General features: G+C 39.0%; 12 protein-coding genes and 1 long non-coding RNA gene across 15 annotated transcripts; 8 read left to right on the forward strand and 5 right to left on the reverse strand.

The window, feature by feature from the left end:
• Positions 1-5,764: 5,764 nt before the first annotated feature.
• On the forward strand, positions 5,765-21,174 carry adgre5b.1 (adhesion G protein-coupled receptor E5b, duplicate 1). Of its 2 annotated transcripts, XM_084098403.1 has the most exons (18): positions 5,769-6,161; positions 11,414-11,485; positions 11,643-11,783; positions 11,863-11,994; positions 13,125-13,244; positions 15,146-15,277; positions 15,361-15,407; positions 15,485-15,574; positions 15,671-15,824; positions 15,971-16,087; positions 16,171-16,373; positions 17,129-17,299; positions 17,396-17,590; positions 17,979-18,196; positions 18,282-18,434; positions 18,761-18,932; positions 19,126-19,221; positions 19,494-21,174. In XM_084098403.1, the coding sequence occupies exons 1-18, from the start codon at positions 6,131-6,133 to the stop codon at positions 19,536-19,538; spliced, it is 2,289 nt and encodes a 762-aa protein (XP_083954529.1). In that variant the 5' UTR covers positions 5,769-6,130; the 3' UTR covers positions 19,539-21,174. The 2 variants fall into 2 exon arrangements, with proteins under 2 accessions (XP_083954530.1, XP_083954529.1); XM_084098404.1 differs by lacking the exon at positions 13,125-13,244 and having other exon boundaries at positions 5,765-6,161.
• Positions 21,175-22,635: 1,461 nt separating this feature from the next.
• LOC311073032 (uncharacterized protein) lies at positions 22,636-29,191 on the reverse strand. Its single transcript, XM_084098439.1, has 5 exons — positions 29,088-29,191; positions 28,224-28,351; positions 25,864-26,031; positions 25,126-25,726; positions 22,636-24,614 (listed from the first exon to the last, which is right to left on the reverse strand). The coding sequence occupies exons 3-5, from the start codon at positions 26,029-26,031 to the stop codon at positions 23,431-23,433; spliced, it is 1,953 nt and encodes a 650-aa protein (XP_083954565.1). The 5' UTR covers positions 28,224-28,351; positions 29,088-29,191; the 3' UTR covers positions 22,636-23,430.
• Positions 29,192-29,672: 481 nt separating this feature from the next.
• On the reverse strand, positions 29,673-41,784 carry LOC311072658 (uncharacterized protein). The gene is made up of 4 exons (XM_084097824.1): positions 41,727-41,784; positions 41,065-41,232; positions 40,529-40,859; positions 29,673-31,881 (listed from the first exon to the last, which is right to left on the reverse strand). Exons 2-4 carry the CDS (start codon positions 41,230-41,232, stop codon positions 30,929-30,931), a joined length of 1,452 nt encoding a protein of 483 aa, XP_083953950.1. The 5' UTR covers positions 41,727-41,784; the 3' UTR covers positions 29,673-30,928.
• A 398-nt stretch (positions 41,785-42,182) lies between these two features.
• Positions 42,183-48,026, forward strand: LOC311072649 (uncharacterized protein). Its single transcript, XM_084097813.1, has 4 exons — positions 42,183-42,239; positions 42,605-42,772; positions 42,907-43,336; positions 46,268-48,026. Exons 2-4 carry the CDS (start codon positions 42,605-42,607, stop codon positions 47,275-47,277), a joined length of 1,608 nt encoding a protein of 535 aa, XP_083953939.1. The 5' UTR covers positions 42,183-42,239; the 3' UTR covers positions 47,278-48,026.
• A 919-nt stretch (positions 48,027-48,945) lies between these two features.
• Positions 48,946-81,020, forward strand: LOC311073029 (adhesion G protein-coupled receptor E5-like). Its single transcript, XM_084098434.1, has 18 exons — positions 48,946-49,103; positions 65,724-65,789; positions 65,937-66,059; positions 66,545-66,673; positions 68,515-68,643; positions 70,396-70,524; positions 70,661-70,716; positions 71,183-71,272; positions 71,352-71,502; positions 71,596-71,712; positions 72,606-72,814; positions 75,064-75,234; positions 75,316-75,510; positions 76,388-76,605; positions 77,910-78,068; positions 78,946-79,117; positions 79,547-79,636; positions 80,188-81,020. Exons 1-18 carry the CDS (start codon positions 49,076-49,078, stop codon positions 80,230-80,232), a joined length of 2,277 nt encoding a protein of 758 aa, XP_083954560.1. The 5' UTR covers positions 48,946-49,075; the 3' UTR covers positions 80,233-81,020.
• LOC311073041 lies at positions 54,193-59,539 on the forward strand. The gene is made up of 5 exons (XR_014604105.1): positions 54,193-54,944; positions 55,202-55,389; positions 55,794-55,869; positions 57,991-58,056; positions 59,102-59,539. It is a non-coding gene; the product is annotated as an uncharacterized lncRNA (long non-coding RNA).
• An 11,227-nt stretch (positions 81,021-92,247) lies between the features above and the next one.
• On the forward strand, positions 92,248-117,352 carry LOC311073007 (adhesion G protein-coupled receptor E3-like). The gene is made up of 18 exons (XM_084098394.1): positions 92,248-92,364; positions 94,980-95,045; positions 95,225-95,350; positions 95,497-95,583; positions 95,766-96,293; positions 98,422-98,550; positions 98,674-98,729; positions 103,027-103,116; positions 103,201-103,354; positions 103,501-103,617; positions 103,695-103,897; positions 106,058-106,228; positions 106,308-106,502; positions 109,652-109,869; positions 115,138-115,296; positions 115,430-115,601; positions 116,272-116,361; positions 116,447-117,352. Exons 1-18 carry the CDS (start codon positions 92,337-92,339, stop codon positions 116,489-116,491), a joined length of 2,634 nt encoding a protein of 877 aa, XP_083954520.1. The 5' UTR covers positions 92,248-92,336; the 3' UTR covers positions 116,492-117,352.
• A 659-nt stretch (positions 117,353-118,011) lies between these two features.
• On the forward strand, positions 118,012-144,070 carry slc27a1b (solute carrier family 27 member 1b). 2 transcript variants are annotated; one of them, XM_084106078.1, is made up of 13 exons: positions 118,012-118,342; positions 119,136-119,309; positions 120,365-120,759; positions 122,070-122,234; positions 127,615-127,684; positions 127,796-127,887; positions 132,919-133,028; positions 134,259-134,468; positions 136,657-136,783; positions 140,282-140,419; positions 140,489-140,653; positions 141,286-141,432; positions 143,078-144,070. In XM_084106078.1, the coding sequence occupies exons 2-13, from the start codon at positions 119,137-119,139 to the stop codon at positions 143,233-143,235; spliced, it is 1,950 nt and encodes a 649-aa protein (XP_083962204.1). In that variant the 5' UTR covers positions 118,012-118,342; position 119,136; the 3' UTR covers positions 143,236-144,070. The 2 variants fall into 2 exon arrangements, with proteins under 2 accessions (XP_083962204.1, XP_083962205.1); XM_084106079.1 differs by having other exon boundaries at positions 118,065-118,346.
• A 3,195-nt stretch (positions 144,071-147,265) lies between these two features.
• Positions 147,266-175,698, reverse strand: LOC311069762 (uncharacterized protein; the record flags this gene model as incomplete). The annotated part of the gene is made up of 6 exons (XM_084093187.1): positions 147,266-153,458; positions 160,318-160,711; positions 160,917-161,084; positions 161,801-161,873; positions 161,958-161,979; positions 175,617-175,698. The coding sequence occupies 6 exons, from the start codon at positions 175,696-175,698 to the stop codon at positions 152,443-152,445; spliced, it is 1,755 nt and encodes a 584-aa protein (XP_083949313.1). The 3' UTR covers positions 147,266-152,442.
• A 2,328-nt stretch (positions 175,699-178,026) lies between these two features.
• LOC311077551 (uncharacterized protein) lies at positions 178,027-186,724 on the reverse strand. Its single transcript, XM_084106083.1, has 4 exons — positions 186,698-186,724; positions 186,016-186,183; positions 185,423-185,810; positions 178,027-179,470 (listed from the first exon to the last, which is right to left on the reverse strand). The coding sequence occupies exons 2-4, from the start codon at positions 186,181-186,183 to the stop codon at positions 178,371-178,373; spliced, it is 1,656 nt and encodes a 551-aa protein (XP_083962209.1). The 5' UTR covers positions 186,698-186,724; the 3' UTR covers positions 178,027-178,370.
• Positions 186,725-190,125: 3,401 nt separating this feature from the next.
• Positions 190,126-206,859, reverse strand: LOC311069769 (uncharacterized protein; the record flags this gene model as incomplete). The annotated part of the gene is made up of 6 exons (XM_084093198.1): positions 190,126-198,607; positions 204,896-205,274; positions 205,480-205,647; positions 206,180-206,252; positions 206,367-206,388; positions 206,853-206,859. 6 exons carry the CDS (start codon positions 206,857-206,859, stop codon positions 197,589-197,591), a joined length of 1,668 nt encoding a protein of 555 aa, XP_083949324.1. The 3' UTR covers positions 190,126-197,588.
• Positions 206,860-209,654: 2,795 nt separating this feature from the next.
• Positions 209,655-212,354, forward strand: LOC311069777 (GTPase IMAP family member 7-like; the record flags this gene model as incomplete). The annotated part of the gene is made up of 2 exons (XM_084093210.1): positions 209,655-209,714; positions 211,336-212,354. Exons 1-2 carry the CDS (start codon positions 209,696-209,698, stop codon positions 212,352-212,354), a joined length of 1,038 nt encoding a protein of 345 aa, XP_083949336.1. The 5' UTR covers positions 209,655-209,695.
• An 18,219-nt stretch (positions 212,355-230,573) lies between these two features.
• LOC311069785 (uncharacterized protein) lies at positions 230,574-234,593 on the forward strand (the record flags this gene model as incomplete). Its single annotated transcript, XM_084093223.1, has 3 exons — positions 230,574-231,549; positions 231,850-232,298; positions 234,573-234,593. The coding sequence occupies exons 1-3, from the start codon at positions 230,928-230,930 to the stop codon at positions 234,591-234,593; spliced, it is 1,092 nt and encodes a 363-aa protein (XP_083949349.1). The 5' UTR covers positions 230,574-230,927.
• Positions 234,594-262,836: the final 28,243 nt, after the last annotated feature.

A 262,836-nucleotide genomic window follows, 5' to 3' on the forward strand; every position in this document is an offset into this window, starting at 1 on the left:
CAGTGTATGTTTGTAGGATGTGCATTTGAAAGTAATATTTACAGGACATTTAACACCCACAGATACCGGAAACACAATCCACATTCCACCTTCATTAATAGACTTCAAACCCATTGTCGTCAGCCAATGCCCTTGATAGAGGTGTTCAAGAATCAATGGCCAGCTCTTTTTCAGCAGAGTGAAGTAAGTAAACATGTTATGTAGTGTTTTATTTTAGTCGTTATTAGGTTCTTTTCATAGTAAGAAATTGTTTTTGTGTTGTTGTTTTTTCTTTTCATTTTGAAGGTGAACGCAGTTCATGCAGATCACTACGAAGCCACTGCAATCAATGTTCCTACAGCTGGACCACTTTTCAGATAAACTGATGCAGATCTTCAAGAGCAAAGGAGGAGTGAAGGGGCAAAAGATCAAAAACGCCCTGGCGATCACAGACTCTGTTAGTATAAATGCATGCTATGTCTTCTGTTTTGTCTAGTTAATGTACAGCTTTCTGCATTTGGCTAATTTCAGTCTTGATTTCCCCCTGCTGTAGTGTGACACATAAACATCAGGAGAGAGTGCACCCTGAAAGGCCTGATGATCTACCCGACTGAAGATCCAGACTCTTTCTTCAAGGAGTATGTGGTAAGTGAGAGTATGTGTTTTTTTTTTTAATATAACAACAATTCTGTCAATACTTTCATGTTTTATAAAAGAAGATATGATTGATTATTATTAAATGCTCAATTTTCATTTTTATTTCACAATAAAATATGTATTAGTGGAATAATAATATTTTGTTTTATTCATTTTAATAAAATAATATTTTTAATAGTAATAATTTTGCAGGGGTAATAACTTTGTGTATGCCTTTCATTGTTCATCTGAACACAATAGAATTTGTAGAAGTTTTCAGATGTGTATGTCCATAAAATGGAAGTAAATAGCAGCCAACAATGTAATAGTAAAAGTGAAAAGTAGCAATGCAATTTGCTGATTACTTTTAAAATATAAAGGGTCAAATTCACCTGGGCTTAACCAAAGTGTTTTGTGTTTTGTCCAGGCCACTGAGGATGCAGAAAATGAAATCCCAAACACAGTCAAGGAGATTGTACAGAAGACATCGGAGTTGTGATCGAGGGCATTAAGGTTTTGAGCGACCTAGACTGCGTGATCCTGGCATTCATCATGCTGTTCGGTCTCATTTATGCTCTTGATCTTAATTTTCCTGACAACCTCAAGTACACCTTCAAGTTTATCCAGAAAATCCTAATGAACTTGGATGGACATAGGCTGAATGCAAAAATCCAGCAACTTAAAATCAAGCTGTTTGCATGAGATGTGCACTTTTTTTGAGAACACAATGAGAATTATTTGAGAATACATTGTTGTATATTGAGTCATTAACTTACTTATGCACGCACACACACCACACATTTTTTTTTTTTTTTTAAACACTCTTACATGCTTTTTCTTACACACTTTTTGTGTGTATTTCTACTTAGTCGTTCTTGTCTTTAGGGATAGTTCACCCAAAAATTAAAATTCTGTCATTTACTGATCCTGGGGTTGTTCCAAACCTGTATAAATGTATTTGTTCTGTTGAACACAAAGGAAGATGTGTTAAAGAATATGGGAAACTTAACAGTTCTGGGCCACCATTGACTTTCATAGCTGTTGTTTTTTCTTCCTACTATGGAAGTCAATGGTGGCCCAGAACCATGGTTCGAATTACGTGGGAGCCAGTAGGAGCTGAGCTCCCATAGAGAGAGGATGAGCTCCCATGAAAGCAGTAAAATCATACACCTGTGGGGGTCTCTAAAAATCATCAGCACTATTATTTTAAATTACAAATAAAGCACTTTTTCCTTCAGACTACTGTAGCATGACTTAAAAGATAGGACAAGATGCCAAACACATGGATCTCGCGGGATCTCGGATCGTCATCACACTACGGTACATCCTTATGCTTAAATCAAGTGATAAAAGTGCCGTTGCGATCATTGGCGCGGATACTGTGTTTGTTTGTGGCTCGCGCACAGTCTTCACTCGGGCGCTTCAATCCGTTGTGGAGACTCTCTATTCGTTCCAGTAAAATTACAAAACAAAATGCACACAAACGTGCATAAAAAACTTATATGAGTGCGGATTCGAACCCAGAACCTCAGACGTGTTTGGCAAATGTTCTACCACTGGACCACTTAAGTATACGGTCAAGTTTGTCGGGTCTATCTATTTACTCACGTGAAAATTCTCACAACTAACAGCATATATTAGACCTCATTAAACGACAAATTAAACCAAATGTACTATTTAAATTGAATTGTGTTACCAACGCTTTTTTATTAAATTTGTATTATATTTACAATTTTTTATATTTTTATATTACATTATTAAGCTACCGCGCCTGCTCATAGGCTACTTTTTTTCTTCTTTTTTTAAAGAGACCCCCACTAAGATGAAATCATAATTCGAACCCTGCCCAGAACTGTTCAGTTTCCCATATTCTTTAACATATCTTCCTTTGTGTTCAACAGAACAAAGACATTTGTACATGTTTGGATAAAGGCTTTAATGTGTACTTGCATTTTTCTAAGTGCATTTTTCTAAATGCATTTTTCTGCATTGGCAAACTATGAAAAGACAATGCAGGAAAGCAGAGCGCATGTGGCGGAAGACAAAACTTGTAGTCCATTATAACATCTACAAAGACTGCATCCATGCTTTCAATATGGAACTAGGCAAAGCTAGACAGACTTTCTTCTCAAATATTATAAACAGTAATTTAAACAACACACTCACTCTTTTTGCTACTGTAGAGAGACTGACAAACCCCCCCAAACCAGATTCCCAGTGAAATGCTCTCAGACAACAAGTGCAGTGAGTTTGCCTCTTTCTTCTCTGAGAAAATCAATAATATCAGAAAGGTGATCAGCACATCCTTGAGTTGCGCTGGGGTTAGACAGATCAGACCACCTGAGAAAGTAGTTACTATGTCTGATTTCAAAGAAATTGATGGCAAAATTTTGGAAGAAACCGTACAGCACCTTAAAACATCAACCTGTGCTCTTGACACACTTCCCACATCATTTTTCAAAAGTGTGTTAAACAGTTTAGAAGCAGATCTTCTAGAAGTGGTAAAAGCCTCACTTCTCTCTGGGAGTTTTCCAAACTCCCTGAAAACTGCAATTGTCAAGCCCCTCCTGAAAAAAAGCAATCTGGATAAGACCATATTAAGCAACTATAGACCGATCTCAAATCTTCCTTTCATAGGCAAGATCATTGAAAAAGTTGTCTTCAATCAGCTGAACAAATTCTTATGCTCGAATGGATCCTTTGACAATTTTCAATCTGGTTTCCGACCGCACCACAGCACAGAGACAGCCCTCATAAAGATAATAAACGATATTCGCTTAAATACTGATTCAGGCAAATTATCAGTGCTGGTACTACTCGACCTCAGTGCTGCATTTGACACTGTCGATCATAACATACTTCTTGACAGGCTGGAAAACTGGGTGGGGCTTTCTGGGATAGTCCTAAAATGGTTCAGGTCATACTTAGATGGGAGAGGTTATTATGTGAGTATAGGAGACCATAAGTCTGAGTGGACATCCATGACATGCGGAGTCCCTCAAGGCTCAATTCTTGCGCCACTCCTGTTCAACCTGTATATGCTCCCAATGAGCCAAATAATGAGAAAGAACCAAATTGCTTACCACAGCTATGCAGACGACACACAGATCTACTTAGCCCTATCGCCTAACGATTACAGCCCCATTGACTCCCTGTGCCAATGCATCGATGAAGTCAACAGTTGGATGTGTCAAAACTTTCTTCAGTTAAACAAAGACAAAACTGAAGTCATTGCGGTTGGAAACAAAGATGAAGTTCTCAAGGTGAATGTATACCTTCACTCTAGGGGTCAAACAACTAAACATCAAGTCAGGAATCTTGGTGTGGCACTAGAGTCAGACCTTAGTTTCAGTAGTCATGTCAAAGCAATAACTAAATCAGCATACTATCATCTGAAAAATATTGCAAGAATTAGATGCTTTGTTTCCAGACAAGACTTAGAGAAACTTGTTCATGCTTTCATCACCAGCAGGGTGGATTATTGTAATGGACTCCTCACTGGCCTTCCCAAAAAGACCATAAGACAGTTGCAGCTCATACAGAACGCTGCCGCCAGGATTCTGAGCAGAACCAGAAAATATGAACATATCACACCAGTCCTCAGGTCTTTACACTGGCTCCCAGTTAAATTTAGGATTGATTTTAAAGTATTATTACTGGTATATAAATCATTCAATGGCCTAGGACCTCAATACATTGCAGATATGCTCACTGAATATAAACCCAACAGATCACTCAGATCACTAGGATCATATCAGCTAGAAATACCAAGGGTTCACTCTAAGCATGGCGAGTCCGCTTTTAGCTATTATGCCAGCCGCAGCTGGAACCAGCTTCCAGAGGAGATCAGATGTGCTCCTACAATAGTCACTTTCAAATCCAGACTCAAAACACATCTGTTTAGCTATGCATTTAATGAATGAGCACTGTGCCAATGTTCGTCCGACTGTTTGTACTGTACTGTATTTTATTTTTTATTTTTCTAAACTGTTTTAATTATTCTTATTTCTTTTTATTATTTTAATTTCTTCCATGTAAAGCACTTTGAATTGCCATTGTGTATGAAATGTGCTATATAAATAAACTTGCCTTGCCTTGCCTTGCCTAAGTACTTTTCACATTAAATAACTATTGCACTATTGAGTTTGAGTTTGTCTCTTGTCTCTATGGGGTACAAAATAAGGATTTCCTAATTGATTTTTCAATTAAATGTTTTAATTTAAGTTTAAGAAGCATACAACTAATTTTATAAATGTATCCATTTCATCTAAACTATTTGATCAAAATTGAGTTGGACCAACTCATTTAAGTTGCTCATAATTGAGTTGGACCAACTTAATTACATTTCATTGCATGAATGAGTTTTTTATAAGTTGGGGCTACACATATTTATTGGATGGAAATCCTGCCCTCAATTAAATTGAGTTTGTCCAATGAGTTATTTTTTTGAGTGTATAGTTAACTATATTTTGTGGACAAATTTGTACCCAGAAGTGACCAAAACCTGACAAAATCTCCAAAAACCTCGATCCCACTAGGGACGTCTTCATTTGTAAATCTGGTAAAAAAAAAAAAAAGTAATTAAAGGTTTTTAAAAATGTAAAAATGCAGATAGTTCGTACAGTATAAAAACCATTACGTCTATGCAATGTCCCCATTTAGATAGCTTAGTAAACGTGTGTGTGTGTGTTTGTATTGGTTGGTGTTCAATCCCTGTTGTGCAATTCAGGAAATTGCATCATCTGGGTGAGTGTCAACAGGGCACCATTGTGTGTGAAGTGAGTGTCTGAAACCCCCGTTTGCTCTCAGTCAGTCTGCCAGTGAAATTACAGACAAAATCACTGCTATTAAAGTCTTGATGCTTAAAGGCTAATTTATCGTGTTTTAAGCACTTTTAGATATTTTAACTGAAAAACAATTTTTTTAAGAAAGGTTTTATTATTATTTTGCAGTGTGAAAATGGAGGGAAATGCAGCAACGAAAGAGCGAGCGTTTATATGTGACTATGGCACAGAGCGAGAACAGCTGCTCCCCCCCTCCCCCCTCTGTCTGTCTGTCTCCCTGTCTCTCTCTCTCTCTCTCTCTCTACCCCCCCCCCCCCCCCCTCCCCCTCTCTCTCTCTCTCACACACACACACACACACCCACTCACTCAGATATGAATAGCTGCTGACTTCTCACACAGTAGCAGAGTGAAGGAGGAGGAGAGTATACCGGTCGAGGCCAGTGGAAAAAAAGAAGAGAAATAGTGGAAACTTGAATTCCGACAGCGTGGATTAAGACAAACAGAGCTTACGTGAAAGACGAGACCAACCCGAGGAGGAATCATCTGGGAAAACTGACTGGAAACTTCTGAAAAGAAGAGAGCCTTTATTATCAGATAGAGGAGAGAGATTTCAACCCGCTATAAGTGAAAGTCGGACTGACGGGAATCTCCGACGCTTTACTGGAATACAGATTTCCTTTGGGAATTGTATATTATAAACAGAATCGAGTCTGACAGCACGTTTTCAAACATGGAGCTGAAGTGGGCACTTCTTCTTTTGGGTGAGTAGATGTGTGTGTGTGTGTGTGTGTGTGTGTGTGTGTGTGTGTGTGTGTGTTAAGTTGAAGGTGGACTGGTCATTAAGAGCAGGCATGAGTGTGTGTTAAACAAGGACTCTATTCTTTAAGCCGGAGGGTTTCTGTTCTGTTCCCAGTTAAACCAGACAGACGTCGCACACATTCCTCTTCACAGCACTGAATCATAATGAAGAGTCTCTTTCTTAGACACAACACAGACAGTGAGATATATGACTGATAAGAAACTACATCAAAACTGTCTATGTGTAAATGATTGTCAGTGGATCCATTGTGAACGGTGTGATTTCATCAAAGTCATTTATTTAGATCTGTCGAGTAAAAGAAAATTTCATTTTTTAAGTAAAAAGCTAAAGTCGGACTCCTGGATGTTGATGGTGTTATTATTGTTTAATTTACAAATTATTATGAGTCATGATGGACTTATTTAAACAATGCCATTAAATAATTCCATTATATTTACATTCAAATTAATTATTAATTATGACTATTATGGCATCACTTTTCTTTAATTATATAGTAACATATAATTAAAAAAATGCTTACCTTTCAGTTGTGTCTTTTTGACTTTTTGTCCACATAAATTTGAGAGAAATACACTATGAAAATGTCAAATTTTACATTGAAATTTGGATTTATATTATTCTATATTCTAAATTTAGAATATTCAAATAGTACATTATCAGATACTATTTCAAGTGTACATTATACATTCACAGATGGGGCAAGGCATGATGCAATATGTCGCAATTTTACAATAAATGTATAGCGTCTTACACACCATCTTCATCTATTTCTTATTAGCTATGAATCTGTATTTTGTTGTATTTTTAATTAAAAATGAATATAAACGCAAGTGGATTTGGAAAGAGCCGGTCGGGTCACTTTGAAAGTAAGCGGGGAAACTGTAAATTGGATTTCCAAATGGAAAACTTTATCTCTCAGTAATTCCCATTGATCAATGTGGTACAGCAACAGTTAAAGCTTCTTCAACTTTTGGTCCCATGACGGAGGATCAGTTTCACAAGCCCTTGCGTTTTTTCTTCAAAATCCCAGAGGTGCTCTCTGACGCAGTGTGAAATCATGTGTAGGCGCCTTCACTTTCATTTGCCACTTCTCAGATACCATGTGTGTTGGTCAGGGTGTGCGTACATTATACACTCTTAAAAATAAAAAGGTTCCCTATTGGCATTGATGGTTCCATGAAGAACTTTTAACATCCTTTGAACCTTTCCACTGCAAAAAAGTTCTTTATAGTGGAAAAGGTTCTTTAGACTAAGAAAATTGTGTCTTTTTAGGAACTGTTCACTTAAAGTTTCTTTGGGGAACCCAAAATTGTTATTTAATGACATTGGCATGAAACAGGAAAACCACTTAAAAAACATACTAAATTCTGTCTTATTCGAAATATTAAAATTTTGAGACTAGAATTGTCCCTAGAAATGACTTAAATAATCACGAGGCTTGTCAAATATTGCTACTGTGAATGCAGCGTAAACACTTAGCCTAACCACAGATGGTCTAGATAAAAGTTTTCTAGTCTTCTACCACACATGCCACATGTTTCCTCTGCCCTTTACCAAGCTTATAGAGACTGAAGTCTGAAGTAGTGAGTTTAGGTATAGTGGTTCAGAGTCAGTGGTTGTTCTGTAGGAAAACATCAGTGCCTTGAATTTAATGCGAGTGCAACTTGCAACCGGTGCAATTTTGTGAGGAGAGTTGTGACGTGCGTCTCTTTGGTTTGATAAAGATCACTCTTGCCGCAGCATCTGGATCAGTTGCAGAGGTTTGACAGTGATGCTGGAAGGCCTGCCATTGCAATGATGGCAGTGATGGGAAAAGCCATGTTTCTGAATGACAGATCCTAGTGATGACATGTAGATGGAGAAGAGAAGCGGTCCCAGCACTGAGCCCTGAGGCACTCCAGTAGCTAGATGATGGCAGTGATGGGATAAAACATGTTTCTGAATGACAGACACTAGTGATGACATGTAGATGGAGAAGAGAAGCGGTCCCAGCACTGAGCCCTGAGGCACTCCAGTAGCTAGATGATAACAGTGATGGGATAAAACATGTTTCTGAATGACAGATCCTAGTGATGACATGTAGATGGAGAAGAGAAGCGGTCCCAGCACTGAGCCCTGAGGCACTCCAGTAGCTAGATGATAACAGTGATGGGATAAAACATGTTTCTGAATGACAGATCCTAGTGATGACATGTAGATGGAGAAGAGAAGCGGTCCCAGCACTGAGCCCTGAGGCACTCCAGTAGCTAGATGATAACAGTGATGAGAAAAACCATGTTTCTGAATGACAGATCCTAGTGATGACATGTAGATGGAGAAGAGAAGCGGTCCCAGCACTGAGCCCTGAGGCACTCCAGTAGCTAGATGATAACAGTGATGGGATAAACCATGTTTCTGAATGACAGATCCTAGTGATGACATGTAGATGGAGAAGAGAAGCGGTCCCAGCACTGAGCCCTGAGGCACTCCAGTAGCTAGATGTTGGGTCTTAGACACCTCCTCACCCCTCAGCGACACCCTGAAGGACCTGCCTGATTACCTGAGTCAGTTACTCAAATGCCACCTTAGTTTTTCACTACATGTTTTGGTTATACAGACACATACACATATGACTGTAACACGTCTGTCAGCTTAAGGAACGTCTGATGATTTGAACATTACTTTTATTAGTATGAAACCTCAGTACATCACCTATGAAAAAAGCAACCACACAACTCAAGGGTACATCACCATATGCAAATTAAATATTTCACCACCAACAGTCAAACTGAAACCCAGATATGAAAGTGAAGGCTCAAAATACTTTATAAGGTCATGCACTCTCTTTTGTTTTGTTTAGTAGGTTTAGACATTTGATTTGAGACTGACATAAGATTAACATTTAGTAGGTTTAGACATTTGATTTGAGACTGACATAAGATTAACATTTAGTAGGTTTAGACATTTGATTTTAGACCAAACCAAACCAAAAAAAGAAGAAAAAAGCATGACTTGAGTGTGAATGCTGGGTGGAAAGTTATGTGTTGCATCTGTCGCTCTGTGTTCACCTAAAAAACCCAGAGCAGAACTGAAAATGGTGTGAAGTGCACGCTTTCTCATCCTGCAGATGTACAGATTATTCTGAGAGTTTTGAGTAAAGTGCTGCTGGTTTAGTCCGTAGAACCGCTTGACACATCAGCCACAGCACATCGAACAGGGCATCTTCGGCGTCTGTGGTTTCCTGAACACGTACACAATTGGATAGTGTTGTTTGTATGTGTGAAAGTGTTCTTTGTACATAATGTTCTGTTTGTATGAAGGTAGTGTTAATTTTGTCAGCTATTTTTAAATGTATTATAGGCTATGTATAATAAATAAACATACTCTTTACATTATGAAAACTGTTAAAACAACAAACTTCTCTCAAAAATTAAAACAGTGAAATTCCTAATAGTAATTCTGATAACTTTAATGAAATTCCAAATGTTTTTCCTATTAAAACAACAGCAAAAAAGACAAATAAAAGACAAACAATAGTCAAGATCCATGTTTTGACTTATTACAATACAGTTCATTACTGAGAAGGTTTGATCACAGATTTAGTCGCACAAACAGCACAAGTGGCTCGTGACAGAACAGACTGACTGAACGACACTTTCATTTAAGCAGGATAGTTTCTCAAATGGAGGTCGCTGAACTCCGGCTTACATGTTTGTCCGTGTCATCAGTGCTTCTTCCGCAGTGTAGAGAAAAGTGCACTCACTTAACCTATAGCGGAGTAGAGAAAGCGCGTATGCATGGTTGCTAGGTTGCAAATATTAAGTAAAACACTGGGCAGAAAATGTATCCTGTTACAGTTTTTTTTTTTTTTACACACTAAAAGCGGTACTTGAGGCTCACTCAGTGAAACCATTTACTCATGTACCTAATCTTCAAATCGCAAGCATGAAAGCTCATAGAAGCTTATTAAAAACAGTTTTGTCTCCTCTTTTTATTTGATAAAACAGAGATTTTGGTAAAGCTTTATTTTTTTTTTTACAACATTTTAGTCTTATCTTTTTTCCGTCAATGATATTACATGTTGATATAGTCAAAGTTATCGCTGAATGACGTTGGTGCCGTCTCGTCATGGAAAAAAAGATCGTTGACGAACATTTTTCATCATTGATTTTGTTAACAAAATTAACACTATATGTAGGGACGCTGTATGGAAACTCATGTGCAGGCGTTATGTAAGATCCAAGAACTGTAGGTGGTCGAAGGGAACCGCTTCACTCATGTCCTGTTACACACAAATCTATGGATGCCCGATATATCAACCACCATATCGGTATCGGCCGATACATGTTCATTTTTAATGTTATCGTTATCGGCCCGATAAGAAAATTTGGCCGATATATTAAAGCCGATAAAAAATGAATTATTTACTTCAGCTGAGACACTTCAGATGCACTGGTCAACATGATGGTTCTGAATTACTTGAAATATGATTGAAATCACTTCAAGGAAATATACGATTAAGTGCAAAGCTAGTCTGTCAAATAAGCTACATAAAATTATAATGAGAAGAACTACTAGGGAACTACTTGTGTACTAGGGTCATGGCTTTTAATGGTGAGACTTGTTTTTTTAATCAGGTTCTCAAAAATTATTTTATTTTAAAAAATTGGATTTAGATTTATCGGCCAATATATCGGTTATCGGCTTTCAAATACAAAGGGTTATCAGTATCGGCCAAAATTTTAATACTGGTGCATCCCTACTTGAATCTACAGTATAAAACTGATTTTATTGAACTTACATTCTGAATTGAACTAATGATGAATTGAACAATGGTATGAAAAGGTCTTTCTGTTGCGTTATGGCGGGCTGCATGCAAAAACACAAACTAATGTAGTGTAGACTCAAATAAATGACTTTTACGAGTAGGTTCTTTTAGAGAATCAAAGATTACAGTGCAATCAGTGTAGATCGATTCAAACGACTCTTACGAGTCAGATCACTTTATCAACCATTCAAAAAGAATCAATAATTATTTTTCATAATGCATACTGTAACACAACCTTAAAGCAATTAATTGTGCCCGATGTGACTGGAACTTAAGTTAGGTTTAAGAGTTCAATTTGACTTGACAGGAGAGTTTTTCAGATGTATTTATGGATATATTTATGCATGTACAAAGATAATTCTACAGATCTTCTTTTTCTTCATCAGGTTTTTTCCTGCTGTCCAGTGAGTCTCATGGATGTGCCGTTGGATTCAAAAGAGAAAAAGGGAACTGTGTCGGTAATGAGAACCTTGTGTGTTTTAATACAATATGGTTTTGTCATAATGTGCATAATACACAGTTAATGCTCTGTATGTCACTCAAAAGAGGGAATTTTTGTAACCGTAGTTTTTAAACTTTGTAATATTTCTTTCTTGATTCCTGCCTCTCTTACAGATGAAGATGAGTGTGAGACACCGAATCCGTGTGGCAAAAACGCTCAGTGTTTCAATACACATGGAAGTTACTACTGCATCTGTGATAAAGGATTTCAATCAAATTCACCCAATTTCACAGCAACAACCGGACAGTGTGAGGGTACGAGAGGGGTTTATCTGATAAACTATGATTACTATGATTAAAACACTATGATTAATACCAACTGTTTCCCCAACAGATATCAATGAGTGTCTTGAGAAGACCTCTGAATGCACAGATGATATGGTGTGTGTGAACACCGTTGGCTCTTATAACTGCACGTGTCCTGAAGGATTTGATCGTGATGCAAGACTAGACTCACCATGTGAAGGTGAGCGGCCTCACTCGTATTGCTTTCCATTGACTGTTAATCAAACCAAAGAACTTCAGTTTCAGAAATTACCTTTTTTATTAATGGTCAATATGTGCCTTCCAGAACAAATGTTTAGCTTTCATTATTTCGACATTTACAGTGGCAGTTGGTTAAAATGTTGTACAGAGAGCAGAGAGCGTTCTATGAACATTCGGTTAAAGTTATGAACAAACGTTACAAATAAAACATTCATCATCTAATCATTAACTATACATCGTTCATGGAACTATTAGACCTGAAACGGTTAAATGTAATTTTTTTTTAAATGTTGCTGCTTGTTTTGGAATGTTCAGAGAAGATTTAAAAGTAGCATTTGCAAAATGATCAAATGGAATGTTCCCCTCAACCTTTTTCAAAACATTTAAATACTGGACGTTTTGATCTTTCGCTTTTACAAATTAATGGAAAATATTCTTAGAACATATCTTGTTAGCAGGGTTGGTGTTTAAACCCATAACTAAATATGCATAGATAATTATTAGATGACAGATAAAAACAGATCATTTTTTTGTACCTAGTTACAACCATACAAGATCTATGTGATGCATTTATAAATTTTAAGCATATCATTTAATGAAACATGAAACACTGAAACATATGAGGATGTTCACACGAAAGCTGACGTTCACAGGATCCGTTATGTGCAACATCATACTTGCCACATGATTTCACTATGACTTTGCATGCAGGTACGGTTCGTGTATCTTCTAGGAAAACATTGCATTTGCATTACATGGAAATTGCATCATATAAAGATTGCCATCCCCTCTGGGTCAATTCTCACATCGGAAATGGATTAAGTCGAATTGCATTGTGACATAAAGTGTCTCTTGCCATTTTTGGCTCGTCTTTACAAATGTATTGGGTTTGTCTGGGCTTCCTATACAAAAAGAAAATAAATATGCTACACAAATAGGATGAGTTGCTATTTATAATCATTCAGCAGTTGAATAGGATTAATATGTTTTCTTTAAGGGGTTTCAAGCTGATAAAACCTCTGTCATCTCACTTCTTTATGTGTGAATGTTCCCCTTGTGCTTGTGTCTAAATGAAACCCTCGTCTCTGTGTGTGTGTGTGCTCGCTGTAGATGTGGATGAGTGTGTGTCCTCAGTGTGTGGAGTTCACAGCAGTTGCACTAACACACCTGGCAGTTTCTCCTGCATCTGTTATCCCGGGTTTGAAAAACGTGATAACGGCACCTGTACAGGTGAGCGTCAGTGTGCTGAAGCTGCTAATGACACTGACAGTGTGTTTGAGTGATGGTCACATTAAACATCATAACACAGGGCTCGCAAAATTTCAAAATCGCTGGTAGCCCTTCGGGCAGGCACTCTTCAGATTTTGGTAGCCCGAAATGAATTTTACTAGCCCATATAAAAAGACTACAATTTTTAATGTAGAATATTGGTTAGGAGTTAAAACAATGAATCAAAAACTTTTTCAAAACACAAATATCAACAAATATGCATCTGGTTCTAACTGAACTGAAATGTGTGTGACCAGTATGGAACATGAATCAGTCATGTCTGTGGCTCAGCCCCCAATGAGGGTATGATAAAAAATAAGTAACTCTTTAGTTTAGGGTCTAATACTCACTATTAACTTGTTTCATTAACATGCAGATGGCAGGGTTTTTTCATCACTGAGGTCCCAAATGTGAGATATGCTAGTTAGGGGGGTTCGGGGGCACCCCCGAGAAAATTTTGATTTCTCTGATCTACATATGTGCATTTTAAGAGGTTTTGAAGGCCAACAAAATTGGATAACAATAGCTTTAAAACCATGTAAGTGGGCAGCTGATTATTTTTCTCTCCTCATCAGCATCACACTCCTATTCTCTTTGTTTTTCTCTTGCTCTGTCTCTTCCCCTCCTAAAGCTGAGCTTTGACTGATATAGGCTTTTCATTTCTGTCTGTCAGTTAAGAAAGTAAACAAAGGGTCAACTGATAGGTTAATTTATGAATCATTTTCTCAGATGCATTAATTTACTGAAAGCTACTAGGAAAGCTAGGTAGCCTAACTAAGTTTATTAAATTCATTCACAGTATGTACACATTCATTATTGATCTTATTCCTAATACAGGGCCGTAGACAGGGCTTTATAATCAAAGAGGTCCTACATTTAAGGTTATTAGGGGGTTCACATTTTTTATTTCTCTGATTTTATTTCTACATTTCAAGACGTTTGAAGGCCAAAAAAGGATAAGAAATAGCTTTAAAACCATGTCAGCGGGCAGTAGATTATTTGTCAATACCTGCTCTCACTTCTTATCCATCACTCTTTCTTTTTCTCTCAGTCTCCTCATCTTGCCCTGTCTCTTCCCCTCCTAAAGCTGAACTTTAATTTACTGAAGGCTACAAATTGTATATTAATTCTCAACATGTACACATTCATTATTAATCTTGTGCCTATGATGAAAACGGCTTTGTTAATGCTAATGTCCCCTCACAATGACAGTAAACTAATTATTAGTCACATTACATAGGCCTATTTTCAGTTCAAAATGGCGAAATTCGACAAAAGTATATTCATTTGCCTGATTATTTTTTGTCATTCGTTTCACATTTATGACCTAAAAAATCTGTCAAATATGAAATGTTTAGTTAAGCTACTTACATCTTATCTCGCACTTGACCGTAAACTGAAGCGTCAGTCGCTCTGCTCAAATTCGCGCTCAGCAGCTTCTTGTGAACATAAAGCCCGCCTACTTTGATTTGATTGGTCATCTCAAATTTTCTGACATTGACGAGCACCACAGACCAATGAGACTCAGATGAACACACACACACACACACACACACCCTGTCCTCTGTTTCTGACGTGCGCTCTGCTCGGCGCCGCTGCGGATTGAAGATGAAGAACGCGCTGAATCTGATTATAACAAGACTGAAGCGAACACGTCGGGCAGGCCGGTTATGCATTTTGGTAGCCCGACTAAAAAACACAATAGCCCCGGGACGTCGGGCAGGCGATTTTGCGAGCCCTGTAACATGCCGTGTGTGTCTGCTGTCTTAACATCAAAACGATTGCAATATTATTAAATAAAAAGATGTTATCAAAGGAATCTGCATTCATGAGACTGACAGTCTTCTCTCTCTCTCTCTCAGACATCGATGAGTGTAAAAAAGACCCAGATATTTGCGGCACAAACGCAGTGTGCAATAATAAGATTGGCAGCTTCATCTGCAAATGTAACCCGGGGCACAGTAACTACGGCAACAACCAGTCAAAATGCATTGGTGAGCGATCAAGTAGAATGCACTTTATAAAAATAAATGTGCTAGTTTAAGTGTGATTAATTGTGTTGTGTTTATGTGCGCAGAGATGAACTGTGACGTGTTTAAAATGGAGTCTGATATTGGGGAAAAGGTAGAATTTCTGTCTCCTTGTGATTATTTCCATTAGTATTTTATCAGATGGCGTATAAACGGTGTGTGTTCTTCTAGTGGAAGACTCTACTGGCGCTGTTGAGGAACAGCTGCGAGTCTCTGAATGATACAGCTGGAGGCCGTCAAACCGGAGATCAGTTACTGGAGGTGAAACTGCAGCTTCCTCTTGTTTCTTCTGCATTTCTGGGGTTGAAATCGTGGTAACTTGATGATAGAGCTGAATATTCTTCTGTTTGACTCCAGATCCTGTTCACCTCCACCAATGATCTGCTGTCGGATGGGAACATCGCTGGCAGCGAGACGCTGAGTCAGTTTCTGTTCACGGTGGAGAACAGCATGCATCTGATCGGACCTCAGCTTAAAAAGCCTGTGACCAGGATGGAGACGCACAACACCTGTGAGACACAAACATTTACAGTTTACACATTTTCTCATTGTGTTGATGAATGGAAATACTGTGTTTCAAATGTGCATAAAATGAAACCGATATTGAGTACTGGAAGTACTGAAAGCAGTTGTTCTGTATGATCATGTGGATCACAGTCGCTGAGGTTGCAGTCACACGGAATCAGACTCCGCCCAGTGGGCGTGTCACTCTGAGCACAGACTCCGCCTTCTTCAACACCAGCTGGGAAACAGTTATAGGGAAATCATATCCAGGTACAAATACACACATGCACATATATGTACTTATGAAAAGATGAGCACATTCAAGACCAGATGTAAATGTTGTTGTCTTTTAGGTTTTGCATTTGTGGCGCTGGTCAGTTATAAAGATATGAACTCATCCAGCGATCAGTTTCACACGATGAGCAGAGAGAGATCAGACGACAGAGAGAGAAAAATCACTTATCAGCTCAACTCGAAGGTGGTGACGGCCGTCGTCAGTAATCCAGAAACCAAACAGCTGTCTGAGCCGGTGACGCTCATCTTTACACACGAGCAGGTGAAGATAACAACATATCTGCTCACTCACGAACACCAACCTCACACACACCGAGATCTCACTGGAGACACACACACGCACAAACTAAATGGTTTCATTTCGTACCACAAGGCTCAGTACTAGGACCATTGCTTTTCACTCTGTACATGCTAGCCTTGGGAGATATCATTAGAAAGTATGATGTTTTAGTTTTCACTTTTATGCTGATGTTACTAGGGCATTGCTATGTGGTTGCTAGGGCATTGCTAGGCAAGCCAATAAAGCACAATCCTATGTTACTAATATGTTCTGATCTGGTGCTGAGATATAGCTTTTTTTTATCATTGCTGGAGTGATCTAAATGGTTGCTTGGGCAAACATTTGCCAGCATGATATATAAGAACTGGATGCCTTTCTGAATGAATGAAAAGAGTTGACAGCCACACTAAAATGTTTATATGTCCTGTGTAAATGAACACAAAAACACACAAGAGATTTTTCTTTAATACAGAACTGCACTAAATTTTCTAAAACCAATGTTTCTAAAAACAGTTAGTAGTTTCAAAAATGTAATGGGTTTAAATAGACTTGCAATTGATAATCATGGTCTTTGTGGTGAAGCTGTTTTACCAAAGATTTTTTTCTGTTTAAGGTAGTGATAAAGATAGGAGAGAAACTCCAGCATCCCATCAGACGCCCGTGCGGATAATGAGACGTTCCATGTATTTTTTACTTTTTCTGAACTGTCAATCAATCTCTTCTTCTCACTTCTTCAGGAGAGGGCGGAGTCTGTGGACATGGATTACGGTTGTGTGTACTGGAATGAGTCTGAGGGGGCGTGGTCTGGGCAGGGCTGTGAGGAGGCGTGGTCTAACAGCACTCATACAGCGTGTTCCTGCACTCATCTCAGCAGTTTCGCTGTGCTGATGGCTCTTTATCCCATACAGGTACATCTGTGAACCAGAAAAAACTGAGATTTTACATATTTAATTCAGATTTTAGATGAAATAATAATGTTTTTTTTTCCTCTTCCTCTCCTCCAGGACACGCTTGAGCTGGTGTTGATCACACGTGTGGGTTTAGTTCTGTCTCTGCTCTGTTTATTTCTCTGTATCCTGACGTTCCGGTTCTGCCGCTCCATCCAAGGGACCCGAAACAGCATTCATCTTCATCTGAGTGTGTGCCTCTTCATCGCAGACCTCGTCTTCCTCTGCGGGATCTCCAGCACTCACAATAAGGTGTGTGTCTTGTATCTCCTGTATATGGGAGCTTTGAAGTCTAAAAGTTACACTGTACAACTTAAAAAATTTTTGTTATATTTTTCACTGATTTAGTTAAGTTGTAAATACTTAGAATATTACGTATTTTGAACTTAACAAATTTAGTTACTTGAACTTACAAAACTTAGTTGGAATAATTTATGATAGTAAAGTGAACTTACTTTTTTTGGGCATTTTTACATTTCGCTTTGAAACCAAATCTTCCGCCATCGTCTTGTCAGTCAACTCATCATCACACGATAAATTAAATCTGACTCCTGCTGCGACTCGTTCGACTCCCGCAGCTTTGAAGTCTAAAAGGTATCACAAGCAATTACAAACACAAATTGTGTTTTCTCTCTCTCAGGTTGGGTGTGCAATTGTGGCTGGGCTGCTTCATTTCTTCTTCTTGTCTGCGTTCTGCTGGATGCTGCTGGAGGGGGTTCAGCTCTACCGGATGGTCGTGCTGGTGTTTCACACCACATTAAAACATCTCTACATGTATGCGGTGGGATACGGAGTCCCTCTCGTCATCGTCATTACCTCGGCCATCTCTTATTCACAGGGATACGGCACCGATCGACAGTGAGCACTGTTTGTGCATTTATAGCGTTCATATGAGCGATTGCTCTCCAGCTGTTTTAATGGTTATTTTGTGTTTGTGCTCCAGCTGTTGGCTCGCTCTTGAATTTATGTGGAGCTTCTTCGCGCCCGTCTGCATCATCGTCGTCCTCAACAGCTTTTTTTTCATCATCACTGTGTGGAAACTGGCTGAAAAGTTCTCCAGCCTCAACCCGGACCTCTCCAATCTCCGCAACATCAGGTGTGTGTGTGTGTTTATTTCTTAAAGGGGTCGTTCACACAAAATGTCATCATATACTCGCCCTCATGTCATTCCAAACCAGCAAGACTTTGGTTCATCTTCGGAACACAAAATTAAGATATATTAATGAAATCTGAGAGATTCCTCTCCATTCATTGGACGTCTGTTCACCCAAACCTCAAAACGTTCATGAAGAGATGAGAGTTTGAGAGTCTTATGGGTTTGGAATGACATGTGGGAAAGTAAACAATGACATAACTTTCACTTTTGGGTGAGCGATCTAAATAGATTCTGTCAAGTTCTAATCGATTCCTGGTGACTTTCAGGGGTTTCACAGTGACCGCAGTGGCTCAGTTGTGTGTTCTTGGAGGGATGTGGGTTTTCGGCTGCTTCCTCTTCCAGGAGGAAGGAACTCAGGTTCTGTTGTACCTCTTCACCATCCTAAACAGCCTTCAGGGGGCGCTCATCTTCATCATGCACTGCCTGCTGTCCAAACAGGTACACACACACACCAAAAACGGAAACACAGTATGGTCTGGATTCAAGCTAAATTTGAAAGATCCAATCAACTCTCAGTCAAACAAACAGAATTTTGACTCCCTGCTTAAAGCATTTGACTGTAATCTGGAGAATGAACCTCATTGGTTCTTGCAGTGTGTTTAACGTGTTTTGTTTTTAATGCCCCCTTCAGGTCAGAGAGGAGTATTACAAGCTGATTAGCAGGATCTGCTCAGATAAGGAGAAGAAATATTCAGATTTCAGCACCAATCAGTCCAGCAACAGTCAGGTAAATTTGCATAATCGTTGATACTGAAATCAATCTTGTCTCATGTAATCACTCAATTAGTGTTTCAACCATGGAAATATGTCAACAAAACAGCTTTTAAAGTCACGTAACGTTACATTTACCTCAGGAAAGCAATTCAATGTGCATGAACTTGAGTCAGGTTGAAAAAATAGCATTTTGACAAATATATTTATCTATATATTGTGTAATGTAATTTCAGTGCATCACTAGATTGTGGTTCAGCTTCTAAATGTGTCCTCTGACCTTTACAGCGACCTCTACGGACCGATCAGAGCACAGCAGAGTCAAAGATATAGAGCGCCTGTCACATCCTGGAGGATCTCTAGTGATGTTTGACCTTTAAAGACACATGGAAACGCAACTTCTCACAGAGCACATGGGACCGCTTTCCACTGAGAAGATCTTAAACTGCTTTCTTTCTGTCTGTTAAGCAAGAATTTTTCAGGTGTGGGCTTGTCACACTGGAGGCGGATTTAAAACATATCAACAGCTAAATTAATAAAATGTGTAGGTCCATTTTCTTCCTCTAATGGACTTTGGAGACACTTTAGCTGTTCTTTGTCGTGCCTTTAGTGGAAAACGTCCTACGTTACATGCAAAAGGCAGCTTTCATTTGCTTATATAAGAACAGTTGTGAACATGATATTTGAAGAACTAGCCTTAAGAAAGATCCTTAATCTGAATCCTTAATCTATTATTAATCACAGATGCAGGTTCATGTGATCTGCACTTACATGCCACTTTACGTCCTTAACCTGTTGGGAAATTTGACCTCTATTTATGTGGGAAACAGGTGAGGTACTTTAGATTAATGAAGCTAATTTAACAGAGCCGATGTTGCGTTGCACAGAGCAGGTCTTAATTAATTTCACAAAGACTTATCCTCTTAAAAATCCAAGTAATACTAGTCCTGAAACTACTATCATGAAGACCATAGAGATTTAAGCACAAGCATGCATGCGCCTTGAATTTGTTGCGCTAATTGCACTGGCTCGGGCCGTTGTTTCACATTTGAAAAAGAAACAGAAGCGACACAACAACAACAGATGCTAGCATTGACATGCTTTTCTGTAAGGGTGTTAAGAGATTCACCCAACTCCATAGTTTAAAGACTTTTTAATGGGTAGAAGATGACGCATGCATCGACCGCCAGAGTTCACGCGCGCCATTAAGTGTGGTATAATTTGAAAGGCTATGCGTTTGTGTCAAAACTAGCGTATTCTTAGGGCTTTAGTGTCCTCATTTAAGTGATTTTGAAAGATCAAGCTTATGCCAAAGTTTTAAAACTCTTGCTTCTGCAACACAAATGTTTTTTGTTTTGTTTTTTAAGCTATCTATTGTATGTGAAATGATGATATTTGATAGAAATAAATGTTTTATTTTACATTTTCCACAATGAATATTATTTTGTATCTTTTGTAAAAAGCTGTTATTTTTTTTAAGTTGATTTGTAATGCTAAGTCTACAACTATACTTGATTTCTGATTGTAACGTTACTGTACGTGTCGTGTATTATTGGATTTCCGTGCCTGAATCAGTTCAGATTTATACAATCTGAGGGAAATGAGGGGCAATATCAATTTCTGATGTGGTACTGCCATGTTTTTTTAAAAATAAATATTTAATAATCGCTAAAAGAAGCCATGGCAGAGTTTTGTGTTCACATGAGGTCAATATGCCAATTATCCCATAAACATACACTTTTATTCTATAATCACACACACTGATCTGCACATTACAGTAAAAATACTTGCCCCAATAAAACCTCACACATTTTTACACCTTGAGGTTTCATTTCTTCCCAGTAGATATCTTACCTTACATGGTGACTCAAATGCTCTGGAAGAACAGTGATGTAATGGATCATTAATAACAATGTGTGAAAGGAAAGCCATGGCTCTTGTTTAAATAAAACCCATTCAGCAATTAAAATATGGTGCAAGTGATTGGTTCTTATGGAAACTCAAAAGTGCTGCGTAACACAAGAATGAACCTCATTGGCTCTTGCAGAAGCTCAAACTTGCTACGTAACATGAGAATGAACCTCATTGGTTCTTGCAGAAGCGCAAACTTGTTACGTAACATGAGAATGAACCTCATTGGTTCTTGAGGAAACTCAAAAGTGCTGTGTAACATGAGTATGAACTTCATTGGTTCTTGAGGAAACTCAAAAGTGCTGTGTAACACGAGTATGAACCTCATTGGTTCTTGCTGAAGCTCAAACTTGCTCCGTAACACGAGAATGAACCTGATTGGTTCTTGAGGAAACTCAAACGCGTGCGTAACAGGAGAATGAACCTGATTGGTTCTTGAGGAAACTCAAATGCGTGCGTAACACATGAGAATGAAGGGGAGGGGGGAGTTTAACAGAACCCACTCAGTCATTGCTGTCCACAGAAGACAGGAGGGAGGATCCCGGATTGTGCATTCGACTCGTGAGCGGCGCGTTCTACGACTTTATTTTCATCGTGCATCTCGGGGGGGAAAAGGTACCGGGTCTCCAAGGGGTCTTTTCAGACGGCTTCTGATCGGCTTGGCAGCTCATCAACTGCCTTGGACAGGACATGTAGGAGCTTGACATCACTATGATGGAGGTCCCCTTCCGTTGCTGCCGTGGGGCAATCCAGTAATCGTGAAATAAGAAAAGTAATCCGTGAGTATAATCCAGCAGGTTGTTGGAGCACTCGTCATTTGCAGACGCCGCCACCGAAATGGCATAATTTTCAGCTCCTTCCATGGCTCCGAAGGACTCCACATCCTTCGCATCAGGGGAGGGGAAGACATCAGCGGTCTTGAAACTGGAAGAGAACCTGGAACAGGGGGGTGAGGGGTGCATGGACGCTGAGCCAAGTGGGACTTTCCTCGGCTCGAGAGAGTCTGCAGAGGAAGAGCATGGCATGGCTTGGGCAAGTTCTTCACCTTGAACGAGGGCGACACAGAACCTGAGAGTCCAGAGGCTCATATCTCCACAGTGGGAGCAGTCAGACCCCCCAAGCACAACCCAGGCAGAAGACACACGACTCATGGCCATCCAAAGGTTCAATTGGCTCTGCACAGGAGAGGTAATCGCGAGAGGTCATCCTTGTCCGAAGCTCACCAGAACACAGCAGGGGAAGAGAAGGCATGTAGATCACGGTGAGTAGTCTTGATAGGATTCTGGCTTCTTACCTTTTAGAAGGTTGGCTAAAGGAAAAGGCGCGCGCCTTATATAGAGAGGGAAGCCCTTCTCATATTTGGCACGCTTGAATGCCATTGGCCAGTGTTACTGGCGTGATTCAATAAGGCTTCAGTAGTGTTTGGAGGAAGGGTTTCCCCATAAGCGTTGGCAACGCAATGACAAAGTGAGCCAAATCAAAAGGGAACATGCAACAATAAAAACAAAGTGGGTGCAACTGGCAGTCTCTCACTTTAATCTCTTGCATGCATCCTTAAGCACATACATCATGTTTAACAATGTCATGCAATACTATATTATTTTTAATAGTACTAGTTGTCAACCTCAAGAAAAAATCATTGGTTGTGTTCGAAAACGCTCCTATACCCTCACTCACTATTCCCTACATTAGTCCACTAATATAGTTCACTTGAAGGAGTGAATGAAAACGAGTGGGTGATTTCAGACATTGAGTGCACTGGAAGGGCTGCCGCTTTTACATAGTTTGAGCTGTTTAATAATCATTTGAAACTGAGCAAACTGGCAGCTAGCAGTCATGGAAACTATAGATAAAACCTTTATTAAACAATTAATAATCATTTAAAAAGGAATCTATACCTGTATAGGAATCTTACGCTGTAGCCACATTGGACCAGCGATTTGGACCATCTTCTGGTCAGACAAGGAACTTCATTCTCAAAGTGCATTATGGGTATTCTTTAGCCGTTGAGCATACATCAGTTGCACACTCATTGTTGTGCATTGTGGGATTGAATGAGTGCACTTGATAACTTCCACTAAAAAATGGATATCCCTTCAAATAGTGCCTTATTTAAGGGTATTGGGGCAATTTCTAACACAAACACTGTCCTGCTCTGTCAGACACTGCAGTCACAGCATTAACTATCCATCTCTACTTCTTATTCACATGAAATCTTAATGTGACACTGCCTCCTACTGGCAGAAAGAGCTCAATGTACAGTTTCAGGATGAGCTGAATGAGTCTTTTATCCAGATTGAGCTGTGAGAAGACACTATGATGATTCAGGAGCAGTTTGTTCTTTAGCGTGTTTCTTCTGGTGGGTCTGAAAACTGCCTAAATAAGCGAATCTCTTGTCGCAGATGGAGCAGCGGTAAGGCTTCTCTCCTGTATGAACTCGCTCATGGACCTTCAGGACATGGGATCCAACAAATGTCTTACCACAATATGAGCATTTGAATGGTCTTTCTCCTGTATGAATCCTCTGGTGCAACACTAAGTTACTGTTATGTTTGAAACTCTTCCCACAATCACTACAGTGATGCGGTCTTTCTCCCGTGTGGAGCATCTGATGACTTTTGAGAGTACCTGGATTGAAAAAGCTCTTCCCGCAGTAGGAGCACAGGTACGGTTTCTCTCCAGTGTGAATCCGCTCATGGGATATCAGGGAGAATTTACTATGGAAACGTTTATCACAGTTTGAACACTGATACGGTTTTTCAGAGTGCAATTTTCGGTGTGGCCTTAGGGAACGTAAATCCTTAAAGGTTCTCCCGCATTCATTGCACTTGTACGGCCTCTCATCGCTGTGAATCCTCTCATGAGAAATTAGAGAAGATTTGTGACGGAATCGATTATCACAGTGTGAACACTGATACGGTTTTTCCTCAGAGTGTATTTTTTGGTGTGACCATAGACAACTTCCGGCTTTAAAGGTTTTCCCACATTCACTGCACTGGTAAGGCCTCTCATTGGTGTGAACGCGCAAATGAATCGTCAGATGGGATCCATGGTTGTAACTCTTCTCGCAGTGAGGACACTTGTACGGCTTTTCCCCCGTGTGGATTCGCTTGTGAGCATCAAGATTCCCTTTGGTGATGAAATACTTTTTGCACTCGCTGCAGTGGAAACGCTTTTCGCCCGTGTGAATCTTCATGTGAGCTTTTAGACACTTATAAATGAAAAAATCCTTCCCGCACTGTTCGCAGTGAAACTCCTTCTTCACGCTGTGCTCTTTTGAATGACGTCTCTTCTCTTCTAAGGTTGTAAAGCTGATGTTGCATCTCTTGCAGGTGAAGTCTTTCTGTTCTGTGTGTGTTCTCTCATGTCTTGCTAAATGTCCCTGTGAGCTCATGGTTTTCCCACAGGTGACGCAGGAAAAACTCTTGGCCGTCGGCTGCTCTTTTGATAACAAGGCCGTTTCTTCATCTCCATCAGTAGATGAACCGCCATTATCATCTGAAAGGAATGAAATGGAAATACAACTTAAAAATTTAAAACGTACTCAAAGTGTTAATGTACCATTCACGAATCATACATAAATTCTGTAATATTTGTCTATTAGTCAAACTTCTATGGATTAATGATTAATAAAATCAAAACTGCAATATGGTTTGTTGCGGTTATCAATCCGCAAAGGCTGTAAGTTAATTAAATAAACACTCGCCTATTGTGCATTTGGAAATGCAACACTTGCCACCTATTTTGGCCAAATTGTGCAGCTCAATAAACAAACTCAACTTAGCACTTCCTAAGTTACAATCAAGATTTTTCCCAAAAATGTTTCCTGTCTTACTAGAATTTGCCATTATGTTCCCAAATTCCTCATATGATCTGCTGTCAAACCTGATCAGGAGCATCAGAGACCAACAGCCAATATGAACCTGATCATGTAGAGTCTCTACTGAATGACCAATGAATGTCATTCAAGTGTCATGAAAAACAACAAAAGATCATGAAAGAAACACACCTTCAGGTATAAACTCATCATCATTATTCTGATCTTCATCAGCCTCATTATAGTCAACATCCTCCTGCTTAAGGCTCTGTTGTCGTTCCTCTGCTGTGGTTTCTTCTCCTCGTCTCTCTATCAGGTTCCTGCAGTCCTCCAGTTTGACGGAGCACATCTTCATCTGCTGTTCTCCAGCATTACAGTCAGAGGTTTGATCAGCGGATACATGATCCTGAGCGTCAGTATAAGAGAGGAAACTGAGGCTGAGCTCTGAGTCCTGTGTGTCTCTGGATCTCTGATCTTTGACACTCCAGAGGGAATCCTGAGCTTCTGTCCCACCAATCTCATCATGGTCAATCTCATCATCATCATCCTCCTCCTCCTCATGGCTCTGTTGTCGTTCCTCTGCTGTGGTTTCTTCTCCTCGTCTCTCTATCAGGTTCCTGCAGTCCTCCAGTTTGACGGAGCACATCTTCATCTGCTGTTCTCCAGCATTACAGTCAGAGGTTTGATCAGCGGATCCATGATCCTGAGCGTCAGTATAAGAGAGGAAACTGAGGCTGAGCTCTGAGTCCTGTGTGTTTCTGGATCTCTGATCTCTGATGCTCCAGACCAAATTCTGACAGTAAAAAACACAACATGTATTAGCTGACTCTGACATTGGGCTCATGACTTTTACTTGGAATCTTAATTGGTTAAAAGAGGCCTCATTTCATTGGACAAACTGACAGGTGATCAAATGAATCATATACAAACCCCTCTGTTGGGTTTGTCTCCTCTTTCTCTCAGCTTTGCCTCCAGTGACGCCACCTCTTTCTTCAGCTGACAGATTTCAGTGATGAAATCCTCAATATCCAGCATGGACAGATCAGTTCCTACTGATTTACAGCAGATCACATCCATCTGCGCCGTCATGGTCAACATCTGAAGACAAACATCACCATTATCACAAGACACATTTATAACGGACTGATCAAACTCTAAATTATTCTTTTCATATGATGATCAAGAGAGAAACTCATAACCTAGAGTGCAAATGGAAACAAAATCATTTAGAGGTCTTTAGAATTGTGTGGAAAGACTCTACTAGCAGCCAGGGCCGAGCATCTCAGCAAACTCATAGGAAATAACTAAAACAATCCAAGGTTTTTATTTAGTACAGTGACTAGACAGCAAAACCCCCAGTGTTAAATTTTGAGTGTATTTGAGTCCACACTCAAGAGTGTTAAAATTAACTCTGAATCAGTGTTAAAGTTAATGAGAAGATTAAGTGATTCATTGAGTGATGATTGAGCATTAGTGATGAACACCTGCTGTCAACAAGCAGAATTACTGAAGGAAAGAGTCACTATTTGCAAGTCACCATTATGGTGATCAGTGTTTGCTTTAGTTGGGCTCTTGACCCTCCTTGACTTTATATTAGATTTTGTTTGGGCTGTTGTAACTGCCAGACAAGCAAAGAAGTCTTGCCTATTGTCATACTGGATTTCTGAGAATGCCTTTGGTTTCATGTTCTTTGGTTTTGACCGTTTGCATGTCTTTTGGTTTTACCCTGCTGTCCAGTCTCTCGTGGATTTTAAAGAAACAAACAAATAATCATGAGGATCACATGATGGCGCCGTTGTGTTTGGCATGCCGTCAGCTGTTCCTGGTGCTGTGGTCGTTTTTTAAATACAATTTTAGCTTATTATCACTCAGCCACACTTATATACGACTGGCAATCTCCGATAGAGATTAGAAAAGCAGTTTTGGACTTCAACTACGCTGTCTCGGTTGTCTCTTGTTCATATCCTCCACCGTTCCTGTCGGATATCCCTGACTACCTGCGTTGACGGCCGGAAAAAGGTCTGGAAAAATGACCTCAGGTAATACTGATCCCGTGCGAATAGACCTGCTGTAAATATGTACGTAAATATTCCTTCATTTCCTGTTTAAAAGTAGTTTTCCGTGGTTTGTTAAGTATGGAGGTGCTTGTAAAAGCATTCAGTTGTGTTCTAGGCGGTGGGACGAGTCTGTGGCAAAACTCAAGTGTTTTACACAGATCAAAAAGGAGGTTGAAAGCACTTTTTAGAGGCACAAAACTTCTTTTAGTGTTAGATAAGTGCCTATTACCAACATAATACAATCTGAATTTAATACATCCGACCGGACCTAACTGTTTTTATAGGCCTATACAAATATAGGTTATATATATATATATATATATATATATATATATATATATATATATATATATATATATATATATATATATATGTATATGTGTGTTTGCGCACAACATGATATCAGGAAGCTAGTAATACACACATGACGACAGGAGGGTGACGGCGGTGAATCATTTGAGTTACTCCTCCCACTTCTGCTAGTTTTACTGAGATATCTTATACCGTGCGAATTGGCCATTATTATTACAGACGTCCTGTGGTAAAATTACATTACCCCACCTCTCCATGTTAAACTAGTCCTGTCCGAATAGGGCTTTAAATAATTAAGCTGTTAAAAGCACATTTGTCAGGATGATGCACTGTGCTTAACCTAGCCATCTAAGAAGCATCACGCTCAAACAGACCAACAAATGTTCTACTTCTCTAAAGGAAGAAATACGTAGCCCACAACATGACTCAGTTGTGCAATACTGCTGCTTCATTTTTATTTAAATAATAAATAACGATAAACAAGCTACAGTTAGTCCAAAATGCAGCTGCTAGAGTTCTTACTAGGTCAAGAAAATATGACCATAACCAATTTTATCATCTCTACGTTGTTTACCTATTAAGTTACATATTGATTACAAAGTATTGCTACTGACCAATAAGGCCCTAAACAGTTTATCTCCTGTGAATTTAACTGATCTTCTATCGCCTTACAAACCATCTCGCTCTTTAAGATCACAAAACTCTGGACTTCTGGTAGTACCTAGAATATCGAAGTTCACTAAAGAAGGCAGAGTATTTTCACATTTGGCTCATAAACTCTGGAATAGCCTTCCTTATAATGTCCAGGGGTCAGACTCAGTTTACATCTAGATTAAAGACGCATCTCTTTAGCCAAGCATTCACATAATGCATCTCATAACCATGTACTCCAGTTATATTATATCAAATGCACATGATTACCTTTTGTTTGAAATGGTATTTTCCAGTTGCTTCTCTGTTTTATCTCGGGATGCCCATCCAGAGGTAACTAGAGAGTAGGCTATGTCAGCTCCAGTTAGCCTCTCACAAAGACTTCAGATGCCCAACACCTGAGAAAAGATGACACCAACTCTGAATCAACATGCACACGGCCAAGTTTTGTATTGCAATCATTATGATCAGAACTTGTAATTATCGCTGTAATGGGATCGTTTACCTAAATGAATACATGATGTTAGCTAACTGCATTTTTTGTATTATCTTAGAACTGTACATTTCCGACATTACTTTGACAGTCACCTCTGATAACAGATTACTCTAAATTGTAATGTAGACATTTTCTGTAAAGACGCTTTGAGAATGTGAAAAGCGCTATACAAATAAATAAGAATTGATGATGAACGAGCAGAATTACACAGAACTGATCTGTAAATAAGGAAAATTACTTTAATTTGAGAATATTCAGAAATAAATGTAATATATAAATGCACGGGTTTAGGCGCATTTGCCTAGTTTCTTGAGTAGGAATATCATATTATCATCTATCACTCTTATTAAGCTGCTGGATTCAATAAACTCAAATTTCGGAAATTAAACAGGATGTGATACTCATTTCTAAGAGTCCTTTAAAAGTGACCAGAATTGAAAATTAAATATCGTGTTAGAGTACACTGGTTTATCAAATGATTAAAACACGTCTGCTGAAGTAAACAATAAACGTGTGGTTACTGTGGTTTTAATAAAAAATATCTAAGTTGGACAATGGTTAATTAGGGTTTTAAGGGATAAACAGAGAGAAAACGCTTGATTTAAGCTCAATAAATCACTACAGACAAAACAACTTACCTCAGTCTGAGCGCAGCAGCTTCATCCTTTCTTCACTGGTTTTACCGGCGCACTGAAGAGCGTCACAGCGACGCCTACAGGTTCCAGTAACACCTGCTGTTCACTAGAAATCGTATTTACACGGAAAACTTTTTCCGCCTTTTTCTCATTCAAAAATACCCTTGAATTCCAGTGGCGCGGAGCCTTGATGACGTGTTTTAACGGTCATCAGCGTAGTAAATCCTGCAACGTTTTTTACATTTACATTTTTTGGTGAATATATGTCAATTTATACTATACGTTGTATTAAATTACATTGCATTAAATTACAAAAAATAAATAAATAAATAAATAAAAAGCTGCTGTGAGGCTGTGGGATTAACAGTAAAATTGACATCCCTCTTCTGACTGCCAATATCAATCTTTTTTTTTCTCTTGTTGAAAGTTATGAAAACACTTTTATGGAGTTTTTCTTTTGCTTTCCGAGCAAACTGGAACACAAACAAATATATTTAATGTAATCTCTCATCCGCTTCTGAGAGACCCGGAAATGTGAAATGGTTCAATTGTGAAAACACAGCAAAAACCGTCGGCTTGCACACTCTATATGATACAGCTGTTTTTAATATTAATGTTTTTGCTATAATACAATAACGTTAATTAAAAGACGGTGACAAAAATACGTTTTAAGCAGTTCTTTTTGTAATTAGTCATGCTCACTGCACCATTCTGCAACCACCTTCTAGTGGTTCAACGGATCACAAAACTCACAGTTTGAATGTTATTACGGTTTTTGAGTCACAGATCAGATCGTTTTTCAGATCAGCAAGAAAAAAAAATATTTGGGGGCTTTCCATTTATTACTTAAAGCACACTTTAAGTACTCCAATACCACATCAAAAACTAGCCTAATAAAGTCCAAACATTATGAAAGACAAGTGAACAGTCAGTAAAAAATAAGAACAAATGCATAAATCACAAGCATAGATAAATACAATGTAACAAAGTTACAAATAAAGTAAGGTCAAATAATGTAATGTTCATTTCAGGTACTTTCTCGAGACAAAACCGCCTGTGTTTACGAGAATACTTGCTGAGACTGGTATTTTGACCTAATTTTGTGTGTGTATGTGTCCATCCAAATGCAAGTAGACAGTTCAAGTTCTGTCAAATTTAAGATACAACAATTAGCCGCGTTTTCACTGCAGGAACTTTCCCCAAGAACTAATCTTACAGCAACATAGTGTCGACCCCATAGACAGTAAAAGAAATGGACACAGCGACCCCATTGGATTCAACGGAAAAAAGTGAAGTCAATTAGAAGCTCTCACTTCCTGATGGCTGAGCGTACTGCGCAGACTCAAACTGAGCTTGACGACGTGGATGTTACATGAGCAACCGTCTGTCTTCTAGTAGCTGTGTCAAGAGAAATCTGAATCATTCCCTTCCGAAACCTGCAGAGACGGAGTGTGAGTAGGAGGTGTCCATGGGCTAGGAGTAGGAGCAACTTTTGCTAAGTATTCTGATTAATTATTTTGTCATTTTGCCTCCACGTCCCCCGATTGCCCGCGAGCTTCTCCTCCTGTCTAAACGGTAATCTCTCTACTGTGCGACAGAGAGTTGCATGGTTATGACGTAATCGTTAGCCTATTTTTACAAAAACTGCTTCTACGGGGCCATAACGTAAGATACAAGGTAATGGAGCCTTTTATACATTTTCGTGTTTCTTTAGAAATAAATTTCTTTGCTGTCTGGGTAGGGACTTTGGGGTGGTACTCGGTGTGTTTCGACCGCAGGAACCAGGGTTGACATGAAGTTCCGGGTAAAAATTCCCCCCTCAGAAAGGATCTGCTCACGAGGCACTACTTTTTTAATAGGTCAGGAACTTTCGGTGGTGGGACTTGGGCACTGAACATGCTGATTGGTTGACTCCAAGCAGCATTTTGATTGATTGACTGGTTGACACACAGCAACAAAGCCTTGACCGGTCTTTCTCCTGTATGAATCCGCTGGTGATTTTTTAAGGCACCGCACTTACTGAAACTCTTCCCACAATCGCTACAGTGATACGGTCTTTCTCCAGTGTGAACTCTCAGATGAACTCCAAAATGAGCCGGATTAAAGAAGCTCTTCCCACAGTAGGAGCACAGGTACGGTTTCTCTCCGGTGTGAGTCCTCTCATGGCAAATCAAATCAGATTTGTGACGGAATTGTTTATCGCAGTGTGAACACTGATACGGTTTCTCCTGAGAGTGTATTTTCTGGTGTGACTTTAGACAGCTTGAGTTTGTGAAGGTTTTCCCACATTCGCTGCACTGGAATGGCCTCTCGTTGGTGTGAACGCGCACATGCCTCTTCAGATGGGGTTTGTGTTTGTAACTCTTCTCGCACTGAGGGCACTTGTACGGCCTTTCACCCGTGTGGAATCGCTTGTGAGCATCAAGATTTCCTTTGTTGCTGAAATACTTGTCGCACTCGCTGCAGTGGAAAGTCTTTTCGCTGTGTGTCTTTATATGAGCTCTCATATTATAAGGAGTGGTGAAAAAATCCTTCCCGCACTGTTCGCAATGAAACTCCTTCTTCATGTGCTCTTTTGAATGACGTCTCTTCTCTTCTGTGGTATAAAAGCTGATGTTGCATCTCTTGCATGTCAAGTCTTTATCTTCTGTGTGTATCCTCTCATGTCTCACTAAATGTCCCTGTGAGCTCAATGTTTTCCCACAGGTTACGCAGGAGAAACTCTTGACCTTCAGCTGCTCTTTTGATGTTGAGGCTGTTTCCTCATCTCCATCAGTAGATGAACCAGTGTTTTCATCTGCCAGGAACAAAAGGGTGGTAAAATGTCAAACTTTAAAATGTATTTGATAGGGATGCAACGGTTCAAAAAAGCTCACAGTTCAGTTTGTATCCCGGTTTTAGGTTTGCGGTTTCAGTATGGTTTGGTATGTGCTGTGTTCAGGGAAAAAAGGACTACTATCAAATAAAACTCAAGATAATAAGAACAAATAAATAAAGATAAAGAACAAACAAATTTTTTCCACCTTAGAAACATTGCTAAGCTACGTAATATGCTATCAGTTTCTGATGCAGAAAAGTTAGTTCATGCATTCATGACCTCGAGACTAGATTACTGTAATGCTTTATTAGCCGGTTGTCCTGCATCCTCAATAAACAAGCTACAGTTAGTTCAAAATGCCGCTGCTAGAGTTCTTACTAGATCAAGAAAATATGATCATATAACACCGATTTTATCATCACTACATTGGCTACCTATAAAGTTCCGTATTAATTATAAGTTATTGCTACTGACTTATGGTGCGTTCACACCGGACGCGAATAGCGCGTCAGGCGCGAGTGATTTCAATGTTAAGTCAATGCAAAGACGCGTTACGCGCGTAAAAAATTCCTGCGGCGCGAATGAGGCGTTTAGCGCGGCGCGGTAGACGCGAATTCGCCTCATTCGCGCGTCAAGTTCGCGCGAATGACGCGAATTGAGCGTCTGGCGCGTTAAGCGCGAATGATTTTATTAGTGCTATTTGTGCATTCACGCGTTTGACGCGAATTCGCGTCTGCCGCCCGAGTTGAAAAATCTGAACTTCTGCGTCAATTCGCGCCGCGTTAACCAATCAGGAGCCTGCTTGCATGCTGCTGTCACATGGTGAAGTGACAATTTATAATGTTATTTTATGTTTGGCCTCAATAAATTATTTTGTAATATGACTAAAATGCACAATAAAGCAAATCAAAACATAAAACTCTCAATATATGAGAGATACTCATTTTGTATTGAATTCTATTTATTCCATATCTATTCTAGATTATATGAAACATTATTAATCTAATGTAAAGACAACAAACACAATTTAGTGTATAAAAACAAATAAAAATCACAGGACAGGTTTCACTTTTGAAGGCTGGCTCCATTTATTATCAAAACAAAAATAAATCACAGATAAGGTGCGGGCGAGGGTGAACCTCGCGCCGGGCTGTACAGCGCGGGCTCGTCAGGCAGCGACCACTCGAGGCCGAGGCTTATACGGCCTACGCTGTCCTCGTCAGCGTCCTCACCGTTAGGTCCACCAAACCTACCTCCTGGAGCAAATTGTGAAACTCCTGAAACCCTCCGGAGGGTTTGGTGGACCCGAGTACAGCGACGATGTCCCCTACGCAGCTGTTTCTGCTCTCCAGAGCATATACGAGCGGTGATTCTCTCGATTAATGCTAATGCTCGATAAACAAAAAAAAGATGGCCGCCAACAGGTTTCGAAACTTTCGCCTCTGACGCGCGTGACGCGCGTAAATTTCGCTTCAAACTTTTGATTTTACGCGCGTCAATTTCGCTCTTGACGCGCGAATGCACACAAAGTAGTCAAGCGCATAAATAGACGCGGCAGGCGCGAATTTGACGCGCTATTCGCGTCCGGTGTGAACGCACAGTTATAAAGCCCTAAACGGCTTAGCTCCAGTCTATTTAACGGATCTTCTATTGCCCTATAATCCATCGCGCTCTTTAAGATCAATAAATTCAAGGCTTTTGGTCATACCTAGGATATCCAGATCAACCAAAGGAGGGAGAGCATTTTCACATTTGGCTCCGAAACTCTGGAATAGTCTTCCTGATACTGTTCGTTGCTCAGACTCGCTCTCCCAGTTTAAAACTAGATTAAAGACGCATCTTTTCGGCCAGGCATTCATATAATATTGTTAATCTTACAGTTCAAACTACAATCCGGCCTCTAGTTCATAAATGCCAGAGGAGAACTGGCCCCCGACTGAGCCTGGGTTCTCCCAAGGTTTTTTTTTTTCTCCATTAGGTCACCTGATGGAGTTTTAGGACACCATTAGGTCACTTGATGGAGTTTTTTCGGTTCCTTGCCACTGTTGCCTTTGGCTTGCTCAGTTGGGGATATTTTGGGGATATTTAATTTTATTCTATCAATCAATAAATTCCACTAGAAACAAACCTTGTTGTATTATTTTATTTTAATTTAATACTGTGAAGCTGCTTTGATACAATCTGTATTGTGAAAAGCGCTATACAAATATACTTGATTTGATTTGATTTGAAATAATCTAAGTACAAATAAATACAATAGAGCAGGGGTCCCCAACCCCCGGGCCGCGGACCGGTACCGGTCCGTGGGACATATGGTACCGGGCCACACAGAAAGAATAAATAACTTACCTTATTTTCCGGACTATAAGTCGCTCCGGAGTATAAGTCACATCAGTCAAAAAATGCACCATGAAGAAGAAAAAACATATATAGCCTAAGTCACACTGGACTATAAGTCGCATTTATTTAGAAATTTATTTCACCAAGAAAAAAAAAAAAATGTTACGGACGGGACAGTTAGCAGACGTGAGCGCTCTGAAAGTGGCACTAAAAGACGGCTTTAAAACTTTCACAGAGACCTCAAACAGAAAGTACAAAGCCTGTCTTTAAATTTAATTTCGTTTTGTATTAATTGTATCTTAATTTTAATCAATGTTTCATCAAACAATTGCCTGGATTTAATAAATAAGAAGTAAATATAGAAGAAAATAGATGATCACGACACGGAGGCGCCGGCACGTGAACTGGAGCTGGTCTCATAAATTAACCGAAACTCAGTGATAAGGTAGCCTACTTGCCTCACAGACCTGAGACATATATAGAAAGCTTGAAATGTCTACTTTTAAACAGAACAATTCAAAATGAAAGAAAACAGACTGCTCTCTGCTTATGTAATCTGTATGAAATGTGCATTTCTCTCTGGCGCGTTCACTACTGCGAAGATCGTCACTTCATCTTTGCAGCCGACACTGACACAGAAAACACTTGTTTATTAGTAAACAATTAAAATGTCTCCTGCTATATTTTATATTCATAATCATTCATTTTGATTGATTGACACCATCCGCTGCAAAATCTTCACATGATCAATAATATCACGACATTCACTTAACACACGTTGCCATAAAAGGGGCCGTTCACATTCACGTTCACATGCAGATATTTCAAATGTGGGCGCGCGGCAAGCGCGCTCATAATAGAAGCGACGCGGCGCGCACGTTTCCAGCATGGACAGATCAAAAGGTTTTCAGGCGCGCCTCTGTTCATGGTTGGCATAGCAACGACAGACGCCACGGGAGAGCGAGCAAGCGCTTGTGCAAAGAAGAAAGCGGTACGAACTTTTCTCCGTTGAAGTCTATGGGGTCGCTGTGTCCATTTTTTTACTGTCTATGGAAAATATGCCGTCCCGCCCCTCCGTGTTCGGCAATAAGGTTTCATTCTCGCGCAGCTTGTTTTAGTAACTTCACGTGCGAGTCTTTTCCGCTCCGTGTTTGCGCCGCGCTCTCGGTTCCGTGTGTGTGTGAGTGTGTGTCGGCGCACTGCGCTCTCTGCTCAATGTTCCACTCCGTGTTTGCGATGCGCGTTCTGCTCTGTGGTTAACGGCCCAAACACTCCAATCATGTACCGATCATGCACTGGAAAAGCAAAGTATGCTCAAATAACGTGAAATTTCTCAGTAGTAGACTTCTGTTTGCTGAGCTGGTATAGCCATGCATGGTAAAATGACCTGCTCTGATCACATACTCTGGTAATAATAGCTTTGTATGACTATACTTTATTTTGATAATTAGTCAAAAAATAAATCTGTTAAATCTGAGTATGTTGCATAGAACTGAATGAAGAATAATATATTGATGTTTTATATTTTAATATAGGGCTATTTTCTGTCCAATTTGTGTGGACATTTTTCTTTTTTCCCCCTTTTTTGTGTGTTTGATTTAATTAGTGATTCTACATTTAAATATTGATGATTACAAGTTTGGAGGAAATGCAATTAATTGCGATTAATCACAGCAAATTGTGCGATTAATTCGTTATTTTTTTAATCGATTCCCAGCCGTAATATATATATATATACAGTGCTATGCATAAGTTTAGACACCCATGCTAAAGTTGACTAAAAAGAGGAATAAAAAATCATCTTTTGGAAATTGAACTTAATGCCTTAATTAAAAAAATTAGGAAAAATCCGACCTTTAAGGACACCAATTTTCTTTGTGAATGAATAATGTATCGTAAATAAACTATGCATAAACTATGGATACTATGCATCCTGATAAAGTTCCCTTGGCCTTTGGAATTAAAATAGCCCCACATCATCACAGAGCATTCACCATACCTAGAGATTGGCATGGTTTTATTTCAGTTAGCCTAATAGCTGGTTTGATTTGCATTGAGAGATGATCTTATGGAAAGTACTCCATGCCAAACTCTAGGTATGGTGAAGGCTATGTGATGATGTGGGGTTATTTTAATTCCAAAGGCCAAGGGAACTTTATCAGGATGAATAGTATCCTGGATCCATGAAGTAACTGGCCTTTAAAAATAAAAATCTGCCTGCCTCTATGGGAATTTAACATAGGGGTGTCCAAACCTATGCACCCTGTATTTTAAGGAAGAACATTTATTTATTTACGATACATTATTCATTCACAAAGAAAATTGGTGTCCTTAAAGGTTGGATTTTTCCTCATTTTTTAAATTAAGGCATTAAGTTCAATTTCCAAAAGATGATTTTTTATTCCTCTTTTTAGTCAACTTTAGCATGTGTGTCTAAACTTATGCATAGCACTGTATATATATATTTTTTTTTTTTTACATAGTGCCCCTTTCTTACATTTGAGCCTCAAAATGTATGTCTCAAAATGTCCATTTCTATCCACAAAACTTGCCAGAAGTCATGGTTTAAGGGGTTATTAAAAAAAAATCTTTATAACCTCCGGCACGTAACAGCACCGCTGCTGGAAAAATTTATAGGGGAAACACTGGATTCATGTTTATTATTATATTTAAAAAATACCCCAGTTTTTATGTCGGTCATATCATTTTATTTTGTTATTTTGTTGTATTTATCCGCCACACCTTAAAGGCCGGTCCGTGAAAATATTGTCCGATATTAAACCGGTCCGTGGCGCAAAAAAGGTTGGGGACCGCTGCTATAGAGCAAAGATACAAATAAAATAAACAGTGCTTTTCAGGTTTTCAGGTACAGGAATTAAATAAAGTAATCAAAATGTAAAATAACATTGCATATTTAACTGTATAAATTAAAGATCAATCCTCATTAAAAGTTACAAAAGCTATTCAATCAAGAGCAGTGAGTGATTTGCTAGTCTTTCGTTGTTTGATTAACCCTCTGGGGACCACAAACGCGCCCGCGCGTTTTGCTCGTTTTTTTTTTTTAGCAATGAAAATAAACACTAAATGCTCTGTTAATTTTGATCTTTCATTTTCGTGTAATACATCAATCGATCCTGTTCAGTTTCTATTTTTTTTCTGTATACTCACAATAAAAATAAAGTGTTTTGCTTTTTGACAAATAAAGAAAAATTAACATGATGCGATTTCTGCCTTCTCTCTGTCAGTAAACTCCCATTTGAAACGCGTTCGAAAATGATCTATAACTCCGCGGAAATTCAGTCAAACAGGCAAACAGACCCACGGGCATAAAGCTTGAGATCGCATCTTTTAAATGAAGTCATTTATATAAAAAACAAATATTCTTAGCTTCTGTAATCTGTATAAAAAGAGAGCGACTCCTGTCGAGCTCATTAGGAGCTCATTCACAGTAATGTGACCACTCCCCGGAGAGCGCGTGCTATTCAAACGCAAATTCTGAGAACTATTTCATAGCTGTGAAACGCCCACATCAGCTGTAAACAAAGCGCGTCGCGACTCCTCGCGAGTGAGACATTATAGCCTACCTTATGGAGAAAAGATTCCTCAGAACAGTGCTGATGAGGAGCAATATCTCCTGAAATGAGGAGCAGATTCCGCTGAGGAGTGAGGTAGGCTGTTTTCTTTTCTCACGTGTGGAATAACGTTATGGAATAACGTTAGTGTAGGCCTATGTAAACCGCAAAAAGATGAATCGCATTTCTATAATATGACTCGCCTTTCTGTGAGATGAATGAAGGGGACATATTTGTAAAGACTGTTTAGCCTAAATATGAATCGCGCGTCTGTGTGTGAAAGAATAAACTGCTTTGCTAAAAAAATAAACTGCAATAAACTGCAAAAAAAAATACTATTTTTGTCAAAAATAAATTCATAGACTAAGATGTTAGATGTTCCAATGTTGGCTATATTCAAACTAATGAATACATATGATAAAATGTAGGCCTATAATCTTTTTTTTTTTTTTACAAAGAAAGAGTACACTTGAAATATTGTTGAAATTGTAATTATTGTTGTAATTGTAACATTTTTAATAAAATAGCAAAACATATTTACAAGAGAGATGTAAGCGAAATCTTAAATGGTCAATATAAGTCTTCTTCTAAATACATCTTTTGTCCTTGCATTGTGGCTCAGTCAGTTTCACACCTGAATGAATGGCTAATTATGCAGAGTCATTATGCAGAGTGGGTGGGACATTGTAATCTCAGGTGTAAACTACTCCTCCCCCTCGCATATTGGCTTTCCAAGCAAAACCTGTTTTACACCATTTAAATCAATGTATTTTTTTTTGTGAACGATAAAGCAAGACTATTTTTACATAATTTTGAAGCTAGAACTCAAAGGGACAATATCCATTAGTCAAAAGTCTTGTGGACACATATTTAATATGTGTTTTGTGGTCTTAATTCAGCAACTTTCATTTTAATTTTTTCCAATAACCACGCATAAACATTATTCTCTTAAAAATACAAACATCTACATACACGTTGCTCGCATATTATGGTAGCCCTGTTTGTGCTATATAGAGTGAATTTACACCTTTGCCATTAACATGTATATAAATAACTGAAAAAAGCACAAATGTCAAGGCATGTCAGAACATCTCAAGGACCCCAAAAACAGCTTGGTCCCCAGAGGGTTAACATTAAAAACACAGAGAGCAGGAATATTAGGCTAATGTCACTTTAAGGCCGAATGCACAGATCCAGTATACTGATACTGTACACATTCGTTCTTTCTGGACTGTAAGTACACTTAAGGCAGTGTTTCCTTTAGGATTTTTTTTTAGCAGTGGGGGCAGGTCTGTGGGGGCAGGTTATTTTAAGGTGTTCTGTAAATTATTTTTTTGAAACACTTTACAATATGGTTTGATTTAACATTAGTTTATTACTAACATTGACCATGAGCAATACATGTTCCTGAATGTATTCATCTTTATTAATCTTAATAAAAATACAGCTGTTTATTGTTTGTTCATTAGTTCACAGTGCATTAACTAAATGTTAACAAATACAACTTTTGATTTCAGTAATGTAGGCTATTAAATGTTGAAATGAACATTAGCAAAGATTAATACATTCTGTAGAAGTGCAGTTTATTAAAAGTTAATGTTAACTAATGTAGTTATAACTAGAGTTTAATAAATGGAACCTTATTGTAAAGTGTTACCGATCTGTTATACACCGATTCAGACGTCTCGTGAGTTCAGTGTTGGAAAGATCAGTCGTTTAACCATTCATTAAAACGTGGAACCTTGCTTCGCAAAGAGAGTGCTCGCGCGCACGCGACCAGAGGGCGCGCGCTCTCGCTCTCTCTCTCTCGTTCTTTTAAACATGCGCCCAGCTGTCACAAGCGCAGCAGTTTATCTACATTACACACCGGTCAAATAAGACTTTGGCGGGACAAAAATTCGCTTTGGCGGCCGCCAAAAAAATCTTCGATCGGGTCAGTCGCACAAGTGCGCCTAAATATCTTTTCATGGTCGCACACAGACATATTTAGGTGCAAATGCGAGTGAAATGGTCGCACTGTAGAGCCCTAACGTTACCGTGGCGGCAAAAATTTTGCCGTGGCGGGCCGCCATTAACTAATCAACATAGAGGAAACACTGCTTAAGGCATAACAGACTGTTATGCTAAAATGCTCATCAAGATGGACAATGTTGACATAATCTTTGTGCATATTGTCCATTCAAGCACAAGACTTAAAAGAGAACTCAATATTTACAAAGAGTGACAGTTTTGATCATGTTTTTTTGATTATCGCTGTTATAATGCATTTTTCGGGAGCCAGCATGTACATCCATCGAAAGAAGCATACATTAGCGGTACTGTCTGTTTTACGCATTGTTATTTTCAACAAACCATATTATAGATGCGTCATCAGATTTGAGATCAAGTGCATCTCGAACCGTGGGTGGAGAACGATACGGTTCGATTTCTTTTTACCGAGAACCGTTACACCCCTAGTATTTGACTAGAGTTAGTTATGTTCCCAAATATCTGAGTCGATGTGCTCTCAAACCTGGGGTGCGTTTCCTAAAGTCAAATATGGTCGCAAGTTCCGTCATTACCGGTAGAGTTCAATGGAGATCATAGTTGGCTAACAATGCTTTTGGGAAACACACCCCTAATCAGGACCACCAGAGACCAATATGAGCCTAATCCTACAGAGACTACTGACATTCAAGTGTCATGAAAAAAGGTCATAAAAGGAAGAAACAAACCTGCAAGAATAAACTCATCATCATCCTCATTATTCTGATCTTCATCATCCTCCTCCTCCTCCTCATGGCTCTGTTGTTGTTCCTCTGCTGTGGTTTCTTCTCCTCGTCTCTCTATCAGGTTCCTGCAGTCCTCCAGTTTGACGGAGCACATCTTCATCTGCTGTTCTCCAGCGTTACAGTCAGAGGTTTGATCAGCGGATCCATGATCCTGAGCGTCAGTGTAACACAGTAAAGTGAGGCTGAGCTCTGAGTCCTGTGTGTCTCTGGATCTCCAGACTGAATCCTGAGCTTCTCTCCCATCAGTCACACACACTGAAACCTTCTCCAGATCCTGACAAACACATCATAGATCAACACAAATAAAGAACAACCTGTTGATATTAGCCTCATTACTCAGCAGTTATCTCTAGTGGGTTTATTGGTGATTTGTTAGCATATTTTGCTGCTGGATTAATTTGAGATGTGCATAAGAAGTGAGAAGCTAACAAAACTTTGGTTTGATTGAGCTGAAGGATGAAATGATGAGCTGCTCAAACCTCTCTGTTGGGGTTGTCTCCTCTTTCTCTCAGCTTTGCCTCCAGTGACGCCACCTCTTTCTTCAGCTGACAGATTTCAGTGATGAAATCCTCAATATCCAGCATGGACAGATCCGTTCCTACTGATTTACAGCAGATCACATCCATCTGTGCCGTAATGGTCAACATCTGAAGATAAACATCATCATTACTACAAGACACATTTATAATGAATTGATCAGTCTCAAAATTATTTCACACATAATTATCAACAGAACTACAAAATAATAATCTGTTAGTAAATAAGTTACTTTAATTTCTGAGAACATTCAGAAACTATTTCCAGATATAAATGTTTAGACTTGTTTGTTTGATTTTTTATTATTGAGTAAACTTGTCCTATATTATAATTTAGCACATCTAATTAAATTAGCTGCTGGATTTAAGCATCCTTTAAAAGTGTCCAACATTATAACGTGTTACTACAGTAACTGGTTTAACTAGAAATATCATGGATTACACGTTTGCTGTAGTAAACAATTGGTGTTGGTATTTTTTAATAATAAGTTACTCCTGTTAAATCATGGCTAATTTGGTTTTTAAGAAAAAACGACGAGGAAACGCTTCATTTAAGCTCATTAAAACATTAAATACTGTAAATCAACAATTAGTTATAACGTTACCTCAGTCCGAGCGCGGCAGCTTCGTCGTTTCTTCAGTGGTTTTACCGGCGCACCGAGGAGCGTCACAGCGACTCCTACAGGTTTCCGAAACACCCGCTAGATATCTCACAGCAAACTCTCTCCGTCTTTTTCTCAATCAAAAATACCCCCGATTACTTGACTTCTATCGTGTATATTTCTGTGTCTGAATCATCTCTGTAAACATGAACTGAGGTAATAACGGTCATTTCTTGGCCTGATGATCGTGGGACTGTCATGTTTTAAAATAAAGTAAGCTGTGGCTGAATTTTGTGTTTACATGAGACCAATATGCCAAATATCCCCTAAACAAGTAGCATTTACATTCATTGGAACATTCGGCATCGTTCTCAAACTATTAGCAACACATTTAGGGTGTATTTACCTGAATGTTGTCACTCCAGCGCAGTAGGAGGCGCCACGAAGCTCTTCATTCCGCAAGTAAAACAAACCCGAACGAAAGAAAGAAGATCTTACTGTTTGAACACTGATCCGGTGGGTGTTAAATACGCTTTACTACATTTATATTTACGTTTTTTGGGGATTTATTATTAATCTTTTTATAGAATGGTTGATTTTGTTTAGTGTTTTGATGATCGGAAATTAAGATTTTTTTCTCTCTAGCCGAATCTCGTTATTTTTGCCGAACGCTAAATGTTTTGATTAATTCAATACAATATTCCTGCTTAACGCTGGCTCAAAAATTAAAACAAAGCATTTATTTCTCTGAAATGAAAAGTCACATTTACTAACAGATCAACTGCTCTCGTTTATAATCATAAACTCAATCTTTTTGAGTTTAATCAGTGACAGTTCATTATAAATGTGTCTTGTAGTAATGATGTTGTGTTTGTCGTCAGATGTTGACCATGACGGCGCAGATGGATGTGATCTGCTGTAAATCAGTAGGAACTGATCTGTCCATGCTGGATATTGAGGATTTCATCACTGAAATCTGTCAGCTGAAGAAAGAGGTGGCGTCACTGGAGGCAAAGCTGAGAGAAAGAGGAGACAACCCCAACAGAGAGGTCTGAGCAGCTCACACTGCTTTTCATAGCTCACTTCAATCTCTGTCTGTTTGTCCATTGAAAATGTGTCTTTAAGTTGATTTATAATAACACAATGACAGATTCAGCATATATTTTGTGTTTTGCACTCTCAGGATTCAGTCTGGAGCGTCAGAGATCAGAGAGCCAGAGACACACAGGACTCAGAGCTCAGCCTCAGTTTACTCTGTTATACTGAGACTCAAGATCATGGATCCGCTGATCAAACCTCTGACTGTAACGCTGATCAAACCTCTGACTGTAACGCTGATCAAACCTCCGACTGTAACGCTGATCAAACCTCTGACTGTAACGCTGATCAAACCTCCGACTGTAACGCTGATCAAACCTCCGACTGTAACGCTGAAGAACAGCAGACGCCGATGAAGATGTGCTCCGTCAAACTGATGGACTGCAGAAATTCAAAGGAGACGGGAGAAGAAACCACTGCAGAGAAAGTACAGAGCGACGATGATGATGGCGACGACAATGATAATGATGATGATAATCACAGTGATGATGGAGACTTTATTCCCTCAGATATGGGTATGTTACTTCCTTTAACATTTTATCTTAAAGGGACAGTTCACCCTAAAAAGAAAATGATCCCATGATCTGCATCCATCCATCATAAAAGTAATCCACACGGCTGATAAAGGCCTTCTGAAGCAAAGCGATGCGTTTTTGTTAGAATTATATCCATATTTAAAACTTTATAAACTAAAATAACTAGCTTCTGACAGACGGCCGCACACATCGATTTACGGCGAAAGAGTGACCTTTGACCTGACGCATGACGTACTGACGAACGTTGAAACGTAAAGAAATGTGGGAGAATTTCGATATTAAGAGAAGAGGAGCTTGAGTTTGTTGCCCTGTTTGTTTGAACCGCGAGAGTCTCAAAGCATTACTCCTACATCTACATCATACATCGTCAAGTGTCACTCTTGTGGCGAAAGTGGGCCGTCTGCCAGAAGCTTGTTATTATAGTTTATAAAGTATGGATATTTTTCTTACACAAACGCATCGCTGTGCTTCAGATGGCCCTTATTAACCCCCCGGAGCAGTATGTATTACTTTTATGGACTTAAAAATTCAAGTTACCATTCACTCCCATTATAAAGCTTGGAAGAGCCAGGATATTTTTTAATGTAACTCCGATTGTGTTTGGCTGAAAGAAGAAAGTCTAGGATGGCTTGAGGGTGAGTCAGTTATGGGATATCTTTCATTTTTGGGAGAACTATCCCTTTAACTACCTTTCTGTCAGGACCACTATCGTCGGATACGATTGACAGTTAGGCCTAGCATACAGTTTTGGATTGACGGTATGGTTCGGTTCTGGGCGAGAACTCCCTGCGCATCCATGAAGTCTAGCATGGGCAGCAATAAAAAACCAACATGAATGTGTTGTAGATATCATTAATTCAAGATTTTAGTACAACATGATTTGATAATTTATTCTGATTCAAGGGCACTCAGAATGCTAAATCCTGACTGAGCGAGGAGGAGCTGGGGAGGGAGGAGGGTAATGAGCTCCTGAGAAACGCGATAGCTGCTGATAATACTGAAGGAGCTCATATATGAATACAGTGATAGGCGTTGTATTCCTATAGGTAGATGTGGATCAGCTGAGAGTCACTGATGCGAGCTTGACTAACGTGACCCGCCAGAACTGATGCTATGCTTGATTATCAATAAATGTTTTTACAGGGTTTAAGTTTTAGATGAGCTCCATCATAATTAATCACAAAATTTCTTAGGATGCCGGGCGTATGTTAGCCTGACTACGTACTTCCGCTCAATTTCAGTTCGCTCCTGTACTCAGTCTGAGACAGCGGCCTATCTTAACGTTTTCCTCCGGCCTCAAAACAGCCGGCCAATCAGCGAACAGAGGGCGGGCTGAGAGCCGTGACGTAGACGCTGATTGTACCGTGGATGCGTAGATTTACTTCACATAATCTGCAAAAGTCGTTCACAGCCATGTTCACTCCGGTATTTCGCTCTATGGTTTTGTTTTCACATCATACATGTGTTTACAGTGGAAGTTAGATGCGGCTGAGCATGCGCATAACACACGCCATAACCAAACGTTATGTGATTGGCTTACGGGTAACCAATGATTTTAAACTTCAGACAAGCGACTAGAGATGTGACAGTGATAATATTCTCCCACCGGTTAATTGACTTGTGACAACACCGGTATTACCGGTTTCATCGTGGGGGTGGGGGGTGTTAGAGTGATGTAATTTTTTTTTTTTTACATGGCGTCAATTCATCATTCGTATTGAGTTTGATTGACATGTGATCTGACCAATCAAATTCCACCATTTTTGTGCGATAAAGCAGTCAGAAGAGTTATTGATAAACTTCGGTGGATTTGAACTTGGCTTTAACTGAGGCAATCTGTCACGACACATTAAAGAGCCAAAAAACGGTAGGCCTATTTTATTTTTGTTTGACTGACCAAATTTGAAAGTTGAGACTTTGTTTCATATTAAATATTACCTGCTCGGTCCTGTCTTTCAGCGCGTTGTCAGTGTCCTCTATTTTTCACTGCTTGAGATTATGTTGAGAACAATAACGCCCTATTTGAGTGTTTTGCAGCAGTCTCACATTCGTTTAGAGCTCGTGTGAATTGCACGTATAAAATGAAGTTAACAAACAACCTCGTTCAATCAGGAAACGCCACATGAATTTCACTGCGCTTTATTAAGAGTTTTTCTTTTGCGTGAAGAAGCCGTTCGCCGGAGATGTGTTAAAAGATTCATTCATACACACAAGAGAGTGTATTCATGATTATTAGGCTACCGGTATAGCCTACTAATCCTCCTGGCGCCGGGTCTGAGTGAGTAATTTACTCTCTTACCTTTGTTCTTTGATTAACATTAATGACACTCCATCTGACACGCGTCCCATTTTCTCACAAATCTCTACATTCATTTATGATATTATTTAAATCATTTGCTCTTGTCATCGTGCATTAGGTCACTCGACAAAACGGACATTTTGGCATAATTTGTGTGTGTTATGTTTTGTTCAAAGGCCGAAAAGAGAACTCGATACTGACGCGCGTCTTTTCCGTGTGTGTGTGTGTGTGTGTGTGTGTGTGTGTAATAGGCAGGACTTACAGCGCGGTCTCTTGTTTTGTCGCGCTTGAATGGTTGAGCGTGATCATACAACGCTAGTCAACTGGTGACAGAAAATACGGATACTGTGTATTGCTTTAAAAAAAAAATGCGGTGGGCAAGTGATGAAACCGGTGTTGCGACTGAACACCGTGTAACACCGGTAACACCGACTATCGCGCCAAGCCTACAAGCGACTCGAAGTAGCAGAGTTTGGTATTACCAGGCCAGGTCGAATGGGCTTGAATGTTCATTATGTTACATGTTGACCCAAATTACATGAATATATTTTCAGAATTGATATGTGTTGGGGACATGCAAGCCAATGGATATATTATTTTGTTCTTTTCAGATGAGAAAGGCGGTTCATCTTCTGACGAAGAAACGGCCTCGACATCAAAAGAGCCGCTGAAGGTCAAGAGTTTCTCCTGCGTCACCTGCGGAAAAACATTCAGAAAACAGGGAAATTTAGCGAGACATGAGAGAAAACACACAGAACAGAAAAGCTTCTCCTGCAAGAGATGCGACATCAGCTTTCCCACCTTAGAAGAGAAGAGACGTCATTCAAAACAGCACAGAGTGAAGAAGGAGTTTCGCTGCGAGCAGTGCGGGAAGGTTGCTTTCACGTCTGGCAATCTGAAGATCCACATGAAGACGCACACGGGCGAAAAGCCCTTCCACTGCAGCGAGTGCGACAAGTATTTCAGCACCAAACAATCTCTTTTTGTTCACAAGCGGATACACACGGGGGAAAAGCCGTACAAGTGCCCTCTCTGCGAGAAAAGGTTCAGAGACGGGTCCCACTTCAAGACGCACATGCGTTCGCACGCCAGCGAGAGGCCGTACCAGTGCAGCGAATGCGGGAAGACCTTCAAACAGCCCATTTGCCTGATATCTCACCAAAAAATACACTCGGAAAAACTGCACCGATGCTCACACTGTGACAAGCGCTTCCGTCAGATATCTCAGCTGAAGCGGCACGAGAGGATGCACTCCGGAGAGAAGCCGTACCTGTGCTTCCACTGCGGGAAGAGCTTCTCCGACCCGGCTCATTTCAGAGTTCATCAGAGGGTTCACACTGGAGAGAGGCCGTATCACTGTGGCGTTTGCGAGAAGAGCTTCCGTCAGAACACCAACTTACTGAAGCACCAGCGGATTCATACGGGAGAAAGACCCTTCAAATGCTCACACTGTGACAAGACGTTCGCTCGATCGGACGTCCTGAAGATCCATGAGCGAGTTCACACGGGAGAGAAGCCTTACCGCTGCTCCATCTGCGACGAGAGATTCGCTTATTTAGGGGGTTTCCAGACCCACCAGAACAAACACGCTAAAGAACAAACTGCTCCTGAATCATCATAGTGTCTTCCCTCAACTGATCCTACAAATGTACATTCACTGAGCCAGTAGGAGGCAGAGTCACGTCGAGCTTTTATGTCCAGCGCGAGTAGAGATGAACTGAACGCTGATTGCCATGATTATACTCATGTTTTACAGAGTAGGACGATCTGATTTACGGTTAGAAACGCTGGAAGATCCTGTAATTCTGCAGGCAAGAAGAACCTATACAAAACTAGCTCTATATTTTGACAAAATAAATGTGTTTTTTTTTTTTTTGGTAACACTTTACAATACGGTTCATTAGTTAACATGAACTAACTATTAAGCTTAGTTAATATTAATTTCAACATTTACTAATACGTTATTATATTACTATACATTAGTTAATGCACTGTGAACTAACATGAACGATGGACAGCTGGATTTTTATTAACTAACATTAACAAATATTAAAACAAATGTATTGCTCATTGTTAGCTCATGTTAGTTAATACTTTAATGAACCTTTTTGTAATGTGTTACCGTTTTTTAACGGCTGCGTTCACTGTTCATGAACTGTTATCATTTACATGCGTGGAGCGTCTCAAACGCCATCTCTGCATGCTGTGGGTTTGCATTGCAAATAACGTTTATCTGGGAACACAATGTGCGCCATTTCATCAGATTTTAAAAAATCATTTATAAACCTACTCCAACACAGGAGAATACGTCATTATGTTTCTAAATATGCAAACTGTTAATCAGAATTTCAAAATAAAAGTTTAAACCAGTTTTGATGTCCTCATGTTCTTGTTCAAGAAATTACAGTACATTTATATCATAATGAAATGGCCAAATGTAACAAATTAAGCAAACATTTGAATTAAATGTCATTTGGACAAATTTAAACAAGGATTTTTATATACTGTAAAGTGTAATCACACTAGGCCTTCTGCAGACATTTGTTATAATACATAATGTACATAAGATGATTGTTTATATTAACAGTGTTGTTCTATGATTACTTGCTTTTGATACTTTATTTGAACCAAATTTTATCGTTTCATTGTTGTGTTATATGTATAAGCTATTTTATAAGCTTAGGTCTATTTTTATTACCACAAAAAAAAAGAAAAAAAGATTAATCGAAATTATCGATTGTAAAAAATTACTTGATTAATCATCAAAATAATCAACTGATTACTCTATTATCAAAATAATCATTAGTGCCAGCCCTAATTGAGATGAATTTGACTGATAATGGATAGCTTTCTGCAGGTGTATTAGACATCCTAAGGAGGAAAATATGGAAATATTTGGGAAATGTAATAAACATGAGCATTAACGTGTCAGCTCTGATTATAATGATTTTGTCTACAGCACACTCGAGCTTCATCTAGACCTGGACCCAGGTATTTCATTAATTTAGTATTATACCATATTGGCAAAATTAAGTTTGTCTGAATCTGTTAACAACATAATTATGGAATTCCAGTGTATATAGAGATAGAGGTTGGACTTATAGTTAAAGAGCAAATTTGTTTGTTTAATGTTTTGCAATGATAATTTAATTTACAACCAATTTGGATGGACCAGACATTACATTTAATAATTTAGCGGACGCTTTTATCCAAAGCGACTTACGAATGAGGATATCATTTTACTGCTCAGTCTTAAATCAGGTTAAGATGAATCATAAAGGGAAGGAGGGACACCTCGTGGTTGGACTATGTCTCAGGATGTGAAGTAATAGTCACCTGGAGTCTGATTTTCTTTGGGAATTGTAGCTATATCACGAACCTTAAAAAAATAAAAGCAGCTATTTACGGTGCTTCCTAAAATGGAGCTAAAATGGGTACTTCTTATGGGTGAGTGAAATGTTACTCTTCACGCGTGTGTGTGGGGGGGATACATTTGGGACGCAAGGAAGTTAGTAGTCAGACTAAAGCTTCGTGTCAGAGACGGTATTAAATAAAAAATAAGTAAACAAATACTTCTTTAAGCTCGACGATTTCCGTTGTTAGACAAAGAAACCAAAGAGCCATAGAAAATGCCTCTTAAGTTGTTGTGCACCAACAGCGACCCAAAATCAGTGGAGAGTGGAGACCGGAGACCGATCAATATCGATTAATGAGGAAATAGTGTGCGTGTAATTGTTAAGAAGTGAACCACCAACATAAATCCCGCACGTTCGCGACCGCTGAAGTCTAGCACCCAAATTAGTCGGATCTTTGCCTGATTTTCCATATGTTTTTAAAAGCTTTTCCTTCATGTCGAATTTTATGATCACTTTCAGTTCTGTTCAGGTATTATCTTTAGATCAGGGCGTGAAGATGTCCCTCACAAGGAGCTGGTAATATTAGCTCTGTCGACGATTATTTCAGGAAATAATTTTGTCTCGATCGTCACATGTCGACAAAGGTTGTCAGGCAAAAAGCAAGTTACAAAAATGTATAATTATAATTATAGCCGCAAGGTTCAAAGATTAACTTTTTTGTTGTTGTTATTTTTGTCTGCCCTACACATATAGCTAAGAGAGAACAAAATATAGTTTAGTCAAAGTGCCACTATTTAAAAAAAAAAAAAAACTAAACTAAACTACATGTAGCCTAGATATAAAGCTGCAATTTTACAAACATTAAAATGCAATAAATATCGACTTTAATTAGCAGTGTCTTACCATTTAGATTTCAGCTTCTCTGCATCTAGATTCATTTGAGCAAAATCGATTAAGATATACAGACCCTTTCCAAAAAATTTGAATATCATGGAAAAGTTTATTCCATTCAAAACGTTAAACTTCCATATAGATTCAGGGCCCACAACTTAAACGATTTCAAGTATTTAGTTGTTTATTTGTACATAATTTGGGCTTCCAGCTGATAAAACCCACGAAAACAGGATTTCAGAAAATTAGAATATTACATGAAATCACACAGTAATTACACAGTGATGCCATGGTCATTGAAGCAGGTTTTGGTTCTTTTGGCAGTGTGGGCAGGTGCAAATCCTGCTGGAAAATGAAGGAAGCATCTCCATAAAGCTTGTCTGCTGAACTGAAGGAAGCATGAAGTGCTCTGGAAATGTCCTGGTAGACGGCTGCGTTGACTCTGGATTTAATAAAGCACAGTGGACCAAAGTCCTCTTTTCTGATGAGAGCAAATGTTGCATCTCATTTGGAAACCAAGGTCCCAGAGTCTGGAGGAAGAATTGAGAGGCACACAATCCAAGATGCTTGAAGTCCAGTGTGAAGTTTCCACAGTCTGTGTTGGTTTGGGGAGCCATGTCATCGGCTGGTGTTGGTCCACTGTGCTGTCCACTCAACGCAGCCGTCTACCAGGACATTTTCAGAGCACTTCATGCTTCCTTCAGTTCAGCAGACAAGCTTTATGGACATGCTGACTTCATTTGCACCTGCCCACACTGCCAAAAGAACCAAAACCTGGTTCAATGACCATGGTATCACTGTGTAATTACTGTGTGATTTCATGTAATATTCTAATTTTTTTAAATCCTGTTTTCGTGGGTTTTATGAGCTGGAAGCCCAAATTATGTACAAATAAACAACTAAATAATTGAAATCGTTTAAGTTGTGGGCCCTGAATCTATAATCTATGGAAGTTTAACATTTTGAATGGAATTATGGAAATAAATAAACTTTTCCATGATATTGTAATTTTTTGGAAAGGGTCTGTACATTCAACCTCATAAAAAAATATTTATTCAAGAAATAGATACAAATATAAATCAGTGCGGCGGTTAATTGTAATGGCAGTTAAAGGTCCCATGACATGAAAACACTTTTTGAGTTTTTTTTAAACATTAATATGAGTTCCTCTAGCCTGCCTATGGTCCCCCAGTGGCTAGACATTTAGGTGTAAACCAAGCCCTGGGTATTTTTGAGAAAATGAAAGCTCAGGAGGGGGAAAATAGAATCTTCCCTTTATGTCGTAATAAGGGGAAAGGTCACCTCCCCTTTCTCTTCTTTGCCCGCAAAGAGAATTTGGCCTGCCCATGAGAAAATGAATGCGCGATCGCGATATTGTTTTTTCCTCAAGAGACCTCATGGCTTGCAAACGAGCGAACGAAGCATGGCAGTTGCTCAGTGTTTGGATGTACAAATGAACACAAAAGTATTTTTTTAGTTCCTTCATCTGAGCCTCTGAAGAACCAGTGAGTTATGTGAATTTCTGATGTGTAATTGTTCAAGTTCAGACAGATAATCTTTCTCTCAAAATCGTTCAATACTGTTTATGCATCAGTAAATCAAGCCAGTGACTAAACGATCAACTTCACATCGTTTCTCTTGGTAGGATGAAAATAATAATTTTTTTAAATGTGATTAATATACAGAAAGCGATCAAAGAACAATCCCTTTCCAATCGCCCAAGCTGTCAATCACAGCGCGAGTTTATCTGGACACTTGCCAAAACTAAACTTAAATGATAAGATCTTCATTCACGCGATCAACAGGCCGTCATCTGCTCAATGCTCATCACTGCAACCTTTTATGTGATGGAATAGATCTAAATACTTAAAAACTTCTCACGATTTGTTAATCCCGACAGCTGTAATAGTAAAAACGTATAAAAGCTGTAATAGTAAAAGTATTTGAGAGAGTTCCACATGTAATGCTAGCTATTTCATATGCAAGCATGTCAGCCAATCACAGCAGTGGGCATTTACACTGAAGTCTCACAGCAGCCAATCACAGCAGTGGGCGTTTACACTGAAGTCTCACAGCAGCCAATCACAGCAGTGGGCGTTTACACTGAAGTCTCACAGCAGCCAATCACAGCAGTGGGCGTTTACACTGAAGTCTCACAGCAGCCAATCACAGCAGTTGGCGTTTACACTGAAGTAGGCATGTGCCGGTATCACATTTTCATGCTGCGATTAATTGATTGAGCTTTTATCACGGTATACGGTATTATCACGATATTGTAATTTTACAAGAGAAACAGGTAAAAAAACCCAAAAAACTTCAGTTTCGTCAACTTAGTAACTTTAATAACTTTTTAATTAACTAAAAGTACTTCAAACATTTAAATACAAATAAATATAAATAAAACAATACACAATATAAAAGTAAACTTGAGCAATTATATCAAAGTGAATGTGCAAACTGCAAAAGAACAACATTTGTTATATGTTTTTAAATAGATTTAAGAGCAAAAAACAATTTTTAAAGAATCAACAATAAACATTTTCAACCAATTCCTGGTATCTCTTCTGGGCTGCCTGGCATATTTTAGTCCTCGAGATTAAAGTGCAAAAATGTGAGCATGTTCACTTTTTCTGGTTTGAGCTTTGAACGCTGAGGTGAGAGGATATGTCCACTGGCACTAAATACCCTCTCTGAAGGAACACTTGTTGCAGGAATGCAGAGAAACTTCTCAGCCAAGGTAGCAAGATGAGGAAGTTCTTCAGCATGCAAACTCCACCACTGCAATGGATCTGCCTCTGATTTTATTAGTGGCAGAGAAAGATACAGTTTGATCTCAGCTTCAGTCTTTGACTTCATGCTGCCTTCACCCTCCTGCTCCTCTGCTCTCTGCTGCCTTGTGGAGGTGATTTTGTTGAGCAGGGTGGCCAAGCTTTGCTGCTGTTTTTCAGAGGTGGGTGTGGGGGGTGGGGGGGTTGTGCTGCTTTGCTCTGTCTGGGCAGCTCCCTCACTCAGTGTTGTCATCTCTGCCAGTTTTGAGGCTTCCTCAATACAGCAGTTGACCGTGGCATCAAGGTCATCAGAAAAGCTTCCTTTAAACCGGGGATCAACGAAGCTTGACAAGTCCATCACCTTCTTTGCATCAACACTGTACCTGGATTCAAGATCTGACTTCATTACCCTCTTCAGGTCTATGGTGAGGGCACTGTCTTCATTTTTTACCTCAAGAATGTCTGAGATGATGTGACTTAGCACCGGCCTCAGGGCTGACAGACTTACTCTGCTCTCTGAAGCCAAAGCATCAGTAAAAGCACTGAGTGGTTGAAGGATTTGCAAGACTTTTTCAATGACTGCAATATCTGCATCCTTTGGCATCAAATGCCATGCGCCTCTCTCCGTTGCCAGTACAGCACAGACTGCCTGCTGTTGTTCAATAAACCTCTGCAGCATTTTCTGTGTCGATCCCCATCTAGTGACTACGTCATGGATGAGTGACCTCTGAGGGACATTTAAGGCCTCTTGTTTATTTCTGAGCTCTCTTCTTCTCTTCCAGCTTCTTGAAAATCCCTGCACCAAATGTCGACAGCTTCAGATAGCTGTGTCCACCCTCTGGATTTTCAGAGCTTTAGAAATGGCCAGATTCAAGTTGTGGCCAAAACACCCAAACCACTGGCCGGGAAAGGTGGTGGTGTCACTCGTCTCGAATGCCTTTTTCATGTTTGTAGCATTATCAGTTGTAATACTGACAAAAAACTCTTTGTTGATGCCCCACTCCTGCAACATGTTATCAAAAAATTCACTGATATTGTCAGCAGTGTGGTCTTCTGGAAAAAACTGTGTTTCCAGGCAGTTTGATTGAAGTTTCCAATCTGTGAGGTAGTGGATGGTGAAGCTGATGTATGGATGACCACTTCCTCCACTGCTGGTCCATAGGTCAGTAGTTGCTGCATACCATTTTCCCTGGGCTATACTCTTGCCAACATCCTCTTTTAGACTGTTATACATTTTGGGTAATTCTGTCTTAGAGAAAAACTTCTGTGAGGGAACTTTGTAAAGTGGAACTGTTGTCTTCATCAGTTTCAGAAATCCTGGTTTTGCTACTGTGTAAATGGGGATCATGTCTTTAGCAATACAGTATGCTATGGCATGATTGATTTCCTTGGCCCGGTGAGATGAAGGTCCATATGAAGCCTGATGCTGGAATGCCTCTTGAACTGTTGGCTGAACGATGGCTTCAGCTGAAGATGAACCAGCACTGCTAGATGCATGGCCACTCTGTAAAATAGGAATGAAAAATATTACTTCATACCTCTGATAATTTAAATAAAAGATGCTGTTCAGACAGAGAATACAAGCAAAGTAAATTTTCGTTTTTTTGTTTTTAGATTAAAAATAACCCAAGTTCCAACTTTCAACTAAATGCATCTGTCATTTCATACTAGATTTTAGTAATAGAAAACACACGATGATGAGCTTAAGTTTTGCACTTTACTTGTACTCTCTTGTAAACATCAAGTTTACTCGCACTGTGTGAAAATGTATGATTGTTTTGCATTCCTTTTTTAACTTAAAATTCAAATTATTCTGCCTAACTTCCATTATTAATTACAGAACTTACTTTTAGCTGAGTATTGTATTTTGTTGTTAAAATACGAGACTCAAACTTAAGTGCACTCTCAGAAAAAAAGGTACACGGTGGTACAAATAATGTTCCTCAAAGAACAGTTTTGTACCTTTTCAATAATAGTACCTTTAATGGTACAGGAAAGACCACTGATGATACTGTTTGGTACCTGTTAAGGTACAATTGAAATGAAGGTACATAATTGTTCTCACATCAAGGGTACAGTGATGGACCAAATTACTGTTTCATTCATGATTGGTTGCTGTGTTGAGTATTTTGCATAGCAACAAGACACTGATTGGTCGAAATCGCTTCAGCCACGGAAATTTCCGAATTGACAGCGGGAAGCAGCACAGGCTAACATTACACACTGCAGCGCGGTCGAGATTATTTTATCAAACTTGAAGACGAAATTTAAAGGTGAGTTCTGATAATTTATGTATATATTTAGTTCACAAGTCTAAAATATAAATGTTTCAGCCACTTAACGTTATTTTAGCGAGTTGCTTTGCTCCAAATGCTTTTTAGCCATTTGACTTGTAAGTTATAACGTTACACTTTTTAATTTTTTTAATGCAATTATTGACTATTATTAAGTCATCACGTGTACAATATATGGCGTTTGTTCTCCATTATCCACCATAACGTTAACTGTTAAATGTTAACTTTGCTATTAGGCGACATGAAACTGATTGCCCAAGGTTGCTGCAGCCGTTACTGCATTTTCAAATAGACCGGAGAGCGGGAACTTCGCGAAGCAGATTACGAGCCCGGAGCACCACCACAAGCCATGGCTTCGCCCTCGTCAGAAGTACTTTAGTGGCTGGACTCGAATTATAAGACGAAGAGAAGAGGAAATTCAAAGGTGGGTTTTATGTTTATGTTTAACCAAATAAAATGTATAAAACGTTACAGCTACTCAACATGATAATAGCGAGTGTAACGTTAAATAGCTTAATTGTACGAATCCAGTCAGTGATAGCCGTCTGCATATGTTTTAAAGCAATTGAGTTTCTGTGTCGTAAGTTCACATTTAAAACATTGTTGTAAATGAATGCTCAACCAGAGGTGCCATGCTGGTGTAGCCTACTTTACATTAGTCCACAATACTGTATGCGGTTTTGGAACAACGTGATTGAGCGCCAACGAACAGTGCGCAGATAAAATAGTTGATCACTCGTTCTGTTTTTGAATGCGATTACCTGATTCTGTCCTAAGTAATATAAAGTTACATGTCATATACTCAGCTAATGTGTCTTTGATTTTTAGATCATGATGGGGTAAACTGCATGGTAAACTGTCAGTGCTGGTCATCTGAAAGTCTTCCTGCGTCCTCAGCTGTGAGGCAAGTATCAGTACAATGTGTTATTTGAGTTTCTTAATCTTATGATATTCTTTTTTCTGATGAGGTTGAATTTATATTTCTAAGACAAAATGTTTGCCATAATGACAGAGTGATGTCAATCTTGATAAAGCACAGTAACTGCACTTCAAATGAACTCTGAAAGATTTCTGTCACTTAACTGAAAGTATATTCACCTAAAACTCTGACACTCACAAAGTATGGTAACGTTAGCATACCGGTACCAAATGTCAATATGAAATGTAACGTGCAAAATGGCAATGTATTTCTGTATTTATATTAACATTTTCTATATGATATGTGCAACATCTGGAGCAAAAAAAATATTCAAAATCAATAATATAATAATTTGCATTACTACACTAGCTTTAACATAAAATTAAAACATACATTGAAAATTTTTTAAGTTCAAAAATAAAAAATGAAATGTATTACAGAAATTAGATGTTTAAAATGTTCAAGCAAATATTATAGCAAAACTATAATTTAGGTTATTTTTCCTAGTTGCTTTTACACTCAAAGTTAAGGCACTTGATGCAATGATCATCTTGGAATCCTTTTTTAAAATCCAGATTGAATTTTGCCACGTTCATCGCGGGTATTTAATAAAAATGCAATCATAAGTGTCTTAACTGTGAGTGTAAATGCAATTAAGGAAAATAGCATTTAAATGATCATTTTGCTACAATTTTACGTTGAACATGTTAAAGGGTTAGTTCACCCAAAAATGAAAATTCTTTCATCAATTACTCATCAATTACGAGCTTTCTGACCCCCCATAGACAGCTAAGCAAATACCACTTTGACGCTTTAAAAAGTTCCTAAAGTGATTGTAAAACTAATCCATATGAATTGAGTGTTTTAGTCTAAATTTTGTGCTTTACGATGAACAGGTTGAAATTAGGCTTTTATTCATCAATTCACATCAGATAATACGGTAAAAGGAAGCTCTAGCATGTTCCCTTGACATGCGAAAACAAATGAGGTTCATTCTCGTGTGTTGCGCAGCACGTTTGAGAAAGAGGTTTGTTCTCACGTGTCAAGCATGTTCGGTTGAGCTTCTGAAATCTGTTCATCATATAAAGCGATCATGTCTCTTCAGAAAATGTGAACTACGGTAAACTGCTCGATTCAAATGGATTGGTCTTACGATCTCTTTATGAACTTTTTGAAGCATCAAAGTTTTAGTTGCATGGACTGTCAATGGGGGGACAGAAAGCTCTCAGATTTCATTAAAAAGATCTTCATTTGTGTTCCAAAGATGAACGAAAGTCTTACAGGTTTGGAACAACATGAGAGTGAATAATTAATGACAGAGTTTTTTTAAATTTTGGGTGAATTATGCCTTTAAACATCTCTAATCATTTTTGTAATATGTTTAAATTACCGGTATATGTTAAAACAAGTGTAGGAGATGGCTAATTTAATTATATTATTGAATTTGAATTGTCACTTTGCCCCAAACATTGCACATATGGTATGGAAAATGTAAATTTAAATAAGAAGATTGCCATTTTATATATTACATTGCCATTTTGCATATTAAATTTCAAAATGTCTTTTGATACCTGAATGCTACCATAATAAAGAGATCGTAAAATAATTTGAATTGAGCAGTTTAGTCCAAGTTTTTCTGTAGAGATACGATCATTTTATATGATGAACAGATTTAATTTAGGCTTTTATTCACATAAAAATATACATCAATTCACACATCAGTTGCGGTAAACGGAAGCTCAATCATGTTTGCTAGACGTGCGAAAACCGATGATGTTCATTCTCGTGTGTTTTGCAGCACGCTTGAGCTTCCGCAAGAACCATTGAGGTTTGTTCTCGCTTGTCAAAGCAACTGCGGTCGAGCTTCTGTTTGTTCAATGTTTAAATGTGAATAAAATCCTAAATTTAATCTGTTTATTATACTAAGCGGTAGTCTGTTCAGACATTTTTTACCAAACTTCTCAATTCAAATGGATTAGTTTAACATTTTACTTTTCTGGGTATTTTATATGAAGCTTTAAGTGAATCATTTAAAACTTTGTGGGAAATGTAAAAATGCAGAAAGTTTTTTTGTGTGTGAAACTTGTTTTCTTATCTGCATTTCAGTTATTCCAGAAAATGGACCGAATGCATGCTGTGGTTGATTTAAGGTGTTTCCAGGATTCCTTAAAGGTATAGTTCAGCAATTTTTTTTAATTCTGTCATTAATTATACACCCTCATGTCATTCCGAACCTGTAAGACCATCGTTTATCTTCGGAACACAAATGAAGATATTTTTTATGAAATCCAAGAGCTTTCTGTTCCTCCATTGGTAGCCTACGCAACTAAAACATTCAAGCCCCAGAAAGGTAGTAAAGACACCATTAAACTAATCCAAGTGACTCCAGTGGTTTCACCTCAATTTTATGAAGCGATGTAAGCTTTGTTTTGCCAAAAAAAAAAAAAAGAAGCATAATTTACCTCTATATTTACAAAATAATATTATCTAAAGCACATTCACGGAACAACACCCGGTCTTGAGTCAACACAATTCGCATGCGTCGTAGTGCTCCCCCTACTAAAAGTGTTAAATTGTGTTTTTTGCTAAAACAAAGCACCTGCACCGCTTCATAAAATTGGTTAAACCACTGGAGTCACATGGATTACTTCAATGATGTCTTTCCTATCGTTCTGGGCCTTGAATGTGTTAGTTGCATTGCTCCCAATGGAAGGACAGAAAGCTCTCAGAATTTCATTAAAAATATCTTCATTTGTGTTCCGAAGATGAACAAAGGTCTTATAGGTGTGAAATGACATGAGGGTGAGTAATTAACAAAATCATTTTCAGGTTGAGGTTGTTTATTTGAGGTTGGCTAAGCTGAAATCCGTTATAGAAGCACATTACATGGATGCCAAACGAGATGTTGAAGGATGTGTAGTTCACCCAAAAAATGAAACAGTCAATGGGGCCCCATTGACTTCCATAGTATGAAAAATATTCTATGGAAGTTAATTGGGGCCCCATCAACTGTTTCACTTTCGATTCTCAAAATATCTTCTTTTTTGTTCAAGTAAACAGATTTGGAACAACTTGAGTGCGAGTAAATGACAGAATTTTCAGTTCTAGGTGAACTATCCCTTTAAGTCTAGAAGTCAAATTTGAGCTTGTCATTGGGAGTATAAATTTAATACATTTACATCTGTCTTTACTAATATTGATTCTTCATTATGTTCAGGAAGAACCGGCTATCTCAACCCACTGCAGATCTTGGGAACTTCTTGACTGGACGTGTCTTCAGTGAGAGGAGAATCTTCAGCAGTGTAAAAATGGAGGGATCTGAAATTGCCGAGCAGTTCGGTTGGATGATGGTGTTTTAAAAAGTTAAATAAATGCAAGGGTATTGTGTGAAAAGTGGGGGAAAAAAAACAAGTCTAGCTTTGTTGTAGATGAGAAAATATATTTTATGTACTGTAACATTTTTGCATTTTAAATTCTTTCAAATCTTTTTAAAGAAGTGATATTCTGTTAATTTTGCTAAGTCTTTATTGTATTGTGAAGTCTTTGATGTATTTACACAAAGAAATACTTTACTGTAAGTTGGAATGAAAGTATTCAAATGTTCATATGAATTTGATATGTATTTACAGAAATTATTAAATTGATGCCTTTTGGATTCAGTTGTTGAATGTGCTTGTTATTCAATAGAAAAATAGCCTTTAATAGTTCTCGTAGGAACAAATTTGACACAGTTAAGGTACAAAGGGGCTTGTCACTGGGGCGGTACCTTAAAAGATCAAATTTGTACCTTTGATAAAAGGTACAATATTGTACCAACAAGTTTTTAAAAACAAAAGGTACATTTTGGTTGCCCATGGTACAAATCATGTCCTTTAAGGTACAAACTGGAATGGAACAAATTTGTTCTTCTATATTAAGGTACAATTTTGTACCAGTAAAAGGTACCGCCCCAGTGACAAGGGTTTGTACCTTCTTTGGTACAAAATTGTACCTTTTTTTCTGAGAGTGTGTAGCAAGTGGAGTTCATGCTAACTCTTAAACTAACATTACGTGGAAGCAAGCAACATGCAGCAAATGGAAATAAGTTAACGTAATTTTGCCATCCTGTCTTTCAAATAGTTGTTTTATGTGGTATTCAGCATGAGAAATGAAGTGTCTTACCTTTATCTCCCTGAATTGCAGTGGATGGTTGTCGCGAATATGAGCGAACATGTTAGACGTGTTCCCGTGTTTAGCAGCCACTTTCCGTCCACATGTTTTACACAAAGGGAAACCGTCTTCGATCAGCAATCCCTCTGCATTTTTTTGGAACCCAAAATATTTCCAAACCTCTGACTTTACCCTTTTTGAAGGGGGATAAATTGTCGGCAGCGTTCCTCCTTCCGCCATGCTTCTTCTTCGTGTGAGGATTAGAGTGCGGTGGCAGCGGCGGCGCGCACTGCGTGCACACAGTGCTTCTACATGTGGGGATTGTTTACATCAGAGTGCGCATCAGTTCTGCGCAGCATATACGCACTGTTTCTTCAAGCGGTTGATGGAAAATAAGCTAATGCGCGTTCTAAAAATATAAATTCGGATCTATTATTTTTCACGGTATTTTGAAGTGCCCGCGATAACAATATCGTGCATATTCATTACCGCGATTTATCGCATTACCGAATACCGGCACAAGCCTACACTGAAGTCTCACAGCAGCCAATCACAGCAGTGGGCGTTTACACTGACGTCTCACAGCAGCCAATCACAGCAGTGGGCGTTTACACTGAAGTCTCACAGCAGCCAACCACAGCAGTGGGCGTTTACACTGACGTCTCACAGCAGCCAATCACAGCAGTGGGCGTTTACACTGAAGTCTCACAGCAGCCAATCACAGCAGTGGGCGTTTACACTGACGTCTCACAGCAGCCAATCACAGCAGTGGGCGTTTACACTGAAGTCTCACAGCAGCCAACCACAGCAGTGGGCGTTTACACTGACGTCTCACAGCAGCCAATCACAGCAGTGGGCGTTTACACTGAAGTCTCACAGCAGCCAACCACAGCAGTGGGCGTTTACACTGACGTCTCACAGCAGCCAATCACAGCAGTGGGCGTTTACACTGAAGTCTCACAGCAGCCAATCACAGCAGTGGGCGTTTACACTGAAGTCTCACAGCAGCCAATCACAGCAGTGGGCGTTTACACTGACGTCTCACAGCAGCCAATCACAGCAGTGGGCGTTTACACTGAAGTCTCACAGCAGCCAACCACAGCAGTGGGCGTTTACACTGACGTCTCACAGCAGCCAATCACAGCAGTGGGCGTTTACACTGAAGTCTCACAGCAGCCAATCACAGCAGTGGGCGTTTACACTGAAGTCTCACAACAGCCAATCACAGCAGTGGATGTTTACACTGAAGTCTCACAGCAGCCAATCACAGCAGTGGGAGTTTACACTGAAGTCTCACAGCCAATCACAGCAGTGGGCGTTTACACTGAAGTCTCACAGCCAATCACAGCAGTGGGCATTTACACTGAAGTCTCTCAGCAGCCAATCACAGCAGTGGGCGTTTACACTGAAGTCTCACAGCAGCCAATCACAGCAGTGGGCGTTTACACTGAAGTCTCTTAGCAGCCAATTACAGCAGTGGGCGTTTACACTGAAGTCTCACAGCCAATCACAGCAGTGAGCGTTTACACTGAAGTCTCACAGCCAATCACAGCAGTGGGCGTTTACACTGAAGTCTCTCAGCAGCCAATCACAGCAGTGGGCGTTTACACTGAAGTCTCACAGCCAATCACAGCAGTAGGCGTTTACACTGAAGTCTCACAGCCAATCACAGCAGTGGGCGTTTACACTGAAGTCTCACAGCAGCCAATCACAGCAGTGGGTGTTTACACTGAAGTCTCACAGCAGCCAATCACAGCAGTGGGAGTTTACACTGAAGTCTCACAGCCAATCACAGCAGTGGGCATTTACACTGAAGTCTCTCAGCAGCCAATCACAGCAGTGGGCGTTTACACTGAAGTCTCACAGCCAATCACAGCAGTGGGCGTTTACACTGAAGTCTCTCAACAGCCAATCCCAGCAGTGGGCGTTTACACTGAAGTCTCACAGCAGCCAATCACAGCAGTGGGCGTTTACACTGAAGTCTCTCAACAGCCAATCACAGCAGTGGGCGTTTACACTGAAGTCTCACAGCAGCCAATCACAGCAGTGGGCGTTTACACTGAAGTCTCACAGCAGCCAATCACAGCAGTGGGCGTTTACACTGACGTCTCACAGCAGCCAATCACAGCAGTGGGCGTTTACACTGAAGTCTCACAGCAGCCAATCACAGCAGTGGGCGTTTACACTGAAGTCTCACAGCCAATCACAGCAGTGGGCGTTTACACTGAAGTCTCACAGCAGCCAATCACAGCAGTGGGCGTTTACACTGAAGTCTCACAGCAGCCAATCACAGCAGTGGGCGTTTACACTGAAGTCTCACAGCAGCCAATCACAGCAGTGGGCGTTTACACTGAAGTCTCACAGCCAATGACAGCAGTGGGCGTTTACACTGAAGTCTCACAGCAGCCAATCACAGCAGTGGGCGTTTACACCGAAGTCTCACAGCCAATCACAGCAGTGGGCGTTTACACTGAAGTCTCACAGCCAATCACAGCAGTGGGCGTTTACACTGAAGTCTCACAGCCAATCACAGCAGTGGGCGTTTACACTGAAGTCTCACAGCAGCCAATCACAGCAGGGGCCTTTACACTGAAGTCTCACAGCCAATCACAGCAGTGGGCGTTTACACTGAAGTCTCACAGCAGCCAATCACAGCAGTGGGCGTTTACACTGAAGTCTCACAGCCAATCACAGCAGTGGGCGTTTACACTGAAGTCTCACAGCAGCCAATCACAGCAGTGGGCGTTTACACTGACGTCTCACAGCAGCCAATCACAGCAGTGGGCGTTTACACTGAAGTCTCACAGCAGCCAATCACAGCAGTGGGCGTTTACACTGAAGTCTCACAGCAGCCAATCACAGCAGTGGGCGTTTACACTGAAGTCTCACAGCAGCCAATCACAGCAGTGGGCGTTTACACTGAAGTCTCACAGCCAATCACAGCAGTGGGCGTTTACACTGAAGTCTCACAGCAGCCAATCACAGCAGTGGGCGTTTACACTGAAGTCTCACAGCCAATGACAGCAGTGGGCGTTTACACTGAAGTCTCACAGCAGCCAATCACAGCAGTGGGCGTTTACACTGAAGTCTCACAGCCAATCACAGCAGTGGGCGTTTACACTGAAGTCTCACAGCAGCCAATCACAGCAGTGGGCGTTTACACTGAAGTCTCATAGCCAATCACAGCAGTGGGCGTTTACACTGAAGTCTCACAGCAGCCAATCACAGCAGTGGGCGTTTACACTGAAGTCTCACAGCCAATGACAGCAGTGGGCGTTTACACTGAAGTCTCACAGCCAATCACAGCAGTGGGCGTTTACACTGAAGTCTCACAGCAGCCAATCACAGCAGTGGGCGTTTACACTGAAGTCTCACAGCAGCCAATCACAGCAGGGGCCTTTACACTGAAGTCTCACAGCCAATCACAGCAGTGGGCGTTTACACTGAAGTCTCACAGCAGCCAATCACAGCAGTGGGCGTTTACACTGAAGTCTCACAGCCAATCACAGCAGTGGGCGTTTACACTGAAGTCTCACAGCCAATCACAGCAGTGGGCGTTTACACTGAAGTCTCACAGCAGCCAATCACAGCAGTGGGCGTTTACACTGACGTCTCACAGCAGCCAATCACAGCAGTGGGCGTTTACACTGAAGTCTCACAGCAGCCACACCCCTTCAAACAGAGTGTTCAAATCAGAGGCTAATATCAGGCTAGGAAAAAATGCCTTTTATTTCTAAATTATTAAAATTTTTGATCTTAAAAACATACTAACATTATAAGGGCACCCCAGGAAACATTATAAAATAATAAAATAATCCATGTCACGGGACCTTTAAATTTTAAATTGTGATAACGCGCGTTTCTGTGGAGGAATGTATCGAGCGCGTGCCTCAAAAGCCAGGAGGATTAAAGCACAGACACAAATATAGTAAGATTTTTGTATGTTTTCCACAACATAATTAGTCAGATTTATAATCATCAATGCGGTTTGGCTGCATACCCATTTAATGATGTTCAGCATTGTGTAGACAGTAGGGATGGCGAAAACGAAAAAAATTCTTGACCGACCACCGAGCCTCATTAGCCGGTTGAAACCGGTTAACCGATTAGTTTAAAATATGCTACGCTATTTGGAATAACAGCCATTTCGAGCCGCGCCTGCAATTTCGCAACTCTGTCGTATCTCTCTGCCGCTCTGCCTCCCACTCACACACACACTGGCCCGGCACCGCCCTTCCACTCACGTCACTTTTTTAAAATCCCCTACAGCGCGAAACATGAGTCCCGCAAACGCGACGCCGAGGAGCTTGTATGTAATCGGAGGACAAATGGCTCCTTAGTTTCGAAATGGTTTGGGTACAAGGTGATCGCGTTGAAAATAAAGGCGTTTAAACAGGCGAGTTATGAAAAATTGAGTGTGAGGGATTTGTTCACTTCACACAAAAAGATCTTGGAATGAGATGGCTAACTGTAGTAGCGTTTAGGGCTGGACCCGAATTTTCGTTCGGTGGGTTGGTATTTGATTGGAAAATTTGACATTCGAATATTCGTTTTTTTGTTTTTTGTTTTTTGCACACCTGGGATCCCCCGCAAAACGGTTCTCATTCGCGCTTGAATAAGGCCAGTGACACACTGCACTGGCTGCGTGGCGTGTCCGTTTTTATTTCGGCTCCCATGTTAACAGGTTGGAGTTTGCACACTGTCTGCGTGAGCCACACGGAAAACGCGTGCATGCTAGAAATAGAACCGACACCTAATAAGTGTTCCAGCTCTGGCTAGAGCGCAGAACAGCGGAGTTTGTATGGACCGAAGTGCATGCCTGAACTTGTGTTTTGGGTTAAGCTGCGTTGCTTTGACATTGTGGAAAATAGAATAATAGAAACAAAATGAATTAGCCTTTTTACCCGTTATTATCAATCTAAATTAATCTAGTTTTTAATTTAACAATTTCGTTTTTCTTTATTTAAATTTAGTTTTTCTTTATTTAAATTTAGTTTTTTCTTTATTTAAATTTCGTTTTTCTTTATTTAAATTTCGTTTTTCTTTATTTAAATCTACCCTTTACTGTGTCAGTAATTTGTTAGTCAGAAAAATATTAGACTACCTTAAAAGTATTGCTTAAGTTAACAGACCTGTGTGTGTGCGTTTTATATCACTAGTGCGTTTTATATCACTAGTCCGTTCTCGGAGCATATAAGCCTGCCCGCGTGAGGTAGTTCTGTAGTTTACTAAAAGTTTATTAATTCTGAACGTGTCACGTCTCGCGTGTCCATCTATATTGCACCAAATGCGACACTGCACTCCCTTGTGAAGTCGATTGGATGAATGGTTCTCGAAATAATCAAAATGCAAACGGACATACATAGGCCTACACATAGAGATTCCTGCCTTTATTAGAGAGAAGAATATGTTCAGCACCCTCTCTCCGAAGCTTCGAATATTCGATGTTCATTACTACCGAAGCTCAAAAAAATGGTATTTGGACCAGCCCTAGCGTTTAGTCCACTGTCTGTAATAGCCTAATTTAGAGATCACTTTTTTTTTTTTTTTACCGACTACCGACAACTTTGATCGGTTAACGTTGATACGGTCAACCATCGGTCAAACGGTCATCGGTTAAAATCCCTAGTAGACAGCAACATATGAATATAGTTTATATGAGTTATGCTGCATTTTCTTTCTCTTCCCAGGTCTCTTTCTGCTGTCATGTAGTGGATGTGCCTTTGGATATAAATTTGTTAATAACAAATATGCTGGTAAAGTAACTTGTGATTTAATTTAATTATAGTGCAAAAGTATGATTGCAATGACGTTTTGATGTTTGAATGTCAGTACAATTTTTTTATAATTGTTGTGATCTAGTCTTCTAAGTTTGTAATGCCATGTTTCCTTCTCTTTTGCAGATGAGTGTGCAACGCTTCCGAGTGTGTGTGAAGTTAACTCCAATTGTGTAAATACAGATGGAGGTTTCCTATGCATCTGTAATAACGGGTTTGGAAGGATCACCGAAACAGGACCGTGTTATGGTATGAAAGAGGATTGTGGGATTGAGGAGTCCATCTTGGTACAACATGCGTCACATGACTAAATTTACGTCATCGTTTTTAAATACCACCAGTTTCACAGTCCACACTACAACGTGAAAACGGCGTTTTCAAATGTATCCACTTTGGAGTGTGTTTTCAAAAAGCTTTGTTTTCATTAATAAAAACGCAGTCTCAGTGTGGACGGAAGGCCAAAACGGAGAGAAAAATATACGTTTTCAAACGAAAACGTATGAGTGTGGATATGGCCTAAATGAGAAAAGTCACAAATTTTCAAGAAAAGCATCATAGGTTAAATAGTGTTTCCGACAACAACAAAAAAATCAAAATGGGTCAAATTGACCCGCCAACTTAAAATATGGTCAGTTTGATGGGACAGCACATCTTACCATAACCTAGACTATTTTAAAATAACTCGAACAGCACAGAAAATGTTCTCTCACTCATCTTTTCTCTCTCTCTCACAGACATCAATGAGTGTAAAGATCCATATTTTTGCGGCACAAATGCAGAGTGCAAAAATCATCCAGGCGGCTACTCCTGCGAATGTCACAAGGGTTACAGTAACTACGGCAACAACCAGTTTAGATGCAGCGGTGAGTGTTATAGCAGCAGGGCAAACTATTATTTACTTCATTTTAGATGCACCGATGCAGTTTTTAGGTCACTAGTAAGGTCAGGGAAACCCCTTCCACATTCCAGTCGTCTTCTCTCCCTTGCTCCGGAACTAGATCCAGTGTCAGGTCTCATTCGAGTAGGTGGAAGGTTACGACAAAGCAGTTTGTGGGTCTGAAGGCATGCCAGATCATTTCCAAAGGAATCCAGCTGGGTCTGTCTTAGGTTGGCAATCTCTGCATCAAGGTAGGTTGCTGCCGATGGTGTTGCAGGAGGCTCTGCCACCCCATGATGGGAGGCAGTGGTAGAGTCAAGGAGATCATGAAAGGTGCTGAACTGGATAGGTTCAGAGATGGAGGGATTTTGGCCAAGAAATACGGCACCACAGAAACGGTTTACGTAGCTCTATAGCAGGGATAGGCAACTCCGGTCCTGGAGGGCCACTGTCCTGCAGAGTTTAGCTTCAGCCCTAATTAAACACACCTGAACAAGGCAATCAGTGTTTTCAGGATTACTAGATAGATACAGGCAGGTGAGTTTCTATCAGGGCTGAAGCTAAACTCTGCAGGACAGTGGCCCTCCAGGACCGGAGTTGCCTATCCCTGCTCTATAGGCTCTGTCTGATGTTGAGGGTGAGCTCTGTTTGGAGGAGGTTGAACAGTTGAGCTCCAGTGATGGCTGCGCACAGTTCAAGTCGAGGGATAGATGGCGCAACACGGGACCTCGCCATTAGGAAGGATATACGTAATCAACTGCTGACCATCTTCAGTGCACATGTAGGCGACCTGCGCCATAAGACTGCTCTGACGCAACGCAGAAGATGTGCAGGTCTTGGATGGCTGAGGGGGTGTCTACTGTCCAATGGATGAGACAACGGGGCAGTACTATTGAGGAGAGATTAGGGAGTTCTCCTTCCCAGGAAAGCCAGGCTTCTAGGATGTTGTATGGAAGGTTTGGGTCATCCCATTCTCTTGCCTTTGCCCACAGGTGCTGGACAATGATCTTGGCTCTTGTTGTGCAGGGGAGGAAATAGCCAAGAGGATCGTACTGGCTCGCAAGAACTCTGTAGATGTGACACATGGTTAGAGTAGTAGCTTCAATAGGTCTGTGCTCTGTTGCTTCAGCAGGAGGTCATGGCCGCTGACCATATTCCATGACGTAGTCATCATAGCGTACAGGACGCACGGGGTTTGGCGGTGAGGACGCTGAAGTAACGAAGGCAAGGAGTGACTGGACATCTCCACTGGTCGTCAATGGCTCCGGCTCGAAGGACCATGAAAAGGAGGTCACTCCGGTCACTTGTAATCAGGCTCTCGAAAATTATATAAAAATTTGGATTTAATTTTGTCGGCCAATATATCAGCTATGGGCTTTTAAATATTAAGAATTATCGGTTATCGATATCGGCCAAAATTTTCATATCGGTGCATCCCTAGCTCTTACGAGTGTATTTGTCCACTTGGGGACGAGCAGACACAGTGTTTTCCACTGGGGTTAACAGACGACAGAGAGCTTACATGTCTCCGATCAACACACAGTGTGTTTCGTTACTGAATGAGTCTGCTTTTTGAACGAAATTCAATGACTCACTGATTAAGGCAGTGATTGTGTGTTGACACTTTGCTGGTATTTTCATGACCCTTAATGAGAAAAAGTCACACATTTTCAAGAAAAGCATCATAGGTTAAATAGTGTTTCCGACAACTCAAAAATATGGTCATTTTGATGGGACAACACATCTTCCCATAACCTAGACTATTTTAAAATAACTCGAACAGCACAGAAAATGTTCTCTCACTCATCTTTTCTCTCTCTCTCACAGACATCAATGAGTGTAAAGGTTCAGATGTTTGCGGCACAAATGCAGTGTGCAAAAATCATCCAGGCGGCTACACCTGCGAATGTGACCCGGGTTACAGTAACTACGGCAACAACCAGTCAAAATGCACCGGTGAGTGTTATAGCAGCAGGGCAAACTATTATTCGCTTCATTTTAGATGCACCTATTCAGTTTTTAGGTTGTTCTTATAGACGTTGGTGAGTGTTTGCTATTGGCTTATTTTGATCTCTGATGTTGTTGTGCACAGAAATGGACTGTAATCAGTTTAAAAAGTATACTAAAATTATAATTCATGCCAAATGCTGTCTTTCCCCTCTGTCAGATATAGACGACAGGGTTCGTATGGGTGCTTGAAATCCTTGAAAATGCTTGAATTTTGATGTTTTGTTTTCAAGGTTTGAAAAGTGCTTAAATTTTGGATAAAATGCTTGAAATTGTAACTGTATTTCGTTCGCAACAAATACCTATCTGACTGAATAGTTTGTTTATTAAATGGAGAAATAAAATGTAACCCTTCAGACACAGAGCGATTTGGATGCCCCGTTTTTATTGGCCGCGCGGGTAATCGTCACTGGCAAAAGGCGAACTATTTTTAACTTTGACCGTGGCGTGTGCGCGAGCTCGCCAATGCTGTGCTCCGCTTTGGTCGACCCAGCAACAAAATGTCCTCACGCGGCGCAAGCTATTGAAATAAATGGGTGTCATAGCACAGCGCATTCTGTGTCCTGTCTGAAAGGGCCATTAGTGACTGAGTACTTGGTGTGATAATGTAATGTTAGTATTGCATGTCCGTTATGGCACGTTCATTTGTGGAGTATGCAGTGAACATAGCCAAAGTTACAGCACAGTAACTGTAATGTTAACTACCCGCAACTTAAAACCTGCAAACGTCAGCCCAGTGCATAACAACAATCGCTGATTGCTGAACAGAAATCGTGTCAGATGGAGTGTCACACAAGTAGCCGACTGTAAGGTTGAGGATGGCCTTATGCAATATTTACACAGCTCTATTCCAGTAGATAAAGGTAAATGTCTTGGCAATAAAATACATAATTTTTTTTCAATTAACATAGGCTATTTATCAGGTAGGGCAGGTGCACTGTCAGAGTCTTCTGGGTTGAAATGGGATTACTGGTTGTTGTTGCACTGTCTCAGATTTTGTTCAAACCTTGTCTATATCAAGAATGTGTCCCAAAACCAAGGCCTGTAAAATATTTCTGTTCAAATCCTATGTCTTCATATTTTCAGCCCTTGAAATGACTTCAGTTTTACAGCCTGAAAATCACATTATCTGGGAAGCAATATTTGGACATTAATATAATGAAAAGTATTATTCATAGGCATTATCTACTTAGACAGTGATACATTTTGAAAAATAAAACTTGTGATTTGCTTAAATATCTGATCCTTCTGCTATCACGAAACACAATTTTGGCTGTTTATAGCATTATCTCTTTTAATGTGATAAAAACACTAAATAATAATTTTGACTATTGTAGCGTCAACAGAGTAGTCAACAGAGAGCTTACATGTCTCCGATCAACACACAGTGTGTTTCGTTACTGAATGAATCTGCTTTTTGAACGAAATTCAATGACTCACTGATTAAGGCAGTGATTGTATGTTGATATTTTGCTGGTATTTTCATGACCCTAAATGAGAAAAAGTCACACATTTTCAAGAAAAGCATCAAATAGTGTTTCCGACAACTCAAAAAAATCAAAATGGGTCAAATTGACCCGCCAACTTAAAATATGGTCAGTTTGATGGGACAACACATCTTCCCATAACCTAGACTATTTTAAAATAACTCGAACAGCACAGAAAATGTTCTCTCACTCATCTTTTCTCTCTCTCTCACAGACATCAATGAGTGTAAAGATCCATATTTTTGCGGCACAAATGCAGTGTGCAAAAATCATCCAGGCGGCTACTCCTGCGAATGTCACAAGGGTTACAGTAACTACGGCAACAACCAGTCAAAATGCACCGGTGAGTGTTATAGCAGCTGGGCAAACTATTATTCGCTTCATTTTAGATGCACCGATGCAGTTTTTAGGTTGTTCTTATAGACGTTGGTGAGTGTTTGCTATTGACTCAATTTGATCTCTGCTGTTGTTGTGCACAGAAATGGACTGTGATCAGTTTAAACCTCAGCCTGATGCAGAACACACACCGAAGAAGGTAGAATGTGAACTTCTCTTATTATGATTCATTAGATGCCAAGCTAACATGCTTTGTAAATGTTAAGATAAATTGTTCTTTAAAAAAAACATTTATAGAATGCTCTTATAACTTTGTTAATATTTGATATGTGTGATTATGATGTTGACAGAAAAACTTCTGGGAACAACATTCTTGTCTTGATGAATGTTCTCGTAGTTTGACAGAAAATGTTCATAGGACAAAATCCCTTATGATGTTATCTATATTTGCTGAAATGTTAACCTTAACATTCTTGGAATATTATCAACAACAACAAAAAAGCATTCAGCAATGTTATATTGAGTATAAATAAGGAGAATGTTGTATTAACATTATCAAAACCTTGTAAATGATGGTCTAATCTGGACATTTTTATGATTTAGAAACCTTGCAATTCTCTGTTCCCACAAAGACTATTAGACTCTGTTTTCTGTTTGTCTTTCAGTTTAAGCATTTGATGTCAATGTTGAAGAGCAACTGTGATTCTCTGAATAACACACAGGGAGAACATTTCACAGCGGAGCGGTTACTCCAGGTTAAACACACACTGCATGATATATTCTCATAGTAGTTTGTGTACATGCTTTGATGAATTTCACTGATTTATTTCACAGACATTGTGCAGTTCCACCGATGATCTGCTGTCGGATGGGAACATCGACGGCGAGATGCTGAGTCAGTTTCTGTTCACGGTGGAGAACAGCATGCATCTGATCGGACCTCAGCTTAAAGAGCCTGTGACCAGGATGGAGACGCACAACACCTGTGAGACACAAACATTTCTTCATGAAATGTGCTGTGTGTTTAATTAAGATGGTTTAATTAAGCAGTTGTTCTGTATGATCATGTGAATCACAGTCGCTGAGGTTGCAGTCAGGCGGGGTCAGGCTCCGCCCAGTGGGCGTGTCACTCTGAGCACAGACTCCGCCCTCTTCGACACCAGCTGGGAAACAGTTGTAGGAAAATCATATCCAGGTACAAATACACTCACGGTCGTGGACACACATACACTATATTGGCAAAAGTTTTGGGACGTCTGCCTTTACATGCACATGAACTTAAATGACATACCATTCCTGATCCGTAGAGTTTAATAGGGAGTTGGCTCACCCTTCCCAGCTATAACAGCTTAAACTCTTCTAGGAAGGCTTTCCACAAGGGTTAGGAGTGTGTTTATGGGAATATTTTTAGAAACCATTCTTTTAGACGCTCATTTGTGAGGTCAGGCACTGATGTTGGACGAGAAGGCCTGGCTTGCAGTATTCATCCCAATGGTGTTACCGGGTTGAGGTCAGGACTCTGTGCAGGCCAGTCCAGTTCTCAAAGTCCAGTCCACACCAAACTCGCTCATCCATGTCTTTATGGAGCTTGCTTTGTGCACTGTTGCGCAGTCATGTTGGAACAGGAACATCCCCAAACTGTTCCCATAAGGTTGAGAGCATGAAATTGTCCAAAATGTCTTGGTATGCTGAAGCATTAAGAGTTCCTTTCACTGGAACTAAGAGGCCAAGCCCTGAAAAACAATATTCAAACGTCATTTTTGAGCAATTTTGACAGCCCTAAATGACAGTGGAAACACATCAAGCATTGGTCCATGTTTAAAGGAAGGAGATATGCCTTTTTATGTTGCACTTTAAGTTGTTTTTCATTAATTATGTTAAAAAGAAGATATTATGCCTTGTGCACTTTAAGTTGATTTTATATATATAAAAAAAAGGGTTTTTTTGCTGATCCGAAAAATGATCCGATCCGTGACTCTGATCCGAGAAACGATCCGAACCGTGAGTTTTTTGATCCGTTGCACCCCTAATGTACATATAAAAGCATGAGCCCATTCATGAAAAGATGTGAATGTTGTTTTCCTTTAGGTTTTGCATTTGTGGCGCTGGTCAGTTTTAAAGATATGAACTCATCCAGCGATCTGTTGCACAAGATGAGCACATCATCACAGGAGCAGGAGAGCGGAGAGAGAAAAATCACTTATCAGCTCAACTCGAAGGTGGTGACGGTCGCTGTCAGTAATCCAGAAACCAAACAGCTGTCTGAACCCGTGACGCTCATCTTTACACACGAACAGGTGAAGATGCCGACCAGCACAACAACTCACTAACTTAACTGTTAAACAGTTACAAATGGAAAAAAAACTACCACATAAATATGTATTCCCTGTTTGAAAATCCAGTTTAAGCTTAAGTAGCTGTTTTGCTACTGGTCCAAAATGGTCTACCAGTTTGCTTCAACCAATGACCTGCTTAGACCAGCAGAAAACCACCTACCAACTTTAGCTGGATTTCGCATCAGGGTTTAAAGAGATTGTTTAATGCCGTTCTAAAGCGCTGGAATGCATTTACACAAGATTTACAACTGCAGAATGCGTATAAAATCTGAATAAAAAAAAAATCAATTGATGACTGAAGACATTCTAAAAGGTGACTGTAGAAATGATAAAATACCTACAATATGCGTCATGTACCTGGTGCTGCTTTTCATTTATGAAGAAGCGAAGCAACGTCAGAGCTGAGAATTGTGAAGACGCCTTAGTTCATGCACGCGTGCACACACACACACACACACACACACACACACACACACACACACACACACACACACACATTGTGTTTTGCATTAGTTTACAGCTTTTCCAAACTTAATCCTCTGGGGTCTGAGGTGTTTTCTGGCCCTGGAGGTGTTCTGACATGCTCTGACATTTGTGCTTATTTCTGTTACTTGTGACATTTTAATGGCTAAAGTCTGATTACTCTGTATTCAGCACAAACTCTGCTACAATAATATATCAGCAGCATGTATGTAAAAGTTTGTAGTTTTGAGATAATGACATTTATGCGTGGTTTGTGAAAATACAAAAAAAAATTGTCACTGAAATAAGGCCATGAAATCCATACTGATTATTTCTTCACACAACTTGTATCACGTAGCCTAGAATATTTGCTTCAAAACTATGTGAAAATCATCCTGACTGCTCATTCAGATAAGACAATATATTGATTTAAAATTTGTAAGACGTGTTTTGTGTAAGAAAGCTTTATGCGAGGAGGCGTGAACACATCCTGAATATTAATGGATTTCACACCTGAGAAAGACAAAAACCCTCCCCTAATGGCCCTATTAGGAGCCATCAGGTCCTGTCATTCTGAGCAACCTTGCACAAAGAATGAGGAGATTTAAAAAAGAATGGCTTTTTGATTGTTTGGATTTATTTACAACACAACATAATCCAAAGATACACAACAAATGACAAAAAAGCACATTATTGAAAACAATGATCCAAAGACAGAGACCTTTGTGCCATTCCTAAAAACATTGTACATACCTTTCACTTCCAAGGTGTTTGATTTTCACTTTACCATGTTCATGTACAGAGACTCATGTGAATGTTGAAGTCAGCAGGACCTCATCAGTGGGGCATCTGGTCCCTGTAAAAAAAACAACAACCTGTGAACATGCTGATATCAAGAGAAACTATAGGGCTGCACGATTTTGGGAATACATTTTAGATTTTTCTGGTTAAAATTGCTTTTTAAAATTCACAGAATACACACACACACACACACACAAATGTTTCCAACAATATATAATGAAAACCAGGTTTGTTGTGCCTTGTAGGCATAGGCTACGCGCAGTGCTGCATAAAATAATAATAATAACAATAACCTATAGCAGCCTATAATAAATCGTTAAAAAGGAACACTTCAGTAACAACTACACTAGATAAAAATATATTGATTATCTTCTGTCACTTCAAATGTTTCCATTTGTTATGATGTTATGAAATGAGATTGGAGTAAAAACATGAAGCCTAATGTTTGGTGCGTTTTGCTTTTCAAACGCACAGCGCGTTTTGAATATGAAACATTATGGTTACCATATTATACATATCTACGTTTGAGCAGATATCCACAAACACAGTATTTAACAGTGAACACGGGTCTAAATATTATAATATTTACCATATATCTAGCAACAGTTCAACTGCAATGTGAAGTTTAAACAACAATAACATTAACATTAAAAAGTTCACCGAGACGGAGAGGCAGAACGCACACCCTGTTTATTTTCTTTATTTTACAAAAGCACAATGTTTTGATTTGATTGTAAGTGGACACATACAAAAGTAGAAATATCACAGATTCTTTTTTTATATTTCTTTTTTCTGTATGACCATAAATGACGGAGTAATTTAAGTTTATTGTGCTACTATGTGAAGAAAATCCAGCAAAACGCGCCAGCGCGTTTGCCGACCCCAGAGGGTTAAGGCAGGTGTTCACGTGCTCCTCGTTTCCTAAGCGGTTCTCCTCACTTCTTCAGGAGAGGGCGGAGTCTGAGGGCATGGCTTACGCTTGTGTGTACTGGAATGAGGCTGAGGGGGCGTGGTCTGAGCGGGGCTGTGAGGAGGCGTGGTCTAACAGCACTCATACAGCGTGTTCCTGCTCTCATCTCAGTAGTTTTGCTGTGCTGATGGCCCTTTATCCCATACAGGTACATCTGTGAACCAGAAAAAAATGAGATTTTACATATTTAATTCAGATAGATGAAATGATGATTTTTCCTCTCCTCCAGGACTCGTCTGTTCTGATGTGGATCACGCGTGTGGGTTTAGTTCTGTCTCTGCTCTGTTTATTTCTGTGTATCCTGACGTTCCGGTTCTGCCGCTCCATCCAAGGGACCCGAAACAGCATTCATCTTCATCTGAGCGTGTGCCTCTTCATCGCAGACCTCGTCTTCCTCTGCGGGATCTCCAGCACTCACAATCGGGTGTGTGTCTTGTATCTCCTGTATATGGGAGCTTTGAAGTCTAAAAGTTAAACTGTTAAAAAAAAAAAATGTTTCGCTCAACTTAAATTTTTGAGTTATATTTTTCACTGATTTAGTTAAGTTGTAATTACTTAGAATATTACGTATTTTCAACTTGACAAATTTAGTTACTTGATCTTACAAAATTTAATTGAGACGGTGAAAAAGTTATTTTTTTTGCCACTTTTACATTTCTCTTTGAACCCAGATCTTCCGCCAGTGTCTTGTCAGTCAGCTCGCCTCACTCTCATCATATGATAAATTAAATCTTAGCATAATGGTGACTGCACACGAAACATCTAAACCTCTGTTAATTCTCAATAAGAGCTTCTGTAGACGTCTGACAGAAATAAAGCCGGTCTGGTTAGTAATAAGTGAAGCTGGTAAAATCTTGAAAGATTTAATTGATTTGGTTTTCAATTGATATGTTTCTCTGTCTGACATCAGATTGCTAATTATTTGCAAAAAAATAGGAATGAAAAAAGTTGTCTCAATCATTGTGTTAACACAAGGCAAAAAAAAAGTCACCTTAATTAAATTTTTAAGTTTAATCAACTCATCTTTTTTAAGTTAAAATAATATTGTTTTCCCACACTTTACTTGGATTTACTTGTTACAACTGGCTGGACTAGGAAATAACACAATAACACATTAAAAATTTGACTCAACTCTAAGGATAAGGTCATTCAACAAGAAATATATTGTCAAGTTAACATGGAATTTTAAGGCAACATCTTAGCAAAGTTTTGTAAGTTGACTCAAATTGTTTTTTACATTATGATTCTATAGGGAATCACAAGCAATTAAAACACCATAGTTTGTGTTTTCTCTCTCTCAGGTTGGGTGTGCGATTGTGGCGGGGCTGCTTCATTTCTTCTTCTTGTCTGCGTTCTGCTGGATGCTGCTGGAGGGGGTTCAGCTCTACCGGATGGTTGTGCTGGTGTTTCACACCACAGTAAAGCATCTCCACATGTATGCGGTGGGATACGGAGTCCCTCTCGTCATCGTCATTATCTCTGCCATCTCTTATCCGCGGGGATACGGCACCGATCGACAGTGAGTGTTCAGCTGTAGAAGTGTGTGTGTGTGTGTGTGCAGCATATCTCAGATCTCTGAATCAGTGTCATCTTATTCATTATTGTAGTTTTATTATTGTAAAATAATTAATAATTTTAGTTTTTGTTAACGATAATAACCCTACTCTGAAATAAATATCACTCTTGCCACCCCAATATTTTTTGTTTTTTAATAGATAAAAACCCCATGAAACCCATTTAAAGGTTTACTTTTGGCTGATATACACAGTTAAAATTGCAAATGATTTCCTTTTGACAAAACGGGCCAAACTTTTTGATGATTCGCCTTGTTTGCAAACAAATCATGCAAAATTTATATAAAGTAAAAGCTTTTAAAAATGTCTTGGAGGTCTTTGATAATGTGACGCCCCAAAATGGTTAAACGCAGCTCCTAAGAAACAAAATATAAATTGATGTATTTTGTTATGTAGATTTCTCAACTCCTCTCTAAGAGGACTAACATATATACTTTTATCCAAAGTAATGTAAATGATGGCGTACATTTTTCAAAGTGTGATTTTGAATCCAATTAGTCAAGTTCACCCACACCATAAAGTTCATACCCATATTTTAATGTAATACAAGTATAGAGTAATACTCAGTATAAAAGGGTCATTCTGAACCAGAACGGCAGGTAAACTCTATTCAAAATGCTAGAGATTCACGTCTTTCTGTCGCCGATCAGGTGTATGAAATGTGTCGATATGATCATGTGTCGACACATCCACCTGATCTCAAACAGGAAAACGCCCGTATCAATAATTCATTGTGAGGCTTCAGAAACTTCATGGTCAAACATCAACTCAGAAGCTGTAAATCCCGATGAATCATTCACAGAGTCTCTGAAGACACACAATAATGAGGCCAGTGAGGTTCCAGTCTCAACATGTTGTTAGAAGAGCGAAGAAGGCCGGCAGGGCATGACGACATCAGGGTATTAGCATTAACTAAAACTAAAGACGGAAAAAATGTAAATACTTGAAATAAAATAAATGTCAACTGAAATTTTTTTTTAAAAAACTTTTTTTTTTTTTTTTACAATATTTACAATACAAATGCAAGAAACAAATTCAAAATGTTAAAAACTAAAATATTTGATCACAAATAACTAAAGTAACACTGGATGAATGGAACCAGCCTGAATACAGTCAAAGGGAAAATGAAAGAGAAAGAAAGATGAATTAGCCACAGGACGTCTTCTCTGTGTGTGTGTGCGTGTGTGTGTGCGTGTGTGTGTGTGTGTGTGTGTGTGTGTGTAACCATGTGACTGATTTATCATTCCAGCTGTTGGCTCTCTCTTGATCGTTATTTTATCTTGAGTTTTTTCGCACCCGTCTGCATCATCGTCATCCTCAACTGTGTCTTCTTCATCATCACTGTGTGGAAACTGGCAAAGAAATTCTCCAGTCTCAATCCAGACCTCTCCAAACTCAAAAAGATCAGGTGTGTGTGTGTGTGTGTGTGTTATTTCACTATCATTCATACACTATTATAGTCACGGCCCCGGGAACTAGAGGTGCTGCAGCGACATGTTTTTATTTTTCCACCTTTATTCTTAAAATTGCTTATTATGATTATTATGTTTTTATATGTAGTCGATTGAGCACTTTTGGCCATTGGATCAACACCATTGGTTCGGAGAACTGTCAATGCTTTGGCAATGTAAAGCGTTTTTACTGTACCAAATTATAAAACTACTTGAATTGCGATGCAGTTTTTCAAATAGGAGGACGATACATGACTCGACCGCAAAACACGATTCTTTTCATGGAATGTAAACACTCTGAAATCTCACCCTGGTCATACTGAGTCAATATTTATTCTGATTACTTTCGTGTGACTAATCCCACCATTATATGTAGCTAGTGTGAGTAACAAAATGCTTTCTCTGAGTCAAGATTTGCCTGCAATAATAATGCAAAAACTGACATTTAAATGTCAACTTTTATGAAAAGTAGTCTTTAATTATGTCTCAATTTATAGGCAAATGCATGAAAGTGTTCTGTCTGAAAACAACGTTCTCAGCAGCCACTGTTTATAAATGTATATTTAGGGCTATACCGCCATCTAGTGGTTACACCGTGGTATTGCAGATGATAAATGCTGCACAATTTAGAGGTAAATATTAAGTACTAAAAATACAAAATAGTAAATAAAAATGTTTATTGAACTAAAAAGCCCAAATAGCCTATATATGTTCGATCTCATACAACTCTATATGTTCCCGCGGCTATGATTATATTTTTTTATGAGTCAGTTTTTAATTTAGTTTTATCTCAGTAGTTCTGATGAATTATATTGTGTGTGTGTTTCCCTGTAGGAGTTTCACAGTGACCGCAGTGGCTCAGTTGTGTGTTCTCGGCGGGACGTGGGTCTTCGGCTTCTTCCTCTTCCAGGAGAACGGGACTGAAGTCATGTTGTACCTCTTCACCATCCTCAACAGCCTCCAGGGGGCGCTCATCTTCATCATGCACTGCCTGCTGTCCAAACCGGTACTTACACACACCATATGCTCATTAAGCCTGCATTTATTTGATCAAAAATACAGAAAAAAAACATATTTTATGTTTTTATATTGTGAAATATGATTACAATTTAAAATAATGGTTTTCTATTTTAATATACTTTAAAAAATATAATTTATTTTTGTGATGCAAAGCTGAATTTTGATCAGCCATTACTCCAGTCTTCAGTGTCACATGATCTTTCAGAAATCATTCAAATAATTTTTTTCATAATTATTCATTTTACAATTAATTTTGTCTAATTTATGAAATATGTAACATAAATCTACATTTCATTGCAGCAATTATGCATACATTTAATTGTGTAATATCATATCGACCACTAGGGTTTGATCTGAAACTGTTTAGTCAGTTAATTTTGATCAATTATGTTGGCTGTTGTGTCGCCCCCTTCAGGTCAGGACGGAGTATCACAATCTGTTTCTCCGAATGTGTCCACATAAGAAGAAAGCAGAATACAGTATCAGCCAGTCCAACAGCAGTCAGGTACGTCAAGCCCAAAGTATACTTCGGTTTTTACCCGTATGCGAGGGTCCGCGTACAGTTTACGTGATACAGATTTCGTCACCAGAATAGTTTGTGCGCCACCTGACTTTTGTAAGGTTGCACATGCGCACTGAATGTGTTTTGCACACTAATCAGTTGTTCCACAAGATGGCAGCACTGTCTCAGGCCGTTGTTTCAGAGTAGAAAACGAAACTAAAGAGACAGAACAACAAGAGGCGCTCGCGTTGACAACCGCTTGTGTGAGCGAGCCGTAACTTTAGTTTGAAAGAATACAAAGGCATTTTTATTGGTCATAACTTCTGGAGAAAAATAGCGCAGACACTGAGCAAAGATGAAACTTTCTAGATCAATTGTTGCCGAACACCCTATCAAACGGAGTATACTTTGAAAGGCTACGCATTCAACTGTACGTATATGCTAGTGTACATGTAAAAAAAGTAAGTATATTTTGGGCTTTAGTGAGTGTGTTTGAGTGTTTTAATGCTGTGTTTGTGGCTTCAGCTTCTTCATTCTTCCTTTGTCTTTCACAGAAACCTCTGCGGAGCGACAACAGCACTGGAGAGTCACAGTGCTGATGGACAAACTCCTGAACACAAGTCACTTTCAGCGACAAACGAAGACTTTTCACTAAGCTTCAGTTCAACCTTTGCAGTCAGAAGATCTTCAGATTGCTTTCCATCCGTCTGTTCAGGGAGGACAGTGCACAGGGTGTGGCGGCGGCCTGGTCAGTTCAGTGCAAAGTAATGCATTTTTACTGCAGGATTAACGAATTGTATAATAGTTGTGTAAAGCATAATTTGTAATTGTTTAATAAAAGAGAAAAGCAATCTGGTTGTTATATTCCTGTCAATGGCGCTGCAAATGTGCAAATTTTCAATGTGATTTTGAAGCATTAAATATTGTAGCCAATAGCAGACATTTCGGTAATGCTTTAGATTACAGCCTGGAAAGTACTGCGTAATTAAAGCGATTTTACAGTTGAGGTAATTATAGTGTACCTATAAAGTACTTGCATGCAAGTATAAGGGAACAATATGTAAAATTTGGGGAATAAAGGGGTAACAACCAGGAGAATAAAACAAATATTTATACTGTAAGTATTATAGAACTAAGGGGTACTTATTCTACTATTATGATACAACAATCTTACATTTGGGAGCAATTTAGCAAGAACACACACTGTGTACCTTTTTGTAATAATTGTGTACCAATACATACTGTATAGGATTTTTAAAAATTACAGTGTACATATCTATGCATTTATACAGTTATGCAGTTTATACAGCAATTTTTTTTGGAAAAAATATACTCTCGTTCCATGAAGTTACAGGGTATGTACAATAAAAATACATACAAACAATCTAATATCACCCGACTCAGAAACCTTTATTTGAAAAACAGCTTATTACAGCTGGTCTGAAGCGATAGTCTACAGTTTAAAACATTTAAAATATTGTAATTCGTGCTACTTTCTGTCAAGACTTAAGCATTTTAAATGAATTGTTGATTTAAAAAAACAGTTTTAAACGAAAAAAAAGTGTTGTAAATCTGTTTTGAATTAAGTTGTTTTTCGGATAAAGGTTTCTGAGTCAGTGATATAAGATTGTGTGTATGTATTTTTATTGTACTTACCTTGTAACTACATGGAACAAGAGGGTAACAAGCACCACTACATGAAACAAGAGTATCTTTCCCCAATATTTAAGCAAAAGTTGCAATAGTTTTAGTTTTCAGTGCACTTTTGTTAAAAAATATTACTGTATAAATGCATAGATATGTACCCTGTAATTTTTAAAAAGCCTATATAGTATTGGTACACCATTATTACAAAAAGGTACGTTCTTGCTAAATTGCTCCTAAATGTAAGATTGCTGTATCATAATAGTAGAATAAGTACCACTTAGTTCTATAATACTTACAGTGTAAATACTTTTTTTTAAATTCTCCTGGTTGTTACCCCTTTATTCCCCAAATTTAACATATTGTTCCCTTATACCTATGTAAGTACTTTATAGGTACACTATAATTACCGAAAGTTACACTGTAAAATCGCTTTAATTACGCAGTACTTTCCGGGCTGTAATCTAAAGCGTTACCGACATTTCTGTTGAAGATAATGACCAATCACAGGTGTTTTAGTTACTGGTAGTGAGAATCTGCAGGGTATCTCTCAAAACGCTGAATGAGTTTGTTTAGGGCAAGTTTTCTAAGTTTTACACTATAATGTCTAAAAATAAAAGTCGAAAGCAAACCGTGAAAAAACTATATTAGTGAGTGGAAATGGCTAATGAGCCAATAAGTGGTCCTCTGCCGCCATCTACCGGTTATATGTCTTTTTTCATTTTAAAAGTAGTGTTTGTTTTTCACCAAGGGTTAGTTTTCCTACATCGTGAAACATTTCGTTTTACAATTGAGGACGATCTTTGAAGGATGAACAAAGAAATGTTATTTGGTCATCACATTAAAAAATAACATTTAAATTGGATAATATTCATACTTTTGAGCTTTGAAGTCTTTGAAAAGTCCTTGAAAAGTTCTTCATTCTCATAACATTTGTCTATAACTGTCTAATCTGCTGGGTTATGATCAAAGTTATATGAGATTTATACACTTTTAAGGTGCTGTAACTGGAGTTATAGATCTGTCATGGGAACAGCTGAAATCAGCTGTTGCTTTTTGTGCAACTGGAGGGTCTTACTTTTATATCATGCAAATTGCAGCTTCTTTAAAATAATCAATGTTTAATTGCGTTGAGGGAGATCTTGAAATGATTGTGTTTTAAACAGCCTTAAAATAATCCTTAAGAAGTCTGAAAAATAAATGTGAAACTGTAGTTGGGTTTTAAACAGTAGAGCGGGTTCATTTATGACGGATTTACAATACATAAATGATCTGATCTTAAGAGACTGGGGTTATTAAATAATTCATGATATTAACAATATATAGTGTTGTCTGTTTGTGTGCTAATATTTCATTTAAAATGTATTAAAAAAACGTATTTTATTCAAATCACTCTGTGCTGTTATTATGCTGATGATCAGACCATAAACATCTTTACTGAGAAACAGATTTTTAGTGCTTCTCGTTTCTGCCTCCATTTCACAGGAATGTAAAGACTGTAATGACCAGAGAGTTATTACCCTGAGTGAAATGTGTTTATATTGGTAAAAACGTAGAAGTCGTGCGAAAAGGACAAATCAGCTCATTTGTAAGTCTTTCTCAATAGCTTTCGAAACTCAAACTTCTGCCAATTTTCACAATGGATTTATTTATTTACGTAAGCTTTACAAACTACACTGAGGCCTGAGGACATCTGCAACTTTTAGACCGGCCAGACTGCACTTGACCATCCCGAAAGCATTATTTACAGTGTGTACTTCAAGACGTACTGTAGTTCTGTATGAAGTTAAAGCGCAACACAGTGGTCAGCGCATTATTAATATTGTCATTCATTTTTTTGGAACATAAATTAATTTTTTTTGTCTGTTATGGTGTGTCAAAAACTTTGCCTGTTGCACTAATTTAGCTTATTCTGATCACTTTTACTGGGCTTTGCCTTGTTTTTGCTGTTGACATTGTAAATATTCATGTATGTTTCCAAAGGTTAAAGTCTGTTAATGTCTTGACCGCCGTTTGCAAATATTTGACACATTTTAATAGTTTCTACCTGTTTTGTTAAAAACATTTCTGTCATATTTTCTCATTTTCTTTTACTTCACTTGCCATGTTTTGATCAGTTTTCCTGTTGTATTGTTCTCATGGCAGGGAAATGTATTCATTTTTACAATTTTCTTAAGTTTTAAGAAAGTAAATGGTCCTTATAAACCTTGTTTGTCATGACTATAGAATTCTATCACATTCTTTCGGTAGTGAATCTTTTGGGTGGGTTTTGAAGAGCTTTAGGGCTGGGAATCACAGACTGAATCAGAAAAGTCAGAACAAGCATCTCTCTTGACACGAGCAGGAGTACAGCAGAACGTAGTGGAAATTCATTTTAAAAATCACTGGAACAAATAACAGGCTAGAGATAACCTTTGAAAGAGCTTAAAGGGGTCATATAATGGTACATGCACTTTTACAAGTTGATTGTACTGAAATGTGTGTTGGCAGTGCCTGTACACAACCATCATAAAATGATAAAAAATCCATCCAGTGTTTTTTTTTTATCTTCTTATATGTTTTCCCCTGTCTCAAATTGAGCCATTCGATTTTGTGACGTCACAAGATCGGACGCCCCTCCCACGATTGTTGTCAATCATCGTAGTCCGCCATTGTTGATAGCTGGAGCACTGTCTATGAGCAGAATGGCGCGTCTAAGCGATTGTGGTGTTCTGTTCTTGGGTGTAATAACGAACACAGCATCATATTGATGTTCCTAAATCCGAACCGCTGAAGACGCAGTGGCTGAGTTTGTTTTCGAAGGGAATATTCCCCACGATCAACGCCAATGCTTTCATGTTCGCGCAAATCATTTCTCACCAGATTGCTTTATTAAAGTGGGTCAGTATAAAGCTGGTTTTGCCAGGTAAAATGAGTGTTTTCTTACAATACTAATGAGAATTTTTAATTAAAGTATATTACAAACTTTTAATTTAGACCCTAAAGAATCATATTAGCTTGTACAAAAATGACATTATATGACCCCTTTAAGACTTTCAGGACATTCTTCAGGAGATTTTCTTTAGGACTTTCATATATCATAAAAAAAAAATATTTAAAGGGGTGGTTGATTATGATTTCACTTTTCTAACTTTAGTTAGTGTGTAATGTTGCTGTTTTCTGCGGCATTATACCACCCCTTTAAGGGGCTACCGGAGGAGTTTTGAGATCTATAGTCAAAATAGACTTGACCCTCCCTTCGCCAGCAATACATTTTTCTATGACCCTCCAAAATGGCATGACCCTCCCCTGTACTGGTTTGCGCTTGGCAAAGATGTTCAGATAGCCATTGTTTTTTTTTACAACCATTACAAACGACTTAACCTCTGCTTTCTCATCTTACACATCACACTCCAATGTTACGGTGGCCATTTCAGTAGATTTACTCACTAACATTGTTGTGGAAACACAATAAGCATGGAAACTAAAATATGGTAGTATCGCGCTACAGCGCACATTCTATCAGCTGCAGTTCTGGCGCCTCAGTCCCAATACTGTGAAACTCGATGTACATTCACATCACATGTTAACATTTAAGCCCACCGGCAACTATAGTTGCCGCAGTGCATAGTTGTCATTTTCCTTTTGTAAGTATTTTTCTAGATGTTGTCCATGTTTTATTTCTCAATGACATGCAAGCAAACAACCAAATAAAGGATTTCAAGAAAAAAAAAAGGTATTCACTTCCTCCCTACTTCCAGGAAGCAGGGCGAAGGCAAACCCTCCCAAAGAAAGGTCATTTTCATGTTACTAATAAGTATTTTTTATTGACATATATATATCTACATAATCATGAAGGTCTCTAGAATCATCCAAACAAAACAAATCTTACAAGAGATCTATAGTTTTTTGTATACTTAGTCAAAAGTCCAAGCGGCAACTATAGTTGCCGGTGGGCAAATGCCTTGTAAGTACATAAATCATGGGAAAATGGGGTATACTGTGTTAATAGGTTAATAAATCAAGTTTATTGGTCTTGTTTAGTGCATAAACATAACTTAACCCTTTAAATGATATCTCTATATAGATATATTTTTTTCTTCATTCTATTTATTTGAATTTATTTATTTTCATTTAACTTTTTGATACACAATGCCCTGTTATAGCTGCACTTTGTTCTGCACTATGTTCCACAACTTTAACCCTTGTGCGCTGTTCGTTTGCAGTTTACAGTCAGGCTATTTGGGGTCTGAGAGACCCCAGGCAACAAAATGTAATTTTGTAACAATATATATATTTTAAACAAATGTAATTTTACTCAGTTTATTAATGTTTTTACTCCACATTTGGACATTTTTACTCCACAAAATGTTCAAAAAAAGAAAAGAAAAATTCTCAAAAAAATAAAATAAAAAAAATAATAAAAAAATTGCCTTATAAAATACCCACAGTTCTAACTTTCATTCATGGGGATAACATGGATAATTTGACATAGTTTAGTGTAAGATTTTTGCCCAAATTTTGGAAAATGCAGTTTTAAAAGTAAAAAAAATAAAATAATCACTTTAACCAGTAGATGGCTGCAGAGCTCTAAAAGTACTAAAAGTTTCGAACTAAATGACATCTTTTCACAAGTTTTTCCAGTTAGATTCATATCTACATATAATGAAATCACAATTATAACAATAAAAGTTACTTTTTGTCAAAGTTTAGCAGTTTTTGTACTGAAATAAAATCAGTTTTTCAATAATGTTACATTATGATTATAATCAAACCTGATCAGGATGTTACAAAGAGAAAAGTTGAAGTTTTTAGAGTTTATCATTTATTTCAAACATCTGGTGTTCATATAATTCTACAAATTTAAAGTGTGCCACTTCATTTCTGTCTGTGTGTTCTGTGTTGTTTCTGATTTTGAGGATGAATTTTGTCCATTGATCAAATTCATTTGATTCTAATCATAATATAACATTACTGAAAAACAGATTTTTTTTTCAGTACAAAAAGTGCCTAAACTTTGACAAAAAGTAACTTTTATTGTTATAATAGTGATTTCATAATATGTAGATATGAATACAACTGGAAAAACTTGTGAAAAGATGTCTTTCAGTTAGTCAAAAAGCAAATAGCAAATAGTGGTGCTCTGCAGCCATCTACTGGTTAAAGTGATAATTTGTTACTTTTAAAACAGCATTTTCCAAAAGATGGGCAAAAATCTTACACTAAACCATGTCAAATTATCCATGTTATCCCCATGAATGAAAGTTAGAAATGTGGGTCAAAAAGACCCTGAACAGCGCACAATGGTTAAGGCAAATGGATTTGTTGTTTGTTGTGTTTTCATATTCAAGAGATTATAAACTAGATGCAGTTTTTTGGGGTTTGCATCAAATGTTCTTCGACTTTTATACATAATAAATTTGTTTATGAATAAAGATTGATCTGTTGAAAGCAGTTATTTTGAGATAAATTCCAAATGTTCTCCTCCTATTCATATTTTACATTGAGGGGGTGCATACAACATATTTGCCCACCGGCAACTATAGTTGCCGCACATTCAATTATGATTTTCAAGAAAGAAAAAAAAAAACCTTGGGAAAATAAATGCAGAACATGTTCACATAGGACACTATTAACACGATTATATGCATGAAACCATTCAGAAAAATTTGGGCACAAATGGGTTAATGCAGCGGTAGAGTTACAAAGAATAAAAGACAAGACCCTCCCCTCAACAAGAATAAAAAGACAAGACCCCCCCCCTCAACAATAAAAAGACAAGACCCTCCCCTCAACAAAGAATAAAAAGACAAGACCCCCCCCTCAACAAGAATAAAAAGACAACAAAGAATAAAAGACAAGACCCCCCCCTCAACAAGAATAAAAAGACAAGACCCTCCCCTCAACAAGAATAAAAAGACAAGACCCTCCCCTCAACAAAGAATAAAAAGACAAGACCCTCCCCTCAACAAAGAATAAAAAGACAAGACCCCCCCCCTCAACAAGAATAAAAAGACAAGACCCCCCCCTCAACAAAGAATAAAAAGACAAGACCCTCCCCTCAACAAAGAATAAAAGACAAGACCCTCCCCTCAACAAGAATAAAAAGACAAGACCCTACCCTCAACAAGAATAAAAAGACAACAAAGAATAAAAGACAAGACCCTCCCCTCAACAAGAATAAAAAGACAAGACCCTCCCCTCAACAAGAATAAAAAGACAAGACCCTCCCCTCAACAAGAATAAAAAGACAAGACCCTCCCCTCAACAAAGAATAAAAAGACAAGACCCCCCCCTCAACAAAGAATAAAAAGACAAGACCCTCCCCTCAACAAAGAATAAAAGACAAGACCCTCCCCTCAACAAGAATAAAAAGACAAGACCCTCCCCTCAACAAAGAATAAAAGACAAGACCCTCCCCTCAACAAGAATAAAAAGACAAGACCCTACCCTCAACAAGAATAAAAAGACAACAAAGAATAAAAGACAAGACCCTCCCCTCAACAAGAATAAAAAGACAAGACCCTCCCCTCAACAAAGAATAAAAAGACAAGACCCTCCCCTCAACAAAGAATAAAAAGACAAGACCCTCCCCTCAACAAAGAATAAAAGACAAGACCCTCCCCTCAACAAGAATAAAACGACAAGACCCTCCCCTCAACAAAGAATAAAAAGACAAGACCCTCCCCTCAACAAAGAATAAAAAGACAAGACCCCCCCCCTCAACAAGAATAAAAAGACAAGACCCTCCCCTCAACAAAGAATAAAAAGACAAGACCCTCCCCTCAACAAAGAATAAAAGACAAGACCCTCCCCTCAACAAGAATAAAACGACAAGACCCTCCCCTCAACAAAGAATAAAAAGACAAGACCCTCCCCTCAACAAAGAATAAAAGACAAGACCCTCCCCTCAACAAAGAATAAAAGACAAGACCCTCCCCTCAACAAAGAATAAAAAGACAAGACCCTCCCTCAACAAAGAATAAAAAGACAAGACCCTCCCCTCAACAAAGAATAAAAGACAAGACCCTCCCCTCAACAAAGAATAAAAGACAAGACCCTCCCCTCAACAAAGAATAAAAAGACAAGACCCTCCCTCAACAAAGAATAAAAAGACAAGACCCTCCCCTCAACAAGAATAAAACGACAAGACCCTCCCCTCAACAAAGAATAAAAAGACAAGACCCTCCCCTCAACAAAGAATAAAAAGACAAGACCCTCCCCAACAAAGAATAAAAGACAAGACCCTCCCCTCAACAAAGAATAAAAGACAAGACCCCCCCTCAACAAAGAATAAAAAGACAAGACCCTCCCCTCAACAAAGAATAAAAGACAAGACCCTCCCCTCAACAAAGAATAAAAAGACAAGACCCCCCCCTCAACAAAGAATAAAAAGACAAGACCCTCCCCTCAACAAAGAATAAAAGACAAGACCCTCCCCTCAACAAAGAATAAAAAGACAAGACCCTCCCCTCAACAAGAATAAAAAGACAAGACCCCCCCCCCTCAACAAAGAATAAAAAGACAAGACCCCCCCCCCTCAACAAGAATAAAAAGACAAGACCCCCCCCCAACAAAGAATAAAAAGACAAGACCCTCCCCTCAACAAAGAATAAAAGACAAGACCCTCCCCTCAACAAGAATAAAAAGACAAGACCCTACCCTCAACAAGAATAAAAAGACAACAAAGAATAAAAGACAAGACCCTCCCCTCAACAAGAATAAAAAGACAAGACCCTCCCCTCAACAAGAATAAAAAGACAAGACCCTCCCCTCAACAAAGAATAAAAAGACAAGACCCTCCCCTCAACAAAGAATAAAAAGACAAGACCCCCCCCCCCCTCAACAAGAATAAAAAGACAAGACCCCCCCCTCAACAAAGAATAAAAAGACAAGACCCTCCCCTCAACAAAGAATAAAAGACAAGACCCTCCCCTCAACAAGAATAAAACGACAAGACCCTCCCCTCAACAAAGAATAAAAAGACAAGACCCTCCCCTCAACAAAGAATAAAAGACAAGACCCTCCCCTCAACAAAGAATAAAAGACAAGACCCTCCCCTCAACAAAGAATAAAAAGACAAGACCCCCCCCTCAACAAAGAATAAAAAGACAAGACCCTCCCCTCAACAAAGAATAAAAGACAAGACCCTCCCCTCAACAAAGAATAAAAAGACAAGACCCTCCCCTCAACAAAGAATAAAAGACAAGACCCTCCCCTCAACAAAGAATAAAAGACAAGACCCTCCCCTCAACATAGAATAAAAAGACAAGACCCTCCCCTCAACAAAGAATAAAAAGACAAGACCCTCCCCTCAACAAAGAATAAAAAGACAAGACCCTCCCCTCAACAAAGAATAAAAGACAAGACCCTCCCCTCAACATAGAATAAAAAGACAAGACCCTCCCCTCAACAAAGAATAAAAGACAAGACCCTCCCCTCAACAAAGAATAAAAAGACAAGACCCTCCCCTCAACAAAGAATAAAAAGACAAGACCCTCCCCTCAACAAAGAATAAAAGACAAGACCCTCCCCTCAACAAAGAATAAAAAGACAAGACCCTCCCCTCAACAAAGAATAAAAGACAAGACCCTCCCCTCAACAAAGAATAAAAGACAAGACCCTCCCCTCAACAAAGAATAAAAGACAAGACCCTCCCCTCAACAAAGAATAAAAGACAAGACCCTCCCCTCAACAAAGAATAAAAAGACAAGACCCTCCCCTCAACAAAGAATAAAAAGACAAGACCCTCCCCTCAACAAAGAATAAAAGACAAGACCCTCCCCTCAACATAGAATAAAAAGACAAGACCCTCCCCTCAACAAAGAATAAAAAGACAAGACCCTCCCCTCAACAAAGAATAAAAAGACAAGACCCTCCCCTCAACAAAGAATAAAAGACAAGACCCTCCCCTCAACATAGAATAAAAAGACAAGACCCTCCCCTCAACAAAGAATAAAAGACAAGACCCTCCCCTCAACAAAGAATAAAAAGACAAGACCCTCCCCTCAACAAAGAATAAAAAGACAAGACCCTCCCCTCAACAAAGAATAAAAGACAAGACCCTCCCCTCAACAAAGAATAAAAAGACAAGACCCTCCCCTCAACAAAGAATAAAAGACAAGACCCTCCCCTCAACATAGAATAAAAAGACAAGACCCTCCCCTCAACAAAGAATAAAAAGACAAGACCCTCCCCTCAACAAAGAATAAAAAGACAAGACCCTCCCCTCAACAAAGAATAAAAGACAAGACCCTCCCCTCAACATAGAATAAAAAGACAAGACCCTCCCCTCAACAAGAATAAAAGACAAGACCCTCCCCTCAACAAAGAATAAAAAGACAAGACCCTCCCCTCAACAAAGAATAAAAGACAAGACCCTCCCCTCAACAAAGAATAAAAAGACAAGACCCTCCCCTCAACAAAGAATAAAAAGACAAGACCCTCCCCTCAACAAAGAATAAAAGACAAGACCCTCCCCTCAACAAAGAATAAAAAGACAAGACCCTCCCCTCAACAAAGAATAAAAGACAAGACCCTCCCCTCAACATAGAATAAAAAGACAAGACCCTCCCCTCAACAAAGAATAAAAAGACAAGACCCTCCCCTCAACAAAGAATAAAAGACAAGACCCTCCCCTCAACAAAGAATAAAAAGACAAGACCCTCCCCTCAACAAGAATAAAAAGACAAGACCCTCCCCTCAACAAAGAATAAAAAGACAAGACCCTCCCCTCAACAAGAATAAAAAGACAAGACCCCTCCCCTCAACAAGAATAAAAAGACAAGACCCCCCCCCTCAACAAAGAATAAAAAGACAACAAAGAATAAAAGACAAGACCCTCCCCTCAACAAGAATAAAAAGACAAGACCCTCCCCTCAACAAGAATAAAAAGACAAGACCCTCCCCTCAACAAGAATAAAAAGACAAGACCCTCCCCTCAACAAGAATAAAAAGACAAGACCCTCCCCTCAACAAAGAATAAAAAGACAAGACCCTCCCCTCAACAAAGAATAAAAAGACAAGACCCCCCCCCCTCAACAAGAATAAAAAGACAAGACCCCCCCCTCAACATAGAATAAAAAGACAAGACCCTCCCCTCAACAAAGAATAAAAGACAAGACCCTCCCCTCAACAAAGAATAAAAAGACAAGACCCTCCCCTCAACAAAGAATAAAAGACAAGACCCTCCCCTCAACATAGAATAAAAAGACAAGACCCTCCCCTCAACAAAGAATAAAAAGACAAGACCCTCCCCTCAACAAAGAATAAAAGACAAGACCCTCCCCTCAACAAAGAATAAAAGACAAGACCCTCCCCTCAACAAAGAATAAAAGACAAGACCCTCCCCTCAACAAAGAATAAAAGACAAGACCCTCCCCTCAACAAAGAATAAAAAGACAAGACCCTCCCCTCAACAAAGAATAAAAGACAAGACCCTCCCCTCAACAAAGAATAAAAAGACAAGACCCTCCCCTCAACAAAGAATAAAAGACAAGACCCTCCCCTCAACAAAGAATAAAAGACAAGACCCTCCCCTCAACATAGAATAAAAAGACAAGACCGACAAGACCCTCCCCTCAACATAGAATAAAAAGACAAGACCCTCCCCTCAACAAAGAATAAAAAGACAAGACCCTCCCCTCAACAAAGAATAAAAAGACAAGACCCTCCCCTCAACAAAGAATAAAAGACAAGACCCTCCCCTCAACATAGAATAAAAAGACAAGACCCTCCCCTCAACAAGAATAAAAGACAAGACCCTCCCCTCAACAAAGAATAAAAAGACAAGACCCTCCCCTCAACAAAGAATAAAAGACAAGACCCTCCCCTCAACAAAGAATAAAAAGACAAGACCCTCCCCTCAACAAAGAATAAAAAGACAAGACCCTCCCCTCAACAAAGAATAAAAGACAAGACCCTCCCCTCAACAAAGAATAAAAAGACAAGACCCTCCCCTCAACAAAGAATAAAATACAAGACCCTCCCCTCAACATAGAATAAAAAGACAAGACCCTCCCCTATTTTCCTCCGGTGGTCCATTCCATAAGTGCCGAACGGTCCCTAACTGTTTTTGAACATGGAGCTGAAATGGAAACTTCTTTTGGGTGAGTAGCCTATATTGTTTTACTCTGTTCACATCTGGAGTGTATTTCTGACGCACTTTATTTGGATTAGTAGTCAGACAGCAGCTGGGAACATGTGTCAAAGACCACTAGTACAGAACTGTGCCTGTCTGTGTTAAACAAGACTTCTTCTTTAAGATCAATGATTTCTGTAGTTAGAAACTTGAAACCAGAGAGACTTTGAGGATATTATTCACAACCAGTGTACAAAATACCCGTCAATATTCGGGGGGGTCCCCGTCTCCCGATTGTTGCGCAATACTGATCTAAATTTTCTCAATATGCAGTAGGCCTATAACATTACAACATTTCATGGATGCAAGCCAAGACAATCAGTCTATAGCCTACATGACAACACACACATGCACACACTTAACAATTTTTGATCATCCCGTGGTGCCTGGAGAAGTGGGTATACTCTTAATTGCGGATGAACGCTCTGTGTTATAAACAGTGACAGACTAGTCTTGCATATTAGTTCACCCCAAAATGGGCCAGTAGTATTTGCACATTATCACTTAACTTTTGCTGCTTGACCAGGGAGAAAGGATCATTATGAAATTAATATTAGCCACAGAAGAGGAGCAGTTTTTGGAATTAATACTGGCCCACAGACTACAGGAAGAGACAACTAAATAATTATGAATTTTGAGTGACTTTTCCCTTAGTCTATCCACACATGAAAATTGGACAACTTTAAGGGATCACTGCATCACTGTCTTAACTGGGTGCAGGACCGACGCAGCTAGAGTTGTATAATTACAGAGGTCCCAGAAATTATCTTGGTAGGGGGGATGGGGGGAATGCTCCCCCGAGAAAATTTAGATTTTCCTGATCTCGACATGTGCATTTTAAGGTGTTTTGAAGGCCAAAAAAATGGACAACAGTAGCTTTAAAAGCATGTCAGTGGGCAGTGGCATAAAGTATTTAATCAGAAAACAGATTCTTAAACATGAGAATCAGTTTAAATGTCGCAATGAATGATCCACACTACAAAATGGAAATGCAGAATGTTTATGCTTATTGTTGACAATACACAAATCACATATTCAAAACGGGAATGGCCTTAAGAAATTATTCAAGGATTATTTTGCATAGATGTTACATTTCAAACAAACACAAATGCAATATCATATGCTATAGTATTCGTAAAGCAACACTGACATAGGAGGTTACATTGGCTAAAGTTGTTTGGATGCACATTGTTTTATAACAAGGAGAGGCAAAGTTGTGCATTACAATGCAGACATGACAATAATTGGCACATCTGGCGCACTTACAAGAGCAATAAACTTAATGCATGTCAGGTATAGCCTATCAGAGACTGGCACGCAATCAGTGCACTTGCAAATGAGAGCCTGCAGAATGATCGTGGTGTGACAATATCAGCCTGCATTTTGTTGGCAGATTTAGTCGCACAAACAGCCCAAGCTGCTCGTGACAGAACGGAAACCGACTGAATGACACTTTAATTTAAGTAGAAAATCTCAAATGAAGATCGCGGCACTCCAGCACACTTGTCTGTGTTTTCAGATCATCCGCGCTTCTTCAGAAGTGTAGAAAGCGCGCATGCGCGGATGGTTGCCAGATACTATTAAAAAGACAGAGTAGAAAACGTGTTCACATTTCAGTAGGTGTTTTTTTCAGTAAAATTTGAGACCCCCTTCAAATTTTGCTTTTGAGGCTTTCAGGGGGTCTCATGGGTTAACACAATATCACAATCAGTTTCTTTCTAATACACCAACACACCCAGAAATCGCCCCAGTGTAAGAAAAAATTACAATGTGGAAATGATTGTGAAATAGGCTAGTGCACAAAAGAGTTTTGTTTTTTTTGACTACCCACATGAGTCCAGCACATGCTCGCGATCCCGAAGGTCTGGAGGACCTACTGTCTGTAGGGGAATATATTAAATACAAGTTAGCTCTCTCTGCAGCTTTTATGACATGCTGCATCAATTATTTCAGAAAATATTTTGTCACCAGAAGCCAAATTAGCTACGAATATGATATGAGTTTTTATTTACAGCCATGAGGCTCAATGTTTTACAATTTCCTCTGTCTCATACAGGTATAGCCTACAACAGAAAACAAAATATAGCTTCGTATTCAAAATATGCCACTCAAAATTACAATTTCACATTCGCAATAAATCAGTAGCCTACAGGTTGTCTTTAACATCTGAACTAAACTACATGGTATGCAGATTAACACCGAAGTTTAACAAACGTTAAAAATGCAGTAAATATTTGGAAGAGGCTAAAATTTGCAATATCTTATCACTTACAAATTTTAAATTTGAAAAACTTACAAATGAATTTAAGAAATCAAAACCAATATGAATCGCTGAGGGATATGACTGTTAACTTTTAAATTGTAAGAACGCACGAAACCGCAAATTCCTGTGGAATAAAAAAGGGCATTTTTGTATGTTTTTCCACAATATGCTTAGTCGGATTAATAACGTTTGTCTCATCAAATGCGATTTGGCTGCAAATTGCACACATTTAATGATGTTAACCATACGTAAAAATTATAGCTAAAAAAAACTCTCACAAAGTTTTTACTATCACTGTATTTTTTTATTTCTCTTCCCAGGTCTCTTTCTGCCGTCATGTAGTGGATGTCTCATTGGATTTAAACTTGTTCAAATGAAATGTGTTGGTAATTATGACCTCGTGGTTTGATTAAAGATTTTTTTTTAAAATGAACAGTTCAACTAATGAAGTTTTTAATGGTCTGCACATTAAAAAGCGGTATGTGTCACTGTAGTTGTAGTCTTTTTAACTTTATATTGACATGTTTCCTTCCTCAATCCACTCCTCTGTCTGTCTGTTGTTCAGATGAGGATGAGTGTGCAACTTCTCCGAGTGTGTGTGGCGATCACTCCGAGTGTGTCAATACACATGGAAGTTACTCCTGCGCCTGTGTTCAAGGGTTCATAATGAGCGTCCCAACCCAGTGTACAGGTATTATAGAGGATTGAGGAGTCCACCATATTCATTTAGTAGAAACTTTAATCCTGTTTTTTTACAAAACATAAACGCATTTGATAATTAAAGACACAATATTTGCAGTTCATAATTTGCCAACTGCTTTCTTTCCCTCCTGTCAGATATAAACAAGTGTCCCGAGAATGAATTTTCCGGTTCTGGCAATATGGATTTGGAGAGCTCAACTGGCTCTGAAGCAGAATGTGATGGTACCCTTTTTTATTTTTAGCAGACACTCCAAAATGACTTACAAAACATTGTAAAAGCATTTGATCATAAAAGAAACAATATTTGCAGTTCATCATTTTGGCTTTATGTCTTTGCTTAAATTATAATTATATAATTTGTTCTAAAACAATAATTCATGCAAATGCTCTTTCTTTCCTGTCAGATATAAACAAGTGTGCCGATAAAACATTTTCCGGCTCTGGTGATGTGGAGTTTGAGAACACAACTGATATGTTTGTTCTGAATTCACCTGATGACTATTTAGCTGATGAGGACTATCCTAAATTGGACTTCTGGGGCTTACCTGATGATGATGAGTTTGATTGGGGGGATGAAATGGAGATTCAGAGAGATGGTGAAATGGACTTGCATACCACAACTGATATTATGGACTTGCATTCCATAACTGATATTATGGACTTGCATTCCATAACTGATATTATGGACTTGCATACCACAACTGATATTATGGACTTGCATACCACAACTGATATTATGGACTTGCATACCATAACTGATATTATGGACTTGCATACCACAACTGATATTATGGACTTGCATACAACAACTGATATTATGGACTTTCAGAACACAACTGATATGTATATTGAGAGAGATGATGAAAAAGACATGCTGAGCTCAACTGAGATGGACTTTCGGAACTCAACTGGCTCTGAATCAAAATGTGAAGGTGCCTTTTATCCTATTATGCTATATTACGCTATACGTCTTATTATGCTTTTACACTTATTCAACTTTAGTTAGTGTGTAATGTTGCTGTTTGATCATAAAAAAGATCTGCAAGGTTACAAAGCTCAAAGTCCACCCCAAAGGGAGATATTTTATTTAACAGAATCCACTTTCCAAGAACTACAACGGACTACTCGTTTGTACGCTTTTTTACGGGCTTTGTGAAGTCACAATGCTACTCATTTAAATAATCCCGCCCACGTAAAACCCCAAAAAGGTGCGAGGCCTGGTTGAGCTGCATTAGAGAAGACTGTGGTGTCGCTATGTCAAAGAGACACTGTTGTGTCCACCCCGTTTCCAAAACTCATTTGATCTTCCTAAGGCTGACGAGAGTGGTTAAAACAGTTGATTTTAAACACTGTTCCTAAACATTATATAACCCAAACGTTTATCTGTGTGCTGCACATTTTACGGAGAACAGCTTCCAGAAACTATAAGAGACTACAATGCAGGCTACGCACAAACTCTTCTCCTGAAACGGAGCAGTTCCCACTTTTTCGGGACAATCTGTTGTTTGTGGATCACAAATTGCAAGTATGTCTTATTATTTGTAGTTGTGTTTTCTATTTACAGTTCCAATTATAAGTTTTATGTTGTTGCTACAATGTAAACAAAAGGCAAAGCTGTTCGCATGCTAGCCAACATTAGTGTTGTTGACATGGTGTTTAAGCTCTCGCTTTGTAAGACCCTTTAGGAATATTAACCATGGTTTTGTGATCGATTACTGTTTGTATTACCAGAGTTTTCCGATAAATATCATGATGAAATGGTGTATAACATCGTATCTAAAAATGTATAAGAAAATTATACATTATAAATCCGTGCATGAAATCCGTTCTGGACGTTAACATTCAGAATAACGTTCATCCTCTTGTTTGTTAACATTCTTAAGTCTGAATCAGGCTTGAATTGGTTTGAAATTGAAAGTGAAATTTGTTTTCATGCCAAGAGTTCCAAAGATAACACCAATTAAATTTTATGAGAAAAAAAGGTCTGAAAATGTTTAGAATATAAAGAAAAATATTATGGATTCTCGATTTGTGATGCGGCATGCAGCGGCAGCGAGCTATAACGCACATATGTGAGCTTTTTATGTTTATTAGAGGTTGAAATCAAATCAAATACTGCCAAAAAACCCATACTATTTCTGAATAGGATGTATACTTCATAAATTGCATGAAATTATGGAAATACATGGTTCAGATCACTCAAAACATATATGAAAATGGAGGCGCCCTTATATGGTCAGTAAGGAAGCTGGCTGTCCATCTAGTGAAAAAGTTTGGTACTGCGCCCAAATAAAATCTTACTGAAAGCTCATTTTTTGAGATATCAACCTAAAATTTGGAACACAACTTGTTTAGGCTTTAACAATTTTTGGCTTTAATTTTCTAGCAGTTTTAGAGTAAAATATATTTTGTAATGTATATATTTTATATAAAATATAAATAATTATATTTTTACATTATATATTTTTATAAACTCAAACTTATATAACTTTTTTTCTGTTTCACTTTCATAATTTATTTCACTTCTACAATAATCTGGCAAATGTCTTCTTAAAAACAAGACCAACCATATGTCTATATTCCAAAGCATTCTTGAATTACAACCATTTAAGTTTGTATAGTGATTTTTTTTTGTCTGTGCGAAAAAAGGGGGGGTGACAGTTAAAGGGTTAATATTTACACCTGAGCAGATGAAACTCTCGGTTATAGTAAGGGGCGTGAAATTTCCCGAACAAGCGCTGCCAATCACAACACACTGGGCCAGCTAACCAATCACAGCACATTTTGTATTTCGGAAGGAGGGGCTTCATGGAAACAGGAACTAAAGACACATTAGAGACAGACTAGGGAGAGAGGTGCTGTAATAATGTAAAATATATGAAAAATAGTGTGTTTTTTGAACACTCAAACATGAAAGCATATTCTAGTACACCCCAAAAACAAAATCAAGACTTCATAAAAGGGCATAATAAGAGCACTTTAAAATGACATTAATTCAAATATTATTAATATTCTAATAATGTTCTCTCACCCCATCTTTTCTCTCTCTCTCTCACACAGACATCGATGAGTGTAAAGATCCAGATGTTTGCGGCACAAACGCAGTGTGCAGAAATCATCCAGGCAGCTTCATCTGCGAATGTGACCCGGGTTACAGCAACTACGGCAACAACCAGTCAAAATGCATCGGTGAGCATTACAGCGGGGAGATTGCTCTGTTCATTATGCAGCAGCTAACGAGAATCTTGTAGAAGTTAATCAGTGCAATATAGTCTTTTTAGTTATTTTGATCTTTCCTGTTGTTGTGCACAGAAATGGACTGTGATCAGTTTAAACCTCAGCCTGATGCAGAACACACACCGAAGAAGGTAGAATGTGTACTTCTGCTTATTATGATTGTTATAATTATATTATTAATATTATTTTGTTATGTTAAGATAAAACATTCTTAAAATAGCATTTCATGTTCATATACAGTATTATTCATATTTGATATGTGTTCTCATTTCTTTGTGGAGAAAAAAAACATTCTTTAAACTAGAATTGTCAAGATACTGGAATTTCTAACTTTGATACGATACCTTGAAAATTATCGATATTCGATAATATTTTCGATACCACAGGGAAAAAACTGCCATATAGGTTTTTTTTTATTATTATCTCATAATTGTTTGAAATTTTGATTACACACACTGCACAGGTAAGCTTTATTTTAAACTTTGTACTAAATTCTCAAAAAAAACAAGTAAACAGTCAGTAATAAAATAAGAACAAATAAACAAATTGCAAACAATAGCACAAATAAAGACAATAGAATAAAGAGACAAATGAAATTTTTTTTTTTTTTTTTTCAGGTGGGTCTAACAGTAGTATTCTGGTAAGAAATACTACATAAATAAATAAATAAAATAAATTTAAATAAAGTAATCAAATAATAATAATAATAACTTTAATTTATATAGCGCCTTTCACAGAACCCAAGGACGCTTAACAAACAACAAGAGAAAGGGGAGGGGGATAAGAAGAGAGAGGTGTGAAGCCAGGGGAGCTAAAGCCCATAGGCCTCAGTGAAGAGGTGTGTTTTAAGCTGGTTTTTAAAGGTTATTAGAGAGGAGGCAGAGCGGATGTCAAGAGGAAGCTTGTTCTAGAGTGACGGTTCACCAACACAGAAGGCTTTATCGCCAAGTGTCCGGAGCCTGGACTTAGGGACAGCGAGCAGGTCCTTGTCAGAGGACCGCAGGGACCGTGACTGAGTGTAGGGATAGAGTAGATCAGTAATGCACTGGGGTGCAAGTCCATGGAGAGATTTATACGTCAGGAGGAGGATTTTATATTTGATCTGGGACTTAACTGGCAGCCAGTGAAGCTTCATCAGGATCATGGGAGTAATGTGAAGTCCAAGTTTTGTGTGGGTGAGCATCCTAGCCGCAGAGTTCTGTACATACTGGAGTCTGTCTGTAGCCTTGCTGGGCAGACCGAACAGGATACCGTTACAATAGTCAAGTCGGGAGGTGATGAAGGAGTGGATGAGGGTCTCAGCTATAGAGTTGGAGAGGCACTGTTGGAGTCCGGAGATGTTCTTAAGATAGTAAAAGACAATTTTAGTAGTGTTTTAATGTGTTGTTGGAAGGAGAGAGTGGAGTCCATGATGACGCCTAGGTTGCGTACTTGAGGAGATGCAGAGATTGAGCAGCCATCCACATCCAGTATGATGTCATCAACATTTTTAAGAAGTGCCAGCGGGTCAAACACCATGAGTTCTGTTTTGTCTTTGTTCAGTTTGAGAAGGTTACTGTCCAGCCAGTGTTTTATGTCCTTCAGGCAGTTGATAAGTGGCACTGGTGGAAGAGGAGTAGAAGGCTTAGTACTGATGTAGAGCTGGGTGTCATCAGCGTGGCAGTGGAAGTGTAATCCATGTTTCCGGATGATCATCCCAAGAGGTAGCATGTAAATATTAAATAGTAGTGGGCCAAGCACCGATCCTTGAGGCACGCCATGTAAGACTGGCGCAAGTTCAGAGCAAATGCCCTTAAGGGTGGTGTATTGTTGCCTGTTGGTGAGATAGGATTTAAACCAGGAATACACAGTACCAGTGAGGCCAATGAGTTCAGAGAGGCGAATGGATTGGGAGACTGTATCGAAGGCTGCAGAGAGGTCAAGAAGAATTAAGATGCTGACATGGCCAGAGTCAGCTGCCATGAGAAGGTCATTTGTGATTTGGATGAGGGCAGTTTCTGTGCTATGATGTGTCCTGAAACCAGATTGAAATGGCTCGTAGAGGTTGTGCTGTATGAAAGGTAGGTTGGAGATTGGGCGGTAGTGGTTTGGATCATCTTGTTTCAGGCCTGGTTTTTTAAGTGTAGGGATCACCGCAGTAGAGCTGGTGGGGACCACCCCAGAAGACAGCGAGGTGTTGATGATGTCGACCAGTGTGGGACCCAGAGTTGGAAGACATGCCTTAACCAAGGCAGTCGGCATTGGATCCTTTTTGCTGGTCGTGGCCTTTGCTTTTGACACAAGCTCAAGAACTTGAGCTGTTTTGAGCGGGGAGAAAGAGGAGAGGCAGTCCTGCGGTGTGAAGACAGCTGAAGAGTTTGTGTCAAGCAGCGGTAGTGTGCTTGGGTGAGAGGAGCTGGACAGCTGCAGTTGTTGGTGGATGGTTTCTACCTTTTTCTGGAAGAAATCCAGGAATCTGGAGCATAGGCCAGCAGCGTCAGATGGTTGAGGAGGGTCAGGTGGGCAGAGTAGGCAGTTGATAGTGGGAAAAAGCTGTTTAGCATGATGTTGTTGGTTGCCAATGAGTGTAGAGTAATAGTTATTTTTCGCCTTGGAGAGAGCATCTTTGTAGCTCTTAACATGGTTGTTGTAGCCTACCTGGTGGACAGTGAGGCCAGATTTTTTATAGCACCTCTACATCCTCCGCCCTGTGGCCTTCATGAGGCGGAGTTCAGCAGTGAACCAGGGAGCAGGACAGGAGAAGGAGACAGATCGAGTGATGAGGGGGACAACAGAATCCAGACTACGTGACAGGGCCAGGTTGTAATGATTAACCAAGTCATCAACTGTACAGTTTGGGGGATAGCTGATAAGATGGCCTGCAAGAGTGTATAATAATTTATGTATGCCCATTTGTTTGATGTTTCGATATGCAATGATCCTTTTCACACACTTCCTGTGTGTGTGCACAGAAACAGAGAACATAACAGCAAGGTGATCAGAAATAGCTAGGTCAATAGTTTGTAGATGGGTTGGGGTTATACCCGAGGAGCATACCAGGTCCAGTGTATGACCTGTAGGGCCATTGACATCTTGTGTAAAATTAAAGCAGTCCAGTAGTGACAAAATTCTGCAGCATAAACATTACTAACTATAGCCTTGGGGGGTAGCTTGGTTAAGCGCAAGAAAGTCCATTTGGTTCTGCCAAGTTTCAGTCAGACACAGAAAATCCAGTTTCCTGTCAGTTATAATGTCATGTATGAGTGGCGCTTTATTATTTAGTGAGCAAGTGTTCAGCAGCATAAATGAGACAGACTTAAGGACAGATGTATTGGCATGAGGAATGACATCAACAGACCGTTCGGGCTGTAGGTTAAATAAGTGTATGCGCGACTGGGATGTCTGTACACATAGGGGGAGCGACGTAAGAGATGGAGAGATTTAACCTCAAGGCTAACGTTACTCGGTACGATGTGCGAGTTGAGATTCTTGAGTTCCAAAGCGCAGTACCTTAGGAAAGCCATGATGCCAGAGGAGACCGCTAGCTTGCCCAACGCTAGCTAGCATTAGCTTACAAGCCGCAGACCATCCACCAGAGAATCATGGCCAAGCTTCAACAGAGAATACTGTGGAGGATCAAGCCGTTGTCAGAGGTAATTACAGCTGTTGGCAGTTTGGGAATCGTCAGAATAAAGCCAAGGTTGAAAAGTAGCCTGTCTACCACTCTGCAAGGTAGCGTAGCCGCTGGAAAAAACACTGGTTTAGCAGATCCTGTAGCATAACCAAAGCACACAGCGAAAAAGTTGCAGAGTGTGAGAAAGTTAATCCAACTAGTAGTGTGACGTATAAACCAGCTTAATGAAGCAGCAGGAGTAGAATCGCAGAGTAGCTGGAGTTGTGCGTTTTTGTTTGTGAGCATGAGAAGCAGCGACAGACACGCCAGCGTCCTCTCACGTCGACTTAACGTCAAAAAGACCAAATGTTAAATAACACTGCATGGATAGTCTTCACTGTAAAAATGAAATACAGATTAGTGCTTACAATTAAATTAAAAGTTATTCAGTGATTTTTCTTTGTCTCTTGTTCTTTGATTAACATGACAGGCCGCAGCAGGAATATTCAATATTAGGCTGCTGTCACTAAAGCACGGATCCAATATACTGTTACACAGCATGGGTTTTTTTTCTCAAATATTTATGTTCCAAAACTGCGTTTACTCTCGCCAACACAGACATTTTTACAATATTTTGTATGTATTTGACCGTTTAATGCAATGGGCCATGAAAAACTAGTCAATTTGGTACTCAGGATCGGTTTGAGAACCGGCTTTATGTGAGCGGCACTTATATAGATCAGTGGTGTACGCACATTTGGTGTGTGATTATTACGAGAAAACGTAACATTTAACATTAAAGATGTCTATAGAATTTGATTTCTGTCTTCTTTCAGTTGAAGCATTTGATGTCACTGTTGAAGAATAGCTGTGAGTCTCTGAATAACACACAGGGAGAACATTTCACCGGGGAGGAGTTACTTGAGGTTAAACACACACTGCATGATATATTCTCATAGTAGTTTGTGTACATGCACTTGCACAGTGGCTGAATGAAATTCATTTCACAGAACTTTTGCAATTCCACCGACGATCTGCTGTCGGATGGGAACATCGCTGATGGCGAGACGTTGAGTCAGTTTCTGTTCACGGTGGAGAACAGCATGCGTCTGATCGGACCTCAGCTTAAAGAGCCTGTGACCAGGACAGAGACGCACAACACCTGTGAGACACAAACATTTACAGTTTACACATTATCTCATTGTGTTACTGAATGGAAATACTGAGTTTCAAATGTGCATAAAATGAAACCGATATTGAGTACTGGAAATACTGAAAGCAGTTGTTCTGTATGATCATGTGAATCACAGTTGCTGAGGTTGCAGTCAGGCGGGGTCAGGCTCCGCCCAGTGGGCGTGTCACTCTGAGCACAGACTCCGCCTTCTTCAACACCAGCTGGGAAACAGTTGTAGGGAAATCATATCCAGGTACAAATACACATATGCATGTACTTATGAAAGCATCAGTGCATTCAAGACCCGATGTAAATGTTGTTGTCTTTTAGGTTTTGCATTTGTGGCGCTGGTCAGTTTTAAAGATATGAACTCATCCAGCGATCAGTTTGACACGATGAGCAGAGAGAGATCAGACGATAGAGAGAGAAACATCACTTATCAGCTCAACTCGAAGGTGGTGACGGTCGTCGTCAGTAATCCAGAAACCAAACAGCTGTCTGAGCCGGTGACGATCATCTTTACACACGAGCAGGTGAAGAAGATAAACAGTTTAATAGATACAGATGAAAAACCAAATAAATGTGCATTCCCTGTTTGAAAATCCGGTTGAAGCTGGATTCTAGCTGGTTCACCATATTATGTTCCAAAAACCAGCATGACTACATTAAGCTGGTATGACCAGCAAGTAGCTGGTTTGTTTCTGGTCCAAGATGCTCTACCAGTCTCATTTTAGTATTAATGATTTATAATTATTAGGGGTGTGATGAAACACTTAGTTTGAGGATACACAATATTGGGTTCACGATAAAAAGACAAGATGATATTTTAACATTATTTTTATGAAATCTTCAATGATGAAATATACGACTGAAAAAATAGTATTTTATTCGACTGAAAGACACAAAATGCAAAATAATGCAGTAACATTTTGAAACTAATCTAAGGGTGTTTCTAATTTTTTTGGTAATTGAGTACTCGGTCGATTATTTTGACGAATAATCGAGTAATCTGATGTGTTTTGTGGAAATAAAACTAGACCTATGTGAACAATCTGTTCATTGACTATGAGAAAGCATTTGACAGTGTGGACAGGCAGACACTCTGGAAGCTTCTACGACATTATGGAGTACCCATAAAGATCACCGATATCATCCGGAACTCACACGAAGGACTGTCCTGCAGAGTGATCCACGGCACCCAAGCCATGAACAACTTCCGAGTGCGGACTGGCGTAAGACAGGGGTGCCTGCTTTCTCCTTTCCTGTTTCTGCTTACCATAGACTGGGTCATGAGGACATCAACAGCACAGAGAAGGCACGGTATTCAGTGGACCCTATGGAAACAGCGACTTTGCCCGATGACCTGGCACTTCTCTTGCACACCCAGCAACAGATGCAGGAGAAGACCAACACTGTGGCAGAGAACTCCTTACGCATTGGGCTGAACATCCACAAAGGGAAGACCAAGGTCCTCAAGGTCAACGCAGCCGACACAGCACCCATCAAGCTGGAAGATGAAGCGCTGGAGGAGGTGGAGAGTTTCACCTACCTCGGCAGCATCTTTGACAAGCAGGGAGGTACCGATGCAGATGTATGAGTGCATATCGGCAAGGCAAGAACAGCTTTCCAGCAGTTGAAGAAGGGATGGAACTCCAGTGCCCTAACCATCCACTCCAAGATCAAACTCTTCAATACCATTGTGAAGCCAATACTCCTATATTGAGCAGAAACATGGAGAATAAAAGCCTCAACCAACCTGCCTCAGGCGAATACTACGAATCAGATGGCCAGTTACCATCAGTAACAGGGAACTGTGGGAGAGAACCAGACAGCAGCCTGTAGAGAAAGAAATCCTCCACAGAAGATGGCGCTGGATTGGCCATACCCTCCGGAAACCTGCTAACAGCATCACCAGACAGGCGCTCACCTGGAACCCTCAAGGCAAGAGAAAAAGAGGCCGCCCCCGAAAAACCTGGCAACGCGACTTGGAGGCAGAATCCAAGAAAATGGGACTATCATGGGGACAACTGGAGAGACTGGCCCAGGACCGGAACTATTGGAGAGCTCTTGTTGACGGCCTATGTCCCAAACAGGACTAGAGGCAAATGATGATGATGTGAACAAAAGTCTTTAGAATTACTTAAAATACATATATTATAACATATATAATAAGAATGAAGCATTTGGTTCAAATAAAGTGTCAAATGCAAGTAATTATATAGTTTTATTTAACAACACTGTTAAAGTACATAATAGGGCTTTGCAAATTTGAAATAGTTAACCCCGGGTCATTCTAAACCCTGGGTAAACGAAATCCTGGGTTGTCTTTATTCACGTTTCACATTGCTCATACTATACCCGGGGTTAACAGTTAATCTTGGTTATTCCATAAGCTACCGTTTCACACAACACATTCCTAAACCCAGGGTTAAAGTCCTTATTTGCACATTTGCTGTGTCACTGTTACTGACTGGACAAACGCAGCACGTGACCTGTTTACATAAAGCTGAGACTTTGCTTTATGTCATGCTCTGTCTTGTCTATCAGCGCTTTGTCCATGTCCTCTTTGCTCTGCTTTTCAACTTGACAAGAAATATTGTTGTGTTTTAATATCACGAGATCTCGTGGCACTTTTCAGGCAGGTGTCTAGGTCTAGTTCCTCATTTCCTAAACTCTTCTTCTCCCTTCTTCAGGAGAGGGCGGAGTCTGAGGGTGTGGTTTATTCCTGTGTTTTCTGGAATGAGACAGTGGGGGCGTGGTCTGGGAAGGCCTGTGAGAAGGTGTGGTCTAATGACACTCATACAATGTGTTCCTACTCTCATCTCAGTAGTTTCGCTCTGCTCATGGCCCTCTACCCTGTCCAGGTATATGTATGAAATATTTCAGATTTGAGACTAAATTATGATGATATTAACACGTCCATTTGCTCTTCCTTTCCTCCAGGACACGTTTGAGCTGGTGTTGATCACGCGTGTGGGTTTAGTTCTGTCTCTGCTCTGTTTATTTCTCTGTATCCTGACGTTTCGGTTCTGTCGCTCCATCCAAGGGACCCGAAACAGCATTCATCTTCATCTGAGCGTGTGCCTCTTCATCGCAGACCTCGTCTTCCTCTGCGGGATCTCCAGCACTCACAGTCAGGTGTGTTCGAATGAGAAAACAAGTGTTGGTCGTGAATGAATTATTTGAAAATAATAAATATTACCCTGTCTGTTGCTCAAATGGGCCTCATGTCAGAACTTTTCTTTCCTTTTAAAATGCTTATAACCGGATGTCCCTGTGCTCCATATTCCATATTACTTTACAACTGTAATTCACTGCAGTGCAGTGGCAGGACACTTGGAACATTTGTTTGGACTCAGTTTAGATGACCTAATATTAGGTACCTTCTTGCGGAGGGTCTGGACATACCACAACATGGTACATTCCTAAATCAAAAACTGCATCCTCTCTTGGCGAAAGGCTTCATAGAAGTTGTACATCTTCATGTGAGATAGGCAGGTTTCTTAGCTGGTACTTTATTGTGCCCAAAAAAGACTGGGGGCTGCATCCAGTTTTGGATCCACATGACCTTAATTGTACTCTGAGGACATACAGTGTCAAGATGCAAGAAGTTTAAACTCAAATTGTCTCAATTTCAACCCAAGAATTGGTTTGTGACAATAGACCTAATGGACACTTATTTCCAGATGAGATTTGGCCAGAACACAATACATTTCAAAACACAATAAAAAATCCTTTCAGCCTAGCCTTGACAAACTAGTGCATTGATCCTGCTCTGGCTCTTCTGGGACTCCAGGGAATTCGTGTGGAGGGGTTTAAATTTCCTAACTACAGATAAGATGAGATTTTGTAAGATAGGATAAGAACCCTAAATCAACTTAAGATTTGCTTCTGTAATATGAATTTGTGAAAAATCCTAAATTAACTTGTCAGATCTTAACTTGAGACTTAAGAAAGAACGTTTCTGTAATACGCCCCCAGGATCTCAGGTTCTTCAGGGATGATCCAGGTCGTTCTGCCTTCAGAATTTGCCTGAGCCAAAGTTAACAGCCTAGCATGGTGGTGTGGGTATTATCATTCCCATAATGTCAACACCATGGCACAGTGTCAAAGTTCCCATCTGAAAGGGAACATCTCAGTTCACCGCAATAGACCTAATGGACACTTATTTCCAGATGAGATTTGGCCAGAACACAATACATTTCAAAACACAATAAAAAATCCTTTCAGCCTAGCCTTGACAAACTAGTGCATTGATCCTGCTCTGGCTCTTCTGGGACTCCAGGGAATTCGTGTGCTCAATTATATAGATGTATGGTTGATTTTATGGTGTTGTTGTTGCAAGACTCTAATGATAGATGCTTCCCTCACAGGGCCACCCTGCTCAGGGATTTTGGAAGGGAAGGGATCTTTCGTGGCACATAAATTGTCTCGAGATAAGGGTGGTATTTCTGGCATTGAAATACTTTCCCGTTCAGTTGATGGGCTATCATGTGTTAGTCTGCATAGACAACACTACGGTAGTTTCTTACATAGGGTGGGTTACGTTTACATCTTTTTTTTCCTGACAGGCGCAGCAGATCCTGTTCTGAGCAGAGACTGAATACTGAATTTCCCTCCCTGAGAGCAGTTTATAATCTGGGACATGTAAACCTGGGGGCAGACATCCTGTTGAGGCAGGGACTGAGGCCCAGGGAATGGCAACTCCATCCACAAGTGGTGGTGTCGGTATGAGGGAAATACGGCAGAGTGGAAGTGGATCTGTTTGCATCCAAGGAGTTAACCCACTGTTCCCCTGACAGCAAAGCCTATCAGTTAGCTGTGAGTTCCTTCTTGGGACCTATCTCTTGTCCTGGGAGGGCAATAACAGAAGAGTTCCATTTGCTCCTGGAAAGGTCAAGGCTATTTTATACCCCAGGCTGGACTATATTGCTAAGGTGCCTTCTCCAAATAGTCAGTCTATAGTTTTGCAAGCTTTCTTTCCTCTGCCTCATGAATAGTGGAAGCAAGAAACTCTTCACCTGCTATGTCCGGTCCGGCCTTTGAGTATTTATGTCCACCGTTCGGGCCAGTGGTGTAAATCCTCTCAGCTCTTAGTCTATTACAGCAGGATGGTCATCATCACACGTTTTTAAAATGTTATAGCTTGGACATTGATTCAACACCAGGGGGCGCATTACAGAAAGTTCCTAACTTTAGAATCTCATCTTATCTGTTTTGTAACCATGGCAATTTCAGTTAGGACCTCATTTAGGACAGAAGCTATTACAAAATGACTTTCTTAAGTGCATAATCTTATCTTAACTACAGATAGGAAAAGGGTAATACAGAAGCATCCTAACTCCACAAAAAAATCCTAAAACTGTCTTAACTTTAGGACAACCCCAATGGTGGCCTAACTTCAAAATTATTTGAAAGCCAACTATAAAAATCACACAATAATAGCCCTGTCTGAGAATGGCGTCACATGTATTAATGATACAAGAGATGTTTGATGGTCGAAAGACTTTGTGAACACCCAAATGATGTGCTGCACTTTGACGAAATAATTACAGACTCTATGAAATAAAAAGATTAGGCTCTGCCCTTTCTACCAAGCTTATCAAAACTTTACTTCATGAAAAGCACCACTTATTTTGTTTTTCCATTTTCCATTTTTTCCGTTTTACTTCATACCAGCTGTTTGCGTGTCGTTGGTTGCTTGGTAACAGACCAGAGAGTTGATTACCGAACTCAGTGGAGGGGTTTAAATTTCCTAACTACAGATAAGATGAGATTTTGTAAGATAGGATAAGAACCCTAAATCAACTTAAGATTTGCTTCTGTAATATGAATTTGTGAAAAATCCTAAATTAACTTGTCAGATCTTAACTTGAGACTTAAGAAAGAACGTTTCTGTAATACGCCCCCAGGATCTCAGGTTCTTCAGGGATGATCCAGGTCGTTCTGCCTTCAGAATTTGCCTGAGCCAAAGTTAACAGCCTAGCATGGTGGTGTGGGTATTATCATTCCCATAATGTCAACACCATGGCACAGTGTCAAAGTTCCCATCTGAAAGGGAACATCTCAGGTTACATATGTAACATACTAACACAATTTCTACAGAACCCCTATCCTCCCCCCCTTGCCCTTAACTAATTTGGCCCCTGCCCATGCGGAGGTCTTCTCACACCACTTCAGACACTGGTGTTAGTTAATGGCTAATAACACTGGCTTATTTAACACAAAATGTAAAATGTTATTGTAATTAAACAGGAGCTGATTTGACATGTCTGTTTCTCTCTCAGGTTGGGTGTGCGATTGTGGCGGGGCTGCTTCATTTCTTCTTCTTGTCTGCGTTCTGCTGGATGCTGCTGGAGGGGGTTCAGCTCTACCGGATGGTTGTGCTGGTGTTTCACACCACAGTAAAACATCTCTACATGTATGCGGTGGGATACGGAGTCCCTCTCGTCATCGTCATTATCTCTGCCATCGCCTTCCCAAAGGGATACGGCACCCAAAGACAGTGAGTTTCTGCAAGTTTCTGTAGAATTATGTGTGTGTGTCTGAATGCACATGCATAATTATTAGACGATATTTTCGAAAGTCGATATTCTGATCATATTTTTTTTCCAGGCACATTTTACCTATTCCAAACTACATTAGTCATAATACTCTTAATAAATTCTTACTATGTTTATTAGTCCATATTAAATTGGATGCAGTCCATATAAATGCAGTCCATTTAAATTGCATAAAACGTTTACAAATTTTCTTTTTAACTGAAAATTCACCTACACACAGCACAGATCCATCACTTCTGTTTCTGGTACAGTCTGCCTTGCCTGAGAATTGTTTTTTATTGAAAGTCCATTTTGCCAGTGGTGAAGAACCTCTTTAAGTTTGATGTGGTTTGGAATTGGTAAAATATGTTACATGATCAGAATATTAACTAATAATTATGCACATATATAGTTAAAGACCCCCACTAATCAAAATGTGAATTTTTTTCTCACTCTTTTTGGTCTATATGCTAGTGGACTGTTTAAATGTTTTGACAATTATGAACACTTATATTTATCTTTTCCTTTGGGAAATGGACCAAAAGTATTGATTACTCATCTTAAATGCAAACAAATCATTTAAATCAAGGTTCATGGCTGTGATTTAAGCTAAAGTCTTTTGAAAAATTTCCTCAACTTCCTGTCTGAATAGCAAATACATTGGCCATAAAGATAATCATTTAATAGGTTAAATAATACTCCGGATAAAAAGGTCATTCTGAACTAGAACTAAATGTGAGCTAGAGTCAAAATTCAAGAGATTAAAGCGTAACTCTCGCCAAAATGCAACCTAGGCTCTATTTGTTAATCTACCCGAGGCAAACTTTCGTTTAAAAGCATAATTAGATTGGAAACGGCACTTTTAAGTTTGATCGTATTTTCGTTTTAGGTTAAAATGCCTTGTGAATGGGGCACTTTTATGATAGTATCAAGTTGTTCAAAATCTTTCTTTTTAGTAAACTCTTTGTACACAAACAATGTTCTCGATGCTCAAGTTCATGTGTAGAGCCCCTGGTGATAATTCCAGCACAGTTTCATGTTGTGCTGAGCCTTCTAATGTTTTAAAAATAGTGATTTTTGATGCTATCATAAAAGTGCCCCATTCACTCCCATTCACAAGGCATTTAGCCTAAAACGAAAATACAGTCAAACTTAAAAGTGGCGTTTCCATTCTAATTATGCTTTTAACGAAAGTTTGCCTCGAGTAGATTAACAAAAAGACCCTAGGTTGCATTTCGGCGAGAGTTACCCTTTATTATACCATGGTCTGGGTGAATACTCGATTCTGATTGGCTGCAGGGTGTCCGTTAAAAGTGATAATGGACACTTAGGAAAGGCGTCCCGTCAGTTTGCCTGATGACAGTTCTAAATGATTGCGCTGGCTCAAACTCACTGATCAACTGCTGCGGTCGGGTCGCTGTGGCGACGTTGCTTGGCAACGCCTGTATACGGGAGATATTAAATAGTGCGCTCGACTTAATATATAAAAACCCTCACGATTTTTACTCTAAAACACATTAAAGTATTATTAATTGATTAAATATTTCTTTCTTTCGTAAGTAACCATGGTATAAGCGGGTTAATGCCCTTCGAGGTGTCCATTATCAGGTTTTAATGGACTTCGGCGGAGGCAACCGGTTCACGCCTCGCCGTCGTCCATTAAAACCTGATAATGGACACCTCGTCGGGCATTAACCCTTACATATTTGGTATCAACAACCACCTGATCTCCAATAGTTCAGAAGAATTCTCCTTCAGCTACTTCATGGTCAAACATCAACGCATCAGATCATTCACGAGTCTATGATTAATTATGACCGCTGCTAGCGTAGCTAGCGAAAGCGGTCATATAGGGATTGTCAAAGTTTTTTTTTTTTTGTCATCTACTGAAGTTTTTCATCAACGATACCAGGGACACCGAAACACCGGGGAACATGAAATTTGGTGGGCATGTAGCCCCACTAGACTTTTACGGAAAAATTTCGTTTGGTCCCCGGGGGCCACTCCCCCCCCGCGCTGGGCCCCCCCAAACCCAAAAAATGCAGTTTTTCCTAAATAACTACCTGAACCGTGGCACCGAGGATGAAGAAATTTTTATGGTATTGCCTTTGGCTTGCTCAGTTGGGGATATTTAATTTTATTCTATCAATCAATAAATTCCACTAGAAACAAACTTTGTTGTATTATTTTATTTTAATACTGTGAAGCTGCTTTGATACAATCTGTATTGTGAAAAGCGCTATACAAATATACTTGATTTGATTTGATTTATGGTATGTTGGTCTACTAGACTTTTACAGAAAAATTTCGTTTGGTCCCCGGGGGCCACTCCCCCCCCCGCGCTGGGCCCCCCGTGAATTTTTCGTCAACGATACCAGGGACACCGAAACACCGGGGAACATGAAATTTGGTGGGCATGTAGCCCCACTAGACTTTTACGGAAAAATTTCGTTTGGTCCCCGGGGGCCACTCCCCCCCCACGCTGGGCCCCCCCAAACCCAAAAAATGCAGTTTTTCCTAAATAACTACCTGAACCGTGGCACCGAGGATGAAGAAATTTTTATGGTATGTTGGTCTACTAGACTTTTACAGAAAAATTTCGTTTGGTCCCCGGGGGCCACTCCCCCCCCGCGCTGGGCCCCCCGTGAATTTTTCGTCAACGATACCAGGGACACCGAAACACCGGGGAACATGAAATTTGGTGGGCATGTAGCCCCACTAGACTTTTACGGAAAAATTTCGTTTGGTCCCCGGGGGCCACCCCCCCCCCGCGCTGGGCCCCCCGTGAATTTTTCGTCAACGATACCAGGGACACCGAAACACCGGGGAACATGAAATTTGGTGGGCATGTAGCCCCACTAGACTTTTACGGAAAAAATTCGTTTGGTCCCCGGGGGCCACTCCCCCCCCCCGGCGCTGGGCCCCCCGTGAATTTTTCGTCAACGATACCAGGGACACCGAAACACCGGGGAACATGAAATTTGGTGGGCATGTAGCCCCACTAGACTTTTACGGAAAAATTTCGTTTGGTCCCCGGGGGCCACTCCCCCCCCCGCGCTGGGCCCCCGTGAATTTTTCGTCAACGATACCAGGGACACCGAAACACCGGGGAACATGAAATTTGGTGGGCATGTAGCCCCACTAGACTTTTACGGAAAAATTTCGTTTGGTCCCCGGGGGCCACTCCCCCCCCGCGCTGGGCCCCCCCAAACCCAAAAAATGCAGTTTTTCCTAAATAACTACCTGAACCGTGGCACCGAGGATGAAGACATTTTTATGGTATGTTGGTCTTAAGGGCCCACATCAACCTAGCCCATAATCGATTGTCAAAGTTTTTTTTTTTTTTTTTTTTTTCGTCATCTGAATTTTTCGTCAACAATACCAGGGACACCGAAACACCGGGGAACATGAAATTTGGTGGGCATGTAGCCCCACTAGACTTTTACGGAAAAATTTCGTTTGGTCCCCGAGGGCCACTCCCCCCCCTCGCTGGGCCCCCCCAAACCCAAAAAATGCAGTTTTTCCTAAATAACTACCTGAACCGTGGCACCGAGGATGAAGAAATTTTTATGGTATGTTGGTCTTAAGGGCCCACATCAACCTAGCCCATAATCACTCATTTGTGATTTGCGCCCCTCCCATAAAAAATGAAAATGCAATATTATTCTGCTTTAATCGCCCCTATCTTCAGTGGAGATGTTCAGAACTGCACCATATTTCATGTGTGTGATTAACTTGACATCCTCTGGGGGTATGCTAAGTTTCGTAGAATTTCATCCATGGGGGGGTATAAAATAAATTCATTTATGTGCACATTTAGTGACTGTACACTCATCGGCCTGTAGATGGTGCTGTTGAGCGAAGGGTTGCTGGTTTAGGATGATACTGTCACACACACACATGCAGGAATACAAACAAACGCAAGCATGCACACACACTGACATCCACAGGCACAGACACACACCCATACACACACATACAAATCCACATGCACAGACACACACACACAAACACACACGCGCACACACATGTACGCACGCACACATACACGCACAGACACACACAGACACACACATACACAAACACACACACATACAAACACACACACAGACAGACATGCACATACTACTACTTTTTTTAGGTATCAGCCATATACCCGATTTACCAATACCCAATGTGTTATGCTTGGGCAGTATACTAATGACGTGGGTGGGACATGTTTCATGCCATGTTAGATCACATCCTGAGAGTCTACGCTTTCAGAAAATATATAGTTTATATAGTTGAATCAGTTTTCTCTTCATGGTACAGACCAAAATGTATTATGTGTACACTTTCTTCACCTAAATCCATAAAATCCCATTAATTTCAATGGGACATTTACTTAAGTGTTCTACTAGGTACAGTGGGAATGAGTTTAATTTTGTTAACATTGTTTTTTTAAAACTCTGGGACCAGGGCTACAAGATAAAACCACTTTTTTGGGGAAAAAATGTTTTTTATTTCAGTAAAACACAACAAACCCATGCCAAAGTCAGATAACTGACTTTTACCATCAACAGGCACCTCAACCGTTTGGTAGAGGTTTGTATAAATTGAATGGGAGGGTCCTTTGAAAAAAAAAACACACAGATTTTTCATTATGTATAAGTATAAGTATATATACTATTTTGATCCCGTGAGGGAAATTTGGTCTCTGCATTTATCCCAATCCGTGAATTAGTGAAACACACTCAGCACACAGTGAACACACAGTGAGGTGAAGCACACACTAATCTCGGCGCAGTGAGCTGCCTGCAACAACAGCGGCGCTCGGGGAGCAGTGAGGGGTTAGGGGCCTTGCTCAAGGGCTCTTCAGTCGCTTTTTACTGTTAACCACTGTTATGGATGTGACGTTTTCACATTATGGATGTTAAGTGTCTAAACTAATGACTTTTGATATAAAACTTAAATAGTAATGGCAAATAATTACAAAACTCTAAATTATCCATGATCCACAGGAATACTCCAGACAGTCTTTTAAAATATACAACTTATATACATAAACACGCAATACAGCCAAATTGCTCCACGTCATTTATTTTTGTGGAAAGCCAGTGCAGGCCTGAGCGGCGGTCATATTTTGTACCGCCATGCGGTACATCTAGTTTTCAAAGGGAATAGGAAAGGGAAAGAGGGATTAATTATTTTGTGTGTGTGTTTGTAACCATGTGACTGATTTATCATTCCAGCTGTTGGCTCTCTCTTGATCGTTATTTTGTTTTGAGTTTTTTCACACCCGTCTGCATCATCGTCATCCTCAACTGTGTCTTCTTCATCATCACTGTGTGGAAACTGGCAAAAAAATTCTCCAGTCTCAATCCAGACCTCTCCAAACTCAAACAGATCAGGTGTGTGTGTGTGTATTATTTTGTGTATTATTTTACTATCATTCATATACTATTATAGTTTTTGTGTCCGTCTTTAATTTTGTTTTATCTCAGTAGTTCTGATGAATTATATTGGGTGTGTGTTTCCCTGTAGGAGTTTTACGGCGACCGCAGTGGCTCAGTTGTGTGTTCTCGGCGGGACGTGGGTCTTTGGCTTCTTCCTCTTCCAGGAGAACGGGACTGAAGTCATGTTGTACCTCTTCACCATCCTCAACAGCCTCCAGGGGGCGCTCATCTTCATCATGCACTGCCTGCTGTCCAAACAGGTTCTTATACACACCATGACAGCAGAAAACACATGATGAATTGGCTTCAACACACTGAAGGTTTGGTAACAGTGGTTTGTTTTGTATCTCACAGGATTTCAGTGATTTGAAGTGACAGTTCACCCCCCAAAAAAGGATGCAAACGGATCACAAAATGCAAATCATGCCATAAGGGTTCTGAAGTAGTGGTTGACCGATATATCTCCAAGGACCAATATATGGCATTTTTAAGTGATTGGGATTGACCAATGTTTTTCTGATTGACTGACAAGTGTCGGAAGCAGCTTTTATTTTGACATCGATGGTACTTTTATTTTGACAGCGCTAAGAACACCAGCGTCTGAGCGCAGTTTTAAGCGTAATCTTTAAATCCTTGATTTAAAACTGCGCTATTACCAAATGGCCACTACATCATGTTCATGTCATATTCTCTGTGCACTTTAAAATTAGCATTACCTGCTCTTTATTTATGGAAAGTATGATATGATTCCCAGTGTGCACATCACTTATCACATTACTGGGTGAACTGCTAGTTACAGTGTTTATTTCATCGTAAAATCCATATCGGTCGACCACTATTCTGAATGCAAGCGATTGGGGTTGGCCAGAAACTGTAATTTACTATTTAGTCAAACATCATTTGCTTTAGCTGTTGTGTCGCCCCCTTCAGGTCAGGACGGAGTATTACAATCTGTTTGGCCGAATGTGTCCACATAAGAAGAAAGAAGAATACCGTGTCAGCCAGTCCAACAGCAGTCAGGTACAGTACGCTAGTGAGTGTGTTCGAGTGTTTTAATGCTGTGTTTGTGGCTTCAGCTTCTTCATTCTTCCTTTGACTTTCACAGAAACCTCTGCGGAGCGACGGCAGCACAGCAGAGTCACAGATGTAGTGCCTACAAACTCCTGAACACAAGGCACTCGAACACTTTCTGTAAAAGACTTTCACAAAGCATTCACAAAGGGTTGTTGTCATCTGAGGAATATTGCAGATGTGGGTTTATCATATAGTGCATGTGCCAACGAGAAAAAAAGAGACAAAAAAGAGAAAATATATTCAATGCAACTGCAATAACTTTATTATCTTTAATCTTTTACTTTACTATGTCTGTTATATTTAACAATATTCTTTCATATTTCACTCCTAATAGTCTATTTATAAATGCATTATATTTACCACTATATCTACACATTATATCTATTCAATGATATACTTTAAAATATGAAACCAAAACCACCCATAGGTGGCAGCAAAGCATTGTCTAAACGAGTGAGTCATTGAATCATTCACTCAGAGGGTTCGTTTAAAGCGTTTGGTTTATTCCGGCACAAAGCAGTTGATGAGCGAGTTGCACTTTCTCGAGTGCAAGCGGAGGCCTTTTCTGTTACGAAAAACACAACAAAGGCCGTGTCCGTAATGTAAGAACAGATAAAACTGATCACACCATTATTTGAACGTAATATTTAGTTTGTTTTTGTCTTTTCTTTGCAAGTGGAAAGTCTTACATTCAAGATCATGCAAAAGGCAACTTCTTTAAAATGATAAATGTTTTATTGAGGGAGATCTTGGTTTGGTTATGAAGGTGAAACTGTAGCTGGGTTTTAAACAGTAGAGAGAGTTCATTTATGACAGCTTTACTATAGATATTTAATCAGAGACTGTATATATGTAATTTTTTTTTTTTTAAGTTATGTTGTCTGTTTGTGTATATAATATAATATTTCCAGAAAATGTATTACAATATTTTTTTCCAAATCATTGTGTCCTGTTATTATGCTGATAATTTTACTGAGAAACAGTAGTCCTGATTTTTAGTGTGTCTTAATCTTATTTCTAACCTGTTGTTTCTCTTGTTTCTGCCTCCATTGAATGTAAAGACTGTAACGACCAACAGTTACCCTGAGTGAGATGTCTGTTATATTATATTATATTATATTATATTATATTATATTATATTATATTATATTATATTATATGTAATATAAGATTTAGAGCTGAGGTCATGTGTGAAAGGACAAATCGTCTAATTTATCTCGTCAACTTATTACACGGTGTACGCTGTGTTATGTCTCCCCCTTCAGGTCAGAGCCCTTCAGGCCCTTGTGCACGTGAGAAGAAATGACCACAACAACCAGTCCAGTAACAGTCAGGTAAATTAAGAATTGGTACAACAAAAAGGTCTTAGTAAATAGAAGTGGTGAAAAGTGAATTAACCCTTCTAAGTGTCTCATATCTGTTACACATTTTAGGCCTATTAAACTATTATGAAATCAAACAAATTGTGAAATAGCGAGTCAGTTCATTCATTAAAATGACTTTGCGTACATGATCCTGTTCTCACTGACGTTTTTATACCATATTTAAAACGTTCTTAGGACATATTTAGTTGTGAGCTGAGACAGCCCTCATTTGTCAGAGGGTTGAGTTGTGACAGGACCCCAAAACAGCCAGTCTAGACACGCAGAACCCGGAGAACCGGCAGACCCGTGATTGACGGCGGAGTCCACCAATGAGAGCGGAGCTCTGGAACGTGGAGGCGGGGCTTCCAGGCTTAGGAACGCGCACTGTGAGCCAAGTGAGAGTTCGCGAGCGTTAATGAAGGGTTAGGTGTCATCTTCTGTATAAGTCTATCCGTTACAAACATTTCTCAATACGTTCTCGTCAGCTGTTGTAACGTTCAGCATTTCTCAGGGATTTCTTTGGGCAGAGGATTGAACAGCGGTCAAAACCAAGCGGAGCGCAGGCAAGTGCGTTTCATGAGCAGTGCGCGTACTTTACACTTATTATACAGCCTACGCAATCCTTTTACATGTATTTAGTTGATTCTTCAGGTAGCATAACGTTTTAAAATAATGGATAATGAATTTTTTTTTTATTCCATCCATTTTAGCTTTACAGAATAGATTAAAACATAACTATTTCTGTGATTACTGTCTTTTTGTAAAATAAAAAAAGTATAAGAATAAGTATAAAAGTAGTTCGAATGAGGAAATTATACATTTTTTTTCTTTTTTACTTTGTCAGAATAATTTAAACATTTTCAATTGGGTATTTATGTACAATTGATCGTTTTTGTAATAAAGAATCACTGTCTAAAATTCTGCTGTCATTTCCATCACACCAAGCAGAGAATAGAGAATAATTGATTGTATTCATAAACTTTTCTTATTGAAATGAGATGTGATGACAGTGGAAGAGAAACAGAGCTCCAATTTCCCAGATGTAATTCATTTTAAGATTTTTAGATACATTAGCTGTCATTACCAAAACCACCTTGTTCAGGTTCAAGGCTCATCCACCATATTTAAAATTCAAGATTTACCAATAATTATTATAAAAATTAGAGGTTAAAATGTAGATGGGTGTCTAAGGGAATGTGTATATCGCAGGTCTTCTAACTGGTAACCATTTCGTTTTCACATTTTTAATCACTTTTTTCCGCCTTCACTGGTTAATTTTAGGTCAGAAATACACTTATCCTCAAAGAACATGTGTATTAATTAAAAGCTTGTTTCCTCTGGTCTTCTGTGGTCCAGGATGGGTGCTGGAGACGGGTTTCGTGCCCCAGTCGCGGTGATCGCTGCCGGGCTCGCGAGTGTCCTGGGCCTCTCGTGGTTCTGGAGTTTGGTGGCGCTTTTAGGAGTTTATCTGTGTTTTGGAGGATGGTGGTTTGTCTATGTGGCCGCATGTACCATCAAGAGAGACATTATGCAAGTACAACCTACCTTCTCTCACTTTGTTTAGTTGTGTTGTTTGGACCAGTGGGTGATCTGACGATTGTATATCGTGATCAATCTTGAAGACGTCCACAATCCTCTTTTCAAGCGAATCGTAGAGATCATCGAGCCGTAGGGCTGTGCGATGAATCCAATTTTAGTTTCGGTTATGTTTAGTATTTTAGTATGTTTCGGTTCGGTTAGTTTCCTCCTTAAAAGCCTAAACTTAAAGTGTCTATGGGGGACATGCTTTAAAAAAGTTATTAAAAGTGTATTAAACTGAGAAAAGTATACATGTGGTTTCAGTCAATGGTCAAATATACACAAAAATGTGTCCAAATGTCCGTCTTTCCGAGTATTTGCGTGTCATTATATTAGATCCATGCATTCAGTCTTAAAGCCTAATGCAAATACTGCTGTCTGTGTCATTAATGTCCAACAGAAGACAAAGACTAAATCACTCACTGCTCTTGACTGAGTAACTTTAGTAGTCTTAATAAAAATCAGTGCTTTAAAGTTCAACTCAGGGTTTAAAGACTATTTTGACAACTGATTGTTTTTAAATTGTGCAAATGTTCAAGTCTGGATATATTCTCGATACTACATCTCAAAATTGTGAAGATCGCGACTCAGATCGTGGATTGTGGTTGTTTGTTATAAGATCGTAATATGAAATTATGGGAAGATTGCCCCTAGGATGGCGTTAAAGGTGCTGTATGTAACTTTTTCACTCTAGCTAAAGCATAAAAATACCATGATATGTTTGAGGAAACATGCTAAGTTCACATACTCGTTTCTCTGAAAAACACTTCTACAGCCAGTTATTATACTCTGAAATGAGCGTTTCCAGGCTGGAATGTGATACTTTACGTGGCCAATTTGCCGATTTTCATTGTCTATTGTGCTCGTTCCTGTTGCCTTGTTTTTGGGAGAAAAGGTGGGAGAAATGACGATCTCCGACATTTTGAATTTGGACTGCAGTACCTGTTTGGACCACTAGCTGTCATTCTTACAGACTGCACCTTTAACTCTGTCTTTGTCTCTTCCAGTGGTCTGTACGTACTGTTGCGTGTGAAATACTTCATGTATCATTACACCCGCACACGCAGCACCGTCCCGTCCATATTCGCCCAGCAGGTGGCGCTCCACCCGGACAAACCGGCTCTCATAGAGGAGTCCACGGGCGAGGTGTGGAGCTTCTCCGAGCTGGACCGGCGCTCTAACGCCGTGGCGCGGTGGGCCGTGGCGCAGGGCTGGGCGTCGGGGGACGTGGTGGCCATCTTCATGGAGAGCCGCCTGCCCACGGTGGCGCTGTGGCTCGGACTGGCCAAAGTGGGCGTGGAGCCGGCGTTCATCAACTTCAACCTGCGCCGCGATTCGCTGATGCACTGCGTGAACGCGTCAGGAGCGCGCGGGATGGTGTTCGGGGCGGAGCTTCTGGACGGTGAGATGCGCTTTACTTTGCTCGTCTGTTCGCAAACTAAACTGACGTGATTTTTCTCAATGGCCAATAGAGACATTTAGTGAGAAGTGTGTGTAATGACTAGGGGTGTAACAGTAGTGTCACAATATATCGCAATACAAAAATGCAACAGTGTGTATCGTGGATAGTTCTGCCAAAATGAAAATTATTGTGCGAGAAAAACATCACGTTTTTACGAGTTTTAGTGTCAGTACTACATTAAACTACTATTTATAATGTATAATAATGCAATGCGGGAATATTTGTGGATCCTGATAATGTCAAATATCTGATGTTACCAGTAAAAAGTGACTTACATTATTGTAAATATCCTAGGCAGTGACAGAGCTTCTGGACGGTGAGATGCGCTTAATGTTTTGTTCATCTGTTCGCAAACTAAACTGTTTTTTTCAATGGCCAGTAGAGACATTGTGTGAGAAGTGCGTCTAATAACTGATGGTTTATACATTATTCAATATGAGCAAATGTGACCAAATTATTATTATTATTATTTTTCTTTTTACATTTTAGCACAATATTTACTCAAAATTAGTTTAATAACTGAAATCTGTTGAAATATTATAAGCTATAATATGTTGACATTATATATATATATATATATATATATATGTATAACATTTAATTAATATTATTTCATTATGAGTTTTAGTGACATCATCTCCTACTCAAGGCCGGACAATTTTTTTTTATTCAATCAGATGCTCAATTAATTCTTTGATTAATTCACAAGTAGGCAATGATGGTTTTGTAAATGCAAGGGTAAAAAAAGGACAAGCCCTTTGATATTTAAATAAATAAATGAATAGAATAAATAAATAATATAGTAATAAATAACATAAATAATGATAATAAATAAAATAAACAATGAATAATGATGTAATAAATAATAACATTAAATCATAATATAAATAATGATAATCAATAAATAAAATAAATAATAATATAAAAATAATAAATATAGTAATAAATAATGATAATCAATAAATAAAATGTATAACAATATAAAGTAATAAATAACATAAATAATGATATGATAATAAATAAATCAAATAATCAAGTAATAAATAATAACATAATTCATAATAGAAATAATGATATTAAATCAATCAAATAAATAAAACATAATATAAAAATAATAAATATAGTAATAAATCTGTGTGTTTATGTGTCTCTGTGTGTGTGTGTGTGTGTGTGTGTGTGTGTGTGTGTGTCTGTGTCTGTGTGTGTGTGTGTGTGTGTGTATGTGTGTGTGTGTGTGTGTGTGTGTGTAGTGCTGCTGGAGGTGAAGGGGTCTCTGGGCTCGCTCTCTCTCTTCTGCACCGGTGAGTGTCCTGGACTCGCGGCGCTGGACTCGCTGTCGGCACAGAGCCTGGACTCGCTGCTGGCGTCATCGCCACACACACCGCCCGCCGTCACACACAGCAAGGGCTTCAATGGTCAGTGTCACACTCCACTCTCTGTGTATATGGATGATTTATGATGTGTGTGTGTGTGTGTGTGAGAGAGAGAGAGAGAGAGAGAGAGAGAGAGAGGGGACAGGTAAATGCCTCCACATGTCTTACATATTTTAGATTTTGCAATCGTTCCGTTCCCTCAAATGTCTGCTGTCATGAGGGCTCGTCCGGGTCACGTTTCACTGCGAAAACCAAAAGAAACTAATTATGAAAAGACACCCCCCTCCCTTTATCTTTTACCTTGTGATATTCTTTTCATTAAATTAAAGCACATTTTCCCTCCCCCAAGTTTTATTGTAATTCTTATAATTATTTTAAATATATTTATTTATCAAATGTTAAATTTATTTATACAGCACCATAAAAAACAACATAAGTTGAATGTTATAAGCAACAATACATACTAAATCTAGTAATACTAAATAATAATAACAATTTATGATGATTGTTTATAATTTTATATATTTATTATGTTTTTAATGTTGATTCTCATTAGATTCTCATTATATCATATCATTATATCATAATTGAATCATCACAGATATTACCATGCTTTTATAGCTGTAATTTTATATGTACAATATGTTGTTTATGATATAATCATGAGAATAATCTTAATAGTCTAGTTATCTTGTTATATTATTTATTATGTTTGCTTTATTTAAATCTGCATAAATTAATCATCATATTCAAATATTGAATATAATATACATCAAATATTGCCATGATGAATAAATACTTTTACTTAAAATGTATACAATTTAAAAAATATAACATATGCATTTCAGGATATATATATACAATTATTTAGTTAATTACAATATATAAAGTAAAATCCAAATGTTTTATTTTGGGGGAAATGTGCTTGAAAATGAAGCCACAATGCTAAAAATCCAAATAATCTTAAAAGCAGCTTTAATTTTCTTTATGCACAATCTAATTTCTTGTCTTTTTTTCTGGTGAGTTTGAGTTGAAAATGAGCCGGACGTGTTTTTGGCAGGTGGCATGAGATTCACCCCTTTATAAAGAGAGATTACGTGTGTTTTCAGCCAGAGAGCGAGTGGTTAAAGTGGGGAAAAGGTTACATACCAGCCAAGAGCGCATGAAAGAAAGAGAGAGAGAGAGAGAGAGAGACTGAAAGAAAGTCTGAGGCACAAAAGCAGATTGTGTGAGAAAAACACGATGAAGGGAGAAAGAGAAAACACATCCGGTCCCTGAGGACCCGATCAGCAGAAACACAGCAGTGTCTTACACAGAGTAAATGTGTCCGAGGGTGAACTCTCATTGGTTAATCACCTCTGACCCAGTCAGCTGGCCTGATCACTTGTGTGTGTGTGTGTGTGTGTGTTTGGTGGTACAATCATCTCCAAACGTCAGTCAAATCTGACACAACTGGAAACATGATTCACACTATGTATTCCTGACCTTTCCCCCATAATGCATATGTGGGATCCAGTTCGATTCATGTCCTCCATTACACAATGCTGTCAGTGATGATTATTGATGTGTGTATAGTGTGCGTTTATTTCAGGGTCACTGTAAACCACAGGGAATAAACATTACAGTTATGGACAACCTTGAAATATAAGGACCATGTAGAGATAATATAAAGATTTACAGGCCTAGAAATGTGCAAATCCTAAAAAATCATACATTTTTTAAATGAATGTTGATTTTTTATTTTTTTTTATTTTAGTCAACTAAAAAATATTTAATCGAAATTGCTTTTTAAATGAAGAAAATATGAGAATTTAATGAGGAGAATTTTTGTAAACAATATACTGTATATGTATAACATTATAATAAATTATATCATAATTGATGAATAAATACTTAAAATATAAAATATAAAAATAAATATGTATAAAATATATAACAAATGCATTTAAGGATATATATATATATCATTAGATACAATTATTTAGTTAATTTTATCAGAATTGCTTTTTAAATGAAGAAAATATGAGAATTTAATGAGAATCAATTTTTTAAACAATATACTGTATATATAACATTATAATAAATTATTTAATATTATTATTATTAAGTTTTGTATTTTTTATTGTAAAACACTTTATGATGCTACTGTATATAAATAAATTTGACAAATAAATATATTTAAAATAATAAGAACGATTACAATAAACCTGAAGAGTGAGAGTTGACGAGAGAGAACATGCTCTATTTTAATAGAATAATGTCAGAAAGTATAAAAATAGAGTTTGTCTTCTTTAGATGAAGTCTAATTTACAGGCCTGAAAATAAAAAGTCACAAACATTTTTATAGTCAATATAGATTTTTTTTCTAGTTTGCTCTGCTATAAAATATTTAATTGAAATTGCTCTTTAAGTGCAATCAGCAATTATTACCAGGTACTAGGTTCCAAGATGGCGCCGCGGATGGCTGCCTCGGTGTTGAGCTCTCCAGTTGTTACACTGTTTTTGTTAGTTTGTCCTGTTTTATGTTTGTCATACGCTATCAGTTATACCAGGGACGAACTGCTGAACATTCGGCAGCGCACACCAACTGATCACCAACCAGTTTTTGATTCTTCTGGCGTTTTGCGGAACATTGTCGTCGGTTGCGCCGCTGCACTGTGGAAACAGTATAAGACGCGCAGGCGTGGGAAGCGAGCCGGCGCACTCGTTAAGCTCAGGCAGCGCGGATTCAGAACGGCGCTGCCTAGCATCCATCTGGCGGACATTCGCCAGATGGATGCTAGGCAGCGCCGTTCTGAATCCTGAATTCAGAACGGCTGCCTAAATTCAAACAGCACATTACATGCCCCACCAGAGACAATAATATTTTGGACCATTGCTACACCACAACAAAGGATGCATATCGCTCCGTCGCCAGAGCAGCTCTAGGACTTTCCGATCACTGCCTGGTTCATCTTCTACCAACTTACAGGCAAAAACTTAAAACTGCTAAGCCAGTAATAAGGACTGTAAAGAGATGGACCAACGACACAGAGCAGGTCTTACAAGCCTGTTTTGAATGCACTGACTGGAGTGTTTTTGAAGCTGCTGCCAGCGATCTGGACGAGCTCACGGAGACTGTAACATCATACATCAGTTTCTGTGAGGATTTATGCATCCCTACCAGGACTTACTTATCATTCAACAATGATAAACCATGGTTCACACCAAAACTCAGACAGCTTCGTCAGGTCAAAGAAGATGCCTACAGGAGTGGGGATAGGATCTTGTATAATCAGGCCAGGAACACATTGACAAAGGAGATTGAAGTGGCTAAGAAGAGCTATGCCAAAAAGCTGGAAAACCAGTTTTCCTCCAACGACCCTGCATCAGTGTGGAAAGGCCTGAAAGACATTACCAACTACAAGACACCATCCCCCAGCATCGACAGCAACAAGCATCTTGCGAACGAGCTGAATGTCTTTTACTGTAGATTTGAGACCCCCGATCAGACACCCCACACCCGCCCTACCATCTCTCTACACAGCCATCAACACCTCCAGCCATCCCCCTCCCCTCCCCCCCTGCACTTCAGATCAGTGAGGATAATGTGCGTCAGATCTTCAGGAAACAGAAGAGAAGGAAAGCACCAGGCCCAGACGGTGTTTCACCAGCCTGTCTGAAAACCTGCGCTGACCAGCTGGCCTCTATCTTCTCACTGATCTTCAACAGATCACTCTGCTTTAAACGCTCCACCATCATCCCAATCCCGAAGAAACCAAAGATCACAGGACTCAATGACTACAGACCTGTTGCCTTAACATCTGTGGCCATGAAGTCATTCGAAAGACTGGTGTTAGCATATCTGAAGGACATCACTGGACCCTTGCTGGACCCCCTGCAGTTTGCCTACAGAGCAAACCGGTCTGTGGATGATGCGGTCAATATGGGACTGCATTACACCCTGCAACATCTGGACAAACCAGGGACCTATGCAAGGATTCTGTTCGTGGACTTTAGTTCTGCCTTCAACACCATCGTCCCATCACTGCTCCAGACCAAACTGACCCAGCTCTCTGTCCCTAGCTCCGTCTGTCAATGGATCACCAGCTTTCTGACAGACAGACAACAGCTAGTCAGAATGGGCAAAATCACGTCCGACAGCCGCACCATCAGCACCGGTGCTCCACAGGGATGTGTTCTCTCACCACTGCTCTTCTCCCTGTACACAAATGACTGCACCTCTAAAGACCCCTCTGTCAGGCTCCTGAAGTTTGCGGACGACACTACTGTTATCGGACTCATCCGGAACGGTGACGAGTCTGCGTACAGACAGGAGGTGGAGCAGCTGGCTCTTTGGTGCAGTTATAACAACCTGGAGCTGAACACGCTCAAAACAGTGGAGATGATCGTGGACTTCAGGAGAAACCCCCCTGCACTCCCTTCACTCACCATCATGGACAGCACTGTGACTGCAGTAGAGTCATTCAGGTTCCTGGGCACCACCATCTCTCAGGATCTGAAGTGGGACACTCACATAGACTCTGTTGTGAAGAAAGCCCAACAGAGACTGTACTTCCTGCGTCAGCTGAGGAAATTCAACCTGCCACAGGAGCTGCTCGTACAGTTCTACTCAGCTGTCATCCAGTCCATCCTCTGCACTTCCATCACCGTCTGGTTCGGCTCTGCTACCATAACCGACCTCCGTAGACTACAGTGGATAGCTCGGACTGCTGAGCGAATCACTGGCACTACCCTTCCCACACTCAAAGAACTGTACTCATCCAGAGTGAGTAAAAGGGCTCGCAAAATCACTCTGGACCCGTCACACCCAGCACACTTTCTGTTTGAACTGTTACCGTCTGGTCGACGCTACAGAGCACCGAGCACAAAAACAACCAGACACAGGAAAAGTTTCTTTCCCCAGGCCATCTACCTCATGAACACTTAAATGTTCCCCTACTGTGGAACAAACATGTGCAATACTTCCCTCAGACATTTCATTATAGCACCTTATAACTTTCTATATATTAATATATATATATATTTTTTTAAAATTTATACCTATGTTACTTGTCACTTGTCTTGTCACTTTATATTGTATGTGTACTGGAAGCTACTGTCACCAAGACAAATTCCTTGTATACGCAAGCATACTTGGCAATAAGGCTCTTTCTGATTCTGATTCTGATTATTATTTTTAAAATTCGTCACTTAAAGGTATGGAAATTCATTGGCCAAAATGTCAAAAGGCATGTTAATGGAAATAGAGCTGAAATAACCTCGATGTATCCGTATTAGAGTTAAAATAATACTAAATTCCATTGTTTTCTATTTAGTAATAGTGCTAGGGCTCACGTTAGCATGTAGTAATTATACTCATGTGTGTATATGTGTGTGAGTGTGTGATGCAGGATGAGCTGATGTGTGTCTCTGGTCTCAGACAGGTTATTCTACATCTACACCTCAGGGACGACAGGTCTGCCTAAAGCTGCCATCGTGGTTCACAGCAGGTTTGTGCAACACTGCTCTTAAAACACTGAGCAAACATCATCTGTACGACTGCTTGGCTCTCTGTGTGTGTGTGTGTCATCTGTGTGTGTGTGTGTGTGCTGTGTCCACAGGTACTATCGCATCGCTGCGTTTGGATATCACTCGTTCGGTCTGCGGCCGGATGATGTAGTTTACTGCTGTCTGCCACTCTATCACTCCGCAGGTTTGCAGGACACACACACACACAAACACGTTCAACACTCTTTGAGCCCTTGACTCGCTCGGGTGTGTGTTTCCAGTACATCGGCGTGACTCGCTGCTTCACTACTGTAGTACGACGCACCGCTGAAGAAATCATCACGACTGTTTCCCGAAACCATGTGACCCTGGACCACAAAACCGGTCACATGGGTCAATTTTTTTTAAAATTGAGATTTATACATCACATGAAAGCTGAGTAAATAAGCTTTCCATCGCTGTATGGTTTGTTAGGATAGGGCAATATTGGCCGAGATACAACTATTGATAATCTGGAATCTGAGGGTGCAGAAAAATCGAAATATTGAGAAAATCTCCTGTAAAGTTGTCCATTTATGTTGGCGATTGTGCTGCATTCACTCACAAAAATACATGTTTTATATATTTCATATATATATATTTATATATATATATTATATATTCATTTATGTACGCGATTGTGATATTTACAGTTGGAAATTTACAAAATATCTTCATGGAACATGATCTTTACTTAAAGGGGTCATATAATACCATATAATGGTACATGCACTTTTACAAGTTGATTGTACTGAAATGTGTGTTGGCAGTGCCTGCCAACTCAGTTATTTTGCTTTATTTCCAGATTTAATCATAGGCTCGTTCTTATATAGTAGAGCACATTCGCACTCTTCAGAAACTACGCTTTAAATCTCATGACAAACTAAAAGATGTAAATGACATTTGTATGTATTCTAAACAAAAGACACAGGTCTTACTGAATGTCAGCTTGATTATTCTGCTCAAGATCAGGATTTATTGAGTCCACATGTCATGAAAACTAGAAACTCTTCTTCTAACCACAGGTCGAGAGCTGTCGTTACACACACACAACTCTGCGATGCTGTTTGCGAATGTTCGTTATAACGAAGGTTTCGGGAAACACCGACTCGTTGAACTGCTGATAACGACAGAACATGCGAATATAGTTGTCTAACGATGCTTTCGGGAAACACACCCCTGTTCAGCGTATAGACACAACACCACACCGCTAAGAGTGCCTTGAGTAACTCTTCATTATAGGGATATAGACCACGTTGGTGAATCGGCCCAGTTTGAGTTTACTGATATACCAGCCGGTGTAATAGTTCACCTTGGGTCAGATCCATAATCTACCAACAGCCTTGTCAATGGATAAACAATTTGTTCTTGTGAGCTTGAGTAAATATTGTGTAAGATGGGTGTATTATTTACATTATCAGGTTAAGTAAATACTATAAATGGAAGTATATACCAGCCTGTTATCATCAGATATCACCACTAACCTTTTAAAACCATAATAGATGGCTACCAGCTCATCCATTATGGTTTTAAAAGGTCAGTGGTGATATCCGATGATAACATGCTGGTGTATACTCCATAGTTTTTGTAAGGATGTATGCAGGGAAGCCGAAGAAGACAGAAGACTCAGGCTCAACAAAACACTAACAGGTTTAATTCCAACTCAAAAAGCAGACAAACAGGCAGTGCAAACACATCTCTACATAACAGAGACTGGACCAAGAGGGAAGGCAAGCGTGAGGCTTAAATAACGAACTGAAACCAGATAATAAATGACACACAGGTGAAACCAATGAACTAATGATGACGGTAACCATGGAAACTGAACAGAGGAACATGAACAAAACAGGGAAACGGATCAAAACCAAACTAAAAACAAACATAACCCTGACGGTTTTATGAATAAAATATTAAATATTTATCAGGCGAATTTTATATGAACACGCCCCTCAGTAAAAACCTTGAGATTATAGATATTAATACAATTTTTAAGTTTGGTGTATGTAAGTGCTGCTAAAGTGGAGAAAAAAACTTATTTTAAGATGTCAAATAATTATCAGGCGAATTACATATGAACAAACACCTCAGTAAAAACCTGCAGAATATAGATAGGAATTAAACTGTTCAGTTTGGTGTGTGTAAGTGCTGCTGAAGTGGAAAAGAAAACTCATTTTGAGAAAAACGCCTTTAAAAAATATGTACTGTAATTTAAATCTACGAAAGCAAATAGATAAAGTGTATTAAATTAAACACTTAAAAGCGTACTTTTTTCTTTCTACTAGTCTGAAACAACCCTTAATATAAACAGGCTTGGGAGGGTTACTTTAAAAATGTATTCTGTTACAGTTACCAATTACTTCATGAAAAAATATACATATATAAATAAAGTCAAGCAAGAAGAAATATAATTTTTTTGAAAAACTTTTATTTATTAAGAATTTGGTCCGGTGTAAAATATTTGCAAAATATAAACTATTTAAGAAAATGTCAAATAGCTGTAAGTAACTATGTTGTAGCTAAAAACCTATTAAAACTAAGCAATCATGTCTCATTTCCACAACTTGGGAACACATAGCCCTGAATATTTATGTAAAGGGCTATACAGACATCTAGTGGCTACTGTATGGTATTACAGATTATTTTTGTTTTATTTTTAACTAACATGTACAAGGAAAAAAACAAAAAACACAAAATTTAAAATTTCTACACAATCTAAATATTAGTTTATTTTAAAATAGGCCTACATGTTGACTAAAGCCGTGATCTTTCTTAATTTGCCTGACTAAACTTGGGGCGTTGGCAGTGGGAGTTCCCCTACGTTACCTAGGCAGTTACGCGAGAAGAGATTAAGAAAGGACATTTTGGTACAACCATGTTGTTTGCATTTTCTTCTTTGAAAACAAAATGTCAGCGGAATTTCCATGAATTGAAAGCGTTTTTGTCCTGCGGGCAACGTTTCTACTGGCAGCAGTAGCTGCGTTTACATGGACACAATCGGAATGAAATCAATCCGATTGATGAATCCGAACAAGGTGTTTACATGAATGATAAATAAAGTAATCGGGTTGATGTGCGCGTTTATATGTCACAAGTTTCAAATCGGATCTGATGTTTTGACATGCGCACACTGCACAAATATACAGAGTTTCCCGTTTTTCGCGCATAAATATTCTCCTCTATTGGTTCTTTATTTGTTTTATACAGCAGACGTAATATTAATTCGTCTCTGGTCATAATTTAGAGCATATTAACCATTTTGCCGTGCTGCTTATTGATCACGCAGTAAAAATGTCCCTCCCCGCGGCCAAAACCAGACGTCTGTGGATGAGAATCCAAAACAAGGACTGGTGGGACGTTGTCCTGCTTCACTTCACAGACGCGCGAGTGAAATGAGGATTTTAGAATGACGGGAAACTTATTAATATGACACTTTATTCAACAGGAAGAACAGCTCGTTCCGCGCGTCATACGTCATTACGCTATTTAACGTCATCGCACATGCGCAGTCCTTTCAGTTTCGGTTTTCAATCCGATCAAGTGTTTACATGTTCTCTCGATCGGATTACAAAAGGGATAAATCACCCCTTTCAATCCGATCGAAATTTCATTCGGATCGAGCTCAATCGGATCGATAGGTGTTTACATGAAGGTTTTTTAGTCCGATTGAGCCGTCAATCCGATTATAAGTGTCCATGTAAACGCAGCTAGTGATTCATTCAGCGTCTGAGGAGATTGTAGAAAGCTGTTATTTGCACACGCACCAGCGACCGGGTTGCACACGTGAGTCATTACTCTGGCAACAGAACCAGGAACTACTGTATAATCAAGCAGCGCTTAATATAGAGCTATTATGCCAAAATACTGATTTATTAAGTTTTAAATTAAACCATTGCAATCCTGAAAGTATTCCCCCTTTTTTCAAAATGTAACTATAATCTGATTACTACGTTTTTTGACGCAACTGTAACGAATTACAGTTTCTGGATTTTTGTATCCTGATTACATAACGCCGTTACATGTATTCCGTTACTCCCCAACCCTGAATATAAATCCCAAAATTGAAGAAACTGCAGAATCGTGCCTTGAGTATCTTTAATCTCATGTGACCAGTTTTTAACATTTAATCCAGAAATATCTATACTGAAAAAGATATAGATAGATATAGATACAGTATAGATTTCTATCTATAAGGACACCAATTCACTTTTCATAAGTGAATACACCCATGCTAAAGTTGACTAAAAAGAGGAATAAAAAATCATATTTTGGAAATTGAACTTAATGCCTTAATTTAAAAAATTAGGAAAAATCCAACCTTTAAGGACACCAATTTTCTTTGTGAATGAATAATGTATCGTAAATAAATAAATGTTCTTCCTTAAAATACATGGTGCATAAGTGAGTACACCCCTATGTTAAATTCCCATAGAGGCAGGCAGATTTTTATTTTTAAGTATTTTTTTATATTTTTTTTTAGGATACTATGCATCCTGATAAAGTTCCCTTGGCCTTTGGAATTAAAATAGCCCCACATCATCACATAGCCTTCACCATACCTAGAGATTGGCATGGGGTACTTTCCATAAGATCATCTCTCAATGCAAATCAAACTAGCTTTTAGGCTAACTGAAATAAAATCATGCCAATCTCTAGGTATGGTGAATGCTATGTGATGATGTGGGGCTATTTTAATTCCAAAGGCCAAGGGAACTTTATCAGGATGCATAGTATCCTAAATTTTTTTAAAAAAAAATACTTAAAAATAAAAATCTGCCTGCCTCTATGGGAATTTAACATAGGGGTGTACTCACTTATGCACCATGTATTTTAAGGAAGAACATTTATTTATATACGATACATTATTCATTCACAAAGAAAATTGGTGTCCTTAAAGGTTGGATTTTTCCTAATTTTTTAAATTAAGGCATTAAGTTCAATTTCCAAAATATGATTTTTTATTCCTCTTTTTAGTCAACTTTAGCATGGGTGTATTCACTTATGCATTGCACTGTATATCTAAGTATATATAGTAAAGGTATTCAGTATGAAGACTTTAGTCTGTGTCTCTGCGGGTTCTTGAAGGAACTACCACATTAATTATCCTTTTTAAATGACGAAATATGCCATTGAATGTATAGTTTAGGTCACATGATCGGTGTACTCAACCAATCAGCTCCCTTCTCTCTGTGTTTTCCAGGTAACATCGTTGGCGTGGGTCAGTGTCTGCTGCACGGTCTGACTGTGGTGATCCGCAGGAAGTTTTCCGCTAGTCGTTTCTGGGACGACTGTGTCAAATACAACTGCACGGTGATGACCTTTGACCTCAATCACAGTCATGTTTGATTGGCCAGTGAGAGATCCGTCTAGTGCGGCTGATCTTGTAATTGTGCAAGGACAGTAAATTATCAGACTTTTACAGCACATTTTTCATTCAAATCAAATTTAATAGTATTTTGGTGCAAATTCATCTGACACTCTGTCGTTTCCAGTCCATATATCTAAAAATTCTTCAAGAATATCAAGCATTTACTAGATAAGTAAAACGCCATAAGAAATTGTCTTGTTTCCTGATAAAAAAGATCAAATTAAGTGAGTTTTTACTTAAAACTAGCAAAATGATCTGCCAATGGGGTAAGAAAAATAATCTTGTTTTCCATTTGAATTAAGATTTTTGTTCTTACCCCATTGGCAGATCATTTTGCTAGTTTTAAGTAAAAACTCAATTAATTTTATGATTTTTTTTTTATCAGAAAACAAGATAGAATTTCTCATGTTATTTTTACTTATCTAGTAAATGTTTCTTGATTTAAATTTTTTTTTATTTGAACTGGAAACAAGACCAAAATACTAAGTAAGAAAAGCCTTTTTTTGCAGTGTTCAAAATAAAAGTTAAATGCTGTACCATGAAGAAAACCAGTTTGTGACAACCAAGATTTGTCGTATACAATAAATAATTGGCTTTACGTACTACTAATAAATTTAGTTTGTTTTTAAGGTCTTTTTTGTTCACTTGTGTACGATAAATGCTTATGTCTAGTGTAAAATATGACAAAAGCCAATTGAGAACCATCAGGTTATAAAACCATCAAAACCAGCAGCGTTACCAGGTGCGCACAAATACACTTGTTTTTGTTGAAGACCGTAACTTTTTCACTCTACTAAAGCATAAAAATACCATGATATGTTTGCATATATTGAGGAAACATGCTAAGTTCACATACTCGTTCCTCTGAAAAACACTTCTACAGCCAGTTATTATACTCTGAAATGTGCGTTTCCAGGCTGGAATGTGTGTTTTTGTTTTGGTCTGTGATACTTTACGTTGCCAATTTGCCGATTTTCATTGTCCTTTGCGCTCGTTCCTGTTGCGTGTGCTCAAACTGGCAACCCGTATGAGCGTTGAGTCTGAGGAGGCGGGAGAAACGACGATCTCTGATATTTAGAATTGGAATGCAGTACCTGTTTCAACCACTAGCTGTCATTCTCACAGACTGCACCTTTAAATAAAAGTTAAATGCTGTTTGTGTTTGTTTGCAGGTGGTCCAGTACATCGGTGAAATCTGCCGGTACCTGTTAGCACAGCCGGTCCGCGCGTCCGAGTCTCTTCACAAGGTGCGTGTCGCCACGGGCAACGGTTTGCGGCCCAACGTCTGGGAAGCGTTCACTAAACGCTTCAACATCAAGCGCGTCGGTGAGTTTTACGGAGCCACCGAGTGCAACTGCAGCCTGGCCAACATGGACAACAAGGTGCGTGTGTGTGAATCTGAACTCATTACATTTAATGGGCCCTATTGTAACGATCTAAGCGCATCTAAGCGCAAGCGGAAAAACTGAATGCGTCTCGAGAGCGCAAACGGATCTGCTCGTGCACGAGGTTAAAGCTTTGTGTGCTACTGTGCGTCCCTGTGTGTGTAATAAGCAGAGTGTGTGTGTGATAAGCAGAGTGTATGCCCGTGTTGGACCCGCCTATAGGCGGACATTACTAACACGCTCTTTAAATAACAAAATAAATATTGCGGCATTGACTTAACCCAGGTTTCAGTCGGTCAATGACTCAGTCTATTTCTGTTCCTCAGAATAGCAACGCTCCAACAATGCGCCAGAACACACACCTCGTTCTCAGACCAGCAGCTCATGGGCGCACAGATGGGCGCAAATGCATTTGCTATTTAGACAACGTGGCGCAGGACGTGAAAATGATAACTGCGTCAGGCTGAAACTAGCAAAACACACTCGCGTCGCGCCTGGCGCTGCATTGCTCCGTGTGTGTGATAGGTATTATGTGTGTTTTATTGATGTTTATAAAACGGTTAGTTCCAATCCTTGATTCTGATCAATAGCTGTTTTATTCATGATAAAACATGGCCGCTTCACCCAACGGTCCTATGTATCACTACACAACACCCCTAGCAACCACTCTTAGCAACGTAAACACATGTTTGATCTCATTGATATTGTTCATTGAAGCTATAGTGGAGTATTGTGAGAGATCGAGTAAGCGAGTGTACCAGCATTTACAGTAGATATAGCATTGTCCTTCAGGTCAGTCATATATTCATCATGATAAAATCAGTTTGAATGTCCGCTGCGATATCTTGTCCTTTTAACAGTTAAGGGGTTTCCCGAGCCTGTAGTCATATATCAGTTGCGTCTTGCTTCTCCATGATCACAAGTTTGAATCCGTTCAGTGTAAAAGTCTTCTCTACCGACTGACTCACTCATAAAGACAGTCTTTGCCGCCATCTAATGGAGAAATAATGTATGTAACTTCTGTTGCTGTTTATGGTCAGGGACTATTTTTTCCAGCGGAAGGAATTGTTTTTTTAGTGATTTTACTTCATGAGAGTTGCTTTGATACATATTTTTCGGCTTTAATATTTGTATTGTGTGTAGGGATGGGACTTTTTATCGACAAAACGACCGACATTCGACACATGCTCCACTCGACAAAAAAAATAGAGTGTCGACATGTCGAGGGGGCGGGGCTTGTGGGATTTCCAAATTGCATTTTTTTTTTGGGCTTTTAATTTATTACATTTCCTATTCAAATACACATCATAAAGTGCCACTTTTCCCATAATGAAATAAAACATTTTAAATAAAACAATCCATTTTTTTCTAAATGGGATCGCCACTTGACCGTTGACCCCACTTCTCCCGGAAAGACGCGCGCGCGCACTCGTAGACCAGAGCAAGATAGCGAAAGCAGTACGCCATCAAAGCAAGCACTGTGTGCTCGGGTTTTGGAAGTCAATGTCACCAAAGAAGTGTGTTTTTGTATGCCAGGGCAAGACAACCCTGCACAGATTCCCAAAGAACCCAGCGTTAAGTGGACCAGTGGATGGAGTTTGTTTTTTCAGAGCATCAACGGAGTTGTGTAAGACTGTTTGTTCCCTGCATTTTGACGATGATTGTTTTATAAACAAAGCCCAGATCGACGGATTTGCAGATCGTCTAATGCGGATCAAGCAGTCACAATGATAAAGGTTCGCGATCGCATTCGGTGAGTAAACTGCTTTAAAAAAATGTCTATGTGTGTTGTTAGCTCGGTTAGCACAGCTATAGCATACCGCCCACACGGCCCGCCTCCAGACGCTCGTTTTTTTGCGGAAAGACTCGGGACAGCCTATCTGTCTTTTATAAATATAATAAAATTAAAGACTTTTTGGAGATATGAAGGATGCAATACTACTCTATAGGTACTCAAGATTAACAGGAGATTGAGTGAAAATGAGCATTTCACCCCCCCCCCCCCTTTAAAAAAAAGAAAAGAAAGGCCGACAATTCGACAAAAAGTCGACACATGGGCCTCGACAGTCGATTTCCCAAATCCCGTGTCGTTCCCATCCCTAATTGTGTGGTAACCGTTATATAAAAGCAATACGGTTCTCGAGGCTAGTGAGTTATTGCTTATGTAATGTGGTCCTCCGGCCAGGTGGGGGCGTGTGGCTTCAACAGCATGATTCTGCCCAGCATCTATCCCATCCGACTCCTGAGGGCCGACGAAGACACGATGGAGTTAATCAGGGACAGTCGAGGACTGTGTGTCCCGTGCAAACCTGGTGAGAGAAACACACACACAAACACAATCTGAACCTGAAAACACACAGTAGATGTGATTTATTTAAATAATAATAAACTGCATAAAATATTAGATATTTTTGTATAATTACTTTATAATTTGGGCTCAGTAAGTTGTTATAATGTTTTTGACCCCAAACTTTTGAACGGTATTGTATATTTTGCAATAATGATCTGGTGATCGTACATTGTCCCTCACTTATTGAAACAAAGTATGTGGAAGTAGACTGAATGATATATCGTTTCTTTTAATATATTAACACGTCATGTTGTGAATATTATCTACATATTTGCCTGGCAACTGGAAGCAAACCGAGCAGCTGTGCAGTTTTCTGAACACATGACAGAGTAAACAAGTGAATGTCGAAAGTGTTTCTAAAGGTCTTCCTTTATATAATTTGTAAATGGGTCAAAAGGCATCTTCTGTCCGGCTAGTAACGGTAACGTACACTTGTTGTGTCCTTGTTTGTGCTTAAAAAACACATTTCACATCAGAGAACACCATTTTCAACTAAAAACGGGAACCTTTTTATGTTTTGGCACACGACAACAGCGTTTTGGGGCCCTGAAAATGCACGTTTTTGAAAGTTATACTGTTATTGTCTCCATGTAAACAATAAAAAACGTGATTTTGTGAAAACGGTGACATCATGGCGGTGCATATTACAGGCGCGTATTCTTTCTTTTACAAAGCGAAGTCGCCTAATATTGGCCTGGCATCAAATTTCAGCGATTTTAATTGTTTTCACAGATCCACGTGTACGGCGATCATTTTGACAATGTCATCGTTTATACGCGAAAAACGCGAAGGAGAAACTTCTCCATTTTTAGTACATCGCTGTTGTGTAAATGTGTTCCCTTAGTGTCACTGAGATACTATTATAGTTTTTTTTTTATTAATATTTTGAATTAGTTTTTTATATTTTTCATTTTAAGTATTTTTTTCATTTTTGACATTTTTATTGGTTTAAAAAAAAACATGTCTATATAGTTTACATTTTTTATTTCAGTTTTGAGTTATTTTAGTACGTTAAGTTAAACAAAATAAAAATGAGAATTTTTTCCTTGGAAACCAGCTGAAATAAAATCAGTTATAAGTAAGAAATACGTTTTTTTCTATATATATTTTATTTCAGTTAGCATGCATTGTACTTCAAGTAACGAAAATGTTTTTTATCTTTTTATTTTAGTTAACTATAATTACCCTAATTTTTTCTCTTCTTTCTCTCGCCTTTCTTTCTTCCTTATTACATCTTTGACTATTAATATTGATATATATATATATATAATGAGCATTGTTCTACATATATAGGAAACACAATTTTACACCAACACTTCACATAATTACACGTACATCCTACTTTCTGTTTTATGCATTTTGTATTGATGGTATCGTCTAACTGTATTTTGTTCTATTTTCTGCTTTAATAAAAAATTATATATATATATGTGTATATATATATATGTGTGTATATATATATATGTGTATATATATGAATGAGTGCTGTCAAATGATTAAAATATTTAATAAAATAAATATTTAAGTCATAGTTAACTCGCAGTTAATCGCAATTAATCGCACATTTTTATCTACTCTAAATGTCCCTTGATTTCGTTTTTGTCCCATTATTTATTTTTCTGATTTTAATGCTCTTATCAACATGGAAAAGTGGATCAGCTTGCTTTGTGCAAATGTTTTTTTATTGAAAACAACATTGGCATATACTGTAGTGTTCAATTTCACACTAACATTCTCACTTGGAGCAAATAATCTCTTACACAATGTAACTCTGTCCATCAATAAAAGGGTGAAAAAAAATACTTTGTCACACAAACAGCCCTTTCTAAGGGCTCAAAACAGGGCGATACAAAATAAAATTACAAAGAAATTACTTAGCCTATAGTGCAGTTAAACCATGGCTTAATACTTTCTTTTTCTCAAGTTTGTTTTGAACATCGCAGTCAGGCTACCGCTCTTTATTCACCAGTTTAGTTTGTTGGGCTGTGCTTACAATGTCCTACAACTTTTCTGCATTTTGCCAATGCGTCGTCAAACGGGCTGTGTGCTTTCAGACTGGACAACGTGCTGCGATGATAGCTCAGTTCACACACACAAAACACACAGATCACTTTGGTCTTGTCAGTGGAACCATTTGACAACTTTTTAAAAGTAAACTTCCCATTCATAATTTTAGTGGCATCCATTTCGGTGTCTCGTGCTCATCATTCATCCACTCAAAACTGTTGTTTTGTTTCCGGTCTAGCTAGATCCGGTGTGGTGTTGTAGTTTTCAACTAGTCTAACGTTACTAGTTGTTGCAACAGCATGTGAAAAATACTACAAAGTTTGCTAGGCCAAACGAATGTTAATCTCGCGATAAAAAAAATTAACGCCATTAAAATGGGTTTGCGTTAACGCCGTTAATAACACGTTTAACTGACAGCACTAATATATATATATACACTACCGGTCAAAAGTTTTAGATCGGTAAGATTTTTAATGTTTTTAAAAGAAGTCTCTTCTGCTCACCAAGGCTGCATTTATTTGATTAAAAATACAAACAAAAACATATTGTGAAATATTATTACAATTTAAATCATCTGTTTTCTATGTGAATATATAGTAAAGTGTAATTTATTCCTGTGATCAAAGCTGGATTTTCAGCATCATTACTCCAGTCTTCAGTGTCACATGATCCTTCAGAAATCACTCTAATATGAGGATTTAATGATCAAGAAACATTTATGATTATTATCAGTGTTGAAAACAGTTTTTTACATTTTTATTTCATGATGCTATGATGAATAGAAAGTTCAAAAGAACATCATTTATCTGAAATGGAAAGCTTTTGTCACATTAAACACTACCCTTCAAAAGTTTGGGGTCAGTAAGAATTTTAATTTTATTTTGGGGGGAAATAAATAAAATAAATCAATACTTTTATTCATCAAGGATGAGTTAAACTGATCAAAAGTTACAGTAAAGACATTTATAATGTTAGAAAATATTCTATTTTAAATAAATGCTGTTCTTTTGAACTTTTTATTCATCAAAGAATTTTTTTTTAAAAATTGTACACAACTGTTTTCAACATTGATAATAATAATGAATGTTTTTTGAGCATAAAATCCTCATATTATAATGATTTCTGAAGGATCATGTGACACTGAAGACTGGAGTAATGATGCTGAAAATTCAGCTTTGATCTGAGGAATAATTTACATTTTAAAATATATTAAAATAGAAAATGTCATTTTAAATTGTCATAATATTTCACAATAATATATATATATATATATATATATTTATCAAATAAATGCAGCCTTGGTGAGCAGAAGAGATTTCTTTTAAAAACATACAAAATCTTACCGATCTAAAACTTTTGACCAGTAGTGTGTATATATATATATACATACACACACACACAAGACATTTAGCCCTACAATACAAGTTTTTTGTGTATTTTCTGAGCATTTTAGGAGAACCAGGGATCATCGTTGGCAGAATCAATCCACACGATCCATTACGGCGTTTTGATGGCTACGCGAATCAAGAGGCCACCAGTAAAAAGATCGCACACAACGTCTTCAAAAAGGGCGACTCTGCGTATGTATCAGGTAAAGTCGAAGCTCTCTGGATGCGTCCCGATCCTCCTGGATTCCTCTCACTCTGTTCTTCTGCCTCAGGGGATCTGATGGTGATGGATGAGTTCGGCTACGTGTATTTCCGGGACCGAGGCGGAGACACGTACCGCTGGCGGGGCGAGAACGTCTCGACCACGGAGGTGGAGGGAGTCCTGAGCGCTCTGCTGAATCAGACGGACGTGGCCGTCTACGGCGTCTCAGTGCCAGGTTAGATGTCCGACATAACTAGCAGAAGACGCTAGAGGTGTAGCGATACCCTCATATCACGATTCGATACAGATCACGATACCATATTATTGCGATACTCCAAGACATATGATAAAAGAAATGTGCTGTTGATTAAAATGCTAAATTTGCTAAATGAACAGGCTTGGACTTGGTGCTGAAACCCAATGAACAATAGAGAATAACAATATTCATGATTCCGAATCTGAAAATACAGAATTATTTTATTCACTCTGACTAGATATATTTAAAATAATGACATAAGACATAACATCAGACATTTGGCATTATCAGGGCACACAAATATTCCCCCATTGCATTATTATACATTATATTCAACATTATATATAGTACTTTAATATAGTACTGACACTAAAACTCTGAAAACTTTAAATTTTTCCTCACACAGAAATGTTATTTTTGGATGAACTATCCACTATATATTGAACTATATTGTATTGCGATATATTGTGACATGATATATTGTTACACCACTAGAGGACGTTTTAAATAAAGAAAAGAGCTGCAGATGCTTTATATAATGCAGTGGGGATTTTTTTAGCCGAGTATATGCAATAAAATTGTTCCATCCATGCCTCTCTTTTCTTCACCAGGCGTGGAGGGGAAGGCAGGAATGGCCGCCATAGCGGATGTAACGAATCACTTCGACTGCGAGGCTCTTCTGAAGCACATGCAGAACACTCTTCCCTCTTACGCCCGGCCCGTCTTCTTACGGCTGCTACCCGAGGTCGACAAAACAGGTGACGGATTCCCACAATCTTCCACTGTTTTCCTCAAACATACTCTGTAAAAAATTATTAAAGTTAAATTTAATGGTAAAAATGCTCAATTAAAAACCTGTTAATCGGTTAATACTTCCCTAGCGATACACTAGAGATGTGCGGATCAGCTGTAACGTCTCCCAAATCTGCTCAATCGATCGTCACGTTACCATTATTAAGATACTCAGTGTGAAGCGTGATGATATGGTAGCATATTACACTGAAGTAATTAATAAACACTCTTTGTTTTCATTCACTGGCTGAAACTCTATTCACATCCTGATAGCAATCAATAATAGAAGTGGTCTAAATATTAAAACATGTATATATACCTTCTGTATATGGTATAATTAAACTAATTAAATTGACTAATTAATGTAAATTATCAGAGAGGATGTTGAGTCGAGATGAAAAACTAAAATTAAATAAGTAAAAAATAATAATTTATAATAATAATAAAAATGAAATACATAAAGAAAAGGGAAAAAAAGAAAAGAAAAAAGAAAGAAAGGGGGGACGAGGTGCAAAACAGTCCCTCGTACAAAACAGATTCGAGTACTTTTAGTAAACTAACATTATATCAGTTAAAGAAATAACTTTTGTTTTTCTACTGTAAATTTAAGTTCAATCCATAAAACCTGAAATGTTGCTACCAAGATTTTTTTTATGGTAACGTTCTGGCGACCACAGCTGTCAGTTTCACTAATTCCTTTGTTTAACGGTGTAAAGGCCCGTTCACACCAAGCACGATAACTATAACTATAACGATAACTATAACTATATATGCGTCCACACCAGCGAACGATAAGGATCTGTTTATTCTAATCTCGTGCTGCGGTTTCAACGTGTGTACGACGTCTTTGAACATGTTTCTGCTGATTTACTTCACCACATTGTCGCGATTTTAAATGCGCGAGCCCTTAAATTCGACTGGATTCTGATTGGCTGTCAGTGTTTTATCGTTCCACAGCTGGAAAAAAAAAAACATTCTGAAAGTGATCCCAACGATATCGTTCCTCGTATCTTTATCGTTACAGCTGTGGTGTGAACTCTTGCTATTCTTTAATATGGAGACGTTTGTTTTTCTACTGTAATTTTAAGTTCAATCCATAAAACCTGAAATGTTGCTACCAAGATTTTTTTTATGGTGAGGTTCTGGCGACCACATCTGCCAGTTTCACTGATTCTTTTGTTTAATAGTGTAAAGGCCCGTTCACACCAAGCACGATAACTATAACTATAACGATAACTATAACGATAACTATATTTGCGTCCACACCAACGAACGGTTTCTGCTGTTCTTGTTGCATTTACTTTACCAATGGTGGATATTTCTGGACCTCGCCGATTAACTTCACCACAATTTTAAATGCGCGAGCCCTTAAATTCGAGTGTTTTATCGTTCGACAGCTGAAAAAAAAAATCGTTCTGAAAGTGATCCCAACGATGATCCAATACGTTCCTCGTATCTTTATCGTTATAGTTACGGTGTGAACTCTTGCTATTCTTTAATATGGAGAATGATTTTTAGAACTATATCTTTATCGTTAACTTTATCGCTAACTTTATAGTTATCGTCCTTGGTGTGAATGGGCATTCAAATCTTCATGTTTTTCATCCCCAGACACATTTAAAATAAAGAAAACTCGCCTACAGAAGGAGGGATTCGACCCACGACAAACCAGCGACCAGCTCTTCTTCCTCAACAGCCGTTCGGGGCGTTACGAGAGCCTGACGGATGCACTCTACAGCGACGTCATGCAGGGAAACGCGTCTCTATAAGAGCCACACCGAGTCTTTATTGTGTAAATGTCATAGTGAGGCATCAATACGCAGTTTATTGTTCAAAATCAGTGAGAGAACTGCACTACAATCAAGCTCATACTTGACACACTGTTTGGTTAGCACTTGAAACTACTAGTCCTGCCTTTCACATCATTCTATAGTAAAACAAGTGGCGTATTTCAATTCAGGCACGTGAAATTACTTTTATTATTGCAGACTTATTACATGTTTATAGAGGTTTCTGATTAGAAATAATAGACTGAACTCACTCTGTGAGATTAAGCTGAACTAAACACGTGATTTTTTTCCTCAATGGATAGCATGAAATGTCTCTCTGATATCACTGAAATAGGTTTCACGAGGTAAACATGACTGTACACGACAGAAAAAGAGGTTGTCCCATTCATCTGCAATTGAGGACGAATAGCTTTATCCAGGTATTATTGATTCACAGCACTGTTTATGTGGTCAACACTGTAACTGAGTCTTCAGTCTTACAGACAGAATTACAGACTAATAATGGTAACAGTATTACAGACGAACAGTGTGTAAAACATCTCAAATCAAATGTTAAACTGTAGAATTTCTTTTTTTTAAAGCAAAGACTTCTGAGCAACTCGGTCTCAGTGAAGTGTGTTGAATCAAAATGTTTTGATGTGAAATGTACTTGATCATTAACCATTAGAAACCCAGTCAGCAACATAGTGTGTGAAAGCCATGTTGCTGACCGGGAAATCAGATTGTTTTATTCTTTTTTCAGATGTTTTGACTATTTTACATTTACTTGAACTCGATTTTCTAAACAATTTTAATAAATTTAACGTAACAATAAGTACATGAGCTTGTTTATTTTCCAGCTTTAGATAATCAGGCTTACAGAAAACAACGAGAACAAATGCTGCAAAGTGATTCAAATTCTTCTCTCTCATTCTCATAGAAACTCTCAAAGAAAAGTGTACCGGATGATCATGTTCTGTCAGCATGTTTTGTAAAGGCCATCCAAAGGCTGTTAAATCTCACGTAAAGACACAGAACAGTCTGACTGGAGCAGGAGATCCAGCTTAGAGGGGTTCAGTGAATGTGTGTGTGTGTGTGTGAAGGAGGAACTCTGAAGTGACGCAAGACAAACTTGTTGCTGTGACTTTTATTTTGACGGCGCTGAGAACGCCTGAACACACAGTGCTCACATTCTCCCTGTTCATTAGTTTAAAATCTAAGGTGTTATTAGACAGAACTGTTATACATAGAAAGTAGACAGTAATGAAGAGGTATTAGCGTATGCCGTGTGGTTGGTGTCCAGTGTTGCTGAGCAGAAATGCATAATCATGTTTCTCTTGGTCTCCTCTAAGTTGTGTTGGATTTTCTCCTCAGCGTAAAGATTAAGAGGCTCATCTATCACTGTTTTCCATGTTTGTAGAGTTAGTTTCTGGAGTAAATATACAAGATATAATCTGTGTGTTTTAAAAATGGCGGGTGCTGGTGTTTCGCGTGCGTTCGGCCAATCAGCGAACACTAACGTCACTGATAGTTCCTATAGCGCTGGTTTAGACCGACTCTGAAGAGGGGCTTTCTCACCGGAGGTTCTCCTGAATCCATTTCACAGCGCTCTTCTTTTCGTCTGTGAATCTCTCATCCAGTCTGATGACCAGCAGAAACACACGAGGACCAGGAGCAGACATTCTCATACACTTCTTCATTTCTGCCTTAGTTTTGTTTTCAATATAATTTTCTCTTGCTGTATCTTGGAGGCCTGGAGTGTCGATTATCGAGATACTCCTGCTACCTTTTCTTGTCATTTTTCTCTCAAGATTGTTTTGTAACTGAGTCTGGATTAATATTCACTGTAAACTGTCAGTTAATCATACAAAAAGTATTATGGATTAGAAATGATATGGTACTTTTTGTCCTTGAAGTTTCACAGTGATCACTTTTTGATTTTCTCATGGCAAGATAAAAGATAACAAAACTGGTGAAAAGTCTCATCGACTTTTAAATTGAAGGAGTCATAGAGATTTAGTAAACAATGGACCAGTAAACAACCACTTAGAACAAATCAAATGACAGCAAGTTTCATATGTGCCATGTGGTTCAGCAAGTACCAATGGGAAAAGAAACTGTTGTTATGTTTAGTACTATTTTTTTTTTTTTACCATTATGATTTCTTTCTTATAACTATTTTCCACATGCTTACAGAACATAATTGATTAATTTTATCAGGTTGAGGAATAAACTGATTTCTCGCCTCTTTTACAGTTTACCTGAAGTCAGGGTTTTTTTCTAACTCTGTCTTTTTATTGTATTTATTTTTCTTAATGATCCGTTTGATCTTTCATATTCTCATTAGTTTTAAATTTGCTTCTAAAATTTGTTATAGCTGTATATCAGTTTTATCAAATTAGTAACTCATTTCTCAAATTATTCCATTCTCATGTGGCCCCCATAATTTTCCGATTCATGTGACAATTTGTTTAAAAAAAAAACATTTTTAGAAATCCAATAGCTTCGTTTATAAATAAAGTCAATACTCTAATTTTGTTGTTAAGTAATCAAATTTTGTTAGAATGTCCAGAATAAGATTTTCTTCTTGATTAAAGGGACAATGTGTAGCTTTTTAATTTTATTATCTAAAATCAATATTTTTATTCATAAATATGCCCTCAATGGTGTACAAATACCTCTGCCAATGATCAGACTAATCCTCGTAAACGAAGAATTTATTATCTTTATATACATGGGACGGGTAGGTCCACAGAGGCTTCCATGTAGTTCCGCCATCTTGAAAAACTATAATAGCAGAGAGGGACAAAAAGTACTAGGCCAACGCGTTTCCACAACGCGTTTCGTTCAGAGCCAGCGTCACGTGACTGAAGCCAGCAGAAGCGGAGGAGCAGAGCAGAGAGAGGCGCTTGTCACTGCCCCGGCAAGTTTAAAAGGCTGCACTGCACGGTTATTTATACACCGTTCATTCATACATATGCTGAGTCACAGGATAAGGAGTCCTCGTCGTCGAAAAAGTCCAAAATAGACCATAAAAGGAAACGTGACCGGAGATTACAAAAACAAGGGTTAATGTCGGGATAGCTAATGCAGGAGAGAAGAGATGCTGAAGTTGCCTGCTTTCTTCTCGACTGGTAAGTCAGTGTTACGGTCTTAATCACAAGCTTCTTTTTCATTGCTTGGTTGTGAACTTTATTATATAGACAGTAGAACATTTATAGTTCTACTATCTATTTATTTATTCTATTTATAGTAAGTTAAACAGGCTCTTTGATGAATAGTAGCTATTGAGTAAAGTAACGTTAGAGAAGGCTCTGATGATGATATCTAACAATGCACGTACTTCAAAAAATATAACGAGTAAAGAAGGCATTACTAGTAATTACCATAGTTAATGTTTTTCACAGTCAGTGATTCATACTGTAACATTATTTTTTTCGTTGTTTCAGTTTGTTTTAAATAACAAACCTGTTCACCCAAAGGAAAACTCGATTAAAGGTAGGGTAGGTAGGAATTTTATAAAAAAAACTTTTTTCCAAATTTGTTTAAACTTCTTATGTAAATTGTAAAATGTAAATTTACAATTTACATAAATTGTAAATCTTAGTTTATTGGTTGGGTCCTTACATGCGCTTTGTGAGGCACACTAGCACACACACGCAAGGTCTCTCGCTCCCTCTCTCTACACGTTCTTCCACCGGTATACGTAGAATCCACAGCAAGATCAATGAGAAGCCCTTATACAACGATCATCATTTGAAGTGTCACACAGTTCTGAAATTATCGTACATTATAGGATTTTTTCCATTATTGATCGTACATCGTACAGAGGTCAAAATTATCGTACAAATACGATAATTATCGTACATCTGCCAACACTGTCAGGTTAACTCCCCGTATTTGAATTTATGATCACATGACTGCAGCGTGCAAATGTTTCGCTTTAACCTTTCAGAGATATTGTAGCTATTAATAATTAAATAAAATCTCGTTGTCACTCTAAATGGAAAGTTTTATTTTACTTGGATGCTTCTTAAATAATTTAATTGTTTAATATGTTAGTCAGTACATTTAAAGTGTTTCATTTGGTACATAAATCTTCTGTAGAGGATTTGAAAGAAGGAAAGGACAAGCTAAACATAACTCAGATAATGGTTATGTTTCTAAACTAGAATATGCTCATCAACTGTAGCAGTTTGCTGGTAATTATAAGGGAATTTTGTTTTTTATCAAATTACTTCAAAACGTACAGTCATTGTGTGTGTGTGTGTGTGTTTGGATCCTATTTTCAGAATGTAGTCACGTATTTGTAGTATATTTGTTATATTTTTCATAGTGTAATTATATTGCAACCTAAAAGCTGTCAAATATCCCCACCTAGTGTTCAAGTCAAATATCTATACCTACTAGGGGTGGAACGGTACACAGAAGTCACGGTTCGGTTCATACCTCGGTTCAGACATCACGGTTCGGTACGAGTTCGGTACAATGGAGGGAAAAGCAAAACAAAAATGCAGAAGGCCATTTTTTTTATTGTGCATGTCTCAGGCTGTACCACCTAGTGTCATACAGTCTCTCAGCACCGGCACCCAGTTCTTGCGTCTAAATTAGTTGCTTACATTAACAAAATGAGCCTACAATAGCAGACATAAGCCCTTTAAATAAAAATAAATGGCCATGTTTTATAAAAAGGTTCACTAAACTAAATAAAAATGTTTAGAAATTATGTAAGATAACGTTAATTTAGTTGTAGGTTACGTTCTCATATCCATTTTTTTTTTCTAATGTCACAAGGAATAATCCGGTTTACTGCTTTACACGATTCTTTTGTAGTGTGGTTTTGGTGTACTAAAGTGTTGTTTTACTAAAATAAACATTCATGAGTGTACCTTACTTCTCACCGCTGATTCCTGATGGTTTAGAGGACAATTACACCGAGTCGCACCCTGTCGTTTCAAAGAATAGTACACCAGCGAGCGCGAAATATAAATGCCTCGTCCATTTGAGGAGGCTCGCGCTGCGGAGGCAGGCAAAAGTATAAACAAACCTATCTTAAGGCAGGGCTTCAGATTAGGTGTCCCTAAAGAACCTGCGTATCTAACAGTATTTCCGCGTTACATTAATTTGCACGCGAGTTTTATTTATTTTTATACCGTGTATTCTCCGTGTAAATTCATGCACCGAACCGTACCGATTCGGTTCAATACGAATACATGTACCGTTTCACCCCTAATACCTACAGACATATTTTACCTGATTACAAGAAGATATTTAAATTAAAATAATGCACTTTTATGTATGCACTATTATTCACCACATAAAACGTCTCGGTTACTCATGTAACCCTCGTTCCCTGAAGGAGGGAATGGGAGACGTAACGTTGACCTGATGACGTAATTGGGATCGCCTTGAGAGACCAATCTACTTCGAGAGTATTAAAACGAGCCAATGCACATTGGCATGCGATAATTGCATCAGCTGCTCTGCTTGCAGCAGGTGCGTCACATATTTGTTTTAAGCTGAGGAGCAGAGACGTGTTCGGCCATACAGCGATGGTCAGCAATGGTGACGACGGGACGTTACGTCTCCTGTTCCCTCCTTTAGGAAACGAGGGTTACATCAGTAACCGAGACGTTCCCTATCAGTCGCTCGCCGTAATTGGGATCCCTATGGAAAACGCCCTACACAAGACTCTGAGAACCCCAACTGGCTGGGGCGGAAGGCCTGCGTAGAGGGAGTTCAAACTGCTGTTCCATTATATCCCACACAGTGGAATTCTTTGGATAACACTGGGAAAGCGTGCCTTTCCAGGGGAGAGGGACGCTGCGGAAGCCACATCCTGCCCGAAGGGAGGTAACGTGGAGAATACACATATGGACTGGACGGTTAGGCTACAGCAGACAGTGACGGTAGAGTGGACCCGAAAACCGATCGAGCTCAGCCATCTTGAAGGATATCTCAATTCTCTAATTGCACCGCGAGGAGGCAAGGATCGAGGAGTGAGGAGCTTTCTGAGGAGTCATGAGCGAGGATACACAGGTGTATCCTTTGCGAAAGAGCTTTATTGACTAAACGTGACACACGTATAAATTCTCCTCCCCCTTCACATCAAATGTGAAGGACAAATCCCAAGAGAGTATAGAGAGCGGGTATATAGATTTAGTCTCCTCGCCCCCCTCAGGAACCTGACAATCAGGTTGTGCTTTCCCAGTGACTTACCTTCAACTGCATCGTGATGTGCGGCGATAGCGGCAACATACACTTTAAGGGTGGAGGGAGACAGCCTTCGCTCAAACCTATCTTGCAGGAAGGAAAGCACGGTTCTGATCAAGCAAGTTCGGAGGTTCTCCTCATGAGAAGATCATAACTCAACGGACAGATTCCCCTTCAACGCATAGAGGCGCCTCGTATAGGGGGCCTCTATGCGCCTATGCGTAGAGGGGGCCTCTGTGCTTCTATGCACAGGGTCTGTGCAAGAAGGCTCACTTGGGGGAAATGTGGGAATCTACCTGTTCGGTCCTGAAACGCCTCCATATCAGCTGAACCACCTGGGGATTGAGTCTCCATTCTCCCGGAAGCACCTGCTGCCATGAGAGCTCATCGGCTGCATGGTTGAGCAGGCCTGGAATATGAACTGCACGAAGCGACCTCAGATGCTTCTGACTCCAAAGGAGATGGTGGGCGAGTTGTGACATACGGCGGGAGCATAGACCAGTAGCGCGTTTTGAAGTGGCCCAGCACAAGATGTACTGCTAACAACTCGAGGCAGTTGATGTGCCAATGCAGTTGAGGCCCCATCCACAGACCTGAAGTGAGCTCACGCAGTTCAACACTGACTGGACATGGGACTCTGTGAGGCGCGCTGTCATGTTGATCAAGTCCAGCTCCATACTGAGAAAAGAGATCCTCTGCCCAGGGGTGAGTTTGCTCTTTTCCCAGCTTACCCGAAGCCCTAGGTGGCTGAGGTGCCCTGTGTTCGCACAACTGCTCTCTCGACCGAGCCAGAATGAGCCAGTCGTCGAGGTAGTTGCGATTGCGAACAACACGCTCGCACATGGGAGCAATGGCCGCCTCCATGACTTTTGTGAAGACACTGGGCGACAGGGCCAGCCCGAAGGGTAAGACTTTGTACTGATATGCCCGCCCCTCAAATGCAAAGTGAAGAAACAGTCTGTGTCGAGGGGGAATCGAGACAAGAAAGTACACGTCCTTCAGGTCGATCACTGCAGACCAATCTTGGGGGCGGAAGCACTTGAAAATGCGTTTCTGAAAAAGCATCTTGAAAGGCAGCCTGTGAAGGGATCGGTTCAAGACACGCAGGTCCAAGATAGGTCGTAACCCACTGCTTTTTTGGGTACAATGAAGCACGGGCTGTAGAAGCCAGTCTTCATATCTGCTGGAGGGATCGGCACGATTGCGTCCTTCGCCAGTAGGACTGCGATCTCTGCCTGGTGAAGGCCAGGGGACCCCGGGAGAACTGAATTGCATAGCCGAGTCTGATGGTGCGGATGAGCCAGCGAGACTGGCTGGGAAGCGCCAGCCAGGCTCCCAGACACCGTATGGTGTCTTGACAGATGTACCCGGGGTGGGGCAGCGCTGTGGAATGCAGGGACCAGACTAAGACGGCATAGCAACCCGAAGTGGGGTCTGAGTGTGCAGTGCAACACTAACCTGACTCCACCGATCAGCAGGGGATGAGTGAGATGGCATAGACGCAAGCACATCAGACTAATGCTGGTGAAGCAAGAGGGTGGCAAGGCATAGCGTCGCACACCGCCAACCTCGCTTCCTTGGGACCCAGAAATAGAGAAGCTGCTTTTGCTGAGAATTTGGTACAGAATGATTCAACAAAAGTTTTCTGCCCGGCTCTCCTCCCGGGAGGAGCAGCTGACTCTGGGGCTTCCTGCAAAAGCTTGATGTCACAGTAGGGAACTGACACCCTTGGCGACAAACAGACTGAGGGGCAGCCCACCAGTGACTCAGGGAGCACATTGTGGCAAGCTTTTGGTAACCTCAGCCTGCTTTTGAACTGTGGAGATCCGCTGGGCACAGTCTCCAACAGTATCGACGAAAGGCCACCTCATGAGATGGGAGCATCGAGAAAGCGAACTATGGCAGTGTCTCACACCCTTTGCAAGGTTTAGTCAGGGGGTCTAGTCTCTAGGCGCAGCTCAACCCCGACTCAGAACTACCCTCATGCATTATGACTGACCCGGGAAAGCATGGCTGCCAAGTCTGAATGTGATTCAGCAAGATAAAGGCAAGACGAACAACGTGCTGATGTGGTCATGTTCTCATAAGAGAATATAACCACCCACAAACAGAGTCTCAACATGTTTGTGATGCGATAGAGGAGTGAGGGGGAGTGAGATCACGGCCAGCGCTGTCTGCGCTGTAATACCAACACCAGATTGAAGAGGCGTTCTCCTGAGGAAGCAGACTCGTTTGAAGTGTAACACTGTCAGAAGATTGTAGAGCAGGAACAGTAGAACCGCTCGGCTCCAAAGCGAGAGACAAATATGCGACGCAGCTGCTGCTCGTTATATGCTTGCTCTGCAAGCAGAACAGCTGATGCAATTATCACATACCAATGTGCGTTGGCTCATTTTAATACTCTCAAAGTAGATTGGTATCTCAAGGCGATTTCAATTACATTAACGTTATGTCGAACGTGAGCGACTGATAGGAAACCATATAAAGTGGTTCCGATATATGGTATGTTAAAAACTACCAACTCACATAAAAAGCCAAGAGTCAAACTGACCAACAAAAAACACTAAATCACAATAATGATGACCAAACATTTTCAATACAAAATCAACATCTAGTTGTTTAATCCTCCTCTGCTGAGATCTTTAGAGATTTAATGTCTTCTTTTCTCTTCAGTTAATCAAAATTCTAACCAGACTGACTTTATTTCTGTCAGACGTCTACAGGAGTTTGAGAATTAACATTAATTTGATTTTTTTGTGGCTGCTGTGACAGTGTGTTTGTCAAACATATTAGCTAATAGTAATAGTTCAAGTTACAATCATTGTTCTATTCTGTCCAACACAACTTCATATACAGAGTTTAGTTCAATCCATCTCTACTCTCTCAATCCACAAGCTCAATGTGACACTGCCTCCTACTGGCAGAAAGAGCTCAATGGACAGTTTCAGGATGAGCTCAAGGAGTCTTTTATCCAGATTTACTGATGAAAAGACACTATGATGATTTAGGAGCAGTTTGTTCTTTAGCGTGTTTCTTCTGGTGGGTCTGAAAACTACCTAAATAAGCGAATCTCTCGTCACAGATGGAGCAGCGGTAAGGCTTCTCTCCTGTATGAACTCGCTCATGAGTCTTCAGGACGTCTAACCGAGCAAACGTCTTGTCACACTGAGAACACTTGAACGATCTTTCTCCCGTATGAATCCGCTGGTGATTTTTTAAGGTACACTGTTTAGCGAAACTCTTCCCACAAACGCTACAGTGATACGGTCTTTCTCCAGTGTGAACTCTCTGATGAAGTCCAAAATTAACCGGACTAAAGAAGCTCCTCCCGCAGTAGGAGCACAGGTACGGTTTCTCTCCGGTGTGAGTCCTCTCATGGCAAATCAATTGAGATTTGTGACGGAATCTTTTATCGCAGTGTGAACACTGATATGGTTTCTCCTCCGAGTGTATTTTACGGTGTGAATTTAGAGAACTTGAGTTTGTGAAGGTTTTCCCACATTCGCTGCACTGGAACGGCTTCTCGTTGGTGTGAACGCGCAAATGGATCGTCAGATGGGATCCATGGTTGTAACTCTTCTCGCAGTGAGGACACTTGTACGGCCTTTCACCCGTATGGATTCGCTTGTGAGCATCAAGATTCCCTTTGGTGCTGAAATACTTGTCACACTCACTGCAGTGGAAAGTCTTTTCGCCAGTGTGTGTCTTCATATGAACTGTCATATTAGATGGAGTGGTGAAAAAATCCTTCCCGCACTGTTCGCAGTGAAACTCCTTCTTTACGCTGTGCTCTTTTGAATGACGTCTCTTCTCTTCTAAGGTAGGAAAGCTGATGTTGCATCTCTTGCAGGAGAAGCTTTTCTGTTCTGTGTGTGTTCTCTTGTGTCTCGCTAAATTTCCCTGTTTTCTGAATGTTTTCCCACAGGTGACGCAGGAGAAACTCTTAGCCTTCAGCTGATCTTTTGATGTCGAGGTTGTTTCCTCATCAGAAGATGAACCTCCATTCACATCTAAAAAGAAAAAAAGGTATTAAAATCTTTGTTAATGTTAACTCACACATATACTAATGCATCTATTCACGTTAACAGCACAATTAGTTAACATGAACTAACCATAAATAATGCCTGTGAAAAGCTTTACTGTTTTGTAAGGTTAACCCTCAGAGGTCGGCAATCACGCCGGCGTGATCTGCTCGCTTTTTTCCTTATGAGTTGAATTGAGACCCCAAATTCTCTTTTGACTTTGATTTTACAAAACAAGTTTCATACATCAATCGATTCTGTTAAATGTGTATTATTTTTGTGTATACTCACAATAAAAACAAAGTGTTGTGCTTTTTGGCAAATAAAGAAAAATAAACACGAAGCGAGTTCTGCCTTCTCTCTGCCAGTGTAGTCCATTCTGAAACGCGTCCGAAAATGAGCAATAACTCAGCGAATACTCAGTCAAACAGGCATACAGACACACAGGCATGAAGCTTGAATTCTTTTATTTTAAATGAAGTAATTTATATAAAAAACAAATATTCTCATCTTGTGAAATCTGTATTAAAAGAGAGCGATTCCAGTCGACCTCATTAGAGCTAATTCAAATGTAATGTGACTCCGCCCACGGAGAGCGCACGCTATTCAAACGCAAATGGCTGAGGTAATCCAAGCAAACCTGTGAACGCCCCCATATCAGCTGAGAAAACCAAAACACAAGTTTATTCAGAACATTACTTGTTTACACCGTCTCGCAGCGCTGTGAGGAATAATGAGGAATACGAGGAATACAAGCTGAGGAATACTAGTAAGTTTTTCCTTCTCGGGTTTCTGTTTATGAATGAATGAACGGCATAGATGCGCGCTGTTTACCACAGCTGGCAAAAAACAATATTACGTGACAGTTCTCCATTATGGACGCAAGCGCTCTAAAAAAAGCACTACAAGACTTTCAAACTTTCACAGAGACCTCAAAACAGAAAGTACAAATCCTTTCTTTAAAACGAATTTCGTTTTGTATCAATTGTATCTTAATTTTAATAATTTTTTCATTAACAAATTTCCTGGATTTCGTTCACTAGCCTACTGCGAAGATCGCGAGTCAAAAGCCTATCGTCAACTTCATATTTGCCAGAAGTTAAATTTAAATCGCGTGTGTGAATGAATGATGATGTTTTAGCAAACTGTATTGCTATACTGAGATGAGTAAAAATCGACTGAAATATGTTGAAATAAAATGTAATTTGTATAAGCAACGTATTAAACTGCAAATTAACAATATGCCCTAATATTTCATGAAACCAACGTTACAGTCAGGCGAAATATGAAAGACAACATCTTGTTGACTAGATTTGGGTACAGTTTTTACTGTAGAATATACTGCCACGTCAAATAAGCTTTTGTTTAGCAATTTCTATATATAAATTACTATTTTTGTCAAAAATAAGTCATCAACTAAGATGTTAGCTGTTCCAATGTTGACTAAATTCAAACTAATGAATACATATGATAAAATGTAGGCCTATAATCATTTTTTTTTACAAAGAAAGAGTACACTTGAAATATTGTTGAAATTGTAATTATTGTTGTAATTGTAACCTTTTTAATAAAATAGCAAAACATATTTACAAGATAGATGTAAGCAAAATCTTAAATGGTCAATATAAGTCTTCTTCTAAATATATCTTTTGTCCTTGCATTGTGGCTCAGTCAGTTTCACACCTGAGTGAATGGCTCATCATTATGCAGAGTGGGTGGGACATTGTATTTCTCAGGTGTAAACCACTCCTCGTTCACGCCCCCCTCGCATATTGGCTTTCCAAGCAAAACCTGTTTTACATCAATTTAAATCAATGTATGGTTTTATGTGAACGATAAAGCAAGACTATTTTCACATAATTTTGAAGAAAAAATTCTAGGCGAGGACATCCATTAGTCAAAAGTCTTATTGACACATATTTACTATGTGTTTTGTGGCCTTATTTCAGAAATTTTAGTTTTTAGTTTTTTCAATATCCATGCATAAACATTATTCTCTCAAAAATGAAAACATGTACATACACGTGGCTCACATATTATTGTAGCCCTGTTTGTGCTTTATAGAGTGAATTTACACCTTTGCCATTAATATGTTTATAAGCAACTGAAAAAAGCACAAATGTCAGGGCATGTCAGAACATCCCAAGGGCCCCAAAAACAGCCCAGACCCCAGAGGGTTAACTTACTGTGCATATTTACTAGAGATGTCACAATACCAAAATTCCAGTAGTCGGTACCAATACCATTTAAATTTTACGGTTCTCTGTACCACAGCAAAATCCGTTGGAACTATTTTTCTATTTGATTTAACTATTTAAAGAATTTTTTTTTAAATTCAATTCAATGACTTTATTATTTATGACGGTAAGCATAAGTAAATTATACATGAGCATTGAAGGCTATATGCTGTTTAAACGTAAATATTGCAAAAAAAATCAAGTGAAAAATAAACAACCTTCTATGCACAGTTTATTATTATTAGTAGTAGTAGTATTTTTAACCCTTTAGGCGCCACGGTCGAGTTTAATCGACAAGATAAAATGGCCGATTTTGTCAAAAAGGGTGTCAAATTTCGTTCGACCTCCCGTCCACTAAATGGCAGACATGTCATACTTCATCCCCAACTCAAAAAAAGTCATGCTTCTATACAAAATCTTCGAGCTGGAGCGTATTGAATCAGTGCGAACAAAAGCGGAGCTAGTGTGCGAGTGAGCCATTTTATCAGAGCAATATTGTCAACGTCAGCGAGTATTTGCATTAGATTATTATTATTATGATTATTATTATCTAATGGCATCAATAAAGCTTACGCAATGAAGTGTTAGATCTTCTATTTGCGGACCCTGATTCTGAAGGGGAATATCTGCCTTCAGAAGATGACAGTGATTCTGAAAGTGAAAGTATAGCCCTACACCAAGCACAAACGGTGAATCCTTTGCCCAATATAGATGGTCCTTTGCCCAATGTCAGTGGTGGGAACAATGTTTCCCGGTAGGGATGCACCGATCCACATATTTTCACTTCCGATCTGATCCCGATACCTGAATTTGGATATCGACCGATACCGATACTATTCCGATACCAGAGCTGTGTTTGCTTTAATATTGTTGTTATCATTATTGTTTATTTTATATGATGCTGAAATAAACTTCCCTCAACAGGCAAGTATGATATGTACGTATGTATGCATGCATGTCCCAAAAGGCAACTTGAGGTAAGTATAAGATCATAAAAGTCAGTCAGAAAAACAGGAAATCATGTTAACAGGAAAAATCCCATTCTGATCCCATCCCTTTAGGCGCCAGAGTTTTTTTCTAAACCGTTCGATTTTGACATCTTAATTTCAAAAGGCTATATCTTAAAAGTGATAAAAGATAGAGACTTTCTGTAAATTAGAGAAATATTAAGGATGACCCAACGTTTATGTAGGGATTACATTTGCCCATCTAATTTGCATATTATGACGTCATATGGTGGCGGCCATCATGGATTATAGAATTTTCATGAAAAGTTATCATGTTTAAATGATAAAATGCAGCACTTCTTTCCCCCCAAAATGCCCCTCACCTTCTGTATGCTATATTGCACAATACTGAATGCTCAGGTAAATAGTAAGTAGTAAACAAACTGTGTAAATCATTACTAATAAATGATAGAAACAAACCGAATGCATGTAGCGGTTGGCCTTTTGCTGTAGAGATTTTCCATTTACTACAGACAGTAGGCACTCTCATTCCATGTATGGGGCACATATATATTATTCATATGACACACAAAGCCGGCATTCCCATCAGCTTGCGATAGACTATGCATAATAGCCCCTCTGCCCCGTGTCAGGTGTCACACACGAGCAGCGCGGGCGCGGGCGCGGCCAGATCTGCCTCGCGCGCGCGCCGAGTGTGCACAACTCGGACTACTGTCATTGTCATTGCGACTCCCCACCCTGCCCTCCACGTTACCCCCTAACTGTCCTATGAATACTTCGACCTCGTCTAACATACCCAGTGGCATTAGACAAAGCCTCCACCACAATACTGTTGCTGCGATTGCGGAGAGGCACACGGTCAGAAGACAAAGCTGGCTAGTGCGGTAAAAATCGGTAAAAATCTCCCGCCTCGTTCCCCACAACACTAACACACCTGCTAACTTCGTGATGAACACTCCGACCCCGGGAAACATTGTTCCCAACACTGACATTGAGCAAAGGTTTCACCGTTTGTGCTTGGTGTAGGGCTACTTTCTGTTTCAGAATCACCGTCATCATCAGAGTCCGCGAATAGAAGACCCAACCACTTCATCAGCTTTATCGATGCCATTAAATAATATTATATTTATATTTATATAACATAAATAATAATAATAATCTAATGCAAATACTCGCTGCACGTTGACAACATTGCTCTGATAAAATGGCTCACTCGCACACTAGCTCCGCTTTTGTTCGCACTGATTCAATGCGCTCTAGCTCGAAGATTTTGTATAGAAGCATGCCTTTTTTTTAGTCTGGGATGAAGTATGACTTGTCTGCAATCTAGTGGAGGGGAGGTCGAACGAAATTTGACACCCTATTTGACAAAATCGGCCGTTTTATTCAGTGCCGCATCTTGTCGAATAAACTCGACCGTCGTGCCTAGAGGGTTAACATCCTTGATGTGTCATTACAAGTGCACAGCCAATGTGAGTGATTCCTTCAGAGTGAACACGGGTGAATCTGACTGCAGTAGACGTGAAAGATATTAAAGTTAATTCAGCCAGCGCTCATACCTGTATTTACATCCTGTTTTCGGTTGAAGTCCACAGTAATCGATTGACAAGTTCTCCACTGTTGCTTAGTCACCTATGACCACGCGCGTGAACTCGACAATCGATTACTTTGGACTTCGACCGAAAAAAGGATGTAAATACAGGTATGTGCGCTGGCTGAATTAACATCACTTTTATTCATATCTTTCACATATACTGCAGTCAAACTCTTTATGAAAAGAGCGAGATGTCAGTCGTTCTCATCTCAGCTAATTATTTTTAATGTGACCCCGCCCACGGAGAGCGCGCGTTATTCAAACGCAAATGACTGAGGCGATCCATGCAAACCTGTGAACGCCCCCATATCAGCTCGAGAAAACACATCAAGCTTATACAGATCATTGTACTTGTTTACACCGTCTCGCAGCGCTGTGAGGAATAATAATAATAATGGAAAATGTACCTCAGAAGTGCTGGTATCTCGAGGAGCAACGGATGGAATACTGTAGTAAGTTTTTTTCATTCTCAAGTGAATCGCGTTTCTGTGTGTGAATGAATTAACGGCAGAGATGCGCTGTTTACCACAGCTCACACACTAGCGTTTCTGTGTGTGAATGAATGATCTGCTTTTAACAAACTGTATTGCTATACTGAGATGAGTAAAAATCGACTGAAATATGTTAAAATAAAATGTATTTGTATAAGCAACGTATTAAACTGCAAATTAACATTTATATTTCTTATAATAAAAACGAAAGACCCATGTTAGAGACATATGAAAGACAACATTTTGTTGACTAGTTTTGGATAGATTATACATTTTTACTGTAAAATATCTGCCACCTCAAATAAGCTTTTGTTTGCCAATTTTTGCTAATATGTTAAATATAGTATGTTTTGTCAATGTAGGCTATATTCAAAGTAATGAATCCTTAACTTTGAAATATGTATGATAAAATGTATACTTTAGTTTTTACAAAGAAAGATTACACTTGAATTGTTGTTGTAATTGTAACCTTTTTAATAAAAAAATATATATTTACAAGGTAGATGTAAACAAATTTTAAAAGGTAAATATAAGCCTTTTCTTTAAACAATTACTAGACATGTTTTCCTTGGATATTATACAATTTGCAAGCACAATTTGTGGAAAATATAAAATAAAATTGAGATGCTTCCAACTGTAAACCAATGATCTTGCATTATTTCTTGTGGCTATAGGTGACACACCTGAATGAATGGCTCATTAATTATGCGGGCCCCATTGTCTCCTCAGGTGTGAACCACTAAATATGCATGATGGTGTTGAATCGTTGACGCCCTTTGCGCATATTGCCTGAAGAAAAAACTCTAGGCAACAACATCCATTAGTCAAAAGTCTTATTGACACATATTTAGTATGTGTTTTGTGGCCTTATTTCAGAAAATTTAGTTTTTAGTTTTTTCAATAACCATGCATAACCATTATTCTCTCAAAAATACAAACATGTACATGCATGTTGCTCACATATTATGGTAGCCCTGTTTGTGCTAAATAGAGTGTTTACACCTTTGCCATTAATATGTTTATAAGCAACTGAAAAAAGCACAAATGTCAGGGCATGTCAGAACATCTCAAGGGCCCCAAAAATCCCTTAGACCCCAGAGGGTTAAAATCTCTTAAATAATGTCTCATAACTCTCATATTGACAAATAACAACTATCAAAACTGTTTTAGACATAAGAGTTTTTGTAGGCCTAAATATGTCACCCTTAAATGTCAGAGAAAAACAGAATCAGAGATAATTTTTTAGTTGATCATTACTAGAGATGAAATGGCATGAACATTTCATTTCATGTGTTAAGAGGCTAAAAGCAGGTTTAAAACTTGCCCCATTGAAGTCAACAGGGTGCAGATTTTAAAAAGAGGATAACACGGTGTAGGCAACACCGATTTTTGTCGTTGTTCTCTGTATTGACAGCACTCCAAATGTACAAAAAAATGAGCTCAATGTTAAAATTGACCGGAGTTCTCCTTTAATATACACAGACACTATATATATATTGTGGTATATATATCGGCTACAGTGCTCCTAGTAAAAGATCATAAATGGAAGATACATACCTGAAGGAATAAAATCATCACGGTCATCATTTCGATTATCCTCATCCTCATTTTCTTCATCCTCAACATAATTTCCTTCAGCATCCTCATTCTGAACATCATCTTCATCATCCTCCTCCTCCTCCTCCTGGCTCTGTTGTTGTTCCTCTGCTGTGGTTTCTTCTCCTCGTCTCTCTATCAGGTTCCTGCAGTCCTCCAGTTTGACGGAGCACATCTTCATCTGCTGTTCTCCAGCGTTACAGTCAGAGGTTTGATCAGCGGATCCATGATCCTGAGCGTCAGTATAACACAGTAAAGTGAGGCTGAGCTCTGAGTCCTGTGTGTCTCTGGATCTCCAGACTGAATCCTGAGCTTCTGTCCCATCAGTCACACACACTGAAACCTTCTCCAGATCCTGACAAACACATCATAGATCAACACAAATAAACAACAACCAGTTGATATTAGCCTCATTACTCAGCAGTTATCTCTAGTGGGTATATTGGTGATTTGTTTGCATATTTTACTTCTGGCTTAACTTGAGATGTGCATAAGAAGTGAGAAGCTAACAAAGCTTAGGTTTGATTGAGCTGAAGGATGAAATGATGAGCTGTTCAAACCTCTCTGTTGGGGTTGTCTCCTCTTTCTCTCAGCTTTGCCTCCAGTGACGCCACCTCTTTCTTCAGCTGACAGATTTCAGTGATGAAATCCTCAATATCCAGCATGGACAGATCAGTTCCTACTGATTTACAGCAGATCACATCCATCTGCGCCGTCATGGTCAACATCTGAAGACAAACACAACATCATTATTACAAGAGGCATTTATCCACATTTATATCAATCTAAGTGTCAATGTGGAGTTTTAATGTGCATTTTCTGTAGAGCTGCTTTGAAACGATGTGTATTGTGATTGTGAAAAGCGCTATACAAGTAAATGTGAATTGAATTATAATGAACTGACACGTGATTTATACTCAAAATGACGAACAGAATAAGAAAATGATTGCATTTTCTGATAATATTAATATACTGGTAGACATTAATTTCAGATATAAATAAACATATGTTTAGGAGTGTATATGTTTAAATTAATTATCGTAAGAATATAATTTAATACATTATCATTATTTAAAACTGCTGGATTTAACGGTTAAACGCAGATTTCAGAAAGTGAACATGATAATGTGATACTTGTACTCGTCTTGTAGACGTCATTTAAGTGTCCAGCATTGAAAATTAAATGTTAACTATGGTTTTATTACAAATATCACAGTTAAAACACAGCTGTTGTAGTATAAGCAACGGTAAATGTGTTTATAACTACAAATACACTTATTATATACTTATTATAAATACCCTTTACTATGGTTACTGTGGTAAAATCACGGTTAATTTTTTTTTTTTTTTTAATGATAAATGCGAAAAAGTAGTTAATTTAAAGCCCATTAAAACACTACAGACAGAAAATCAACAATCACACACACAGTTAAAAACAACACACCTCAGTCTGAGCGCGCCAGGCTTCCTCTTCTTCAGTGGTTTTACCGGCGGACTGAAGAGCGTCACAGCGACTCCTACAGGTTTCAGGAAGAAACGCTAGTCAGTAGATTTTTTTTTTTTCATTCAGAGGATTAATTTCTTTGCGATAATTATTTTACCTGACATGGTGGCACAAATGTTCTGGGAAAACACATGGCATTGCATGTGCATAACCCATGGCTCTTTCTTGATTAAATAATATTTAAAATCCCAATGATTTGATTATGGCTTTTATGAATGGCTTTTTAACAAGTCTAGCTCAATCAATCTCTCAATTTTAAGATACAATCATTGTTCTATTCTGTCCAACACAACTTCATTTACAGAGTTTAGTTCAATCCATCTCTACTCTCTCAATCCTCAAGCTCAATGTGACACTGCCTCCTACTGGCAGAAAGAGCTCAATGTACAGTTTCAGGATGAGCTCAATGAGTCTTATCCAGATTTACTGAAGAAAAGACATTATGGGGCGGTTTCCTGGAGAGAGATAAAGCCTTGTCTTCAGATTAACAGAAATCTGATTTATCTGTCATGGTTTTAAACAAAGTTACCTGATTTACTGGTTCGTTGACATGTATTTATCATTGAGTCCAGATAAAATGTAAGGTTTTGATATTAAGATAATCTACTTCTTTTTCAAAAATATAATGCATAGTGCTAGTAGGCCTAAGTTTATTAGTCACATTCTTCCACTTGAGTAGCCTATTAGAATGAACTCTTGCTAAATATATACATATGTGTGTATATATATATTGTTGTGTGAAATATGCAATTTATTCTGTTATGAGTAATGCCTCATATAGGCTTATAATAGGGTATTAAGTAAATGTGACTTTGTGTAAGAAAAGTGTTGTATAAGAAAAACACTGTATAATGAAATTTATAAGGTTTTTATAAGAAACCTGATTATATGGAAACACTGTAAAGAGTTTTTATAAGAAACTCTTGAATCTGGTTTATAGAAAAGACACTGAGACATGTTTTTATAAATTGTTTTATTGGTTTATAAAAAAGACACTGAGACATGTTTTTATAAGTTGTTTTATTGGTTTATAGAAAAGACACTGAGACATGTTTTGATAAAATTGTTTTATTGGTTTATTAAGAAAAGACACCACAACTGTTGTTTGTAAAAACATTTATTAAGAAAATGGTTTATAAAGAAGAGACACTGCAATTGGTGATGTAAAATCATTTATTGAGAAAATGGTGTATATAGAAGAATATACCACACTGAATGTTGTAAGCATTTATTAAGTTGGCTTGAGAGAGCCAACTTTCTGATATTGTACTTAAACTTATTAAGTTGGCTTGAGAGAGCCAACATACTGATATTGTACTTAAACTTATTATTAAGTTGGCTTGAGAGAGCCAACATATTGAAATCCTATTTAAACTTATTATTATTATTATTATTATTATTATTCTTCTGACCGTAAAAATTTACAACTCAAACTCCTCCTAGAGCTTTAACTCCACATACTCCAAATTCGGCTCAGACGCTCAAACTGATCTGACTCGGTGTGCTATATCTTTTCAGACTGATCGGACTTACGGTTTTCCTAAAAATGACGATCAAAACTCGAAAAAACTCATTCAAAAACTCCCATTGACTTACATTGGGGAGTTCTAAAAAATTCAAACTGACAAAATTTAAATCTAAACACCTTGAAGACTAAACCAAACTGCCGTTCTATATACTATATGAGCCATTGAGACTCATTTAAACTAATGCACTCTAAACTCATACACTTATAAACTAATTAACTTATAAACTCATGAATTCATAGACTTATGAACTCTTAAACTCATAAATTAATAAACTCTGAACTCTTAAACTCATTTAAACTTATAAACTCTAAACTCATTAAAACTTATAAACTCTAAACTCATTTAAAACTTATAAACTCTAAACTCAAAAACTCTTATACTTATAAACTCATCAATTTATACACTTATAAACTCTAAACTCATAAACTCTGAGTGTGTGTGTGTGTGTGTGTGTGTGTCACACACACACACACACACACACACACACTCTAAACTCATTTAAACTTATAAACTCAAAACTCAAAAACTCGTAAACTACTTTAAACTTCAAACCACTTTAAACTTCTTAAGTTTAAAGCTCCCAGCTCCCAAGCAACTCCATAGCAACCAAACTTGAGTACCCTAGCAACCGTTTTGCAAGACCTATATCTCTGTATCAGAACATCGTATAGAGATGAGGTTTGGCTCTTTTGACTCATGCTAGCAAACAGCACTTCCAACATGCTACACATGCTAGCAGTGAATAGCTACATGCTAATAGCGATTAGTTAAGTGCTATATCATGCCAAGATCATGCTATGAACTCTATAAATACTCCATAGTAACCATCTGTGACAACTACCAACCACCTAGCAACACCATAGCAACCGCCCAGAACACCCTAGCAACTGCCTAGCAACCGCCCAGAATACCTTAGCAACCGCCTAGCAACTCCATAGCAACCACCCAGAACACCCTAGCAACCGCCTAGCAACCACTCAGAATACCCTATCAATGGCCTAGCAACACCATAGCAACCACCCAGAATACCCTAGCAACCGCCTAGCATCACCATAGCAACCACCCAAACACCCTAGCAACCGCCTAGCAACCACTCAGAATACCCTAGTAACCGCCTACCAACAGCATAGCAACCACCCAGAACACCCTAGCAACCACCTAGCAACCACCCAAAACACCCTAGCAACCGCCTAGCAACACCATAGCAACCACCCAAAATACCCTAGCAACCACTTAGCAACACCCTAGCAACCGCCTAGCAACCAACCAGAATACCCTAGCAACCACCTAGCAACAGCATAGCAACCACACAGAACACCCTAGAAACCGCCTAGTAACACCCTAGCAACCACCCAAAATACCTTAGCAACCACCTAACAACACCCTAGCAACCACCCAAAATACCCTAGCAACCGCTAAGCAAAACCCTAGCAACCACCCAGAACACCCTAGCAACCGCCTAGCAACCAACCAGAATACCCTAGCAACCACCTAGCAACACCATAGCAACCACCCAGAACACCCTAGCAACTGCCTAGCAACACCCTAGCAACCACCCAAAATACCTTAGCAACCACCTAGCAACACCATAGCAACCACCCCGAACACCCTAGCAACCAGCCAAAATACCTTAGCAACCGCCTAGCAAAACCATAGCAACCACCCAGAACACCTTAGCAACCCACTAGAAAACCCCCAACAACTTTTTAACTTTAAACTACTTTAAAGTTTAAACTAATTTAAACTTTAAACTACTTTAAACTTCAAACTAATTTAAACTTTAAACTACATTAAACTTTAAACTAATTTAAACTTTAAACTAATTTAAACTTTAAGCTAATTTAAACTTCAAACTAATTTAAACTTTAAACTACTTTAAACTTCAAACTAATTTAAACTTTAAACTACTTTAAACTTTAAACTAATTTAAACTTTAAACTACTTTAAACTTTAAACTAATTTAAACTTCTTCAAACTTTCTGGTCCAAACTTTCTCAAGCCAACTTAAAGTTTGTCTCGACGAACTTTTGCATCTAGTTATTATTATTCTTCTGAGCGGAAAAAAATCTGACTCAAACTCCTCCTAGAGCTTTAACTCTACATACTCCAAACTCGGCTCAGACACTCAAACTGTTCTGACTTAGTGTGCTATATCTTTTCAGACTGATCGGACTTACGGTTTTCCTAAAAATGACGATCAAAACTCGGAAAAACTCCCATTGACTTACATTGGGGAGTTCTAAAAAATTCAAATCCAGATTCAAACTCACCAACCGACGAAAATTCAAATCAAAATACCTTGAAGACTAAACCAAACTGCCGTTCTATATACTATATTAGCCAATGAGACTCATTTAAACTAATGAACTCTAAACTCATACACTTATAAACTAATTAACTTATAAACTCATGAATTCATAGACTTATGAACTCTTAAACTCATAAATTAATAAACTCTGAACTCTTAAACTCATTTAAACTTATAAACTCTAAACTCATTAAAACTTATAAACTCTAAACTCATTTAAAACTTATAAACTCTAAACTCAAAAACTCTAACACTTATAAACTCATCAATTTATACACTTAAAAACTCTAAACTCATAAACTCTGAGTGTGTGTGTGTGTGTGTGTGTGTGAACACACACACACACACACACACACTAAACTCATTTAAACTTAAACTCTAAACTCATTTAAACTTGTAAACTCAAAACTCGTAAACTACTTTAAACTTCAAACCACTTTAAACGTTTTAAGTTTAAAGCTTCAAGCTCCCAAGCAACTCCATAGCAACCAAACTTGAGTACCCTAGCAACCGTTTTGCAAGACCTATATCTCTGTATCAGAACATCGTATAGAGATGAGGTTTGGCTCTTTTGACTCATGCTAGCAAACAGCACTTCCAACATGCTACACATGCTAGCAGTGAATAGCTACATGCTAATATCAATTAGTTAAGTGCTAAATCATACCAAGATCATGCTAAGGACTCTATAAAAACTCCATAGTAACCATCTGTGACAACTACCAACCACCTAGTAACACCATATCAACCGCCCTCAATACCATAGCAACCACCCAGAACACCCTAGCAACCGCCTAGCAACCACCCAGAACACCCTAGCAACCACCCAAAATACCTTAGAACACCCTAGCAACACCATAGCAACCACTCAGAACACCCTAGCAACTGCCTAACAACCACCCAGAACACCCTAGCAACCACCCAAAATACCTTAGAACACCCTAGCAACACCATAGCAACCACCCAGAACCCCCTAGCAACCACCCAAAATACCTTAGAACACCATAGCAACACCATAGCAACCACTCAGAACACCCTAGCAACCACCCAAAATACCTTAGAACACCCTAGCAACACCATAGCAACCACTCAGAACACCCTAGCAACCACCCAAAATACCTTAGAACACCCTAGCAACACCATAGCAACCACTCAGAACACCCTAGCAACCACCCAAAATACCTTAGAACACCCTAGCTACACCATAGCAACCACCCAGAACACCCTAGCAACCACCCAAAATACCTTAGAACACCCTAGCAACACCATAGCAACCACCCAGAACACCCTAGAAACCACCCAAAATACCTTAGGACACCCTAGCAACACCATAGCAACCACTCAGAACACCGTAGCAACTGCCTAACAACCACCCAGAACACTCTAGCAACCACCCAAAATACCCTAGCAACCGCCTAGCAACCGCCTAGCAATCACCCAGACCACCCTAGCAACCACCCAAAACAGCCTAGCAACCACCCAGAACACCCTAGCAACCACCCAAAATACCCTAGCAACCGCCTAGCAACCACCCAAAAGACCCTAGCAACCACCCAAAATATCTTAGCAACCACCCAAAACGCCCTAGCAACTGCCTAGCAACCACCCAGAACACCCTAGCAACCACCCAAAAGACCCTAGCAACCACCAGAAATATCCTAGCAACCGCCTAGCAACCACTCAGAATACCCTAGCAACCGCCTAGCAAAAAACTTTCTGGTCCAAACTTTCTCAAGCCAACTTAAAGTTTGTCTCGACGAACTTTCGCATCTAGTTATTATTATTATTATTATTCTTCTTACTAAAAATTTATCCCCTATCTCCTCCTAGAGCTTTAACTCTACATACTCCAAACTCGGCTCAGACCTTCAGACTATTCTGACTTGAGTTGCTATATCTTTTCAGACTGATCGGACTTACGGTTTTCCTAATATTGCCGATCAAAACTCGGAAAAACTCCCATTGACTTACATTGGGGAGTTCTAAAAAATTCAAATCTAGATTCAAACTGGCCAACCGACGAAAATTCAAATCAAAATACCTTGAAGACTAATTCAAACTGCCATTCTATATAATATATAAGCCATTGAGACTCAATTAAACTAATCAACTCATCTATCTATCTACTTCAAACTATTTTAAACTTTAAACTACTTTAAACTTCAAACTAAATTAAACTTCAAACTAATATAAACTTTAAACTTCTTTAAACTTCAAACTTAAGCTTTAACTCATTTAAACTTATAAACTGTAAACTCATTTAAACTTATAAACTCAAAACTCATTTAAACTTACAAACCAAATTCAAAAACGTGTACACTTATAAACTCATCCATTTATACACTTATAAACTCTAAACTCATAAACTCTGAGTGTGTGTGTGTGTGTGTGTGTGTGAACCCACATACACACACACACTCTCTAAACTCATTTAAACTTAAACTCTAAACTCATTTAAACTTATAAACTCAAAACTCAAAAACTCGTAAACTAATTTAAACTTCAAACCACTTTAAACTTCGTACGTATAAAGCTCCCAGCTCCCAAGCAACTCCATAGCAACCAAACTTGAGTACCCTAGCAACCATTTTGCAAGACCTATATCTCTGTATCAGAACATTGTATAGAGATGAGGTTTGGCTCTTTTGACTCATGCTAGCAAACAGCACTTCCAACATGCTACACATGCTAGCAGTGAATAGCTACATGCTAATAGCGATTAGTTAAGTGCTAAATCATACCAAGATCATGCTAAGAACTATACAAACTCCATAGTAACCATCTGTGACAACTACCAACCACCAAGTAACACCATAGCAACCACCCAGAACACCCTAGCAACACCCTAGCAACCACCCAGAATACCCTAGCAACACCATAGCAACTACCAAAACACCCTAGCAACCACCTAGCAACATCATAGCAACCACCCAGAACACCCTAGCAACCACCTAGCAACACCATAGCAACCACCAAAACACCCTAGCAACCACCTAGCAACATCCTAGCAACCACCTGGAATACCCTAGCAACACCATAGCAACCACCCATAATACCCTAGCAACCGCCTAGCAACACCATAGCAACCACCAAAACACCCTAGTAACCGCCTAGCAACCACCCAGAATACCCTAGCAACCGCCTAGCAACACCCTAGCAACCACCCAGAACACCCTAGCAACCGCCTAGCAACACCATAGCAACCGCTAAAACACCCTAGCAACCGCCTAGCAACCACCCAGAACACCCTAGTAACCGCCTAGCAACCACCCAAAATACCTTAGCAACCGCCTAGCAACACCCTAGCAACCACCCAAAATACCCTAGCAACCGCTTAGCAACACCCTAGCAACCACCCAGAACACCCTAGCAACCACCCAAAATACCCTAGCAACCGCTTAGCAACACCCTAGCAACCACCCAGAACACCCTAGCAACCACCTAGCAACCACCCAGAACACCCTAGCAACCAAACAGAATACCCTAGCAACAACCTAGCAACACCATAGCAACCACCCAGAACACCCTAGCAACCACCAAAAACACCCTAGCAACCGCCTAGCAACCACCCAGAACACCCTAGCAACTGCCTAGCAACCACCCAGAACACCTTAGCAACCCACTAGAAAACCCCCAACAACTTTTTAACTTTAAAATACTTTAAACTTTAAACTAATTTAAACATTAAACTAATTTAAACTTTAAACTAATTTAAACTTCAAACTAATTTAAACTTTAGACTAATTTAAACTTTAAACTAATTTAAGCTTCAAACTAATTTAAACTTTAGACTAATTTAAACTTTAAACTAATTTAAGCTTCAAACTAATTTTAACTTTAAACTATTTTAAACTTCTAACTAATTTAAACTTTAAACTAATTTAAACTTGAAACTACTTTAAACTCCAAACTACTTTTAACTTCTTCAAACTTTCTGGTCCAGCTTTCTCAAGCCAACTTAAAGTTTGTCTCGACGAACTTTTTAATCTAGTTTATTATAGCAGAGTATAGAGAAATTGAAAATGTATTAGAAAGAGCTGTGCCAAAGAAAGAAGAAAAATGCAAGCATTACCTGTTTGATGAGGAGCATGAGGCACAGAAGAAAGGCAGAGGATCCAGAGCCAGCAAGCGAAGGAGAACAAAGGAAAGAGCTTTATATATGAAGTTTGTAAGGGGGTTTCCAGAACTGAGGACAGTTCAAGACTTCGGATTGGACAGATTGTCTGTAAAGGACTGAATCTGTGCGGAGGGCGTGTGGACTATAAAAAGTATTGTCAGGAATGTCAAAGTCAGACGCTGATTCACCAAGGATGGCCTCTCCGGTGTTAGATGCCTTGCCATTGCGCCTCATGAAGATGAAAGCTTGTAAATTATTTGGTTTGGATTTACTTTTATTTTTATTTTATATATTAGTACCGTTTATGTAAACTAGTTAACCTGTATTTAATAAAAAATACATATAATTGAAATTAAGAAGCTCGCTTGCCTTAAGTCTCTGTTTTACAAAATATTGAGCTGAACTAAACCACGGAGCAGTCTTTCGACTGAATTGTAAGTATGGAAATTTATATACTTATTGTTTAGAACGAATTCGACTGACTTTACCTAACCTGAGAATAAACAAAATGAGGTAGAAGGTGTCTATATTTAAGACCCAAACAAGGGGTTAAATTAAGCACCATAAAACAATATATATATATATATATATATATATGTATATATGTGTGTGTATATATATATATATATATATATATATATATATATATATATATATATGGGTGTTTCTGCAACTACGGGCACTTTTAAGTCCCAGGAGTGAAATTTTAGATTTATGTTAAAATTTGTCATTTGATGTTTCATAAATATAAATGTAATGTCAATACACACCTTGACATAAAAATTAATGAATAAATAATATGATTTAATGTAAAATTATGAAGCATTTATAGGTCCAAACACCATTTCTGCTCATGTCCCACACCCGTGGTTTCAATGTTGAGATACTTAAAATTAGCTCATTCTTTTACAATATGGCATCATTTCAAATGGAATTGTTTAATATACAGATTCATTTACAGCATAATAATTTTTTTTGTATTATTTACCGATCATTTTTATGATTTTTAGCGCAATTTTCCAACGGACAAAATTGCGATTGTTAACTCATGATTTCTGTTCTGTCTGTGCGCACCAATCTTGCACTTCTATCTCCTCCTCAACCAGACCACCTAGAGACTTCGGGTTTTCGGCATTATGTTAAGGAAGGTCTAATCTCGGGAACGCACACAAAAAAAAAAAAAAAAAAAAAAAAAAAACATAAAAAGATTTACTATCTCTTAGTGTTGTGATCCCATGACGTCAGAAAATTGCGCTAAAACACTCACTGAGTTTTTATTACTTGTTTTAACTAAATGTGCCTGTCCCACACTTTTGAGTCCTTACCGCAACAATGAAAAAAAGCTTTTATTATGAAATTTTATCGAACACAAACAAGTCTAGTTTCTATGGAAACAGAAATTATCACTTGAGCACATTGCTGACAGACTGGGCCACCACACTACCTCACTCACAAGATACCAAAAAAATAAGGTAAACATCATCTTTTCTGCTCTAGTATTTATTGTGCGTCCTTACCATTCAGCTTAATAATTGTGTATTTTTGAACTACATTTCAAAAATAAATGTATATTACTGTTGAATTCATGTATATTAAGATGCTAAGAGTCAAAACTAATGTGGTAGGCCTTGCTAGCTGCCAATTAGCTAAAATATTAGCAAAAATGTCATTTCCGCAACATGTCAAATTTAGGTGTTGCGGTAAAGACCTTGTGTTACAGTAGAGACAAATTCAAGGTTTACTGTATATTAAATGACAAATATTCAGTATATTATTAGTACTGAAGTATATATTAGTATATATATATATATATTAGTATATATATAAACATGCCATTTTTTACATAAAAAAAAATATTTTGTCCTTACCGACACAAGATGTCATTACCGCAGCACTGCTCTATTTAAATATTTTTTCCACATTTTCATTTGCAAAAAAATATTCTTACACTTAAGTTGAGATGATTAACACATTAAAATTGCAACATCTGTCATAAAAAGTTAATTTTGTTATCTTTTGTGTGTATGGAAACAATTGACATCTAAGGTTACTGTAAATTTTTTACATGGCATAGAAAAAAACATGAAATTCCCTATTTTGTATATATTTTTTTTTATATCAGTATTTACAAAACTGCATCAAATTTGAAAAAGCTATTTCAATATATAAAATTTTTTATAGAAATTACTAAAGAAAAATGTATAAAATGAACGTTATTGTAACATTGCGGTAAGGACACTTTTTAAGAAAATGACCGAAAAACATAAAAAATAAACATGTTCCAGATTAAAATCTTAACGACTACATTCTATTTTGTGTACATTTTTATATGTATTATAGACTGTGATGGTTAAAATTGAAATTCAGAGGTTGATTTTTTAAAAATTGGTATAGTTAAAAGTGCCCGTAGTTGCAGAAACACCCATATATATATATATATATATATATATATATATATATATATATATATATATATATACACACACATTCACCTAAAGGATTATTAGGAACACCATACTACGTCCTGTAATAATGTAGGGAACCACTCGTTATACATAAATCAGGTAACAGTTCATGTTTTACTTTACTTACATATACACTCACCTAAAGGATTATTAGGAACAACATACTAATACTGTGTCTGACCCCCTTTCGCCTTCAGAACTGCCTTAATTCTACGTGGCATTGATTCAACAATGTGCTGAAAACATTCTTTAGAAATGTTGGCCCATATTGATAGGATAGCATCTTGCAGTTGATGGAGATTTGTGGGATGCACATCCAGGGCACGAAGCTCCCGTTCCACCACATCCCAAAGATGCTCTATTGGGTTGAGATCTGGTGACTGTGGGGGCCATTTTAGTACAGTGAACTCATTGTCATGTTCAAGAAACCAATTTGAAATGATTCGAGCTTTGTGACATGGTGCATTTTTTTTTTGCTACATGCCATGGGATTAACCAATGCATGCTGATGAATAGTGCTCTTAATCTGCATACCCTAGTTTTGCACTGATGTAATAAGACTGACAGTGACACAATAAGACCTAATGTTAGCAAAATGTTTTAATCTTTTAACTCTAAAAAAAAAAAACTATTAAAAAAACATGCGTGTTCTTTAATGTTTGATTATAATTTTACTCTCTTCACATAGAGATGGGAATTGATAAGATTTTATCAATAATAATGCCACTGATGATTCTGATTATTGATCCGATTCTTTAATGATTCTCTTATCGATTCTTGATAGCACTGTGTGGAAAAATGTAGTCATATGCTTTAAAAAAAAAAAAAGTGGTTATATTTATTTTAAAGCTTAAGCTTGAGTAAGAAAACTGTACTTTTTATGTTATTTATGTAATAAATAGAACCTTATTGTAAAGTGTTACTGATTAGTTATACACCGATTCAGACGATTCAGTTCACTGTTGGAAAGATCAGTTGTTTTAACCATTCATTAAAATGAATCGGTTCAAAGGAGTCATTCACACAGCGTCAACTGAGCTCGCCATTGGATGAGGAATAAGACGCATTTAACTTGTTTTAGTGCCCGCCAAAGTTAATTTTTGTCCCGTCAAAGTCTTATTTGATCGGTGAGTAATGTAGATGAACTGCGGCGCTTGTGACAGGGCGCATGTTTAACTGAAAGAACGAGCAGAGAGAGAGAGAGCCGGTCGTGCGCGCACACTCTCTCTCTTTCCAACATGACATCATGACTTTGCGTAAACATACACGCCACTTTCAGGTCAAGTGGCGTGTTATTTATACGCATTTTGAGCTATCCGCGAAAAAAAATCTGCGAATGCTCCACAAGAAACTTTGGTGTTCTGACCTTTTACCACCGTGTCGATTTATTTTGATTAATATGTGCGAGGGAGAGAGAGCAAGACAACGCTTAGTTTGGAGACGGTGAAGTCTTGTTTACACTTTCGCCTGGCTCCGAAGAGAGAAAGTGCGCGCGTGCACGACCGGCTCTCTCTCTCTCTGCTCGTTCTTTCAGTTAAACATGCGCCCTGTCACAAGCGCGGCAGTTCATCTACATTACTCACCGATCAAATAAGACTTTGACGGGACAAAAATTAACTTTGGCGGGCGCTAAAACAAGTTAAATGCGTCTCATTCCTCATCCAATGGCGAGCTCAGTTGACGCTGTGTGCTTCAAGATTCTGACGCAAGTGCTAAGATGGATAACAATTGGCCAAGAGAAAAGTGCTAAGATTCCGATTGGCCCAGAGAAATGTCAATTATAAGAATTATCCAATAATGTTTCGCAATTCTAGCCTGCATGGCAGTTACTGTGAGTAACAGTAAACACCCTCCCCCCCAATAAATGACCCAATTGACCAAGAAAACGGCGATTGTCACCGAAAAGCGACAAGTTTGCAGGTGTGGGGCAGATCCTTTGAACGCAGCTGATGACGCTATGAAGTGAAGCTTGAGTGATCAAGTACTCCAATGTATAAAAAAGCTTTCATTCGATTTTTCTGTCCTCATTTTCTTTCCTTGCGTCATTCCCTCACATCCTACAGGGAGTGGAGCTGAGACGCGAGGAAAGTAAGCGAGGAAAGGATACGAGGATGCACAATTAAGTATTTAGAAGCACCCAGGCTCACCACAGGGAGCTGGTCATGGAAGAATATGCATTTGGGATCGCCGCAGGCATCACCACATATGAAACTCAGCCTAGGACAGGTTACACAAGCCTACGAGCACTAGGCCAGGCGTCAGATGCTCCGCAACGTCTGACTGCCAAAGCGGTGCGGAGGTACTCAACAGGGTTCGCCTAAGTGGGGAACTCGACTGGAGCAGAAAAGTGCATGTATCCACTCCATGAGGAGGGGAGTGGCGCAGCAAGCCGACACTAGAGCAGGAACTTCGGTGTTACCGGCTGGTTGAAGTGAGCACACAGGAAGAAACCAGCTCAACACGTAGGCTATAAAACCTAGCGAACGTGTTAGGTGTCGCCCAGCCTGCAGCTCTACAGATGTCTGTCAGCGAGGCGCAGAGTGCCAGCGTCCAAGCAGAAGTGACACTCCTAGTGGAGTGGGCTCTCAACCCCGGCAGGCCTTGGGCTTCCAAAGCCAAAGCAATAGCATCCACTATCCAGTGGGCCATCCTCTGCTTGGAGACAGCCTTTCCCTTCTGCTGGCCTGCGTAACAGACGAAGAGCTGATCTGAGGTCCTGAGGCTTTGCGTTCTGTCCATGTAAAGGCGAAGAGCACAAACGGGACAGAGAAAGGGCCAGGGCTGGGTCTGCCTCCTCCAAAGGCTGCGCTTGCAGGTTCACCACCTGGTCCCAGAACCCTCTTGATGGAGGCCAATGCAATCAGGAGTACTGTTTTACAGGACAGAAATTTTAATTCCGCTGACTACAAAGGCTCAAAGGGTGGTCTCTGAAGTGCCGAAAGGACCAGGACAAATCCCAAGAGGGTATAGAGAGCGGGTATATAGATTTAGTCTCCTCGCCCTCCTCAGGAACATGACAATCAGGTCGTGCTTTCCCAGCGACTTACCTTCAACTGCATCATGATGTGCGGCGATAGCGGCAACATACACTTTAAGGGTGGAGGGAGACAGCCTTTGCTCAAACCTATCTTGCAGGAAGGAAAGCACGGCTCTGATCAAGCAAGTTCTGAGGTTCTTCTCGTGAGAAGATCATAACTCAACGGACAGATTCCCCTTCAACGCATAGAGGCGCCTCGTATAGGGGGCCTCTATGCGTCAATGCGTAGAGGGGGCCTCTGTGCTTCTATGCACAGGGTCTGTGCAAGAAGGCTCACTTGGGGGAAACGTGGGAATCTACCTGTGCGGTCCTGAAACGCCTCCATATCAGCTGAACCACCTGGGGATTGAGTCTCCATTCTCCAGGAAGCACCTGCTGCCATGAGAGCTCATCGGCTGCATGGTTGAGCAGGCCTGGAATATGAACTGCACGAAGCGACCTCAGATGCTTCTGACTCCAAAGGAGATGGCGGACGAGTTGTGACATACGGCGGGCGCAAAGACCACCCTGGCGGTTGATATATACAGCGGTCGCAGTGCTGTCCGTAGGGACCAGTATTTGCTTGCCTAGTAGCGGCGTTTTGAAGTGGCCCAGCACAAGATGTACTGCTAACAACTTGAGGCAGTTGATGTGCCAATGCAGTTGAGGCCCCATCCACAGACCTGAAGTGAGCTCATGCAGTTCAACACTGATTGGACATGGGACTCTGTGAGGCGCGCTGTCATGTTAATCAAGTCCAGCTCCATACTGAGAAAAGAGATCCTCTGCCCAGGGGTGAGTTTGCTCTTTTCCCAGCTGACCCAAAGCCCTAGGTGGCTGAGGTGCCCTGTGTTCGCACAACTGCTCTCTCGACCGAGCCAGAATGAGCCAGTCGTCGAGGTAGTTGCGATTGCAAACAACACGCTCGCACATGGGAGCAATGGCCGCCTCCGTGACTTTCGTGAAGACACTGGGCGACAGGGCCAGCCTGAAGGGTAAGACTTTGTACTGATATGCCCGCCCCTCAAATGCAAAGTGAAGAAACAGTCTGTGTCGAGGGGGAATCAAGACAAGAAAGTACACGTCCTTCAGGTTGATCACTGCAGACCAATCTTGGGGGCGGATGCACCTGAAAATGCGTTTCTGCGTAAGCATCTTAAAAGGCAGTCTGTGAAGACAGGCAGGTCCAAGATAGGTCGTAACCCACCGCTTTTTTGGGTACAATGAAGTACGGGCTGTAGAAGCCAGTCTTCATATCGGCTGGAGGGATCGGCTCGATTGTGTCCTTCGCCAGTAGGACTGCGATCTCTGCCTGGTGAAGGCCAGGGGACGCCGGGAGAACTGAATTGCATAGCCAAGTCTGATGGTGCGGATGAGCCAGCGAGACTGGCTGGGAAGCGCTAGCCAGGCTCCCAGACACTGTATGGTGTCTTGACGGTGTCTTGACAGATGTACCTGGGGTGGGGCAGCGCGGTGGAATGCAGGGACCAGACTAAGACGGCATAGCAACCCGAAGTGGGGTCTGAGTGTGCAGTACAACACTAACTTGACTCCACCGATCGGCAGAGGATGAGTGAGATGGCATAGACGCAAACACATCAGACTAATGCTGGTGAAGCAAGAGGGTGGCAAGGCATAGCGTCGCACACCGCCAACCTCGCTTTCTTGGGACCCAGAGATAGAGAAGCTGCTTTTGCTGAGAATTTGGTACAGAATGATTCAACAAAAGTTTTCTGCCCGGCACTCCTCTCGAGAGGAGCAGCTGACTCTGGGGCTTCCTGCAAAAGCTTGATGTCACAGTAGGGAACTGACACCCTTGGCGACAAACAGACTGAGGGGGCAGCCCACCAGTGACTCAGGGAGCACATTGTGGCAAGCTTTTGGTAACCTCAGCCTGCTTTTGAACTGTGGAGATCCGCTGGGCACAGTCTCCAACAGTATCGACGAAAGGCCACCTCATGAGATGGGAGCATCGAGAAAGCGAACTATGGCAGTGTCTCACACCTCTGCAAGGTTTAGTCAGGGGGCGCTTCTAGACCACTAGGGTGGACATCATCTGGCCGAGGGCCAGTGCTGTGACTTTAAACAGGGTCAGTCACTAGACGCAGCTCAACCCCGACTCATAACTACCCTCATGCATTATGACTGACCCAGGAAAGCATGGCTGCCAAGTCTGAATGTGATTCAGCAAGATAAAGGCAAGACGAACAATGTGCTGATGTGGTCATGTAATCATAAGAGAATATAACCACCCACAAACAGAGTCTCAACATGTTTGTGATGCGATAGAGGAGTGAGGGGGAGTGAGATCGCGGCCAGCGCTGTCTGTTCTGTAATACCAACACCAGATTGAAGAGGTGTTCTCCTGAGGAAGCAGACTCGTTTTCTTCTCTTGAAGTGCAACACTGTCAGAAGATTGTAGAGAAGGAACAGTAGAACCGCTCGGCTCCAAAGCGAAAGACAAATATGTGACGCACCTGCTGCTCGTTATATGCTTGCTCTGCAAGCAGAACAGCTGATGCAATTATCACATACCAATGTGCATTGGTTCGTTTTAATACTCTCAAAGTAGATTGGTATCTCAAGGCGATTCCAATTACGTTGACGTTATGTTGAACGTGAGCGACTGATAGGGAAACATATAAAATGGTTCTGATATATAGTATGTTAAAAACTACCAACTCACATAAAAAGCCAAGACCAACAAAAACACTGATCACAATAATGATGACCAAATATTTTCAATACAAAAATCAACATCTAGTTGTTTAATCCTCCTCTGAGATCTTTAGAGATTTAATGTCTTTTTTTCTCTTCAGTTAATCAGAATTCTACAGGAGTTGTTATTGACAGTGTGTTTGGCAAACATATTAGCTTATAGTAATAGTTCAAGTTACAATCATTGTTCTATTCTGTCCAACACAACTTCATATACAGAGTTTAGTTCAATCCATCTCTACTCTCTCAATCCACAAGCTCAATGTGACACTGCCTCCTACTGGCAGAAAGAGTTCAATGGACAGTTTCAGGATGAGCTCAAGGAGTCTTTTATCCAGATTTACTGATGAAAAGACACTATGATGATTCAGGAGCAGTTTGTTCTTTAGCGTGTTTCTTCTGGTGGGTCTGAAAACTACCTAAATAAGCGAATCTCTCGTCGCAGATGGAGCAGCTGTAAGGCTTCTCTCCTGTATGAACTCGCTCATGAGTCTTCAGGACGTCCGATCGAGCAAACGTCTTGTCACACTGAGAACACTTGAATGATCTTTCTCCTGTATGAATCCGCTGGTGATTTTTTAAGGTACACCGTTTACCAAAACTCTTCCCACAAACGGCACAATGATACGGTCTTTCTCCAGTGTGAACTCTCAGATGAAGTCCAAAATTAACCGGACTAAAGAAGCTCTTCCCGCAGTAGGAGCACAGGTACGGTTTCTCTCCGGTGTGAGTCCTCTCATGGCAAATCAATTGAGATTTGTGACGGAATCTTTTATCGCAGTGTGAACACTGATACGGTTTCCCCTCAGAATGTATTTTATGGTGTGAATTTAGAGAACTTGAGTTTGTGAAGGTTTTCCCACATTCGCTGCACTGGTAAGGCCTCTCGTTGGTGTGAATGCGCACATGCGTCTTCAAATGGGATCCATGGTTGTAACTCTTCTCGCAGTGAGGGCACTTGTACGGCCTTTCACCTGTGTGGATTCGCTTATGAGCATCAAGATTCCCTTTGGTGCTGAAATACTTGTCGCACTCGCTGCAGTGGAAAGACTTTTCACCAGTGTGTGTTCTCTTATGACTTGAAAGTTGTTGTTTGTTCCTGAAATACTTGTCGCACTCGCTGCAGTGTAAAGTCTTTTCACCAGTGTGTGTCTTCATATGAACTGTCATATTAGATGAAGTGGTGAAAAAATCCTTCCCGCACTGTTCGCAGTGAAACTCCTTCTTCACTCTATGCTGTTTTGAATGACGTCTCTTCTCTTCTAAGGTAGGAAAGCTGATGTTGCATCTCTTGCAGGAGAAGCTTTTCTGTTCTGTGTGTGTTCTCTTGTGTCTCGCTAAATTTCCCTGTTTTCTGAATGTTTTCCCACAGGGGATGCAGGAGAAACTCTTGACCTTCAGCTGATCTTTTGATGTCGAGGTTGTTTCCTCATCAGAAGATGAACCTCCATTCACATCTAAAAAGAAAAAAAATGTATTCAAATCTTTGTTAATGTTAACTCACACATATACTAATGCATCTAATCACGTTAACAGCACAATTAGTTAACATTAGTTAACATGAACTAACCATGAATAATGCCTGTGAAAAGCTTTACTGTTTTGTAAGGTTAACTTACTGTACATATTTACTAGAGATGTCACGATAACAAAATTCCAGTAGTTGGTACCGATACCATTCAAATTTTACGGTTCTCGGTACCAATTTTGGTACCACAGCAAAATCTGTTGGAACTATTTTTCTATTTTATTTAAGTGGATTTCACCTCAGACATCATTTTCGCACTGGACGCGCGTATGGATTCAAAATATTCAAGCGTCCAACTAGACGCGGTAGACGCAAGTTTGAGTTATTCGCGTTTGGTGTGAACGCACAGTAACGTGGTGCTTTTTTCAATGTTTGATTGCGTTTGTTGTGTTGTACGATGCGAGGGAGCTTCAAAGAGCTCTGAATTATGGCTTTGCAAACTGTCTGTCTTGCTGTCTTGCTCTGCGGCATTTCCAGTGTGAAGTATTTACACCAAGCGGACATGTTGGCTAGCCGCAAACTGCGGAATGGATTTCCTGAGTGGGGGTGTGATACGAGAATTACACTGGTATCGGTCCCGATACCGATACTGGATCGGATCGGCCCCATCCCTACTTCCCGGGGTCAGAGTGTTCATCGTGAAGTTAGCAGGCGTGTTAGTGTTGTGGGGAACAAGGCGGGAGATTTTTACCGCGCTAGCCATGTAGCTTTGTCTTCTGACCGTGTGCCTCTCCGAAATCACGGCGACATGTATTGTGGTGGACACTTTGTCTAATGCCACTGGGTATGTTAGACGAGGTCGAAGTATTCATAGGACAGTTAGGGGGCAACGTGGAGGCAGGGTGGGGAGTCACAATGACAGTAGTCCGAGCTGTGCACACTCGGCGCGCGCGCGAGGCAGATCTGGCCGTGCCCGCGCTACTCGTAGCAGGAGCAGAGGCGGTGTGACACGGGGCGAGTGAGCTTTTGAACTAAACAGGTCTTGTCTACTTGTGTTTGTATGTCATATGAATAATATATATGTGCCCCATACATGGAATCAGAGTTCCTACTGTATGTAGTAAATGGAAAATCTCTACAGCAAAAGGCCAACCGCTACATGCATTCGGTTTGTTTCTACCATTTATTAGTAATGATTCACAGAGTTTGTTTACTACTTACTGTTTACCTGAGCATTCAGTATTGTGCAATATAGCATACAGAAGGTGAGGGACATTTTGGGGGGAAAGAAGTGCTGCATTTTATCATTTAAACATGTGACTTTTCATGAAAATTCTATAATCCATGATGGCCGCCACCATATGACGTCATAATATGCAAATTAGATGGGCAAATGTAATCCCTACATAAACTTTGGGTCATCCTTAATATTTCTCTAATTTACAGAAAGTATCTATCTTTTATCACTTTTAAGTAGGGGTGTGCCGGTTAGTTACAATAAACTTAGTTTCAATAAACGAGCAGACACTGATTAGCTACTTGCTCTACGTTTATTTAAAATTAACAGCAAGACAACTAGCAGTGAATGTGCTTTTCATTAAATGAATCACACACAGTAAACAAATCCTTAACAAAAAAAAAAACTTTGCAATGAACGTGCTTTGTTTTATATAAATCACACACAGTAAACAAATCCTTTAAAAAAAGTAGGCTACTAAAATTCTATAAGAGCTGCATAAAAATGAATGAGTAGCCTAGGCCTAAATTACAAATGATAAAATCTACATACCTTTATCACAGGAAAAAAAGTCGAACAACGACTGTTGTAATAAAACCTTAATTAAACTAACTAAATAAAGGAAACAAAAAAAGTGCAATGACATTTTAAATTCCTAATCTTTTTCGACTTCCAAGTTCCGTGACAGGAACACCAACATGTTCACTTTACTCGGTTTTAGTGACGATCTGACAAGGGTTGGCTATGTTCCCCGAAGTGCTAAAAACTCGCTCTGATGCTGTGCTTGTAGCACAAATACACATGTATTTACGTGCCAATTTTGCTAAGAGCGGATAGCGTGTTTCATTGTCTCGCCACCATGCTAGTGGATCAGCCGTAGAGTCAATTGATTGTTCTTGGATATAGCGGGTTAACTCCGTGTCAGCGCGCGCTCTGATCGGTAAAGGGGCAGAGATTTCAGACCTCCGTTTATTAAGGAGATCTCCAAGATTTCTCTTCTTGGGAGGGGGTGGTGCACAGACCTCTCCCGAATCATCTCCAGCAGTAGCAGCCTCCGAAGCACCACTAACTCCGCCTCCGTTTCCCTTGTCAGCTGATACAATTTCCCCCCGGAGTGCATCTCGTCTCCTCCAATTCATCCCCCCCATTGCCTCTGTATCTTGGGTCAAGGAAAGATTACTTTTTGCCAAAAGCTCCTGAGTGGCTGGGGCACTGTATTTGTCCATCAGTACGCTGGACATTTTGCGTTTTTTCATTTTGCGACCAGGACACGTGCGATCGCTTGCTCTTGTTCCAAAATTCTCTCTACCATTTTCTGTTTTGTTCCCCGTGTCAGACAATCCTGTGAAATAAAATATAGTTGATTATTGGAAGAGGACGTAATAGAAAAAAATAAAACGAGTACCATGCTATAGCATATGGCTGCCTTTATTGATTTATATGCAGATGAAAAAATAATCTGAAACCAATTCTGGCAAAAAGTAATAGAATATCATAATGAAAATCTAATGAGTAAACAGTCTAGGCTACTCTATATTAGTATATATTATAACCTTATCTGCAAGACCCATATCAGCATTGCTTAAAATTACTGTTAATTTAGCATGCATATTAATAAAACAGTATAATATAGAGTTAACTATTGGCTAAAACAATTCTTACCAGAATAAGGCTGTGCTGTGGGATTTGAAGTCCTGTTTGTGCCTTTATCAGCTCTTTCTTTTTCTTCCAGCTCTGAGAAAAAACCGCTCACTAGGGACCGACATAGACCTAGAGCTCGGCCGGTTCTCTGTTTACACCGTTGGTAACAGCCAGATGCAAATTATGTCCAAAACAATTTAGCCACGGCCATCCTAATTGCCTTACTGCAGCAACAATGTTCGCGCCATTATCGGTAGTGATACAGGACAGCTTCTTTTCATCCAGACCCCAGTCGTGCAATCCTAACTGCAGGCATTCGGACAAGTGTTCCGCTGTGTGGCTTTCAGGCGTGTAGCTTGTTTCCAAACACTTGGATTTCAGTGACCAGTCTTTTGCGAGGTAGTGAACGGTCAGGCTCATATATGGGGTCATATTCACGCTTGACCACATATCTGTTGTCAGTGCAAAATTACTGATTTCCTGGAGTTCTCTTTGCACGTCATCCTTTACCTTACTATACAAGGCCGGAACAGCTGTTTGTGAGAAGTACTTTCTCCCAGGCAACTCGTACTGTTTGTCGAAAGTATTCAACATTTCTTTAAATTAACATTTTTCCACTGTCCGGAAGGGTACCATTCATAATACCAAATATCGAGTCACACTATCTGTTAGTACTCTCCATTTGTCGCTGTCTATTTTATATTTCGTCGCCTTGGAAATGCCTCGGCCATATTCAACTGCCTCTGGCCAGATGTGGATGGTTGAGCGGCAGCAGAAGCAGTGCTTAATCCAAGGGCCGCGTAGGCCGCGGGGTGGTTAATCTTCAGATGGTTACGGAGATTGGTGGTGTTGGCATTTGTAACAAATACCGTTTTTCCACATATTCTGCACACAGGCTCATCAAGATTTTCTGGTTTTCCGTTGCCATCTGGTTTAAACCCGAAATGTGCCCATATAGGCGGTGTAACATTTTTTTTCGCAACGAGATCCATCGGTTTTACCTTTCTTCACAAAGTTTTAATTTGAGCCGGAACATGTTCCGTCACCTCCGACGTTGGATCCGGAACATTTTTTATTGGATCCAGCACCTCCTATGTCACTATGGGAAATTAATCGCCTAGATTAAAAAAATTAAATTAATATTTGTGTAGTGTTCAATGTTGTTATCAATGTTGTTATCGACAGAGATACGCAGATGGGGTATTATTTCACCCGCAACCGCATCACAAAACTCATCATCCGCACCAACATTTTTTGAACAAATTTCAAAGCCGCACCCGCCCGTCGCTGATTGTTTTGCGGTCTATGGACGATGCAATGCTCTGTTGATGCGAGCCGCAAGAAAGCCCTTGTCTGTTCTAGAAAGGATGCAGCAAAGATAATTAATGCTAATGTATGAAGCATAGGCCTACGCTGAGTTTCATTCATTTACGATGAGATGCGCTCTAGTTCACAGTGCAATGCAAGTGAACGCGGCGCGCCCGCGCTTCCATGTCACGGTTATTATTGTCTGCTATATTTGCTTTTTATTTATTAAATACATGCAACTGGTTGATGAAACATTTATTAAAATTAAGATACAATTTGTACAAAACGAATTTCGCTTTAAAGAAAGGCTTTCTACAAAGCAAAACTTAATGAAGTGGTAAAAATCATGTCTGACAATTTACAAAACTTCATTAAGTGATAAAAACCATGTCTCCCGATATATTGCGCATCTTATGATCCTATCCAAAAAATTAAAATAATTTTTGATAAAAAATGTTTGTAAAAAATATTTTAATAACACGGTTTTGGCGGTTATAGAGTTCTAATGACGGTGTTCAACTATAACCGTCGGTCTCACGGTTATATACTAACCGTCACACCCCTACTTTTAAGATATAGCCTTTTGAAATTAAGATGTCAAAATTGAACGTTTTAGGAAAAAACCACTGGCGCCTAAAGGGTTAATATATGGAGACGTGGCTAAATCTACTGTACAGTAGCCTAATATAAGTAGCCTAATATAATTATTTCTGTCAATTTCTTCAAGTTAAACCGAACTTTTATTTTGACGGGTTGCCGTGAAGACCTTTGAGTTTCTGTGTGTGTATGATATGACGATAAGTTTTTCTCAAATGAAACCGTAAAATGCTCATGAAGTGACTCTCAGAGCGGCTCTGGAGATGAATTTCATCATGTCATCATATCGTGAGGCAGCAGACTGAAAACAGCGCGAGCGTCACTCGTGCTTCAGTGTGTGTGTGTTTGAGGTAAATGAAACCGCGCGTTTGTGCCATTCATTCACACAGAGACCAGCAGAACATGCAGGGTTAATATTTAAATAGTCTTTTTGCGGTTTAATATACACAGACACTACATATATCGTGGTATATATCGGCTACAGTGCTCCTAGTAAAATAGTTAGTCTGGAGCCCCGCGCTTAGATATACACGGAGCGACTGAAAGCAGCTCCTACTGGTGGGTACCGGTACTACAGAAATGCTGGTATCGTCACATTTTTAAAATTTCAGTACCGACTTACTTTTGACAACACTAATACATTAGTTTATGTAGCAGTTGACACACACTATGTATAAACATGAAGATGTTTTCCCGCTAGTTTCCGCTGTAGAATTATGTTTACCAACAGCCCAAATCAATGCCTTATTATTAAATAATGTTGATAAGGTACACAACAGCATTTTTACCTTTAGGGTAAGATGGGGATTTAGAAATGTTCATCCTTAGTGTGTTTCAACTGCTACATAAACTAATGTAAATATGTACGGTAAGTTAACTAGTGTTGTCAAAAGACCCGGTACTTCGGTACCAAGGCATTGTTCAAGGTTAGTGCATGTTAACTAATTAACTAATTGTGCTGTTAACGTGAATAGATGCATTAGTATATGTGCGAGTTAACATTAACAAAGATTAACTAATGCTGAACAGAGTTTTTTCAACACATCGGTTCACAGTAACTAATGTCTGCACCTGCTGATTTAGGAGCACAACTACATGTTTACACACATTCTGACTATGATTTGCCATAACAAAAGATCATAAATGGAAGATACATACCTGAAGGAATAAAATCATCATTATCATCATTTCGATTATCCTCATCCTCATTTTCTTCATCCTCAACATCATTTCCTTCATCATCCTCATTCTGAACATCTTCCTCCTCCTCCTCCTCCTCATGGCTCTGTTGTTGTTCCTCTGCTGTAGTTTCTTCTCCTCGTCTCTCTATCAGGTTCCTGCAGTCCTCCAGTTTGACGGAGCACATCTTCATCTGCTGTTCTCCAGCATTACAGTCAGAGGTTTGATCAGCGGATCCATGATCCTGAGCGTCAGTATAACACAGTAAAGTGAGGCTGAGCTCTGAGTCCTGTGTGTCTCTGGATCTCCAGACTGAATCCTGAGCTTCTGTCCCATCAGTCACACACACTGAAACCTTCTCCAGATCCTGACAAACACATCATAGATCAACACAAATAAACAACAACCTGTTGATATTAGCCTTATTACTCAGCAGTTATCTCTAGTGGGTATACTGGTGATTTGTTAGCATATTTTGCTGTTAACTTAACTTGAGATGTGCATAAGAAGTGAGAAGCTAACAAAACTTTGGTTTGATTGAGCTGAAGGATGAAATGATGAGCTGCTCAAACCTCTCTGTTGGGTTTGTCTCCTCTTTCTCTCAGCTTTTCCTCCAGTGACGCCACCTCTTTCTTCAGCTGACAGATTTCAGTGATGAAATCCTCAATATCCAGCATGGACAGATCCGTTCCTACTGATTTACAGCAGATCACATCCATCTGCGCTCTCATGGTCAACATCTGAAGACAAACACATCATTATTACAAGAGGCATTTATAATGAACTCACACTGATTTATTTAGCATTTTCTGATAATATTAATTTACTGGAAGATATTAATTTAAGATATAAATGAACATATGTTTAGGCGTGTATATGTTTAAATTAATTATCGTAAGAATATCATTATAATACATTATCATTATCTAAAACTGCTGGATTTAAACGCAGATTTAAGAAATTTAACATGATAATGTGATACTTGTACTCGTTTTTAAGCTTCATATAGCCTAAGTGTCCAGCATTGAAAATTAAACGTGTTAACTTTGGTTTTATTACAAATCACAGTTAAAACACAGCTACTGTAGTAAGCAACGGCTAATGTGTGTTTATAACTACAATATACTTACTATTATTATAAATACCCTTTACTATGGTTACTGTGGTAAATGCGAAAAAGTAGTTAATTTAAAGCTCATTAAAACACTACAGACAGAAAATCAACAATCACACACACAGTTAAAAACAACACACCTCAGTCTGAGCGCGCCAGGCTTCCTCTTCTTCAGTGGTTTACCGGCGGACTGAAGAGCGTCACAGCGACTCCTACAGGTTTCAGGAAGAAACGCTAGTCAGTAGAATTTTTTTTTTTCATTCAGAGGATTAATTTCTTTGCGATAATTATTTTACCTGACATGGTGGCACAAATGTTCTGAGAAAACACATGGCATTGAAAATGCATAACCCATGTCTCTTTCTTGATTAAATAATATTTAAAATCCCAATTTGATTTGATTATGGCTTTTATGAATGGTTCTATTCTGTCCAACACAACTTCATTTACAGAGTTTGGTTCAATCCATCTCTACTCTCTCAATCCACAAGCTCAATGTGACACTGCCTCCTACTGGCAGAAAGAGCTCAATGTACAGTTTCAGGATGAGCTCAATGAGTCTTATCCAGATTTACTGATGAAAAGACATTATGGGGCGGTTTCCTGGAGAGATATAAAGCCTTGTCTTCACATTAACAGAAATCTGATTTATCTGTCATGGTTTTAAATAGTCCTAGACTTAGTCTAAACCAGAGTTTAAGATCCTCCAGGATATATAATTTTGCATAGGGCTGAATTGGGAGAGTAACGTTAGTGGTTTTGGGGTTACCATTGTGGTGAAGTGTCGAGCATGTGCTCAGGTTGAGGACCTGATAACCACCATTCAAATTTAATTTAATAACAAAACCATCACTATTGTAGTGTTATAAATACAATAGGTCTGAAACATTAATACATTGACTTTAACATGTTGACATTGTTAATCTTTTTCACGGTAAAGTACTGGAAACCAGCTGCCAGTTTTTTACCGTAATTTTTATTTTGATTATGTAAAACTTTGTAAAATTAGTTAAAAAATTGCTGCTGTATTCTTTACAGTAAGGTACGGTAAATGCAATGGTAAGGTTTTTTTTTACTGTGTACTTCCAAAATCTGTACATTTAACAGTATATTACTGTATATTACTGTAAAATGACATGAAATGTCCCATGAGAGCTATTACAGTTTTTCATTGTCCATAGTAAGGTCACATACTGTTTAGCAATTAACATTTCTTTTCCGTTTGCTTTTTTACCTTTTTTTTTACCGTTAAAATTACGAAAAAAATTACAGTGTAGATTTTGTATAATATTCTATTCAAAATTCAATATTGGAGAATGAGTTGCCCTTTAAGACATTTGTTGTTGAAGAGGACTTTGTCATTTATTCTGCATGACTCTCTCTCTCCTTTTCTGCTGTCATATCAGGTTTAGTCGAGTTGCAATGAGTCTGCAACATTATCAGTGATATAAGCATTTACTGAAAAGAAATGCACAGAGGTGGTAAAAAAGAAAAGCTTTAAACAATTTTAATAAATTTAACGTAACAATAAGTACGAGCTTGTTTATTTTCCAGATAATCGGGCTTAGAGAAAACAACGAGAACAAATGCTGCAAAGTGATACAAATTCTTCTCTTACTCTCATTCTCATAGAAACACTCAAAGAAAAGTGTAACGGATGATCATGTTCTGTCAGCATGTCTTGTAAAGGCCATCCAAAGGCTGTTAAATCTCACATAAAGACACAGAACAGTCTGACTGGAGCAGGAGATCCAGCTTAGAGGGGTTCAGTAAATGTGTGTGTGTGTGTGTGTGTGTGTGTGTGTGTGTGTGTGTGAAGGACAGAGTGCTTTTAGTCATACGATTATTGTGCGAGACAAGATATCTTAAACGAGAACACTTCAGCTGCCAAGACCGTGCATTACAGCCGAACAAATAGCACCGGATAGTTCAAGGATCTCGCCACCAGGATGGTTACCCCATAACTAATGGTTCTCCTGAATCCATTTCACAGCGCTCTTCTTTTCGTCTGTGAATCTCTCATCCAGGCTGATGACCAGCAGAAACACACGAGGACCAGGAGCAGACATTTCCATACACTTCTTCATTTCTGCCTTAGTTTTGTTTTGATAAATGTTGATATATCTTGGAGGCCTGGAGTGTCGATTATCGAGATACTCCTGCTACCTTTTCTTCTCATTTTTCTCTCAAGATTGTTTTGTAACTGAGTCTGGATTAATATTCACTGTAAACTGTCAGTTAATCATACAAAATGTATTATGGGTTAGAAATGATATGGTACTTTTTGTCCTTGAAGTTTCCCAGTGATCACCTGTTTGATTTTCTCCTGGCAAGATAAAAGATAAAGATAAAACTGGTGAAAAGTCTCATCGACTTTTAAATTGAAGGACAGACCTGAGTCATAGAGATTTAGTAAACAATGGACCAGTAAACAACCACTTAGAACAATCAAATGACAGCAAGTTTTGTAAGTGTCAAGTGGTTTAGCAAGTACCAGTGGGAAAATAAACTGTTGTTATGTTTAGTACCATTATGATTTCTTATAACTATTTTCCACATGCTTACACAACATAATTGATTAATTTATGAATTATTCCTTTATCAGGTCGAGGAATAAACTGATTTCTCGCCTCTTTTTACAGTTTACCTGAAGTCAGGGTCTTTTTATTGTATTTATTTTTCTGAATTATCCGTTTGATCTTTCATATTCTCATTAGTTTTAAATTTGCTTCTAAAATTTGTTATAGCTGTATATCAGTTTTATCAAATTAGTAACTCATTTCTCAAATTATTTCATTCTCATGTGGCCCCCATAATTTTCCAATTCATCTGACAATTTTTGGTGTTTTTTTTATTTTAGAAATCCAATAGCTTCGTTTATAAATAAATAGTCAATACTCTAATTTTGTTGTTAAGTAATCAAATTTTGTTAGAATGTCCAGAATAAGATTAATTTTCTTTTTGATTAATTGCATCGGATTAATCAGGTGATTTACTGACCTGTGATTGGTGGTGCCATTTCTCAAGAAATCCTCTTTTTCTGATTCAGATGCTCAATGATCGCTTTTACTTGCACTGATCACTGCTCTCTCTCTCTTTCTTGATCTGGATGAATCAATGACGGATGAATGGAAAGGACAGACTGAAACTGCTCAGGTTAACTCCCCGTATTTGAGTATATGATCACATGACTGCAGCGTGCAAATGTTTCACTTTAACCTTTCAGAGATATTGTAGTTATTAATAATTACATAAAATCTCTTTGTCACTTGTAACAATATTAGCTCAAAGGGGAAATATTAATAATAATCCATAATTACCAATTATGATTAATTATTCATATTTGGGTCAGTTAATTAGATTCACAATTAGATAACTTAATATTACAATCAATTAATCAGTTCCAACAAACTCTTTGATAATTAATTTATTCTAAGAAAAGTGTGTCTTTCATGGTCACTGAAAAATAATTATTCCTTAGCTTGTACAGCTCTTACAACATGTAACAAGATCAAGATCGTAAAAGGGACTTTGTATGCAAACAGAGAATCAGAAACCAAATGCATAATTGTGCACAAGTTTTATTAACTAAATCACAAACATAACTAACACTAAACAAACAAACGAACATACATTCATCCATACATACGCAGGTAATAGAACTATGGAAAAGATCTATTTCAGTATGAAAAGAACCATCAGCTTATCATTTTCAGAGCACCTCATTAAATTGATACTTGCATAGTTTGTGGGTGCAGGACAATTCTTGAAGTGGTTGAAAATTGAGTTTGTTGAGTCTGTGAGTGTCAAAAGTCATGGTGCAAGTTGCAGTCTTCTCTGCTGGGTGGAGGAGATATGATACACTTGCATGGTGGTTTGAAGCACATGGCTGTTGTAAGTGGAAGCCTGCTGAGGGCACGCTGGACGGCACGGCATCCTGAAGTGCCGAGAAGGCCAGGAGTTGATCGTGCCCATTCAGTGATGGTAAAGTTGCAGTTTTTCTGGATTGAAGAAAAGTCTGACTCCCTTTTGGGAGTATGAAAGCATGGCAGGCATTGCTCAGGCCTGTTTGCTTTACTTGGGCTCTTGACCCTTGACTTTTGCAATTAAGATTTTCTTTGACTGCTATAATTGAATGTTTATAAAAGGTATTTGTTATGGCACAAGCGCCAAATAAAAGTCTGATTGGGTGGGGGAAGTTTCACAGGCATTTGTTGAGTGAGTTTGCTGGATTATTCATAAAAATAAATGAATAATTTGTGTGTCTGATTGGTCCAGAAGCCACACACTCTAAATGTAAAGTTTTCATTTACTTGGATGCTTCTTAAATAATTTAATTGTTTAATATGTTAGTCAGTACATTTAACAGGGTTCCCACTCTAAACCAAATGTCAAATTCCCTGACTTTTCCCTGACTTTCACTGACTAAAAAGATGAATTTCCATGACCTATAATGAACCGCAAAACAGGCCGCTGTTTTGCGGAGCACCGAGCAGACAAAAAACAGCCATAGACAGTAGTGTTGCACGATGTACCGATACTTCAAAAGTATCGCGATACTCGAAAATTAAAAATGTCACGATACCTAAATTTATCAGTATCGATACTTAAAAAAAAAAAAAAAAACGCCTCCCTATGGACGTCTGTGTTTTTTTCCTAACGCACGCAGCAAAGAACCCGCCGCTGTCAGACAAAACAATACAGCGAGATGGCTGCATGTGCGAGCACAAGTGGTCCACGACTCGTAGAAAAAGATGACGCGAGGAGTGACATATGGAAGTACGTTGCCTACCTTGCTCTGTTGCACGGTGCACCGATACTTCAAAAGTAAACCGGAAATTAAAAACGCCACTATTCCTTAATTTATTAGTATAGATACTTCTAAGAATGACCGCGTTCCATATTTGTAAGGCCGGCGACACACTGGCTGCGTGTCGTGTCCGTTTTTATTTCGGCTCCCATGTAAACTGCCTGCGTGACACACGAGTCTGGGCGCAGCTCGAGACGCGCGGAAAACGCGGGCATGCTAGAAATAGAACCGACGCCTATTTTTCACGCGACACGCACGCGGTGTTGGAAGCGTTTCCAGGCAAAAATAGAATAGGAAAAGATGTTTCTATGTCATTTTGACACGAATACATATTAATCAATGACATTTTGATGTTTGAAAGTTTTGACAAATACAATATAAAATGTAATTTAAAAAAATATTATTGATTTTCAAATATTGCACCTCTCAATACAGAACGAATTATTCTGTAGCCTATTTTGCCGTCAACACTGCCGACGTTGTCTTTGCTGCTATATATTTAACATGAAGTATAGGCCTTCCACAACTCTCTCCCCACGTCAAATAGCCTATATCACCAATGAGGCTTATCATACCAATATTAAACATTGTTTAATATAATCGCTGTTCATATTTTTATTCAAAGTTCAGAATCAAGATAAAGCTCTTATGTTTCTTATGATAAATGAGATAATGCTGCTAAATTTATATTTTTTTTACCTTGAATGTCATTGCTCTAATTTATTTTTTATATTTTTATATTTCATATTTTGTTCAAATGTTTAATATATCTTCTGTTCATATGTTCATTTATTAGTGTTATATGATTAGAATGTTGTCCCGGTTTTAAAATAAAGCACAGCAGTGATATTTGAGAGTGTTTCTCCCTTTTCAGGAAAAGTATCGAAAAAGTATCGAAATCGCAATACTTGACTTGGTATCGGTATCGAAACAATAATTTTGGTATCGTGACAACACTAATAGACACTGTTTTAAATCCAACCAATTTCAAATTTTATTTACTTTTTCACAGATGTTTTTAATATAATTCTAAGTTAAACACACAAACATAATTTTATTTTATTTTTTTATACGTTAAATGCATTGATATTTTTCTGTACAATTTCTACAGAAATAAATTTATGGTTTCTACTCTTTCAGGGGTTAAATGCTCTGAAGGATTTTCTGTTTGTCATCATTTAGTTTTTGCAGACTGTCTTAGACTGTTTGACTGAGCAATGAATGTAAGATTGCCTACACTTTCTGCCTTTAATGCAAGGTCGTCAGCAGATTGCTCCATGGCTGAGGCATCCTTCTGGAGGCGTGCTCTCTTTTTCTTCAGCTCATCAATCTCATCAGAGAGAGTTTTCCTTTTCATGTTTAGTTTATATGTTATTCATATGTTATGCTATGACCTCTGTATTGGACACCAGGACTCGATTGTTTAAAAAATAAAATGACATGAAATTATATGTAGGCTATAGGCAAAAATAATGGGATATAAAGCCTACTGATAAAGGACACTATCAACAGCATTGATGGCAAAATAGACTATGTTTGACAGGTGCAATATTTGAAAATCGATTAATTTTTTTTTTTTTTCTTTAAATTACATTTATATCTGAATTTATGTCAACCTATAGACAATCAAACATCAAAATGTCATTAATTAATATGTATTTGTGTACAAAATGGCATATAAACATACTTTCCTATTCTATTTTGCCTGGAAACGCTTCCAACACGCTTGCGTGTCGCGTGAAAAATAGGCGTCGGTTCTATTTCTAGCATGCACACGTTTTCCGCGCGTCTCACGCAGGCAGTCTGCAAGCTCTAACCTGTTAACATGGGAGCCGAATTAAAAACGGACACGCCACGCATCCAGTGTGTCACCGGCCTTAGTCGAATGCAGTCACCTGTACCTGTTAACTAAGTGATTTCCAATTGAGCGGGAAGGGAATAAATATGGCGCTCAAAATAGCCTAAGCACAACAATACAGAAAGATGTGTGAAACAGCGCGATAAAAAGATCGCTATAGAAAAATTACATTTTGATAAATGGAAACTAAAATTTAAAGCAACAAACTAAATTCCCTGATATTCCATGACTTGGACAAAAAATATATAAAATTCCCTGACTTTCAATGTCTGGAATAGACCTTTTAAAATTCCATGACATTCCAGAAATTCCATGACCCGTGGGAACCCTGATTTAAAAAGTTTCATTCGGTACATAAATATTCTGTAGAGGATTTGAAAGTGGGAAAGGACAAGCTAAACATAACTCAGATAATTGTTATGTTTCTAAACTGGAATATGCTCATCATCAACTGTAGCTGGTAATTATAAGGGAATTTCGTTTTTTATCAAATTACTTAAAAACGTACAGTCATTGTGTGTGTGTTTGGAGCCTATTTCCAGAATATAGTCACATATTTATTGCACATTTGTTATATTTTTGTATATGTTATAATCCTTGGCCTTCATAGTGTAATGATATTGCAACCTAAAAGCTGTCAAATATCCCCACCTAGTGTTCAAGTCAAATATCTCTACCTACAGACATATTTTACCTGATTACAAGAAGATATTTTAATTAAAATAATGCACTTTTATGTATGCACTATTATTTACCACATAAAACATCTCGGTTACTGATGTAACCCTCGTTCCCTGAAGGAGGAAACGGGAGACGTAACATTGACCTGATGACGTAATTGGGATTGCCTTGATCTACTTCTAGAGTATTAAAATGAGCCAATGCACATTGGCATGCGATAATTGCCTCAGCTGCTCTGCTTGCAGCGCAAGCATATAACAAGCAGCAGGTGCGTAACATTGTTTTATGCTGAGGAGCCAAAACGTGTTCGGCTGTAAAGCGATGGTCAGCAATGGTGACGACGGGACGTTATGTCTCTCGTTTCCTCCTTCAGGGAACGAAGGTTACATCAGTAACCGAGACGTTCCCTATCAGTCCCTCGGCGTAATTGGGATCCCTATGGAAAACGCCATGGTTGCTGCCACATACAGCACCCTACGCAAGACTCTCAGACCCCCAACTGGCTGGGGCGGAAGCCCTGCGTAGAGGGAGTTCAAACTGCTGTTTCATTATATAACACTGGGAAAGCGTGCCTTTCCAGAGGAGAGGGACGCTGCGGAAGCCACCCTGCCCAAAGGGAGGTAACATGGAGAATACACATATTATATTCTAATATACAGCCGGTTAGGTGCAGTGCAACATATGGAATATCACTGGGGTGGCTCCAGCCTGAGAACGGGGAGGCTACACCAGACAGTGACGGTAGAGTGGACTCTGCCTAGGGAAAGACACATGGGGTTCTTCTCAATATCCCTCCTCGTCTCCTCGCTCCTCCGTCCTCCATCCTATGACCCGAAAACTGATCGAGCTCAGCCATCTTGAAGGATATCTCAATTCTCTAATTGCACCGCGAGGAGGCGAGGATCGAGGAGTGAGGAGCTTCCTGGGGGATTTGTGATTTTAATATGCAAATGACACATTTCTGAGCGCTTTACAGAAATTTGCTGGAGGGGAGTTGTGCTGCAAGCCGACACTAGAGCAGGAACTTCTGTGTTACCGGCTGGTTGAAGTGAGCACACAGGAAGAAACCGGCTCAACACGTAGGCTATAAAATCAGCGAGGCACAGTGTGCCAGTGTCCAAGAAGAAGTGACACTCCTAGTGGAGTGGAGTCTCAACCCCAGCAGGCCTTGGGCTTCGTAAGCCAAAGCAATAGCATCCACTATCCAGTTGGCCATCCTCTGCTTGGAGACAGCCTTTCCCTTCTGTTGGCCTCCGTAACAGACGAAGAGCTGATCTGAGGTCCTGAGGCTTTGCGTTCTGTCCATGTAAAGACGCAGAGCACGAACGGGACAGAGAAAAAGCCAGGGCTGGGTCTGCCTCCTCCGAAGGCAGCGCTTACAGGTTCACCACCTGGTCCCGGAACCCTCTTGATGGAGGCCAATGCAATCAGGAGTACTGTTTTACAGGACAGAATTTTTAACTCCGCTGACTACAAAGGGTCAAAGGGTGGTCTCTGAAATGCCGAAAGGACCAGGACAAATCCCAAGAGGGTAAATGAAAGCTGGCAAGGCGGATTTAGTCTCCTCGCCCCCCTCAGGAACCTGACAATCAGGTCATGCTCACCCAGCGACTTACCTTCAACTGCATTGTGATGTGCGGTGATAGCGGCAACATACACTTTAAGGGTGGAGGGAGACAGCCTTCGCTCAAACCTATCTTGCAGGAAGGAAAGCACGGCTCCAATCAAGCAAACCAATCTTGGGGGCGGATGCACTTAAATGCGCTTCTGCGTAAGCATCTTGAAAGGCAGTCTGTGAAGGGATCGGTTCAAGACACGCAGGTCCAAGATAGGTTGTAACCCACTGCTTTTCTTGGGTACAATGAAGTACAGGCTGTAGAAGCCAGTCTTCATATCGGCTGCAGGGATCGGCTCACTTGTGTCCTTCGCCAGAAGGACTGCGATCTCTGTCCGGTGAAGGCCAGGGGACGCCGGGAGAACTGAATTGCATAGCCGAGTCTGATGGTACGGATGAGCCAGTGAGACTGGCTGGGAAGCGCCAGCCAGGCTCCCAGACACCGTATGGTGTCTTGACAGACGTACCCGGGGTGGGGCAGCGCGGTGGAATGCAGGGACCAGACTCAGATGGCATAGCGGCCCGAAGTGGGGTCTGAGTGTGCAGTGCAACACTAAACTGACTCCACCGATCGGTAGGGGATGAGTGAGATGGCATAGACGCAAGCACATCAGGCTAATGCTGGTGAAGCAAGAGGGTGGAGAGGCATAGCGGTGTCTCACACCTCTGCAAGGTTTATCCAGGGGGCGCTTCTGGACCACTAGGGTGGACATCATCTGGCCGAGGGCCAGCGCTGTGACTTTAAACACAGTCAGTAACAAGGCGCAGCTCAACCCCGACTCAGAACTACCTTCATGCAGTATGACTGACTCGGGAAAGCATGGCTTCCAAGTCTGAATCTGATTCAGCATGAGCATGCACACCATTATAGTGGGAGCTCAGCATCATCATCATTTGCAGAGTGTAACAGCCCTCTCTCTGATGCAGCGATCTTGTCTAATCCTCCCCTGGAGCCCCGAATGAAATGCTAGGTCCATCATGAGAATGACCAGCATCCCATCGAGAAGCTGCCAGGCATGCAGAACAGTGAATGTGGTCATCAACTTGACACACTGATTGTTTAACCTTAATGAAAAAGGCAAGACAAACAACGTGCTGATGTGGTCATGTTCTCATAAGAGAATATAACCACCCACAAACAGAGTCTCAACATGTTTGTGATGCGATAGAGGAGTGAGGGGGAGTGAGATCACGGCCAGCGCTGTCTGCGCTGTAATACCAACACCAGATTGAAGAGGCGTTCTCCTGAGGAAGCAGACTCGTTTTCTTCTTTTGAAGTGCAACACTGTCAGAAGATTGTAGAGCAGGAACAGTAGAACCACTCGGCTCCAAAGCGAGAGACAAATATGCGACACACCTGCTGCTCGTTATATGCTCGCGCTGCAAGCAGAACAGCTGATGCAATTATCGCATGCCAATGTGCAATTGGCTCGTTTTAATACTCTCAAAGTAGATTGGTATCTCAAGGCGATTCCAATTACGTTGATGTTATGTTGAACGTGAGCCACTGATAGGGAAACATATAAAATGGTTCCGATATATAGCATGTTAAAAACTACAAACTCACACAAAAAGTCAAGTCAAACTGACCAACAAAAAGAAATACTGATCACCATAATGATGACCAACCATTTTCAAGACAAAATCAACATCTAGTTGTTTAATCCTCCTCTGCTGAGATCTTCAGAGATTTAATGTCTTCTTTTCTCTTCATTTAATCAGAATTCTAACCAGACTGACTTTATTTCTGTCAGACGTCTACAGGAGTTTGAGAATTAACTGAGAATTAACATTTATTAACTGAGAATTAACATTAATTAGATTTTTTTGTGGCTGCTGTGACAGTGTGTTTGTCAAACATATTAGCTAATAGTAATAGTTCAAGTTACAATCATTGTTCTATTCTGTCCAACACAACTTCATATACAGAGTTTAGTTCAATCCATCTCTACTCTCTCAATCCACAAGCTCAATGTGACACTGCCTCCTACGGGCAGAAAGAGCTCAATGTACAGTTTCAGGATGAGCTCAATGAGTCTTTTATCCAGATTTACTGATGAAAAGACATTATGATGATTCAGGAGCAGTTTGTTCTTTAGCATGTTTCTTCTGGTGGGTCTGAAAACTACCTAAATAAGCGAATCTCTCGTCGCAGATGGAGCAGCGGTAAGGCTTCTCTCCTGTATGAACTCGCTCATGAGTCTTCAGGACGTCCGATCGAGCAAACGTCTTGTCACACTGAGAACACTTGAACGGTCTTTCTCCTGTATGAATCCGCTGGTGATTTTTTAAGGTACTCTGTTTAGCGAAACTCTTCCCACAAACGGCACAGTGATACGGTTTTTCTCCAGTGTGAACTCTCTGATGAAGTCTAAAATGAGCCTGACTAAAGAAGCTCCTCCCGCAGTAGGAGCACAGGTACGGTTTCTCTCCGGTGTGAGTCCTCTCATGGCAAATCAAATAAAATTTGTGACGGAATCGTTTATCGCAGTGTGAACACTGATACGGTTTCTCCTGAGAAGAGTGTGTTTTCTGGTGTGACTTCAGACAGGTTGAGTTTGTGAAGGTTTTCCCACATTCGCTGCACTGGTACGGCCTCTCGTTGGTGTGAACGCGCACATGCTTCTTCAAATGGGATCCATACATGAATCTTCTATCGCAGTGAGGGCACTTGTACGGCTTTTCGCCCGTGTGGATTCGCTTATGAACATTAAGATTCCCTTTGTGGAAGAAATACTTGTCGCACTCGCTGCAGTGGAAAGTCTTTTCGCCAGTGTGTGTCTTCATATGAACTGTCATATTAGATGGAGTGGTGAAAAAATCTTTCCCGCACTGTTCGCAGTGAAACTCCTTCTTCACGCTGTGCTCTTTTGAATGACGTCTCTTCTCTTCTAAGGTGGGAAAGCTGATGTTGCATCTCTTGCATGTCAAGTCTTTCTCTTCTGTGTGTGTTCTCTTGTGTCTCGCTAAATATCCCTGTGAGCTCAATGTTTTCCCACAGGTGACGCAGGAGAAACTCTTGACCTTCAGCTGCTCTTTTGATGTCGAGGTTGTTTCCTCATCAGAAGATGAACCACCATTCACATCTGAAAAGAAAAAAAGGTATTAAAATCTTTGTTAATGTTAACTCACACATATACTAATGCATCTATTCACGTTAACAGCACAATTAGTTAACATGAACTAACCATGAACAATGCCTGTGAAAAGCTTTACTGTTTTGTAAGGTTAACTTACTGTACATATATACTAGGATTGATACCAAAATTCCAGTAGTCGGTACCGATACCATTCAAATTTTACGGTTCTCTGTACCAATTTCGGTACCACAGCAAAATCTGTTGGAACTATTTTTCTATTTTATTTAACTATTTAAAAAAAAAAAATTCAATTCAATTCAATGACTTTATTATTTATGACGGTAAGCATAAGTAAATTAAACATATAAACATTGAAGGCTATATGCTGTTTAAACATAAATATTGCTAATAATTTTTTTTTTTTAAATCAAGTGAAAAATAAACAACCTTCTATGCACACATTATTATTATTAGTAGTAGTATTTTTAATACATGAAGACGTGGCTAAATCTACTTTACAGTAGCCTAATATAAGTAGCCTAATATAATTATTTCTGTCAATTTTTTCAAAAAAAAAGCTAGTCTGGAGCGCCGCGCTTAGATAAACACGGAGCGACTGAAAGCAGCTCCTGTTGGTGGGTACCGGTACTACAGAAATGCTGATATCGTCACATTTTAAAAATTTCAGTACCGACTTGATACCAAAGTACCGGTACTTTTGACAACACTAATATATACATTAGTTTATGTAGCAGTTGACACACACTAAGGATGAACATTTCTAAATCCCATCTTACCCTAAAGGTAAAAATGCTGTTGTGTACCTTATCAACATTATTTAATAATAAGGCATTGATTTAGGCTGTTGGTAAACATAATTCTACAGCGAGAAACTAGCGGGAAAACATGTTGTTCATTTATATGCGCTTCTCTGAATGATGAGTTAAATGACTGCATTATTTTCTTATGCAGTGTTAATATGCAAATTAACAAATGTATATATTCACTCACCTAAAGGATTATTAGGAACACCTGTTCAATTTCTCATTAATGCAATTATCTAATCAACCAATCACATGGCAGTTGCTTCAATGCATTTAGGGGTGTGGTCCTGGTCAAGACAATCTCCTGAACTCCAAACTGAATGTCAGAATGGGAAAGAAAGGTGATTTAAGCAATTTTGAGTGTGGCATGGTTGTTGGTGCCAGACGGGCCGGTCTGAGTATTTCACAATCTGCTCAGTTACTGGGATTTTCACGCACAACCATTTCTAGGGTTTACAAAGAATGGTGTGAAAAGGGAAAAACATCCAGTATGCGGCAGTCCTGTGGGCGAAAATGCCTTGTTGATGCTAGAGGTCAGAGGAGAATGGGCCGACTGATTCAAGCTGATAGAAGAGCAACTTTGACTGAAATAACCACTCGTTAAAACCGAGGTATGCAGCAAAGCATTTGTGAAGCCACAACACGCACAACCTTGAGGCGGATGGGCTACAACAGCAGAAGACCCCACCGGGTACCACTCATCTCCACTACAAATAGGAAAAAGAGGCTACAATTTGCACAAGCTCACCAAAATTGGACAGTTGAAGACTGGAAAAATGTTGCCTGGTCTGATGAGTCTCGATTTCTGTTGAGACATTCAGATGGTAGAGTCAGAATTTGGCGTAAACAGAATGAGAACATGGATCCATCATGCCTTGTTACCACTGTGCAGGCTGGTGGTGGTGGTGTAATGGTGTGGGGGATGTTTTCTTGGCACACTTTAGGCCCCTTAGTGCCAATTGGGCATCGTTTAAATGCCACGGCCTACCTGAGCATTGTTTCTGACCATGTCCATCCCTTTATGACCACCATGTACCCATCCTCTGATGGCTACTTCCAGCAGGATAATGCACCATGTCACAAAGCTTGAATCATTTCAAATTGGTTTCTTGAACATGACAATGAGTTCACTGTACTAAAATGGCCCCCACAGTCACCAGATCTCAACCCAATAGAGCATCTTTGGGATGTGGTGGAACGGGAGCTTCGTGCCCTGGATGTGCATCCCACAAATCTCCATCAACTGCAAGATGCTATCCTATCAATATGGGCCAACATTTCTAAAGAATGCTTTCAGCACCTTGTTGAATCAATGCCACATAGAATTAAGGCAGTTCTGAAGGTGAAAGGGGGTCAAACACAGTATTAGTATGGTGTTCCTAATAATCCTTTAGGTGAGTGTACATTTATATGGACAAAAAAAGGACTCTTATTTTGATATTCTGGTTGAGGAGTCGAGAAACGTAACAGTGAACTGCGCGTGCTCCCTCATATCTGCAGAGGAGCTGTAAAAGAGCAGACGTGACTTTTCACTTTATTCTGTTTTACAGGTAAAAACATGGACATTCAAAAGAGAAACATTTAACTATACAACAGCGATTGCACTATTACCAAGTATGGTGAATGTAAAGTGTTAAATGTGTTTTAGTTTCTTTCTGCAAAGTTGAAAGATTTTTGCCAGACACACCTCAGTTTGTAAACGCCACTGAATTGCATCAAGGAAGCAAATCTACAAAACACTTTTCTTCACCTGAATGGCTGGTTGAAAAACATTTAAAATGGAATGACGACTAAAAGGAAGTTTGAACTTTTCCAGCCAGTAAACCAGGCTAAAGTCTTGTGGGAAAAACGACTAAAACCCAAAGGACTGCTCGTCGGACATTTGAATATAAGAAGTATTGTATCAAAGACTGAGCAGATTGGGGGGCTGCTGATGGACTCGAATTTTGACTTTCTTTTTCTCTCGGAATCATGGCTAACTGAGTTATCACCAAAGACTGCTTTTGCTGTACAGGGGTATCATGTTTTTAGGAAAGATAGAAATACTGGGCGGAAAAAGCTAAGAGATTTCAACTCAACAGTATAGCCTATCAGATCAGTATAATCTTACACAAATGATCCTTGGCCCAACTAGGGTTACTCAATCAACACAAACTCAGATAGATTTAATTTTTAGCAATAAACCTGAAAGAATTACACAATCTTATTATTTGCTAACAGGTATGTCAGACCCCAACTTGACCTTAATTGTAAGAAAGTTGACAAAACAACGATTTTTATATAAACAAGAGGCTTTTTTAATATTATACCAAAATCCCTAGTTGGTCAATTCGAGGATAAATGAAAGCACCTGGACTGGAATGATGTTCAGCAGTCTGGTGATATAGGAAAAGCATTTAATACTATGATGGATAGAGTTAATGTGACTAAAAATGAATTTTGCAAAAATGTTACTCGAGTAAAGCTGGAAGCTAATGAAGCAGAGAGACTTGGCATTAAAGGCTGCTCTTAAATCTAAATTACCACATGATAAGAGAAAATTCCAGAATTTGCGAAATAAAGTAGCAAAAGAATTAAGGCAGGCCAAAGCTGATTATTTTATTAAATTAATTGATGATTCTAAAGGAAATATTGATACAATTATAAAGAAGGAGAATAAATCAGTTCAAAATTGAATTATAAAGGACCGATCAAAATTAATTGAAGATAAAGAACAAATAGCCTAGCTAAAATTTTTAATTGATTCTTTTTGAACTCTGTACAGTGTCTGGCTCAAATATTTGGTCCTAGATTGGGAGTACCAAAACCTACAAACAATGAAACTCATGTTTTCACAATTGAAAATGTCTCAGAATCTACTGTATTGATCATTTAAAAGGATCTAGGTCTAAAGATGTTTATGATATCGATGCACGATTTTTTAAAAACTTATAAATCACTTTTCTGCAAATCTCTAGCACACCTGATAAATCTGACAATAACAAACTCCTATTTTAATTGATCTGCTACTGCCTTGACGTGGATGAAATCATACCTGATTAATAGGAAACAATCTACAAGAGTGGTTGATAAGTGCTCTTCTTTTGCTAGCTGTCCTATAGGGGTTCCTCTCAAGGGTCTATTTCAGGACCTATTTTATTTAGTATTTATATTAATGATCTCCCTTGAGGAACCCCTATAGGACAGCTATTTCCTATTATCACTTATCAACCACTCTTGTACATTGTTTCCTATTAGTCAGGTATGATTTCATCCATGTGCAGATCGTGAAAATCAAAATTGTCTATTTTAAAAAATCACTATTTCAACATTAACTGATGTGTTACTAACATTTGTAGACTCTTTATTAACATGACTTACCATTAATAAAGCATTTAATAATATAATAACAATAATTTATTAATGGTTAGTCATGTTAAAGGTATAGCGGAGGATTTTTTACTTCCGGGTGGATCACCTATACTATAGGTCCTCCTAATTGTCAATCATTCTGGTGAATCAATCAAACTTATTCAAAAAGTGGAGAGGGCGGGTCTTATCTAAAATTCGGAAAGATCCTCCACTATACCTTTAATAAAGAGTCTACAAATGTTAGTTACACATCAGTTAATGTTGAAATAGTGTACACTTTACAATAAGGTTCACAAAATCCATTAATAAATACTTTGTTGAATGCAAGTAATGATAGTAAAGTGCGTATAAACGAACAACATGTTTTCCCGCTAGTTTCCGCTGTAGAATTATGTTTACCAACAGCCCAAATCAATGCCTTATTATTGAATAATGTTGATGAGGTACACAACAGCATTTTTACCTTTAGGGTAAGATGGGGATTTAGAAATGTTCATCCTTAGTGTGTTTCAACTGCTACATAAACTAATGTAAATATGTACGGTAAGTTAACTAGTGTTGTCAAAAGACCCGGTACTTCGGTACCAAGGCATTGTTCAAGGTTAGTTCATGTTAACTAATTAACTAATTAACTAATTGTGCTGTTAACGTGAATAGATGCATTAGTATATGTGCGAGTTAACATTAACAAAGATTAACTAATGCTGAACAGGGGCGTTGTTCATGGTTAGTTCATGTTAACTATAGGCCTGTCGCGATAGTCAATAAATCAATTAATCGCACGATAAAAAAATGAGCTCGATAATTTTTCCGGCCGCGATAATTCCATTTGCATGCTTGTTTGTTTTCCTCGTCTCTCTCTCTCTCTCTCTACCAAAGAGACTGGATGACCACTCTCGGTTCCTTAGTGAACTCTCTTGTCAGTTGCATGGTCTTTGTGTGGGGAGGCGGCGCCGCGGCGCTTGTCAGTCACATGGTCTTTGTATGGGAAAGCGCCGGCGAGACTGCTTGCGGTGAATGCCGGGAGAGAGAAAAGACGCTAGTTGTGAGTTGGAGGGGAAAAAAAAGAAAAAGATGGAATTGGTTTCAAAGCCAAACGCGACAGGGAGCCCGATCTCATGAAAATGCGTATCTATACCACGAATGTTATTTCTCGTGCCATTTATACGCCAAAAATAGTTTTTGCGTGCATATGATACGCACTTTATGGCGTGTAATACGCACGCACTCCTCACCCCTAATCCTAACGAAGTATTTTCAGTGCATAGCATATACATGCAATAAAGTGCGTCTCCGTCTTCCCGACTGTAAAGTACACAATCACTCGGGCATTTAGTCGACAAAATAACAGGAGGACAGTGCAAAATGCTGTGGTACTGTTGAGGCTTTTTTTAATTTGTTTACAAAGGTCCTAACCGGCAGTTTTGCCTGTTATGGAATGTATCACTATTTATGTCTGAGCCTAATGTTTAATATTTTTTGAAGTGCAATTTTGTTTACATCCATTTTATTTATTGTTTTTGGTATTTATTCAAGTGAATTTTTTTGTTAACAGACACTGAGAGTCCACTGCTTTTATTGTTTTTGGTTGTTTTGTTCATTTTTGTGAATATTTAAAATGTTTTTCCGTTTTCAATGTTTAATATTCTTAAGAAATAAAAGTTTATAGATCTTTGAAAAGGTGTACCTGCATTATTATGCCATTATCATTATATTAGATGAAAATGGTCTCGAACGACAATATTATCGTTTTTCGCAATAATTTCATGGACAATTTATCGTCCAGCAAAATTTGTTATCGTGACAGGCCTAGTTAACTAATGCATTAACTAATGGAACCTTAAATTTCTAACTTTAAAATGAACACAATTAGATTTAATGAATCATGCACTTACCATCATGCAATTCTATAATATGCCTATATTTTTCTTTAACTTTAAGAGCTTAAAAATTAAAGATAAATGTGAAATTGTGATGCAGCTCATGATACAGTGTTTTCAACACATCGGTTCACAGTAACTAATGTCTGCACCTGCTGATTTAGGAGCACAACTACATGTTTACACACATTCTGACTATGATTTGCCATAACAAAAGATCATAAATGGAAGATACATACCTGAAGGAATAAAATCATCATTACGATTATCCTCATCCTCATTTTCTTCATCCTCAACATAATTTCCTTCATCATCCTCATTCTGAACATCATCTTCCTCATCCTCCTCCTCATGGCTCTGTTGTTGTTCCTCTGCTGTGGTTTCTTCTCCTCGTCTCTCTATCAGGTTCCTGCAGTCCTCCAGTTTGACGGAGCACATCTTCATCTGCTGTTCTCCAGCGTTACAGTCAGAGGTTTGATCAGCGGATCCATGATCCTGAGCGTCAGTATAACACAGTAAAGTGAGGCTGAGCTCTGAGTCCTGTGTGTCTCTGGATCTCCAGACTGAATCCTGAGCTTCTGTCCCATCTCTCACACACACTGAAACCTTCTCCAGAGCCTGACAAACACATCATAGATCAACACAAATAAACAACAACCTGTTGATATTAGCCTCATTACTCAGCAGTTATCTCTAGTGGTTATACTGGTTATTTGTTAGCATATTTTGCTGCTGGATTAACTTGAGATGTGCATAAGAAGTGAGAAGCTAACAAAACTTTGGTTTGATTGAGCTGAAGGATGAAATGATGAGCTGCTCAAACCTCTCTGTTGGGTTTGTCTCCTCTTTCTCTCAGCTTTGCCTCCAGTGACGCCACCTCTTTCTTCAGCTGACAGATTTCAGTGATGAAATCCTCAATATCCAGCATGGACAGATCAGTTCCTACTGATTTACAGCAGATCACATCCATCTGCGCTCTCATGGTCAACATCTGAAGACAAAACACATCATTATTACAAGAGGCATTTATAATGAACTCACACTGATTTAAAACTCAAAATGACAAAGAATAAGAAAATGATTGCATTATAATATTAATATCATAATATAATATTAATATACCAGTAGACATTCATTTCAGATATAAATAAACATATGTTGAGGCGTGTTTATGTTTAAATTCATTATCGTAAGAATATCATTTCAATACATTATCATTATCTAAAACTGCTGGATTTAAACACAGATTTTAGAAATTAAACATGATAATGTGATACTTCTACGTCATTTAAGTGTCCAGCATTGGAAATGAAACGTGTTAACTTTGTAGTAAGCAACGGCAAATGTGTTTATAACTACAATATACTTACTATTACCAATACCCTTTACTATGGTTACTGTGGTAAAATCACGGTTAACTCATTTTTTTTAATGATAAATGCGAATAAGTAGTTAATTTAAAGCTCATTAAAACACTACAGACAGAAAATCAACAATCACACACACAGTTAAAAACAACACACCTCAGTCTGAGCGCGCCAGGCTTCCTCTTCTTCAGTGGTTTTACCGGCGGACTGAAGAGCGTCACAGAGACTCCTACAGGTTTCAGGAAGAAACGCTAGTCAGTAGATATATCGTGTCTACAGAAGGAAGAGGAAGAAACAAGTTTTTCAATCCAGAGGATTAATTTCTTTGCGGTAATTGTTTTACCTGACATGGTGGCACAAATGCTCTGGGAAACATATGAAATTGAAAATTAATAACATTGTGTGAAATGAAAACCATGTCTCTTTCTTGATTAAATAAAATCATCCAACAATGGAAAAAATGGTGCAATTGCCTTACAATCATCCTTGAGCCACTTTCAACACTTAACACATGTTTATCAGCGTTATGAAATCCAGGAACTCATAGACACTATTTTGAGGCTTTTTAATCAGTCAAGTTCAATCAATCTCTCAAGTTTAAGATACAATCATTGTTCTATTCTGTCCAACACAACTTCATTTACAGAGTTTGGTTCAATCCATCTCTACTCTCTCAATCCACAAGCTCAATGTGACACTGCCTCCTACTGGCAGAAAGAGCTCAATGTACAGTTTCAGGAGGAGCTCAATGAGTCTTATCCAGATTTACTGATGAAAAGACATTATGGGGTGGTTTCCTGGAATAGGAATGAACAGAAATCTGCTTTACCTGTCATGCTTTATCTAGTCCTAAACTTCTGGTCTTGTCCAGAGTTTAAGATCCTCCAGGACTAAATTGAGCTTAAATTAAACCTACCAGAAGGCAGGTTTAACTTCAGATTAATGTTGTGTTTCAAAGAAGACTCAAGTATTACTTGGAGATATATATATATATATATATATATACACTGTAAAAAAAAAAATTACATTCCCAAGTCAAAAATTTAAAGTGACCGATAACATCTAAATTTTTCAATTAGTCTGACGTATTATTTCTCATTGAGCCAATGTTAACAGACTATTGCAACAAGAATTTCACTTGGGCCAATTGAAAAAATTAGATGTTATCGGTCACTTGAAATTTTTGATTTGGGAGGGTTAGAAATTTTTTACAGTGTATAGATAGATAGATAGATAGATAGATAGATAGATAGATAGATAGATATAGATAGATATAGTGAGTACATCCCTCACATTTCAGCAAACATTTTAGTATATCTTCTCAAGGGACAATACTATAGAAATGAAAGTTGGATATATTTTAGAATAGTCTTGTATAGCAGTTTGGCCACAAAAGTGAGTACACCCTAAGTGATAATAGCTGTACATAATTTAACCATGCAAAGCCACATGTCCTATTCATAATGTTCATGTTTTTGTCTGCTTGACAGGACCATACAAATGTGTGTATCTTGTATTAGAGCAGTTAAAATTTGTGCTTTCCCACATAGCAACATTGTGTCGGCCCAGATCCGGCCCGCATCTGGCACATGTGGAAAGATGATCTGGCCCACATGCGGCGTGGAATGACGGCACTTGGGTGGGCCGCTCCTGTTTGCCAGATCTGGGCCACAAGCAGGCCATAGCAATGCCACATGTCAGCCAAGAGCAAAGAAATAAACCAGAACTGGACCTTATCTGAGCCACAAAATCTGTGTATATTAAATATGGAGTCATCTCAGCCTTAATAAGCCTGTTAACAAGCAGAATCACTGAAGGAAAGAAGAGAACAGAAAAAGAGACGAGCAGAAACACAAGAACTACAACTGACTTCAGACACAGCCTAAGATGAAACATAGACAGAGGTTTCTGAAGAGCATTTTTGAAGCCTAAAGTGGGCGGAGCTGGTCGTCGCCATCTTGGTCTCGCGTCACTCCCGGATAACAGAAAATGGGCAGAGGCGGGGCGTGAGTGGAGCTGATATGAGCCTGGCTATCTGAAATCACCTAGCTCGACGTGATCGAGTTTTTAGTTCAGGCTGGGCATAGATGTGATTCTGTACTATTCTGCTAGTTGAAAATGTATAATGGAGGAACTCTTAATATTACTCTGAGAGTGTGTGTGTGACAGTGATTTATGTGCATAACGTTACATGTCAGTCACTCTTTTTTTATAGTCTATGGTCCGTCAGCGCGGCATCGCTCGTCAAGTTCGTAGAGAGCTTATTCAGTCCATTTTAAATTCTGATTTTGGCCGCCTCTCAAATGGGTTAAACCATAGATATAACGTTATTGCCTGTTCAAGTAAATGCGCTAGAAAATCCGCGCTCATTCAAGGATGTGCATTTATAGCATGGACGGAGAAAGCGCCGACGCCTGCATGATTTCATCTGACGGTACATAAGCATATTATAATCTATCTGTCCCGTGAGAGCAGAACGAACGAGCCTTTATTGACGTTTTTAAATCTGAAAACTCCAAAAAGCAACGAAATTGTCAGACATCCATTAGTGCATGTTCACAGAGGAAAACAACTGAAATACAGCGCTGGTTGTTCTCTCGAACGATACTCGACGACAACGACGGAATCATAAGCCGTGGGCTTTGTACCCAAGTAATGGGTGTATTAAATTGTATGAAATAATCCCGAAAAAAAGCACAAACACTGCAGAGAAAGCAAGTTCAGCAGCAACATTTGCTGAGGTGAAGTGACGGCTAGTAACAGCAGACAAACGACTAGCATTGACATCAGCGGCAACCCACCTGTCACTCAAGTGGCCACTGGCCACACCCTTAATTATGCATAACTTTAAATATTAATCAACTAAACGGATGAGTTATAAAAAATTTATGTTGTCTTATGTTGATAAACTTGATTTCTGTCAAGTTTTTTCTTCTGACCCCCCAGCGCCCTCTTGCGGCCCTAGTGCACCTGTAATAATACTAATGATATTTAAGATTTCAGTGCATGTCACAATGTTTTGTTGAAATCATTTTGTTGTTGGACATTACTTATTGGATTTTTATTTATTTATTTTTATGTATTTTAATGTTCAGCAATACCAATTGTAAAAGCTGTCTCAAGGTTTAGGTAATTGCAAGTCATGAATTGCATGTGAGATTGAGAGTGCAAGTAACTGAGACCTCCAAGTTGTGCACGTTTATAGCGCCCTCAAGTGGCTTTTGTAATTTGTCATGTCCGTTTAACAACTTAAGTGTAGAAATGAATGGTTCATCAAGGTAAATACTGTCATAGTATGTTTTGATTTATAAATGATTTTAGTAGTTGCAGTTTACAGTATATAAAACAGCATATTATCTGCACAATGTTCTGTATAAACACGTTCAGAAAGCTGTTTTCAAAGGAGAATGGCAGTCCTGTTAAATGTCAACATCAAAGAAACCAGTGTGAAGTGTGTCATTGTGTGTATTGTGTGTTTGAGAATCTAAAGTATAATAAATGTGAGCATATAATCATCAAATCAATAGAGAAACTAAACAGTCTCAGGAAGCTGCAGTCACATGATCATAGTGAGTTTTTCAACAGAAGGTTTTGACTGCCATCAGCACTTTCACTCTGTGCAGTTCAGAGAGAAGACAGCAGAGAAACCCGAGTGACGACAACACAGTAACTATGACTTCAACACAGAAAGGTCTGTATAAACCTTTTAACAACACTGATACTTCTCTTTCTTTACTGTTAATCTACAGAGAGATCCTCAACAGGAGCGATTAAAAATAATCTTGCAATATATTTCTATTTTGTATTATTTTCTGTTGAAAGAGAATAGAAAAAGAAATATTTCAGAGATCTGTTTTATTATTTTAGTCATAGTTATCAGTTTGAACCTTTCAATTCAATTTTAAAACAATATTATGTTGTTTTAAGTAATTATCAAGCAAGATTTGCTTGTTTTGTACACTGTAAAATCCAACAGTGATTCTAACTAACGCTTTTTAGTTAACTTTACTTAATGTCTTAACTTAATTGTAAAAACCTAGTAATCTGCACTATTTACATACTATGCTTTGTTAACTCAGAAACCCCAAGTTAAGATTAATTGATTGGTTTGAGTGTTGGTTTTTGAGGCGAGGAAAATATTAATGGACTTTTCATTTCTGCAGTTATTTTTCTCTGTTTGCATTCATTCATTCCCTAAAGTCATCTTGAATGTCAACATTTTAATACAACTGAAAAATTTGAGAGAACATTACATGACTTCATAAATTGATGTTGATTTTCCTAAAAAGTCACCATTATGGGGATCGGTGTTGCATTCGGTCGGTATATATATGAATGAATGATGTATAACATAACTATATTTCATGTCAATTAATGATATTTTATAAATGTAATAATACATTTATCTCCTAAACACCTTGTGAAACTTTTTAATTGGGTTTATATAATCCCTCTATATTTGTGACAATCTTGCAATTGATCATACTTGAGTCACACAGGCTTCAACATTCAGCCTGCAAAACACAACAATGGTAACAATTATATTTTATTTAAAGTAAATTATCAAGTACTCTCTACAGTTCTTTTTTAGTTACTAGAACTCTTGTGTAAGTGAACTAACTAAGCATTTGTCAGTACCACATACTATTCCTATTTCACTTTACTTGTTTTTTTAAGGCAATCGGTTTGCATGCTTTTTTTAAGTAAGTCCAACTAATTCGATTTTACAGTGTAATTTTCTCAAATCAACAATAATCTTTGAATAATACTAGAATCTAAACAATATGTTTACCAGTGTTTACCCTTAAATATCAACAGTCTAATGCTGAACGCTTTGTCTTTTCAATATGAATCTTGTATCATTGATAATGTTGTAAATGGAAAATGTTGACTAGACCTGATTGGACAGCACAGATTTGCAAAAGGAGAGAGTCAAGCAAAAAAAGGGCCATTTACACAGCAATTATATTGAGTTTAGAAAGGAATATTATAGAAAATGTAAAGAGGACAAACTAAAAAAGCTGCAAAATTTCCAGTTTGAAGTTTCAAAGAAGATCCTATTTCCGCATGTTATATGTTCTTATCTTTTTCTGTTATATTTAGTGTATTCTCTGAGGACAGACTATAGTGAAGCCTTTTAGATGGTTTCTTTTAAACTACTTTAATTGACTTCCAGTAATTTTGTTAAAATCAGCATTTATACTTTAATCAATATTATAACTAGATGCTTCTGAATACTAATGTTTCTTTTCATTTGATTCACATGAATGTATGATTGTGTACATATTAAGACTTTCGTTTTTCCTTTGTAGTGTGTGATCTGAGGATTGTTCTTCTGGGTAAAAGTGGATCAGGAAAAAGTGCCACAGGAAACACCATCCTGGGCAGAGAAGCATTTGAAGCTGTTGATTTTATACATTCAGCCAATAAACTGTGTGATAAACAGGAAGGAAATGTGGGTGGAAAGACCGTCTCTATAATTGACACTCCAGGACTATTTAATACAGCTGTGACAAAACAGCAACTGAAGGCTGAAATAGAAAAGTGTCTAGAAATGTCTTCACCTGGTCCTCATGTGTTTCTGCTGGTGCTAAAGCTGGGTGTAGGATTCACAAAAGAGGAGAGAGACGCAGTGAAATGTATTCAGGAGAACTTTGGAAAAGAAGCTTTGTGTCGTACCATCATTCTGTTCACTCACGCTGATCAGCTGAAGGGAAAGCCTGTGGACGAGTACATCAATAACAGCAACAATTTAATGGAAATCGTTGACAGCTGTGGTGGCAGATATCACTCCTTCAACAATGAGGACAGGAAGAGTCAAGAGCAGGTCACAGAACTGATGAACAAGATTGATGCAATGATGGAGGAAAATGAAATGAATCATTACACTCTTGAGATGTTCAGAACAACTCAGAAAAAGAAAGAGAGAAAAATGGTAAAGATTGCATGTGGCATTGCAGTGCTGGGAATTGGATTTCTAGGAACAACTAAAATACCAGGTGTGATAGCAACAGCAATTTCAGGAAGAGCAGTAGGATCAGCTGTAGAAACAACTGCAGAAAGTGCAGTAGCAGCCACAGGAGAAGGTGTAGGAGGAGCAGTTAAAAATAAAGTAGTGTCAGTTATAGGGGGAGTAGTGCAGACAGTTCTAGGAGGCGCAGGAGTGGCGGTGGCAGGGTCGGCTCTGGCAGCGGCGGCATCCGCAGGAGTAGCGAGAGCGGCAGCAGTGGCAGGGAAAGTGACCACATCTGGAAGAGTATCTCTAGTAGCTGCAGTCGCAGCAGCATGTGGAGGCATAGCTGTTACACTAATATCAGCACTCAAACAGTAAATGTGTTTATCAGGAACTTACAACTCTTACGTTTTAGATTTGTATTGGTCTTATTTGAGTGGGATTTTGCACATTGAAAACAAGGTTATACATTTATGGCTTATCAACCTGTTCTCATTAAATGCGTCTCTATAGTAGCATTGTGTTTAGCATGCAATTTATTCGCAAAAATTACTTTTTACGTTCATATGATACGCACTGTAAACCCCTTGGGTAGGATTAGTGGTGTGGGGTGCTTGGCCCAAACAGCAACATAGTGTCGGCCCAGATCTGGGCCACATCTGGTACACATTGAATTCACATGTACCAGATATGGGCCGGATCTGGGCCAACATGATGTTGCTGGGGGTATTACATGCAATAAAGTGCGTATCATATGCGAAAACTGAGTATCATTTGCACACGAAAACTGCGTGTCATATGCACGGAAAAACTCGTTTTTGCATATAAATTGCACGCTAAACACAATGCGTGCTATAGAGCTTAACATCTAAATCATTATCTTCAAATGATTTAGATGTACTGTATGAGAAATGAATTCATTGCAATGTTGGACTCTATTGCTTAAAATCCAGAACTCTATCTGCAGAGAAAGCAGAATCACTGAAGAAAAGAGAAACAAAAGAACTACAACTGACTTCCAGACACAGCCTTAGATGAAATCAACTGAAAAGACATGAAATCTCTCTTATTACAAACCAGTTAGACCTTATTTCTGTCATTCATCTACAGAAGATCTTTGTGAGAATTAACAGAGTTTTAGATGTTGATGTTTTATTGAAAATGTTTGGTCGCCATTATGGTGATCAGAGTTTCCTTTAGTTGGGCAGTTTGACTCTTTATAATATTTTATGTTAGTTGTTGTCTTTGTAACAGTGTTTTCCAAAACACATAATTTGTTGCAAAGGAAACCATCTTTATGATGATGAAATATATATCACCTGATCATCTTTGTTTCTGGCTTCTTTTGTAACAAATTATGTGTTTTGGTAAACACTGTTACAAAGACCACAAACTTGCACAAAAAAGTCAAGTGTCAAATTGACCAACTAATGGAAACACTGATCATCATAATGGTGACTTTACTAAACCTATTATTTCCAATAAAACATTAACATCTACACCTCTATTAATTCTCAATAACTAGTTAGTAATAAGTGAAGCTGGTAATGCTGTTTGCGTAGTTGTTTAATCCTCCTCTGCTGATTTCATCTCTGGAAGTCAGTTGTTGTTCTTGTTTCTCTTTTCTTCAGCGATTCTGCTTGTTATTATTAGGTGTATTCAATGATCATCATCGCTTAATTAATCACTTAATTATCTCATTAACCCTAACACTGGGTTCCCATATAAACACAGAGCGGTGTTAAATTTAACACCAGGGATTTTACTGTGTGGGGAGCTAAACCACTTAGTGCTTAAAATTTATACGATGTTTAATAGGGAGCCAGTGCAGTGTTGACAGAACTGGGCTAATATGGTCATACTTCCTGGTTCTGGTAAGAACTCGAGCTGCTGCGTTTTATACCAGCTGTAGTTTGTTTATTAAGCGTGCAGGGCAACCACCCATAATAGCATTACAATAATCTAGCCTTGATGTCATGAACGCCTGAACTAACTGTTCCGCAAAGAAATATAGAGCTGAGTATCATTAGCATAACAGTGAAAACTAATGCCATGTTTCCTAATGATATCTCCTAAGGGTAGCATGTACAGAGTGAAAAGCAACGGTCCTAGTACTGAGCCTTGTGGTACGCCATACTGAACTTGTGATCGATAAGACATCTCTTCATTTATTGCTACAAACTGATAACGGTCAGATTAGTATGATTTAAACCATGCTAATGCAATTCCACTAATGCCAACATAATTTTCGAGTCTATTCAAAGGAATGTTGTGGTCGATGGTGTCAAATGCAGCACTAAGATCCAGTAACACCAATAGAGAGATACAACCATGAACGGATGATAATAGTAAATCATTTGCAACTCTAATGAGAGCTGTCTCAGTACTATGGTACGGTCTAAATCCTGACTGGAAATCCTGGCAGATATCATTTCTTTCTAAAAAAGTAACATAGTTGTGAGGATACTGTCTTTTCTATTAATTTTGAAAGAAAAGGTAAAAAAAATATTATTTTTTTATGCTTTTTGTTTTATTTCTTTTTGTGGAATTTTTCTTTGTGGAAAGATTAGAACGTTTCTGGTTTTTGATTTTGTTCTCTCAGCTTTTTGCCACTTAATGTATAATTTTCCCCTTCTTTATATACTTGTCTGCTTCACACCTGTAGATCCTCAATGCAGTTTTTTTTTTTTTTTCAGAATTGCACACACTGCATAATCAATTTCACAAACACAACTGCAGTTAATTCAGGCAAGCATTTGAAGGATGCTTCAATAATTCAGTAATTGAAGGATTTAGGACAAGAATAATTATGCATTAAAATGGTATAGTTGTTCAATTTAATGTTATTCAAATGTGTGTGTCATTTAACATATCTATGTGAAATAAAAACAACAAATGTCTTTGCCTTTTTTAATTGCTTTATTTGTATTCAGTGAGGGTGTCACCATAGTACAAAACTCCTAGCTTGCATTGCAGAATGAACCTTTTCATTGTCACCTTTGTTGACATTCCCACACTTATTCTTGATGTTTGAATGATGCAGGAGTTCAAAATGTTTTAGAACCATTAGGCCTGCTATTATTAACAATAAAAAAATAATAACACCACACTGACTTAATTAGAGGTTAAACTTTGGATAATTATTTTTAAAACGAAACAATGATATTACATCACAACCAATCAATAACTGAAATCACTTGACCAAGTTTTCTAGTGCCTTATTTTTCCATAACAAACATGCTTTAAAAACACTGTTACAGCAGCCAGAGAAAAAAACTCATTTTAAAAAGTCAAGAGCCCAACTAAAGCAAACACCGATCACCATAATGGTAACATCAAATGAAACAATAAAAACACATCTAAACCTCTGTTTATTCTCAACAAGAACTTCAGTAGACGTCTGACAGAAATAAAGTCAGTCTGGTTAGAAATAAGTGAAGCTGGCAATGCTGTTTGTGGAATTGTTTAATCCTCCTCTACTGAGATCTTTAGAAATTGAATGTCTTCTTTTATCTTCTTGTTTTTCCTCTTTCCTTCAGTGATTCTGCTCATTATCATCAGGTGTCATCACTAATGCTCAATCATCACTTAATTATTTCATTAACTTTAACTCTGATTCAGTGTTACTTTAACTCTCTGTAGAGTGGGACAATATGTACTCTGAGCAGAGTTGATTTAACACTGGGGATTTTGCTGTGTATATTTATAGTTTATTTTTAGCCATTTAGCTTGAGGTGTTGTGAGATGAATCACATTATAGAAATATATAGAACACATCCCAAGGAAATGGGGAGGAAAGGAGGGTAACAAACACTGGGAGAACGCTGCTGTCTCTCCAGGTCCCAGGGCAGACACAAAACCTCAGTGATACCAGATTTCAAATAAAACAGAAGAAAGTTTTATTAAATAAACTGAGATCTAAACAAAGGCTTCTGGAGGGGAAAAAGCAACAAAAATAGAATAATTTTACAAAATGGTTTTTAGAAACAACTTACCCCAGTCAACACATCGATCTCAGTGATGTCACCATGTGGTCACAATGTACTACACATACAGTACTGTGCAAAAGTCTTAGGCATGTTAATACCTGTGATTACATGAAGAAACAGAAAAAAAACTGAGACAAATTAAATCCAGAAGAACTGCGGGAACGTCTCCAAGATGCTTGAAGAAATCTTAAGACTTAATGTATAAAACTAATGGCTCCCAGCATGCATTGCAGCATGAAATATTTCACCATTGTTGAGATTCATAAGCTGATTCTTGATGTTAATGTGTGTGTCTCTACGTTTTCTTTTCATGCAATGTATTTAGAAATTAAAATTCAGAACGTTTGATCTTTTGACAAAAAAAAAAGTATTGATGGTAAAAATCTATTAATAACAAGTAACCTCTTTTGGTCAGTGGTAACATTTGTCAAACATTTTTCTTTATGATGATGAAATATATATCACCTTATAATCTTTGTTTATGGTTTCCTTTGCAGCAAATTATGTGTTTTGGCAAACACTGTTACAAAGACAACAACTAGCATAAAAAACATAAAGAGTCAAACCACCCAACTAAAGGAAACACTGATCACCATAATGGCAGCCAAACATTTTCAATAAAACATCAATATGTGACGTGACGCACTGCTAAAAAAACACTGCTAAAGTCAGGAATACTCTGTAGGGGCTGAATAAAGCAGCAATGGCATACAGGAGTCACACATTAGGCATGTGCAAATCCATTATTATTAATGTAAAACAAACCGTTTATGTTGCCGCATCACGTTTATGTTGGCTCTTGGCGCACTCATAGCTTTTTGCATAAGCACATTTCTGTATGCTCACATGTCTGGTGAGTGTTTGATATAGGAGTTTGCGAGGGTCAGTTGTGTTTTTTTTTACACATGGGCATCAGACACAAACACTAGTTCACTGATGTTGTTGAGCCGCCTTCAGATCACCAAATTATGAAAGTTTTTCTGGCAGATCGCGTCTTTTTAAAGATGCCGTTCTGTCTGTGTCCTGAGTGCAGGTGATTTCTCTCTTCCTCGGATGTTTACGAGTCTTCAGTGTTTGGGCCGCACACATGCTAAAACAGCTTCGTGGATGGGTGATGCTCTCACTGCGAGAACAGGCCCAAGGAAATGTTGCAGTCATGACACGAGATCAAGAGCCTCGGCTGCTTCCAGTCCTGGTCCTTCTACCTCCACGGCACACATCACATGGCCATCATGACGATCCTTTGGTCGCTTATTCAACCCTTGGTCGTACCTTGCGTTTCTTGGAGCAGGAGTTCCCCTAAGCATGTTTTTGTTACAAGAGACGCTCCCAAGACAGGCTGGGCCATATGCAACGGTCATGCAGCCTCGGGATCCTGGACCGGGCTGGACCTGACTGCATTGCACATATTATAACAATAGACTCAGCATTGCAGTGGTAATCAGGGATTTTTTTAATAACACAGTGTTCACCAAACATATTGAACTACTGGCATATTTAGAAACACACAGACAGAACCAGAGGTGTAAAGTCCAGGTTCAGAAAGTAAAAGTCCTCCTCAGTATTTTGTTCCAATCACCTGGATTTGCTAATTCAGCAGGAGAGAGAACTAATTAGCGAAATCAGCTGAGTTCATGGTGGAATAAACATATTGCAAATATAAACATATTACATATTATGTTTAAAACATATTATAACATATTGTAAACATATTACACGTTTTAATGCTGATGATGAGGAATTACAGTTGCAACATATCATAATGTCCCTCAAACTGAGTAGTGTATCACTGAGAAACGTCCTGCTCGCGTTGTCCTTACGATGGAGGTTTGGGTTGAATAGCTAATTCTTCCAGTGTTTCATTTTCAGACTGGCGCTCACATTGACATGGCAAGGGTGGATTTCCTACAGTGGTTCAGGCTGCAGGACTGCTGAATGACTGAATAAATGTTATCATAAACACACATAGCAACATTGTGTCGGCCCAGATCCGGCCCACATCTGGCACCCGTGGAAAGATGATCTGGCCCACATGCAGCGTGGAATGACGGCACTTGGGCGGCTCACTCCTGCAGGCCATAGCAATGCCACACTGTGGCAGTACAGAAAAACATAATCTGTGTGACTGGGTGGCGGAGGGAAATTAATTATCCGGATGTGAGGAGTTGTATGAGATGTAGAAGAGGAAGCAGGGGAAAAAAGGAACAGGTTACCTGAGACGAACGCATAGTCAGTGAGGGTGGATCACTAGAGTGAGTGTGAGTTGCCGTGCGGCGGGTGGGAAAAAAACGCACGAGATGAGCACTACAATAATTAAGACCATAAGAGCACATTTATATATAGATAACCAAAGCAAATTCTTCTGCTTACCTTGTCATAGAGAGTAGATATTTGCATATGTTCATTGACAACCTAGCCTGGTAATAGGATAGGTTGAGAGTAAGAGGGGGTGGGACTTGAATCCAGTAGCTAGAGACATATTGAGACGGTGTCTGTTAAGACTGTGTCTGTTGCAATCTGTTAAATAAATAAGTTCTTAGCAACCAAGTTGTTGTAAGTAAGACTTATTTGACATGGTGTCAGAAGTTGTGGAGTAGTAGAAATGGCGAAATTTGCTCCACCCACGAACTTCACCTTTGATAGACCTCAAGAATGGGCCGCATGGTGACAGCGCTTCACGAGGTACAGGATAGCCTCGAAGCTCACGGAGGAGGATGGTGAGGTACAAGTGAGTACCCTTATATATGCCATGGGGCCAGAGGCAGAAAACATATTCAGCTCGTTCACGTTTGAGAGAGACGAGCAGAAAAAAGAATTCGACGCCGTGCTGAACAAGTTTAATGACTATTTCATCCCGAAAAAGAACATCATCCACGAGAGGGCGTGCTTTTACCAACGCATACAAAGGCCGGGGGAAAAGGCAGAGATGTTCATCCGTGCACTCTACGAATTAGCAGAGAGTTGTGAGTTCGGTGCCCAGAAAACAGAGAACATCAGAGATAAGCTTGTGGTTGGCATCAGAGATAAAGAGCTTTCAAGAAAGTTACAGCTGATGACAGACCTTACCTTAGACACGGCGGTGCTGATGGTGAGGCAGGCAGAGGACATCGCCCAGAAGGTGAGCCAACAGGAGGAAGGAGCACCAAGCAGTGTTCAGGAGGTTGCGCGCAGACGACCTGAAAGGAAAGGAATATGAGATGAAAAGAAGCCAGCGAGAGGAAAAAATGATACAATGGTCGGTGGCAGCAGGTGCGGAAAGTGTGGAAAAACAAAACATCACAACAAGGAAAAATGTCCCGCAGCAGAAACTGAGTGTTGAAAATGTAAAAAAAAAAGGACACTGGGAGCGTATGTGTTACTCAAGGACAGTTAATGAGGTAATAAGAGGAACACACACACACAGGCAAGTGATGACGATTCATATTACCTGGGAACAGTAAGCAAAACTGGGGCTGACGACACAGAGAACTGGTTTGTGAAATTTAACGTGCAAGGCTCGCGAGTAAAATTTAAAATTAATACCGGAGCTGACGTGACCATTATGAATGAAGAGACTTTTAACTCGCTTGGAAGTAAAGTGAAGCTGAGTCAGACACATGCGAAATATGACAGCCCAGGTGGAAGGATAAATTGTTTGGGACAATTTGAAACGACCACGGAGTACAAAGATAAACGTTCAAGTTCACAATTCACGTCATGGAGGGCGACACTGTGAACAATTTGCTAAGCAGAGAACAAGCAGTAGAGATGGGCTTAGTTAAAAGAATCGAGCAAGTCAGCGCAGCATTTGGTGAACAGGGAACAATGAGAACCAAACCAGTTAAAATAAATCTAAAAGAGAATGTAGAGCCATACGCAGTCCACACCGCGAGAAGAGTGCCTTTACCATTACTCCCCAAAGTTAAGGCCGAACTCCAACGAATGGAGGAGAACGGAGTCATTGAAAAGATAACGCAGCCCACGGACTGGTGTGCGCCGATGGTACCAGTGATGAAACCTAACGGGAAAGTGCGCATCTGTGTAGACCTGAAAAAAATAAACGAAAATGTAAAAAGAGAACGGTTCATTCTACCCACGACTGACGAAATTCTTGCCAAACTCGCCGGTTTTGGCAAATTCCCCTACATAGTGAGAGCAGTCGTCTCACTACTTTCATAACGCCGTTTGCTAGATATTGTTTTAAGCGCTTACCATTCGGCATTAGCATAGCGCCAGAAATATTTCAGCGCAAAATGAACAAACTACTAGGAGGCTTAGAGGGAGTTGCGGTCTACATGGACGATCTAATCGTTCACGGCGAAACCCAAGAACAGCACGGCGAGCATCTGAGGCGCGTTCTGGAGAGGATCGAGCGTGCAGGGCTCAAGCTCAACAAAGAGAAGTGTATCTTCAGACAGAAGGAGCTTTATTTCCTGGGGCACGTCATAGACGAGAGAGGAGTCAGGCCTGACCCGGGGAAAGTAAGGGATATCTCAGAGCTGCAAGCCCCACGAAATGTGAGTGAACTGAAACGGGTCCTGGCGATGATAAACTACATGGGAAGCTACATTCCAGACTTGGCGACAGTGGGCGGGCCGCTGTTTGATTTATTAAAAGGGACTGTAGCATGGACATGGGACCAGTCTCTAGAAAGCACTTTTCAAAAGCTTAAAGAAACTTTAATGACTGCACCTGTTCTCGCGTACTACGATTCGGGGAAGGCCACGGCGGTGTCAGCAGACGCGAGTAGCTACGGGCTGGGAGGAGTCCTACTACAGCTGCACGGAGACAGCTGGAAGCCGGTGGCATATTGTTTGAGGAGGTTAAATGAGGCAGAAACCAGGTACGCGCAGATTGAAAAAGAATGTTTGGCCGGGGTCTGGGCGTGTGAGAGATTCGAGAATTATCTCATAGGCCTGGACAGATTTCGCCTTATTACAGACCACAAACCCCTCGCACCATTGATTAATAAAAAAGACTTGGACGCGGTACCAATACGCTGTCAAAGACTTTTAATGAGACTAATGTGATTCGCAGTGACCGCGGAATACGCACCTGGGAAGACATTGGCAGTAGCCGATGCGCTGTCAATAAGTGAAGGACTGATAATTCTGGGCAGACGCATTTGTATTCCAAGTGAACTGAGACAGGACATCCTTGAGCGCATCCACGAAGGCCATTTAGGGTTGACAAAGTGCAGAGAACGGGCAAATGCATCCGTATGGTGGCCTGGTATATCATCGGATATAAATAACAAAATTGAGTTGTGTATGTTCTGTTGCGAAAACAGAAAAACACAAAGGAAAGGGCCACTGAAGTCAACCCCGCTACCTGACAGACCGTGGCAGCGCGTGGCTATAGACATTTGCGAGAACAAGGGCCAGATGTATCTGATTGTTTCGGATTATTACTCGCGCTTCATAGAGATCCTTCATCTGCCAAAGACAACGACGGCGCAGGTGATAAATAGACTGCAAGCTACGTTTGCAAAATTCAGAATACCGGACCAGATTATGAATGATAACGGTCCGCAGTTTACTAGCGAGGCATGGACGTCATTTAAGGAAAAATATGACTTTGTCACATCGAGCCCACACAACCCGCAAGCAAACGGGCATGCTGAGCGCGCGGTCCAAGTAGCCAAACGCATCCTCAGACAGGACGACCCGCTCCTCGCTTTGATGTGTTACCGCGCAACACCACATTCATCTACAGGGGCAAGCCCTGCTGAATTGTTGATGGGCAGGAAAATTCGTACGACGCTGCCTACGTTGAAGAAAAACCTGCAGCCAAAGTGGCCAAATAGACTGTTGGTGAGAGAAAGAGACGCTTTGGCTAAAACACAACAAGCCTTCTACTTTAATCTGAGACACGCGGTGCGTGACTTACCTGAGTTGAAGCCAGGTGACGTGGTGCTGATGAAACTGGACGGGGAAAAGTCGTGGAAAGGTCCAGTGAAGGTTAGAGCACAGGAGAGTGCACCGCACTCATTCGTGGTGCAGGCTCCGAAGGGGGAAGGTGAGATGAGGAGGAACCGCAGACATTTACAGAAAGTGCCTGCGGAATGTTTAAATGCTGATAACAATTGTGAAACAACAGCGAAGAGTCCGCAGAAGCTTGAAAAACTGCACATCAGCAACGCGGATCAGACACCGAGTGAAACACAAGGAGTGACTGTGACCAGGTCCGGCAGAGCAATAAAACCAACTGTTAAACTAAATTTATAGTTAAGAGTAAATTGAAAATCTGAGCACATTATTGTGTAGTGGATGTGAGTTATGCATCTTAAATGAATGCGATGTTAAATGTTTATTGATAAATGGGAAACTGTTAAATGTTTAAAATGTTCATTATAGTTAAAATGAATATGGTCAAGTGCTAGTTAGATAATAAAGAATTACGGTTACAATAACGTGTTTCTTTAGGAAAAGTTAAAGGGGGAGGTGTCATAGAGAGTAGATATTTGCATATGTTGATTGACAACCTAGCCTGGTAATAGGATAGGTTGAGAGTAAGAGGGGGCGGGACTTGAATCCAGTAGCTAGAGACATATTGAGACGGTGTCTGTTAAGACTGTGTCTGTTGCAAGCTGTTAAATAAATAAGTTCTTAGCAACCAAGTCGTTGTAAGTAAGACTTATTTGACAACCTTTAAGTCACTCAATGGTCTTGCTCCTTCCTATCTCTCTGACTTACTTTCTCCTTATATTCCCCTCGAATTCTCTGATCTTCTGGCTGTGAACTCCTCTGTGAGCCGAGATTTCGTCTATCATCTATAGGTGGCAGGTCTTTCTCCGTTATAGCCCCTAAGCTATGGAACTCTCTTCCCCTGGATCTTAGGACAACAACCACGCTGCATGAATTTAAGTCTAAACTCAAAACCCATTTGTTTAAACAGTATTATCAGTCATGACATGTTTTTCTTAAACATTTTTCTCTGTATTACAGTCACAATGTTTCCTTACCATTAGTCGTTTGCATCTGACCTTTACTTCAACTGCCCACCTTCTATGCTGTCTGTAAATAGTTTTGTTTTTTGTTTCTGTTTGTATTCCAAATGTAATGCGATATGCAACTGCAATCGCTCACTTCTTGGAGTGGGCAAATATCTATTGTCCATTTATGTATGAACTGATTGTTGGTTCTTTACTGTTATTGTGAAGCGTCCTAGAGCTTGGGAAAGGCGCTATATAAATTAAACATATTATTATTATTATTATTATTATTACATCAAAAATTATTTTGATATAGTTAGACTCCCAGCAAATCCAGTAATGTCACTATTTGGTGTTGTACCTACAGATATACATTTGAACAGCTCACAAATTAATGTATTGTGTTTTGTGATGTTGCTAGCCAGACGTCTAATTTACTAAACTGGAAAAATAAAATTCCTCCTACTCATCAAAACCTTCTTAGAGACGTAATGCAATATTTACAATTGGAAAAAATTAAATATTCTTTAAGGAAGAAAGAACAAACATTTTACTCAATTTGGCAACCTTTTATTAATTATTATAACAAGTAAAATTGGACGGCCCTCCTAATGCCTGATTTGATATAGTTTTACTTAATACTTCATGTGTGTGCAGGTTTTTTTTTTTACGTTTTGTTTTTTGTTTTGTTTTCTGTTTTCATTCATACATATACAAATTGTATATATGTAAGTGATTTGTATAAAACTGTTGGAAAATGGTAATAAAAATAACAGGACAAAAAAGAAAAAGATTTTGATATTAAATGACCATTACAGTACAGCTTATGTTTAATCATAAAGTAGTCTAATAAACTTATACAATGTTTTGATTTTTATTTATTAGATAGGCTACGTGTTTTTTATGTATAAGCCTATCCCAGCTAACAGACTTTTGTTTTAAGAACGTTCTCCTAATATTCAGTGTTGGTTCTGGGAATGTGAAAAATGTCCAGTTTTCTTGATGTTAGAGGAACGTGTTTTTTTTTAAAAAAAATCAAAATTATAGGAACTTTGATTTCTAACATTCCAAAAACATAAAAATGTCCAGTTTCCTTAATGTTACTAGAATGTTATTTAAAGGTTAGTGTGATGTTCCTGAAACATTCTTTCAATCATCTTTCAAAAGAGTAATAAGAACACAAACTACAACTTTATTCAGACACAGCCTTAGATGAACTGAAGATAAAAGACATTAACTCTCTGAAGATCTGATTAAACAACTCCACAAACAGCATTACCAGCTTCACTTATTACTAACCAGACTGACTTTATTTCTGTCACACGTCTACAGAAGATCTTACTGAGAATTAACAGAGGTTTGATGTCTTATTGAAAATGTTTCGTTTCAGGTCACCATTATGTAAATCAGTGTTTGCTTTAGTTGGGCTTTTGACCCTTGACTTTCATTAAATTGGTGCTTTATCAGCAATTGCAGGTGGACATTTTTCACGTACCCAGAACCAACACTGAATATTTGGAGAACGTTCTTATAACAAAAGTCTATTAGCTGGGTGTATATCTAGCTCTATTGTTAAGAAACTACAGCTGCATAGCCACATATGTCAGTGTATTCATGAAATTGACAAATTAGTAATTTCCTTCAGTTAAATACATTCAAAACAGAAGTCATTGCAATATTGTTGACTTCAAAGAAACATACAATACAAACATCAAATAATTTTGTTGTTATATCCACTGATGTCATTTTGCATTCAGTTTTGTACATGCTTTGTATATGTATAATGTTATCTCAGCTGTCGTTTTGTTCTCTTGGTTTTCTATAACTCTATTTATATGCATTTGGTTTTATTTCAAGTACATTTGTTCTTTTGTTAATAATAATCCGGAGTAAGTCCGCACAATGGGTTTCTATCCACTAACGTAAGCAAAATTTGGTCTTGTGGGTGGAGATATATTTTTATTTACATTTTACAGCAAAGCTTTTCTAGTTTCAGGATGTTGAGAAAGAGTTTATGACATAAGTATATACAAACATGCACTATATACAGTGTATATACTATATATATGTATTACTTAACTTCCTTTGAAATCAAATAACTTTGATTTCTTGCTGCATCAATAGTGAGAGAATTGCAATAATATAAATGTCCCAAGTGCCCAACCGAAGGGAACAATGATCATCAAAATGACGAGTTCAAATAAAAACATTTTAGGAAAATCAACATCAAATTATGAAGTCAGCTTATGTGATGTTCTCTCAAATTTTTCAGTTGTATTGACAGTGACATTTAATGACTTTGGGAAATGAGTGAATGCAACTAGAGAAAGAGAACTGCAGAAGTGGAGGAAATGAGTGAAAAAGTCTATGAAGAATTGCCTCGCCTCAAAAACCTTTTTTTTTGCTTGACAAAATGGCACTCAAGCCAATCAATTAATCTTAATTTGGGGTTTCTGAGTAAAAAAGGCATAGTATGTGAATTGTACAGATAAGATTTTTACAATTAAGTTAAGACATTAAGTAAAGTTAACTAAAAGTCTTAGAATCACTGTTGGATTTTACAGTGTAGGTATATGTTACACTGTTAACCCTTGCTGTAAATAAAGGCCAAATTCAAATTATGTTCACAGTAATACTTTGTTCACATTATTAATGCATTATACATTTAAATGACAGTTGGTCAATTTAATTCAGTCGGTTTCTGCAAGTGAAATTAGTAAACTCGAGTTTTAATTTAGTGCATTTTTACAGTAACATGTCAAGTCAAGTCAAGTCAAGTCATCCTCATTTATATAGCGCTTTTAACAATGTAGATTGTTTCAAAGCAGATTTACAGAGATAAACGTATAATTTAAGGTAACAGAGATTGTTTTGGCTTTATAGCGGTTCTTTAATAAAGTTATTTTTCAGCTAAAGTTAGTTTTGATTGATTCGCTTTCGTCGCAACGATCATTTGTTATTAAATTAGGGGCCACTAAGACGACACCATTCTCTCTACACAGACTTTAAACGCGAACCTGGGAAACGCTGATGGCGTTCACATGCGCATTAAGAATTGGTTCTATAGATATGTGCGTTTGAATATATGTGCGCAGGTTTGTAATTCCCTACAAACCTAGCCTAAACAAAGTACTGGTCTTTCCTTATAAATTTTGATACAGAATTTTATTTTATTTTGTCACTTCGGGGTAGGTACGCGAAACGAAATTTTCCCGACAACTCTTTATCTGTAGAGTGGTAAAGGGATCCTCCATAGGGAGAGACTAGTTGGCACTTCAGCACTGCGTTGTCATCGGGTCCAGGCAAAGGTCCTTCGTCAGATCTGGATACGGCCTGGATCCGGCAGGCTGCGTGAAAACCTTGGGATAAACAAAGACACTAAAATTAGCGTAGACGCAATTCTTCTTATGATGTAACGAGTACATCAGGATTTATGGGAAGTGTTCCGGTTCCGGCTGATCTAATCTATGAAGCCTAATCATTGAATTGAAGAAGTCTATAATGTGTTATGTGAATGCTAGGTCAAAGAGATGTGTCTTTAATCTAGCTTTGAACTGACAGAGTGCGTCTGCTTCCCGGACAATGTTAGGAAGACTGTTCCAAAGTTTTGGTGCTAAATAGGAAAAGGATCTACCGCCAGCAGTCGATTTTGATATTCTAGGTATTATCAACTGGCCGGAATTTTGAGATCGCAATAGACGTGAAGGACTATAATGCGTTAAGAGCTCGCTCAAGTACTGCGGAGCTAAACCATTTAGTGCTTTGTAAGTAATCAGCAATATTTTCAAATGTATGCGATGTTTAATAGGCAGCCAATGCAGTGTTGACAGAACTGGGCTAATATGGTCATACTTCCTGGTTCTGGTAAGAACTTGAGCAGCTGCGTTTTGAACTAGCTGTAGTTTGTTTATTAAGGATGCAGGGCAACCACCCAATAGAGCATTACAATAATCTAGCCTTGAGGTCATGAACTCATGAACTAATTGTTCCGCATTTGTCAATGAGAGCATATGGTGTAATTTAGATATATTTTTAAGATGGAAAAATGTGGTTTTACAGATACTAGACATGTGACTTTCAAATGAAAGATTGATATCAAAGAGCACACCCAGGTTCCTAACCGACGACGAAGACTTAACAGAGCAGCCATCAAGTGTTAGACAGTATTCTATTATTACGTGAGGAAGTTTTTTGTCCAATAATTAGAATCTCTGTTTTTTCAGAGTCAAGTAGTAGGAAATTACTAGTCATCCAATTTTTTATATCAGCTATGCATTCCGTTAATTTTGTGAATTGGTAAGTTTCATCTGGGCGTGAAGAAATATAGAGCTGAGTATCATCAGCATAACAGTGAAAGCTAATTCCATGCTTCCTAATGATATCTCCTAAGGATAGCATGTACAGAGTGAACAGCAATGGTCCTAGTACTGAGCCTTATGGTACGCCATACTGAACTTGTGATCGATAAGACATCTCTTCATTTATTGCTACAAACTGATAACGGTCAGATAAGTATGATTTAAACCATGCTAATGCAATTCCACTAATGCCAACATAATTTTAGAGTCTATTTAAAAGAATGTTGTGGTCGATAGTGTCAAATGCAGCTGTAGAAATTTAGCAGAAATTCTAGGCTGATTTGGCTGTTGCTACTGGAATGGTGGGTCCATTAAAACTTATTCAGTCATCAAGTACTTTTCCCAGTTTATTTGTGGTGACATATAGGAGTAGACATTTCACAGATGGCAGTGATGGTAATTGTTGGTTTCTAAAACCCATAAACAAAACCATTAATGAATACAAACACAACTGCAAATCTTAAATCATACATCTGAAATCAACTTTAGCAATCAAATGAGTATAACATCAAAGAGCTACTAAACATAACTAGAATTCAATATATCAAGCACATAATCCTTTAAACTAAACAAACAATCAAAAAGGAAACTTACATGGTCAACAACGCAACAATTCCACACAAGCCATGTATGAACGACAGCTTTTTGGTTAAAACAAGAGGAGACTGAAACATAATTAGTAAGGGACCACAGGTGATCTTTATCAAGACTCAGTCAGCCAATCAGATCACAGCAGGATTTTCTACAGCCGCCCCCAAATATGTTAACATATTTGCATTTACAGAAAGTTCATGTGATTGAATTATCAGCATCAGTCAATTCAGGAAGAACAATCAAACGGCTGACTGGACGAATTAAATATTTCCCTTTGCTGAAAATCTCAGCAACTCTCACTCTTTCATCAGAACTTGGCAAAATCTTACTGACAGTCCCTATAAGCCAGTGTCCCCGAGGAAGCTGAGGTTCCACAATCATGACGATGGCAGAAGGAGCAATAGGATTACCATCAAGTTACCACTTTTGACGAGTCTGAAGACTTGGAAGATAATCTCGAACAAAACTGACCCAGAATCGATCTGCAAGAACTTGGCTGTCTCCACTTTCTACGGGTAAGTAGTTCTGAATCTGCATACATCACTTGTGGAAGAGATGCATCTCGCCGCCCCATCAGTAGGATATTTGGTGTGATTGGATCAGGGTCTGAAAGATTTGAAGACACATAGCCGAGAGGTTTTGAGTTTAACAACTCCTCAATTTCAACGAACACTGTATACAAAACTTCCTCTGAGACTACTTGTATTCCCAAAACTACTCCTAATGCCGTCTTAACAGACCGTATCTCTCTCTCCCAAGTACCTCCAAAATGGGGGGAATATGGCAGATTGAATGAGAATTTAATTTGCTGTTGGGCAAATATCTCTTGGAAAGAGGGACTAAGCTGCGAAAATGCCTCCCGGAGATCTCTTTCTCCTCCCTTGAAATTAGTTCCTTGATCAGATAATATTTCATAGGGCCTACCTCTACGGGCTGCAAATCTTCGAAGGGCCAAGAGGAAACTGTCAGTATCCATACCAGAGAGGAGTTCTAAATGAAGACACTGTGTCGTCTGGCATTTGAATATAATGCCCCACCTCTTCTCATGTCGGCGACCTACTTTGATGGTTAAAGGCCCAAAACAATCCATACCCGTCGACCAAAAGGGGGGCTTATACAGGCGAAGTCTGGAAACTGGTAGATCGGCCATTCTAGGAACTGAAGGCACACCTTTCCACTTCCTACATTCAAGACATGATCTCTGGATCTTCTTTATTAACTGTCGCCCTCTCAGAACCCAGTATTTCTGACAAAGCTGAGCGAACACTCTTTGTGGTCCTGGATGGCACAGAGTGGAGTCATAATCAGCAACCAAAAGTTTGGTAACATGATTCTCAGGATCTAAAACAATTGGATTAATAGCTTCAAGATCCAAATCCTCGCTCTGACGAAGTCGTCCACCCACTCTTATCAGCTCTGTAACGGGATCATACTCTGGTGCCAAACCAATTAAACGGCTGTGTGAGGGAGCTCCATGACCATCTTTAAGCAGTTTATATTCCTCAGGGAAATCTTCCATCTGGGCTTGACGCAAAAGACATAATTCTGCTTGAGAAGGTTTAGTCTCAGCTCTTAAGTCCAAAGAGAGGTTCTCAACAGTTGCTGCAATCAACTCTGACCAGGTATTGAATTGAGATGCATCATACTTTAGAGAGTTTACTGATGCTTGATTAAGTCCACAAAACAGAGGTTTTCTCAGCTCTGTCCCAACCTCCTCTGTTCTTAAGGCTGGAGATTTTGGCCATTGCTGATGGGGCAAATATAGAAAGGGAGGTCCTTGAAACCAAGAACTAGTTGCGGACAATTGATCAAGTCTCTTGCCTCGAGTGATGTCATCTGCTGGATTACTTACAGTGTCAACATATCTCCACTGATCCGGTCTAGTATACTCAAGAATCTCCGTAATGCGGTTTGCCACGAAGATCTTGTACCGGCAGGATTTGGACTGGATCCAGGTCAACACAGTTGTGGAATCAGATCAAAGTGTCACCCTTTCAACATCCAAGGTGAGTTCCTTTTGCAACAGGTTCACCAGCTGAGCCCCGGTCAAAGCAGCACACAGTTCCAAACGAGGAATAGAAATGGTCTACCCTTGAACGAGCCATAACCAGAGATATAGAAATCTCACCATTTCCGTTTACCAGACGCAAATAGGCAACTGAACCATAGGCCTTTTCGGATGCGTCACAGAATATGTGAAGCTCTTTGATGACTGGATCTTCCCAGTTTGTTCTTGGACCATACCATCGAGGTACTTGGAGCTTGACCAAATCTGGCAACTCTTCTTCCCATGCCTTCCAAGCTGCCTTGATCCCCTCTGGGATATCTGAATTATCCCATCCTCTGTTAGGTTTCATCCATAATTGTTGCAGAAGAACTTTAGCACGTGTCGTGAATGGAATAATAAAACCCAGAGGGTCATACTGACGAGCAAGTACCCGATATACAACTCGCAAAGTTAGGACAGTATACTCCACTAGACGGTGCTTGTAGCTCAAAGTATCCTGCAAGCAATGCCAACTTAGTCCAAGAGTTCCCTCGCATGGATCTGTGCAGTCATGACTTAACCACAGGTCAGTATCTACTGAACGAGCTTCGGCTGGTAAGTGGTCAGTCACAGAGACATGGTTTCTGGCCCACTGTCGAATCTTAAAACCTCCTTCACCCAAGGAAGAACGCAATTTCATAAGCATCTCCTTGGCCTCTTTAGTAGTTGGACGCGCTGCTACATTAAACAGAAGCCGCGAGTGAAAATTAATATTGCTTTCTAGTTTGCACTTAAGCCTTTGCTATTGAAGAGTTTCGATTCAGCGCATTCTCACGCTATTCAGACTTAATTGCCCGAGAGAAACAGCTGTACTCACTCAAGCGGTGAAAGCATTATCTGTATATCTGTGTAATTTGTGCGCTGTCGCGGAAGCGTCAGCGGAAGCGTTCAGCTCTCGTGTTCAGCCTCCTCGTGTGAAGACCGACTCGGGTAAAGACCAGCGACTCTACCTGCGCGACTCCACCGAGCAAGGACACCAGAAAGGCACTTAAGTATCTCCTTTTCCCTTTTTCCTTCACTCTTTTTATCTTATTGTTCACCTTAATCAACATGTGCCTTCAATACATTCCTGTTATCTCTCGGCAACGCCCTTTCATCACGTGCAAAAGGCAGCGCAATACTGCCAATCTGCGTCCCATTCTCTCATCCTCACACACTCCTCTCTCTCTTTCCGTGGGTCTATGGAATTGTCAGTCAGCAGTCAATAAAGCTGACTTCATTCCAGCCTTTGCATCTCATTCTTCTCTTAATATCTTAGGCTTGACTGAGACCTGGATCCGGCCAGAAGACTCAGCAACCCCCGCTGCTCTCTCTAACAATTTCTCCTTCTCTCACTCCCCTCGCCAGTCTGGGAGGGGTGGGGGTACAGGGCTCCTCGTTTCTAACAATTACAAATACTCCACGCTCTCTTCTCTATGCAACAACAACTCATTTGAATATCATGCTATTACACTTACAACTCCCATTAAGATCCATATTGTAGTCATTTATCGTCCCCCAGGTCAGCTGGGTAACTTTGTGGATGAGCTGGATGTGCTGCTGTCCACTTTCCCTGAGGACGGCACCCCACTCCTAGTCTTCGGTGACTTCAACATCCATCTCGAAAAGCCGCATGCAGCAGACTTCATCTCCCTCCTAGCCTCCTTCGATCTCACACGACTCATCACCACAGGTACTCACAAATCAGGCAACCAACTGGACCTGGTTTACACACGCAACTGCACCACAGAGAACATCTTGGTGAGACCTCTCCATGTTTCAGATCATTTCCTCATTACTTTCAGTCTACAACTCTCTACCCCTGCACCTCCAACCCCACCTCCAGTCACTTTCAGGCGAAACCTGCGCTCACTCTCTCCCTCACACCTTTCCTCTGCCGTGTCATCTTCTCTTCCCCCACCCTCACAATTCTCATCTCTGGATGTGAATACCGCAACGGATACCTTATGCTCCACTCTAACCTCTTCTCTAGACACTATCTGCCCTCTCTCCTCCAGGCCAGCACGCGCTACTCCCTCCAACCCCTGGTTATCTGAGGTTCTTCGTGAACACCGGACTGAACTCAGGGCAGCGGAGAGGAAATGGCGCAAATCAAAAGACGCATCTGACCTGGGTATGTATCAATCTCTCCTCTCTTCCTTTTCTGTAGATGTTCATGCTGCAAAATCTTCATACTTCCACAACAAGATCAACAGCTCCTCCAACACACGAGTACTTTTCAAGACATTCAACTCTCTCCTCTGTCCACCTCCACCACCACCCACCTCCTCCGTAACTGCTGACGATTTTGCGAACTTCTTCACCAACAAAACTACAACTATCAGCAGTCAGTTCTCGGCTCCACACACACAGGAACCCAGACCGACCCCTTCCTCAGCCAATGTCCCTCTGTCCTCCTTTTCTCCGCTAACCGAGGAAGAAGTATCTACAGTTCTCCTCTCCAGTCATCCTACCACCTGTCCTCTAGACCCCATCCCCTCGCACCTTCTACAAGCCATCTCTCCGACACTTCTACCAGCACTCACACACATCATAAACTCATCCCTCCATACTGGCACCTTCCCTACAGCATTCAAGCAAGCTCGGGTTACTCCACTGCTTAAAAAACCAACACTAAACACATCAACTGTAGAGAATTACAGACCCATCTCCCTCCTACCATTTATTGCAAAGACACTTGAAAGAGCTGTTTTCAACCAAGTAACATCCTTCTTGTCTCGAAACAACCAGCTGGATGTCAACCAATCCGGCTTCAAGAAAGGCCATTCTACTGAGACTGCACTACTATCAGTCACAGAAGCCCTACGGATCGCAAAAGCTGCTTCCAAATCTTCAGTCCTCATTCTCCTGGATCTGTCTGCTGCCTTCGACACTGTGAATCATCAGATCCTTCTGTCCAGCCTCTCATCACTGGGCATCACAGGTACTTCACTCCACTGGTTTGAGTCCTATCTCACAGGTAGGTCCTTCAAGGTCGCATGGAGAGGCGAGCTATCCAGATCGCATCAGCTGACCACAGGGGTTCCCCAGGGTTCAGTTCTTGGACCCCTCCTCTTCTCCATCTACACCACATCACTGGGACACATCATACAAGCGCACGGCTTCTCCTACCACTGCTATGCTGATGACACACAGCTCTTCCTCTCGTTTCAACCAGATGATCCCACAGTAGCTGCACGGGTCTCAAGCTGTCTGGCGGACATCTCGGCATGGATGAAGGAACATCACCTACAGCTCAACCTGCCAAAGACTGAGCTTCTCGTCCTCCCTGCCAATCCATCTCTACAGCACGACTTCACTATCCAGCTAGATTCATCTTCAATCACCCCATCAAGGACGGTCCGAAATCTTGGAGTAACATTTGATGACCAGCTGACCTTCACAGATCACATTTCAAAGACAGCTCGATCATGCAGGTTTGCACTGCACAACATCAGGAAGATCAGGCCTTTCCTAACTGAGCATGCAACACAACTTCTCGTCCAGGCCCTGGTCATTTCTAGGCTTGACTACTGCAATGCTCTTCTGGCCGGTCTTCCTTCAAGTGCAACTAAACCTCTACAGATGATCCAGAATGCTGCAGCTCGTCTTGTCTTCAACGAGCCCAAGAGGGCCCACGTCACTCCTCTGTTCATCTCTCTGCACTGGCTACCTCTCGCTGCTCGCATCAAGTTCAAGGCATTGACGCTTGCTTACCGATCTATCACAGGCTCAGCTCCCTCCTACTTTAACTCATTCCTACGAGTCTACATCCCTACCAGACGCCTACGATCAGTCAACGAGCGACGTCTCGTGGTTCCATCGCAGAGAGCCACAAAATCACTTTCCAGAACATTCTCATTCACAGTTCCATGCTGGTGGAACACTCTCCCCTCCCTCATCCGGAATGCTGAATCCCTGACAACCTTCAAAAAGCATCTGAAAACCCATCTCTTCCGTGAGCACTTAACCACATAAAAAAAAAAAAAAAAAAAAAAAAAAAAAAAAAAAAAAAAAAAAAAAAAAACCCCTCCCCTTTCCCTCTAAAAACCTCACTTATCGGGCTTATGCTACTCTGAATAATGCCTGAACTTTGTATCTTGAGCACTCCTTGCGTAGCTTTGGTTTTTGCCTCTTCATGATGATTCGCTTAATCTAGTCCTGCTTTGTAAGTCGCTTTGGATAAAAGCGTCTGCCAAATGACTAAATGTAAATGTAAATGTAAATGGAAAACTTTGTAGACAATTATCCACATAAAAGGAATGCAAGACAGAAGACTGCACATCTTGAAATTTGACAGGAAGGTTTTGAACACATTTCTGGAGAGCATATATGGCACAACAAGGACTACATGTAGCACCAAAAGGCAAGACCTGCCATTCATAGACATCGACTGGATCATTTCTTCTCATATTTCGCCATAAGAAACATAGCAAAGGAGAATCAGAAGCCAGGAGACAAACTTGATGGAACATTGATCTAATGTCTCCACTTATCGCAACTTGATGTTCTCTAAACCGAAGTAGAACTCCAATCAAGGAAGGGCCTAGAACCGGTCCAGGTAACAAATAGGCATTCAAACTCTCTCCTTGATACTGATAAGAACAATTAAATACCACACAATGCTTGCCATTATGTTCCACAAGATGGTGGGGAATATACCAAGATTCGTCACTGAGATTAATCTCATTTAACTTCAGTTTCTTAACCCTTTAGGCGCCAGAGGTTTTTTCCTAAACCGTTCGATTTTGACATCTTAATTTAAAAAGGCTATATCTTAAAAGTGATAAAAAATAGAGACTTTCTGTAAATTAGAGAAATATTAAGGATGACCCAAAGTTTATGTAGGGATTACATTTTCCCATCTAATTTGCATATTATGACGTCATATGGTGGCGGCGATCTTGGATTATAGAATTTTCATGAAAAGTCACATGTTTAAATGATAAAATGCAGCACTTCTTTCCCCCCAAAATGTCCCTCACCTTCTGTATGCTATATTGCACAATACTGAATGCTCAGGTAAATAGTAAGTAGTAAACAAACTGTGTAAATCATTACTAATAAATGGTAGAAACAAAGCGAATGCATGTAGCGGTTGGCCTTTTGCTGTAGAGATTTTCCATTTACTACAGACAGTAGGCACTCTCATTCCATGTATGGGGCACATATATATTATTCATATGACACACAAAGCCGGCATTCCCATCAGCTTGCGATAGACTATGCATAATAGCCCCTCTGCCCCGTGTCACACCGCCCCGTGTCACACACGAGCAGCGCGGGCGCGGCCAGATCTGCCTCGCGCGCGCGCCGAGTGTGCACAGCTCGGACTACTGTCATTGTCATTGCGACTCCCCACCCTGCCTCCACGTTACCCCCTAACTGTCCTATGAATACTTAGACCTTGTCTAACATACCCGTCTCCACCACAATACTGTCGCCGCGATTGTGGAGAGGCACACGGTCAGAAGACAAAGCTGGCTAGCGCGGTAAAAATCTCCCGCCTCGTTCCCCACAACACTAACACGCCTGCTAACTTCGCGATGAACACTCCGACCCCGGGAAACATTGTTCCCACCACTGACATTGGGCAAAGGTTTCACCGTTTGTGCTTGGTGTAGGGCTACTTTCACTTTCAGAATCACCGTCATCATCAGAGTCCACGAATAGAAGACCCAACACTTCATTGCGGGAAAGCTTTATTGATGCCATTAGATAATAATAATAATAATAATAATAATAATCTAATGCAAATACTCACTGACGTTGACAATATTGCTCTGATAAAATGGCTCACTCGCTCACTAGCTCCGCTTTTGTTCGCACTGATTCAATGCGCTCTAGCTCGAAGATTTTGTATAGAAGCATGACTTTTTTTGAGTCTGGGATGAAGTATGACATGTCTGCAATCTAGTGGAGGGGAGGTCGAACGAAATTTGACACCCTATTTGACAAAATCGGCCGTTTTATTCAGTGCCGCATCTTGTCGAGTAAACTCGACTGTGGCGCCTAGAGGGCTAGCTTAACACATCCAGCTTCAATGAGCTTCTGAATCTCTTGCTCATAAATAGCTGCTTGATCTGGATCCTTAGCTAGCTGTCTCTCCATTCGATGCAAAGCCGGCATTACTGCCTCTTGAGATGCTTTAAGGACTGGTGCATTCTCAACTCGAAGTAAAGGAGTCACATATCTTTTGATTCCGTTAATTTCTTCAAGCTTTGTTTTCTCGTCTAGACACTCGAGAGCTTTCTTATCTTGTTTAGACCGCAGAGCATGCTTTGGAGTCTGAGAGAAAGGAATTACATCAACTTGCCATAACTTCTCCACATCGTTATGCAACTGATCCATGGATAGGGATGCCTGGAAGAAACACTGAGCCATGGAATTAGTCTTCTCACCCAAGGAAGTAGGTCCATGTAATGCCCATCCCAATCGAGTATGCAAAGCAGCTGGACTTCCAGGACGACCAAAACGTGCTCGCTCTTTGGAGCCAAGAAGGTGAGGATGATCAGCTCCCACTAGTAACAAAGGTTTAACTTTCTGAAACTCCTCCAGAGGGAGGCCTCTTAGATGTTGGTAGTGTCTCTGTAGGATTTGCACAGGATAAGTCTGTTCAGGGAAGTCAATCATTTGAGCAGTAAAGGCACCTTGTATCTGGTATTTACTTTGCTTGTGAGAAGCTGGAGATATGGTGAAGGAAACCGTTGCACCTTCAATTTTCTCTGTGTCTTGCCGAATGGTTCGAAGAACCAATGATTCTTCCGCCCCATGAAGACCTAAACTCTCTGCTGCAGAAGACATGAGCATGGTTCTTTCTGAACCGTCGTCTAGAATGGCATACGTCTCCAGAGTCTTTCCTTTGTGGCTCAGAACTACCTTCACAATTTTCAGAAGAACAGAGTTCGGACCACTTGATCGGATCAAATAAAATATCCTAGAATCTGGTTTGCAAACATTTACTTCATGCAGTACTCCTAAATGACGATCTTGACACAATGGACATTTTCCTCTTAAGTCACACTTGGATGATCTATGGGCCCAACCACATCTCCAACAACGATTATTGTCAACAATCCATTTCCGTTTGTCTACCGTATCGAAACTCTGAAATTCAGGACAATGACTGAGATGATGATCATTACTGCCACAGCTTGCACATGATGGTTTAAGGCCCTCCTTCTTGCCGTGTCGCTGAATTTTGTTGTTTGCAGTTTCAGTGTTCTTTCTTTGAGTGGGATTAACTTCTTGACTTATGCCATGAAGAAATGTAGCTGTGTGATATTGGGACTTGGTAGGCCTTGCTTCTCTTACCTGGTACTTCTTCATACTTTTAGATTGTTCAAACACTTGGGTAGCTAGATTCTGACAATCTGATTCCTCTTCCAACCAAACTGAAAAATTCACCAAGTTATAGGACTGGTCTGGTCGGGTGGTTTTAGCATATCTTGCAAAACTAGCAACCTGATGTGCTGGAAGTTTACTGAGTAACTGATGGACATGTGATGCACAAGATAATTCCTTTGCTCCTTCTTCATGATCCCAGGATTGAAGCATTCCCACAAGAGCTTGAACCTGTACAGCAAAGTCGCCGAATCCAACAGAATCTCCTGAACGTACAGCGGGTAAGTTCTTAATTGTAGCAATCTCTCGCAGCACCAACTGGTGGGGTTGCCCATATCTTTTCTGAAGAGCTTTTAAGGCAGTAGTATAAGGCTGGGAATGATGGGCATAAGCCAAGGCCAGAAGTCGAGCTACCTCCAACTTCAAATGATCCAGAAGAATGATACTTGTATTGCTCAGTTTCCTCTGAGGGTAACAAATTCTTTAAAGCCATATTCAGCATGGCAAACTCTTGGGGGTCATCACTCTTCAAATATGGAAATGAAAGTCTTTCAATACGGGCTGACCTGGAAGGATGTAGAGCTGGCATACTTGTGTGTGACACATTCACTGGTGAATGAATAGACATATGCTGGTTAGGTACCATCATTTGCATTCCAATTGGGGAAAGTGCAGTTATTTGATTCACATCTCTTTGCTGCCCCTGAGGTGCTGATGGAGTGGTTATAACTCTGGGTATCAAAGGATTCTGATGGGACATAAGGAAGGATTATTTTGCTACGGCACAGTTCTAGTTGTCTGCTGTTCTAAAATAAGTTTGATGTGAATGAACAAGAGAAGCATAAGTAAATCCAGCTGATAAATCTCTAGGAGGCAATGTTGCAACCCTTGAAGGAACTGGTGGAACATTCTGGATATGAGATGGATATAATACTGGATAAGGAAAATCAGGTAGATATGGAGGCCTTAACAATCCTCCATTTGGAGGGAAGGTTGGCCAACTTGGAGGCATCCACAATGCATTTCCCTGCATTTGATCAGGCGGCCAAAGGCTTTGATCCCTTCCTACATGTTGATCACTGGGATAAAAACTGGGATTCATTTGATGATGACTGACTGAAGATGAAAGACCATTACGTTATTGCTGAGTTAAGCCTTCACCCATTACATTTGGATGCATTGAAGGTTGTGACCTGAGGTTATCTGGGAAAGGAACTGAAAGCCTAATAGGTGGACATGGATCAGAAAGCTGCTGGTGTTGTCTCTCTGATGGCCCTCTAACGATGGCTGCTGAGGAAGTAGGCATTGAAGAGGTAGGTGGCACATACTGAGATGGGGGCAAAGTATTTTGTCCCTGAACTTTTGGTGGTGTAGAAAGCACATTATCCTGCTTGGTTTGATGTCGTCGCATACATTCACTCAACTCATCCACAATAGAATCTCTGGCGTTCATCTCATCTTGCTGGTTTGCTTGTATTGGGATATGAACAGGGGATGCTTGAATAGAACTGCATTCAGAACCAGTAGAAAATGAAGAACTTCTTTTCCTTTGCATATCCTTCATCATGTGTCCCACATCCAACAACATTCCTTTCATTTGTTTAATCTCCTCAGACAAAGACTTCACCTCATTTTGAGTTGCAGTAATGGAAGCTCCTTGTGATGCAACCAAATGGCTCAAATCTTCTGGCTGATGTGACAATTGTCCAACTGGATGCATTGAAGGATTTAACTGAGTCATCATATAATCTTTGTGCCATCTTGGAGGTTTTACAATCCTTGATGAACGTTTATAGCCTGACTATGTCAGACTTCGTATTTCCGCTCATTTTCATTTCGCTTCTGTACTCAGTCTGAGACAGCGTCATAGCTTTCCGTTTTCCTCCGGCCTGAAAACAGCCGGCCAATCAATGAACAGAGGGCGGGCTGAGAGCCGTGACGTAGACGCTGATTGTACCGTGGATGCTTAGATTTACTTCACATAATCTGCAAAAGTCGTTCACAGCCATGTTCACTCCGGTTTTTCGCTCAATGGTTTTGTTTTCGCATCATACATGTGTTTACAGTGGAAGTTAGATGCGGCTGAGCATGCGCATAACACACGCCATAACCAAACGTTATGTGATTGGCTTACGGATAACCAATGATTTTAAACTTCAGACAAGAATGTTGATTTGAATGATTTGTATGTTGCTACTGGAATGGTGGGTCCATTAAAACTCATTCAGTCATCAAGTACTTTTCCCAGTTTATCTGTGGTGACATATAGGAGTAGACATTTCACAGATGGCAGTGATGGTAATTGTTGGTTTCTAAAACCCATATACAAAACCATTAATGAATACAAACACAATTGCAAATCTTAAATCATACATCTGAAATCAACTTTAGCAATCAAATGTGTATAACATCAAAGAGCTACTAAACATAACTAGAATTCAATATATCATATCAAGCACATAATCCTTTAAACTAAACAAACAATCAAAAAGGAAACTTACATGGTCAACAACGCAACAATTCCACACAAGCCATGTCTGAATGACAGCTTTTTGGTACAAACAAGAGGAGACTGAAACATAATAAGTAAGGGGCCACAGGTGATCTTTATCAAGACTCAGTCAGCCAATCAGATCACAGTAGGATTTTCTACAGCAGCACTAAGATCGAGTAACACTGATAGCGAGATACAACCACGATCGGATGATAGGAGTCTAAATCCTGACTGGAAATATATCATTTCTTTCTAAAAAGGAACATAGTTGTGAGGATACTGCCCTTTCTAGTATCTTTGACAGAAAAGGTAGATTTGAGATCGGCCTGTAATTGACTAATTCTGTAGGATCAAGTTGCGTTTTTTTAACAAGCGTTTTTTTAACAAGCGGTTTAATCATAGCCAGCAAGTTTTCGGTACATATTCTAGTGACAAAGATGAATTAATGATATTAACCCTCTGAGGTCTGAGCTGTTTTCTGGGCCCTGGAGGTGTTCTGACATTCTCTGACATTTCTGGTTATTTCTGTTACTTGTGACATTTTCATGGCTAAAGTCTAATTACACTGTATTCAGCACAAACTCTGCTACAATAATATATCAGCAGCATGTATGTAAAAGTTTGTAGTTTTGAGATAATGACATTTATGCGTGGTTTTTGAAAATACAAAAAAAAATTCTCACTGAAATAAGGCCATGAAACCCATACTGATTATTTCTTCACAAGACTTTTGAAAATTGTATGACGTAGCCTAGAATATTTGCTGCAAAACTTTGTGAAAATCACCCTGACTGCTCATTCAGATAAGACAATATATTGATTTAAAAATTTTACGACGTGTTTTGTGTGAAAAAGCCTTATGCGAGAGCTCATTAATATGTAAGCTTTTCTCACCTGAGAAAGACAAAGAACCTCCCCTAACGGCCCTATTAGGAGCTATCAGGCCCCTATCATTCTGAGCAACCTTGCACAATACTGTAAATGAGGAGATTTAAAAAAGAATGGCTTTTAAATTGTTTGGATTTATTTACAACACAACATAATCCAAAGATACACAACAAATGCCAAAAAAGCACTTCAAAGACAGAGACCTTTGTGCCATTCCTAAAAACATTGTACATACCTTTCATTTCCAAGATTTTCACTTTACCATGTTCACGTACTGAGACTCATGTGAATGTTGAAGTCCTCAGTGGCATCTGGGACCTGAAAAAAAAAAAAGTGAACATACTGATATCAAGAGAAAGGCCTGCACGATTTTGGAAATAAATATTAGATTTTTCTGGTTAAAATTGCTTTTTAAAATTCCTTTTTAAAATTCACAGAATACACACACACACACACACACACACGTTTCCAAGGATATATAATATAATGAACACCAGGTTTGTTGTGCCTTGTAGGCATAAGGTATATGCGCAGTGCGGATAAAATAATAATAACAATAAATAACCTATAGCAGCCTATAAATCTTCCAAAAGATTTCAGTAACAACTAAGCTAGAGAAAAATATATTGATTATCATGTTACTTCAAATGTTTCCATCCGTTATGATGATATGAAATGAGATAATAATAAAAACATGAAGCCGTTTGGTGCGTTTTGCTTTCATCCAAAATATGATACATTCAAACGCGATCGCTTGCAAAATATGATACATTCAAACGCGATCGCTTGCAAAATATGATACATTCAAACGCGATCACTCTCAAATATAAAACATTATGGTTACCATAAACATATCTATGTTTGAGCAGATATCCACAAACACAGTAAACACGGGTCTAAATATTATAATATTCCCCATATATCTAGCAACAGTTCAGCTGCAACGTGACATTTATGCAACAATAACAAACTAGGCTATGTAAGAATTTCTTACCTTATCTTTCTTGTCTTCAAATCGCGTTCTTCTTCTTCTGAGGTAGCCTAAATCCAATGTAAGCTCAGGCACGTCTTTCAAACTCGACGAAAAGTGAAGTGAAGTGTTTTGTTGTTGAGGTAACGAGCGCGTTCGCGTTCCATGTGGAGATTTGCATGTGAATATCTTTTGCGCGAGTAGGCGTGGCCAAATTAACTGTAATGAGCAAGCGTTTGAGAAGCTGGACATCTTGTTGGTTTTATACAAATTACTTAAACAGAGAATATTTGTTTTCGTTTTGAATCCGATCATTTAAAAGTACACACTTAAATGTTTATAAAGGTATATGGCTCATAAATGTGTGACAAGTATTCGCTGAGTTTTGTTTCAGTTTATAGACGTGCTCAAGAAAAAAAAGTTCACCGCGACAGAGAGGCAGAACGCACACCCTGTTTATTTTCTTTATTTTACAAAAGCACAATGTTTTGATTTTATTGTAAGTGGACACATACAAAAGGAGAAATATCACAGATTCTTTTTTTATATTTCTTTTTTCTGTATGACCATAAATGATGGAGTAATTTAAGTTTATAGTGCTACAATGTGGAGAAAATCCGGCAAAACGCGTCGGCGCGTTTGTCGACCTCAGAGGGTTAAGAAGAGGATTTGTGACCTCTGGAAGCAACTCTTTCAGTAGCTTAGTCGGTATAGGGTCTAACATACATGTTGTCGATTTAGATGATTTAACGAGTTTAGTAAATTCTTCCTCTCCTATAGCAACGAATGAATCAAATTTTTCTTCAAGGAGACTACAATGCACTGCCTGATGCGATACTGTAGTAGATGGTTGCATAGTTATAATTTTCTCCCTGATATTATCAATCTTGTTAGTAAAGAAGTTCATAAAGTCATTACTGCTGTGCTGCTTGGAAACGTCTGGGGTTGAAGATTTATTTTTCGTTAGTTTAGCCACTATTTCAAATAAACACCTAGGGTTTTGTTTATTTTCTTCTAATAGGGTTGAAAAATAAGCAGATCTAGCAGCTTTTAAGGCCTCTCTGTATGCAATCGAACTGTCTTTCCATGAAATGCGAAATACCTCTAGTTTTGTTTTCTTCCAGTTGCGCTCCATTTTTCTGGCTGCTCTCAAGGGCCCAAGTGTGCTTGTTGTACCACGGCATTGGACTATTTTCTTTAATCTTCTTTAAGCGCAAAGGAGCAACTGTGTCTAAAGTGCTGGAAAAGAGAGATTTAAAAGTTTCTGTTGCAATATCTAGTTCTTCTAAGGTATCTGGGATGCTGAGATGATGAAACTAATCAGGAAGATCATTAATAAAGCAATCTTTAGTGGCAGAAGTGATAGGTCTAACATATTTGTAACACAGAGTCGACTTTGCAGCCTTGGCTAAATGAAGTTTACATACACTCTCAGAAAATAAAGTACATAATTGTACCTTTAGGGGTACAATGGCTTGTCACTGGGGCTGTACCCTCAAGGGTACAATATTGTACCCTTGGCATAGGGTACATATTTGTACCTGTGGTGACAATTTTGTACCTTTATTTAACAATACAAAAATGGACCCTTCAAAAATGGTACAAAATTGGCTTTGACAGGGTACAATCGTTGACAACAATGATATATATATATATATATATATATATATATATATATATATATATATATATATATATATATATTACACACACGCTGAATTAAAATCAGAATATATTAAATCCTTTTCATTTTCACATTTTCCAACATTTCATTTTAAACTCAATGTCTAACTGTGACATAAATTATTATCATCCGAGTAAATGTCATTTGCCTGAAAGTCCATTTCATCTCCTTTCATCTCGACGACGGTTACTTCTATGCCTGCTTCTGATATTTTCTGAAGGACCTCCTAGGTTGAAAGTCCTGTAAGAACCATGAGTAATCATGGAATCACAGTGATGCTGTAATCAACAATATACATTTAAGTCAGAGATTAGACTTTAAATGAGTTCAGTGATTCAGGTCAAATTATGATTAAGTCAAAACATAACCAACACCACCTGATCAACTTATCTCTTTGTTCATCTAGCCATTATAACTCAGATACAACAGCCAAACAAAACCTAATGTTAACAGTTTAAGGGTCAAAAGACCCAAATAAAGCAAACACTGATCACCATAACGGTGTCTTAAAAAATATATTTTCTCCTTCAGTGATTCTGCTCCCAGGAAAGTTCATTTAACACTGGAGTTTTTGCTGTGTTATAATGATTTAATATCAGTAAATTGACTTACAAAACTTTTATTTCCTTTATTTCAAGGCTACTCTGATATAGTGATAAGTTAAAATCTACCTTAAATGATTAAGGTATCATTAAAACCTTTAAAAAAAAAAAAAAAAAAAAAAAAAAAAAATTACTTAGCAGAGGCTGTCTTTTGATATTGTACCTTAACCTTTAAAATAAACGGTATATATTTGTACCTTTTAATGCTTGGGGACATATATGTACCTTTTTGACCCTCAAAAAGGTACATATATGTACCTTGGGGGACAGAAATGGACTCCTGCTGTACCCCTATTTAGTGTAAGACTAAATAATGTTCTGAGATGTCATCGCTCTGCTGCAGAATTTTAACGGCATCAACATTGATTCCATGTGATAATATTAGATCTAGAGTATGATTACGACAATGAGTTGGTCTTGACACCTGTTGTCTAACTCCAATATAGTTCAGAATGTCTTTAACCCTTTCACGCATAGTGGTCACTACAGTGGACAGCTATTAAAAAAGCATTTTCTTGAATTTGCACGGGTTTTTATGGCAAAGTTGCACATCAGCCTCTTCATGGGACCCTGGAGCATCATCCTATAAATTGCAACCAAGTGGCAAGCCTTTGTGTTTCGATTTTTTCCCCCTCCAAACCAAGATGGCCAAGGGTCAGTCAGACATGCCAAGTTGCTCCGGAATATCCACCCATTCCTTCTATCCTAGGAGACTCTTGTAGGTAAAAAAAATATTGCAGCATCAAGCAATATCTAATGAGTCCTATCACAGTAAAATTTTCCAAGTTTTGATTTTAGATTGAGAGAAAACTCTGATTAATCACATGTCCACTGTAGTGGACGTCATGCATCAACTGCTATATTTCAGCTACAATTCATAATTATAATGTGAATATTGTTTTTGAAATTTAAAACTTAAAAACTTAATCTGCAGTGACTTTTTTTACTGTAAATAAATGTACTTGTATTATTAGAATGTAATTTTCATTGACATCGAAAAAAGTAATGTGATTACATAATGTATGACACTTGTAATGCATTACTTTACTTGTTAGATCAAAAAGTAATCTGATTTCGTAATGCACGTTATTGTAATGCATTTTTTTACTCATAACATCAAAAAGTAATCTGATTACGTAATGCATGTTACTTGTAATGCGTTTCTTTACTCGTAACATCAAAAAGTAATCTGATTACATAATGCATGTTACTTGTAATGCGTTTCTTTTACTCGTAACATCAAAAAGTAATCTGATTATGTAATGTGCGTTATTGTAATGCGTTTCTTTACTTATAACATCAAAAAGTAATCTGATTACGTAATGCATGTTACTTGTAATGCGTTTCTTTACTCCTTATATCAAAAAGTAATCTGATTAGGTAATGCACATTACTTGTAGTTAATTACTTATTAGTTCAAAAAGTAATCTGATTAGGTAATGCATGTAACTTGTAACACATTACTTTACTTGTAACATCAAAAAAGTAATCTGAATGCGTTATGCATGTTACTTGTAGTGCGTTACCCCCAACACTGATCATTTCAGATGAGATTGAAAAAACGTATCGCTAAGTTTTCTCAGAGGAGGGCTATGATAGAAATGTGCATGTCCATCTTGAACATAATCAGAATTATCAGCTAATAGGGGTAAATCTCCATACTCTGGTGCACTGGAGGGATCATCTGAGTGGTTTCCACAGTTGTACCTTGACAGACTGTAGAAAAATCTGATGGAATCACGTCCTCATGTTCTGATATCAAAGATACGCGAAGTGCAACTTGTATGAAGTTGTATGAAGCCTTTGCAATATTTTGCATTTATATTTTGTATATATTTTATAGTTTTCACATGATTTGATATAATTGTATTGATTAGTTTGTTAAATTCACATACTTTATCTGTTTGATTATTGTCTTATATTTAATATAGTATATCTTAAGTTTAAACCAACCGCATGCTGTCCACTCAAGTGGACATCTGAAGATCTCTTTGAAAAATTTGTAAAAAAATAAAATAAAAATCAATTCTTGTTTTTCATGCCCTAAGAGCAATAAAAACACATAGGAAAAAAAATCCTGACTGAGGTTATCATAATTCATGCATGAAAGGGTTAAATGCCAATCCCAATGCATCTTTTTCGTTATCTACATGTATATTAAAATCACCAACAATTAGTACTTTATCTGCAGCCAATACTAACTCTGATAGAAAATCAGCAAATTCTTTGATAAAGTTTTTATGGTGCCCTGGTGGCCTGTATACAGTAGCCAGCACAAATGTTAAACGTGATTAATCATTTACACTAGATAGTGTTACATTTAGCAACAACACTTCAAAAGAATTATATTTAAAACAAGACTTCTCAGTAATTCTGAAGATATTACTATAAATTACACCAACACCTCCCCCTTTGCCTTTCAGACGAGGTTCATGTTTATAACAGTAATCTTGCGGGGTGGACTCATTCAGTGGCGCAGATAGGATTTTTTAACTGGGGGGGGGACCAAGCTGTCAGCAAATGATTTAAACTCAATTCGTTATTTTGCGTAATTTGGGCTTTAACTAGTGCTCAAGTAGTTACTTTGCGTAATTTGGGCTAATGATTTGCACTAAAAAGCCAGTGGGGGATTCTTATTTGAAATCATGGATAAACAACAATGAACAAAGGTAAACAAAGGCCTACTTGATCACCACTGGCAATACATGATCAGACTGTTATTTGACTAGTATGCCAATCACCCACACTGTAAAAAAGAATACATTGATTTTATTAGTATCTAATTAATAAAAATGAGGCAACAGATTACAAGCAATATTATTAATTAAATTTAACAAATTAGAATTGAGTAATAATTAATCAAATGAATTCCTTAAAAGTTAACCATTTAAAATGAGTAAAATTTACTAAATATCTTTTATTGCCAACATTGAAGACACCTGGTGTTAACAAGCAGAATCACTGAAGGAGAAAACCATAATTAAAGTCACCATTGTGGAGATCAGTGTGTGTTTTAGTTGGGCTCTTGACCCTTAAATTATTAACTTTAAGTTTTGTTCGGCTGCTGTACATGAGTTATAACAGCCAGATGAACAAATAGAAAAGGTGATCTGATGGTGTTGGTTGTGATTTAACATAATCATTATTTCACAATCATTAGACCTGAATCACTGAACTCATATAGAGTCCAATTTATGAGTTAAGTTAACTTTATTAATTACAGCAGTATAATATTTTTAGCCTTTTCAATGAAATCCAAATGATCAAATCAATAATTAAAAAAAATAAAATAAAATATATATATATATATATTTTTTTTTTAGGCACAAACACACATCAAGATTTTACGTATGAATCTCAGCAATGGTGACAAACAGATCACCTCTGAACATAAGCTCATTATTTATTCATGCAGCAATGCATGATGGGAGCCATGAATGAGTTTTGATTGGTGGCACCCAGAATGCACTGCAACAGGCTTTATAAATGTCACCATTGTTGAGATTCACAGGCTGATTATTGATGTCTGTGTGTCTCCCTTTTATGTAAGAGAAACTTTTTAGAAATTATTTGCCTTACATTGTAAAATTTAAAAAATATTATGCCGTACAAGGCCAGTGCTGCTATAATTAATAAAGTAAACCTAACTCATAAATTGCACTCTATGAGTTCAGTGATTCAGGTCAAATGATTGTGAAATTATGATTATGTTAAAACACAACCAACGCCACTACATCACCTTTTCTCTTTGTTCATCTGGCTGTTATAACTCATGTACAGCAGCCAAATGAAACTTAAAGTTAATCATTTAAGGTCAAGAGCCCAACTAAAACACACACTGATCTCCACAATGGTGACTTAAATTATGGTTTTCTCCTTCAGTGATTCTGCTTGTTAACACCAGGTGTCTTCAATGTTGGCAATAAAAGATATTTAGTAAATTTTACTCATTTTAAATGGTTACCTTTCAAGGAATTCATTTGATTAATTATTACTCAATTCTAATTTGTTAAATTTAATTAATAATATTGCTTGTAATCTGTTGCCTCATTTTTATTAATTAGATATCAATAAAATCAATGTATTCTTTTTTACAGTGCACCAAAACTTCATGTCTTCAGCAAAGTATGTTTTATTGTAAACATTTGCTTATCTCAGCATACAAAGTCTATCATTATGAATTCTACTGTCTTTTTCTACTGTGGCTGCCCTCCTGCAGATCCTCACTTGACTGACTAGGGCCTGCCTTACTGTCATCAGAAATCACCTGCAGGCCAGGAGGACATTTTAAATCTTATAATTTCAGTTAACCCTCTATACCTCTATAGAATTTCACAACAATGTGAAATACAACATTTTCCTGAGAATGAATGGCTAAAATACTATTTGAAATGTCTAAGAATAACTCAAAATTTTAAATGTAAGTGTTAATTACAAGTTTGTTGCAATTTATAGATTAGAAATATCTTTCAAATGATGTATGACATATTAAGAATTGTTTTTCATAGCCTATAATTTAAGAATCTATATCCTCCGTTGCTCCGTACAATAAAAAAAACATGATTTCCTGCTATAAGAGGATGTCAAAAGTTTATGTAGGCCTTTATTTGTTGTTTGCATAAACCTTGCACCAAACAAATTTACTTATTATAATTATTTTTATAGTGGCTTACATGACAGTGAACATACCTCAGTCAATTTAAACAGTACAATGGGTTAAATGATAAGATAAAACATTATTTCCTGACGACGATAAATTGTTTGATTTATCCAACCATTCTTTTATGTGTTCATTCATTATTTGTCTCTGTCCACTCACCTAAATGCATAGTTATGGTCTCCACATTTGGCTGTGTTTGGCTGCTAAGTGCAAAAGCCTTCTTGCCATTATTGTCAGACTAGCTATTCCCCTTAACAAATCTAATCTGCCACATCTGGGAAAGTCAACAGGCATAGGATACTTACATTGTTTGGTTTTTGAAAAAACGAGGTGATTGTTTTTTGTCTCTTCATTGCCTTTATGTGGCATTTATACAGTCGATTTTTTTCAGTTCAGAAAATTACCGACTATCAGTCATAGATGGTATATGATCACTATGGTTACCGCTCCTACAGGCACGATTGAGGCAGCTACCAACTCCTCATAGGACCCCGGCGTCACTCAGGAGCAGTAGCACACACACAGAGAGAGAGTGTAAACGTCGGTGGCATTGTGTGTTTATTGACAACAGAACAGCGTGTAGTGAGAACGTGGGTACAAAGTAATGGTGACCAGTGTAGATTATTATTGTGTGTCAGCCTGCGTCTGCCCCGACCCGATTCTGAAGCAGCGGCGGGCCGGGACACTACTTTGGCTAATGTACATAGCGAAAACACTGGTTAATCCTCTGTTTTACCGATTTTTGTCGCCTTTCGTAGGGATAGTGAGGGGAACGGGGGACGGATCGGGTCACTATGAATCTGGGGGGGTCATGTCCCCCCCGTCCCTAGTGCCATCTGCACCCCTGGACTCATTTAAAGTAATATAATTGTCTGGTTTTAGCCAGGTTTCTGTCAAACACAGCACATCTAGATTATAGTCTGTAATCATATCATTGACAATGATTGCTTTTGAAGTAAGGGATCGAATATTCAGCAACCCAAGATTTATCATTTGTTCATCCGTATTATATCTGTTTTTTATTTGTTGAACATCAATTCAATTTTTACCCTTGAATGGGTTTAGGAGTTTTTTGTATGTCCTAATTCGGGGAACAGACACAGTCTCTATATGATGATATCTAGGTGAAAGAGGCTCTATGTGATGTGATTTATCTGACCTTGGTGACGCGAGACAGCTAGCAGACGGTCGGTTTAGCCAGATTGTCATGTTTGAGCTCTAAGACTATGAGCCACATTACTAGAGAGAAGAGCAGCACCATCCCAGGAGGGATGAATACCATCTCTTTTCAACAGGTCAGGTCTGCCCCAAAAACTTTTCCATTTGTCTATGAATTCTATATTATTTTGCGGACACCACCTTGACAACCAGCCATTGACTGAGGACAATCTACTAACTATCTCATCACTCCGGCGAACAGGAAGGGGGCCAGAGCAAATTACAGTGCCTGACATCGTACTTGCAAGTTCACACACCTCTTTAATGTTAATTTTTGTGATCTCCGACTGGCGGAGTCTAACATCATTAGTGCCGACGTGAATAATAATTTTAGAGAATTTACGATTAGCATTAGCCAGCACTTTTAAATTTGCTTTGATGTCAGGTGCTCTGGCTCCTGGCAAACATGTGACTATGGTGGCTGGTGTCTCTATTTTCACGTTCTGTGTAATAGAATCGCCAATAACTAGGGCACATTCAACAGGATTCTCAGTGGGTGTTTCACTGAGTGGGAGAATCTGTTTGATGTTGTAATCGGAACGGAAGAGCTGTGTTTTGTCCCGCGACTACAACGTCTCACCGTCACCCAATTGCCCTGCTGCACGGGCTCTACAGCTGGAACCGAACAGTGTACAGAGTTCACTAAGCTAGTCGCATCCAAAGCAGTATCTAAAGCCCTTGCACTCTTACAATTAACCTCGATTAAAGTTTGGATGTCTCTAGTTCTGAAATCTTCTCTGCCAGCCTGACTATCTCCCTGCATTTATCACATGTAAATCCTGTGCCGACAGAGAAGGCTATGCTATACATGTTACATGAGGTGCAGGTGACAATAAGAGGAGAAGATGACATGACTCACCGTGTTTGTTGACTGATACTCACCACAGTTTTTTGATGAACTCGTAAAAGGCGTGAGAGAAAAAATAAATAAATATAGAGCGCATGGAAGGCGCAAGCGCGTTAGAGAATAAATAAATAAATAAAAAGCGAACGGAAGGCACGGGCGCGCTAGAGAATAAATAATAAATAAAGAGTGCACGGATGGCACGCTAACAGACTAGCAAATTACAAGCGTGTTGTGCAAGCAATAACGATTTAGATTGAAGCTAGCGATGTCAGGTTAATGTGTGATGTTGATTAAGTTATATTTAGCAGTATAAATAACAAGGAATGATAGTAAATAATGATTAAAACAGAAAGATACTAAGCTTACAGACGCAAACCAGCAGCAGCAGGGCAGACAGGAGCAATCCAACACAACTTCATTTACAGCGTTTGGTTCAATCCATCTCTAATCTCTCAATCCACAAGCTCAATGTGACACTGCCTCCTACTGGCAGAAAGAGCTCAATGTACAGTTTCAGGATGAGCTCAATGAGTCCTTTATCTAGATTTACTGATGAAAAGTCATTATGGGGCGGTTTCCTGGAATGGCCCATTAAACCAGATTAACAGAAATCTGCTTTACCTGTAATGCTTTATCTAGTCCTAAACTTCTGGTCTCGTCCAGAGTTTAAGCTCATCCAGGACCAAATTGAGGCTTAAATTAAACCTACCAGAAGGCAGGTTTAACTTCAGATTAATGTTGTGTTCCAAAGAAGACTCATGTGTTACTAGGATATATATATATATATATATATATATATATATATATATATATATATATATATATATATATATATATATATATATATATATATATTTTATTTTATATATTTTTTTATATTATATGTTTTTTATATATTTTAATGTTCAGCAATACCAATTGTAAAAGCGGTCTCAAGGTAATTGCAAGTCATGTGTCATGAATTGCATGTGAGACTAAAGCCCTATTCGGACGGGACTAGTTTCACAGGGGGATGTTAGAGAAATTTATATTTCACAGACGTACTTTGAGATTTTAATCCTGTCCGAATCTGCCATGTCTGTCTTTTTCTCACACGACCTCTGTAAAATTTCCAGAGCAAATTACCTACTGTTTTTCGTCAAACTCGGCGGTCCTCAGAGAAATCTAATCCCGTCCGAATGCGAATGTCTGTGATTGTCGAAAATGTTTTTTTCCAAAACGCTTTTTCTTGTGTGTTTTGGTCAACGTGAACTACCGTACAATCTCTCGCTATCGTGCCGGTATTCAAGTTTCTGCTTTTTGCGCACCGATAATGGATGTAGATGTGTTCGGTACACTGCGAAGAAATAAAAAAATGAAATCAACAAGAAGAGCCAAATCACGTAAACTGTTAAGACTGGCTACTGTAATATCAGTTTCAAGTAAGATTACTTTCATTTCTGCACTTAATTACATAACGTGTAAATTATATAAGTTAAAACTTTTTATTCCAGTGGGTTTATTATAAGAACCCAGTTCTATAAAATCATGATGATAAATGTATGTTTAGTTTTTTTATACTACAATTTTTATCAAATATTTACAAAACACTAAATACGTTAGGACGTTTTACTTTATATTTCATACGCAATCCACGCATTCTGAACACGTGATCTTCTGCAATGCCCACATGTAAAACACAGACACTCCTACCTCGGTAATAAACACAGAGATGTTAGTACCATCCGAACCCGTACATGAAATCACAGACGTAGGTTGATAAGAATTGTAACTCAAACGTCGTTTGGAAAACTAGTCCCGTCTGAATAGGGCTTTAGAGTGCAAGTAACTGAGACCTCCAAGTTGTGCACGTTTATAGCGCCCTCAAGTGGCATTTGTAATTTGTAATGTCCGTAACTTCAATTTGTAACTTCAGTGTAGAAATGAATAGTTCATCAAGGTAAATACTGTCATAGTATATTTTGATTTATAAATGATTTTAGTAGTTGCACAGTTTACAGTTTATACAGCAGCATATTATCTGCACAATGTTCTGTATAAACACGTTCAGAAAGCTGTTTTCAAAGGAGAGTGGCAGTCCTGTTAAATGTCAACATCAAAGAAAGTGTGAAGTTTGTCATTGTGTATTTTGTGTGTTTGAGAATCTAAAGTATAATAAATGTGAGCATATAATCATCAAATCAATAGAGAAACTAAACAGTCTCAGGAAGCTGCAGTCACATGATCATAGTGAGTTTTTCAACAGAAGGTTTTGACTGCCATCAGCACTTTCACTCTGTGCAGTTCAGAGAGAAGACAGCAGAGAAACCCGAGTGACGACAACACAGTAACTATGACTTCAACACAGAAAGGTCTGTATAAACCTTTTAACAACACTGATACTTCTCTTTCTTTACTGTTACTCTACAGAGAGATCCTCAACAGGAGCGGTTAAAAATAAACTTATAAAAAATCATGCAATATATTTATATTTTGTATTATTTTCTGTTGAAACAGAATAGAAAAAGAGATATTTCAGAGATCTGTTTTATTATTTTAGACATAGTTATCAGTTAGAACCTCTCAATGCAATTTTAAAACAATATTATGTTGTTTTAAGTAATTATCAAGCAACATTTGCTTGTTTTGTACACTGTAAAATCCAACAGTGATTCTAACTAACGCTTTTTAGTTAACTTTACTTAATGTCTTAACTTAATTGTAAAAACCTAGTAATCTGCACTATTTACATACTATGCTTTGTTTACTCAGAAAACCCAAGTTAAGATTAATTGATTGGTTTGAGTGTTGCTTTTTGAGGGGAGGAAAATCTTAATGGACTTTTCACTTCTGCAGTTTTTTTTCTCTGTTTGCATTCACTCATTCCCTAAAGTCATCTTGAATGTCAACATTTTAATACAACTGAAAAATTTGAGAGAACATTACATGACTTCATAAATTGATGTTGATTTTCCTAAAATATTTAGTCACCATTATGGTGACCAGTGTTCCCTTCGGTTGGCCACTTGGAACTTCATTTATACTATTGTAATTCTCTTCCCATTGATTGCAACAAGAAATCAGTTATTATCATATATATATATGTATGTATGTATGTATGTATGTATGTATGTATGAATGAATGATGTATAACATAACTATATTTCATGTCATTAATGATCTAATTTTAATGCAAACACTTATGTCCTAAAAATCTTGTGAAACTTTTAATTGGGTTTATATAATCCCTCTATATTTGTCACAATCTTGCAACTGATCATACATGAGTCACACAGACTTCAACATTCAGCATGCAAAACACAACAATGGTACCAATTATATTTTATTTAAAGTAAATTATCAAGTACTCTCTACAGTTCTTTTTTAGTTACTAGAACTCTTGTGTAAGTAAACTATACTAACTAAGCATTTGTCAGTGCAACACACTATTCCTATTTTACTTTACTTGTTTTTTTAAGGCAATCGGTTTGCATGCTTTTTTTTAAGTAAGTCCAACTAATTTGATTTTACAGTGTAATTGTCTCAAATCAACAATAATCTTTGAATAATACTAGAATCCAAACAATATGTTTAGCAGTGTTTACACTTAAATATCAACAGTCTAATGCTGAATGCTTTGTCTTTTTAATATGAATCTTGTATCATTGATAATGTTGTAAATGGAAAATGTTGACTAGACCTGATTGGACAGCACAGATTTGCAAAAGGAGAGAGTAAAGCAAAAAAAAAGGGCCATTCACACAGCAATTATATTGAGTTTAGAAAGGAATATTATAGGAAATGTAAAGAGGACAAACTAAAAATGCTGCAAAATTTCCAGTGTAAAGTTTGAAAGAAGAGCCTATTTCCGCATGATTGGTGTTATATGTTCTTATCTTTTTCTGTTATATTTAGTGTATTCTCTGAAGCACAGACTATAGTGAAGCCTTATTAGTTTAAATGGTTTCTTTTAAACTACTTTAATTGACTTCCAGTGATTTTGTTAAAATCAGCATTTATACTTTTCAAAATTATAACTAGATGCTTCTGAATACTAATGTTTCTTTTCATTTGATTCACATGAATGTATGTTTGTGTACATATTAAGACTTTCTTTTTTTCTTTGTAGTGTGTGATCTGAGGATTGTTCTTCTGGGTAAAAGTGGATCAGGAAAAAGTGCCACAGGAAACACCATCCTGGGCAGAGAAGCATTTGAAGCTGTTGATTTTATACATTCAGCCAATAAATTGTGTGAGAAACAGGAAGGAAATGTGGGTGAAAAGACCGTCTCTATAATTGACACTCCAGGACTATTTAATACAGCTGTGACAAAACAGCAACTGAAGAATGAAATACAAAAGTGTATATTTATGTCTTCACCTGGTCCTCATGTGTTTCTGCTGGTGCTAAAGCTGGGTGTGAGATTCACAAAAGAGGAGAGAGACGCAGTGAAATGTATTCAGGAGAACTTTGGAAAAGAAGCTTTGTGTCGTACCATCATTCTGTTCACTCACGCTGATCAGCTGAAGGGAAAGCCTGTGGACGAGTACATCAATAACAGCAACAATTTAATGGAAATCGTTGACAGCTGTGGTGGCAGATATCACTCCTTCAACAATGAGGACAGAAAGAGTCAAGAGCAGGTCACAAAACTGATGAACAAGATTGATGCAATGATGGAGGAAAATGAAATGAATCATTACACTCTTGAGATGTTCAGAACAACTCAGAAAAAGAAAGAGAGAAAAATGGTAAAGACTGCATGTGGCATTGCAGTGCTGGGAATTGGATTTCTAGGAACAGTGAAAATAGCAGGTGTGATAGCAACAACAATTTCAGGAAGAGCAGTAGGATCAGCTGTAGAAACAACTGCAGAAAGTGCAGTAGCAGCCACAGGAGAAGCTGTAGATAAAGTTATAGCTGCTATAGAAAAATCATTAAAAACTGCAAGTGAAGCAGTTACAAACCAAGCGGTAGCAGCTGTAGAAAAAGCAGTAGAAACTACAGGAGAAGCAGCTGCAAAAAAAGCGGTAACCGCTGTCGAAAAAGCAGTAGAAACTACAGCAGAAGCAGCTGCAAAAAAAGCGATAGAAACGGTAGAAAAAGCAATAGGAACTGCAGGAGAAGCAGCTCAAACTATAGCAGGCAGCGCAGGAGTGGCGGTGGCAGGGTCGGCTCTGGCAGCGGCGGCATCCGCAGGAGCAGCGAGAGCGGCAGCAGTGGCAGGGAAAGTGACCACATCTGGAAGAGTATCTCTAGTAGCTGCAGTCGCAGCAGCATGTGGAGGCATAGCTGTTACACTAATATCAGCACTCAAACAGTAAATGTGTTTATCAGGAACTAACAACTCTTACGTTTTAGATTTGTATTGGTCTTATTTGACAGGGATTTTGCACATTGAACACAAGGTTATACATTTATGGTTTATCAATCCCATTAAATTCTCATTAAATGCGCCTCTATAGTAGCATTGTGTTTAGTGTGCAATTTATTTCGCGTGTGAAAATTACTTTTTACGTTCATACGATACGCACTGTAAACCCCTTGGGTAGGATTAGTGGTGTGGGGTGCTTGGCCCAAACAGCAACATAGTGTCGGCCCAGATCTGGGCCACATCTGGTACACATTGAATTCACATGTACCAGATATGGCCCGTAAACTGGGCCGACACGATGTTGCTGTCTGGGGGGTATAACACGCAATAAAGTGCGTATCATATGCACGGAAATACTCGTTTTCGCGTATAAATTGCACGCTAAACACAATGCGTGCTAACCCATTTCATGAGATCAAGCTGGGCTTATACTATTGAATCAAAATTCAAGGGCATACATAATTCTTCAAATAATTTAGATGTACTGTATGAGAAATGAATTCATACGTTGCAATGTTGGACTCTATTGCTTAAAATGTAACTATATTGATGTTTTACTCTTGAACACTGATACACATTTTAGAAAGTAATGCTTTGTATACTGCTTTTTGTTTTATTTCTTTTTGTGAATTTCATGACGTTTCTCTAATCTGCTTTTTAATTCTGCCACTTAATGTATAATTTTCCCCTTCTTTATATACTTATCCGCTTCACACCTGTAGATCCTCAATGCATTTTTCTTTTTTTTCAGAATTTCACGCAACGCATAATCAATTTCACAAACACATTTGTGAAATGTGCACAAGTATTTGAAGGATGCTTCAATAATTCAGTAATTGAAAGATTTAGGACAAGAATAATTGTGCATTAAAATGGTATAGTTGTTCAATTTAATGTTGTTCAAATGTGTGTCATTAAACATATCGATATGAAATAAAAACAACAAATGTCTTTGCCTTTTTTAATTGCTTTATTCGCATTCAGTGAGTAGGGTGTCACCATATTACAAAACTCCCAGCTTGCATTGCAGCATGAACCTTTTGATTGTCACCATTGCTGAGATTCCCAGACTTATTCTTGATGTCTGAATGATGCAGGAGTTCAGACCGTTGATGAATATTAGGCCTGCTATTATTAACAGTAAAAAATAATTACATCACACTGACTTGATCAGAGATAAACTTAAACGGGTTACTAAATAATATTACATCACAACAAATCGTTAACTGAAATCACATGTTTTCTAGCGCCTTATTTTGCCATAACAAATATGCTTTATAAACACTGTAACAGCAGCCAGAAAAAAAAATATATATATATATATTAAAAAGTCAAGAGCCCAACTAACACTGATCACAAACACAGATTACCATGGTGGTAACGTCAAATGAAACAATAAAAATGCATCTAAACCTCTGTTTATTCTCAATAAGAACTTAAGTGTTAAAAACTCCAGTGTTAAATTAACTCTCCTGGGAGTTTATTTGAGACCACACTCAAGTGTTAAAGTGTTAAAATAAAAGTGTTAAATTAACACTGAACTAGTTTAAAAGCTAATGAGTTAATTAAGTGATTGAGGGATGATTGAGCATTATTGAAGAGACCTGATGTTAACAAGCAGAATCACCAAAGGAGAAAATCACAATTTTTGAGTCACCATTATGGTGCTCGGTGTTTGATTTAGTTGGGCTGTTGTCCTTTGTCTTTTTAATATTAGAATATTTAATATTGTTTGACTGCTGTAACTGAGCTCTAACAGCCAGACAAGCAAAGAAAAAAAGATGATCAGGTGTTGTTGGTTATTTTTTGACATAATCATCATTTGACCTGAATCACTGAATTCATTTAGGCCTTGTCCACACAGAGACACGTTTAACTGTAAACGTACACAATTTGTATCGTATTAGCGTTTCGTCCAAACCGATCCAGCGTATTGGGAGCCTAAAACCATTGGACCAATGGGAAGCCATTTTTTGAAACAGGGTCCCAGAGTGGATAAATCTGAAATGACACCCTTGCGTTATCATGTGTACAGCCAATCTGTATATTTTGTGAAACACTGATGTCATCACCCCACGTGTCGGCCCTAGTCAGACACCGCTGTCACGTGACAACAACAACAACTGCGGACTACATTGTGTTCGTGCTGCAGAAGCTACTGAGCCTATTTTATTTCTTTATTTATTATTTACTTGTAGTGTAATGTGTTTTCTTTTATTTCTTTATTTTACCTCTTTATTTATATATATATATATATGGTATGATGCTTGCCTGCTGTCTGATTAAGATATTTCATATTTTGTACCAGGCTATTTATGGTTGTTTATATTATTCAATAAAGTTCTTGGTAAAAAAAGAAAAAAAGAAGAAGCAGCTACTGAGCCTGACATGTATACTTAACGTTTTGAGTCGGATTCAGTGGTTTCGTGTGTACGCAGATATTTCTTGAGACGTCGGCATGTTTATGGAATTTTTTTTCGAACAAGGGAAAAGAAAGCTAACAGACATGTTGATCTGCGTTATCAATGCAGAAATATTCTCCATAAACACCTGAAATTGCTGATAAAACACCAACTTAAAGAAAGTCAAGGGTCAAGAGCCCAACTAAAGCAAACACTGATCTCCATAATGGTGACCTCAAACGAAACACTTTCAATAAGACATCAACATCTAAACCTCTGTTAATTCTCAATAAGACCTTCTGTAGACATGTTACAGAAATAAAGTCAGTCTGGTTAGTAATAAGTGAAGCTGGTAATGCTGTTTGTGGAGTTGTTTAATCAGATCTTCAGAGAGTTAATGTCTTTTATCTTCAGTTCATCTAAGGCTGTGTCTGAATAAAGTTGTAGTTTGTGTTCTTATTACTCTTTCGAAAGATGATTGAAAGAATGTTTCAGGAACATCACACTAACCTTTAAAAAACATTCTAGTAACATTAAGGAAACTGGCCATTTTTATGTTCTTGGAATGTTAGAAATCAAAGTTCCAATAATGTTGAATTTTAAATCAAAATTAAGTTGAAAGAACGTTTGAGGAACATTATACCTTTTTAAAACATGTTCCTCTAACGTCAAGAAAACTGGACATTTTTCACGTTCCCAGAACACTGAATATTTCTTATAACAAAAGTCTGTTAGCTGGGCGTCTATCTAACTCTATTGTTAAGAAACTACAGCTGCATAGCCACATATGTCAGTGTATTCATGAAATTGACAAATTAGTAATTTCCTTCAGTTAAATACATTCAAAACAGAAGTCATTGCAATATTGTTGACTTCAAAGAAACATACAATACAAACATCAAATCATTTTGTTGTTATATCCACTGATGTCATTTTGCATTCAGTTTTGTACATGCTTTGTATATGTATAATGTTATCTCAGCTGTCGTTTTGTTCTCTTGGTTTTCTATAACTCTAAATGCATTTGATTTTCTTTCAAGTACATTTGTTCTTTTGTTATTAATAATCTGGAGTAAGTCCTATAGCAAAATGGGTTTCTATCCACTAACATAAGAAATATTTGGTCTTGTGGGTGGAGATAACTTTTATTTACATTTTACAGCAAAGCTTTTCAAGTTTCAGGTTGTTTAGAAAGGGTTTTTGGATATAGAGTCATTGTTAGATTTGATTCTTTCTGAGAATTGGATGAGAAAAAGAAATGCAGCTGAGCTGTTCATGTTCAAACCAGTTTTCATTTCAGTTTCTCAATAAGTAGAAGGGTCTTTCTTTTTTATTTAACTCAGATCCTCTTAAGCCTCTCAAGTCAATCTTTTGGTTTGACACACCAAATGTACACAGCAAATACTTTTAATAATTACTACTCTTTGTCTCTTTTAAATATGAACAAATTCAGGAACTCTTTACTATAAAAACAAAACAAACAATATGCAACTTTGCCATGTCTACAGTTTACCACATAAAGTACTTGTATTGTTAAAAAAATATACACTACAAACAAAAAAATGAACAAAGTTTGAATGATAATCACATTCAATTTTGATTGAAACATATGCATGGAAAACATATAAAAATAAATATTTATCTTTTAGATTATTATATAGTTACCTCCCTATTAATAAATACATTTTATAACAATTATTGGTAACACTTTATTTTACGGTGCCCTTGATACAGAGTAATTACTTAATTAATTACTTAGTAATAGACTTTGTAATAACATGTAACAAAATGTACTTAACATGTAACTAAGTTATGGAACAGCCTGTACTTACAGATTGTAATTACGCACATGTAATAGGCAGCTACTGTTACACATGTGTAACAAGCCGAGTCTGTTACATACGTGTTACGGACTTGGTACACTGTAATTATGTAAGAAAGTACTTAGTATAACGCAATGTAACAACAAGTACTTAAATTTGTTAGGCTACTAAGGTCTGCAGTTACACATGGTAAATGTGTATGTTCTGTAACATTACTTGTATGTAACATAAAATAAAGTGTATCAAGATTGTACTTAAGTGCACTTCCTGTGTATCTACATATGTTATCCATCTGAATTAACCCACTAGTTCACAGCTTAAATACATGCATTAGCTTCCTAATTACATTGTAATTACATAATATTACACAGGGATAAGCTACGTAAAATAAAGTGTATCAAGAATGTACTTAAGTGTACTTTGTGTATACATACCTTATCCATCTCTGCCTTAGTTTGATTTTACTCACTAGTTCACAGCTTAAATGCATGCAGTAGTTTCCTAATTACATTGTAATTACATAATATTACACAGGTGTAAGAACTGATTTTCCTGTTAAAACAAAATACTGCAATAAAGCAGTAAAATGCACCCTGGACAGAAGATAGCAAAGACAGAGCACAGGCCATCGCCTGTCCAAACTGTCCTTCTTCCTTATCTCTGCATCCCCCTCTCCCTCCCCCTCTCCCTCCTCTTCTCCCTCCCCCTCTCCCTCCTCAAGGCACTGAAAGTACATTAAGAATGTCTATATATCACATATGATGTATCTTGTGAATATGTTGGTTTTCCTTTTCATGTTTGGTGTCATTTTAAAGGGCACAGTGCGATTGGTAAAATGGTCTTAATTTCATTGCAGTCATTGGTTTAATGAAAAAGATTGGGAACTTGGAGAATCCTGTATCTCCTTTCTGGCTGATATCTCTTTACATCTCCTGAAACCAGGTGCTACCCCCCTGGGGTACATGGATTGGCCCAAACAACTCTAAACAACATTTGTTTAACCCCCTTCTGTTCTGATCTGGTATTTAAGGTGAGGGAACAGAGAAACCTTTGGGAATCTTTTACCAGGAGAATCTCCCACACAGTAATGCATGTCAGTATTTTCCTGTTGGAAAGCCCTGACACATTACTGTGTGTCTCTGTCAGGAAAACATTACTTACTTTTAGAGTCATCTTTGAGTAAATGATGTCATATATTTTTTGAATTGGCTTTTAATAATTTACTTCTGTAATTGGCATGATATATTTTTACCGGACAAATAAATGATAACCTTGATTTATTCTGAATTCTTCTAAAATCATTATTTCCAGTAGATTAATGTGTAGTCTGGTGTTTCCGCAAAACTTTGTCCAGAATAGATCAAACTGGAGGCACTTTGAATGGACCATGGGGCACATCTTAGGAAAACCTCCTGATTTCTGACTGTTCCCTGACTTAGCATGTTGTACGCTGCAAATATTATAAAAAATTACGCCTATGGGTCTGTAGTGCGCGACTGCATAGGGTAAAATACTTGCACTGCACCCTCTGACTATTTCAGGACTGGCTAGTTTGTGATCGTGAGCGCGCAGTCGCGACGTGACGTCTCAAAGCGACACTAGGTCCGTAATGAACGAATAATTGAAAGTATGGGATAATCAGAATTATCAAAGATCTAAATTAATTCATAATCAATGTTTAGGATTATTTTCTAATCAGAAATACGATCTAAATTTGATTATCATTTGAAATTGGAGTCAGATTACGCATAGAGCTAAAGTAATACTAAAACTAAGTTCCAATAAATTAAGTGAACTTCACTGGAGCGCTGAAAAGGCATACACGCTTTAAACCTTCGCCAGGCCGTTGGATTCCGTCGTTGGGCCAATGGATGGTCCTTACAAAGTGGTGACAGTCCCTCCGTGATTCTCCAGGTTGCGAGTGTCTTTTCAGTGCAATATTGGGACTTGCAACAAATAAGAGAAGTAAGATGTCCTTCTCTTTCTTCAGCCGTTTGGTAAGTCAATTCTCTTTTGCCTTTTAGAAGTGTTGAGGGAAAATTCAGACGCACCTCATATAGACACATTTGTAGAATGGGTCGGCATACCCAGTTAGACCGGAGAACGCAAAATCCGGTGGGGCTTGAGAATTAGATAAAACCACATATCAGGGACATGATAGCGGCAGTGTAGATGAGAAAAGATATCCCTTGCTTTAACTTTAAATACCTCCTTGTTTGTCTATGCAACAAGTGATGAAACCTAAATTGGAATAACATCATCCAAATTTTATTCTGGTACTCAACAGAGGGTTGAAAACTAAAAACTTAAACTCTGAGGTAAATAATGTCGTTACATTTAATTATTTGCTTTGCTGCAACAACATTGCAATAATGGAAATAAGAAAATGGTCACGCTAACTTGTGAACAAATCTTGTGAATTGATGAGCTAAAAGATAGAAGATAGCTACAAGTAAAACTGTCTCACTTGAATCCTTTGTGTGTGAAGTGTAAAGTTGGACAAAACAGTGCAATGCAATTAGAATATTTCAAAAGAAATTATCTGAGAAAATGATCTCAGTCCTAAAGAACAGCTGCTATGCAGAAGTCCTAGAGGCTGAAATTTGGAAAAATACGCTAAATTTTAAAACTGATGCATATAATGACAATTATTGTGTTACTAAGAGGCTTGTAACCAGGCCTGATAGTTTCAGA

The sequence above is a fragment of the Abramis brama genome (assembly GCF_963993115.1).
Source record: "Abramis brama genome assembly, chromosome: 2".
NCBI classification, from domain to species: Eukaryota; Metazoa; Chordata; class Actinopteri; order Cypriniformes; family Leuciscidae; genus Abramis; species Abramis brama.

Bases quoted from the DNA above. Each gene is read 5' to 3' on its own strand.
- LOC311077551 (XM_084106083.1), bottom strand. From the start codon at position 186,183: ATGTTGACCATGAGAGCGCAGATGGATGTGATCTGCTGTAAATCAGTA. The intron at 185,811-186,015 runs GTTTGAGCAGCT...TGTGTTTGTCAG, and splicing joins GAGACAAACCCAACAGAGAG to GATCTGGAGAAGGTTTCAGT. The intron at 179,471-185,422 runs GTATGTATCTTC...TTTTCTTTTTAG, and splicing joins TGATGATTTTATTCCTTCAG to ATGTGAATGGAGGTTCATCT.
- LOC311073007 (XM_084098394.1), top strand. From the start codon at position 92,337: ATGGAGCTGAAATGGAAACTTCTTTTGG. The intron at 115,297-115,429 runs GTGTGTGTGTGT...GTTTCCCTGTAG, and splicing joins TCCAAACTCAAACAGATCAG to GAGTTTTACGGCGACCGCAG. The intron at 115,602-116,271 runs GTTCTTATACAC...CGCCCCCTTCAG, and splicing joins ACTGCCTGCTGTCCAAACAG to GTCAGGACGGAGTATTACAA.
- LOC311072649 (XM_084097813.1), top strand. From the start codon at position 42,605: ATGTTGACCATGACGGCGCAGATGGATGTGATCTGCTGTAAATCAGTA. The intron at 42,773-42,906 runs GTCTGAGCAGCT...TTGCACTCTCAG, and splicing joins GAGACAACCCCAACAGAGAG to GATTCAGTCTGGAGCGTCAG. The intron at 43,337-46,267 runs GTATGTTACTTC...TGTTCTTTTCAG, and splicing joins CTTTATTCCCTCAGATATGG to ATGAGAAAGGCGGTTCATCT.
- slc27a1b (XM_084106078.1), top strand. From the start codon at position 119,137: ATGGGTGCTGGAGACGGGTTTCGTGCCCCAGTCGCGGTGATCGCTGCC. The intron at 119,310-120,364 runs GCAAGTACAACC...TGTCTCTTCCAG, and splicing joins ACCATCAAGAGAGACATTAT to TGGTCTGTACGTACTGTTGC. The intron at 120,760-122,069 runs GTGAGATGCGCT...GTGTGTGTGTAG, and splicing joins CGGGGCGGAGCTTCTGGACG to TGCTGCTGGAGGTGAAGGGG.
- LOC311073029 (XM_084098434.1), top strand. From the start codon at position 49,076: ATGGAGCTAAAATGGGTACTTCTTATGG. The intron at 68,644-70,395 runs GTGAGTGTTATA...TCTCTCTCACAG, and splicing joins CAACCAGTCAAAATGCACCG to ACATCAATGAGTGTAAAGAT. The intron at 78,069-78,945 runs GTGTGTGTGTGT...GTTTCCCTGTAG, and splicing joins TCCAAACTCAAAAAGATCAG to GAGTTTCACAGTGACCGCAG.
- LOC311072658 (XM_084097824.1), bottom strand. From the start codon at position 41,232: ATGTTGACCATTACGGCACAGATGGATGTGATCTGCTGTAAATCAGTA. The intron at 40,860-41,064 runs GTTTGAGCAGCT...TGTGTTTGTCAG, and splicing joins GAGACAACCCCAACAGAGAG to GATCTGGAGAAGGTTTCAGT. The intron at 31,882-40,528 runs GTTTGTTTCTTC...TGTTCCTGGCAG, and splicing joins TGATGAGTTTATTCTTGCAG to ATGAAAACACTGGTTCATCT.
- adgre5b.1 (XM_084098403.1), top strand. From the start codon at position 6,131: ATGGAGCTGAAGTGGGCACTTCTTCTTTTGG. The intron at 18,197-18,281 runs GTGAGCACTGTT...TTTGTGCTCCAG, and splicing joins GGATACGGCACCGATCGACA to CTGTTGGCTCGCTCTTGAAT. The intron at 19,222-19,493 runs GTAAATTTGCAT...TGACCTTTACAG, and splicing joins ATCAGTCCAGCAACAGTCAG to CGACCTCTACGGACCGATCA.
- LOC311073032 (XM_084098439.1), bottom strand. From the start codon at position 26,031: ATGTTGACCATGACGGCGCAGATGGATGTGATCTGCTGTAAATCAGTA. The intron at 25,727-25,863 runs GTTTGTATATGA...TTTTACTGTCAG, and splicing joins GAGACAAACCCAACAGAGGG to AATTTGGTCTGGAGCATCAG. The intron at 24,615-25,125 runs GTGTGTTTCTTT...CATTCCTTTCAG, and splicing joins TGATGAGTTTATACCTGAAG to ATGATAATGGCGGTTCATCT.